Raw genomic sequence first — 288,358 nt, 5'->3', positions numbered from 1 at the left:
TAACAAATAGAAGTGATGGGATATTGGCAGATGAAAGCAAATGATTTAATGAAGTGTTGACCGAATTTCAAACGGGCAAATAGAGTGTTGCGCTTTTTAAAGGGGACTTATGATTACGGATTATTTTTAAAATAGGCAACTAATCCCTGCGTCATGTAGACGCATCTCATGCTAATGAACTGTTAGATTGAAAATAATATACAAGGCTTGATTATGTCATATTAAAGTGTTTAATACATGAAGCAGCAGAAAGAAATAGAATGCAGCGACTTACAGCACAGAAGCAAAACACTTGGCCCTCACTGAAGGTACTAAAGGTATATTTTCTTTATTATAGAATCTTAATGTATATAGAATCTTCTATATGAATTAACTGGAAAGATGAATTGTATACTCAATATCTTCAATGGTAACCAGCCTGCTCATAACTTGCGATGAATAAAACTAGAAGTAATCATACTGATGTAATTCTTCGTTAAAATTATTTGAACGGGATCAATGACCATATGAATCCTACAATGGAGGAAGACGGAGAACTTCTATTATTGGACTTTCTCGTGGAAAAAGAGGGGATTGGAACTTGGGCATATACTCATTACTCAGCACAAATAAATGTAGTAGTGAACACCTTGAGACACCGCTACAACACAATAATCGACCGAAACTACTCAGCCGAAGAAAGGCGGAAACTAGAGGCCTTCCTGCGGCGAAATGAATGCTACGACAGAATTATCTCACCAGCATTTAATAAAGTCATGAAAAAGAATTATGAGGACAAAGAAAACACCGCTGAAGCAGCGAAATCCTCAACAAATAACCTCAGCGACCGAAAGAAAGCCTACTGCATATAAACACGACGACGGAAAAATTTGGAAATATCCTAAGAACATGTCAGATAAGGACAATCTTCTCTCCTCACGTGCAGAAAAAAATCTCTTTAAACCCGTCAAGGACAGAGCTCCACTACAAGTAGAAGGGATCTACCGGATCCCTTGTCAAACCTGTGGGAAGAACTACATCGGCGAAACAGGTGGATGAGTTAGAACACGCCAGGAGGTACACGAAAGAGCAAATCGACTGGGTCGTTCGAATTTGAAGGGGTAGTCAACTAAGTCCACGGTAGACGAACACGCAGAGCTGGGCCACGCAGTCGACCTTAAAGGAACAGAAATTGTCGCCTATGTGAAAGGCTTTTAACAGAGAGTCTCAGAGAAGCCATTGAAAGAAAAAAACAGGAAGAAGAATAATCTTAACTGTGACATCGGAGTTAAAATAATTCGTATTTGGCAACGCGCAATTCGGAAAAACATTCAACAACCGACTCCTCCAGCTCCCATCCCCGAATACCTATTTAAATATATGAACAAAAATTCCTACTTCAACTTATTCCCTTGAGAAAGCGACCAGCATTCGTCGAGCAAATGTTGGGACCCCCCCGAAAATTGACGCAGCGACATAGCAAGTTTTTTCACTAACACCGTGATGATCGCTATCACTTTGTTAGAGGGGTTAGAGTATTTTAAGGTTGAAGCTTAAAGGTACACCCCAACTAAAGAAATGGTAGCCAGCATCTTAAGGAAACATTTGAAAGCATTTAGAGTTGCAAAATTTAGATGAAGGTTGAGCTTAGCACAAAATGTTCACACATGAATATTGTTTCTTTTTGGGTGAAAAGCGTGTTATAGTTAGAGGAGATGCTGTGTTGTAAATATGTTACGTGTAACTAAAAAACCCACTGCGATATATTGGCAGCACTGTTATGATGTGGTTGTATGTGTCCTATTACGAGCCACGTCACCGAGTCTGTTCCCTGACACACGACAGACAATTGTATCCATTGAATTTTTACGAGGCAATGAAGGTCTTAAGTACAGTCACTTTCAAAAGTCGGTCCCCACGGCCAGCACGAGGAACTACGTTTTCTGCAAGCCTCGAACTTGGGGTATTGCCTATTCGCTCCATGACTTGAAGCGGCCCGTTAGACGTACTCGCGATCAAGGTATTTCCATTGCATTCTTCCTTTATCTCTAAATCCCCTGCTACCTTCCACGCGCTTCCACCGAGGAGAGGGCACAAGGTAAATAAGGTTCTCAATAAGGTGATTTCCACTCTGGGAAGTAGTGCGGCGAGTCCTCGAAAATACAGAGGCAATTGATCGTCGGGTCAACGCACATTTAAGCGCAGCTCAAAGGGGACAAATAGTCTCATTATATTTTGACAGCGGGAAAACTGTGTTGCAAATAGCTGCGGAATTAGGAGTTGATAGAAAAACTGCGTACAAGTGGCTTAAAAGAAAATTTGATGGTGACGAGACATTAGAGACTAAAGCAAAAAGCGAACGTTCAAGAAAAACTACCAGGCAGCAAGACGAAGACATGAGGGAGATGATTCGTCAAAATCCCTTATCTACTGGTGGTCTAGCGGAGTTGAACATTCACGGTAATTTAGGTTGTAGCTATGCGACGGTAAGACGTCGAATCATTGAGGATGGGATTAAGCATTACAGGGCTGCCAAGAAACCCTCTACCAGCGAAATACAACGTGAAGCCCGTTTACAATTTGCTAACTATTACGTTGGTATGCCCCAAACGTACTGGAACCTCGTGATATTCTCAGACGAGAAAACTTTCATAAGCAACCAACTAGGGAAGGTGGAGCTTTGGAGGCCGAGAAATACAAGGTAATGATTCTTTTAGCTTGAGATAGCATGTTAACTTTATTGGAATTGCGTAGTATTAAGATGAAATAATAAGATTAAGATGAAAGGGCGACAACATCAAAAAAATAAACAAGCTGTTTACAAATGACAGCTGTTACTTATACTTCCAACATAATTTTCTACACCGAAGTTCATGATGAGAATCATTTTTTTAATATTGGCCATTTTTTACAGGTATAATGAAGAGAATTTAATAAGGATAAAAAATCCTGGTCACATCAGTTTATAAGTTTCTGAGGAGCAATATCTGCGGCTGAACCAGGACCGCTAGTTAAAACCCCAGCCAGCATGAACGCCGGGGATTATCTCGAGATTATAAGATCTTACTTATTGCCCTACATAGAAGAAGTCGTTCCTGAGGATGAGAAGGTGGTTTTTGTGCAGGACAATTGTCCGATTCATAAAGCTAATTTAAGCAAGCATTTTTTTGAAGAAAATCCACGCCTCAATGTTTTACCTTGGCCTTCTAACTCACCGGATCTTAACCCCATCGAAAACGGGAATAATTACGAAGGAATGGGATTACCACGGACAGAAGAGCTCAGAGGCGTTAGAGGCCCATTTACAGGATACATGGAATTCTATAGGCAGTGTAACGCCGTCATATTTGTGTTTATTTACTTGATGTTATTGATAAAATTGTTGCTACGGGGATGTTGGTAGTAATGGTTGTTGACTGTAAAAAGAGAGAGATTGTGTGGCGTTAAAAAGATATATGAAATAAAAGAGCGATATTAGCAAAGGTGGCGTTACAGCAGACGTCCCAGATTATTAGAAAATATAATTGATTCCAATCCGTTACCGTGATTCCAATATAATTGCAATCACGGTAACGGATTGTAATTGAAAAAAATTGTGATATTACTAAATATTAAAGATGTTTCTTGAAGTATGCGCATTTCATTTCTAATACATCAACGCAAAACGAAATGTTTTGTTCATTCCTCACATCATGAAATCTTGATTCCTTTTCAGCAATTTTCGTGGCAAAATGAACGTGCGCTGAAAATCGAAATATATCATCATACGCCCCAAAGGCGTCATTTCGTCTTAAGTGTCTGCTTTCACTGGTGAATTTTCATTTTCCTAAAAGCAGATTTAGCTAACTAATGAGATTTTTCTGACAGCCTTCATCGACATGACTATGATGCTTGTGATTCTTCCAGAGGCGTTACATCTGGAAGAATTTAGATTAAAGTATATCATCCAATTTTACTTATCCTTAAGCTATTAGTAAAACCTCTTCTTTATCTCCTCTTAATATTTACTCGTAGAAATTTATGATCGATATGGCAAAAAAAATTGCAGCCAGAAAAAATCACAATACGTGATTAATAAATGAAGTGGCAATTTTGCACTTAATAGTAATGAATTCTAAATCTATTTTCCACAGTCATGTAATTTTGAATACCAAGACTTGAGGACAAGAGGACATGTGTTATCCAATATTATTATTATTATAGTATTTTACCGATTGAGGTAGGTTTCCATGGAGTATTCAAGAAGTGATCTGAGAGTCTACCTTTCCTTACAGCACTGCCTTCTTTAAGTTATCCGCTATATTATTCAAATATTACCATAAAGCTAAGAAAAAATTTGTGGAATATTGATATCCAAGTTGAAAAAACGACACTTCATCATCATCACACATGATAATGGTGAAGTTTCACCGCATCAAAGAGCGAGATATATTTTTTACAGTGAAGTTCGATCTTTAGAATATCGGTAATTATAAATTTGCTTAACCTGCAAATTTTCACATGTTACACATATAAACCATATTTTTGAAAAGAATCAGCTTATTCTACTTTCAATCAGTTGACAAATTTAGTGTAAAGTATACAGTTTTTATAAAAATTTCGAAAAATATGGTAATCTTCCATTCGCGATTTGCAGGGGGAAATTTTTACTGTGTGAAAATATTTTCATTACATTTGGTGCTATTTAAACATTGTGAGGGTATAATTTTGTATGATTCATCTGTAGAATTAAACCGGGAAATTTTTCATTTGTTCACATAATTACAAATTTTAAAACTGAACAAAGTCCTGGGTGAGGCCTTTGGACGCCCCTAAAAAAGTCCTCGGAGGGCGAGGTGGCCTAGGGAAAGGAACTGTCCCACTACCCTGAACATGTGAAATTTGTACGCATGTGGCTTTCTCTAGGGTGAGATTTAATCTTACCAAGGCAAACCAACCTCTGGGTTGAAGCACTGAGTCAATGACCGAGTGTCCACATTTTCATTCAACTTTATATTGCCAAAAATTTATGCATGATCCAAACTGAATTTGGATGACTCTGTGAAAATGATTATACTAAATCACATAGTTGGAGAACAAACGTCACCGGCATAACATCATTATATTTCATTCAAACTAAACGACTCCTAATCATATTCTAAACCTTTCCTGCGACATAAAAATATTCAACACTCATTGGAAAATTTAGCTTGCAAAGGGTTCCTAAGTTTAAAAAATTATTGACAAGATAATGTCAATACTACATTGTGGAAGGTTACTCGGGATTTCCACAGGGTCAGGTTCTCCAACTCCATCTCGGCCGACGTTTCGATGGGCGAGTTGTCCATCGTCTTCATGCCCTGAAGACGATGGACAACTCGCCCATCGAAACGTCGGCCGAGATGGAGTTGAAGAACCTGACCCGGGGGAAATCCCGAGTAACCTTCCACAATTCTATACGCCGGGAAAGCCTAAGATCATTCATCAATACTACATTTTTACAAATTAATATTGCCATAATGTATAACCTCTTTGCTAAAATAGTCGTATATTTATGTAAATACTTATTTCAAGCAAAGTTACACTAAAAATCTGTATCCATTTGAATGGTTAATACATATCTGTTGGTCTAATTCGTACTTTATAAACCAGCTTGGTTTACATTCCGTTGGCCGTACTTTCTAATATTAGGCGGTTGCCGGGGATATTTCATATGCCACAATGTTCTATTTTACCCTGAAGATCTTGGTATTTCTCACCCTCTGTAACGCTCAAATAGTACTCAGCTTTAATAACAGGTCCGCAATTTGCCTTTTCGTAACACGAAGTACCGCAGTAGCCTGTTACCAAATTCAATTTAAGTATTTCTTGGAGTATAATGTATGTATTTTTAAGTGTTCCAGTATATAACGTATATAAAATATTTTCAAAAGACTGTTAACAGCAAACACCTTGTGTTGTCGAGGGTTAAAATTTCAAAATAATCTAATACATCTAAGATTGAGGGGCACATCCAACGCAAGAATTTTTCTCTGTAAATACGATATTATATTATCTCAACAATTTAAAGTGATTATTTGCCAGCAAAGAATGTGGTAAATACCATCGGATGGAGTAAAAATAAACTGGTGTTTCTTTTTCACGAGAATAAAAATACTTAGCATTCAATATACTCCTATGAAAAGAAATGCCTCTAAAGGACACGTTAGACACAATTTTTGCTCTCGTTTCTGGTCCTATGCCAAATTTCACTCAACCGTTTTATGTAACTCAGAAACCTTTCCTCTTAAGCTGGTTTTGGCTATTACAAAATTGCTACTAATATGCATGTTTTTCTGAAGAATTACAACTATCTGAAAGACTATTTTTCCAATAGAATTTTAGAAGAGGCGTGGCCTTAATAGGATAATAGCCATACCTAACTGAATTGTTTGCCAAATGATAAAAATCAAACTTATGTCCCTTCAACAATTTATCTTGTCGTCCAATATCCACGACATTAGTAAGAGGGGATTTTCAAGGTATAGGGGCAACTTGAAGCTTGACGAAACTATTAATGACGGTATAGCTAAAATTTCAAGCACTATCATTGGAAAATAACCACAAGTTTTGGTCACCGAAACGGGTGAAGCCGGTTACAGAGGGTAATCATGATTACATCAAGGTGTATTGAGTTCAAAAAGTAGAAATGCTATTTTCATAATGCACCTAAAATGGTTTTCTCACATTTTCGTTGGACTCAGCCTTGCGGCGACCCGAAGGGAACTCCGAAAGATTTTCTCTAATACCTCATAATGCAAAAAAAGTCCAACTACTAAACCGTAATTCCCTCTCGGCTTCCTTCGAGGGTGAATATTTTTGGGTACGGGAGGTTCTGGTGTTCTCGAGTTCTGGAGTTATGGGATTGGGGGAGGGTATGTCGGTTCTTGAAGACTTCCTAGTCAGGAAATATTGCTCGGGTCTGTTGGCGAGAGTAAAAAAGTCAAGTTGCACCAGCCATATAATCGATTAAGTTAAATTGACTCACGGCAGGCATGGAACACATAAGCAATACGCGAAGGTCGATTTTGGGAAGGCGCGGGGACGGCTGCGCCCGTGATGTGGACCGAATTTTGAAATTGACAGTACATTGAATGCAGGGTAAATTATTGAAGACTGTAACCCGAACAGGATGAATAATTCAAGGATTTCTAAGGCAATGGGTAGCCATAGTAATGGAGCTATGAAACTTCCACCGTCAACGAAAGATATTTGCCCCAACCCAATGGATAAAATCCATCAGTAGATTTACTTTTCAATTAGGAGCAACTTTATGTTATCATTATGTAAAATAATGGAATCTGTGGGTGAAGTAGAGAAATGCCTTTGTTTAGGTTTACAGTGATAAAAAAATCGATACATCCCTCATTACAGGCGCAGTAATATCAATTACATGCCCACTGAGTACGCTTCGAACTTGACAACGGCCAGAAAACATGAAGGTGGAAATTCGAAGAATGCTCCTCGACGAATTAAGAGTCAGCGAAATAAAATGCCGGAAGTGAAAGACTTATGGAGTGGAAGCTACTGACTAATTCACGAAGGGTAAGTGCATTGAAAGCCGGGTAAATTATTTAAGGCTATACTGCAATACGGTAACGGACGTTAATGCTGGAATAGGTATAATGCATAGCAAAAGCGCCGATTAAAAAGCCACCTAATGCATGATGAAAGGTCGGTAATGGTTAAGGTATAAAACAAAGCCAATAACTATTGCATCTCCGAATATTTGTAAGCCTTCATAAAAGTTGACAAATTGCAGAAGTGTAGCAAGTGTTATCAAGATATCACGGTAATATTCAAGCAGGTTAGAGGTGAAGAAAATATAATTATTCTCAATGAATGTAATGCTTTCACTGGCGAATTTCGGGACGGGAGAAAAACCGAGAAACAGAGATGATGGATCCAAAATGAAAGACTAACAAAGAACATTGTTAGTGGTTGCTAATACAAAATTAAATAAACACAGCCGAAGACGATATACAAGGAAATTGCTAGTAGAGATGAGAGATTCTAAGTTGATGAAATGCTAGGAACTTTTTGAGGTTGATTCATGAACTAGAAAATGGACGTCAAACATTACCTTGGGATATAAAAGACCGAGGCTATGTCCCATTGCGATATTAAGTTCCCAAAATAATATAAAAAAATAAGAAAGCGATGAAAAGCATTTGGCAAGTTGAAAATAAATAAAACTTGGTATCAAGTGTAATTTCAGGAGGCAGAGTAGAACAAAACAGCATTGGATGTGACCGAGAAATCAGACGAAGAGAGTCGCGAGATAATGATAAGTGGCCTAATGGAAGCAGCTGAAGAAGTTCTTGGGAGAAGGAAAATCATCAGAATGGATCACGCAAAAAGTCTTGAATCTCACTGAAGGCACCACTAAAGTAAGTAGATTGCTAAAGCTGAGAAGTGCTAAACGAGAATAAGGAAAGATATTTGTCGTAAATCCAGGGAGACCAGAGAAACGTGGTCGGGAATACAAAAACATCGTGCGCGTGGAAAAGTAGAGGGGAACCTCTTCAAACAATGAGCGTAAGATGAAAAAACGGAGTGAAGTGACAAAAACGGAGAACTTATGACCGATGACTAATAAAAGTGAAGAGGTGGATTGACTATCTGTATGAGACGCGTATAGGAGGGTGACTAAGTACGAAATTAATTCAAATGGACATCGAATATTAAATATTAGAGTGTAGCAAAAAAAGAGTAATAAAATATGGAGACAAACATTGGTCGAGGTCGACCAGTTTCTCACCAAATTCCTTTAACCTTCTTCTTCCATGAAGAATTTGACGCAGCAGTAGTGTGGATTGGAATTCCATGCTTAGAATTTTGAATGAAGTTAATTAAACAATGTTGAACAGTGACATGTAAATGATTCACAATTCATTTTAAAAAAACAAATCTGGGTGCTATTTTATAGGGCTAAACTATGAAGATTCAATATTTACGAACAAAGTCAAGTGATCTGAGGTAGTGTTATTTCATATGTAATTGTGATAGTTCACAACTAAAAAGGCACCGATTACATCACAGATAGTACTGGGATAGTACATGGATGAATATCCACGAGGAGAAATCATCACACGCTTATAATATTTGTAAAATAGAAAAACATACTAGTGAAGATGGGCAGAACAACGACCAATGCCATCTGAGAATCATGCATCAAATACTAGGGTGTAGCAAACGACAGGAAGTTAAGAATAGTATAAAACTAGGGAAATAAACATTGGAAGAGGTCGGCCAGTTTAAATATTTCGGAAGCAGGATAACCAGGTGTAGAAACAAGAGAGATATAATCAGTAGAATAGCCCAGGCGAAGAGAAGCATTCAGAAAAAATATTGCATCAATTTGCTTATTTAAGAAGGAAATTTTATCATGAAGTTCGGAAACCTCCTATCAGAACTTACAATTCGAGTATTCTTCTCTATGACAATGAAGCATCGGCAATGACAGCAATGCAAAAACTGATTGGTATTCGGCTATATGAATATTAAATAGATCGATCGAGTGAGGACTACGGGATTCCTTGGAAGAGTGGGAGAGAATAGAAAGCCTAGTCAATACTTCAAGTAGAATACACACCATCGTAATCGAACATAACTTAAGAAACTGATCTTCATGGCCTGATGAAGGCAATCCTCGACGGACGACTTAACAGTAGATTTTAAGAGCGGAAAAGTAAGATCCCTGATTTCGTATTTAAAAAACCAGAAATGAAGTAATGAAAGAGCATTTGAGATATTCCATCGCTCTCACGGTGACATGATTAAATATTAAAATGTAACCTCTCAAAATTCACGTGGACTACGTAAAATTATAGCAACTTTAATTCATCCTAGTTGCCTTCATAGTCACGGAGGTTCATACCAGTTAACAGCTGAGGATTCCTAGCATAAAAAACTATTATAAAATAGTAAATGATGAAATATCGTCTTAAAAATTAACACAGAAGAAGTTAATTTTTGCGCACCGCACAAGATTAAGTTCTTATTTAGCTACTAATAGAGAAAAGAGAAGCAGAAGATCTGTGTATGGGTATATTCAAAGACTTATCAACTGAAGTGATTGCTATTGACTCACCATATTTCTTCTGTCTTCCTCTTCCTTGAAACCCCATTCAACCTCAACCGTTTCACGGCACTGATCCGCTAACCCAATATTAATCGAGGACCTGAAAAGAAAAAGTTCGCATTAATGGCTGGTAATATTCACGCAACAAAAGTTTACTCTATACATGGAGCCTAACTTAAGGATTGTGGTGAAATTATGTGCTATAACAAATTATCTTACTAACGACCAAAAGGTGAAATAAGTGGAAAAAAAGAAAGGGCCAATTGAAGTGCTGTAAATCAAATTATGATCGCCAATGTTCTATTATTTTTCCTCTAAATCAAAATCATATGAACAATAAATGCGGAGCGGTTTCGGAGTGGCAGATGCATGTCTTAACGAATTAAGTAGATTGCAATTTCCGAAGCTTAAATAGCAAGGACTTTTTAAAATGCCTCATAGAAACTTTAATTATGCGGAATTACTCGCCATTCAGGCACCAATTAGGGAAAGTTTTTAAATGATAAATAAGTTTTCCTGACTTGCAACTGAAGAAATCGCGGATAGGGGCTTCATTTTGAAATTACAGGTTCTTTCACAATCAGCAACGAAGCAGCTTGGCTAGTATGAAATACACAGTTCCACGTCTACCTTTAATACTTAATTTTTACAGTCACAGCGATTAAATTCATCAGTTTGACCTTCGTCAAAAAAGGAACTAATCTGCTTGAGTACGAGAAGTAAGCTACCGGATTGCCGTTAGGATCATAATTCCTACAATCAAGTCGTTATCTTTGATCTTCTAATAAACACGATAAAGGTAAAGATAAAACTACTCACAGGTTACTTACTCATTTCAAAAGTTGGCACTTCATAAAGGAATTTAATTTTAATAATTTACAATTATTACATTCGAAAAAAAATCAATTCAGTCAAGGGTCCAACGCAATCGATGTTCAATGATCGAATGCAATGTTCAATGATCAAATATTAGCTCTGGAAACAAATAAAGTACGGAATTTAGTCCATTGCCGACATACTTTTCACAAAATCTGTAAAACATTCTTAGATCACAAGAAAGAGAGTAGAAACAGGACGGTATTAATCGATGAGGATACATCCCTATCACTAGCGTTCTTAAAAAAAACTTCTGTGACACTAATATTAACTTCGAGGCAATTTCACACGTGGTAATAAAAGTAGGAATGTGAAAGCAGGTGGCGTAATACATATCGTCACTCAAAATATATGCCACTCTGATCACGATAAATTGTATTTGCGAAGTATCCTACAATTCAGATAATAAGTTTAAAGTGCATTGTATATATTATGAAAAGGATTCACCAAAGAAGCAGTTAAGGTACTCACCTCTTAACCCCAAGACAGCTTGCCGCGAACTGAAGTCCAGAAACAAGGGGAGGGGATGTTTCGAAACTCCGTCAGCCATGTGACGTGTGCCTGTGACGTCACGATAATTTCGAACCGATTTATTTATTTAGGCTACGATAAATGTATTTAAAAAACAGCTGGATATCGTAGGGTCATTTGAAATTTTATCCAATTAAATACATCAATAAATACGGTCATTTTCTATATTATAAATAATAAAATATATCCCGCGGAAAATCAATAATAGGATTAACCAATGAGATTCGTTCATTTGGTGCCGCTGTTATACAAAAATAGCGCGGAATTTCTTAAGCGGCCAACGGTCAAACCACACGTGATCAATGTTCTACAATTTTCTAGTCATCTGCGAAGGTCATTAGGTACGTTTGCAAAACACGTCATCGCATTACGAAAAACAGTACATCAACGGTCCGCATTCAACTGTGGTCCCCAAAGCAGCACCACCCCCTCCCACTACTTACGAAGAAAGCGCACCCCATACCCTCACCAACCGTCCTTTCGGCAGTGTCACACTTCTGAAAGTTTTTAAATTGTTAATTTTATTTCATGGACTGTTTCATCCGGTTCTTCCGTTCGTTGAAGTCACCGCCTCATTATGCGGAAACGAGGATGGAGAGCGATTACTACAAGCTGCATATCAACGGAAATACTACGAGGAAATGCAGCGGTATTGACTGAGGTAAGTGAGCACAAGTAATTTTTATGAAATAGTGAAACGATAAAGTAATTTAAATCATTATTACCCACAAGCATTAACATGTCACTAATTAAGATCATCTTCTTTCACTATGCTACAGATGCCTGCTCCTTTGTAGAATTTTTCATTAATAATGGCGTAAGTAGCTATCACACCTTTCTTGGCCTCAAAATGGTGTCGCTAAGCCTAAATAATTATGTCATTATACTTTCATGTGCACGCCGATCAAATTAATAGCTCCTGATTGAAATGTAATAATAGCAAAGTAGTATTTATTTTTTCTGGCCATTTGCAGATTCGTTTTCCTGATAGCAAAGCTCAACTTAAGCCATGTCCGGGTGGAGTAACCTGATGACGTTTTCTTTATACAAAGAGATTGCTAAATGGTTCATTACGAACCAACTGAATATATAAGTTACCTGCGAAAGTTACTACTTCAACGAGAGCATAAGGACCGACGTATAAAAATGATTTCTTACCGTGAAGATAGACAGCATTCTTGGTCTTAATCGTCGAATCTTAATCAAGGTAAGTCATGTCGTTATGATTTCATCATTAGAATTAATCAGTTTGTAACGGCTCAAATTCATTATTCATTATATGGCAAATTTTATTCTTCATTGAAGGCATAAAAACTGGCATCTTGAGTAGTTTTAACCATATTTTAAATTAATACAAATTTTGCTTTAATTTTCCCCGAAATAAAACCATTGTCAATTAGAATTATTGCGGATTTTAGGCGCCACTTCTTTGCGCCACCAGGCATGCCTATTAGAAGTTCTGTGTTTAGAGAGGTTGAGTGAAGGAGATTTCGCAACAGGTCATCGAAGCCACAATGATTCGTCACTTACATCCTTTTAAGTTTCAAGAAGAAGCTGTACGGAAATAATCAATGAATTTCAGCTTCAGCACAAGCCAAGTTCATTGGTATTAGCTTGGTCACCTTTGCTAGAGGGAAATTTCAATTGACAAATTGATACTAAATGAGTTTGTGGATAGTAATGAACGCGTTTCTGCATGAGAATATCTTTGAATGTGTAACTTATCAGTAATGTGTAATTTAATGATTATGGTCGAAGTCAACAAAAGCTAAAGAGATACGTATCGTCAGCCCCGTAACTTTTAAACACAAGGTAAGTCGACAAAATATACGGTCAATTTCCTTAAATATTCTTTCGCAACTCACGAGTTATGGCAGTACAACAAGAAGGGTCTCGTGGTTTACTTCAGCTCTCAAGCTGTTTCGATTTCTGCGTAAAATATTCAAGTTAATTATTCACTTAATTAATTAATTATTAGTTGATCCGAGGGATCACTTACATTTGCACGTTCATGTGTTAACAGCGCAGTGGGAAGAGGAAAAGAAGCTCATCTACTTCTCCCAACCAAACACGTTTCTCACGTTTACACACTCTTCCAAAGAGGTGATTCAGTTGTTCTTTTCTATCGGACCCTGTTTAAACTGAGCAAATACTATTTTTAGAACTTTGTCTACACGACACTGCTTGCACTTTCAGACACTTTACAGATTAAAAACTGTCAGGAATGGCGCATCAGTACAGTATCATTATAGGGTGCAAAATTAAAGTATTAGAGCATTGCGAAGTTTTATACGAGCATTACGAATATTCATCCCAAGACATCTTAAATCCACTTAGTCGAACCTGCGAAAATGTGTGCCCAGGTCACGCGATAGCGAAAGGCAATACTATGGCATTTATACCTACCTATTGAACTAATCTGAAAATCCTTTTTTCTTAATTCCGCTATATTAATACAAAAACCGATAGCTCCAACATTCCAAGAGTATTTTTCATTTTCAAAGAGACCCCACGAATTGGGCCAAGACTTTTCCTTCCCATAAGAAAAAAATGGAAATCAATCAATTAAAAAAATTACTTTCTGCAAAAACTGTTTAATCTCCACGTTGAATAAAACTGCAAGAGGAGAAGACTCCCTACCTTTTACTTGTTACCGGGTCCATCGGCGACAGAGCTCAGCTTTACAACAGCGACTCTTCAAAACACTTATATTTACCTGCACTTCACAGTGAACACAACACTGACAATGAATTATTTGATGAACCCTAGACACTTTCACCTCACTCTTTAGCCGATGAGTAACACATTTTGGTAACTTCACATAATTCCAAGAGACATGCACACTGCTTCTATCGTGATGAAGAACTATTATAATTATCCTTGCGTTGAGGCAAAGGCTTTAAGAGATCGTTGACAGCTTCATTATAGGATTGCAGTGTCATTCACTGGATTAATTGAATTGTACACTCCACCTTTCGTAAACTGTAAGAAGAACAAGAAGCAGCTTTAAGCCGTAGCACTAAAAATTTGGAACTGATGAACGGAAGAGTTCTTAATCATTATACTCGAAAGGAATATGTAGTCAAAACCAAGGATGTGGGTACGAAAACTCCAATAATTGTGACAAAATAATTTGCGAAAGCATTTTCCCATCTTGATAAAAAATTATGAACAATTATGATTAAATTTCTAGATTATCATGGATTAAAAGGTTATTTACGAGAATAGGACTCACCCTTACACTTAAGCGACGGAGGATACACCTTCTTACCCCAACCGAACTGCTGTGAGACTAAAACTTCACTAGGTATGTTAGAATGAGAGGAAAGCCCACGCAAAGTGACGCACAGCTTATTACTACCAGTCCTGAGAGGTAATGGAGGGCGGGGAATCACTTGGGATGTCAGGGGAGGTTGCCGTGCACAGAGAGCCCAAAGGTAGAGTCAAAATTGTCGGTCTGATTTCGAGTCCCAGTACATCGCGAAGGCCTTCGGGAGGGGTTTGGTTGGCGCGTCGTAGGGTGGAGAGCTGGTTGTTAAGGGGAGGTATTGAAGTAGAAGAAGAGGGGATGGGGAAAGGGGAGTCAGGGCGCCATAAAAGAGACCCTCTACATTCATCTCGTGACGTCACGTACTTTGGTCGCAAGGTTCGTTTTACTGCGAATAGTCGCAGAGTGAGCTCTTATGTTAATTTAGCTGTGTTAAAGCAATGAATTTACAAGTACAAGTAAAAGCGTGAATATTTGAACCAAATCACATGAATATGGACGTATATTTTGCTATTATGCGTTATATTACAATGACCGTGCGGTGTGCATGCGGTTGTCCTCTTTCATGCTGCAAGTTGGTGATTTATCACCCCCTGCCAAACAGTGGTTCGCAGAGTGTTATGCGTTATGTGTTATGATGTAGAAGAATTAGAACATGCAGTATTTTCTGTTGAATCGCCTGCATAATTAGATACGGTAACACGGTACCTTCTTAAGTTACCTCCTATATTTACACATTTTGTTTCACGTTTTTATGTATCCTATTACCAAACATAAACACCAAGGAGAAGTTCTTAATCATTATACACCAAAGAAACATGTGATGAATGTTTTTCATGACAAGTCCTAATTCGATTATTATAGTAATCTTTATAGTTTCAACTCACCTATTAAGTATCACGGGATTAACTTCCATCCGAATCTTACTTCATTTTCGTAGCATGAACTGTGCTATCCAGAACTACAATACGTAACTTATCTTATGCTATCACCGCTTTCATTTATTGCATAATTTTTATACCTGGATGGAGGTTGGTGCGATGGCGGTAGGTGACGAGGTTTTTAGTTTTCTGATCCCCCGACCAACCAACCACCTCAACTATAGATAGTTAACACGTAATGGCTAATATATTTGACCTGAATATTTTTCATTTCTATTCAGTATTTTCTGTCTTCTATTTATCTTCCTGATTTAATTTTCTGTGTCTGAGTATTGTTTTTTTTGTTCTTTTTTATTTCCAAGGGCTGTTTTTTTGTCTCCAATGGGTCAAGAATAAAACACGGGGTGATCGAATAAAAATGATTTCATCGCTAATGTAAGTATAATATTAAGTACACTTTCGCTTAATTTTTGACGCAATGGCCTCGGTTCTTCATGAATCGTTGCTGCGAATGTCTTTCAATGAATTTTACCGATATCCAGAATCTAATCGTCCGCTTTAAAACGTTTCCCTCCTTGCCAAATTTTCACTCCGGCGAAATATAAGAGTCAAAAATCGCAAGTTCATTACTGCAAGGAGGGTGATCGTACACGCCCCATTGAAATTGCTCAAAAAACAGTTGGCTTGCACCAGCGCTTTGACGGGCGTTGTCATGTATCACATCACTTCCAGAATTCAGCACGTCTCTTATTTTATTTTGAATGGCTCCGCGCAATCGACCAAGCATTTGCAATTATCGTTAAACCCGGAGGAATCAAATCTGAAAGTAACACGTCTTTTTTGTTTTAAAACAAAGTGGCATAATATTCCGATTGTTTAAGGATCGCATGAATTTCATTGGTTTGCTTGGTGACTTTTTATGCCTCAAAGGCTTTGGATGTAACTTTGTTTCAGGTGTCATTTGTCATATGTTATCCGTCTCAACCTTGGCCACAGTTGATTTTTGAGTATTTCTCTTTTATCAGTATAAAGGACAAGAAACTTCAATTCCCACAGTGGCGGCTCGTGAGTCAAATGCTAGGGGGGGCGCACTCCACCGGGGGGTCATAAGTTTTTAATATTTCGTGTATTTTATTAAGTTTTACGGCAATCTAGGAATTAAATTTTGTGATGCCATATGTTCCGTTTTTTTCAACAAAAATACCTAGTTTTCCTAATAAAGCTTGATTAATAAATACCAAATGCCATAGACTCTCGGTCATACGGATCGGCTTATTCCGGACTCTCGATTATACTGATCAATGATCTTGAAGAATAAAAATATATTTGCTGCGATATTTTGCAAATACAAACGAAAATACGTAACTTTAGGTTTTATCGCATACATTCTTCGTGCGGATATGCCCTCAATACACTTCTGTTGTTCGTTTTGCAATCATAATACGTTATTTGTCAAATCTATACAACATTTGCAATGATTTAGGTAGCAATGACACTTGTAACACCTGAGGAGGGAGGGGAGTGTCACTGACTTCCACTAGGCAACAAACACTACTAGAATGCGCGCGCTTTCCTATTGCAGATGTAAACTTTGATGGCGGTGTTCGCGATGATTCTTGAATACAGTATGATTTAAAATCAATAATTAAACATTTCTCACACATTTTTAACAAAATCTGAAATACTCACATGCCTTTAGTTATATTGCAGAAGTCCATCGTTCTTTCCTTTTGTCCAGCAAAGTGATCAATTGCACGTTCGTTGAAATCAGCGCCGGACAACAATTTCTTTCCGATTGAACACATGGCAAGGGCACTAGTCTATAAATAAACAAGGGACGACACAAAATAGGCCGACGAAAAATACCACCAAAAAGAACAAGGTGCCTGGACACAGAATTGGGAAATTTTTTCCCTATATTTCCCTAAAAAAAAACGAGCACTGTTGATCAATTCAAAATTGTCTTCTTGAATGTACACACAGCACTAAGAAACTTCTTAATCGGCAATTACGCACAGTTAAATCCTCGAAAATGATGTCTGAACTCATTTCACTCCGTTCTTTCCGAGAGTCATGCCGTTACTATAAGGACGACTCAAGGGAGATAGAAGTCGTGGTCCACTAATGCTGATTCAGCTGAGGGACGAATTTAAGGTCAGCAAAGGCATTCAAGCAAACAAAGGACGTCACGAACCATCTCCTTGAGTCTAAGATTCATAAGTGGTAAACACACGAGACGCCAACGGGTCGCATTTGGAATAACCATGACTTCGAAATCATTGCCATGATATAATAATATATAAATTCTAGATCGTAAAAGAAGACGACTCTGAGCCACAGATGGGAGCTGTAAGGATCTCCGCACTGATATGAACTCTTCGAAGCCACTTAAATCAGACCCAAGTGGACATTTTCCGTCAGACAGCTACCGCTCTGCCGCTGATGAATTAGGTGAACATGAACTAATACAACAAGGACGGCTAGAAAAATGATGAACCTACACACAAAAGGTGCATTGTACGCGGCACTTCTTGACATTCATTGGATGACTCTATTTAAAGTCACGTTTTACGGTTTAAATCATGTTTAATCATTCACCCTATCACGCACGCACCTATTTCTTAAATTATAAATCAGTGGGGAATGTTAACTGATTTTTCCTAATACTGCAGGTCTTATGATAAATTTATCTGAAAAATAGGTACCGCATTTCTAATCATCGGGAAGATATTAATACATTGTTAAGGCCTAAATATTAATTATTAGTTTCCCAACGGTTCTTGAAATTCGTAATCATAACAGAACTGTGGCAAATAATCGAGAATAGTTTTCCTTCGTCAATACGGCCTTTAACTGGTTGGATTTTATGTGTTCCGGAATTCAAACACCAAAAAACGCAAGCATAATGGCTTTACTTTATTTAATGGCTTTAATTTATTTACTGTAGCAATACCTACCAGCAATTAAAAATTAAAATCTTATAACTACACCCAGTACAGTGACCATTCTGATTCCGTAGGTCCCTTTTCTGTGGCAGCACCAAGAAGACGCCAGATTATACGCCCGCCGGCCTGCGCAGCGATGTCAACTCACTCGTCGCTCTGCGCAATCTCGGACGACGTCCCAAGGCTTCCGTAAGGCAGCATGTTAGACGCGTCATAGCACCAGCAGCCCCCACCACTACCACTCTCCATATAACTGCATGGGGATGGATTGGGACGTTCTGGCCAGCGCCCCACGGCTACAAATACGAACTTTTCGCGCTATTTCTTTTCGTTTTTTTCCAACACTTTCGATATATGGGACTGAAAAACACTTTCATTAATCAATGTATAATTACAAATTAATGGATAATTATTTTTTTTACTTTTTCAAATATTTGGGAGGGGCGGCGTCCGAGAGTCCTTATGGGCAAACCGCCACTGAATTCCCATTCATCAAATTTCGTTCTTGCCACTCCACAGTTATCATTAAGGGAGAGAATCAATGGCTGTGATCTTGCTAATGAGGCTTGCTACTCGTCTTAAACTGACTACTTGTGTTCGCAGATGACTGAGCTTGTGGTAAGGAGGGCGTGGAGTTGTCCGCTGCGTGCAATATCCTTCCGGATTACCCATACGATCCATGCACTAGAATATTGGAATTGCACGCAGCGTCCAAAAGAACGGAAGGGCTGGCGGGCGCAGAGCCACCGATCGCTTTCTCCCTTCCCCAGATCCTGCATCCGAGTCATTGGTCGCCAAAGTGGACCTGCTATCTCCCCATGTCCAACCGAAAGAACTTCTGTGGCCCAAGTCCAGGAGAGCGCGGCTTGCGATGGTCTAGGGGGTCAAAGATAAGTCGGTGTGTTCCTGGAATGAGCGGGTGATGACCATTGGGAAGGCGGACGGATGAGGTGAAATCTTTGTTTTCATCAAATTATAATCTCAGGTAGTCGTCCATGATACCCATACTATCTGAGATCTACTTTATCTTAAAATTTAGAGTAACTTTATGTCACACGGTTGAATTAATATTTAATTAGTAATTCTTCAATTGACATCAATCCATTTTAGAATCACATCACAATCTTACTCGAGACAAAAAGTAATCCCACATTCGCAATATAGTCGAAGTTAATATCTGCCAAATATTAATGAAAAAAAATTTCGAAACCTAGGCAAATAAATAAAATACTTAAAAATTCCACTTTGAAATAGCATAAAACCTACCTCATTTTAATCATACTAAATTTCTTCTTACGCCCATTAGGCACTATGTATTTCTTTCCTTAATACCTTCCTTCAGCAGCATCTTGTCTATATTTTCTTCTAGAATTTTCACATCTATTAATTGAGAGCATACATGATTCCATCGCCTAATAAATGTTCAATCACTTCCTGAAAATGGGTGTGTACCATAAAACAGTTGATTTCGCAATGAAAACCTGTGGGAACTCTTCTCCACTATTGAATTCAAATATATATTGCAAATTATTGTAAATTGAATTGAGATATATATTGTAGTAAATTAATGCCGCTTTATGAAAATAAAGCACCTCACAAGCAGCATCACCATGAAATTGGCTGTACCAACAGTGCAAAGGACAACGAGAACACATCGCAAGACAACACAGCTGGTGAATGGATACTCTTCGTCAAGTATTCACCAGCCCTGATGCGGACACGGTGGTCTCTTTGGGGGTTATATCGGCATCCCTAAAGTTTCGGACGAATACCAGATAACAATGGATCACGGAAGAAGATAGTTCCAGATGATTTTTATTTAACTATGTCTGCCACATTGTCACTTATAAATGTATTAAATAATAATAATTTATTGACAAGACTTGACGACGAATAGATACTATAGCAAGGATCTATTGTATTTTCCTATTATAACTTACTAAATGAGGTTCATGGCTCAATTTTGGGTCCATGCCCAAGTTTACTGTAAAATATTGTAATGTTATAATTTATTTTGATGCCATAATTTGAACCATTAACCACCGATCAGAATCACTTACTTGATTTTATAAAATGGGATGTACAACGATAAAATAACAATAAATAAAGAAAAAACATCAGCGCCGATGGAGCAGCAGCAGCAGAGAGAATTATCTATCACGTTAGCATTTGTGGTAAATATTCATTGTAATGGCGTCTTGTCATACCATCCGAAGAACAGAGTGATGTGTTCCAAACGCCCTCCTGAAAATGCTATGGCAAGCAAGGTACAATCTTTGAAAAATCTCCTCCACTAGTATTTGTATCCGGACACACAGGGAGCAGTTAGTTATTACTGATAAAAATATCTAACTATAATTGTCACAGCAACCAGACCGCAGAGTGTTACCTTAAGAAAACATTATAAACATTTTCTTTTCCCTTTTTTTTATATTCATTAAATCAATTCATGTCGAATAATTGTTAAAGGAATCCACTGTTAGTGTAGGTTTCTTATTGTGAAATTTGTTTTAAAACGCAGCTCAAGAAAAAAGGGTTTGCGTCTAATTATAGATTCTATTTCAGTCACTTGCTTTAAAATATTCACTTTCCAACATCCGTTTTTTACAGTGATCACCACAGCCAGCAGCCATCTCCGGACAGCCGATAAATCGATAAATAGACTCGGGTGTGTGCAATTTTCTCCCCCTTTTAATCTCTACATTGCGGGCGTTCGCTATTCATATCTTCGCATCACGATCAACAGACTTCTTTGTAAATATTTCGAGGTAACTCAGTGATCATTTTGTACATTTCTACTTAAACGCGAAAAGTTGACGAAAAACAGGGTCCGAGATTTTTCCATCGCATAGGCCACAAGTAATACCACTAAATTGTGTGTTTTGACGAGAATTATTTAAAAAAAAAATAATATTGTAACTATTGAATATCTACAAAAGGTGAGTGACAAGTTTTAACGTACATACTGAATTTCGAAAAAAAACAATGCGGACTATTTTTGCAAAATTTGTTCAACTTTGAGGCTATGTATTTTGTTTAAAAAATTAACTAAGGAAAAACTCTTTGCGTCACTAAAATATTGAAAACAACTATGCAAAGTTGCAACTTCCTGACAAAAAAAATATTTTTGAGGTTTGGTCCAGCTTTTTCCATTTCGGCCCACTGTTTCCCCCGAATTCCGAGGAAATTATCAAGGAAATCCCGGGTAAGAAAATTCTAGAAGTGATGGGGATGTAAACACCTCAGCGATTTTTTGTGAGGAATTCTTGAACCGGCCCTAACAAAGTGCACAACTTTTCGGTCGTTTAATTTTTTCCTCTATTCAGCCATTTTCGACGTTCGTAGGGTGGACGAATAGGGAGAATGGTGACCCATTGGGTAGGTAGGTATTTGGAACAGGATCACCCAATAACTACCACAAATGAAACATCACACTAGGCTTACAATATCCTTTTTATGTCACTCTATGATTTTGTATGAGCAACGAAGGCTTACGTGCTGTGATAATGACAACTAGGTGAGACGATTTCATGATCATCAATTATAATGACAAAGCAGCAAAGCTGTCACATTTTACATCAGAATTGAGAAAGAATACTACCTTCAAGGAGACGCATGGAAAAGATGGAATAATACACGAACAACTTATCAATCTCTTGCTGAAATGCTGTTCGAAGAGACTTGGTTCCAGCAAATAGTGAAACTTACGGACACCCCCCACAATAATGCTCGAAGCAGAAGGTGGCCTTTGGATAGCAATTCCCACCCCTTTCCCTGAATGGGCGAATGTCACAGCCCTGAGATGAACCTCGATTGGATTGTTGATACCAAGGACACTGCATAGAGGAGGCCCAATTCCATCACATAGGAGGCTGATTCCTGTTGACACTTCGATCGCATTTTAATCAGCATTCAAAAATGTCGGTAGCACAGTGATGAGTCCAATGCGATTCATTTTTTCCAATAATTTTTTTCCAGTTTAATGTTTGCAAATGCGAGTAATATTTTTAAAAAGTTATGAATTTGACAAATCGTATCATCTTGAATGTAAATACAGCACCTCACAAGCAGCATCGCCGTGAAATTGGCTGTGCCAACATTGCAAAGTACAACGAGAGCACATCGCAAGACAACACAGCGGGCCCTCTTAGTCATCTATTCACCAGCCCTGATGAGGACGCGGTGGTCTATTTTGGGGGTTATATCGGCTTCCGTAAAGTTTCGGACGAATATCAGATCACAAGGCATCACGGAAGAAGAGAGTTCCAGGTGATTTTGATTTCACTATGTCTGCCTGAATATCACAAATAAATTTATTAATTGATAATAACTTATCGAAAAGGCTTGACGACGAATAGATACTGCAGCGAGGATCTATTTTATTTATCTACTATATTTATTAAATGAGGTTCATGACTCGATTTTGGGGCAATACCCAAGTTTGCTGTAAAGTATAGCAATGCAATAATTATACTATGAATTATACCTTCCCCCCCCTGAAAATCGAATCATAATTTCCGTTAGCTACTCGAATGACGACTTCTGTAAACACATCTAAATTCGCGTCGGGTGACAACACATCCAAAGACCGACTTCAAAATCCTCTTTTTTAGTATTCATGATCGAGAAAATGAAAACGTATGGTAAGTATTCATTGTATGCTGCATGAAATGTATATGATATTAGAGTTGATATTATAACTGACTGTTTGTCATTAAATATGACTTAAAGTGCCCCCTCCAAGGTCGCGGAAGGCGATGCAGACCAGTCTGTGCTTCGCTCGTCATAGGTACATAGCGGTTTCTTGTCTCAGAATAGCAATAAAAGTTACATCTCGGTCTTGAGACAAAGATGGGTCTTTTTACCACGTTTCCTACAGGAGATATTTGTCGCTTTATTTCACGAATTTCGATTTTTTTCAATGACCATAACCACGGCGCAAAATCACGTAAAGAAAATTCAAATCATAATGTAATCCTTCAACTATAAACAAAGGCTACACATACGCCACACGTCGTAAATCAAAGCTACAATTTTGGAAATTGTGAGACCTTGCAGCCAGTTTTTCGATAACGCGAAGTTTTTCGAGTCATCCTAAAACACCTTTCCTTCTTCGGCGAGTCATCCTTCACTCCTTTGCCTCCCCTCCTGGCCCTCCCTTCCACAGCGCGCTGGCCCTCCCCTCAACAGCAACACCGCCAGCAACACACGTTTTCCTAGCTGCTTGATTTGAGGTCGCATGGTCGCATCGCCGTTTTTTCTTTTTGCGTTTTTTTGTTGGTGGTGCGATGGAAGAGTCCAGCAAGCCCCAAGGGAAACGGCGCCGTCGAAAAGAATAGAAGCCTTGGAAAAGGAAGACGTGCAACAAACAGAGACTACTGTCAAATTAACATGAAATGATCTCAAATATTATTTCCTATCTGTTGAGAAAATTGTGAGAAGAATATGTGTACAGTTGCGTTTTATTTTAAAATGAGTAATTTTTAAAGATGCGATAACAATAATGAATATGTTTAAATTCCGTAGTAGTGAAAATTTCATTTCTGTTGAAAGTTAGCATTTTTTTATTAGACGATTAAAATGTTTTATTTGTGTTTGTGCTACGAAAGCGACGAACCAAGGATTATTGCCCTAAAGCGTGAGATTACAGCGTTGAGGACGAACTACCACTATTGGAGGATATCTCGCAATGATAAAAAGGTTCCTATGCTTTCCAAGATAAACATATCAATAATTTTGTGTTTTGCATTATGCAGGGATTTTTATTCTAATTTCAATTTTCTTCTTCGGTGATTCAGATTGTTGATATTTCGGATAAGAAAAATTGAGCGCATGAAAGTAACACGAAAAGAAATACATGACGTTATTGCTAATGGAAGTGGAAATTCGTTGTCCTCAAAACGTAAATTTGCCGTTAAATGTCTTCTCAATAAGTTTAACTTGGAGTAAGAAGTGAAGACGAAGGAAATAATGCAGAATGTCATGAAAAAATACTTTTTCAATACGAATTTCCAGGTATGGAACGAATGCAATAGAATCAGCAACTTTGAAAAAAAAACGCCGATATTGGTCAGAGAAGGATATACCGAGCTCACATTCATAATAACCTCCTTGAGGCTCCTTGCTCAGGTTGTAACCTATTACTGTTTAACGTATTCGTATTGGCCTTACTTTCCTCCTAGGCGATTTTATTATTGCTATCTACTTCCTGTTTTTTTCTGGGTAAAGCAGCAAAGAAAAGCCTAAGGAAGACCTTAAGAGGTCTTGTGTTAGGTCTAACAATAAGAGAAGAAAAGTGACTGATTTGAGAAAGTATCAGCAGCTGAGCTATCGCTAGCCACATCTATGACACCGCGCTCGCATGGGAATGAAGCGGCAACGAAGATAATCACGGAAATGACCACGACCACCCCCATCCGAGGGAAACGGTTATTACAGAAATGGAGGAAAATACCTACAATTCAAAATGAACTGACGCCAAAAGAAGCACTTTCGCCGATTTTTTATTGCAATTTAACAAATTTTCGATACAAAATTATTCGTAAGACTCCCAAGATCTGTGGCCACCAGCTTTATCCTAGTAATTAGAGGGCTAGACGCAAAAAAAATCTTCACACCCAGAGGGGATATCAGTGGAAGAAAAAAAATTGTCTTCTGAACCACACAGCCTCGCGCATAATAGCATCAATGCCAAGATACAGTGATGATCACGGGGTCAACTTTTCCCTTGAATGCAAATTAAAACCAGCTGTAGAACTGGTGAGTATATTCTTTATGTTTTATTATGATTTATATATTTATGTTAATTTATAATGGTTCATATATAATTTCATGTTTTCAGTGGCATTTTTCAAAATATAAAATGCTTGCGAGGTTATTTATGATGAGTGTTATATAAGAAAAATGATGACCCAAAGTTCAACTGTTAATTAACTACTTACTACTTATATGCTGAGACGCAGGTTTCGGCTCTCCCACAGAATTATTTTCATCGTGTTCTGTTTCATTGCTTCTTTTCATCGGTGTTGATAGTTTCTAGCGGTAACTTTAGTAACCATTGTTTTTCGCATCCATGTGTTACTTTCAAGCAAGCCAGCTGCTACTACATATTATTTTACTATATTACTACTATATTATTATTTACTATACATTATATTGCAATATTGCTACATTCTATTAATAATTTCTTATGTTAGTTGAATATATTTCGCGTAAGTAGGTATATGTCAAATGAAAAACCTAACCATTTTTCTTTTGCCACCCGTTTTTCCCTTACGTTTTGAAAACTGCGCGCGATAATATCTTCATTACGTAAAAAGATCCTACATTCCGTCAAAATAACATCATAAACCACATTTCAATACTGATATTTTTTTGTTAAATTTTGTTTTATTCCCAAACCACCGAGTACAAATCATATTGAGCCATTTCATATTGGGTACTTAACAAATTTAAAAATTAATTACACGAACAACCAAGCCCTGGATAGAGGAAACTTAACCAGGCGGACACGAACCCGCGATTTCTTGTTTGGCAGGCGAGGACTTGACCCAGCGGCCACCGAAGTCGGCGACGCAGTTTTGACGAAATGCCTGCTCACATAATGAAGATAACATAGTCAGCAATTTCGGAAAAGGTGTAAACTCATAAGGACCTGTGCATTCAAATGCCTCTTTTTTCAGCGCATAAGGGAGGAACACGGCCCCCATAACTTGGCTTCTACTATTTTTAATTGGCTCGACACCATTTAGGTTTCACATATCAACTCCGACAGCCAGCCCTGATCCAACGACCCATATCATATTTTTCATGTGTATCAAATTTCTCCTCGGAGTCGTCGCGGGCGAAGTCGTGAGGGGAGTTGCCTTTCCCCCCCTTTCTCTCCTTCGAGGCCCTCCGGCATCGGTCTCTAAGTTCCGGCGCTGCGGCGGGATTGCAAAACATTTTTTTAATGAAAATTATTAATCAAACGAACCAAATATACACGAATTGCCATGCGATAAAAATCCCCTGAACCGGGAGTCGAACTGCGGACATACCGCCATACGCGTCTTTAGCGCAGGTTTGAGTCTTCTTACTGGTCGTGAAAGGAGAATAGGGTGGTTTCCTATAATTTTTTTTGCCTAAATCGAAATATTATTACTCCTGGAGTACGCATTTTACGCTTTTCGATTTTTAATTGACGATATCTATTTTTAGCGTTTAAATGAAAAGTGAAAATTTTCAAGCGCGCGAAAACGCGATGGCTATGTATGAATGCTGGGAAAACGCCGTGTGACGTCATTCTGGTTCCCGCTGTCGGCGTTTGAGGTGAGCTGGGGCGAGGCTTTGAGCGCTGATACGATGCAGGCTGCTATCAGGTAGCAGAGTACCCTGCTAGCAGGTAGCGCTTGGCATAAATAAGGATTATTAATACCCTATCAAACAAAGGAAACTTCGACCTTAGGCAGTTTTAATAGGTGATTATTAAGACATGTTTCTCTGAGCTCTGTGCCTCATGCATGCAATTGGTAATCTCAGACAATGTAAAAATCCTATCTACTCGTAAAGGTATAAGGGGCCCCCAATGTGTGCGTTGTTCTTAAGGGACTTCCACCCTTCACAGCGTATGCCGAGTTTGGAAAGAAGCCATGGCTTATGGACTAGAATATACGTGTGTAAATAACACCATCTTTCACTTAATTTATTTGTCGGTTACGCTGATGACAAAACTTTCTATCAACTTTTCTACCTTCAACTACCTAATAGTAATTCTCACGCTTCGGTTATCAGTTTTGCGTTCGTTTGCGGATTTATATTGACACATAAAATTAATAGAGTCACATAAACAGTGATGATCCTTGTTAATATTACGACATAATTCGTGAAAATTGAGTCACTAATGGTAAGAAACAGTACCCATACTATTAATTAAGAAGTGATAGTTTGGGTATTCTAAATGCTTGTAATTTATTGCCAAACACAATGGTGCAAACATTTTTAAAATAGGTTGTGAAATAAGCCCATAATTACGTATCACAAGTCGGGACTACTTTTTGGAAATGCATCGCGCGCAGGGATTCCTCGCTTAATGGATAGTCATAACAAGACACTAGTACCTTGAAAACCTATAAACTTATACTGTGAAGAAATTTAAAATGAACCAACTTTAAAACTGTGCTAACAAATGCTACGAGAAGCGCATTGAAACCGAATGAATGAAAGGCAATCGTATGATCTTACAATCAAACATTTGATTTCCAGCCCGAGAGATTTCCATTAGAAGATCATACAGCCGGACTAAGTTTTCAATAGCATTATTTTAAGAAATATCTCAAAAATGCTATTCATAAACCTCAACCAAGCAAATGTATTGCTGACTGACCCATCTCTATTAGCGAAATGAAAATAACTGGTAGAAACATTGAGATGATCAAAGCTGTGCTTTTGAATACATTAAATCTACGAAAGAATGAATACTTCGATAAAAAGTGCGTTTAGTTAAGGAAATGAAGGTGAGATTACTGCTTTGATTTGTCCAAAATGTAACTCTAGTTATTTTTACTTACGTTTCAACCCATAAATAGCCCAGAAGTTGCGGAAATTAAATAATGAACCATGGGTTTTTCCACCACCAATTCAGTCACTATATGCCCAAACTCAATATGAAAATTATATTTCGCGAGTCAGTAGGTTAAATAATAAAAGATGAGAAAACATTCAAATAGATAAATTAAATTAAAATGAGTATTTGAAATAATGAGGTAAATCTGTAGGTATCTACGCACCGGTACTTTGCATAACCTTCCGTAATCCTTGAAATCGCGTTTACAATTTTACTTTATCGAAAAAACTGCATTTCAATCGTAATCCTCCCGGGTGCATATACTCCATTGCAACTTTCGGAAACGTCGAGGCTTGAACGCCACCGCGTCGACATTGTCGAGGATTCGACAAAATCGAGGCCTACGTGAATAAGTCCCCAGGTACGAAGTAGCTAATTAGACTTGAACGCATTCTGCTTGCCTTTGCTGTGAATTACTGTTGGCGTTTGAATGTTGAAATATGTGAAACTGAGAGGTCGGGGGTTCCCAGAGCCAATCATATCTATGAGTTCGCGTTGTGGCATATGAAGAGATGCTTCGGCCCTGTTTTCCTTAGGACACAACTATAAAGCTCTGCTGAATTGTGTTGGGGACATAGAATGTGGCCCACTTGGCCTCCCCGACCTCTCAATAAAAACTAAAGAAAATCCATCCTTTTATATCGTTTAAAAATCATCTCCAAGGTTACCAAGTTGAACGCTAGCCATTGAGGGTATCAGGTAAAAATCCTGTGTCTTTAGTTAAAACCTGAATTTTGGTGAAATAAATTATAACGCGAGAATTATACGAAGCATGTCTTTTCTTCGATAAAATTAAGAGGAAAAGTCAGGGACATTCTGCTAAAGAGATTCTTAAAGGCAAATTAAAGAACCTCTTCCTCGAAACTTATGCTTTATTTGCTGTCCTCACATTAACCTCAGATTGCTCAGCCTCAATTTTAAGTTTATTCTGCAATAGAAAAATAAGCCATTTCGAATATTAAATTTAAGTTAAGTATCTTTCGTACGTCCAGCGGTAACGTTTAGCTATCCATTAAAAAAGGAAATACATGAGCCCGTGAAAAAACATCCGTATCGAATCCTACGCTTATTTTCTGATCTTGGGTAATAAATGCAGAGGCGTAGTGCTATAAGAGTATATGTATCCCAGTCAGCATGTATATAAAACACTAATAAGAAGAGGAATAGTGATTAATTAAAAAAATATAGCTCCCAAAATAACTCGAATGGAAATTATTTCAAAGAGGAAATCACTATTCAATGGTATTACCTCAGACTTCCATACAGAGGGATGGCATCGAAGAGGTATGAATTTGATAAATCATATCATCATGGATGTAAATCTCAGTGGACACCCATAATTATTCCTTATTTCCCCGTCTAACTCGGATATGTATGTCTGTCAGCGACGCGAGTGGCGACATTAGTAAACCCATTTAAATTCACGGTGGGGGACAGCACATTCATAGGCCGAATAGAAGATCCTCTTTCCAATATTCGTGGAAAAATTGGTGATTCTTTTACCTCAAGTTATGACCTTCAGATAGAGGAATATTCTTTTAAAAATATAGATCCTTTATTAAATTATTCATCACATGAAAAATCCCAAATGCCGAATCACGAGTGAAAGCAATGTAGCGCATAAGAAAGGTGAAATAAAACCGCAGCACAAAAACCATACCTGCATAGCATATAGTCATTCAATTGTCTTTAGATCACGACCAACAATTTTAAGGGGTTAATGAAAGAGAAGCTGTTAATCGCATACTACTTCATGTAGCGCATAAGAAAGGTGAAATAAAACCGCAGCACAAAAACCATACCTGCATAGCATATAGTCATTCAATTGTCTTTAGATCACGACCAACAATTTTAAGGGGTTAATGAAAGAGAAGCTGTTAATCGCATACTACTTCACTGACTCATACTTCCAAGACTAGGGTTGACACCTTGCTTGTCCAGATACTCCACCTCATGCGTCAATGGCAAATGAACTCCTTATAGCCGTTGGTGGTCAACTGGGTGATCTGCAGACTTCGTCAATATCTTTTGCAACAAAAAACACTATGGTAAGTCATGCTAGTTGCCCAGATAGCGCGGAACAAATATCATAAACATTTTCCGCACGCAAGAACCCTGGCGATCAACAAGTTGACAATATCGGTATGTTTATTGTAAGTACCATTGACTTGAACATACTTGGAAACTTGGACATCTTAGCAGCCAAGCTACTTACGCCCCCCCTGTGTCCTCATTAGGGCCACGGTAGTTCTCTTTGCTTTCAAAAGTAGCGTTTTCATTTTCTCATGACCTTGACCAACCGCGGTCATTTTCACCTAGGTATTCAGAAGTTTTTCGATCTCGAAATCTTTTAGCATGCAAAATTTTAAATATGGACCCACATTATTAGGTCAACAATATTCTAATTTCTACTGTTTATTAGTGTAACTACATTGAAAACCAGGAGTAAACATATAATTATGAATTTATCACCAGTAAATGAAACACAAATACACTTACAATATTGATACTCTAAGCGGAAGCCATTAACATGGATGGCAGGTTAGAAACTCTGACTGGGCACATAATAACAGCAGCGAAGAAAAGCCTAGCCAAAAAAGGGATTCAAAAAGCGCAGTACTTCAAATTTTTATTATTAATTCAAGCTAATTCAGCATATACTTACAAAAATTAATACAGGTATACAAAGGTGATAGAAAAATTGTTGCCATATTTTAGCACATAGAGATAGTTGAATCATGCATATCACATAAAAACCACTGCACTAACAAAAAAGGAGGATCAAAAATGTATTTTACAAAGAAAATGCTTAAAAGGGAATACCACTAATTATTTAAATTTATAGAATATACCATTACACATCACATCATTATCAAGAGAAGTGAAAATAAGTAAAGAATAAATAAATTAAAATTATTTTAATTCCTTAAAAAAAGACAAAAAATATTTATTCACCACATCATAGCAATGAGAAAATATAAAACATCAATACCAAAAATTGGTGGATACAATCAGCTAAGGTAAGAAAATAGTGCATGAAAAATGAATCAGTAACGTCATCATAAAATATGTTTCAAGCAAAAGAGTAAAAATAACAAAAAATGAAAATATTATAAACGGAACACACGAGAAAAAAAATTGGATAGCATTCTATCACTGTAAATCTCCTAAATACAAATTATTCTACACAATTTGAAATTTGCACTGGGATACCACACTGCTTTAGCCAAAGGAAAGTCCAACGCTATAATTCAAGCAGGAGATAACATAGGTATATGATTCATTGAAATTAACAATTTGTTTGGTATAGACGTTCCTCTGTTTATCCCCCTCCCCACGTAGAGGGAGCAGTTTGGATTTTGAGGGGGAGGGAGGGTGGGGAGGGATTTTTAGTGAAAGGAAGGGACAGTTAGTGTTGGTATTGCTACTAACACTACCATTAGTACTCCAAGCACACAAACTCACTCACTCACTCATACCAAGCAACATTCACACACCTACGATACACCCCATGATAATCTAGAGTGGGTACCCATCATCGCAGCGATCCCTAAGTTCGAAAACAATACGGACCTAAGCTCCTGTTCCTACCTAAGCCACCCAAGTACCAAGTCGGTAGTATCGAATTCCCTGGAAGTTACGCTACGCATGTCGGTGACCTGAGATTCTAATTTCCTACTCTCCTGCCTATATTCCCCAAAAGCTGTAAAAAAACATCAACGCATTACAATAAATAAATACAATAAAACATACAGCAATAAAAAAGCACACCAAAATAGTTCACAGTCCAAACAACACGACTTGCATGGCCTTTTGCTTCTTCAATTTCTTCATTCTTCAATCTTCGGCTCTTGAGAGACACTTCGTTGCACCTCATCTCCTGGACAACACAGCATTATGCAGAGTCACCTGTTGCAATAAGAAGCATCACTTGTACTAGCAATACAACTAACAACCGTAACGAGGTTTTCCTCTGTGTACTAAAAATAAAATTTGAATCCAGAATAACTAAATATGGACAGGGTTAGTCTGAAATAGATGAGGCTCTAAAATAAATGAATTTCCCAACGTACATGAAATTGTACTATCATTTGCAAAAGTCCTGCAACAAATCGAGCGGCGCCACTTTCGCTCCACAAAGATTGTGCCCGGAAATTGTATGGTGTTCGGGTGTATGCAACAATCCAATACTAGTCTTCATGGTTCAATGCATGGAGAACGGGTCATTGGGTGGTTGAGGTATTTTGTCATCCTTTTCAGTCTCGGGATTTGACCGCTTCCATTTAAGTGAAATTAATGTTCATGATATTCCCCCAAACACATTGTAGCATTTAATGCAGTAGGAAAGATCGAAGGTAATTCCTCGGAGAGATTTTTAAAAGTTGGTAGCTTGGCTTTTTTTGAGTGAGTTTTTATTATATTTAGGCGATTGAATTTGTGATCATTTTTAATTAACTTGATAATGAATTGGAATTAAAGGCAACAAAATTTTAGATTAAACGAAAGTTCTATGAACTTCTACCAATTTTACATACAGTATAGTTTTTCTAAATTACTCTAAAAAGAGGATAGCCCACAAGGACAAATAATGTACCCAGAACCTTTTGTTCCTTTGCTTATTTTTTCCCTATCTCAAAATGAGTGCAACAACACAACTTGCTTCCACGATATCCATTGTAAACTGAGCTGCGGGGCAACTATTTAATCGCCAGTGCGCGGTAGCGAGCAACTCTTGGGTGAGTAAATTGTTTAGTTGCCGGTAATTAAAGTTGCCAGGGCGCTGGGGCCCTAATAACGTATTTAAAATCTGCATAGAAACCACATATTTTCTAAAAACGGTCACGGAGTATTTAGTTTGAGGTGGATATAGACGAAAATAGAAAATTTAATCGATATTTGAGACTGAAAGGAACAAAAGTTTGTTTATTTGAGGTGAAATGAAAGGTATTTAAGAAACTATAGCGCAAAATTTATTTTCATTTCCCCCTTTCTCCCTAGGTGCAAGCCATCCCTGGTTGGGGACAGAAGCAGGAAGACTCATCCTAAGAAGTGATGCAGATAGAAGACGATGGCCACACGGGACCTCCAACGCTTTTTCTGATAATGTGGAATATTTGAGTTGTGCTATAATTAATATATATTTGAATTATAGCACAATTGGGCCCCCACGCACTGGCAACTTTAATTACCGGCAACTAAACAATTTACTCACCCAAGAGTTGCTCGCTACCGCGCACTGGCGATTAAATAGTTACCGGTAGCTCAGTTTACAATGGATCTCGTGGAAGCTAGTTGTGTTGTTGCACTCATTCTGAGACAGCGAAAAAATAAGCAAAGGAACAAAAGGTTTTAAGTACAGCATTTGGCCTTATGGACGATCCTCTTTTTAGAGTAAATTACATAAACTATATTGTATGTAAAATTGGTAGGAGAAGTTCGTAGAACTTTCGTTTAATCTAAAATTTTGTTGTTTTTAATTGCAATTATTTTTAAAAATGATCATAATTTCAATCACCTAAATATGACAGATATCTTAATCAAATTAAATAAATCTGGTTTACATAGGTGCCAGGAATGACCTTCAATAGCTTTAATCGCTAATTGGGCACCAGTGAAGCTAAAAGCGTGGGCCTTTAGGGCTACTAAATGAGCGGATTTGATTTGGTGGGCGATTGTTGAGCGTTTTCGCAGTTGAGGTATCGGAATATGTCCGCTAATATTTCAGCAAAAAACTACTCGCGTGTACTTTGTCGGTAGTCCTTTAAATACGAATGGGAGACTGGGAAGTGGAGGCCAAGGATCATGGACGGCTGTTTATTAGAAAGAGAGTTTGTTTGTTAATAGAAAAAATCAGTTTTCCGACGTTAAGCGCACGATTTTATCCATTCTCCGTAGTAGTATATGAAATGAACTCAAAAAAAGAAAGCCTTTCAGCGTACCTCTTGCAGTGCCCAGCGATTGCATAATAAGAGCCATTTGTAGCAATATTTATTAATTTTACCTTCTGTTGATTATTTTCCATCATTATTTTATCTGTTATGCAGATATAAAAGTGACTTTGGCCATGTCGCATCCACACCCTTGCCGCGTCGCCGTACTCTCCGCCGCCGTTGGCCAGAACCGGTGACCACCGCACGCTCGAAAAAATATTTAAAATTCGAGGTTTGTCAGTTGGTGCAAACATTTTACTTTAGATTCACAATCTAAAAGCTTTATAAAACGACGTGGTATAAGTCAATTGGTGGAAGTCGGCGGGAGTATCTACTTTTTCTCTACGTTTATGTAAAAAAATTTGTTGAAAACAGGCTCCGCCATTTTGTTGTTTATCTATGGTTAATAAAATCTTTGAAACCCCTCTTTATGGAAGAAAAAGAAGAGTTAATTAAGATAGTATAACTTTTTTGTCAATAAAACTATTCGTAAAACCACTGCATGAGGATAAAGTTGGCAATTTTCAGAACAACTCGAGGGCGGTCGTTTTTCGCTAAATTTCTTCAAGTTTACCCTAAATATATTGTTAACTTGAAGGCACAGGAAATAAATAATCTGGCAATTTATTTGAGAATATGCATGCGAAGTTTCAACTTCCTAGCTCAAAAAAATTGTTTTTGAGGTTTTGGTCACCTTTTTTTCGATTATAGCCCACTGTGCGGCATTGAGGTTCTACCGACGCGACGGTAGTTCCATCTCTTGGATAATATTTACACTATGTGCTTGTCGTGTTTAGCAATTGTCTAATCTACTTGTGACGATGTAGCTAGCTAGCCCATTGATTTTCCTCTATTTATCAAGGTATTCCATTTCCCTTTCGTACCCTCCATAACGTTTTGAGACACATATTCACATGGATTTTGCTCAATAGACGCGGATGACCTTTGCTTATCAATTTATTAACCCTGGTAAACAATTAAATGCAAATACGTAGGGCTGTTTATGTGTGCCGTGTTCGACTTCCGTTACGCTGTCCCGGCCACGTGCATGACCATTTTCTCGAAGGCAAGAAATACTCTGAATTCCGTGCGATGCCATCGTGAATGATCGCTTGCATTTCACCTGCGCGGTTAGCATGACGCATCACTCCAGCTCAACTGGTCGTATTTCCTTCAATTTTTGCGGACTAAACATGCTATGGACTGTGGTTTTTTACTGTCCGTTGCAAGAGGTCGTGTCTTTAGGCCTTCGGCATGACTCAATTCAGAGTTGAGGGTGGAGAATAATCTGGTTCAGTGCGAAGCCACTCAGAATATGGTTCAGTTTCTGGATAACCATGTGATGAGAATGTTGAATTTTATTTCTGAGTGACGTGCCTTTTCCTTCTTGTGAAGTTATTATTCCTTATTTCCAATACCACGTAGGAGGTGATTTAAGCACATAAAACACGTAAATTATTCGTTGCGCGTTATGAAGGTCTATTATTAAGAAAAAATCTGAATTTGTAAATCCCTGGGTCAGCGTATGTGAGTGTTAATTGTGTTGAGTGGCATGTGTGTGGAAGCATATTGTGTTGGTTGTGTTATATTGAGCAGTTTCTTGTGTTACCGTGAGAGTTACAGAAGAGGAATAACATTACTAACGATACGCGGATCTTCGGAGTTGGGTTCATTCACATGGCAACATATAAATGTCCCAGGTAAAAATCAGATAATGATGATGTTCATCTTTGAAACTTATGTATTTAGTACTTAGTTATTATAATATATTTCCAATGTATACAAACGATCACGCTTCCTCCGTATCACGCCGGTCACTATCTTTTACACAATCGAATTTATACGACATTCTAGTTGGCGTTTGAGCTAGAACTCATTTTTTTATTATATCTTCATCGTTTTATTATTGGCAGTAAGCAACCTTTTCGACTAAGAGTAACAATTAGGAGATGGCGGGTAACTCCTCAGAAAACACGTGTACCCGATGATCTATTTATCACGTGATGCGGGCAATTCAAACGTTAATGAGGCCGGGAAGAAAATTCAGGCACTTATCAAAGTGAAATAGAATTATATTAAAATACTTTAAATCCGAATCACCAATTCAAGTCCTTTTGGCTTCCCCTGAATGATTTTTCTTGGCCCCCAAATGCACAGCAACAAATCTTCCCTCCCGCTAATCGCATGGAAGTTACGTGACGCAATATCGCATTACCATCGACGCTCAAGGTATGTTGGGACCTAAGTAGTGTCGTAACCTGCCCTCGACCAATCATTACTCTAAGTTTTCCTTCGTTAGTATCCACCACAATTTTTCTCTAGATTAGATAGAATAAGCGGTCATATCCACATGCATCCACACGTACAAAATCCTTATAAGAGGTCTTCAAAATGAAAGAGATTTTTCATAAATACATTATTAGTAAAGTTTTTCACCGATTAAAATAGATCCGCGTGGAATATTTTTCTTTTCATCCCATCAGCTTAATGCTCACGAGTCCTCTATAATTAATTATAAGATTGATGCGCGGTGTGTCGTGAGGTTAAGAATAAGTCCTTGATTGTATTGAGCTATAATAGTCCAGTAGTTCAATTTTTGTGAACATTCCTGTATCATTTCAGTTTAGTAGAGCGTCATTATTATGGAAATTCCGGTTGGCGAAAAATAATTTTACGTGAATATAATTTACAGACACCCATGTAAGATGATGAATGATTCAAAGACTGAGTCATAAATTCATATTGATGCCTAAAATGTCCATGAAGTATAAGAAATTCCCTGTCAAGGAGTAGCTGGCAGGCGTTTACATGCAAATAAGAGATTCTACTGTTGTTTTCTAACATTATCATATTGTTTATGCCACAACCTTGAAAGTCTGGAATGCATAAATTGAGCTCTCTCACTGTATCATTTTGTGTCTAACATTTCATTACAATTTAGGGGAATATAAATTACGATAGAGTATTATTGAACCGGATGTTCAAACACCGGATAATTATCTGGCAGAACGTAAGATGAAGTGTTTGCTAAGTACATACCTGCATATGCAAGTATTTTATTGAAATACTGCGTAGAAAGGCATACGAAATGGTTTTCTTGACTTGCTTGTAACTTAGTCACAGCACCAAATGAGGTCGTTTGATACCTTTAATATGAAAAAATTGAACCAGACTTCGGATTAGCGACGCTCAACTGTACTTCGAACGAGCATAATCAGCTGGAAAGGTATGGGGGATGGGGATTTTTAGTTAGAGTTAATGTTATTCATTCTATGTTGAGTTCGTCGGTTGATATAGGTTCTAGGAAGGAGTTTGGAGGTGGAGGCTAAGAAGGCTCCTCACAAATAAGTTGAGGAATGAATGTCGTGGAAGGAAAATTATCGGTTCCAAAGTCGCTGGTTCCTTGTATGCCGCATTGTCGGAGGGTATATGTGACAAAGAATGTAATTTATATTTTGGCCTTTTTTTTAGATTTTACACTAGAGTCGCGTAAATACCATAACCTAATGTTGAAAACCCAGCCTCATTATTAATATGGGATATGTAGGAAATTAGCTTGGCAACTAGTCATAAATAGAATATATTTAAGGATAAATTCTCTCCATGAGAGGGAACGCCTATCAACATCTACATCTACATATACCCTGCGAGCCACCTCTAGGGTGTTTGGCAGGGGGTGACAAATCACCAACATGCAGCATACACTCTTGAGGCATGTTCTCATAAAGTTACCCCATACGCAGTTCTCAGATCCAATGGGGTATTTAGCAGTATTGGCGAATCCTTCGAAAATCATTTAACAATGTGAGATGTTATCTATATCGGTTTTTATGATTGGCGTAGAGTGGCGCCCGTGAGAAAAAGTAGACCTATTGAAACTCAAGAAAACTAGGGTAGAAAGTAGGTGAATCATTTACTTTTGGAGAATTTAGTCTTGGGGTTTGTGAGGGTCTTACATTAGAGCCGGGGAGAGTGTTGGCAGTTCTATGTAGATAGTAATTTCACTTGAATATACAAAAAAATGAATTTTTTCACTAACGTTAACTCGTATAGTGCCGTGAATTTATATTACGCTGGCTTGCGCATACCAGCAGTCAACACCAAATTTTCGTCTTACTTAGGCTCTTATCCATATTGTAGTCCCGACGAACACAAGGGCCAATGCATAGAAAAACGCCTACTTCATCGTTAATGCAAAATAACACTAAAGAGAAGGATACGAAAGAGGATTTTGGAAATTAGCAAACCTGATGATCATTGTATGGTTTGAATAAATTTTAAATATTACACAAAAGTTCATGGGAATAGAATTGTGATAAAACGAATAATGGAACAAAAAATATCAATAACTGACAATATTTTTTGTATGTTAATTATATCTCGTTGTGAAACAACGAGGCAATGGAAAAATTGAAAATATACTCATCAACTTTCATGGGAACGAACAGTAAAAAACAATCCCGTTAGTCACCAGTTGCAACCCGAAAACCTCCGGAATTTTAATGAGGGATGTCCGTTGGGGTGCATCAAAAAGTGCTTCATTTAAAATTTGGGGTGGGGCGTAGAATTATTTTTTAAGGGATTTACGAAAATATAATTATTGTAATCGCTCATTAATGCCTCAATGCGAAGGTTGATTCGGATAGACGTAAATATGGAAAGGATAGCTGATTGGACAGCACGTATAACGCCAATCTCCGATTCTTTCAACCTCTCGCCAATATCAATTGCTGATCTGAGAGAGCCTAATTAGTATTGTAGAAAAGATCGCATGGATAAGATAAGGGAAATAGACTGTAGAACCGATAGATTTAAGATCCCGTTTTCTACGCGTACAATAAGGAACTATAACACCTACGGTATTTTAGCTCTAGGATAGCTTGATTCGGACTAAGTGAAATAGACTTTTCATGTATAGTTAGTAACTTGTACTATGTTTGTAAATACTAACTATCCGCGAGAAATTTTTGGCGCATTATAACCCATCCATATATCACTCACTAACTTTTCCTTTTCTGTTACTGACAATAACCCAGTGGGGAAAAGTTAGTTCAAAAGATATGCAAAGAATATTCTCCAGCGAAGCAACTTTAGTGCAAAGAATGTTCTTCTTGAACGTCCAAAGAATCAACGAATGGCGCACTATCCGAGTTCAAAGAACATTCTCCTGCAGTAGTGCAAAGGATGTTCTTTGGTTATTCATCTTGCACTATCTATGGCTAGATCGTGCGATAAGAAGGTTCAATGTGGCTTCATAGAACATGCATTGTGCACTACCCCTAGCTAGATGCTACATTGAGAAGGTTCAAAGTTGCTTCATAGGATATGCATTTTGCACTAACCCTGGCTAGATGCTACATCGAGAAGGTTCAAAGTTGCTTCATAGGATATGTATCGTGTACTACCCCTAGCTTGATGCTACATTGAGAAGGTTCAAAGTTGCTTCATAGGATATGCATTTTGCACTAACCCTGGCTAGATGCTACATCGAGAAGGTTCAAAGTTGCTTCATAGGATATGAATCGTGTACTACCCCTAGCTTGATGCTACATCGAGAAGGTTCAAAGTTGCTTCATAGGATATGCATCGTGTACTACCCCTAGCTTGATGCTACATCGAGAAGGTTCAAAGTTGCTTCATGGGATATGCATCATTCACTACCCCTGGCTAGATACTACATTGAGAAGGTTCAAAGTTGCTTCATATGACATGCATTTTGCTCTACCCCTGGCTAGATGCTACATTGAGGAGGTTCAAAATTGCTTCATAGGATATGCATCGTGCACTACCCCTGGCTAGAAACTACATTGAGAAGGTTCAAAGTTGCTCCATAGGATATTCACCGTGCCCTACCCCTTACCAGATCCTACATTGAGAAGGTTCAAAGTTGCTTCATAGGATATTCACCTTACACTACCCCTTACCAGATCCTACATTGAGAAGGTTCAAAGTTGCTTTATAGGATATGTTTCGAGCACCACCTCTTTGCAGATCCTACATTGTGAAGGTTCATAGTTGCTTCTTAGGATACGCATCGTGAACTACACCCGGCGAAATCCTACACCGAGCAGGAACAAAGGTGATCCATAGAATAGGATATTATAGGATCCATAGGATAGGATGCATGACGCACTGCCTCTGGCTATGTGAATCCGCAAGAATGATCAAAGCTGCTTCAAGTTGAGTGCTATACAGAATAGGGACAGGCGAAGGAGGAATCTTATGTACATTCATTTTGGAAATAAATCCAAGAAGAAGGGAAGAAGGGTATAAAATAAATAATATAATAGAGGTATATAATGTAAAAATTTATGTTCATAAAAAATGACATTCATATTAAATGGCAAATATTATAGAAACAATGTGAAAGCAAGCGAATATAAGTAATTGAGGAATGATTGATGATGATGACACATAGCGTGAAAAGAATACACATATATACTAATTGTTTCCATGTAAAAATTATTCCACGGCAATAGGCAAAGCACGCATATGTTGAAGGGTTTCTTCATTGACCTCTTCCCCCATTGGCTCTGCCTGTCTGTACGTCCGTGGAATGATGACTGGAGCACTGTAAGCCTACTTGGAAGCTGGTAACTCAATTTCTGTAACAAGAAAACATTGAAAAATCCTTGAGTTTCAAATAAGATGAAAGAAAGTAATACGTTAATGATTAATTCCCAGCATAAAATGCATTGACTCAAAATAATATAGAACTTCTAATGTATACATATAAATGACTTTTATATTATAAATTACAGGCATAATTCGTAGAGTATTTATTGCATGTTGTCCACTAAAAACGGTAAGGCTTTCCCAATATTTCAACTCTTACTGCCATACCCGATACTGGTGAGACTGCTAAAATTACTTCGCCCTCGACCTCGCGGTCGGGGTTATCCCATTTCCCGGTTTCTCGGAGGTCTTTTTGATGGGGCAATCGAGCGGGTGATGGCCGATTTCTTTACAAATTCCACAACACTGAAGTGGACATTCCTTGGAGAAGTGTGATTTTTCCCCCGCAATTGTAACAGCGTTGAGGTTACGAGCGACAGTATTTAGAAATATGACCTGTCTTTCCGCAAGAATAGCAGCTTCGGTTGGCATTTGGTGGGCGATCTTGAACGACAGGTTTATGAACAGGAGAGGGTATAGGAGTAGGGTGTGGGCGAAGACCTTGTCTTTCAGGGATGTGTTTCACTTGAGGAAAGCTAGAGGAGGAAAGGGAAAGTGAGGGTATTCTCGTGATTTTCCCAGCTTGGGGTGGAGGGATGTGGAAGGCAGGGTCATAGGGAGAGCTATCCAACATGTGCACATACTCAGCGTCTATTTCTTTGGTGGCGTAACTCTTCACATTTGCTTCCTCTTGCAGAGCATACTCTTCGGCCTCTAACATACTCTTTGGCTGTCTGGCTTCTACGAAGCGCCCTATTTCCTCTCGTAATCCCGACAAAAATTGCAAAAGAAGCCTGTTTTCTAGCATCGCCGTGGCTACTTCCGAGGACGGATCCGCGAGTGTTTCAAGCAATTGCCTTGCAGTTTTCCGAAGCCGTGTTGCGTAGTTTGCTTCTGTTTCCAGAGGCTGCTGAGTGCAGCTGGAAAATAAGCACTGGAGTGACAGAGGTGAAATGCGGGCAGAAAATCTCTGTTTTAAGTACCTAAGAAAATCTCTGAAGTTTTTGACTACGGGTGGATTAGCCGACACATATTCAGCAGCGGAACCTGCCAAGCGTAAGCGCGCGACACATAGCGTTTGATGTTCGGTCCAAGCACTTAAATTACGAATTAAATTTAATTTTTCGAAAAAGGTTTCTATCGATACGTCATCATCCCCACTGAATAACGGAATAAAATATACTTGTCCCCCAAGAGTGTGAGGGATTGCGGAGTTAGGTGTAGGGAATTGCGGATGAGGTAAATTCTCTGAATCATTTGGGGTTATGGTATTAACCGATGGACAAAAATCACTCCACTCCAGTTCCTGGGGTCCCTTCTCAGCTCACAACTGCATTCACCACGAGTTCACGAAAGAGTGACGGAGTTGCAATTCAGAGTAGGTGGTGTCAGTTGAAGCCGCTAAAACAACTCCTGGGGAATGCTTCCGCGAACGTTATTATTTCTTTACAAACTTGAGATTCTCCCGTCTTCGTTCTCCTCCCCTCCTTCCCCTTCCCCGAACTCTTGTTACTTTCACCCGTAAGGTCTGCAGAGCCGTTAAATCGCAACATATACATTTTGGCTCTTATAATAAGAAGAAAGTTTTTTTCCCTATTATAAAACCTAGCTTATTGCTTTGCGTGCCAAATTTTTAAAATTCAGAATTTCCGTGAATTTTAAATTATATAAAGGCTTGAGTAATCAAGTGACCATCGCTCGCACCTTGTGTAGACATTTGGGGGGAAAATATGAAATAATCTTCGAGCTCCATGTGAATTGGGAGGTGTTCTGTAGAATCCGTTGGCATCTGAGATCGTACAACCCGCGGACATCAGTGAAATAATGTACAAAATGAACAATCTTTGAATTAGTTCCCTAATTTAGTTCAAAGAATGTGCTGAGAACGTTCACCTTGCACATGTTCAAAGTTAGTGCAGCGGGAAACGATCTTTGCATATTCTAAGCACGTTCTATGCACATTCATTCTGAATTAATTCAACTCTGCACGTACTTTGAAGTAATTCAAACTTAATTCTGCACAAACTTTCCCCACTGGGAAGTGATAGTTTTATTTGCATGGTAGCACTCACCTAGGTTCTTGCCTGGCGGTGTGTCCTGTGTTTACCAATTGTCTGATAAAGAATAGCATGAGTGCTCCATGCGTGGTGTGGAATGACTCCATGCCATACACCTTGATGGTGGCTTGCACGGACCTCGCATACGTATATGTAGATCTGTGATGACGGCAATTAATGCGTAGGAGTTCTGCCTTAGCACTTACGTAATCACGATCACTCGCATGTAGGTGCTCTATTATCATTGCTCAGAAAAACTGTAATTTAGAAGTTGAATAATGAGCGTAAGTGACTGATACTTATAAGGTTTTTGTAGCATTACATATGTTAGAATCCGTCAGATTATCCCAAAGTTTGAAGTAATGTCAGTTTTCACCCATATCACTTCTTGAGGAGATATTCACGGGATTTCGTAGTAGTGAAATGCAACATAAAATACCAATAGTCGAAAATATGGTTGTGTTTTGATGGAAATATACCGACAACCGGAGCTCTAAGCAATGAAATGAAAATTATGATGTCAATAAAATAAAAATTTGTAATATTTTACTTACTTAATCGAGTGAATTTCATCCCGGCCAGCCGACGTTTGCGTCATGGTGTCTCGTAACTCCAACATGGCGACACGCCGATATTGCTGTAGACAATGTTACACTAACGGAGTGGGAATAGTTTGAAACGGCACGAGAGAATGAGTCATAGTCTGCTGACAATGAACAAGGCGGATAAGCTGGGGTGGGGGAAGAAATAGTCTGCAATAGAAAAATGTTTTTTGAAGAAATTAATTTCTTAAAATGAATTTACAAAAGACGTTACATTTTAAAATAAATTTAAATGAAATTCTATTTATTAATTTAACACCGAAACTGTATTTTTATTATTTTTTTACGGAAATAAATAAGACCGATGCTTTCGTGACGTCATTGCCGTCCTTGACTCACCATTCGTCCAGACTGTTCGTTCCCGCCCACCTTCGATTGTTCGCAGTTTCGAAGTAACCGTCGTCGAGTTAAGAGGTAAGTAAGCAGCCATATTTAAGTTATCTTTTTCCCCACTTCATATCTGTGCCATTACTGTTTCATTTTAGTTTTTAAGATATCAGTTAATTTGTAGTAATCAATCCTTATAACCATTTGGTAGTGAGCTTTATTTCGCCTAAGAACATGTTTCCTTAGAACCTCAGGGTTCGAAGATAGCGTTTTCGTGATACCGTCGCCAATGATTGCATGCTTTCAATGCATTTTGCCTAACAGCACGATAGTTTTCCAATGCGTGACTTATTTTTATCGCTTATTTACTTTCACGGGTACCATTGCGACTGTGAGACGAGATCGTGGACGAGATACGTCTAAAATGTTTAGGATTGAGTGCGATCCCTTGTAATCTAGTTTCAGTTATGCTATCAGCTTGTCTCACGTATGCTAAGGTGGTAAATCGTCCCTTGCAGCAATCCACTGGCCATGTTATGTTTATTTTGTCACTACGGTTGACTATTATTCATTTTGTCTGGTTGGAATATGTGCGTATCGTTGTACTTCTTTCCACACGGTCATTCATACGTGCTACTGGGATGATTTGGTAAGGGGTTTAATAACAAGTAAAAATGAAATAGTCTGTGTGCCATCGTTAGCTACAAGTGATTGTATTCGATTTTTCACGTCTTCTTAGCTCTTACCCCGATGAAATTTTGAAATAATTTTCCGGGGACTTGTCGCCGATATGATTGAATTTCTGTAGGACTGCCCCATTTGACCGCAGAGTCTCCTCGACTCACTTCTTGGTTTATCGCTTCGAGAGTTGAAAAAGATGCCTCTCCTTTGTGCAGTCGGCAAGTGCTTGTAATTGCTTAATCTTATTACGATATTTCGTGAACTTCATCTAAATTCAATCAGCCAAGACCTTTAAGTTTTCTAATTTAATTTTCTTTTCTTGGCGTTTGCCTTACATAGCAACAAGGGCATGGCATTAAATAAGGAAATATGTTTGAATTAATTAGGGAATTAACCATCATTTTTCATTGATTTTATTTTCTGTACAAAATTTTTCCGTCAATGTAGGAGCCACATTTTAATGCGATAACATTTAATTAATTGTTTGAGGCGTAACTTGGTGAATTTCTTAATTTAGCGATAACATTTCTTAACTCAGCTTTTATGCATTTTGTACTAATGGCTCGTGCATAATTACAACATTGCGTTAATTTGTCTTTTTCTTATTATTTCTAGTAAATCGAGTCCTTGTGAAAGTAGTGGTGTGCCATTTTACGAGTGATATTGAGTGGAATTCTTCTACATTGGAAAGAGGTCATGAGGAATGAACGATAAGCAGATTTATTCTTTCAGTATTTTACTACATATTTTATGCTATTTGCCAAAAAATCGCCATTCGTATGCTAATTATTAATATATTATTGAATTATCAATTTTTTACATACTAAAGTCAACGAACAAACTCAAATTTGTTTGGCTCGTGCATTGGTGAATAGATTTCTTATAAAAATTCAAATACCAGACAGGGTGCATGGATCATAGTGCGTTTAGGTTTTCTGACGCAGATCTTAAGATGGATGAGGTGGGTTTTTCATTTTCTCTTGCATAGTTTACTTGTTTCACAATTTATCATTAGACCTCTTAGTTAATTCAATTCTACATACATACATACATTTGAAAATTCGTTATGGATATGAGCGTCTTCCAGATACGAATGTCGATTGACTTTCTGGGTAGTTGGGTCTTTGTGAATTAGACCTTATTCATTTTGCTGTTGCTATATTTGGGGAAAATATTTTGATTCCCTAGTAACATGAGCACGTTACTGTCTCAATTGTACTTATTAATGAATCTGAATTGAATTATCGAATTGAACGCTTGCAGCTTTTCATATGTTCTTACGTTGGTGTATACAGTATGGTTAAACGCATGGCAAAGGCACCTAATATAATTGTTCTACATCTACGTAATACCCTGCGAGCGACCTCTAGGGTGTTTGGCAGTGGTAGATTAATCACTAGCATGCAGCATGCAATTGTTATCAAATAAATTAGAATGTGACTTTTCTCCAAATCCGGTCTACTTATTTTTGATAATTTTTTGATTAAGTACTCATCGTTCACACTTTTGAATTTATAACTTATTGTACGTACTATTTCGTTGTACCAACTGGAACTAAATCATAGTCGTTTAATTAAATTTTCACATAGTTTAATTTTAAGAGACATAGATATAAATGAACTTCTTTTCAAAATCATGAAGGGGTAGTTGCGTAACTTAATTGATGTTGTTTGGGATGAGTGCTGATTGGTGGTGGTGTGATGACTAGGGGAATATAATCGGTTTGAATTCCATACGGCGATATCAAGCGGGCTCTGAGGTTTCCACCGAAAAATATTTCCGCTGGTAGATTGGTTCCTTAGCGAATGATTTCTATTTAACTCGCACAGGAAGTCTAGACCATGCACAATATTTTTAAACACAACCTCGGCCTCATAATGTCCTCCCATCTCTGCTCTTCTTGTCGTGTCTGTTTTCCGAAGCGGTAAAACGTCACGCGAGTGCCTGCCTGTTAATCGCGAGTGCCTGCGTCATGCCTATTGATCTATGGTCATTCGGAAATACACATTTACTTTCGAAGCCCTCTTTACAATGGTGATATGATTCAGTCATCCCTTCTCTAACGATTTTATTTCCACCTATCTCGATACTTATGCAACCGCATAAAATGGAAATGTAATACGACTTGTTTGGTCTTTCAAGTTTCCCGTTCTAGAATCACATTTTATCCTATTTTGGCACTTAAATTAAGGGAATTGATGGTTCGCCGGGAAGCTGTTTTGCTAAAACATTGTGACGGAGTAGGATAAATTTGTTTTATAACTTAATATTTTTCCGTTAAAATTAATTGGTTGGGAGTGAGGGAAAGGTGTCCTCTGTTCCTCTCCCTGGCTACGCCATTGGTTTAGTTACACAATTCATAAATCACAAACGGCTGTATCGATTTTAATCCTAATTGACTTAAATTAATAATATGAGGAAAAAATGACGAAATCAACACAGATATAATAATTACAATGGCTTGCTAAAAATACATTTTCTTTATTCAATTTGTATATACCAGTATATACGTTCTGGTTTCATATCTTGCGTCTTGCAACTTCTGACAAATAGCACATTTTTTGTTTTCTTACCAGGCGAAAAAACAAATAAAGCGTATGGTTTACCAACACGAGACCATGTCAAATACAATTGGCCACGAGAAAAACAGGCTTTTTATAGATTCAGACAACAAACACTCAACGATTGTCCTTGTGATTTGTTAATAGTCCTCGCGAATGCAACACGAATTGAAAATTGAATTCGTTTAAACTCGAAAGGCAGATCGGTTGAGCTCATTGGAATCCTCGGAGGAGAACTTCCTCATCTTTGAGATTTCCTTTCTGTAGAGTCGTGTGAATCACATTGATTATCAGTTCTTTTTTAACGAAACGCGTTCCATTTCATAGTTTTGGCTATTTTAGGTTTTGTAGCATCATAACCACGAGCCAACCTTCAGCAACCTTCGATTGTTAGGTGGTATGCAAGACACATTGAAGAAGTTTAGAAATTCAGATGGATAGTAAGTGACTTCGTTGCACAGTCAACATATTTAAAAGAATACTGATTGTGAATACCAACGAGTTGATTCTAAAGGTTAAGATTCACTAAGTTGGAGTCCTCCATATCGTTGTTATTAGCCGCCAAAATTGCTCTCTTACTCAGCCCTTAGTGATTTTTGTGGCTAGCAATCATGTTCGGGAACACTTTGTTGATGAGCTCATCTGTCGATGAGACGACTTTCAAAAATTTCAGGGAAATGGAATCAATCGGCTCAATTCGTGGACAGGAACACGGCCATTGCCGATAGTTGACTATTACTTGGAGAAATCTTCAGCAGGGGGAGCGTTGAGCAGTGCAACTCATGTTTATGATCAGTTGAAGTTTCTTCACTCAGGGCCACATATTTGATGATTTTAGGCGTTTATTTCATCGGCAGCAGTCGCTCTTAGAATGACTGGCGGCGTTTGAGGGATATCGCCAGACCACGAATATTATAAAAGAGGATCCTCAAGATCGCCTCTGATTGTGTTGTCATCCGAAGCGCATTTAAATGGGTTTACTAAAGTCGCCACTCGCGTCGCTGATGGACGAAGTGATCCGAGTTTCTCGGGGAAATAAGATGTAATCAGGAGTATATGTACCGAAATTTGTATACATTATGATATGTTATATAAAATTCATAATTATTAAACGCTATTCCTCGCAATCGCAAACATTTTACTGCAAAATATTGGGAAAAAGTGGATCGCATTGCACTCATCGCTGCATCGCGGACACTTTTGTAAGCCGATTAATTTGCGACCGAAGTAGCAACAGAAATCAGCCTTCTATGGGATGCAAATCCTGCCCGCAGTCCCCTTGCGCCAGACATTAAAATCATTGCGTCTCCAAAGCATTGAGTCATTACACCGATCTTTCCATGTCCACTCAAGTGCCTAAGTGCGTTTGTGCGCCATCGCGCATTCATCCTATGTGATGATTTTAGATAACCATCATTAGTTAATTATCCTGAGATTGGTTTGACGCAGCTCTCCATTCCTCTCTCCTATCCACTAACCTTTTCATAGTGACATATTTCTTCCCTTTTAAATGCTTTATAACCTGTCCTATTTAACTCATTCGGGGCCGTCCTTGGCCCTTCTTCCCTTCCACCTGTCCTACTGTTGTTTTCATGAGGCCATTATGTCTCATGATGTGGCCCATTAAGTTGTTTCGTCATCTCCTTAAGGCTTTTAGAACACTTCTGTTTTATGCAACTCTTCTTCCTCATTCCTTCCTCAGTACTTCCTCATTAATTACTGGATCGATCCATTTTATAATTCTATTATTTTTATTTGCATTAATTTTATAATTAATTTGTCGATATTAATTTTATAATTATTTTCATAAATCTTAGGTAGCACCACATTCCGAATGCTTCCACTCCTGACTTCTCCGCTTCTGTCTACGTCCAAGCCTAGCTTACAAAGATAAATATGCTATATAAGTATAGCAATTGATGATGTGTTTCCTTGTTTCTATGCTTGTTTTCTCGGCTGTAAGAAGATTAATTTTAATTAATTTGTACTAAAATTTTGACCTTAGTGTACTATTTCGAAACTTTACAAGTCTCCTGTTAGGTTAAATATATAAATTTTGTAGGTTTAACGGCGTGTTTAACGAAGACTGAGCCGTATGGCATGTGGTCGGAAGCCAAAGGTAGAAACTGGTACCGTAATCCCCGATCTTGCACGAAAAGTGGCAGAAAGCATTGATAGGAGGAATGTCTTCCCAGTTCCACTAGGGGCAATAATGAAAATTAATCCACCATTTCCATCATGAACTGCCTTCATTAATAGCAGTATCATGCAATTTCTTCTGTTTGGGGCTCAGCAGGAGTACGTTCGTTTGAACTGATCGGTCTAATTCATGGATCTCGACGATTTCTCACTCCCAACTGGGCCATTTCACGGGTTTACTCTCCTTGCTCTTCTGTTTGAAAATATCGAAGCCGGACTATACTCACGCGGCTCTCTTCGCGAGCGTTTTCTCCTTCTTCGGTGGATTGATTCGCAATGTTCCGAAGCCTAATTGCATAACGGTTTTTTTGAGAAAGCTTAGGTCATCTGTGTCGTGGCATAATGATATTAAACAAAGAAATTGGCCAGTACTTAAACTTTGCGTTTGTTGTCCGTGATTTGTTTATAAACACGTTACTAGCGAGTCAACTAGAGCTGGGCTTAGCTTAGCTCGAATTTACTGGAGTTGAATTCTAAATCTATCAAAATATTTTTGATATATTTAGTAAGCTTATTGTTAGTCATTTGATTGGTAACAACAAAATATCATTTATTTAGTAGTTTTGAACGACTTGTCAGTTGTTTTAGAGCAAATCCTAAATAATTTGATATGAAACAAACTGATTGGTATTCTAAATGTCGAATTGTTACCTATGATTTTTTTATTTCGCCTGTGATGTGGTACCTCAAACTACGCTCAGCTCGAATTTACTCGAGTTGCATTCTCAAGCTATTAAAATATTTTCGATATTCTTGCGAAGCTCAATAATCAAATTGGTAAAAACAAAGCGAACATTTGGCAAGTAGTTATGACTGACTTGACAGTTGTTGCAGTGTTACTAACCCTAAAAAAAACTTCTTCGATCAAGATTAATTTTTTCGGCAAACCTGTACGATATTTTAATGGTTGCTCTGGTATTTAGCACTCAGACGAATCCGATTGAATTTATTTGTATTTCTTCTTTGAAACCCTCGCGGGTAATTGTAGCTGTCGCTGAGGTTTGTTCGGGTGTGTTATTTATTTATTTGGCTGATATTTAAGGCACAGTCCCTGTGAGCTGATACATACTCGACTGCTACTAACCTGAGCTGGGTATAAGAAACGGAAACGATCGAGAGCAAGTGTAATTGGAAAACGAATTGAAACCTGGATTGAAGCTACGTAAATAGTCCTTCGAGGAGAGGATTTTTCCTATTGGAAGCTCACTTCAAATTACCCATTGGAACGAACCTGCCCTTCATAAAGATGTTGAGGGATGAAAACTGCAAAACGCTGCGGTTGAAATTGTCTGAATTTCGAAATACGTGAACTTCGCGGCCTCTTCTTACACTTGCAATTCCTGTTTTATGATAATTTCATCTCAATAGGTTTCAAATTTAAATAGCCCCATAAAAATGTCTCACTGAGTTAGCAGAAGTCTTCAACCTTTTTTAACCTCAGTGGTTTTGAGTTTTGACCGTCCGGCGCAATATTGGAATTGCCGAGTTCAGGCGCAATGTACATAACATGCACAGAGGTGAAAAAATTATTAACTCTTAGCACGGCGCAGTGGTACACCTTTAAACTTTAAACCACCATTATTACTTTATTCTAACACATAAATGATGTCTTTTGTGCTATGAATACATCCCTGTACACGCCGTCATCCTGCTCCGGACCGATTCAGCAAGGTGTGCTTTAACGCGCTCACTAGGACATTAAGTACTAATATGTGTAAATTATTTTAATATGTGAATTCTGTATGGTCAGGTTTTTATTTTTCGAACTTATTTAGCTAATAATGCTTCCATTTTGCTTTAATTAACATTATTTTGCTTAATTATGCTAAATAATTCACCACTGATATGTCGGCATACATCCGAAAAGTAAAATGCAGCGCAGAGCGTGCGAAAACTAACAGCTACTATGAGTACAAAGGGCCTATGCCGTCTATTGGCGCGGAAAAATGAAAAAAAACACTAGCACAGAGCGTGTCAGATTCATTGCGGCCGACGGAAGGTTAATGAGAAGGCCAAATACAGAAACCACATCGCCAGAGGCCACAATGCTCCACGTCACTGTATCACTGCATCAATAAAATTTTTAAAAAACATATAATTTCTAAGTACAATGATGTTTATAGGTCGAAAATTTCAATTAATCAGTGAGAATTTTTAAATTACTTATTTTTAACGAGTGTGCAGATATTTGGTTTCGCGAAACAATAGTTTCTTTAGCCTCTAAGGGCCGCAAAAAATTATCCTGCGAGCCGCATACAACTCAGGGGCCGTGGGTTGAAGACCCTTGGCCTACAGAATGTACAGTTGAAATACCGGTCGCATTTCCTAATTTCCAACGCCTCGCGGATAAGTCGGGTTTTGAATATTCACCTTGGCATCTTGGAAGTCAATCTCGAGTCCCGAGGCTGCATTTTTCCGTTCCGACGATTTCAGTGGTTGTCCAAGTCGAATGGCACGCTTTTGTTCTTCTATTCTGGTTTTCACAGAGCGTCCGGTTCCGCCGATGTATTTCTTTTGGCAATCTTGACAGGGTGTCTCTTACTCTCCTTCTACTTCGAACGGCAATTTTTAAGTTTCATGCTTAAAAACGGTTTTATGTCATATTCGGGGTGGTTATTCGGGTCTAAATTCGGTTTTGGAGCTAGATAGTCAGATAAGACGTTTCAATTCTCAGAAAAATCGTATTAGTGTCATGATTGTCGTCAACTTCGATGTCCCATCGAGCGATTGAGAAAATATTGTTTTTAAAGGCCGTTTTACACGGGGCACGGAATTGCGCAGGATAGAGCTGCATTAATTTCTAAAATGGCGCAGAATTGCGCGTATGCATGAACGAAATTAGAACAGGGGCTATTTTGCCGTCTCGCATCCACGCATTCTCGCTTGTGTTCTAGCAATTCACCGCTTTACACGACGCAATTTTGATTGCGACATCACACGTACGTCAGATTACGCAATTCCGTGTACCGTGTAAAACGGCCTTAAAAATGGAGGTGGCGGCCTTAAAAGCTAGGATATGTGCGAAAGTTTGCTTTTCACATTTTATTCCATTTCCTTGACTCAGCTAGTTCAAACACTTTCCAATTCATTATCTACAAATCTACTACCTGTGATCTCATCTTTTACTACAATGCATACTCCTGCTTTAGTTTTTCGGTCCTTCCTGCATCCTATGATTTCGGAAAGATCTCTCTGTCATGACTTCCATCCGATAACCAGCTTTATGTTCCTGTTATGACATCAGCTTCTGTTTTTTTAAATTCTTTTCTTCTGGTATTCAATCCTAAGATTGTTTGGTAGCAGCTTGAATTGTTAGTACTCTCCATTATTCTCGTCTCTTCGTCTTCTCTTTATTTCCTCATTGTTTTTGCATCCAATATTCTTCATTATTTGGTCCATAGATAGGAGCTGTGGCCTGCCGTTTTCCATCAACCTGTCCCTCTATGATTGTCAATAGAATCCCTCCATACCACGTTATATTCCCAATAAGTTGGGCTCTTCTATTCACGACCGATTTCAATATAGTTCTTTTCTCTTTCATTTGATTCAATATTACTTAATTTATTATTCAGCCCGTCCACGTAATTTTTAAATTTCGTCTATAACACCATAGTTCGAAAGAACTCGGTCTTTTCTTATCCTCTTGACACAGAGTTCGTGTTTCACTGCCATATAATGCCACACTCAATGCGTAGGCTTTGAAAATTCTTTTCCTAATTTCACGGCTGTTACCCAGTGAGAAATGGATCATCGAAGCTACGTCGAATCTTCGTCGATTCGACGACTATAGATCGATATGTGGTCGATGTTGATTTTATTTGTTCAATCGACGATTTTTCGACTTGTCATTCTCATTGGTCAGCGGGGTCAGCGTGTTGATTGGCTGAGGGGGGACAAAGTGATGTTGTGACAAAGTCTTAAAATTAACGGTGAGACTATTAAAATATATGTGACACAAATAATAAAGCTAAAATTAAATAATTATTTTATTAATTCATACAAATTACTCTTAATCTCGGAGAACAATCTTTGATTCCTTTTCATTCTGTAACTTTACCGGAAGTTCTCGACGTTGAAGCTTGAAGGCAGTCTCCAACAGTCTCTACCGGTCTCTACTAATTTTTGGACTCTGTCGATCTGATAAGCCGGTTGAACCGTGGGAAACCTGTGTCGGTTGCTGTCGGTGTTTCGTTTCGTGTCATTTCGATACCTTTAGCCTCGCGTCATAGATATCAACATCTCACATTGTTTCTCAAGGGTTTCTGATTATTATTGAAGATAAATACGAAGGACTTGAGATTACAATTCACCATAATAAATTTGAAACAGTCTAATTATTTCAGCCTTAATTTGTTTAGACAATGCGTGCTCGAGTGAAATCCGTCGTTGGGGTAGCAATAGATACTCTTTATTAGTCGAAAAGATGTATATTTCCGTAATTATTATTAGGAATCGCAGGTAAGCAGACGGTATCACGTCGACATAGAAAACACGTCGATGACGTCGACGTCGAAAACACGTCGATTTTCGGACCATATAGACATCGATCGATGTGTTGCCATCGACGTTTTATCGATGACTACTTCGACGTCGAATCGACGGCGATTCGATAACTCATTTCTCACTGGGTTACTTCTGGATGTTAAAAGTTGACTATTTTTATTGAATGTCGTTGTTGCCTGCGCGTTCTTGCTTCTTCCTTACCTTATTTTTTCCATCCCGCGCGATCTTACCCCCTAGAGAGGTGAAGTCGTTAACTTGATTAAGTTTTAATCTTTCAATATTTATCTTCACTTCCATGACTTCCATCTTTATCACAGACTATTACTTTTTTATTTACTTTCATTTTGTATTCTTCTTTCATGGCTGTTTCTAATTTATTTAGAATGGTCTCGAGGTTTTTCTGACTTTCAGCTAGGTCAGCAATGTCGTCAGCATATCATATCATGATTATTCTTTCACCATGAATTCTTATTTTTCAATTTTAGAGTGGTTTATTTATCAGCAAATATGTTTTTAATACTACGAAAACTTAGAACTAAAACCGATAAGGTTTCTTTCATAAGCGGGTTTTTTACCTTTTCTGAAATCTAAGATACTCAAAATCACTGTATACTAAATAATATTTTATACCACGTAGTTACGAGATTATAAAATTAATGCTTGCTTGTCAATGTATATCAGACTTGTCTCTTGGCGAATGGGAATATAATCTTACTTGTGAACTACGTGTTTCATTTTCCACGTCTGAAATGTTCTTCTAAAACTTATTTCAACTTCCTCGTCAATCATTTGAAAATTTCTATAATTTAAGGGGGCCATTACCGTTATTTTTTATTTTTAGCAAAACGTGGTTATTTTATAAAATTTCTTTTTTATACTTCAACCTCCTTTTTCCAGTATGAATTTCTACGATGTTTGTGTACACAGAATGAAGTTTTAAGTTTAATTTTTAACGTAATTACATCGAAATCGACATTTTTTGTCAGTAATTTCAATAATTTGATCTATATTCATTTTGCTCTCCTCCTAACTTTTAAAATACAAAAAAGTAACAGCGATATGATTTTTCCAATTTTTAGATATGTATTCATTTAGTGCTTCTTATTTTGAAAACGCTATGGCATATTATAATGGTATCAAAAGTGTATATTTTTAATTCAATTTATATTTTCATATATGCTCTTCACTGCTAAAATAAATTGGAGCCAAGGATTTCTTAATCCATAATAATATACTTTGTGCACGAGAGTACCAATATAACAGCTTCATTCAATGGCACTTTATCAAGCTCACTAAAAAAATTGGCAGTTTTCAAAAAGTTATTGAAAAAATTTGTGAATCGCTTGAGACTTTTTTGGATGGCTAACTATTAAATAAATAGTCTTTATTCGCATCCAATATACTACAAAATTTTGAAGAAAGGCTAGCATGTTCGGGTTATTCCACCTCCATTCGAATTTTGCCAAATTACGTGCCTTGAGTCATATAAATCTCACATCTACCACCAAATCGTTACATTAATCGCGTAATTAAAACCTGCATAGAAACCACATATTTTCTAAAAACGGTCTCGGAGTATTTAGTTTGAGGTGGATATAGACGAAAATAGAAAATTTAATCAATATTTGAGACTCAAAGGAGAAAAATTTTGTGTATTTGAGGTGAAATGAACTATATTTAAGAAAATATAGCCCAAAATTTATTTTCATTTCCCCCTTTCTCCCTAGGTGCAAGCCATCCCTGGTGTACAGAAGCATGAAGACTCATCCTAAGAAGTGATGCAGGTAGAAGACGATGGCCACACGGGACCTCCAATGCTTTTTCTGATAATGTGGAATATTTGACTTGTGCTATAATTCATATTTTTTTTCTATTTCAGAATTTTCTTCAATGTGTATTGAAGAAAAATTGATTCCCTGAGTTTGGACAACTATCATCAATTTGAGTTGGCAAGGCTGAGAAGACTGCAACTTCCCTCAGGATGCTGTGGATTTCAATACAGTATATCAGGTTATCCTGAATGCGAAATGGTAACTGAGGGACGACCTGAATCACTCTACTGGAGTTATGAGAGACTCTTGGTAGAAAGTGAATTCACTCTGGTACGAACATAAGGTAATCACATAAGGTACGAACTCTAGGTAACTAAGGTATACACGAAAGACAATGGCTCAAAGGAGCAAGTTTAATAAGGTTTATAAACAGCGCTGAAATAAAGGTACCAAAGAGTGCACTGCAAAGGTATTACTACGAATGAGACTGGTCCTAGGAGACAGAGAATGCATTCTTAGGCAGGATATTCATTTGGGGTATTTTTTTCGGGTATTTGGGTGGCTTTTGTACTAACACAATTTATCTCAGGAATGAAGAATGAAGATCAAGAATGAAGACTTAGTTAGGGCCCCGAAGAACGAAGATATCGCTGGGGCCCAGAAGAATGAAGAAGTGAAGATAATATGTGTGTGTGAGGCGTAAATGGACTTTGATATCCCTTGCCTGAACTGGATGTGTTTTTGCACTTGATTGTAACATGTCTGTACCTCTTTCCCTTCCAGGCATGAAGAATGAAGACATCAAATGGAGCTAGAAGAACGGCAACGATGCGATTGCGTGTGTTTTTTCTCAATCGTGTGATTTCGTGTGATATTTTGCTGCGTGTGATTTATTTCGTTTGCGTGTGCTTCGAGATATCATTCCGTTGCGTCGTTAGTCCGGAATGATCGGCGTTAGGGCTTGCACGGTAGTGTTTTTTATTTATTTATTTGTGCATGCACTAATCTTACCTCTTCACAGATTCAAGCCATCGTTGGAACTTAAGAGAAGAAGAGTGAAGACAACACGAAGAAGAGAAGACGGACGACACCGTAAGAAGACGGGAGCGACATTTGCAGCTTTGTTTTGGGCCCTTCTGGCCAGTGACTAAAAAGTTGCGTAAGGCTAGGCGTTTTTGTGCGTGCGTTAGCTTTAGTTTTTTTTTTGTGCCGTGGTTTTGCATTGCGTATTCCATTGCATCATGCAGGACTGGCTGTGGCTAGGTAGGAAATTTAAGGTTTTCTATCGATGCCACTGTCGAGTTCTTGTGTGTTGCTTTGGAGTGGTGCAAATCCTCGGAAGGGTTATTTATTTTTGTATGTACTAATCCGCTCTCTCCTTAGGTCCGCGCCATCGCTGGATGTGAAGAGAAGAATGAAGACTCATCCCAAGAAGAGAAGAAGAATGAAGACGATGGCATCGTGGGAACTCCAACAAGACGGCGTCTTAGCTTTGGGCCCTTCCGGCCACTGAACATTAATTTGCGTATGGCTAGGCGTTTTTGTCCGTGCGTTAGCTTTAGTTTTTTGTGCCGTGGTTTTGCATTGCGTATTCCATTGTATCATGCAGGACTGGCTGTGGCTAGGTAGGAAATTTAAGGTTTTCTATCGATGCCACTGTCGAGTTCTTGTGTGTTGCTTTGGAATGGTGCAAATCCTCGGAAGGGTTATTATTTATTTGTGTATGTACTAATCCGCTCTCTCCTTACGTCCGCGCCATCGCTGGATGTGAAGAGAAGAATGAAGACTCATCCCAAGAAGAGAAGAAGAATGAAGACGATGGCATCGTGGGAACTCCAACAAGACGGCGTCTTAGCTTTGGGCCCTTCCGGCCGCTGAATACAAATTTGCGTAAGGCTAGGCGTTTTTGCCCTTGCGTTAGATATAGTTTTTATGCCGTGGTTTTGCATAACGCATTCCATTGCGTCATGCAGGAATGGGGCTGTGGATAGGTAGGAAATTCATAATTTCCTATTGATGCCATTGTCACGTTTTTGTGTGTTGCTTTGGAGTGTAAGCGAATCCTCGGTAGGGTTATTTATTTGTGTATGCACTAACCCGCTCTCTACCTAGGCGCGCACCATCGCTGGACATGCTGATGAGGTTGAAGAAGATATTGGAAAGAAGGTGGCATGGTGACACCTTCTGATGGGTCTACATGATTTGCTGCAGATAAGGAGCGGTATGATCCCATATTCATTCACGTTTGCTATATTCTTCCAGCATCAATTTTAAAATTAATTAACTCTGTTTCATTAGTATGTTGGAGATGCTTAAGCATAATTATGATATTTGCTAATGCTTATACAGAACTTCTAATTTGTCTATAATGCCCTTAACATTCTCAAGTGAGCATGATATCACTTTCACTTCAATGATCAATAATTTGGTTTAAAAATGGAACATGGTACTTAGCAACTTGAGTTGAATTTTCTTTGACGAATTGACTTTCAGTCGAAATAATTTGGAATTTTGTTCCATTCGGCTTAACTTATTTTCATTCTACAAATTAATATTTTTTGTAATGGCACTTCACCTTTTGTCATGTCAAATGAGTCAAATTGATGTCAAAATATCATTTCCCTCTAAAATCACCGCAAAATATTACCAAACAATCCGAGTTAGTCTTCTTTATTGTGAATTTTAAATTAGATTCTTGGTCATTATTTTATTTTAGTTTGCCATTACAATTTTTCACTTTCAATCAGATTAATTAAATTATTTTTTATTCTGCAAAAATTTATCCATTTCACAATTAAACCTCAGATTCTCCTATTTTAGGCTAATGCCTTGTTGCATTCAATCGAAATGATTTTTAGAGTATTACTAATTGATAACAAATTATTTTAACTGTCTCTTCAGTATGAGAAATTTTTTATGCACTCTTTTTGAAGTTTTTGATTATTTTCCAATTCTTTAAATTTTGACTTGATTTACTATGTGATGACAATAATTTGAGAGAAAATGAGTTGCTATGTAATCTAATTACTTGGACCCCACTTTGTCTCATCATAAGTGATCGTATTATTTTATAATTGCAGGGATCATCTGATCCTGATGAGTGCAGTTTGGCCTCAAGAAATCCACATGTAAAGGGATTGAAAGCTGGAACTCGTCACAGCTGGAAGAAGGTAAGATTTAATTTATTCTTCTCTCAATTGCCTTAATTTTATTTTGTTATTTTAATATTTTGGTTAAAATGAAATAAGTTGACAAATTTTTTATATCAGTTCAGAATATTTTTTTAGTAAATCCGATTAATTTCTCATTATTTTTGCATTCAGGAGCCTTTGTATTAACATCAGTCATTGCGTTCGAAAAAATAGAAATATATGTATGTACTCACTTTCCCGGCAAGAGAAAATTTGATATCTCATTACACAAAAATAAGATGAACCCCAGTTGAATCTCAATGCAATAGTCCTTACTTTCAAGCTCTTATTTTCTATTTGAAACTTTATTCCCATTGAATTTAATACTCGGGTAGAAGTAATTTTTTTTACAATAATGGAAAATCTAATATAGCTTTATTTTACCAGCGCTCGGAGAAATTTTTAAGTTTCATCCATTTAACTTAATTGGATTAATATTATGTACTCATTAAATAGTGTAACGATTAATAAAATATCCTTCAGAAAGCCTAAAAACTCACTATTTTGAACCACTCATCGGAAAAGTTTTCTCGGAGAGGGCCTCTGCACCTCACCCTTAACCTGCTAGATATTCTATACCTGTCAGACCCCTCAGTATTAGTTTATACCTAAAAAGCCCCCTAGCCTTAATGCTTAGTTGTGCCCCTGACTTCAATGTTTATAACCACCAACATGTCCATAATCTATGAAAACTCAATATATTTGTATTGGGTCATTTTTGTTTACACAATTTTAATTACATGTTTTACATTGTGTGCTAATACCTATAATGCCCATGACATAGGTACATATAATATTTTTAATTACATTAGCATTCAATGTTGTTTTTTTTAATTGATTTTTTACTGCTGATGTGGTCTTTGGCCTTAGACGCATTGTGTTGAGAATTTATAAATATATATACTTTTTGTTTCTATCATACCAGAAGTCAGTAGTTAACTTTAAAATTATTGAAATAGATCTCGTTAAGTGGGCGTGATTTCCTTGATTTGAATGCCTTTTTTGAAACTTCAGTTTAAGTTAATTTTTTATAGATGTCATTTTATTGGTTTTTCTGCTTACAATAATCAGTTTCCATTAAAAGATTATTGTGTCTACAAGGATTTAAATTTGCTATACTTGCTATATTATTGCCTATAATTATTTTAGATTTTGATTTACTTACAATTAGATATTATAGATATTACTGAAGATGTCTTGGAAATTTGTCCAATAACATTTTTATAATCTTTAAAGAATAATAAAAATGCATTGTGATATTGCATTTATATCAGTAGTGAATAATATGGTATTCTCCACTACTTTTTTTTTCAACTTTAAAAATTTCTATTTATTCAATCAAACTTTATTAACGCTTTTCCTCAGAATTATATGACCTTAGAGGTAACCCTTTGGTAGCCCTTTCGTTGGAATGTGAAAATATTTTTTTATTTCATTATAGGTCAAGCTTGTGGACAAAGATAGTGCTAGCTGTTACAAGGTCAGAAGGCTCAAGATAAGAAGAAAATGCGATGACAAACTTATCCTGGAGAATGGAAGACAGAAGAATGAAGACATCAAGCCTGAAGATAGTTGTTTTCTTATTTTGTGCATTTTTTGTAAATATTATTGTACAGGGTCTGTTTGTATATTTATTTTACTAATGTCATGTTTTTTTCCAGCTGTAGTTTAGATTTGGGGCAGGAGAGTAGGGATTTTATATTGCGTCTTACCGTCCATTAGAAATTACTCACATTAGGCAGGTCTTCGTATATCGTGGCCACGATTCCGTGCGTTCATTGCGTTAATTCAGGCGTGCATATTGAAGTACATATTTAGGTAGGCAGGGCTGTATGAATGGATGAATGTGATTTATGAATATGTGAATGGAATGCAATTTATGAATGTGTGAATGAAATTTGATTTTTATGAATGTGTGAATGGAATTTGATTTTTATGAATGTGTGAATGGAATTTGGTTTTTATAAATGTATGAATGGAGTGTGATTTATGAATGAGTGAATGGTATTAGTAGTGTTTTATTAGTATGAATTCCTAATATTATTTTATGTAGTTTCTTTTATTAATTTCGCATGTAGTGTAGATAGTAGTGTAGTGCATGCCCCCCTCAAATCCAAACTGTTCCCTCATCGTGGGGAGGGGGTGTAACAGGGATAAGTCATCAATTTGTACCAAACAATTACTAAATCATTCACAACACTCTTGTTGAGGGTGCGATGGAATACGTTTGTGGTTGTCCACTATGGATTGCAAATTGCAAAGGTTATTTGATGACATGCAAATATGACTTATCCCTGGCTAAAACAGTTGGTACATTTGTGGTTTGTATATGGATATGTGAAGCCACAAAATTAAATGTATAATATGCTCCTGTGATTGTATTTCATTCCATAACATTGTAAAATTGTTGTAATAATGTGTCATACTGGGGCATAAGCAGTATTAAAAAATATTATTTGTTAACCTTCTGACTGGAAGGAATTGTACCCATTGATTGATTCTAATTGTATCATTTTTTCATATTCCCTGCCTTGAGGTGAATTTAAACGATATTAAATAAATTGTCTCTAATTTCTTTCAAGTTTTATTTTGTACAAGTGCAGCTTTTTTACCCATTACCAACCCATTTTTTTATTTTTTATATTTACCCATTTGTGTGATTTTTTTGTATGTTGTGCTTTAAGGTGATTTCAATTACATAATGTTCCTCTAATTTCTTTCAAGTTTCATTTTGTACAAGTACAAATTTTTGTACCATTTGCTGTTTTATTTGTGTTATTGTTTTTGGCATTTCATGGATTGAGGTGACTTATCAATGCTATTAAATGATGTGCCTCTAATGTATTTCAAGTTTCATTTTGTTCAAGTGAAACTTCTTGGCAATAAAGCTACTTGCTGTATACCTCTGACTTGATTGGTAAGAAAATGTTAAAATAATAGAGTATTGTTGATAATGGCTTCCGGGTGCAGCTGCGTGTTGCGCTTTGTCGTGCGAGCTTTCGCGACCGTTGCAGGACGCATCATCGGGCGATGAAATTATTATTATTATTATTGGCGAGTATTGTTATTTCTTTGTGAGTGAGGTCTTAAAGAATAAAATTAAGTTTATATTTTGTGAAAATTAAAATACTGGAATAAATCCAGAAAAATGTAATTGTCAGTGGACAGTCCACAATCAACCCGAACAAAGCCAACATATTTGGAAAGCATCTTGGAAGATGCATTAATTTTGGGCTATTAGTATTTGAATAACAATTTCATACCCATGTGTGAGAGAAGTTGGTGTTCATGAGCAGTGGTGCAGAGAGGGGGATTTGCTGGGGATAAACCCCCCCCCCCCCCCAGAGCTCAGAGAAATTTTTAAGTTTAATCCATTTTACTTAATAGGATTAATATTACTAGTTAATAGTACATTGATTGATAAAATGTTCCTCAGAAAGCGGTAAAACTCACCATTTTGAACCATATGGTAATATATATTTATCTTATAATAAATATTTATCTTAAAATTCCGCAAATCTTACACCTGCCACTTATCCTGGTGGGTATTGATCCATACCAACACACACCCCAATATTTGTTGCACCTATACCCACCCAGCCTTAATTCCTAGCTTTGCCCCAGTTCGTAAGCAATCTAAGATATGACAATTTCACCAAAGATTTAATGTTGGATGACAGAAAAACCTACTTCTTTCAAGGTATACAAAATTTTGCATTTATTATTCGTATTTTATTAATATTGTGGCACTTTAGTATTCTATGTTCTAAATAGGGTGGTTTCCTAATATTTTTTTATTGCCTACATCGAAAGATTTTTACTCCTGGGGTATGTATTTCACGCTTTTATATTTTTAAATGACGATATCTATTTTCGCGATTAAATGAAAAGTTAACATTTTCAAGCGCACGAAATCACGACGGCTAAGTATGAATGTCGGAAAAACTCCGTGTGATGTTGTTCTGGTTCCCGCTGCCGCAAGTAAGGTGACCTTGGGGCGAGGCTTTGAGCGCTGATACGACGCAGGATGCTAGCACGTAGCAGAGTACCATGCTACCTGGTAACGCTTGCCTTAAATAAGGATTATTTATACCTTATCAAACGAAGAAAACTTTCCGACTTTAGCGTTTTAATAGGTGATTATTAAGACATGTTTCCCTGAGCTCTGTGCCTCATGCATGCATTGGTAATCTCAGACGATGTAAAACTTTATGTTAGAGTCTTGCAGAATTCTTATAGGATTTATATCTATAGGACTTAAAGAATTCTAAAAGTCTTTTATTGTAGGATTTTATTAGATTTTCTGTAAGACTTAAACGAAATTTCCAATAGGGCAGAAATCAATTTTATTTAACCAAGTCATAAATATCTTGGCGTTAGTTGGGAAGGGCTCAAAAAAATTTCCTCTGGTAAACCATTTCAATTGTCTACTTAAATATATCTATGTTGTAGGAAGGAAATTTTTAGTCTATTTGGCAGCTGCCTCGGAGCCTTAATCTTATAATTATGATCCTTCCTCGCCAGATAACTTGGTCCTTTTAACCCCTTTGTTAGGTCCCTCCATGCAGGATCACCACTGCAAGCTTTAAATATGCTCTTCAAGCATGCTTTCTTCCTCCTTGACTCTAAAGATTTCCAACCCAGCATTTTTATATCCATGACGCTTGCCTTCCTTCTGAAATTTCCCATTACAAATCTAGCTGATAATCGCTGACTTCTGTTAGTTGCTTGATCTCCCCATTCAGATGAGGGTCCCAAACTGACCCCTCTTAGCCGTAAGGGACCACAGTCATACAATTGTATATCCAGTCGGTTTTTAAAATAAATATTTGTTCTTTTCTCAAGAAATATAAACTAAGAATTGAATTCTTTGTCTTTTGAGCTGCGTTTACAATTTTTAAACAAAATTCTATGATAAATATTAACTTTGTATCTCGATTTCAGTGAAAATATCAACATGAAAATTGTTGCTGCATTAAATGCATTAATATTGATGGTAGAATTGCGTTCAAAATTTGACAATTCTCAGAATAAAATGAGGAATTCAATTCTAAGTCTGCATTTTACATTCAAGCAACAGTTATCCATATAGCTAATTCATATAAACAAATCATGATTGACCCTGAACCAATGCCACTGGTAGGGTTATACACCCCAAAAGGAAGGAGCCCGACCACCCTCCGCATCCAAGATAATGTGGAGTCCCCGCTAGGAAGGGTCGAAAAAGATTGGTGCTGATAGTGCATGATTATCAGGGAGACCCTTCTTAACAAATGTCCTGCAAAAATGCTCCATACAGAGGGGAGAGAAGAGTCTCTCGCCAGGGCTCAGTACAGTCATCATGCTAAGGCAAGAACTCCACCGTCTCGAAAGGGTTAAAAATATTTTGGTGGACTTCACCCAAATATCTTGAAACTCCATATGACCTATCAGCCAGTAATCATCCATCCCTCTAATCCTCCATCTCTGCATATCGTCGAATTTTCTCAATGCATTCTTTTCTTTATTCGATATTAGTAAAGTATTGCATAGTTTCATCACAGGAGATGCAAAAAAGGTAATTTTCCAGAACAAAAATGTAGTGGTTACATACAGGAAGCATCAAAAAACGTACATACAGAGACAAAGATGTCAAAAGTAACTTGTATGGTGACAGTGAGTTTTGGACTCTTCCTAGCAAAGCATATGAAATTCATTCACTGAGTACGATGGTTTAATGAAGAGGAATGTTTTGTAGTTTCATTGGAACATTAATGTCATTTTTATGGGATGGTTAATGACTATTCGCCATACCTTGGTGCAGTGTGGTAGCCAGGAATTTTGTTTGGGGGGGGGGGGTGCCAAAGTCAGTGGGGAATATAAAGATCATCATGGATATTTTACCATTGCATGCTAGTCATCATTAACCATGAGACTCTGTCATAGTATTACTTTTTTGCTTCTCAATGATAATTATTGTAGTATGAGCATAGATTTAAGGAAGCAATATTATCACACTTCCTTTTTTTAATTAGATCGAATGGTTGTGGATGAGGTCATTGCAATCTCGACTATTTATTTATGGAGATGTCTATACAGAAAATTAGTTCCCGCTTTACAATTTTCTGCGAGGTAGTGTAAATAATTTAGTCTTTAATTATTATTAACTATTTTATTCCATGAATTATGATGTATCTATTGAAGTAAAAATAATGTATGGTCCATATGCAAATTCGAAGTTGGCGGTCATTCACCGTCTGAAAAAAAGACGGGCATTCCGCGAATGCGGTCTGTAAAAATACGAAGTAAACACAAGGGAACTCGGTAAACAAATCATTGCTAATTTAAAGAATAGGGGATATTTCCCCGGATAAATATTGATTAGCTTACAGTGTGATGTACAAAGTTCGAAATTTATTATGCATCGTGGTAAGTAGCCTCATTCTTCAGGTAATCATTTGATAGTAAACAATTTCAATGAATGTTCCCGAATGATTTTTCTTTCAGTGTTTATCTTGACTGAAAGAAGACTTATGCTGACAGGAATGTAAGCGAAAACACACGATTTGAGGTTGTATATTAGGCTCAGTTTTGAAGAGTCTATCATTTAAAGGAAGTGTTCGGAAAACGGTACGTAGAGACCTATGATTTGAAGTTTAGTAAAGTTCCTTTATGAACTCAGGATAGTATGATACGTCTTTAATCGATTCTGATTGTCCGAAATACGCAATGGGTATTTCCACTCCGCATATTCAATATCGTTCGTATTCATTATAAGTTGATAAGGGAATGCAATACTTTGAAATGTTTATCATATTTTAATAATTGTATTTGTTCTCGTTCAATTACTTTGTATAACTCTAACTGAAGCAGCTGGTCTAGTGTATGATACCGTGGCCTGGCATATCATGTGATGTGAACGCTCTCCAGTTCATCCACATCAGTTCTTTGCGACCACAGATAGGGTGTTAAATTGGACGTAGTAATGTCATCCCGAACGATGTATATTACCCAAGAGGGGCCCGCCAACGCTCTGGCATTGAACAAGGACAACACACAAGTTGTTATAGCCGGACGAAATGGTGAGTGTATGGTGGTGAGATAAATGTTTTTCTCGGGTTTATCTTCCAAATAAATTTACCTTGACATTTATAGTGTGTTTTGTCAGGTCTTTCGTGGTTCTCTTTGGTGTTATAATTTTATTTTTCTTACAGAGAGTCATGTTTTATTATTGATCCTCTTGCATAGTTTTTAATTTTCATGTTTCACTTACTTCTCTCATCTATCTCCAAATTTCTCCTTAGTGATAAATGGTTTTTTTATTTCCCATTTCCATACCCATTTTCCTTCCCCTTCCTTGCATAGCTACCTGCTAGCTTCTACTGTTCTTTTTCTCTTACCTGGTGTGGTAATTCCACACTACATTTCTTTAAGCCCTACTCCTTCCATAACATTGACTTACCGACGTTTTTAGGCACTATTCTCACTGAAGAGCTCATGCCTCCTCAACAAAAGCGTAACTATGGGGGGGATGAGGGGATAGATCCCCCCCAAAGGCTCGGATAAGTTTTTAAAAATATTGTCTAGTTTTGATACATAATACATGCATCTGTTTAAAATTAAATTTTAAGTGCCAAAATGATGTGAAATGCATTTCCAGGCATGTCATTTTTCAAAAGTATTCCCGGACCCCTGTTATATGGGGTTCCCTACAGGCCCCCTCCATCAGGCTCCCCCTGCAAAGCATGTTCCTAGTAACGCCACTGCTCCTCAATCATTCATCAGTATTTCTTTACACACAAAGTAGCCACTTCCTTACACCCATTCACTTCAGGTTGTCTTCCACACTGTCCTGGCCAACTTTTGCCTGGGCATTTCAGGACTGTTCTAGTCTGTGGTATGTTGCTTAGTATCCAGCTCGCTGCCTTATTCTTACATTCTTTTTATTTGGCTGATTCCAACCCAGTCTGCTGCTCTTGATTACACAGACCTAGTTTTACTATACAGTCCATACAACTCAGAATTAGTTCAGTGCAAAACATGTTTTGATTGATCTATATTCATCTCTGAGCTTTCTTCACTTGTGTGTTGAACATCTTTAAAAACAATTATTTTCTAACCAATTCCTTATCTTGTAACTTATTTATGAATATGAATTATTACTGATCGATTACTATTGCTATAATTTCTGATATATACTTGCATTTTAGGTTATTTATTTGTGAGTATCTACTATGAGCCAAAATTCATGTTACTCTAACCAATTTCTACATGTGTATATTGCTACTACATATATTGAAAAATATTCGCTATCCTCTTGAAATATTAATTCCTAATCTTTTTTGTGTAGTTTTTAAGGTGTTTTCCATTGAAGAGGAAGAATTTGTGGAGTGCTTCAATTTAAGAGTGGGGAAGAACATAAACCTTAATTTCTCATGTAATGATGTGGCATGGAATGCAATAGAAGGTAATTATTTTATTGATAATTACACTAACTGTTGCCAACCCACATAATGGAGGTTTAAATGATGAAAGTTAAACATTTAAGCGAGTAATCATAAAAAAGTGCCACAATTTTTTGCAAGATAAGGAGTGACCGATTTCTTCAATCTATCTCAGTCTCCAAAATGTCTCATGCATGGAAAGGTTCCCTTCTTTATTCGTGAGTCAGATTTTTTTATGATTGATGCCATCTCATTCCATTTTTATTGGAAAATTCCTGTGTTTAGAACCCTTTGTACTAATGAGATTTTAGCTGACATAAACACAGTAGCATGAGAGATTTTCTTGACCTCTTTGCTGAGTAGTGATTTTTGCTGATGTTAAGTATTCATCCTTGCCCTTTTGGCATCAGGATGTGTAACTAATTTGTATAAATTTTTTTTTCCAATTTACCTGTATTTCATGATGTTTGAGTGAGGCTTATTTGAATATCTTTAAACAATGTTTTCCATGCTGGATGATTTTTTGCATTTCCCACCCTTTGCTATTCATGCATTGGTGGGAAACCCCAGATAGTCTTCCTGCGATCAATACTCTAGGAAAACCTAAAATCCTTTGTCCATTTACCTCGATTCATAGATAATATCCTTGCCACTGCCGCTACCAATGGAGCTGTTGTCTTGTGGAGACTGGATAGATCATCACGTTCCAAACAGGAGCATGTCTTTGGGGATCACAAGCGTACGGTCAATAAAGTCAGTTTTCATCCCACTGAACCCAATTGGCTAATTTCTGGATCTCAAGATGGAACTATGAAGTGGTTTGATTTGAGAACTAAAGAAGCCACTCGGACATTTTACAGGTATTATTTTTCAAGTCATATGTATTGAGGAGGGTGATTTATAGTGTCCTGAAGTTCTAAGAAAAGATCAGTATATAAAGGAAAAAAGTATTCCTTGAAGCAAAGATGGAAGTTTATCTATAGCACCTCTTGGCACCAATTGTACCAACCTTTTTACTTTTCTCTTTCTCACTCTAGTGTTCTCTGCCATCTATATTTATTAATTATACTTAAGTTACAGTAACTATGTGGTAAGAAGGCCAATGAGTATTAAATGTTGTCCTCCAAGGGTGAATATTTCAAAACAATGAGAGCAAAAGGAGGATAATCTGTACTATGAATCAGTAACATGTTAATGAAACTTGGTAATCTGGATTATAAAAGAATCGATGATTTTGCAGCAATTATCAGTTAGTTGTCACATGAATGCTCTCTAAAAAAAACCATTTCTTCCTTTTAATACTGCTCTTCAAAGTTTTTCTTTTAACCCTTCAGGTTTCATAGCTATTTATGTCGTTAGTCTTCCATTGTTTGTGGGAACAGTCAAGGGAGATTGGATCCTCTGAAGGGGCAGAGCAAATGACCCTTGTAATCTTTTGTTTCAGACGGTCAATAACCGCCATGGGTGAAAGTGTATTAAGCTAGTATTTTATTGAAAAAATTTTTAAAATCTCTCCTTGATTTGACCTCAAACACCAATGAAACTTTATACTATGTATGTACTCACATCCAATGAAGCAATAAGAGTGCTAGGAAGGTTGCAGAGGCAATCTCTCTGCTGCCCAAAACTGCAAGCCACTAAAAAATTCAGTAGATTGAAGGGAAAGAAAAGGAAGGATGAAAAAAAAACTTTCTTATTTAGATATTCTCTCATGAGATTAAAAAATAAAAAGTGTAAGTTGCCGCCCACTTTTCTTGGCTTGTTTAGGGGGAACTGATCATTGAGTAATTGAAACTATCCCAAGAGTTTAAACAACAGTAAATGTTACTGTCTAACAAAAGCAAGACACCCGAGTTTGAGGTGCACTATCATCTAAACGAGGCAATCAATTTCAATGCAACAAAGAGCATATGAAAGAGAGTTTATTTCTACGTTGGATCGTTTACTTTAAAAAATGTTCTTTCCCAAAATATATCCTCAACTCAATTTTATCTATAAAAAAAAGGAACCGGTTTCTGGGCGTAAAATCATGTTTCCCAACTTTCAGTGCTTGGTATTCCTGTAGTTTTTGTTCCAATAACTTGGAATTTTGATATAAGAAAGCCAGATCTATTATTGACAATGATGTCATCAACTTCTCTGCAAAACACACCCACTTACATCCATTAAGATTTCACGCTATCCTGGCAAATGGCAGAGTTGATTAAGGTAGTTTCCTTCATCAAAGAAAACGAAAGGCATTGGTTGAGATTCATTACCCATCATTAGTGAATTCATAATATACAAATTGTTTGGTTTTAGAAATCCCAGTTTAGGTTAATGCTAATGGTCAATTTGAACCTCATTTGAAAAAGACCAGATTGGCGGCCATGCGATGCCACTCCACGTGACGTCACAGGGACCTAGATTCTATACGAGTACGTAGATAGGAGTTTTACATCCTCTGAGATAACCAATGCATGCATGAGGCACAGATCTCAGGGAAACATCTCTTAATAATCACCTATTAAAATTGCCTGAGGTCCGAAAGTTTCCTTAGTTTGATTGGGTATCCTAATATAATCCAAATATCCAAATATAATCCTTATTTAAGCCAAGCGCTACCTAGCAGCTGCTAGCAGCCTGCATTGTATTGGAGCTCATAGCCTCGCACCAAGATGGCCTCACACGGGGCAGCTGGAACCAGAATGACGTCACACAGGCTTTTCTTAGCATTCATACTTAGCCGTCATGTTTTCGCAAGCTTGAAAATTTTTACTTTGTATTTAATCGCGAAAAATAGATATCATCATTTGAAAATCTAAAAGTGTGAAATACGTACTCCAGGAGTAATAATCTTTTGATTTAGGCAATATGAAAGAAATAGGAAACCACCCTATTGTTCTCAGGCTCTATCCAGGATGAGAGGATTTTATGCTGCCAACATTTTGGGTTGCTACTTATTGCCCGTAATGTTGGCAGCGTTGATTCTCTCACTCTTTCTTAAATTCTTCTGGTTCTCTCGCCCATGCATGTTCCCCAAAGCTTAACGGTTAAGAAACTGAGGCAAATAGATTTGTAATTTGAAGTATTTAGACCTATTTTGGGTTAAGATACCAGTAGAAACAAGGAAAATGCTGAATTCCTTTATTTGGTCTAAAACAATGATTGTGGTCCTGTGGAGGATTTGGAAGTTTTTTTTCAATTTTACTATCTTGTTGTCTCATGAAGTTCTACTCATTTGTATAGGTTATTAATTTGCATCATTAAAATAAAATGTTCTAGTATCAATACAATAGCATGCATATTTAATTTTTAATTATGTTCTCTACAACATAACAATCAATTAAGGATGAGTCGGTTCTTAAATTTTTTCAGTTCTTGGTACCGGTCTAATTTTCCCCGTTCGGTTCTCGGTTCCAAGGATTAACTCTTATTATCTGAATTATTGGCAAACTAAATGAACAACCACAAGAAAAGAATAAAAATAATTTTGCTAAAGATGTCAATTAGTGGAAAAGCACTGTAAAAAGAACTTAAGATCATCTCCATAATTTTATTTGCCAAGTAAAAAAGTTTAAATAACACATTGTTAACAAATGCATGATAGACCAATATGTCACATTAGACCAGGCAGCCTCTGGTTATTTCTCCAGGTTTTGGTTTAAAAAATTCAACAGTTTTACCCTATCGATTCTTTTTTTGGCAGAAATATTGCCTGCAGTACTGAACAGACGTTCACTGAAAACAGTAGTGGTCGATGTAGATTTTGAAGGGCCGCACGAAATATGCTTGGAGCACAGTTTACATACTGCATAGCATCAGGATCAATAGTGGAACTTCCCCAACTTCTGAAGACATTTTCCGTTAATTTGTTGTAACTTGTGAGTCAGTTCAAAATATATTCTGTATTATGCGATGTGGCTTAAATTGTTACTTTAATTGATAACTTATTCGCATGATTCATTCTCTCAGTTCTTATAACCTCAACAATAACCTGCTCAACACGCCGGTACAGCGACACCATGGATAAACTGAATGGCCGTGAGCTAACGCAAAATTGTAATGCAGTGTTTCATTCTGCAGGGTAACCACACTTTTCGATGCCTTGCATAGGGTTATCAACTTACGAACGAGCTCTCGGAGTGCATGTTGTTCGTATGTCAAAGAATTACAGCATATGTACATGATTCAATCGTAAGACCACTTTCGGACAAAAAGATTTTCCTCCAGCCGCTGTTCACATCACGGCACACATCGTTGCAGATAGTCATCTCGTCTGAAAGCCGCCTGAATTTCACATGAATGGCAGCCGCCGAAAAGTCATATCAATCGTATCGTCTGGAAGCGGCCTCATTGTAGCATTGTCTGTATTTCACGTCGTTAATGGTGCATCATCCTGCCATCAACGGCACGATTCGACTCGTTTTACATTCATAGAGACTAGAGATGTGCGAATAGTATCCGCGAATACTCGAATATCTCGAATACGAGAAAGTATTCGATATTCGAGGCCTCGAATAGTTATGCTAAAGATACCGTCTCGAATACCTCGAATACTATGAATTTCGCGTCATACACTGTCGCACGCACGTCGTTGGTAGTTGACTCGGAAAAATGTAGAGAACTGTAGTCATTTTACGCAAGTTAACGAATTACATCAAATTCGTGGCTTTGAGCGGTGAAAAGAGTTCGACGAGGGGAACCGAAAATGGTCGGATGAAAAAATCCGAAAAACCCCGATTCCCCCCACCAGGAGAACCTCAGTGCCGTGGGATGGCAACCTTAGGGCATTTCCCACGATCCGCTATCCCCCTCCATTCAGCTCTCGTCTCACCCACTCTGACGCTTTACTCTTCTCCGAAAGCAAACAAAAGGACCCAGCTCGCGCAGGGATCGTATTACGAAGACTTTAGCTTTGAAAAAAATATCGAGTTACGAGAACAATAAAAACGGGTTTCACGCCCTCCCCCCTTTTCTCACCCACTGACCATTTTCTGGCTACCTGCTTCGAAGTTCCCCATTTCTTGAGGTCAACTGCTGCATGAGTACCGTGGGATACTTACATTAGTGCATTTCCCAAGATCCGGTATCTCCCCCATTCAGCACTAGCCCTCCTCTCTGAGGCTTTCCTCTTCTTTGAAATAAAAAAAAGGTCACAGCTCGCGCAGGGATCATATTACGAAGACCTTAGCTTCGGAAAAAAATACCAAGCTACATGATAACAATAGAAACGTGTTTCGGGCCCTCCCTTTTCTCCCCCACTGACCTTTTTTTCCTACCAGCTTCGAAGTTCCCCATTTCTGTGGAGGTCAACCGCTGCATGAGTCATCTATTAGCACAAAAGGTGTCTAACAATGACTTTCGTCAATTGATGTTACACCTTTATTGGATTGAAATATTAGTAATGTTCGCGTGATTTCAAAAAGAATAAGACCAAACACGACGTATTTCTGAGTTTATTTAAGCATTTTACGTAAAGAAATAAATGTCAAAATACGACGAAGACTTAGCATTCTGGCGAAACTCGATATCCTCGTAACTGAGCTTCTCGGAAGTTGATGCGGTATTTTTTTTTCGAAAACATATATCAAGGTACAATTTATGAGTTATGCTATAAATCTCTATTGTAACAGTCGAAGGGATATTTTCTCAGGATATTTGGTTTCTCCCCGCTAGCAATTCGAATTCATCTGCTTATCTCTTGAGAACTTCCAAAGATGGACTGAAAATAATTGAAGAAATCCGGTGGAGAAGCGCCTGTATTTTGCAAAACGCCTCGGATTGTCCGCTAGCATTTGACAGTAGGAGTGAGGGTAAAGCGATCTACCTGTTGGAAATAAGAATTTGGATGAAGCCGAGTATCAGATCGGCGTGCCGCAGAAATGGCGTTTGGTAGATAAGAATGTATACATCAGACAGAAATCCATCGTAGCAGTGTAAAAGCCGAGACGGCATGCAATAATTTTTTCGCGAGGTGGTGTGTCCCCTTAGGATATTTGAAAGAAATGTTAGTTGAATCAACTATTAGCCCAAATTGTCTCCATAATATTAAAATATTCCATTTATCAGCTAAATTCCGGTTTGAATCCTTTAAAGGAAATCTTAATTACTCGCCAAAATCCTGGGTTTCCTGCTGCATAGGCAACCTAGTCAAACATTCCCACATTCATGTTTTTTTTTGTGTATCCCCTTGAAAAACGATAGATCGAGGTTCCACTGTATACCTTTTTATTTATACATTCATCAAGGGAAATAGAAACTTAGTAGGAAATAAGAAGTTTAAAGAAATAATATGCTTTGTGCAAGTCTAGTATTCGAGGTATTCGAAATTCGAGGTATTCGAATATTCGAGCAATGATTTAATATTCGAATTCGATATTCGAGTTTGAGAAATCTGCTATTCGACCCATCTCTAATAGAGACCAATGGCAAGTTGAAAGAATGGCGGCAGGTGAAAAGTCAGCTCGTTTGAAAGCAGCCAGCCGTGGCTACGGAAATGTTACAATGTTCGCGAAAGCGACAAATGGACGAACCCTTAAATGCGCATGTGAGCGAGCAACTCTCAAAAGAAAAAAACGTGGACGCTATGCAAGCGGAAAGTAATATATACGTTTTTAAATATTTTTTCCACTTTTTGGCCTTGACTGCTGACCATTTCGGCCTTTGGCGCCAAATTCAAATCCTCGCCACCGTTTCGAACTGGTTCCAAAATACCGACATTATGCGATCGGTTCTCGATACTGGTTCCTAGGCCAAGAACCAGCAGTACCAAGAACCAGGTACCGGGACCGACCCATCTCTACAATCAATAATGCTCAATAGTTAATTAATTTTTATCACATAGTTACAACTTAACAGTTTTGATGTTACACAATAGATAGACAGAAAATAATTTATTTACTTCACTTCATGAAGCACTCAGAGCAACTTGGGTTTCTTTAAATCTTTTTTCTCAAATATATAGTCTCCTAGCAATGGAATGATTCCAGAATGTAATTAAATCCAAATCCTCTTTTTATTGAATCTGTGTCCTTTACCAACTTATTAAGTAATATTACTATTCCCTTATCACTATATTTTTCAATCTATGATTCCTTGATAGCAGATTCTGTATCTCAATCCAGTCAATGTTGAGCTGAATTACTGAAAATATCCTCTGCCACATCTATTACAATTACTATTGTTCTTGTTTCACCAGCAACACCGAAAGTGTCCGTGATGTGCAGTTCAGTCCTCGACAGCATCACTTGTTTGCTGATGTCTCTGAGAATGGAACAGTGCAGCTCTGGGATTTGAGGCGGCCTGATAGATGCAAGGAGCAATTCACAGCTCATAGTGGACCAATATTCGCTTGTGATTGGCATCCAGAAGTCTCATGGCTGGCTACGGCTAGTCGTGATAAAACTATCAAGGTACGTATGTAACTAGAATGGTATAGCTTTATGTCCTCATGCAAGCCCAAATTTTCACTCAAATACTGGCCGTATTCAGTAAGGAGGGGATTATTTTGTATTACTAAACTCACTCTCTTGCATTTACGATAAAGACCTGCAAGGAATTCGTTTCCTGAATGTATCCCACCTGTCTCTGTTTATTACCCATGCCAATGTTCACCCCTAACCACTTGGCACAGATGCCTGTCCTCCTCCGCCTTCTATGGTTGTTCATATTCCAGCTGAGCATGCTAAAATTGATATGGTAGGGGAGGGAGTCCTGTAAGTCCACGTATAACTGAACACTTGCTTAGACACACTGGGACGGGCCTAAGGCGCACAATTTTTTACTGTAGGCAGAGCCTCGGTGCTGCTTGGGTATGGGGTTTACTGCTCTTCCAGCCCATTCCGTCACTGCTTTCACAGTCAATTCTTTTTCAGGATAGATTGTAGTATAATTGTGTTGCTCAACATATCCCTTTTTACAAGCAGAATGAGTCTTACGTAATTGTAAAGTTTTGTAGTACTTCATATTTATTATATTTCTACTGGCTCAAACATCACCTAAACAGCCCTATAATCAGGGCTTAGGTGTGTTTAAGATCTGCAGTGCAGAAAGTGTTCAGGTGGCTAAGAATCTAGAATGCTGCAGTTCTTATATTTGTTCTGAGAGCATTCTTAGATTGGGTCTTTCTCGCTTGGAATCATTGTTAGTGCATATGATAAGTATGTAACTAAAACTCAACCGCCTCGGGCAACTTCACCTTAGAAACATTTTTGAGAGAATGTGCTTCCCCCAGCATTTGAAATGGGGGCTTTTTGTTCTGTGTCCAAGTTCACTTCCAATGATGCCACCATGCTCCCCTTAGGTATTGGTATGAAAAATGTTTAATGTGCCCTCTTCGTTTCAGGTGTGGGATTTGGGATCTGCCAGACCCAACCTGGAACACACCATTCACACAATTGCATCTGTGGGAAGAGTCAAATGGAGACCTGGGAGACGTTACCACATTGCCAGTTGTGCTTTGGTAGTTGACTGCAGCATTAGTGTTTGGGATGTGCGCCGGCCATATATTCCTTTTGCTGCTTTTAATGAGCACAAAGATGTTGCCACAGGAATCGCTTGGAAGGGTGATCCCCATGTTTTTCTGTCCACAAGTCGTGTGAGTTGATTCATTCAGTAATATTAAATATAGCACTGTCATTGGACCATTGCTTGCATGATTGAAACACAGTTTGAAAGAATTTAATTTGTAGTATCAAACATGTGCAGTTACAAATGATAAGCCGTATTCTAAAGTGTGATTCTATGCATAATAATATGTATTTCCTGATTATTATTATGCTATCATATTTTAATATATTGCCAATGTACCTAAATATTATGATAAAAGCATGATTTGGTTGTGCTTCAAGCCAAAATGTGAGGAATTTTCAAAATAGAACTCTACATATGTTGATGTTGTCATGTGTAGTAGTGTTTTGTTTGGTTTCTGGAGTAGACTAGGTATTACATACATGCATGATGTTCATTATTTTCCATTTAAATGTGGCAAAGATACCAGGTGAAGACTACATTATGGCCTTTAATTAAAATGATTAAACTGCATTATATGTACCTATTCTAAACAGTAAATACTGAGTAATTTTCCCTGACGTAGTAGAATAGTTTTATGTTAAAGTGAGTAAAAATTTGTAGTGTAGCTTAAGTATAAAATAGTTTCCAAATGTAATCAATTGTTTTCACATGAAGTTATGGGGACTGTTTACTCCCTTTATGCAACTCGTCAGTTTTTTATGTCAAAATATTTCATCAGCCTTGGAAAAACCATGCAAGCAGAACCCAAAAGACTATCATATACAGTGCAACCTCGATATAACGACACCCCACGGTGCACTAATAAACACTCGCTATAGCGAATTGTCGCTTTACCGGAGGTGGAGCAAATAATAGCCAATATACCTGTTGCGAACAGATATACAGGAACAGGAGTGGTGCGGCGACAGATAAACATCTATCCGATAAACATAAGCATAAATCCAGATGAAAGGCGATGTTTTTTTTTGCATCACTAAATTTCCTTTCTCAAACAATGACTAACTATTCAAACAATTTATAAGCGCCGCACTGAATAAAAATCATGGAAAGCATTGTTTCGTCAAACATTATGCCAATGCACAACCGACGAAGCCATTTTTCTATGCACTTAATCAGTTCATTTACGAGATCATTCTATTATTTTGGTATTTTCCTCTGAAAATTCAAAAATTAACTGATAAAACTGTATCGCGGTTATTTAATGCCTCAAATGTTTCCATTGGTGTATGTTTATTGTTTCTGTACGTTAAGCGGCAGTGACGTGAAATAACGCATTAAATTTGTCACTACAGGCAAAAACGGTGGAAGGTTGTATAACTTTCCCGGCGTGGAAGACTTTTTCTATCAGATAATGTAATATCTTCATCATTTTTTTCATTCTTTTTTTAATTGTGAAGAGCTAATAGGAAGATAAATTAATTTCGACACTCTCATATTAATCCTTAATTTTTATTTTCTCGCTTAGACGTGTTTAGTGTTTTTTTGGTCATGGTGACTGCCATCAAATGCTTTCTATTCACGCAACTCACGAACGTGCGGGTAGGCTGCCGACTGCTTTCTGCCGCCCGAGGAATAAAAGAAGATGATGCATTCGCGAATGCTAATGCCACAATATTTTCACCAAAATTAACTACTTATTTATCGAACGACAGTTTACCACATAAATTTGAGACTGAGCACTCGATTAACTTCATTTCCAACAGATCGCTAGCAATTACAGAGATTAAGGAGTCTTGATGAAAGTCTTCCGGCGGTGAAACCCTCGCTATGGCGAGAGCCAACACCAAAAGGGTCTCGTAAAAACGAAATTTTTAACACACTCATTATAGGGTCAATTGACGGTGCATCGGCTTTCTCTCGTTATAGCGGGAGTGTCGCTATAGCCCGTACTCGCTTTACCGAGGTTTCACTGTATGTATGTATTTATTTTAATATTCTTGAAAATCGATTTAAAGCCATTTTTCACTACACTCATTTGTAATATTCATTTTAACTTGCTATAGTTTGTATTATGGGGCTGCTTGTTGTCCCCAAATTTATTTCATGGAGCTTGCAAAACTATTGGTATGAATCAAGTTGGTACTTAACTTGGTGGAGCTTATGGGGAGACTTTTTTCCTAAAATTATTGCATTAAATATTTCTTTATAAAAATATTATGTGAAAATATAGGCATGTATTTGTACCCCACATAGCTTTTCAAATTGTTCATGTGTAATGGGCATGTATGTATTTGTTCCATTTTTCAATTTGTTGGTGCGACCTGCAGGATCAAAAAGATAGCTGACCTTTGGTTTGGATGATGCATTTTTGATGCCAAGTTTTATCTCATTTTATTAGGATTGTGTTCTGTATCACCATGCTTTTAAAGATGCTTCAAGACCGTCAAGCAAAGCTAATCCTCAAGGTGTCTGCTTCAATAGTCGAGGTGATTTGTCTTATGCGTGTAAGGTGAATTTCACTTCATCTTTTTCTAACAAAATTTCTGGAATACTCAGGTTAGTACTGCAACCACTCAAAGTTTCTTTCCATTCTTAAATTACTATTACGTGCCTTGTTAATGGTATTTATTATTGTGGTTAATCATGATGTCTGTGCAGGACCATATGTAGTCATATTTTGGTAAATTATTATTTAAGAATAGTATACTTCCTCATCTTTTAATTCATGCTAATTATACCCTTTAGGAAGACACCTTTGCACAATGAACAATTTTGCCAGGCAACTTCTGCTATGCACCAGTTTGTTTTGCGTAAAAAGCAGAGCAGTCAGATTCATAAATCATCTCCAGAGCGATTTTTCCGGGAATGTGCAGACCGTTATATACTTGCTGGCCGCCCTCTTGCTGAAATATGTGATAATAATGCCGCAATTGCTAAGGAGTTTGGTAAACATAAAGTAAGGAGCCTTTAATATTCCTCAGCCCTCAACCTATTCTTCTTCATTCTCTGTGGCTTAATTCCTGATAGGGGTTGCTGTTCCTAACTAGTCGCTTACAAGTCACTCGATCCTGGCTATCTCAATCCCTTCTCCCTTAAATCATTCTTGACATAGTCCCTCCATCTTCTCCTTGCTCTCCCTCATTCTCCTCCCTCAACCTATCATGCTACACCAATTTTTTTGTGGTGAGAAAAAAGTCAATCTACCTACTTTGTGCCTCGCAAAGTGAGTAAATTTTTCAATCCCATACTGTTTCTTCTTTCAGGTGAGTCTCCTGTGGAACATAATGAAAGTCCTGTATACCAGTTGCGCCCATGAAAAGGCTGGCCCATCAATTCCTCAAATCACTAGTGGTTGTGCTGATGACAACCACAGTGGGAACAGTGCTCCGACCGGTGACACTGCATCTGACGGGATCACCCTTGCCATCTCAGGCCCTGATAGGGTGGGAGAGGCTGTTCCAGAGGGAGGGAGTGAGACCGTTTCAGTAGATGGCATTGCTGTGGATGCGGCAGGGGAGTGCGTGGTCGGGGGAGCTGGGCCCGATGGAGGGGTAGGTGCGAGTGAGGAGACAGAAGTGTTACCTGGGGACGACTCTGGCATTGGTGGCGGCTCGGGGCTGGTTCCCGGGCCAATGAGGGAGAGGGCCTCTTCCCTAACATCCATTGCGAGCGGACTGCTGTGCTTGTCTGACCCGGAAGGTGGGACTTCGGTGCAGTCCTCCCAAGGCTCACATCCCCCCCTCCAGGAGTACGGGGAATTTTTCTTCTATGTAGATCAACCCACCCCAGTGAAGGAAGTGGTGGTTGAGGAAGAGGAAGAGAAGGCTGTGGAGGGTGTTGTTGGGGTGCCGGTGGCAGTTGTGGTGCCTCCGGAGAAGACTGCCGAGGAGGGGAGTGGTGTGGAGGAGAAGGGTGGGGAAGAGGAGGAGGGAGGGGCAGAGGTGAGGAGTGAACTGGAGGACTCAAAGGAGGAGGCTGAAGACGATGATGACCCGTGGGATCTTCCCCTCGAAGCTCTCCCCATCTCACTGCCCCACTGGGACAATGATAACGATGGCACAAACGAGGAGAATCCCCTCCTTGCAGGATTCAACCGGCAGAAGCAGTATCAAGGTGGTGAGTTTGCCATTTCAGAAATTTGCTTTTATGTATTCTTGGAGAATACCAGAAATGACCAAAATTTTTTTTAACCCTTCAGCTGCATACATCAATGTGTGTGTGGACAACTGTGGGATAAATGTACTTGCATGTTTGTCCCTCTCTTCATACCCAATCTCCCAGCTGGGCTGTAACCCTGCGGGGAACTATGGGGGCTTCAGCCCTCCAAAATTTTTCCCTTTTTGGCTACTACCCACAGAACATCTGGTTTAAGGAGGCCACTACCCCAGGGTCACCTATCCTCTGGCAGTCAATTTTTCAATTTAGTTATATTTCATTAGATCTGCCACCAAATCATGTTATAGAAAAAAAACCCTTAATGCATCTCCGTAGCAACAGGACAAAATTGAGTGATGAATACATGGAAAGATCCATAGCGTGGCCCTCAGGTATTTAAATCAAAGGAGCTAATGTCAGCATTATCTTTGAGGCTAAGAAAGATACAGGTCCTAGATTAGACTGACTGCCTGGCCTCTGGGCTGGTAGAATGAGTACAGACTGTTCGTTCAGTAAAAACTGAAGATGACTTTTAATTTCAGTACTATCCAAATGGAATCAATAGCTTAGTAAATGAAATGTAAGGTTTTCTGACGCATGTGAATTGACTACAGATTACCAGTATAGGCAACACACATACCACACGAGCCCCCCTTGATGCAAATTTCTAGGTAATTGCTTAGCTTATGTTTTTGGCCCTAACTCATTCTTTCTTTAAAGGTATATCCAGCAACCCTCCCTCCCACCACCAAACTAGTCCCTCCATCATTCTGTGAGGGCTGCATTTTATTGCCATGGACTACATGCCTTTATTCTAATTCATTATCTTCTATGCACTCAGTCTCACTTGAAGCGGATAAATATTATTGGTTAACTGTGGCTTTTGTATTAGCTGCTTCTGCCTCTGTGTTAACAAATCCATTTAAAAGATTGGTGATTATGAGCATGGATCCTCTGTCAAAAATTGACTCTCTTTCACAGAACACTTCAGCCATGACGCTGTGTGAACATGTGCCCCTGGGAAGGATAAATACCTATGTGCATCTACAGCACTTAACGTGCTGTACCATAATTTTTAAAATATCAATCCTAAGTTCATTGATGATAAGTATGTATGTATATCTATTTTGTATTGATTCTGAGATGTGTTGTGTTTTTCAAACTCTTTAGGAAAGGGAGAAGGTGTAGTTGGTCCTCCACCTGCCCCTCTTCAAATTCATCCGAGTGCAGACGACGTGGCAATCAAACCGTGGAATCCAGGTCCTTCAGTTCGTGCAGCCATGGAACTTCTGGCCTCTGCTGGGGATGTACAAACGGTGTCGTCCATATTGATTGCCCTTGGAAACCAGAGGCATGATGCTCTGGGTCCAGATGGCCTCCCACTTCCCAATTTCAAAGAAAATGAGCCCTTCCATGAGCATTGGCTGCTAGCTTACTTGGACTTCCTTGCTCGTAGGAAGCTATGGGATGCTACCACTCAGGTAAAAATGCTGATTCATGTATTTTACAGGCCTCTATCACTTAGACATCATTCTGCTCTTTTGCTCAGAAACTTTTGAAGCTATTTTTGGTGTAGCTGATATCCAGGATCATCAATTTAGCAAGAGAGAATTCAATTGAATGTTCTCTTCCTTGAGAAAAAGGAAGACCCTATGTACATTCCATCTGTGATATAACTTATGAAGTGGATATACATGCTTTAGTTTCATTGAAGAACTATAAATTATGTTTATCTCCATCAAGGGGATTTCCAACGGTCATGTCAGAAATAAAGTTCTTTCCTTGGATGCTCTCTATAGTTAAGTCATAGGCAGAATCTTTAGTAATTAATTTATTCTCACGATGGTGTAAGAATTTGAAGATTCAGTCAAATCCTATCAAATGTTGTTTCTTGATTCGATCTCATCATGAATTACATATTCAACCAAAGCTATAGATAAGTAGTTCGACTCATGCTTCTTCTAAGTAGTGGTGGGATTTGAATTTGAAGATTTAATCCAAATCTATGCAGTGAGGGATCCAGAGGCAATTTCACCACCTACTCCTCCCCCCTTCAACTCATTCCAAGGCAAATAGTACCTTATGTGTACTCCATTGGAGAGTTATGCCATGAACCTCCTGCTTCTCTTGTAATGTGGCAGTCTTGCCCTCAGTGGTGATTAATGTGGTCATGTATGGAATCACTGATAGCCTAAGCTTATTGGGAATCATAAATTTTAAGATATTTTTCGTCAAGCTTCCATGTGAATGTGCATTGAAATTTTGAATGAGAATGGGAAGAATTCGATTATAAATTGGTACATACATAATTAGTTGAAGCATTGACTTTCTTGGCTGCTCTCATGAATTCATATTAGAACCATTTCTCTACTTTATAACATGTGTTGCTTGCGAGACATGAGATTATTTTTGTGGTATTTTTTATGCTGATGTTATTTCGTCATTTTACTCTGATGATTGTTTCCACCTGTCAAGATTCAATATGGATTTGAGTTACACAGTTTATACAGCATTGCTTGCAAAGAAAATTATGGCTTGATTTAAATAGAAACTATTCATTTCATCTCTTTTCATGCAGAAAAGAGTAAATGCTATTAGCAAGCATCTACATCTGCATAATATGCTCAATGTGATCATTGAAGAGTTTTCAAGTTCAGAATTTCTCAATGGGCTGTTTGGATAGAAGAATTTATCTAGACTATTTTCTTGGCTTTGACTAGTTTTCATTGTTTTTTAAGTTGATTCCAAGCATCGGAAAAAAGTGTATGAAAATACAAGTCATTCCAAAGGTGCATTGTATAATAACTGCATATGCCTTAGAATAGGGAGTTGGCTAAATTTTGAACTGAAACACCAAAAATCAGGAAATAATTATCTTATCTCATGGCTTGAAGAAAACAGTTTTACTTTCTTCACCTTAAACAATCCTTGGATTGTTAGGGGTTTTCTGTCTTCAATCCCCTCATGCATGTGCGGTTACATAAAAAGGCATCTTACTATGGAGAGACAGACTTTTTTCTTTACTTCTCCATTCTTCATCTGAAGATACTGACAGGGAAGCTGGCTGCGACTTTGCATAAAAAACACATGCATGCCACCACAACTCCAAAGATGTCTGTAGTTGTTTTGTTATTATTTTGAAATTTATTGTCTCTCAGAAATTAGTGGTCAATTTTTTGTGGGTATAAAAAATTCAAATTGAAATGATTATTTTCAACCTGTAGTAGGAATAGTTTTTGCTGCCGTATATTTGTGTTATTAGTCATCATCACATGGCTTGAAATTCATATGTTCTAATGGAGTTGCTGGCCATTGGAAAGCTGTTTACAGCTGAATTGAAATGATGGAATTTTTCTTCTCTCTCAGGTAATCAAATTGTCATGGATCCCAAGCGTGTCGCAATTGAGTCAACAGTCTACTCGTGCTCAAACTTGTTGTGGGCGGTGTGGGAAAGCCCTCCTTCGTAGTGGCTGGTTGTGTGATCGGTGTCATTCATTGACTAACTCATGTAGTGTTTGTCATGAGCCTGTGAGGGGGCTTTACACTTGGTGTCAAGGCTGCTCCCATGGCGGTCACCTCCATCACATGGAGCAGTGGCTCTCTAATCACAAATACTGTCCGACTGGCTGTGGCCATGCTTGCGAGTACACCTAAGCACCGTTTTCATACCATTGGGTTTTTGTTTTTACTCTAACCTCTATAGGATATTGCATTGTATATGATAGAAATATTGTGATATATTGTTGGAATTATTTTTGTTGACTATTTAAATATATATTTTTAATGTGAATATATGTTTTATGAAAGTTCTACATCCCCGTACCCTGCGGCCTGTTCCACACTCTCATGAAAACTTTCTGCATTCCATACGATGTGCTTGGAGTCAGGAGTAGATTAAGTGGGAGGTAGGTTGGGATCCCCCTCCTGTAATTTAAAAAAATGTAAGATGACCCCCCTGGTTTAGGACCCCCCCTCCACCCCCCAAACAAAATTCCTGGCTACGCCACTGTGGCCAACTTCTCTGTCACTTCACAAGCTGTGTGCGTGATATTTCACTTTCTGACTTTTAAATTTTTATTTGCCCTCCAATCATCCTTGGGTTTCCTTTATATCTTTAGTTACACTCTACAGTTACCAGATATCACACTAATTTGAGTTTTCATTAGATTCATGTTTGTCTGGGATGCAGATTTTGTGTGTGTCCAGTTGGTTTTGGAGAGTTGGTATATCAAGGAAAGGTTTTCAGAAAGTTGCATAGAAGGGGCAAACTTGACTTCAAAAGCTTCTATTCTTGTGAGATGAGAACTGGGTGAAAAAAGTCTGTGTTAGAAAAAATTAATCTTAATATTATATGGTGTGCTTACTCTTACTCTGAGGACCTTATTCAGTATGTACTATGGCAGCCAAACTCCTCTATCCGGCAAGATCTACTTCCTTTCTTTCTGTTGCTCCCAACTTTTCCATTCCTTCTAACTTGTCCCTCTTTGAAATTAATGAAATTCAAGGTATAATAAAAGTAATCATTCATCAAAGTGCAGGAGGATAAACTAATTTCCACTAGGGCGGATCCAGGATATTTTTCTGGGGGGGGGGGCACAATGGTCTGACAGGTCCTCTCATAATTGAGATTAAAAACAAAATACAACAGTTGCTGTGGAAAATATTCTCTTTCTTTTGATATGACAGTTGTTAATATTAAATTAAATGATTGAGGCTCCGTAATTCACGTGTTAAAACAAAGGTAATGATAAACATAATAAAATATGTACTTGTCTATTTTGTGAGCTTCTGGGGCGGCATGTGCCCCCGTGGAGATGAGAGAATCTGGCGAAAATAGGGTAAAGATGATGAACTAATAAAACTTTTGCCTAAATGAATATTTGTTCATGGACTCCTTTCCATCTTTACTTACTCTGGGCAACTGTTATCACTCACTCCAGTAAAGAACATGGCACTCCATAGTAAGCTCCACCCCACTGTCCCACTTCCCTTAACTCCGACCTCCTCTCCACCAACAAAATTTCCCCTTACTTCCCTATATCTCTCCCTTTTCTTAGGTATGGTACATGATATCAAATTCTTCCACAAAATTAGTTTTATCAAAGTAAGTAGGTATCCCATTAGTGCAAAAAAATTACTTAAGACATCAAATGGTTTCAGGGGTAATTATGTGAAATACCGTATATCTCCGAATATAGTCCCCCTCTGAATATAGTCCCCCCCCCCTAATTTTGAGACCTCAGTTTTGGGAAAAAATTTAAAATGCAAAGGAAGGCAATTTTTCTGTGGTTAGCAAGTTAAGATTCTAGAGTCGATAAAAACTATTTTTTTCTATGAAGATTAAGAACAAATCTGTTCACATAAAATCCATCATAACAAAATAACTATACCTAAAACATGTTGTGATTCATTGCATGTGTCAGTAATTTATAGTTCCTTAACCAGATGTAATGAAGAAATGAGAAAAATTTTTAAGTTTCCAAGGCTATTGTATTTTTTTTAAACATTCACAAATTATTAATATTTTTGATTTACAAATGACTACAAACAATGTCAATATATAGGTAAGCTTTCACTTAAAGCTATTAAACAGTATTGCATTTGGCCCTGAAACTTCCTTAGATCCAGTGTAACACACCCATCAAGTCACCACAAATCCAAGTGATTAGAAGAATTAAGGAAATCTAAATAAAATTGTGATAAATAAATTATAAATATTATAAAAATATTGCCATCAAATGCCTGCTAAGTAAAATAATTAACCTACAGGACTTACAAATATCAAAGTAATAAAATTAAGAAATAAACTTTTTCCAACAAACATTAAAACTGAAAAAATATGATATCTCATTAGTTATTAAAATGGAATAAACTTTTTGATTTCTCAATCATCATTTTCAAATGAATCACAACTTCCAGTCTCATCACAGGAATCATTTTCTTCTCCTGGATTCCAATCCTCATCACTCTCCTCTGAATCTGATTTTTCGCAAGTAATATCATCTTCTGACCCATCTAGTAGGTTAGAAATGCAGCATTTTTTGAAACTCTTGATTATCAGAGTTTCTTTGACTGAACTCCAGGCATTTAATATCCACTGCGCTACCATTGCCAGAGATGGTCTCCTTAATTTTCCTCCCTGTGTATATTCTTTTTGCCCCATAACCATTCACTCATTATAATTTCTTTTAAATTCATCTTTGAATGGTTTGTTAACCGATACATCCAAAGGTTGTAGTTGGCTGGTTAAACCCCCTGGGATGACAACCATATCTGTTTTGCCTTTTGCTAGCTCTATCTTCACGCTTTCAGTTATGTGGCCCCTAAACGAGTCCAGAACCAGCATGGATGGGATATTTAAAAGGGCACCCGGCCTCTTTTTCCAAACAACTTTTATCCAATCCAGGACCAATTCTTGCGTCATCCATCCATTTTCTTGAACTCTTATATGCATTCCTGGGGGAAATTTTTCTTTTGGCATAGTTTTTCTTTTAAAAATGATGTGTGGAGGTAGTTTTCTCCCATCAGCAGTTATAGCAAGCATGCAAGTCACTCGATTCTTTTCGTGTCCCGAAGTTTTGACCAGCACTGATTTTGCTCCCTTCTCTTCCACTGTTGTTGAATTCGGCATGTCAATAAAAACTGGAGTTTCATCTGCATTTTCTATTTGCCCCAATAAATATCCTTGCCTTTGCCGCAGTTGGATGACATACCTTTGGTAGGCGATAATTTTCTCCTCATAGCAAACCGGAAGACGCTGTGCAAGTGATGTTCGTCGTCGTAGTGTGAAGCCATTACACTTCATCATTCTTCTCAACCAGCCTGCACTTGCTCTGAACTTATCCCTCGGAATTCCGCTGTCCTGGGCAATTTTCAATGCCTCGTCGCGAATCATTGCATAAGTCACACAAAGAGCTTCTGCTCTGCATTTGCGCACGAATTTGACAATATTATCCTCTAGTTCTTGGAATCTGACGCATCGAGGCCCCCGAAATGACTTCCGCGATGTATTAGCGCTTTGCAAGCGAGGTAACTGCGCTTTCCAAAGTCGCACCGACTTTCTTACCACGCCAAATTTTCAGCCACCATGTGAATACAATGATTAACGGCGTATTCTGCAACGGCTATTTTTAAATTGGCATCGAAACTCCGTCTTTGATGGCTTCTTATCTGCCGCAGGGTTGATCCTCGTCTTTCTACTTGATCCATCACGTCACTGTTAAACGTAAAATTATATTTAATAAAGAAAATATCGCGGAAATAATTGCGAAACATTATGCGACGTAATTTATCGATCCTACTAACCCTGGCGAATTGAAGATATTCCTCAATAAATTTATGACACTTTCGATGCTGAGTCGCTGGATTTCGATCAACTGTAGTAATGCCGGCGCTTCTAATTGTTGAACACATTGATTTAAAGCCGTCGATTATTGCGCCTTTTCAGAAACAAATGCATCAACTATTGCGCATTCTTGTTCTGTGAAGGCGGTAAAGGCAGTGGTTTTAAACACGAACCGCACGGGCACATGGACGTATAGTAGCTACGGACGTAGTGAAATGCAAAATCTTCACGAAAGGTTCACTTAATCTGTTTATTTTTCGCAATGATTTAAATTGTGTAACTATTAAATGAGTTCTAAATTGCGGCGGGTACATATACTATTGATTTAATTCTAGTGTTCGATTAATGTAATGATAGTGTGTTTAGTTTTGATTTTAATTATTTATTGTTTTGCGTCATCAAGTGATCAGTGCCGATTGAATTATTCTAACAATACTTTTCCAAGAAAAATTAACGGCTACCCGATGGATTCCGTGAAAACGCATATCCAATATGCTATTTGAATCGGAAGAATCGTATCTCTACAACATTAATGGTAAAAATTGCCTTAATTTCCAGTAAAACGTGGCAGTATTTACTCACATCTCCGATTATAATCCTCATAAATATACTCAAATAGAAAGACTACGAGAACATTAGCCATTATGCCGTTATTTATAACTTGATGGTCACCTTTAGTATGCTAAACTGGATTTCACTCGAATATAGTCCCCCCCCCCCCCCTTACTTTTACTCGGGCATTTTTGGAAAAAAAGGGGGGACTATATTCGGAGATATACGGTATTTCCATGATGGGAATAAATAAAACATGAAAATTTCACGTATGAATTTAAATATAACACAACCCAGGTTTCTTTGTACACTTAGCACTCACCTAAAAAGGATGGTAATGGATCATGTTATCAATAAAAGTCATTAGTGAAAATCATTTCATTCAATCACTTCAAGTTTTATTTATTTCCATGACTTAATGCTTTGTTGACTGAATGTGTGCAAAATAAAAACATGCTAAAAAGCTTAGTACTTTTACTGTGGCTTATTTAATTGGTTTGCCATTTTTTATTAAAAAAGACATTGTTCTGGAAACCTACCGCATTAATCTAATTTTTACCTGAGAATCAATCTCAACAGTGTATCAACTGGGATTTACTCATAATATTGTAAGTGTTCCTTTGATTAATTATTGTTTGGCAGATGGACTGATAGGGCCCACTTTTAATTAACTATTTTTCTCATTTACATAAAGTAAGCAGGGAAACTCACCTAACATTTGAAAGTCTTTACTGTTGGGGGCATCAGGAGGACTCCCCTTCCTCCTCATGTTTTGGAACAAATAAAACCCTTACCCGGCGGCGCCGACTCCATGGTGCCTGAGGGGGCCCAAGCCCCCTCAATAATTCGTCATGGTTGTGAGGAAAAAATGTGTCAGGCTTGTCGATTTTCCCCAGAGTGTCCAGATATCGAGATTTGAGTAATCAGGGTTCTAATGTTGATCATATGACTCTTCTAAAAAGCTAAAAAAAACTTAAAACTCACTACTTATAAAATTTCCTGGTGCAAGATCCCCGGTTTGGGCCCCCCAATATTTTTTGTAAGTGGGCACCCCTGCCCTTACCCCATTACCTCATACCCTCCCTCGAATTTTGATCATTGGCACAACTTGCACCATACATTCCCCTGTGAATGGGCTTGTCTCAATTGTATAGTTTTATTATATTTATTTTTTTATTTCGTGTGAATATCATCACATACAAAAATGCGTGTAAATTTAGTTGCCCCATTCACTTATCTAAATGAATGGGGCAACCTGTGTCAGTCTCTATTGATAGAACTAACCAGTCGATTGATCATGCTTTAGGCAATGCTTCCCAACTTTATTCTGATCTCTGAAAATACCATTCCTTCAATTTTATTTACAGAAATGAGTAAATAGGGCCGTGATCATGATGTAACCCTTGCACCTGGGAAGCTAAAAACGAAAAAGCGCACGGTGGGTCACCGTCCGCCAGGCGGAGTCTGCGTTCCGCTGACGTTGCCATGACGACCGATCGGAGACCCACCGCTGGACGGGGAAGGGGTTGGTAGTTGCAATGCTGTGAAAGTAAGGATTGTACGAAAATGTTCGCATCCTTAGTCACCAAAATACCTTCAGCCGCATACATACATGCGCTCTTGGCAGGCGGATTCCTTGAGATACTCATTTCGGCGGGAGATTCGCGTATTGATTGGTATTCATTTTTAACGTGATCACTCCTTTGTTAACATTCTATCGCAATCCATTTGAGCTTTCATTAATTTTCGCTAAGATATTAACATGGTTTCACTCAAATCGAACCTATTTTAGACGTGAACGTTGCTTCTTGTTGCGATAACGCTTTAGTTTATACGCCGGAAAACTCCTACTACTTGAAATTCTCTCCATTTTTGCTCTACTTATCGCTGTGAATTAATAAGTCATTGTTTCGTACCTGTGTAATGGGAATCTTGGTAAATGGAATCTAGGACTTAAGCCATAGAGTAGTCAGAAATATGAGAAACGCCTAAATCGGTATCTTCATAATAATTTCGAATGTTGAGCCTTCTTTATCCACACTTATATCTATCAAGTATTTACCGGGGAACTCATCAATTTACTAAATAAAAACTGGCTGTCCCATAAACAGCGATAGGCGACATAAGTGCGAATAGGTAGAAGGAAGCTACTTCAAATAAGATGTTCATGTATCACGATTTTCACACCAGCAATATTTTATACGATTACAGGGGCAAATGAAATCCTATGTAATCACTGTTCTATCGATGTTGTTAGCGATACAAATTTTGGTGTATAACCGCTCCCATTTCACATTCCTTGCGTCTACTCAGATTTTTATAACGTAAATGGCACAAAACATGAGCGCTTCCGAGTCTGTATCGTCGGATATTTCCTTTTAAAAAGGCCAGCTCGACTCAAAGAAGTCATTCAATCGTCCGCCATGATGGAAACAGGGTAGCTGGCCGTGGCGTCTCACCGATCCCGTAGCCGCAGTACCTACGTCGCCGCCCGTAGGCGGATTTAGGGGGGGGGGGGGGACCCGGGGGCACGTGTCCCCTCCCCCCCCCCCCCCAGACTCTTAAAAAATAGACAAAATCTTTGATACGGTTATCATTACGTTCGTTATTTCTTGTGTATTACGGAACCTGAATCATTTAATGCCATCTTAATAACTTTCATATTTAAATAAAGATAATGTTTCATACAATAATAGTAGTATTTTGTTTTTAAGAGAAGATCGTTTGCCTGTCAGATCATTGTGCCCCCCCCCCCCCCCCCCCCCTGAGGAAACAAATCCTGGATCCGCCCGTCACCGCCCGGTGTCCAGTCGCACTAATAGATCGACTCGAGCTTTGGGTGGTGAGAGCGTACGGGACGGTGCGACCCCGGCGCGGCGGCGGAGTTTTGCCACGTGCGGTGAGAAGTTCCCAATTGTCCCCCGAGCAGCTTCACTTGCGAATTAATGAAAAGGGTGTTTATAGTTTCTGCCGTTCATCTAATTCATAGTCAGTCAAGGTTCTTTAAATTTAATATCCTTTCTTCTTCTTCTTCGTTAAAACTTTCGCGGGTGCTCGTCATGTTGAATTAAAACTTTTGGGCTATGTCGCCGCGTCAGATTTTGGGTGGCCCCAACGTTTCCCGACCGATGCTGGTCGCTTTCTCAAGGGAATCTGAAGAGGTGGGATTTAAAATTGGTATATATAGGTATACGTGTCAGGTGGTGGGGGGAGGGGAGTGAGAGTTTGGAGGAGTAGGTTGTCGATTGTTTTTGCCGATTACGGGTTGCCAAGTACGGCTGATTTTAAGGCCAGTGTCTCTGTTAAAGTTGTTTTTCTCCTCTTTAGATATTTCTATTGCTTCTCTTACGAGTCTCTGTTTAAAGCCTTTCACTCTCGCCACAATTTTTGCTTCCTTAAGGTCGATTGTGTGGCCCAGCGCTGCGTGTGCAGCATTCACACGCAGCGCTGGGCCACACAATCGACCTTAAGGAAGCAAAAATTGTGGCGAGAGTGAAAGGCTTTAAACAGAGACTCGTAAGAGAAGCAATAGAAATATCTAAAGAGGAGAAAAACAACTTTAACAGAGACACTGGCCTTAAAATCAGCCGTACTTGGCAACCCGTAATCGGCAAAAACAATCGACAACCTACTCCTCCAAACTCTCACTCCCCTCCCCCCACCACCTGACACGTATACCTATATATACCAATTTTAAATCCCACCTCTTCAGATTCCCTTGAGAAAGCGACCAGCATCGGTCGGGAAACGTTGGGGCCACCCAAAATCTGACGCGGCGACATAGCCCAAAAGTTTTAATTCAACATTTCTTCTTCTTGGTCTTCGTCTCCTCCTTACCACTTCCGCCGTGAGGCTTTTTATATTGGCAAGTAACGCGACCACCATAAAATGACCTCCAAGCGTACAGGGGTAAGTGTGCAGTAGTTAACTAATGTAGATGGTTGGCTGTAATGCATCGCTTATTATCAGTAATTGGCCATTACTTTATTCGTGCAACCCTTGAGCCATCCTCATTACGATAACGAAGAAAACCAGTGGAATGCGCAGATCAGAAGCATTCAGATAAGAAACTCCGATTCATCGTTCCGATAAAGGCTAATAGGTTTCGAGGATTTTCCAACGATGACGATAATGGATAAAAAAAGTTAATATGGGTATTAGTCAATTACATTTTTCGTACCTATGTAGCAGCAGCATAGGCATGCGTGCACGTGGTTCCAGTGGTGCGCTGGCACCACATAATGGCTAGAACTTAAAATAGGCTCTTTCGCTAATTTTTTTGTACAGGCGATAATTAAAGAGCATGAAAAATAAATTCTATTTTTCGTTCTTCATTCGTCGCTCACTTATCGATATGTTTCTGGCGAAACCGACGCGACGGTCTTAGCCGGTCATGCCGAGAGGATTAACGCTTCTCAACGACTCTTCTCTTTCTCGAATCGTCCTCAGATGGTTCGTAGCTATTTGGGCATTTCCATGAAAATGTCAACTTTTTCTCTCAAATAGGGTAGTTTCCTTCATCAAAGAAAACGAAAGGCATTGATTGCGATTCGTTACCCACCATTACTGTATTCATAATATACAAATTATTTCATTTTAGAAATACAGGTTTAGACGAATGGCAATGGTCCATTTTTATCCTCATTTGAAAAGGGCCAGATTGGCGCCCATGCGATGCCACTCCACGTGACGTCACAGGGACCTAGTTTCTATACGAGAAGATAGGAATTATACATCGTCTGAGGTTACCAATGCATGCATGAGGCGCAGAGCTCAGGGAAACATGTCTTAATAATCACTTATTAAAACTGGCTAAGGTCGGAAAGTTTTCTTCATTTGATAAGGTATTAATAATCCTTATTTAAGCCAAGCGCTACCAGCTAGCATGGTACTCTGCTACCTGATAGCACCCTGCGTCGTATCAGCGCTCAGAGCCTCGCCCCAAGGTCACCTCACTTGCGGCAGCGGAAAGCAGGACGACGTCACGCGGAGGTTTCCCGGCATTCGTACTTACCCGTCGCATTTTCGCGCGCTTGAAAATTTTCACTTTTCATTTAATCGCGAAAAATATACATCGTCATTTAAAAATCTAAAAGCGTGAAATACGTACTCCAGGAGTAATAATCTTTCGATTTAGGCAATTAAAAAAAATAGGAAACCACCCTATTAAAATTTAGGCTGGAAATATTTTATCTTGATAAATCAACAGCTAAATGATTGAATTTTATGAAATCAGTATTTGAAACATTATTCAGAGCCTTGTTAAAAGGTTTCAAATTATACTTCGATTTACAGAGTTTTGAAGATGTTAGAAATCATTACACTTAGTAGGTTGACCTGGCAGTAATCCCGTCACATCTTCATTTTTGACATATTTAATAGGTATTTCGATAATTAATTTTGTTTCTGTAAATGAACATCACCTTCATAAATGGTTTTTGAGCATGCCCAGTTAGAAGTTATGAAATTTCTTTGTAATTTACAATTTTATCGAAATATCCTATTGCATAGTTTTCCCTAAAGGTAATTCCGTCAGAAATGGAATTGCCCATTTACACTAATGTGACCGATTCCTTTCCCACTCACCTTTTCTCTCTGGCAGAATTAACCAACTGGAACTCTAATGACACCACAAACTCATGAAAAGTGAGCGGCAGTTGTCGCTGTTTTTATTTAAAAATTACGAGAGAATGGTTTTATGAGGAAGAATTTTTTTCGTGTTAACTTATCATTCCTTTCCATCTACCTAATTACTTAAATGATCAATTTGATTTCGGGTCTGAGTGAACGATTCAAATTTAAATGATCGAGGAATTCGTGGTGATAGTATGGTCGTTTTCAGTTTTTCTTGAGTGTTCAACTGCCCGTATACCAATGAAAAGATCTTTTTTTAACGTGCCACCTCTGCTCATAGATAACCCACGTTTAAAATTCACTCTAGCAGGCTGACTGGCGGAAGGATTCGAAAGTCATTTCAATCCCACGAGACTACGCCCATTTTACTGTCATATTTAATAATTTAATAATTACTTATATACTTGTCGCCCCCGGGTATAATTTATGTGCCAGAGATAATATTTGTTTTATTCTGGACTGCCTCTCTGTACAGGGGTACCAGTCTCCTTTCCTCTTCCCTGTCTTTCCTCCCTCAATATTCAGCGGAATGACGCACTGCGACCCACCCAACCCCCACCTCCTCTCTTTGTCAACTCTGCTTAGGCGTTTGCTATTTTAGTTCCAACTTACTTATAATTGCCATAGTCCCCCCCAAAATCCAAACCGTATGGCTTTCTCAATTTTTTTTTTTTGCTGTGATTCCATTCATAGGCGCCAGTTTGATTTTATTTTATAATGTATCCGTCATGTAAAAGCTAGACCGTCGATCCAAAGAATGGAATTCTCAATAGAGATATCACAGAAACCTGTTCATGACATATTTGTCTCTTTTATTATTATTTTATCTCTCAGGCATGAGAATAAGGATATTAAGTTCGTATTCTCTTGCGTGATGATTAAGCTCCGGCTCGTAAAAGCGAGAGAAATAGATAATTCTCCAAAGGGAAGAGACGCATGTTAGTTCTGAGCTCCTTTCTGTGGTGGTTTAAGTGAGGTGCTTTCGGAAGATTTTGCGCCCTTTTCCCCTCATGTGTTTCTTTTTCTCCTGCGTCATGGTGATGGTGCATCTGTTGGTTCCCGCCCTTCGCTGCGACATCTTCTTCTTCGTCTCTCCTTCCCCCGCTCTTCGACCACCTACTATCGACTTTTCCTGCGCTCCATCTTTTCCTCCTCTCCCTCTCCGCCATTTATTTCCCTTTTCCGTCCTTTCCGTCGTATACTTAGCCACCCTTACTTACGCCCTCAATAAATGTTTCAGCGGAGGCTTTCTCGGGGTCGTTTGGATGAAAGCTTCACACTCTTTTTATGCGTCGTTGCTCAATTTCTCGCTTGGAATTTCCGCTGGCATCTGAGCAAGCTTACTCAGGTTTGGAAAAGTGCATGCAAGTATCTCGAGCGTATTGCGTTTTTGTGGAGGGACGAGGCGATGATGCGGATATAAGGATGGAAGATATTACGAGTTGTTGTAAAAGAATTAAAAGAACTGCGTTAACCCTTTCCAACCCAGAGTTACTTCTGGGTGAAATTAAAATTCAAAACTTCTCATTTTAAAAATGTGAAAATTTTTACTCGAACATTATTATTGTGGCAGCTACATATATTTCGCCATTGAACTTTACATAAAAAAGAACGGATAGTTTAAATATTTCCTGAATAGAGATGAAAATATAGGTTTACATTTTTGATGTTACTAAGAAGGAACATTCGGTCATAATGGGTTACTGTATTCAAAGGCGCCTTTTGTATTTTTTTAATGCAACCGACATTTAATATTTTGCTCGTTTATCCGAAATATATATTTAGCGTGAGGGATGTATCGCCGACGAACTGTGAAAAATTGAATTTCAGGAATAAGTATCAACAAGATAGCGAACCACGGTGGCTTCATCAGACTTCATAGGAAGTATATCCATTCTGATAAATCATATATCTACGAAGCGGCGCGACACGTGACAGGGAACCACGTAATACTTTGACGTATCAGCCTTGTATCGTTCGTTATTCCACGTAAGCATGGTATTTAATATTTATAATTAATTCTGTTTTTACGCTCTGTGTTAGGGGTGCACATTCCACCAATCACTTAGGAAGGTTTGAACCCCTTGACCTCCTCCCCTCGCTAGCTGCAGCCTTGAGAGAAACATAGGAGCAGACTTCCTTGTAATTACATAAATTACACATAAGTACCTACAATTTTGTATTCGGTATTCCTCATTGTTGATGTACATATGTCTGATACCGGTTTCAGTTTATTTTTCCAAACGGTGAATATGTGTAAATTACATCCATTAAAGTCTCAGGGAAAAATATTTGCTTTGCAACTGCTTTGGAACCCTTTTCCGTCTTCCAAGTCGACACTGTCTTCCTAGTCCAAGAAATGAGCGGAGCGTAACGACGACAATGGGAACGAGGAAAGACTAGGAAGTACCTTCGCTTACGGCTAAGTTCGAATATGTAGTGTGACATACCCTAGAGCACTGACTATACACCATTTTGGAATGAAGGTACTGTCGAACTTTAATCCTCTGTGGTCGCCTGGCATAGATTCTCTAAGCAGATAATCGATGGCTAAGTTCTAACAACACGTATCTCAAAAATAGAAACTTTTCAGGAGAGCAAAAGAAACAATTTATATTTGTGATTGTACACTGAAATTAAAAACCAAAAATTCATAAAACCGAAAAATAAGCATAAATTTACAAACAAAGAGTTGCTTTTTGCTTGAATTTCATTTTTTTTATGTCATTACACTTTGTTTAAGATACCTGTCTCAAACCGGGAAATTTTTGAGATACGTGTTGTTAGAACTTAGCCATCGTAAAGCATAAATTCCAAGGCAACTCCAGAAACCATCTTGAACTGCTACAAAGCAGTTTGTATGGAGCACAAATGAGTTCCAAAACGGGTGAACGACTGGTACCAGTGGGGTTGCTAGGAATTACCTTCGGGGGGTGGCAAAATCAGGGGGGGATTTTTTAAAACAAGGTAAAACAGGTTTTAACCACTGTGCACTCAACGATTGGAAGTTTTTGCTGATTCCTCATATAGGTGTCTTATTCTGTCTATTGTAGGTACGAAATCATATTTTTGGATGTCTGCTATTTCAGTTCTAAATTGACGGTCTGAAAAGTATTGCGAAATGGAAAATCACAAAAAATGCCACGGTAAATTATACTTTTCTTCGACCTGAAAACGTATAGTGGAATTCCGGCGAAACTGTCAACAGCCACTGACAAACAGTGCGGTGAAAACCTGGAAGATGGAGAGATCCGCGAATCAAGAACGCCACAGACGACTGGGAGACAACATTATACCCTTCTGGTAGACGCTGATGCCAAAAGGTGTCTTCGCGATTTGTGTGAGATGTTTAGGAGAGGAGCATCTGCGATGTATGTATAGTATTGGTAAAAGTACTTAGAAAAATTTACTGGGCTCAATTGCAGTTACTTCGTAAAAAGTAATCAGTTACGAGTACATATTACTGATTTTAAAAAGTAATAGGTAAAATTAGAGTTACAATTACTTCTTGTAATATTGTCCACTGTAGAGGCCACCTGGTAACTGTCGAATAGTGCAGTAAAATGTGGAATAATTTAGTCATAGAAGTTGCTAAAGGTGCAATTTCACTTGCGATACATTCAATTGAAAAAACACAAGGAATGTCATATTTTGTATCCATCATAAATAGCCTGCAACGCCAAGGTAGCTCAACCTAAACAAGGAAATAATGGTACTCGGGGATTCGAAGTTATTTGCAGGCCAAGGTGAAATCGGTAAAGTAATCTTCGATAACGAGCAAGTAACGATTACAACGAAAGTAACTATTCCTCATTCACCGTAAGGAGTATTACATTTCGTAAAAAAACTAATCGTTACAAATACAAATTACGGCAAAATTGATCTTTAGAAGTAATTCGATTACTTATACTCGATTAATAACCAACACTTTATGTGTATGGCTACGATTTTGCATATTAGTCAATAGGGTAGTGTCTACGCACAAATCGAGAGCTTCAGCAATATCTATAATGCAAAAATAAAGTCGCAAACGTTAGGCTGCGGGAGAGACGGAGGTGTGTGAGCAGTGGAAGAGGAGCTTTAAACGGAGGGATTCTGATAGACTCTGAAGCATCGAGGAAGCATTAATCTCGCGAAACCACATGGCCTGATTTAGAAGAGCCCCCCGATGGGCGGGACGAGGAATGTGGGGGAGCGATGATTGAGAGGATGCGGGGGAGTCCCTTCCGCTGTTTCGCCGTGTTGTGTGCTCGCAGACAGTGGCGAAGCAAAAGCAACCCCAGTGGTCTCCTTCAAGGTCTTAAATATCCAAATCGAACGGAAAAAGTTGACTACAACTTAGTCTCTAATTAGGCTTGTAAAATAATTAGCGAATTATTACATTGGTTTGGTAGTCACCCTTCAACAAATAATCTTTCGGCGATATATATTCTCAAGTTTTACTCAGCATCTCTCTTAGAGATGCTTCTGGGAGAAATTGAATTAAATTTCAAGACTGCTTATTTTAAAAAAATAAGAAAAAACGTTTCTATTCAGTCATAATTATTGTGGCAGCAACGTATTTCGCCTTTAAACTTTGCAGCACAAAAGAACGCGAAGTTTAAATCTTTCCTGAATAGAGCAGCAAATGTGTACATTTTTGGTGTAACTTAGAAGCAATATTGGGTTATAATGGGTGTCTTACTCTGTCCCATTTGAAAAACATTAGCTGTCAGAATTCCATTCCTATTAAACTATTTAGGGTATACTTAGGGTAAACTTCAAAATTTAGGGTATACTTTCCGGTCCGTGATGATTTTACTCACAAATGTGCTATATAATCAGGCAGCGTCTCAAGGACCGAGAGTATAACTTGATATTATACCAACATTGCATTCTTCTAATTCGAGCATTTTTCATAAAATCTAACCTGAAAAATCACAGGGCCATATTATTGACGGAGATATACGCTATGTGGTTTTCCCAGTTTTCTGCAGTTCCCATGGGGAACATGGAGTATTCGCTCCTTAGGCTCCAAGATTGTTTGAATCCTCCAAATTAATGTTTCTCGTTCATCTGAACGGGTTTAAAACCCCATCGTCGCCAGCGTTTCGAAAAGCGCGATGCCCATTGCCTTCAGGGCATTCTGATGTAGGGACCGAACGCCCGGGCCTACATACGATTGCCCATCCGGTTTGACCCTGGGCGATAGTATGCAGGGTGGGGAAAAATTTTGTCACAAAATTTTAACCTTGGATAGCTGTTGCCTGTAGGAATCAAAGTTACAACTGATTTTTTCGGTCTAAAACGCACTATTTTTAAACTACTTCGAGTCAATTGGCCGCGAATTTGCCTTGTTGCCGGATGCTCTGGACTACTCATGACTTCGAATGCTTTGCCTGCCGGACATCGCGATGTATCCAAGACATCCGGCAACAGGGCAAACTCGCTGCCAATGGGAGCGCTTGGGTCAAAGTTTCTGTAGTTTGAAATCGGATGCGTTTTCGACATCATTGGAAATTTTGGTTCCTGCTGGTGTCAACTCTGCAGGATTTCGTGTCACAATTTTTCACCGCCATGCATAAGCCCGGTTGTTCGGTCCCCGCGTCAGGCTGGCCTGTGTACGATGAGCAACGCACTCTTCGGAACATTGGCGACGATGGAGTGTTTAACCCGAGCGGAAGCCCGAGAAACATTCCGTGCTCCTAGATTATCCTCCAGCTGCGCCACTGATGGTGGCCAGTATTGTTCGGTTTCAAGGTCCCAAGTTTGGGAGAGTGAAATGTAAGAGAGGGATAGCCTTGAGGGACAGCATCACTACCGCTCAACCGGTCGTATTTTGTCCCTTTTTATTGTGACGAATCACTTGCTCCAAACGCACGCTATCATCCTATCATCAAGGCTATTGCGAGCAAGAAGGGATCTGGGGGTTCTTCTCCCCCCTCCCCCCTCGGTCCCCGTCTCAGGAAATAATGCTCTGGAGAAGTCGCAAGTTTTCCCCCGCCGAAAAGTACCCCTTCTCCTCAAGGAAAAAAACAAAATAGTTTTTTTTACACGGCCTTATCTATCATAGACGAAATGATAATAATATAATAATCAGCTTATTGTTAGTGATGTTTCTTAGATTTTTCATTACTAAGCAATATGTGCGAACTTCACCTTGAAATTGACAGCAGTGATTGATTGATCCATGCACATCCGAAAAATTAGTCTGTCTGTGAAAAATACTTTTATAGCTTCAGCCACTCACTTGAAAATTAATTACCTTTTCATCACTCGGAAAATCAGCTTAGTTCTATCAGAAGATTTTTTAGAAGTGAGTGTAGAAAAGGCTGATAGGTGATTAAGGAATTGGCACTTACGCTTTATTCTCCGAGAGATGAAAAGCTTATGTTTTACTTTTTAGCGCATGTTGTACTGTTTTAGGAAAAAAAAAATTTATTATTATCTTTTCATTTTATTTTTATTTTCTTCTTTTTAGATAAATGCAATTGTGAATTTTAATTATTTTTTTTAAATCCATTTTAATATTACTTTAATGATTTCATTTTATAGAAGTGAGCCCTTTAAGTCTACCAAAAACTTCCTCGTATAAAGTGCGAAATAACAAAGCCTAAAACAATGGAAGACTCGGTAAGTCAACTTGTAAATAACTTTTGAAAATATAAGGAAAGCAATCGACTCATCTATGATTCAAACCAGTGACGTAATTAGGAATACGCTTTGGGGGGGATGGGATGACTTGGAGTGGCTACCCTCCGCCAGGCAACAGGGGGTCCGGGAAAGTTTTTGAAAAATGACATGCCTGGAATTACATATTACGTCATTTTGGCTCTAAAAATTTAACTTTATGCAAATGCAGTTAGTGTATGTTAAAAATAGACAATGGCTTTAGATTTCTCTTGAGGGTTTGGGGGGGTCTATCCCCTCACCCCCCCCCCCCCCCCCATAGTCACGCCACTGATTCGAACCTGTAATCTTCTAATCTCAAGGTAGACGCGCTAACCATTTCTCCAGTTGACTTCCGCTAAAGTTATGAAGAAATAAATCATTAATACTTACCTCGAAGCTGAGCGATTAATAGAAATTATAATTGTCGAAAAAGGTGGCGGATACAGCCTCTGCAGATCAAGGAATATTTTAAGAATGCATTTTCATCTGGTTCTGATCTGTACTGAAAATCTCAAGCCGGTTCCGACAATGGGAAGCGGTTTAAAAATCAATTATGAGATTCCATCGATGAAACAGGCAAACAGACGAAGCATGAGTACACTTGAAAATTTCGAGACGACGCGTCGCGATGCGACCGGGGCACTTGACTCATATCCCTCCTGTGATCGAGGGAATGTGGATGCTAACGGTGGCAGAGTAGGTACTGGGTAGACTGGGGGGCGCCCCCAGTCTACTCCGTGATTACTGTTAAAATTGAAAGGATATAATCTTTAAGGTTTCTATTAAAAGAAAGTTTTATTGCACTAGTTTAGCAAACATTTTTTAAATATAATTGATGATTATCTAAATTCCGCTCGCCTACACTTGTCAAATCTCAGTGTCAGACGTATTTTCGCTGATAGGTGTTGCCCACAATCAAGCCGTCGCAGAACACAATCAACCGATCCCCCGCCAGAACGACCGTAAATCGCTTCTGGATGCTAACTGGATGTTATCATAGCCGTTCTCTATGCGGCACCGGGATTAGGTACTAGACCAAGGGCGTACCCAGGATCATAACCAGGGGGCAAGCCATAGTCTAGGGGGGGGCAAGCCATAATCTAGGAGGGGGCAAGCCAAGTTGTGACATTTTAGCATGGAAAAGGTGAATTAAACCAATATTTAAAGAAAATTATGACAGCGCTTTATTAGTTTATGATATTATTTCCTCGAAAAAAAATAGTTTTATTTCAGTTACATATATTATACTAATACATATCATTTTCCGTGGGTTTAAAGAAAATTTTTTGAATACTTTCGTTTCAATTCAGTACTAATTTTGCTTAAAGACTTTTCCGATTTTTGCTTCTAGGGGGGGCAGCTGCCCCTCGCTGGGTACGCCCATGTACTAGACCTCATCGAGAATAGGTACTCTCCTAAACAGAGAGGAAAAAAGCAAGATACACATAACTTGGATAAATAAAAAAAGATTTAACGATTTTTTTACGTAAAACTACAATAATATAGCCGTATTGAAATATGAAATACCAGTAGTGGGAAATAAAATAGTATTTTCGTATGGAATTGGCCCTTAAATATTTTTGTAATATTTCAATTTATTTGAATGGATTTAAATGTAACCGTTAACACGCTTACAAATAATTTGCTTCAATTTTTTATATCTAGATAAATAGCTTAATTTTGTGTACCGCATGTTATCAAAGACAAAACTCGTGAGGGCCGCTCGTAGTAGACCTCGTTACCCTCGCGCGAAAAGCTTGAACACGCAAGAGATTGGAGACGGGGAGGAATGGAGCCACCTTCATGAATAACGTTTCACGGAACCATGAGGCGTGGAAATCGGTGAGAAGCGGAAGAATTAAATAGGAGTGGAATGCGACAGCCTCACAATAGCATTGGAAATTATTATGTTGAGTTTGACATTATTTTTTAATAAACGGTCGATAATAGTTTTATTGACTCAGGCGAAACTTTAATCGAATGTTCTTAATTTGACGTTTAATTGAAAATGCATTCAAAAAACAAAGTGTGTCATTATTTTTGTCTATTTAATTTTAAAAATTCTTATTCTGTCGTTGAAAAAAAACGAAGTTTTAGAATCGGTCTTCAATTGAAACTTGGCTTTGTAATCTGAATATGTAAGCGAATCAGAGGCTGTTGTCGCAAGAAAACATTAGGTGGGTAGGGGCGGGACGAAAGTCCAATTGCTCCCTCCCCGGACTAATCTAATGTTTGCTGTCTCCTAAATAATAGGGTAGTTTCCTTCATCAAAGAAAACGAAAGGCATTGATTGCGATTCGTTACCCACCATTAGTGTATTCATAATACACAAATTATTTGGTTTTTGAAATACCGGTTTAGACGAATGGCAAGGGTCAAATTTTATCCTCATTTGAAAAAGGCCAGATTGGCGCCCATGCGATTCCACTCCGCATGACGTCACAGGGACCTAGTTTCTACACGAGAGGATAGGAGTTATACATCGTCTGAGGTTACCAATGCATGCATGAGGCACAGAGCTCAGGGAAACATGTCTTAATAATCACCTATTAAAACTGGCTAAGTTCGGAAAGTTTTCTTCGTTTGATAAGGTATTAATAAACCTTTTTTAAGCTAAGCGCTACCAGCTAGCATGGTACTCTGTTACCTGATAGCACCCTGCGTCGTATCAGCGCTCAGAGCCTCGCCTCAAGGTCACCTCACCGGGCGGGAGGGGGAACCAGAAATACGACGTTCGGAGATATTTCCCGGCATTCACACTTAAGCGTCGCATTTTCGCGCGCTTGAAAATTTTCACTTTTCATTTAATCGCGAAAAATAGATGTTGTCATTTAAAAATCTAAAAGCGTGAAATACGTACTCCAGGAGTAATAATCTTTCGATTAAAGCAATAAAAAATAATAGGAAACCACCCTATTCTTGCTAATAGGGATTCTCGCCATTAACGAGGAGTTGTGTAATCAGTAATCGGACACCAGACGTCGGGGTTCACTCTAACCCGGACGAAAGGCGACAAGGAGGTTATGGATCAAGAGCCGCCTTCACACCACAAAAGAATTCTCTTCGCGTTTGTATCTTTCCTCGCCCCTCCCACTCACACTCTCACTCTTATCGCCATCTCAGCCCCTCCCTACAGGTTCATTCGCATTCTCCCACGCTGACGTGAGCCGGCGCGGCAGTGTGGGATCTTCCGGGCGCGCCTGTTCTCTGTCCCGAGGCGATAACTGGCTATAGCCATTCGTGGAACTGATTATCTCTCGCTCTTCGTAAAAATATTGTATCCCGACAGTTTTTACTCGTTGGCTGAGCAATTTTTATGCGATGTTATTTCCTCTTCGACGCAGGTTTCTGAGAAATATTGCTAACAAAAAGCCGAGTCTCAAGTCAAATGGTAGGTCTATTTTATACCGTGCCTCTATGTTATATCGTGTATTCTGCGTTCGTCGATTGGACAGATAAAAGCTATCACGACCTATTTTCTAGCATTGATTGGTAAGATTAGTATCAGAATTCCTTGAATTCAGTTTTTAAAAAATAGGATAACTTCTGATAACCATTACTTTACTCGCTAAAAATACACTAGCCATTTTTCGCATTACCTTTCTTTTAGGTTAAGATTTTATGTAAAGTTTTTCCATCGGGTGAAACGTAAACCCAAAGCTTACTATTAAGGATGTTGGGGGGAAACCTGTTACTTTATATAATAAATCCCGTTGCTGAATCCTAATCTACGGCGTTTATTTACTTTGTCGTCCTCCGCGGAAACTGCTCTCTGCATCACAAAACGACGCGACATGACAAAATGCTCATTATATCTTTGTTGCTTGTATAACTATGGGCGTACCATTATGGGGCAGTTGCCCCTCCCCCTCCCAGAAGCAAAATTAAATTTAGTTCAAAGAAATTTTTGAAAAAAAATTCTTTAAATCCAAGAAAAATTATATTAGTTTAAAACGTGCAGTTTAAAAAAATATGTTTTCCGACCAAATAATTTAAAAAAATAATAAATCGCTGTTATAATTTTTTGAAATTTTGGTTTCCATAACCTTTTCTGTTACAAACTGACAAACCTCGGCTAGCCCCCTCTAGTTTTGATGCTGGGTACGCACTTGTGTGTATAATAGGGAGGTTTCCTTTTTTTTTAATTGCCTAAATCGAAAGATACGTACGTGAAATACGTGAAGCGTGAAATACGTACTCCTGGAGTACGTATTTCACGCTTTTAGATTTTTAAATGACGATATCTATTTTTCGCGATTAAATGAAAAGTGAAAAATTTCAAGCGCGCGAAAATGCGACGGGTAAGTACGAATGCCGGGAAATATCTCCGAACGTCGTATTTCTGGTTCCCCCTCCCGCCCGGTGAGGTGACCTTGAGGCGAGGCTCTGAGCGCTGATACGACGCAGGGTGCTATCAGGTAACAGAGTACCATGCTAGCTGGTAGCGCTTGGCTTAAATAAGGATTATTAACACCTTATCAAACGAGGAAAACTTTCCGACCTTAGCCAGTTTTAATAGGTGATTCTTGAGACATGTTTCCCTGAGCTCTGTGCCTCATGCATTTGTAACCTCAGATGATGTAAAACTCCCATCTACTCGTATAGAAACTAGGTCCCTGTGACGTCACGTGGGGTGGCATCGCATGGGCGCCAATCTGGCCTTTTTCAAATGAGGATAAAATTGACCCTTGCCATTCGTCTCAACCGGTATTTCTAAAACCAAATAATTTGTATATTATGAATACACTAATGATGGGTAACGAATCGCAATCAATGCCTTTCGTTTTCTTTGATGAAGGAAACTACCCTATTTGGCAAATTCCAGTCTCACTGCATTCTTTCAACTAATAGACATCCATAGGATAGAATTTCGACCGGCGGATGAAAGACCTTCAGCATTCTTTTAGCGATAGTCCAACTGATAAATTGCGACAAACGGGATCGAGTGTTGTACTCGCTGCACTCAAGGTCGAGCTCAGAGCCCCATTTAACCCTTTTAGTGCGGCGGGCCGATGTGTCAGCTTTTGCCGCTGGGGCGAAAAGTGCGGCGGGCCGATATATCGGCTCTTGTGGACAATGACCGCAGCGGAGAAAGCAAGGATAGAGGCCTTCGAAATGTGGTGCTACAGAAGAATGATGAAAATCAAATGGATCGACCGAGTTAGTAACGAGGAAGTCCTAAGAAGAGTAGGAGAGAAGAGAAGCCTCATGAAAACCTTAATATGAAGACGGAACAACCTTGTAGGCCACATCTTGAGACATGATGGCCTGATGAAGACAATCGTCGAAGGACAGGTGGAAGCAAGAATGGAAAAGGAAGACCTCGAACAAAATATATGGGACAAGTAAAGAGAGATGTGAAAGAGAAGAAATACGTAGGTGTGAAAAGATTAGCTGATAGGAGAATAGAGTGGAGAGCTGCGTCAAACCAATCCTAGTATTGTTGACCAATGATGATGATGACGTAGTACATTATTTTAATTTGCTATAACATATGACATTGATATATTTAATTACAGTAATCGTAAAAACATTTCGTAATATTAACCAGTTTAACCTCAATAATAAAAAACCGCTTATGGATATGTAGTAAAATAGCTTTGTATTGTTTTTTTTCCAAGTTGCTACATTTTATGAAAATCCCCAACGCATTTCTCGCCAGTACCCCAGGAAGAAGGACAGCATTAAACGTATATGGAGTCGGCTACGTTAAGGTGCTTGGAAGCTCTCGTTTAAGGTCAAGGCCTAAAGATAGAATAGTATGGGTCTCATATCCCACCGTATCACAAACGAGAACAAAATAAAATTAGTATGAGTTCATTGCGTTTTCTAATTAATATGTCCCTATAAGTTGTTTTAAACCACTACGTTTTCACCTCCACTTGTAACGGAGATGAAGATCATCTATTGAATGCCAAGCTAAGAGGGTATGAAGGAGGCTAACCTTCAGATTTTCCATCAGCCAATCTCACTTGTGTGACCTCAGGCATCTACATATTGTTGGTCTTTCCCTCTAATTTATGTCAATATTCTAAAAAATGATTCTTAGCTCTCTGGCGCCTCCCTGTGATCAATCATTCATTCTGACTGCTATTTCCTGTCTATATTTTCTTGTTTCCAATCTATACTCCCTGACTTCATGTCCATTTCTCCCATCTTGCTTTAGCCCCCTTTCACTACTTTATTTTACCTTCCATGGGTTTTCCTTATTATTTCCTTTGCCGGCGCATCTACTTTTTTTTAGTTTGAATAAAAACCTATACCACTGCAATGCAATTGGTTCATAATCTACCACCAGAGTCCTTGAGATCCCCTTATACTTGTCTACTACCTTCTTAGGCGTATCCATTAATTACGCGAGGCTTTTAGGGAGGGAGGGGGTCAAGTCGATTCTCATTCACTCTCATGTGGAGGAGAGGAGGGGAGAGATAAGCCTGGCAAGTATCACGTAATTTTTTTTGCTACGTGTGCAATGGCGTACCCAGGATCAAAAATAGAGGGGGGATAAACCGTGGTCGTTCAAGTTGTAATATTTTAGCACATATAAGGTTAATGAAACCAAAATTTTAAGAAAATTATCACGGAAATTTATTGGCTTTATAATTATTTGCTTGAAAAAAAAATGATTTTTATTTTAGTTCCTTTTTTTAAACTTGTATCATTTTTCTTAAAAAAATTTGTTCACAACTTCAATTTTGAACTAAACTTATTTTCGCTTCTATGGGGCGCACCTGCCCCCTCATGCCTGCTGGATACACCCATGTATGTGTGAACTATGAGTAGGCTGCAATATTTTCAATCTTAAATACTGGTCTTGTTTAATCATAAATGAAAATAATTAAACAATTTCTTTAATCAATCCAACACAATGAAGTACGGATAAACATATTCACACTGAAAATATGCATTTTGAACAATCTAGAGATTAGAGGGAGAGGGAGGGGGTGACGAGCCAAATCTCATGATTTATCACTAAATGGGGAGGAGGAGCCAAAAATCTCCTCACTTCTCACTAATGGATGCCCCTGTGCCCAGTGAAAGAAGTCTTGAAGGCGAAAGTATCTCTGAATGAAGTCAAATTTAATGCGTTAAATTCTTGATGATTTTTTTTGTGATTTACTTCATGACTCACTCCAGCAACAGGAGTGGTATTCATATGTGTATTTATAAAATGTTCCTTGATGTTATGCAACATGTGTTCCCTGAGATGATGAGAGGTACATCTCATCATCTCAGGGATTTTGGGAGTGTATTCTCAGAGGAAATTATATCTGTACTTGAAATATGTATGGAATGGATGAAATGATAATTTGCTTTTGAAAATTGGTTAATGATAACTATTTTTACATCTCCCTAGGAATTTTGGTCAGGCAGTCTGCCTTTCTCTCTTTAAAATTCATCCCTGGGTGTATAAGCCATTACCAACCTAATACAAGTTGAATTGGCCCAGGGATGCCGACTTACAGAAAATATTGGGGGGCCCAAACCGGGGATCTTGCCCCGGCAAATTTTGTATGTAGTGAGTTTTCAGTTTTTTAAGCATTTAAGAAGTCATATGATCAACATTAGAACCCTGACAACTCGAATCTTGATATCTGGACACTCCGGGGAAAATCATCAAGCCTGGCACATTTTTTCCTCACACCTATAGAGAATTTTTGAGGGAGCTCGGACCCCCTCGGGCCCCATGGAGTTGGCACATCTGATTTGGCCAAAAACCAGCTCAAAATGTTAAGTAACGAAAGAGGAAAGGGTACCCTAAAATGTACCAAAGTAAGAGGGAATTTACGATGTTTATTTCTAATTGTAAGTAAGGGGCATAATTAACTTTTATTATTTCTGACATTTTATTGAAAACTATGAGATCAAATATCTTCATTTTCAATAATAATGATACAATTTGAGAGGAAGATACTCAGGAGTAACATGTGGAATATTTCACCCTGTACTTACCAGATCAAGAATAAGGGAGGAGGAGAGTTTTCATGAGAGGAGCCTTTCACTTGATTGAAGAAAGCTGTTGGTGGATGACAGTACTCCTTTTCAAAGGGCTTCCCAGTGGGTGGTGGGATGGAGGAGGCAACTTGATGCTATGGAGGGAGGGTGGTTACCCCTTTTGCTGTGTATGACTACAAGGTACAAACTAATACAATGAATGTAAGGACATGACGTGTCTATCCTTCCATATTTTCTTAGGTTTTCGCATTTCCAAGTATGTATCTTGAGATTTTTGGCTTAGGTGACCCCAAAAACCTGTTAAGAGTTGAATCACTAGTGAAGTCTATGATTGAAATTATTCCTGTCAGTTTGTGACAAGCATGATTCCCTATTGTAATACATATAAAGCTTCTTCATTTGTTAAAAGATGTTATATGCATACAAAATCGGTTGAGTAAAGTTATAAAAGTGAAATTTACAGTTTTTCATGTCAACACTTATGTTGGATTGCATTTCTGCTTCCCTGAATGTAAGGAATTTAAAAAAATGTGGACCAATAACGATTCCTCGCCTACCGCACCAAAGGTCATGGGTTCGAGTCCTGCCTGGTTAGGTTGCCCCTTCCAGAACATGGGTGTGTGCGATCCTTTGTTGTTGATTGGTTGAACTCCTGATGTAAAGGCCACCTTGTGCTGTTTTCAGGGGTAATTGAGATAAATAAAAAAATTAAAATATTAAGCAATACTTCACAATAATTAAATAAACATTAAAAAATTGTTGACTAATAAAAATGATGTTTTCCTAATTTAAAGAGAATTTAAAAGAACTGTTGGCACAATAAGTGCACCACACTATTGAAATTAATTGTAGGGACCTCATTAGTAAAAGTTTCTTCTCTCTTTCGTGACAATATTTGCTCATCCTTGGATTAGATGCATACTAGAGACGAGAAGGATTGGGATTAGAATACATTGTGGTAGGGACCAAAGAGTGAGACTTCCCTTTTGACATGACTTGATAGGATTGTCTACACTCATAATATACATCCTCTTGGTAGCAATGCTAGGTTTTTCTCCTTCCGTGGTGAAAGTAGTTGCCCTTGAGCAAACTCTCCAGGTGAAAATTTGATAAATACATACCAATTGTTACTAAAGAAAAAAATAATTTTGTGGTTTTCATTCCCAAATTTGTCAACAGTGCTTGTATATGGTGCTTTATACCCTTCACAATTTCCATTAGCTCTTTTAATTGATAAGAAATCAGCTGAGATAACGCCCGCCACAGAGTTGAATCAATTATTGCAAATTTCTACTTCAGAAAATGCATTTAAATTATTTAAATACATTGTATCGTAACATGCATAGAGAAGACATTGAAAAACAAGAGCATATTAAAGTCGTTATGTCATATGGTGAGTCCTAAAGTGTCTTTCATCAAACAATGCTGGATGGAAAATTGTCAGATGATATTCAGGAAATGTAAAAAATGCCATTCATTTCTATTTTATCATAATCCTTGTATCACTTAATTTTGACTTTCTGGCAGAAAAGTGTATTTGCAACTACAGCAGGCCAGGTGTTCTCCAATTCTTACAACAAAAACTGCCCTTACACTTCAAAGGCATACCTAGCTTTACTCTGGTGATTATCATTTGGTCATTTATAATAAACCATCTCAGTAAAAGCTGCCTCAAGTAGCCACCATTGGAATACATGGTTACTGAAAGGAGGGGGAAATTAGTAGGATTTGTGGAAAAATGTATTAGAAATGGGATCACTCACCATTTCTTCTACTGTATATTATGATGGAGTTTGAAAATGAATGACACACAGTTTAGTAATTTTCAGTTTCATTACATAGCCTACTTGTAATTTTCACAAAAAATTATAGTTTTTACCCATAAGTAGATACAGCATGATGAAGCAATCTCATATAAAACAGGTCTCTGCTTTTCCTTGGCCTCATGGAGTTAACATTATTTTTCACACTCTTATAAGTGATTACTTCCCTCATTTTGGGATTTTTCTTTCTCAGTAAGTAAATTAACAGAAGTTGACTTGCATCCCCATGGGATGAAAAGTGATGAGCAACTTTCGGGTTTTCAGAATTTCTAACTTATGAGATAATGGATGAATGGGGAAGATATTTTTTCATCTAAACTTGCTATCACCCTTCCGCCTGCCAAATTCTTTTCACGAACTGCAATTTCGGGTTTGAGCTAAAGACCCCATTGGGGCATTCAAATTTTTCACAACATTGATGGAAAATTAACTAAAAATAGATTATCTACTAGTATTTCTTCAAGATTTATCTACATCAACTAATAGTTTTTTCCCAAGTTTCAGTAGGAAAGAAGGTAAAAAATAAATTGATGTAAAAGGGAACAATACCAAAACTTTATAGATGATATCAGATTTTTATTTGTGATGTATGTACAATAATACATTCAATATTTTCTTATAGAAGCAAAATTAAAAACAATCATTGCTTAAAATTTAAGGCAGTGTGATTAGGTCTCTTTTCAGAAATCAGGCTTCCATACCACAGGGAACAGTGACCATGCAGCATTAAAAGGCAAGGTCTCATCCATTACCCACACTGCATTACAAGTGAAGGAGCCCTCATGACCACTTAACCCTTCTAGATGGAAGTATAATCTAATTCTTACCTTAGATAAATGTGGAAAAACATCTGCTGTAGCACTATTTATAAATTCATCAAAAACATTCATAAAAACTGTGGTATGAATGTAGCGTACTTTATTCCACAATATAGCATGACAAATATTTATATATAATATAGTACATGGATAATCACAATAAAGAACCACAAATACAATGCCGAATTAGCTTTTTTAGTTCAGGAGGCTTGAAGCTACTTCCAATTGCAAATTTGATATAAATATATAACATGGCTCCAAAATTACACTTGCACAAAGTAAATAAATAAAACTTTACAACAGAAATTAGGGCATTCCATAATGCTTCCAGAATGGCACTCATTCCTTAGGCAATAGAAACACAATATAGCTGAGTTATAAAAAAATCCTTGAGAACCATAGAGGAGTATTCCCATTTGCATTAAAAAGACTTCACCAATATTTAGTTTTATTTGGTGCTCCAACCTAAAAAACCTTGGCACCTATCACAATCACAACTATGTATGTACCATGAGTAAAAAATTGTGCCATTATCTTCCTATACACCATTCCACAAAAAGGCTTCTTCACAGATTCTTTTCCTCTATTTTGGCTTCTTCAGTTAGTAATGCCTCAGCAACAAATATAATCTCATTCATACTGGGGGAAGGATATTTTGTTTCTCACATTGGCTGAAAAAACTGCAGGCATTTGAAGGAAATAGGAAAATAAATGTAAATATTCTACAACCCAAACCCAAACTTCATGCACAATAGAAAATATACATAAGAACACAAGTATTTTTCGTTGGTTACAAGATGATGAGATTCCAACCCATTGTAGTAGAGTGAAACTAACAATTTCTTCAGTTTCCATTCTTTCTTGCTTCTACATCTGGAATATGTGACTTCTGCTTCAAAAAGGAGTCATTTCCAACACATTCATTTCAGACATACAATTCCATTTTGAACATCACATGTTCTCGAGACTTATTCACCGGGGATATGTTAATTTTTCGCATTTATGCAGTTGTGATTGCATGGCAATTCAATTTAGCGTGAAGACTGGAGTTTGATCTTATCAAAGTTTGAAGATAATCTGAAAACAATTACTTAAGCACTAACTCTTCATACTGGTTAAATAATAAATGTATTTATTCATCAACAGAAAACATAACTATAATAATTGGCGCATGAACAATAATAGTGCATAAGCTATGAAGTGTGCAACTAATAAGGTATGCTAGACAACACATTTGCCAATGTTAATTAAACTATAAAGAAAAATGCCGCAGAAATATTTTGAGCCAACAATTAAACAAGAATTCCTCTGACCTAGAGAATGACACACTTCAACTTCTTCCTCTTGCCTTTGTCTTTCCCTCTTCCATTGCTTGTCTTGTTGTCTTCTATTTTTTGAGATCGAATTTCCCTCATTAAATCAAAAAAAACCTGAAACAATTTTTTTGCTTTATTAGTTCTTCAGCACTTCATTCTTCGATAATTTGTACAAAAAATACATTAAACAATGCCCAACACTCATGTATTAACCAATAAATTGATATTATAAATATTTAAATATTACATGAATTATTAATTTCTACGACAATAAAAATAGCAGAAAAATGTTTTGTCACTAGGATAATATAGCAAAGATCACAATTCAGCAGCTCAAGTGAAGAAGGGTCCAAATGAACTCAACCAAGGTAAACATAAAATACTTAAGCAGTTCACTTTTTCCATATCACTCTCACTATCTCAGATGATAATATAATTAAAAGCAATTAGTTGTTTGGGCAACATTATCACATGAAGGATAAAATCTGCCTTGAACAGCAATAGAGCTCTGATTTTTCAAAGCATATTTCTACTTCAGCTTTTGATAACACATCTTAGAGGTTTTCACTTTGTTTGAACTCGGTTTTCGGAGTACGTGAAATATTATGGCAGGTTTCTTTGGGGTTTCAAGTGCACATGTGTTATGCCCCTGCACCATTTTTAAACCAGAGAAACTTTGAGCCAAGCACTTTGATTGGCAGCAAGTTTGCTCTGCTGCTGGATGCCTTGGATACATTGCCATCTCCGGCAGGCAAAGCGTTCGACGTCATGAGTAGTCCAGAGCATTTGGCAACAGGTCAAACTCATGGCCAATCAAAGTACTCGGTTTAAAGTTTCTGTAGTCTTAAATTGTGCATTTTCAACCTAAACATAATCAGTAATTTTGGTCACTACTGGCATAAGCTACCTAGTTTTTAAATTTCATGGCACAATACCCTGAATAGCTGCAGCCCTCAAAGAACCAAGTTAGAATTTTGCTTTGCTTCACATTCCATTCTTTAGGCCATTTTACATGGTACACGGAATTGCACAATCTGACGTACGTGCGAAGGAGCCATCAAAATTGCGTCGTGTAAAGCGGTGAATTGCTAGAACACAAGCGAGAATGCGTGGACGTAAGATGGCAAAATAGCCCCTGTTCTAATTTTGTTCATGCATTTGCACAATTCCACGCCATTTTAGAAATTAATGCAGCTCTAACCTACGCAATTCCGTGCCCCGTGTAAAACGGCCTTTTGAAAAAGTAAAGACAATCCACCTACTATATCTTATGCTTTCTTGAATAAAAAATACACCACTAACAGATGAAAATGAGTGATACATCAACATCCATGAATTGCACATCCTTTCTTCCACGTGCATCATTTGCGGAAAAGATAAGGAATACATAGTAACAATTAGGATGGTATTACACAATTCAGAAAGTGACAGTTCTGTTGTGAATGCTGAGAGAGCAAATAGAAACATAAAACCTAGTATTAAAACTTGTGAGAAATCATTAAACCAACACAGCGCAGGCAAAAACCAGACTGAAACTTTTCTTAGCTGTCTGTTATCAAGGGTAGGGCCTCTTCATGAAGCCTATGTCACCAAAAATTTAGTGGAAAAAAAAGAAATATTGGGGTTTCCCTCACATAATCCTAAATTAAGTAAATTTAAATTGAGATATACGGCAATCCTAATATTGTGTCTATAAGCTACTTCCAGTTGTTAAAGCAAAAAAGAAATCATTACTTATTTCATGCTATATTATGCTATCCATCAATCATGCCAAGAAGTCCCTAGGTTAAGGGAGAATAGTAATAAATAAAGACTAGGTAAAAATGTGACATTACAGAGAATTAATGCCTAATTTCTTACCCTGATGTCCTAATTTTTAGGGATGAACATAAATATGGCAACTCCAGGTAGTATGGATGGATGAAGGAACCCATATAAGTATGCATGTCTGGATGTAGACAGGATTGAGTGTACATATATATGAAATTATGAAATACCAGAGAACCATTATTTACTGCTTCTGAGCTGGACAGGAATAGTAATAATGTTGTCTTTCCAAAGTACTGTAGGCAACTAGTGACTGCGTATGCAGTCACAAGCATTGGCACAACTTTTTTTTTGCACTAATGATTTTTCCAGGTTTTCCAAAAATGGTTTGGCCACAATGGGGAGATCCAGGTTCAAATCCTGATTAAGTCAAATGATTTTTAATGGCAAACCTCCCCATTGCTTTTATGCTGTCTTCATTCACAAGTGAACATAGGACTATCAAGGAAGTGCTCTCTTAAAATTTACTTGCTTGAACAAACACATGCATCCCATTACCTATGATAGAGAATCTGATTTCAAGTCCAGATGCCTCAACCACTTGGCTACGACTAAGTGACAACCAAGACTTTCCAACAGTAAGAAAGTTATTAATCAATATATATTTATCATTCTCAAATCCTCCTGCCCAAGTAGAGCTGCCTATCATCGTCTCACAGCATTATATTGGCCATTTGCAGTCAGTGGTTCAAAAATGGCTTTTTATAACCTTCAAAGTAGTCCAATTCGTCAAGTGTCTCACCTGTCCTACACAATCGAAGATGGAAAGTGAAAGGCAAAACATGTGCTCCACAACCCTAGACCGCCTACATGCAAGTAAAATCTGATGAAAGCATACTTTCTTTCGAAGACCTGAATTAAACAAATGCTATGAATACAGAGCCAGGACTTAGAATCTTTTGCTGTCATAAATACCTTGTCAACATTTTCCCGTGTCTTGGCAGAGGTTTCAACATAAGGCACTGACCATTGGCGGGCTCTGGCTTGGGCTTCCTGAACTGACACCTTACGTTTATCCTCCAAATCACTTTTATTTCCCACCAAGAGGAATGGAATGTTTTCATCATTTTTCACACGAAGTATCTGCTCCCTGTAAATTAAGCACAGTAAGCTAGGCATGGATTCACAAGTACTTATGCCAAGCTATAATAACAGCTTGTATCATTTCCTCACCTGAATTCTTGAGTTGCCTGGAAGCTGTCATCTTCAGTTATGGAAAATACACAAAGAAATCCCTCACCACTCCTGAAATAGTTATCCCTGCAAAAAAATGAACATTCGCATATCAATGATATTTCCATTATTGAACGATGATTTAATTGAAATTTATGTTTAAAAAATATGAGTCATACATCAAATCAGGGCACTGTTACGAACTAAAAATTGTTGAAATGGTTAATCACTTGTGTCATTAACTTAAATTTCATTCATAATATAGATTAAAAGAACTGTAACCTGATTGCAGCATAATCTTCTTGCCCTGCAGTATCTAGTATATCAATTTGGACCTCCTCTCCATCGAGAACAACCTTTTTTCTGTAGGAATCGGCCTTAGTGGGTTCATAATCTTCCACAAACTAAAAAACGAATAAACAAATTATGAATAAAATGAAGGTGGAATACAAATTGCACCGTTCCTGAAATGCGACAGTGAACCCACCTCGTCATACATAAACTGCAGAGTAAGAGCCGATTTACCCACGCCTCCACTACCAACCATAATAACTTTGTGAACCCCGGGCAGGGGAACTGGTTTCTTAGACATGGTAATATCTACAATATATCGTTATTACAACACAAATGTTAAGTTCATAATAAACTTCACCTCTAAGTCGAGCAAAATAAAATGGAAAAACACAAATAGTAACTAAATGGTACGAATTTTCACCAGTAACCAAAAAAGTTAATATTAAACATGCTATGCTAAATAATTTACCCGTGTGATGACCTCAACTGACGGAAATTTAATAAAACGGTATTCACGTAACAATGAAGCACTTCCTCAATGGATCTCACGTGCTGCCAGTGTCAAGTAACACACACTAATGACAGAATTCAGAATTTACACAGCTTCATTTAAAACTTTCGCTCACACTATAAACACCTCATTTATGAATCAGGATTCTGTCAGTGGTGACTTCATTTGAGGCGTAGCCATCACAGCCACTGAACAACACTAATGAAGCACCAATACTTCAACTTAATTCCTTTTTTATACAGGCTGCTTATAGAATAATATAAATTTTTCCACACACGATAACAAAATACATACTACGAAGCCTAAACGAGAAATCAGCAATAATCACGAGCACTTTCTTCGTTAAATATCGATGTCCTCAGATCAACGATGGCTACAGAATTAAAGACAAATATCCATTGTGAATATCGAGGAAATGAACACAAATAATACTGAACTTTACAATCAAGCTAGTACTTCCTTAAAAAGTAGCTTGGGAGTAGCTTACGAGGCTTGCGAGCAATCAACACCGCAAGCTTTATTTTTTCGGGTGAGCACAAGGTGGCAGCAGTAGTCAAACGAAGCGAACGAAGCCGTTAACGTGCCCCGAAATGTCTGATGCTGGTTAATGTTGACTTCACAAGTGAAATATTTGGCTATTAAGTTATGTTAAATGAGTGCAATCACAATGTTTCGAGATTAGTATTAAGTGTTAACATGAATTTTGTAAAGTTTTGTATTATATACATGTTAGTGGAGTAGTAATTTATTAATGTTGTGACTGGAGTTATTGGGGAAGAAATGGCGTCCACGTTTTCATCGAAGGTAGCGGTAGAAGGGCCAGGAATTCAGAAACCCACAGGTCTGTGTCGTGTAGATTAATATTCTGTCTTATGAACACCCAGTGTAAATAGGCGCGTACGGTAGTTTCCACTGTTAATGTGGCTGATTAGGATTCGCATTTGTAAACAGAGCAAAACTTGAAAGCTTATTTATGCTCTTATCACTTTAGGTCCAGGACCAGGGGATAAAGCTAAAGAATGGCAAATGGAACTTCTCATGGAGAAACTCAGGTCGAAGGCTGGTCAGTTTAAGTCATTCGCGGAAAATGCTAAAGCTGTGCGAATGGCGTTACTGGTACGTAAAGCTATTTTCCAATTGTATTTTGTATGCTGTGTATCTTTATTCTATTGAACGATTTTTTTACTATCAGGAAAAGCGTTATCCATTGGATACTGTGGAAAGAAGCCAAATGCAAAAATGCTTAGATACCTTACAACACTCCATTAAAGTGACAACGTTGCAGGCTATGGTGGAGCGATTGGAGAGTGTTACGAGACAGTTAGGGTAAGTTGCTCCTATATTTTTTTGAAATGGTCGTAAACTGGTTAATCTGCTACAGCTCATATAATGAAATTTCGTGTTTTTGCGTTATTATCTGTCATAGGCTTGATATATATGTTTTAGCTAACGCCAAAGGGTTTTGTTCTTGATGTTGGGTGGGGAGGCGACTATAGCTTCACTCATGTGAAGAATCCAGATGAGACATAACGATTTAATATATTGGTAGACGTTTGACTAATATATTGAAGCATTCTTGTGTTCGTGATGTGTCAAATTGTAATGTCACAATTAAGTGAATAATTTTGTTTAATTTTCCCTAGGTTGAAATTTATGGCTGGTCCCTCTGGTGTGGATTGGTTTATATCTTCAGATATGTTTTATTTGGAAGTAGTTTTAGAGCCGTCTGGAGTTGTCAAAGATGTTAAAATTCATCATGAAGGAAAAGTGGAGCAGCAGGTGAATCATTATAACCACTATTTGCTGATTGAATGTTTATGATCTCATAAAACAATGTTCTTAAGTCTGCTTGTTTATCATTGCAGAGTTGTGAAGAGCTTGTGGATTGCCTATCACGTGGAGATTTTGCAGACTTTTCTCAGCAGCTTGAGGGGTTGGCCTCTATATACCAGTTGAATGCAGAGAAAAAGGTCAAATGTAAAGCATTCCTTGCTCTTCAGTCTTTGGAGAAAGATCTGGGAACATTGGCTCAACTTCAGACTTTCATCAAAGAACCATTCAATCTGGTACACAAGTCTCCAGTTGGCATTCTTGAGAAAAGGAGAGGAGGTAAAGAGCTTGGATTGTTTAGCATTAAGTGTGTTGTAATTATCCCTTTGGTCAATAGATGAAGTACATACCTGAGGGCCATTTTACACGAGGTACTCATGAATACAGTGATTTGTGTTGACCAGAATTCCTGGGAGGATTGGAAGTGACCATTTTCCTGTGTGCATTGGTACAATTGCTCATTTGTTGTCAAAGTCTATCTCAGCACTTGTGTGCCTTAGCATGTTTGTCAGAATGTGATCCAATATGCCTAGATTATTGAACCAGGGAAATGGAACTCCAAATACCCATTTCCTTAAGCCCATTAGTTCAATCAGGGGCCGTATTCTGTATTTCCTCGGTACTGCACTGATCGGTTTCCCTTTCAAGCCCACCGACTGGACATCATTCCGTACCAACAACGGTTTCGGTACCGACGACGGCACTTTCATGGATTCTGTAAGGTCGTCGGTTTCAAACCAGTCAGTACGGTTCCCCTTCCTTCCCAAACAGGGAAAATCCGAATATATCCGAAGTTAGTAGTCATCTAACGTGTTACCACCAATGAAAGAAGGGTAAAACAAGTGAAGACTCATAGGCACAGTTTGTTGTCGTCATTCTCAATCTTTTTATTTGTGGAAATTACGACTTATTGCTAGATTAAGATAATCAATATTGGATAAGTTGTTAACAATGCTTATATAATGTGTGGTAGTAATGCTGTACCTATAGAATTGAAGGAAACAATATTACAATATCACAATAAAGTTTGAATGTGATGGAGATTGTTGTTGCTGGAATGAATTTTTTAAAACTATCCTAGAGATCGTAGTTTCTTTTTTAAATATTGGTCCCGTATATTGCTATTTATTCATGATTTGGTAATATAGCTATCATTAAGTAAGTTCTGTCTAAATGTTATCAACGGAAGGTTATGCCATTGGCAATGTAGCAGACGAAAATCACATAGAACGTGAACGTATATATACATTGGATTACTATTGCATATACTATAGGATTCAAAAGCAAATGTAAACGTTATACTAGAGGAACAAGTTAGGAGTATGTTATAAAAATATGGAGCTGGGTGTAATTAAAAGAAGTGTAATGACGAGGAAGTAAAGAAATTGTGATTGGGTGAAATACATATGTATAAGTTGCGCATTCCAAGTGAGAGAAAATGATAATATTGCGGCAAACCTCATACTTATTAACAAATATCTTCTTTTATCTTCAAGGGAATCAATGGCTGACGATAAAATGAAATATAGTTGCCTATTACAAATGAAAGAAACTGATACCGTTGTGGCAAACTTCATACTTCAATAAAAAGATCTTATTTCTATGCCGAGAGAAACGCCAATTGATGATTGAGTGAAATAATAGTTGCCTATTCAGAGTGAGATAAAGTGATAACATTGCGGCAAAACTCATATTTAATCAAAAATATCTTTTTTTTGTCAAAGGAGCAAATAAATGATGATAGAGAAATAAATCCTATCACAAGCGAGTGAAAGTGGTAACATAAATGAGAGAAAGTCATTATATGTTAGCAAACCTCATGTTTATTAACCAATATCTTATATTTCTGTCAAGGTAATCAATATGGATGATGACACAGTGAATTATAGATGCGTATTCGAAGGGGCAGAAAAAGATAACATTGCAGCAAACCTCATTATTTACTCGGTGATGAGGTAAAAACAAAATAAAACGTACAATGCGCACCGGGGAGTTCATGAAACACAGTAGTCGGTGGCCGTTTCGACACCTTTTTGCTGTTGGTACGGCTACCGACGATCTCCTGTCCTCACGTCGGTGCCGCAACGATCGGGTTCGTACAGAATTGCGCCACTGCTTGCCGGGAGTCGGTGTGATGTTGCACCCGACGAATCGGTGCCGCACCAATCGGTTTGGAGTTACAGAATACGGCCCCAGTTTAGATTATCTTGTCTGCTGTTAAGGTGCACACGTATTGTGATGGAAAAATGTCAGTCAAAATCATTTTTGTGAGCTATTGAGTTTTTATCAAAATATAAGGCTTGACCCTTCAACCAAAATCAAATTTGGAATCGATAGATGGATTAATCGATAAATTGGCAGTTCTTTTGTTTTTGAAAAGAAAATCAATATATGGAATCATGTTTTTTATTCCTTTGAAAAACACTCAAAATACACATTTGAATAGTGGAAAAAAATCTTCTTAGGATACACGCTTGAATTATTAGCTAGCAGATACTTCAAAATCATGTGGTGAAACAAAGTAACAGTAATAAACAATAGGTATTATCATCCGATTAAGTTTTGATGCAGACTTACTCCAGAGTGCAAGAGACTCCCTTCATTATAACTTAGTCTAAAATTTGTTCACTAATTCATGTCAGTATTATTTTATTTATTCAAAATGGTTTCTGGATATTATTTGATGCTAGGCTAGCTTGTCATTTAACTGTAGAATGTCAATAAAATAACAAAGAAGTTCACTCATTTCAAAGAAAACTTATCCACAATCTTGTTTTGAGCAATTTCATTGAAATTCCTACTACATATCTAGTCCAGAAACTCACTATCAATGAAATGTTAAAAATTTGGATGGGTATCTGCAATAGGGTGGAGCTGATTTTATCCGTTAAGCTTCGGTATTTTTCTCCTCCTTGTACAACCATGTAAAACATGTTTCTATGTTGAGTGGATGAGTCGACAGTCTGTATGAAATTCAAATGTTCGTACTGCATCTGAGTAAACATTTCAATCCTTCTGCTACACCCTTACAATTCTTAGCCTAAAGGCAGGTTTTAATAATAGGTATCTTTCACTCTTGCTGCCGTATGATCCTGTGCCTATGCTATCTATTCAAGCCATCACTCTAATTCTTATTCCAAGAAAATTAAGGGTGGATGACAATATGTGGTAGAACTGTGTAACAGGAAATGTCATGTACACCAATATTTTAATAGGGTGGTCTCCTATTATTTTTTTATAGCCTAAATCGAAAGATTATTACTCCTGGAGTATGTATTTCACGATTTTAGAATTTCTATTACGATATCTATTTTTCGCGATTAAATGAAAAGTGAAAATTTTCAAGCGCGCGAAAACGCGACGCGAGTGTATGAATGCCGGGAAATCTCTCCGTGTGACATATTTCTGGTTCCCGCTGCCGCCTTGTGAGGTGACCTTGAGGCGATGCTTAGCGCTGATACGACGCAGGCTGTTAGCGGGTAGCTGAGTACCCTGCTGGCTGGTAGCACTTGGCTTAAATAAGGATTATTAATACCTTATCAAATGAAGAAAACTTTCTGACCTTAGCTATTTTTAATAAGTGATTATTAAGACATGTTTCCCTGAGCTCTGTGACTCATGCATGCATTGGTAACCTCAGACGATGTATAACTCCTATCTTCTCGTATAGAAACTAGGTCCCTGTGACGTCACGTGGAGTGGCATCGCACGGGCGCCAATCTGGCCCTTTTCAAATGAGGATAAAAATGGACCATTGCCATTCGTCTAAACCTGTATTTCTAAAATGAAATAATTTGTATATTATGAATACAGTAATGGTGGGTAACGAATCGCAATCAATGCCTTTCGTTTTCTTTGATGATGGAAACTACCCTATTTCCACAAATATTTTGTTTGTTGTTGGAAAAGTAGCCTAGCATTTTAATTGCCAGGAATTATGAAAAACAGGCCAGGATCAGGCTACTGAGTTTTGTTTTGTTCATGAAAGACTGTTTTAACAGTTTATACTATTGATGTAATTTTAGGGTAAAATCCAGGTATGGTTATTAAATCTGTTTTCAATTTTTTTCAGGTCATGCCTTGAAGCTCACATACTTTGTCTCGCCTTATGATTTACTTGATATGGAGTCTAAATCCTCTATCCCACTTACTGTAGAAAATGTTATTTCTGAAAATCTTGGCCACAGTGTGACAGTATGCATAGAGAGCTCAACATCTCACAAGCTTCAAACGGCTCCATTAATTACTGTAAATAGGAGTCCAAACGGTAAAAGGTATGCAATGGATTGTTAGCACAAGTTCGAGAAACTGTTTACTTAGTATGTATTTGAATCTAATTTTGTGCTATAGTAGAAGTCCATTATAGAGAGCTTTACCAAAAGTAAGAGTCTGGCCATGGTAAGAGTTTTAAGAAATTAACTTCTTCAAGTGATTGGTTACTTTTGGCCCACTACTATAAAAAGTCTCTATTTTCATGTTGCCATTCAATGCTCACCTCTTTCGCTCCTTTATTTTGGTATCGTGACATCTGTAGCATTGTAGACTGACTTCTGCTCCCAACTTATCTCACTTCACCCTATTCAAGGAAATGCCCGTAGACTAGCCTGCGGAATGGGGTAACCTGCAACTTCATTTGAAGTTGCAGGTTACCCCATGACTTTACCCCAAAACTTCCTCAGAGGAAGGTAAAATATGCTTCAACCAGCTTTTGAACGCTGATCCTCTAAACGCGGGCATAGAGGTCTCCTATGTAACCTACTATGGTCAATTTAAATATACCGGAACTAGCCACAGTGATATTTTTTACGGAGTCACCCGCAATGCACAAATTGTGCAAAAAATCCACAAGAAAAATTGTATTTGTATTGTATATTATAAGTATTGGTAACTTGTTGGGAATACCAGGATCTGGTTGATTTTTCAAGACGTTTATAGAGCTTTTTGCAAAAGGGATGGTTTTGTAGTTCTTTCATTTGGAAGGAGTGGTTAGGTAGTGGATGGTGATATTTCAGAACATAGGTTTCCGCGGCGATGGTTTGATCTCTGCATTACTTCAGGGTTTCCTTCCACAAACAAGCTGACGCAGAAGGAAACCCTGAAGAAATGCATTGATCGATGGTGATATTTGTGGTGAACGTTAGGTAGTATGAGGTTGCATAATGACAGCTATCTTTGGATTATCATTAAGACTCTTTACAATGGACTTCTACTATGCCACGCCTCTTTTCTTGTCTCTTCTTTTTATGATTAGTATTTACAGTAAACTCTTCATAATTTGAAGTCAGTGAAAATGTGACACTTTGTAATATCAAGTTACATATTTTCAAGAATTTTTTGTAATTCTCACAAAACTTATACATAGTTAGGTTTTTTATCTTCATTTGTCTCTACAGAATTATTTTAAACATTATTATTGACAATTGTTATGGATGAGAGTATTCTTCAATAAATGCTTTTTCATTATATTTAAAGGTATAAATTATTGCAATAAGTGGTTTTCAAAATTTGCATCTTAGAATTCATAGAGTAGTTTCAAAGTCCATAGGGAGCTTTCTTCAAATCACGCACCATCAGGGGTTATATGGCCAAAAGTTTAAATGCAAAGCACCGAACCCTTTTAAGGACTATTATTCCCTCATGTGTGGGGAAATTTTTTCCTGCACATGGGGTGTCTGATATTTTCCCATTTTTTTCACATGGAAGCATAAGCTGATTTAGGGATAGGCAAGGGTGACTTACTCCCCTAGGCACTTAAAAAATAGGCAGAAGTTTTAATAAGGCCCTGTTATCATTGCTGTCATTTTGTTTTGTATTATAAAGTATGGAGATGAAGAATATATTTTGTACAGTAAATGATGTTCTTCATCCCAAAAATGAGGTTACAGTTTGCCTTTCAGACCCCATGTTTACCCCTCACCCCAAGAAAAAATTTCAGGATCCGCCCTTGCACGGAAGCATACTTTGAATTATGTTAAGTCTGTTTCTCAATACGATTATTTTCACAGTACAAATGTCCTTGGACAGTCGACAGTCCTATTGTTGCTAACATTTCTTATTCGACTGAGGTTAGGGTTCGTAATTTTGAAAACTTTCTAAATTGGGAAAATTCGGCTTTTCTAATGTGCTATGAATTTAAGATAGGCTTTTACTCAGGATCACCAGTTTTGCTTTGTATATCGAAACTTAGTATTATCCTGCTTCATAAAATCAAGACTTTACTGTATAATTTAGCCTTAACCCTCACTAGTAACAACTTATTATGAACTGGACTAAAAGTGAAAAACTTCCCAGCTCAGAACATGATCTAATTATGAAATTAATTTTTTTCGAAAAATTTTGTTAATGGCAGTGTCATTGACATCTTCCTTTAAGTTGTCTTTAATCAAGAGTAGCTTTCTCCTTGATTGAAGCTTTTGCTTCTCATGTTGATAATTATACATTTGGGAGTATGCTGAGTGATGTACCACGGGATTTGTCTGAGTTTCGTTAAGAGGTATGGGTCTCATAAAGTCAGGCTGATCTCCTGATGTGGCATGCACCTCCATGTCTAAGTAAAAGATATTTTACTCAACTTATGGTGGCAAGTTAGTTTTGAACAATGCTTATTGACTGCCCTTACTGTCTTATTTTATTTCATGTTCATTCTTATTTTGTTACATGTATTTACGGTGTTAAACAGTAAGCTATTCACTGAGAAGGTGAACCTGACTTCTTTGAGTGATAGTTTCTAAAAAATTAATATTTTTTTTATTTCACAGCTCTCCATCATATGCAACACTTACAGCAGCTAATAGTGCCACCCTTCCAGCCTGTTTTGTGCTGCATTTGAAGCAGCCTTTGCCAATGTGTACCACCTTGGCTCGCCGAATTCAACAAATCACAGAGATGGAATGTGGAGATCTGTCCTCACCTCACCCACTGTTAAGCCTTATTGCTAGGCATTCCTCTGATGGTCAGCTGGATTGTGCTAATAACAGGGGGCTTTTTGTAGTAAGTGTATCTGTCATTTATTTTGTCATAATTGAATTAGTGCCTGAAAAGAAGAAAGTCTACATACGTTTTAATTCCTGTCTTCCAGACTCTCCCAGATCAGTATCATTGTTATTTCATGACTGAAAATCGAAATTTACAAGGCATAATGGTGAATAGCATCCCATTTTTGCATCCCGCTCATATACCTCAAATACTTGTTTTTTTGAGGCAGCAAGTATTGTTTAATGTGCTGGTGGCTAGTTGTATTCGCCCTTTCAGTAAACAAGGTGAGTTCTGTTTATGATTTTTTTGCTTGAAATATTTCCAATGTATTTTTTAAATATTTTCATTCAATTTTTTTCATTTCTTCTGATTTTTCTTGTTTCAATCCATTACAGAGTTAGATAATGTAATCATATTTGAGGTGACTGCATTATCTTGGCAGCATTTATCAATATCATTTGAACACCCTTTGGAAGAAAGTATGGCAACTGCTGAATTGGATCTCACCGATTTGTCTTGTGTAAAATGTAAGCTGTACAGCACAGCCAGTGATAATACTTTGGCAACTGCTGAATATGCCAGCAAAGTAGTACAAAGGTAATCTTACCATAGTTAAATGTTGTTCTCCTTGATAATTGCCTTCCTTCATTTGAAAGATATTTAAGTTGTCTTTCTCATAATTGCTTATCAAAAATATTGGCAGAAATGCTAATCTTCATGTCTTCTTAGCTTATTCAGCCAACAATTCTATACTGATCCACGAGAAGAAGACAGATCCTATAGTTATGCCATGAGTAGTGGATGCAAATGCTCTCCGTCTAGAACTCTTTTCCGATACTGCATTGCATTTTTCTGGTTGAATTAGTGAATGTACATGCTACCCTTTCCTTTTGCTTAATCAAGTGCCAGTTTATATTATACCCCTTGTTTACATTTTAATTCATTAGACTCCTGTTTTACCATATTGCTGAGACTGATCTACTCAAAACAAATGCTTTTGTTGCAAAAATGTTTTCCTTTAATAGATATTATGCAGTGTTGTGTAAAAGCAAAATTATGGTGCAGAGAAGCTATATTATTTAACACTTAACATAAGTTTTTTGTCATAATGGTATTTATGTTTTAAATGTAAATATAGTAGTCTCTCATACAAACAATGTTATTATGAAGTTCTCATTTTTATGAAGCAAATCATTGGTCCTGACAAAAAGGCTACTCCAATCTTTAGCAAAAGAAACTTTGTTACAAAATGTTCGTTATTACAAAATTATGAACCTCGGTTCTGGACCCAGGGGTTATAAAGTGAATAAGATATTACGAAGTTCCACGGATAAGGAATGGGTTTTATACACTAACTAATGGTGTTTTATGACACTTATGGCAGTTTTAAAGGTGGATATTTACTACGCTTAAGTTCTCCTTGTACACTGTGCCCTAGAGCATCAGTTGTAGTTCTTTCTTCTGTAGATACTTCAGAATCCCCGCAACAACTTGAAATAAGTTTCATTCCTGTGAATCTTGGTGACCCACTCATTACCGCTCAGAAATTACAATTAGTATGTCCTATATGAAATACGATTAGTACGTCGTATATGAAATACTATAAACATACGATTTACACTTCCAGAGATACAAACACTTGAAAAATTCAAGCGTGCCCAAGCAAATTTGGTGCCTTTGGAGTTGACTGATGTGATGCAATGTGGCATAAAGGAACTTGCACTTTGGGCACAGTCTGAAATAACTGTCATTTAAATCTGTTGCAAAGTCAGTACAGAATTTCCCTGTTCTTCCTTCCAGCGGACAGCGCATTTTATTCAGCTCCATCTGCATAGCACACACAGCTAGATCAGTTGGTCACAATCGTGAGTTAACGCAGTTGTGATTCAGTGTTGCATGCTGCGGGATAACCACACTTTTCGATGTCGTGCATAGGTTTATCAAGTTACGAACAAGCTCACGGAACGCAACTTGTTCGTAGGTCGAAAACTTTCTGTATTTGTACATAATCTTGTATATCTTACTCTGAAGCTATTCCACAGTTCGTATACGTATAAGTATGGGAGATTGAAGAGACAGAAATTTTAACAAATTTTATTTTTTAGCGATGACTCTTAAAAAATATGTTCATAAGAACTTTGTAATGACAAACCTCCGGTTTTTCAGTCCCGTGAATTTCGTAAAAACGAGAGTTTACTGTAACTCTTTTCATATCCATTGACCTTTGTCGTTGGAGCCTGTGTAAAAATTTTCTTTTTCAAAACAATTCCCATGAAATGTGTATTCAAAGACCTATCTTTTTAATCGTCAGTTAAGGATGTTCTATAGTTTAGTTTATTATGGAGTATTCATGAAAATCTCATTTCCTTTGTGAGTAAACTTCTCTCGGGTTTCCCACCGGGTTAAAGGCTTCATAATAGCCGACGTTTCGAGCTCCGACTCGGCGCTCATCATCAGGGCTACTGGATGATGAGCGCCAAGTTGGAGCTCGAAACGTCGGCCATTATGAAGCCTTTAACCCGGTGGGAAACCCGAGAGAAGTTCACTCACATCATTCGCCGGGAAAGCATCAAATCTTTCCTCATTTCCTTTGTTTCTGGGTGGAGTCACCATTATCTTCAAGAGCTGTTTGTAATTTCAGCCCTCTTAATTTTGTTGAGTAATTGAACATGAGACTGGATAATTAAATTCCAGGTGTTACTCAGTATTTAGTGAAAGCAGTAAAATATCGTTTTTAGTATCAGTCCCAATCTTTTCTTTATGAAATTCTTCCAATACCTCATTACCTGACTTTCTGATGGCATATTGCTCTATTATGGTGGTCATGCTACATATTGCAAATGAATGAATACTCATTTCATGTATAATACTTGAAAGGGGATTCTATATTAATGTTATATTTTTACAATCTTAGAACACACCCTTGTCTCTTGAGGAATGATACTCTTATGTACGTCTTAGGTCTTGAGTCTGATTTATTTCCCCCTGAAGCCTGAATCACATGAAAAATAAGTTCCTAAAAATGAGTGTTGTCTCCATTTATTCCTTTGCGACTCTTATCTTGTATTTCTCATCATAAGTACATTTTCCAATTAATTTTGCATCGTTTTCGTAATTATTTTTCAATTTCTGTATTTTCTAAGATTGCTTTTTGTTAGTAGAGTAGTATCTCCCACTTACATACCTGATATGAATTGACATGAATTTATAGACTTCTCTCCAGGTTCTGATCATTCCAATGCGGAAATCTAGGCAAGAAAGCCTTAAATTTGCAACACTTCAATTTTAAAGTTTTACAAAATACACTGCCAGTCCTTAGGAGTGGTTCCACTCTTTTTCACTCAGTCCAACCATTTACCAATCACCCCAAGGTAAAGAGAGAGCTACCAATCAAACATTGGAAAACACCACACCAATGTTTTCAGCCAGTGTGTGTAAACTTGTCATCGGCTTTCATCCTTCCCTTCGTAAAGAACCAAAAAATAGGTTTGGTTCCCACCCTTATTCAGTAGCATTTTTACTTCTCCAAGCCAACAAATTTTCGTGTGTTTTAGCTCCACTCTGAAAAATAGCAAATTTTTTAACCATGATTACATTTAACTTTAATATTAACTAGTATTTTTTACAAAGATAGACAAAGGCTTCACGACTTCCCAGCAACAGTTCTAACTCCCCTATTCAAATGTGCATAGATAATCCAGCAACAGCCAGGATCCATATCGACAACTTTTCAAGTGTGATATCTCCACAATATTGGGCGGGGCCCTATATCTTACCTATTTTAGCAAGTTTGTAAACAAGGTCAATGGCCAGCATAATTTCTGAAGATGAGAGGCAATAATGACCTTGGGCACAGCCCTCTTCCATGAGAATAGAAGGGCTTCTCTAACCCATTTTTAGTTCTACTGCTTCTCAATATAGTTAATCTCTAGCTACCCCAATGTCTAGAGAGATGCCTTTCTCACTTAATTTCAGTTTGACAATTGGCTGATGCTGGAATCCTTCCATAACTTGGATGTCTCAGAAATGTTTAATGTCACTCTAATCCCTCTGCCAGTGCGACTCACCCCTTCTTTCACGTAGAGTTGGAGATTTTGTACCGATGATGTTTCTGAAAGGATGTATCTATTAAAAACAGAAGTGGAATTATTATGAGGATGTATCAGTGCTGCTCAGCCGGCCATGTCATGACTTTTTCCGTGACAAATTCCAAAGGTAGCAAGTAACAATTCTTGAAAAATGGCTGTGAGAAATTCAGTGGTGTGGTATTAGGCTCAGACAAGAAGCAATGGTTTCAGAGAGACTATTAATTTACCAGGTGCATTAGAACTACAGGATCAGCTAAATGAAGCTATTCTGTAGCAGGAGAAGATCCTAGCAGCCTCAGTGGTAACATGGGTAAGGAGGAATAGGGTGGCTAAGGAGACTGGGATAAGGGCTGGTTTTGTTGGTTGAATAGCTGATAGTTTATAATCCTTCGGTCAGTTGATTCAGTTTCTCAGTCATTGCTGTCCTGTATTAGAAAGAGCATAATTTTGAAATGCCTCTGGTGGAGAGTTAAAATTCTATCTTTGGTATGAATAATTATGACCTCCGGGTGATATTTTCTGCTCATAATCTTTGTTTTTTATTCGAGTGTCACTCTATTTTTACTCAAATACTGTAGTCAGAGTGGTGTGATATTTTTTAGGGTAATTACTTGCCTGCCCAGCGGCAACTGCATGTAACCTGCTGCGCACAAATACAGTCTCCCTTTTACAAACCCTCTAGTTTGCCAAGTTCCAAAAAATTTGGATCCCTTTAACTTTGTACTTTTGGTTCCCTCTGTACTTAATTTATTCATGTGTTGCTAGGAGTTCTCTTGGCACACGCCACCTCTTGTCACCCACTTAGATGTGTAAAAGGCCTGCAGAATGAACAGCAAAGTATCTCTATGTAGTATAAGAATTGCTGGCCTTATTCAGTTTGTGTAGTGTGAATTATGTTGCTGGCCCTCAGGAAGTGAAGGCACATGATAAACGTAAGATTACAGGTTCTACACTTTCACCTGCAATGACCTTGGTTTCAGGAGAATCGTCTTGTTCAGTCCGAAATCATCTATTGTGCAAGGTTCTTAGTTTTAGCAAGGACTGTAGTCATTCCTTGCTTGTATCAGGCAAAGGCAAGAAACTATTGTTTTAAGTTCATTTTTAGCCTTGGGATTGTGGCGCAATACAAATGTGTCAGTTGACTTGTAGCACAATTTTTTCAGAACCATACACCAAGATGTTCTGTGAAACCACCAAAAATACCACAAGTGAAGTGGATGTCTTGATAGTTCGATAGATTTTAAGTACAATGCAAGGAAAATGATTTTCTCACTTTATGAGTATTTTTAGTTGACCCCATGTAGGTCACTGCTAGCTGTTCTCACTGTAGTCTTCCTACGTTTGTCATGTATTTTGTTGGATTTAATCTCAAAGCACTCAATTTCTATTTTGTGCTTCACAATTTATGTGCTTTCAAGTGATCTATAACCTTTTTTGACCCAACATATTGACAATATAATTTTATTTACTTTTACAGATGCCTGTCCATACCTATAACCATGAGGGCTCTGATAAGGAAGTGGCAAGGTCAGAATTTCAAGACAGTGCAAACCAATGGAAACTTCGGAGTTGCTATTGGGAATTTTTCCATGAGTGCCTTGGGGGATGCTAGCCAGAACAATAAGTTATCAGGTGATTTTGATGGGAAAATCACACCTAAGACAGAACAAAATGGTACATCCCATGATCAATTGGGATCAGTGATGAATCAAAATATTTTGAGTCAGGTGTGTATTGTGGGAAGTGAGTCAGCAGAGCTTTCAACCATGGCAGCAAGCTCCCGATCTGAAGCCTATCCTCCATTTCAAAGTCCCGTTCAGAATACTGTTTCAGGGAATTTGCAAGCTCCTTTGGAGAACACTCAGCCAGGTATGTTGAACCCTTTAGGGGTTGGTGCCCTGCCGACTGGATTGAATCAGGCGGCAGGGCAGCAGAAGTCCCCTCCCGTTCTTTTAACTCTCTTAAACGACCAGCATGTAGCCACCCAGAAGCCGAAGAAGCGCAAGCGAAAGGGAAACTCTTGTGAAAACTTAACTGGGATTTGGAGTTCCCGTAGTCCCAAGAGAAGAGTGACTGCAGCTGGTGAGGAGTATGATACACCTAGCCCAGATGCAATTGCCACCAGTGGAGAGTCTACTCCCATTGGCACGCCCACTACCACTGTTGCCCCCTCTGATTTAGGTCACCATGGTGGTGATTCGTCTTCCTCGTCTTCTTCATCTTCTTCCATTTCTTCCTATTCCAAATCTGATGAGTTTGTTGAGGGAGGAAGTGGTGCAGGTCGGGGTGGAATGGAAGTCCCCGCAGCTAATGCCACACCCCCTGTCATACCAATGGTTGACTTTACTGAACCCAAAGACGATCCCTATGATTATGAGGAGGAGGCACCTGTGCAGACTCAGTCAGAAAGCCACGACTTGGAAGTAAACCCTGATATTCACGAAGTGAAAGTGTCTTCCATCATTCCTCCTGTTCATAATGTGGAACGACATAGGGAAAAGAAAAAGAAGTCATCTTCTTCCATGTCTTCTCGCATTGATGGACGTAAGGAGAGTAAAAGCACTGATGGTCAGACTCCACAGACTATAATTCTAGATCTGGCTGAGAGTAATAAGAGTATGGTAGCTCCATCTGTCAGCATAACTCCTATTACTTCTTCATCGATCATGACCTCTCCAAGCCTTTCATCAGTGCTGACTGGAATGGGTTTGGAGAGGAGGCCGGGAATAGAGATAATCCCCATTGTCACATCAGCGGCTACCACTCTACCCAGTTCAATTACGATTACTCCCATTTCTTCAAAATCCAGTTCATCCTCAAGTGAGGATAGGAGTAGTGGGAGCAGGGATAGGAGAGATGATACAACCAGGACATCTAAAGTCAAGGAAGGCAAGAGGATGATGTCTTCATCGCCTCATCCTCCTGGTAGTGGTGATGATGATGGCAAGAGAGCTGAGAAGAAACGGAAAAGACGCAGAGAAGAAAGCCTTTCACCGATTGATGGTGGGAAACAATCGAAAGTTCCAACAGTTAGACTAGAAGTCATGGGTCCTCCACAAATTCCAGGGAAGTCTGTCGAAAAGTCGTTAAACAAGCAGGAAGTTGCGAGTAGTAAGTCCATATCTTCATCTTTGGGTTTGAAGAGTGGAAATCCTTCGAGTGGATCTCCGCCCTTGCAGTCTTCTGGAATGAGAAAATTTTCATCCTCGCCAACCCACTCCACATCAGTGAAACCTATTTCTCTCATGAAGGGTGGTGCATCATCGCCTCTCTCTTCTCAAGGTCTCATCAAACCTAAGACATCTCAGAGTCCAAAGCACTCTTCGAGCAATCCAGGGTCTTCCCCTTTGTATAACACTGGAAGCCCTAAGCACAGTTCATCTGTGAGTCCCAAGCATGCTGGCCTGTCTCCGAAACAATCAGGGTCAGGGAAGCCCAGTATGTCAGCTCTCAAGTCTGCCTCAGCTAATCTCAGCAAAAGTGGAAGTAGTGGTAACTCAAGCTCTGGTGATGTTCTCCTGAAGTTTGGAAAATCCAAAGAGAAGGATAAGGATCGCAAAGTAGTTAGTAGTAGCAGCAATATGAGCTCAGGGCACCAGAGTCCAAAACTGAAAGCCTCTACTGTGAAGTTGAAACAACTAGATTTTTCTCAAAGTAGTGACTTGGTGCAGTCGGTTTCAAAAATGATGGCAAGTAGTAATTCTCAAGGCTGCTTGACGTCTAACCCTTCATCTGTTTCATCAAATAACCCCTCATCCTCCAGCATGTCTGACAAGTCACCGACTGCATCATGTGAAAAAATGGCATCTGCACCTTCCAAACAGCAGCAAATACGAAATAGAAAGGGTTCTTCTCTCTCTGCAGTGATTGACAAATTAAAATCAGATAAACTGATGGGCAGCTATGGAGATGGCATTATATGTGGGGATATCAAGAAGGAGTCATCAGCTGAACGTTCAAAAGAAAAGAAGGATACAATGAGCAGCACAACTTCTCAGAAGACGACTGAGAATAAGAGCAGAGAGCCTGGGAAAAGTATTGCTGATGGAAAAAATCCAGAGTATATGGTTAAACCAAGTCTGGATGGAATGAAATTAACTATCAATAAAACACGAACTAAAGATTCATCAGCTAGAATGTCCTCGGGTATAAAATGTGGCTCCCTATCATCTTCTCCTAAATCTGTTACTCATACTGGCTTAAAGCCTGGGGTGAATAGTGGACCAGCATCAAAGAAACCCCAACAAAAGGTAGCTTTAGGATCTTCCAAGAGTTATGGAGCTGCAAGTACACCCACCAGTTCAGGGAAATCATGTTCATTAAAGAGTAGCAGTTCAGGTGTAGGTGTGTCAAAAATTTCGAAGTCTTCCAATTCTCCTAAGCAGAGTAGCCCTGGAGATACCAGAAGGGATAAAGTCCGCCCTAAAGAGAAAATATCATCTCCTTTTGGATCAAAGTCATCTGAGCAAAGAAAATCTAGTCCAGCTTCTTTAAGGGATGATAGGCTAGAAGGAGGTATGACTGTCGTTGATGGTGGAGACCGTGGTAGTGGTACTTTCAAATCATTAGCGGGAAATGCTTCTCTTTCATCCAGTCACTCCAAGGTGGATCCTATTTTGCCCTTAGAAGGACTCAAACTTGATCCAAAATTTCAAATTCCAAAGCTCTCTCGGAACATTTCCAATGACCCCACACGCTTGGGTGACTCAGTTGATGGCTCAAAAAGAAGTGGAAATGAAAGAGAAAAGCTTGAATCTGCTCGGCATGATTTAGTGAAGAGGGAATCCAGTGCCACTGAACTCGCATCAGGAATGAAATTTTCTAAGGCTGAAGACAAGCAAACAGGCTCCGAGAAGAATAGTAAGCCAGTGGTAGCTACCCCTTCTGAACATTCATCCTTAACTTCCTCTGTGTCTTCTATTCCCCCTACTTCTTCTCCCAGTTGTTTAAGTCCAAAACTTCCTTCATCACATTTGCAATCCAGTGGCACCGCAAGTGTTGTAAGTGGTGGTCTAGATGTTAGTGATGTTCAGCCTTCTGTCACTCACATGGAGAGTGTGGAATCTGCAGAGGGCAAGGCTGAAACCCATCGGACTACACCAAAGGCAATAGACGATTCAGTCAAACACATATCTGAACTGGTTACAAGTTTAGATAATCTTAATCAAACTTCTAAGACTCATGTTGAAGGGATTCCAACCCATACTCCTAAACCTGTACTTCCCAGTGAAACAGTGGCTGACGATAAGGTGATGCAATTACCTATTGTGCCAATGGGACCGAATATGGAGGTGTCAAAGCCTCTTATAGTGCCAAAGACAATGCAGCAGTCTCCCCCACCTATGCCCTCTATTCTCCAGCAGCATGACCCCTTGGAAAACTTAATGGACACTAGTGATGTTAGGGCCAAGACAGAAAGTAAGCTGGACATAAAAGTCATGGTACCCCCTCCAATACGGGGAGACAGTGTTTCCTCTGCATCTATGATGCAGCCTCAACCTCCCGTTGTCCCCCTGCCCCCACCGATGTCGTCTCCTCCCATGGCTGCCCCCTCCATCCCTGCGCATCCACTTCCCCCTCCTCCCCCCCTTCCACCAATGGCCATAACGAGTATATCTGCGCCACCTCAAGCAGTCTTACCTTCAGCAGCTCCTCCAATGCCCTTTCCAGCCTCTCCATCTGTCTCGGTCCACATAGTTAAGTCTCCAGCCCCTGTGGCATCCCCCCTTCGCAGTCCCCTCGTTATCCCCTCTCCCCATTCAACTGTGTCTCAGGCTTCTCCATGTATCACAGATGATGAACTGATGGATGAGGCACTTGTTGGTCTGGGCAAGTAGCACCCACATCCCGCGGTCTCCTCGGTACATTAGCCACGGAGGCTTTGCTTGCTAGAGGTGGACGCGTGGGATATTTTTCACCAAAATATAAATAGTGGTTTTTGTTGGTGCTTCTATGGTTTATGTTGTTTTTTTTATCAGTTCATAAAGACGATTGCTGTAAATAAGGCTATTATAAAATAATTGGGAGAGCTGTGCAAACAAGGGTTTGAGGTTGTATCTCATTTGCCGTGGGCATCACTCATATGTTGTACAAATTATGAATCATGGGTTATGCGAAACCCAGTGAAATTGTATCTATAGGATGTTCACTACTATGCCAGTGTTTTCACAGGTATTGTTATTCTTTCATTTATTGGAAGAAAGCATACATATAACCTTTAATGTCTGTTAATATATTTTAAAAATAAAGATGGAAGTCATACACTTCAATATGAAGATCTTAGCAGTCCAATGTCATTAATTAACTTTCCTAATGGCTTTTTTCTTTCCTTTTTTTAATTCATTGTTTTTTTGTGAGGCCATTTTTTTATTTCTGGTGTAGAGCAATTACCGCCACTTTTCTCTGAGAGCAATGGTCATGTGTTGCAGGTGCCGCACCAGAAGTTCATCTGACTCAGGTGAATAGGTTGAGTTTTTCCCTCAATCCTCTCCCAAACGCCAATTTCCATCAAGGCAGTGTTTATCCCGTCCACTACCCTCCTCATTCTCCTAACCAGCTCTCTACCTCACCATTGTTCTGAAGAGAGAAGTTTGGTATGTGACAACGTCGGGGTCATCGACAAGTTCCTGTACTGCAATGCCCTGTTTGTGAGGGTGCTTGCTGTTTCTGCTTAGCATCGTTCCTATCCCTTTATCGCATTCTTGGGTTGCTCTATTTTCCTAACAATAAAGAACTTAAAAACTTAACAATGGGAAATTTTGTTTTTTCTATTTTAAAGTTTTCTCTTTTGTCCTAATTTGTTGTTGTTCTTTGATGCAATGATTCCAAATCCTACGGCAATTATCACATTAATTTTCATTTTGATACCGAAGTGAGCATGGCTTATCTTTTGGGATGTGTGATCGATTTCTTGTGTTATTTTTGCACATAGTTGATGTAAACTTTCATATTAATTACAACTTAGGTGGTGTTGATGATTGGCAGTACAAGTTTTCTACCCTGCAGTTGCCAGTAACCCTTAGGGTTAACCTCTAGCATGTCTGGGTTCAAGTAAGCAAGAACTCGTTGCATGTCTTAAAATCCCTTGCCTAATTGATGGCAGATATCAAGTTTAAGTGGATTGGTGACTGCATGTTAGTGACTTAGCAATCATGTATAGGTATATACACACACACACACGTATAACTTCATCATACATCAGCCAATTAGTTAAGTTTTTGGATCCAGGCTTCACTCTCTGAAACTTGTTCATTTTGATTAAGAATTGCTTCTTGTACAACTTTTCCATCCTATTTAACCTGTTATAACCCAATGTTGCTTCTAAGTAACATAAAAAATGTATGCATTTTCGGCTTTATGAAGGAAATATTTGAACTACGTGTTATTTAGTGCTGTAAAGTTTAATGTCGAAACATGCAGTTGCCACAATAACTATGATTGAGTGAAAATTTTTCACATTTTCAAAATCAGTCTTGAAATTTATTTTCTCCCAGAAGCAGCTGTGGGTTAGAAATGGTTAATAAAACCTGAAACCCCGATTTCAGTGGATGAATATGTCATCAAACAGATATTAGGAGCAAAGAACTGAAATTCCCATTTTTGTAGAAAACCTGTGTTAAAATAGTCAATGAATTGATTTTCAACTATCTCTAATAAATTCTGATTTTATAAAGAAGAAAAATAAAAAAGATTTGAAATGTTAAAAATTAAAGTTTATGCATAAGACCATTTGTTTTACTGCTGATATCTTTAATTATGTCAACTTTCCTCATCAACGTTTACCATGCATTGGTTTAAGATTTTGACTTGATGGTGTCCAACTGCCTCGGTTTAATGTACACTTTACATTGAAGTTTTTTCTTCTTTGCTCATATTGTCTTCTCTCATCCCTGTTTGAGGCAATCTACTCGTGCTTTCCCAGTGTTCAGTACCTTGAAAGTAGTCATCCATTGAAATCTCATTTGGTTAAATAGAGTGGACAATCACTACAATCATTTCTTAACATCAAGCAATTAAGTTCCTACAACTGCATATATATTATTTGTGTGGAATTAATGTTTGATATGGAGATTTATGGATGTATGTACATACTACTAATTAGAATGGAGGTTGGAAGCAATGGCAAAGTGTGTGACTAAAATAAATTTCTGCTAACATCCAGTATTTTAGATGGTTTGGTGACTTGAGGGAACACATTTTTCTGGATGAAATTACATTCAATCTAGTATCAAGCTGGTGAATTGCCTTATTGGAAATGATTTTGGTGTATTTTTGCTCCTATTTACTTCGTCATTAACTTATTTTTATTTTTTGTTAATTGGACACCAAAAATTAGCTGGGTTCTGGGTTGGAGCTATCTTTTATTTTCATTTAAATATGTATTAAATCTTTGGCCTGGTGAATCCCTATTGAGAAACATTAATTTATCACACCCTACAAACAAGCAGTGGTCATTCCTACTCTTCATTTAATTTTTTCAGTATCAATAATTTTCAATTTAGCCCATTAGGTAATGAAGTATATATTTTTTCAAATGGCTGGAATTTATTTCATTTCCATTCGAATCTATTGAAAATTCAGAGGAGACTTAGTCCCTGCAAGGTTCAAGGATGTAAATTGTGAATAAGAGATTTGTTTTTGCACCCTCCTGGAAAAGGTTGGATTTATTGCGAGACCATTGCCAAAAAAAGTTTTTGGCGGGTTCACTGGTTGAGGCGGTATAATGTGAGAGGATTGTTCGGAAAGGTACACTTTAAAATCATATCTCCCTAATATTTAAAGGGAAGTAACCTGGTCCCTCTCCCCACTCACTGCATTCTTGATTGATCATTATTGGTTATCCTGAGAACGAGGAAGGGCCAATGCAGGGAAGATGCTGTGGTTGTATTGAATGTGGCTGCAGAACCCTACCAAGAATAAAGCTCATTAACAAAGTATATTTCTCAGGTTAATAATAACACCTACAAAGATCTCAACTATCCATGTTAAGTTGAAACCTGTGTGATGGTCAATAAAAAGCTGTGAAATGTCATTCAGTTGATTGCTGAAGTTCATTAACAGGAGTGACACAAAGTAATGCCTTACATCATCAAGCCCACACAGCAGTACATGGAGGTCAAGTTAGAACAACTCTTTCATTTTATCTTTACGGGTGAGCAGGTGTGGCTAAAGCAAGTGGAGGGAAAGTTTCTCGGCATGTGACTTTCCCTTTACCAATTAGCAAACAGTAGGTGTGGCCTCAGACAGTCGCTCTCAGACATCCGTCGAGTGAACATTGTGAATCTGATCGTGGAGCAGAGTAGCCAAACCTTGTGGGTTCTACTTGTATGTGTCTAAGTATGCCTTTCACCTACGGTGTCTCATTCAGCATGGTAGCTGAAAATGTCATGGGCTTCTGTTTAAGGATTATCCTCAATACCTTCCAAGAGAGTAGGTATACTGTCTCAGCGTCTGGGCCAAAATACCTGTGGCCACCAATGACTCAAACGTTTTCAGTGACTAAGTGGGGCGGATATGTGCATTTGGCAACGTGAAGTTTGCTACTCTCTCTCTCGTACCACCCCTCCCCCATCAGCAAAGCCCTCTGAGAGTGTCCAGGCTCTCACGAAAGTTACTCACAAACATAAAGTGAATAGAATGCATCAGCTGATCTCCTTGTTAAGATTACACAGAAATGTGCCATGAAAGAAATATACACCAGCCTTGAAGAAAGGGGAGAGCTGGGAAAAGCCAGGAGGAACGTCTTGCTTGGTTTGTCTAATACATTAGTTGAAGCATTTGAATACTAACTCCATAAACTTATGCATATAGATTATAGAGAGCTTCATGTACCTGCACAGAGAAATTTGGATGATAATAGTGAGTGACAAGCTTTCTGCACTTCATAGATTAACTGCACGTCCCAGCTTCATTAAAAATAGGATAATATAACATTTAATAATTTTTTCAACAGTACAAGGATATAAATTCAATTTTACACTAAATAAATTTTTATCCAGAGCATTAGCAGTATCACATTCAAATTAACAATTACCCTGAGTTTAAGCAGTGAAATCTTCACATGCAACCATGTACACCAGTTTCAATGGTATGCATGGGTTACCTGCTTTTTAACAGTTTCCGGCCCTAACTGATCGAAATTTCTGATTTACAGAAATGCATTGGATGGTCAGCTTCATCAAATATTAGCACCAGTTCATTGGTCCATGTACAATAAACCCTTCAAATAAATATTTTATCATAACTCCCATAAATAAAATAAATGAATTTTTATGTTTCACTTAATTGCAAAGAGCCTTCTTTTTGTGTTTCTTCTTCTTCCCTTCCTTCGGGAGAAGCTTCCTGAGCCAGCGCAATGACTTCCCTTTATCCTTTCCAGTTTGAGAAGCCTGTCGGATATCGAGCTCTGAACCATGCCGGTTGTTCGTCAAGCTATTTTCACTAACATTTTGTGCAACAAGGTTACTTTCAGAAGCACTAAGGGAGATTCTGTTCCAACCCATCTCCCCAGGGTTGCTGGTACTGAAGTATCCAGGGACATTAGATGGCACACTTAAGCTCACTGGAGCCCCAAGAGTCACATCTGATGGTGAGTACGGAGGGGGGGGATCTTGGTGATGAAGAGTGACCAGGTTGTCAGGAATAGATGCTAAAGGTGACCAAGATCTAGATTCCGGAATACGACTGAAAAGAGAAAGCATAATGTGACCCTCAGAATAGTTAATAACATAAAAAATAGCTATTAAAATTAATCCTTAAAAATGTAGTGAATGATTTAATTTTATCATTACATTATAGGAAATTTAACTGAAGTTCTTTCAAATTTTAGGGAATTTTGATCTGTTCAAACCATGGTAAAAAAGCTTGTCTGGCATACAAAAGGAAAATAAAACAAAATACAACACAGTAGTTGCGTAAGAATGCAATGAACAGACCTAGATTAATAAATTCAAGCAAAAGGGGCTCGTTGGATTGGCCACCTACGCACCCTCAGATGAGAATACACGAGACCACTGACATGGCAGAAATGCCTCCTTGGCTAAATCATGTAATCCACGTGAGAGTGTTTAAAGGCCTAGTTACACAGTACATTAAAGGGTACAAGTTAATGTATGTTTGCGTGAACGATTTAGGAGGAACGGAACATGTATGAATGCATGAACCAAACTATAACAGGTTCTATTTTCGGTTCATGCATTCGCACAAGTTGGGTGGTTACACAGCGCATTCACATGTTCATACATTTAAACATTAACCCGTACATGTTAATGTATTGTGTAACCAGGCATTGACATGAGAAAAGTGGTCAATGGATTTTGAATTGACAATTAAAATTAATCTTTAAAAATTTAGTTAACAATATAATTTAATAGTTACTTTTTATGAAAGTTAACTTTTATTCATCAAAAATTTAAATTGATGCAACACTGTCTTCAGTTAATTTTATTGGCTATATTTCCTAGGTGTCAATCTGTTCAAATTTGAGGAAGAAGCTTGTTCAACAGACAAGGGGAAAAATGAAACTAAATACAGCACAGTAGTTGCGCAAGAATGCAATGAATATGCCATCACGAATAATTATTCGTTCGAAACAAGAAAGTAGCTTACTTCATGATAAAATTGATATTGCAATTTTTTAAACTTTCATTAGTTAATTTTTGGGTATATTTCCAAGTCAACAAAAAGCAAAGGCTGGTAATGAGGGGAAGAAGCTCATTCAAAGGAACTTATTTATATAATATGCCAGTTAACAACTTGGCAACATTCCTATGTCAGTGGGGTTGAGTAGAGTGATCATACAAATTCAATAATGCACTCCCAGACAAAGAAACACTACACCATGAGAAGACATTGTCCTGGAATGCACATACATTTTTTTTTACCCAGCAGTCAGAAATATGAGGAGACAGGAAATCAATTTACTGAACTATCAGTAAATTATTTTTGTAACTTTCCCAACTCGGATTGTCAGGGCTCTTGTAAATAAGAAAGAAATGGCATGAGGTTCTCACCGATTGTCTGGTGTAAGTGAAGGGGCCTGTATAGAATCCCGAAGTTTCTCCCACACATTCCACAGCTTACCAGCTCTGTTGAAATCCAGCAAAAAGTAGTAGCTTAACTCTGGAGGCAATTGGCAGCGCTGATAAAGGCATGGCACCACCTTCCTCTGTCTCTGTTCTAAAATTGGAGAAAGAAATACACATTAAGAGCTAATAGAAGCTATTTTTGGCATTGATGATAGTCACAAATTATGGAGGGCAAGAGCCTACATCAAACAACTTTAGGACTCATTAGTTGTCAACACCAAGTTTATTATTATCACAGCAAGATGAGATGGTGCAGAGGCCTGGAGAAAAAACATTACACAGCTCCTATCTCAGACTAGGTAAATTTCTCCGACAGCAATTATTAATGATTTCAAGGCCACTCGGTAGACACGTTCAATATTGATCTCATTTACATGCATCCATTACTGTGATGAATAAATAGTCATCAATACATCTCAGGCGAAGAGGGGTTCCTACCAAAAGAAGATCCTTCTTAAAGCTGAGAATACGAGCATAGAAGTAGGGAAGCAATTCATCAGATGCTACATATGGACATATATGTTTCTTTATGGTAGGAAGTCTTGGATATTGACAGCAGCAGAGAAGTCGAGAGTGGAAGCATTAAAAGTGGTGTTACCAAAGAATGACAAAGTCATCAAATGGATTGACCCTAATGAGGAGGCTTAGAAGGACAACTTTTTTGGCCACATTATTAGGCATGATGGCCTGATGAAAAGAATTGTGGAAGGGAAGAAAGGTAAGGGTGCCAAATGAATCGCATCGGACAGCTAATGATGGATGTAAAAGAGATGTCACAATGAAAAGGCTGGTAGATAGGAGAGGGGAATGGAAAGCTGCGACAAAACCAATCTTAGAATTGTTGACTTATGATAATGAGAACAATGACCTGGAAAGGCAAAGACCTGTGTTTTAATTACCACTCCACTGGAATTTTAACTTGAAACAATAAATGGAAATAATTATGGGTAGGCAGCAACCCCCTTGTTACGACAATGAAATAGTTGGTATTTGGGGCGAAAGATGGCATACAGATGCCTGGAGAGACATGAGTGACTGAGTGGTACCCCAGAAGGGGATGGACCACGTTTAAGGTGCCCGGGCAGGGGGTTGTATTGTTAAGGGTGCCTCGGAAGGGAGAGGAGACAATAGTGTGTGAAGGGACGACGGCACAAGCAACAGTCACAATAGAGCGACCGTCAGTGTACAGTGCCTACTCCACGAATGTACGAACAATTCCAAAACGGCTATAACAACGATATAAAAAACTAAAATACAGTCCATTTTAAATCTACAACGTTTTATTTATGTTGACAAGGCGAAGGTGCAACATCTCTCGATAACTGCCTTCATGTGTAATGTGAAAGCATATCATCTTAAGGCTGTTTGCTTAAGTACAGGGCACATAATTGTACAACCTGACACGAGTACAAAGGCACAGTTAAAATTGCATTGTTTAAAGCAGTGAATTACTAGGACACATGCGAGAATGTGTGGACAAGATGAGAGATGGCTAAATAGCCCCTGATCTAATTTCGTTTGTGCAGTCACTAACCTCAATGCAATAAATGGAAATTAATGCAGTTCTAACCTTCACAATGCCATGACCCATGTAAAACAACCTTCAGAAAAAGGATTCTCATGAAAGAATATTATCGTTACAAACAATGAAAACATTAATTATGAAGAAAGATCCCAAGAGAAGGCAGAGTGTATTATTCAAAAGAAAGATTACTTGCCTATTCCCAGTGCTTGAGCGAAAGTGACAAAAAATTTGTTGGCTTCACTCTTCAGGAAATTGGGTGACACGACCACAATTAGACGATTACATCTCTCTGATATGAGCTTCATTATTGCTTCATGCTCGAAAGTCAATCCTCCAACAAGATCTCGGTCCTTGATGCAAAGCTAAGGAAATGACATAATAAAATAAACAAATAAAGACCCAAAGGAAATAAGGGAGCTTGCTTCAAAATCGATACCTTAAGTCCATAATCTTTCTCCATTTTTTCAATTATTTCCATTGCAAAATCAACATCTTCTTCGGCATAGAGTAAAAAAGCATCGTAGTTTTGTGGTTGTAAACCTTTCTCAATCCGGCATACATCGTCTGCAACAAGAATACGGTTAATAATTTCCATCTGGTTAGAGGTAAGATAGTCAGTCACTAACTAAACGTACCAACGGTGAGAATGTGCTTGTCTGATTCGACTGCTATGTGACGATCACGCTCATCAATATTTTTCGCACGGGCGGAATACTCCTTAATGTCTTGCTCTGGAAAGAATTTGCATTCATTATTCCTCTTACTCAGAGAGTCAGTAGATTAACCTACATGACCAAACGCTGTACATCCCATCAGCGATCCAGGTCGCTTCACAAGGTGAAAAAAGTGCTTTTTCAGTTTTTACAGACTTATGAAGCAATTTCATCCGGGTTTACGCATTTCTTCAGGCTTCATAGAAGCCTTCCACTCGCACTGGAATCTAATACTACTTACCCATCATTGAGGAGGTATCGTCTACGACGTCCCATCGATCCATTTCCCCCAAAAATGACTTCAACAATCCAATAGAGGCCACTCCAGATTTGCTTATCCACATTTTTAGAACTTCGGAGGTAGGATCAGTCTTGCACCCTAAACCCATTGTAATGTTTCCATCTAATCCAGCAAGTTGGGCCAATCCTCTCCAATCCCTGTGTAACATACTAACTTTGTACAGTCATTCAAAACCACGAAGGTCACAGCACCAACATTAAATGTATTACCTGGGGATTCCTTCGTCAGTTGGTAGAACTTTCAACGGATTCAACAACACTGAGATCATATTTAAGGTCTGCGCCCGAAGAGCCCTAGCCGTAACATTGTCAGTGCTATCCGTGGCAGTCGAGTGGTCGGTACCTCCCATTTCCATTTGGTTTCGTATGAGGACTTACTGAGAAGAAACTTTAAGACGTCAATTCCATTAATATACTACGCATGCCACACTGCTTCCACATTTAAATTCCAACTTGTTCTGTTATCAACAGGTGTAGGACGGACTGTGTTGATCAGTGGTCCTCAATCTGTCCACCCGCAGCGCTGTTCGATATTGTTAACTTTGTTATTATTTATTTTCATTAACACCATAGGAAATTTTAGGCGCGAAACATTAAAGAAATAAAAGAGACTTTGGGGAATAAAATCATTGATTTTTATCATGCTCTAGTTTCCTCAGAGCAACAAAAAAGTACCAAGCGAGCCGAATAAGCGTTAAATAGTTGACGATTGGCGTGCGTCCTTACGAGAGCTTGTTTTGAATCTGCGTTTGATGAAGCATATTCTGTAAATGGAGGCGGTTTTTAGTTCGTATAAATAAATATTACTTTATTGGAGTTTGTTATTACCTTTTAAATGGCTATGGATATAGAAATGTACAGTGAATCAATGCCTGCTTGTGATGCAAATATTCTGCGGGGTAAGTTGTGTTCATATTGTGTCAAGTTTCGTGATTTCATATTATCTCTAATCAAATTTTATTCTTTTTGCAGGTGTGACTGCGTACGTTGAGGTATGGTCAGGTAACGAAAATAGATGTGAATGTGTGAAAACGGAGCTGATATCGTTGGGGGCAAGAGTAGAAGAGAAATTCACCCCCAAGGTATGCTCCTGAATGAATCAATTCATCTTTATTCTCATTGAATCTTTTAGATTGAAAATAATGTGGTCTTGAAATAATCATTCAGGTAACCCACGTCCTGTTCAATGAGGGTTCTCTTTCGACGTACAAGAAAGCAAAAAAAAGGAACATCCCTTTAGTATCAGTGTTGTGGATCGAAGAGAGTAAGCGTTTGTTGAGCCGTGCTTGTGAAGAATCTTTCCGTGCCTTACATTTAGACAAGTATGAAGAACCAGATATCTTCAGCTCTCCTTCAGGAAAGGTTGGTGAATCATGGTTGATCCGCTTGACGTGATGCATATATTTTTCCCACTTGTTTCATGTTTATAGTGTACATGTGATTTTTCTCAACAGAGACCGAGACGAAATATGCCTTGCCGTCGAGGTGCAAGGAAGAAAAAACGTCCTCTTCAGGACAAAGAAAACGAACCCTACGAAACATATTTCAATCCCGAAATTTTCGATGAGAATGCGGCGTTGGTCAAAGTAAGTGTGCTTATATGGATTTTGTCCTCATCTCCTTGGCACTTGGCTGCAGATCGAGAAATCCCTTGTTTATATCCCTTGTTAATCCCTCGAACACCTTCAAACAAAATTAAGTTTTATGTGGCCCAGGGAAAGGAAGGGCTCCCCCTGCCCTAAATTTGTGTAATTCACACCCCTGTGTCTTAGTTCCTCTATCGTCATATACTCAAACCAACCTTCAGGTTGAATTACTGAGATAGTGTGTGGGGGTCTGGGTGATTGTTGCGGCTGAAAAATTGATTAAATGATTTTCTAACGCAGTCATACGAATTTTAACTTTTCAACGTTGTTGAGAGTGGACCAAAGTCGATCACTCTCACTGAAACCATGAGTGGTGAGTTCCTCAAACCCTTTTACTCCACATTCATTCTCTTGGCTGTGATTATCCATTCAGGGTATTTTCTTCCCAGTAAGTATCATCATAGGGTAAAAATATTCTTACACTATGATATTATTACTATATTCACTTGAACAGGTTAGAGTTCATATAATCTTTGTGAAAGTTAGGTCATGGAATCACACACACACTAATCTTGTGGCTTCCCTGGGAATCTGCCACTATGTAGGGAACTGACATTAGCTCTGCTAGTGTTAAAAATATACTGATTTTTTTTTCAAAAATTCAAGAACAATTTTAATAGGTATTGAAATGGCCGGCTCTAATTCCTGGTAGAATTTAGGGGTTGTGCTGAAAATAATTCTTTTATCGCAAATAAAGCAAAATTTGGAAGTTTGTATACGATTTTTTCTGGAATTTATTCTTACTTTAGCTGCCCTAGTTACAAATTTGACCCAATTCCACCTTTGCATAGTTCGGATTTAACCTATCTATAGAAATTATTTTTAAAATTTCTTCAATTAAGTATATCTTCAGAAGTTTCAAGGTATTTGTCCATGGATGATAAATATGTGGCAGCATTGAAGTATGCATGAGAACATGTTTGACACCTTCCTCCTCCTTTGTGAGAAAAAATAAGCGTTTGTCCAACCCTTCTCCCACTTCAGTGCGTAAATTTTTTTATATTTTCATATGCTTTTATTAAGAGAACTATTTGTTCATACTAGTTTTGAGGTGTTTCTTTGGCAGTTTCTCGTGTGCGAATTGCATGTTATGAAGTACTTAAGTAGTATTTATCAATTAATTTTTATCAGTATATAACACAAAATATTATCTGGGGACTCTGAATTCTGTACAATACCTTCTACTCAACCATTCCTCCTTTCATCACTATAAAATTAGACTTTCTATCCTTCTAAACTAAGAAATGAGTTCCTCATTTTTTCTGAGCATTGTCAAATTTTAAACGAAGTTCTAAGGTCATTATTAACTCATTTAATGCAGCAACAATTTCCATGTTGATGTTTATACAGAACTTGACATATAAGTCAATATTTATAATAGAATTTTGTTTAAAAATTGTAAACGCAGCTCAGAAGATGAAGAATTCAATTCTTAGTTTATATTTCTTGAGAAAAGAACAAATATTTATTTCAAAAACTGACTGGATAAACAATTGCATGACCGCAGTCCGTTACCGCTAAGAGGGGTAATAAAAGACGAGAAAGAAATAAAGAAAGTAAAAAGGGGTGAGGGTACCTGCTCCCAGATTCTGAGGGTAAAGCCTAAACCCCGCAGTGTTGGGTCTCGAAACAAAGACGTCATACACCCGCGACCGTCATAAAAGGGGAAGAGCTAGGAAACGTATATATATGGCTTTCGTTCACTACTTTAAAATATATGGCTTTTGTTCACTACTTTAAAATATATGGCATTTGTTCCCGGGTCAAGAAACGTCCACACATATATTTACGTCTTTAGTAAGGAAAAGGTTAAATACATCAGTAGCTCACAGAATTTTTTCTATAAGAAAGTTTTTTCTTGTGTTTTTGCCAAAATGTCTTAATATTGTTCAGTGTGTACACATTTCCTTGCACTTTTAGGGTCATTTTTATTGTATCTGGTTTGCATTAACCCTAACATGATGCAGCTGTTACTCTGACTTGAGAATATTTTTAAGTTATAGTAAGCCGAAATATTCAGGATAACATTCAGTTAAACTCGCTATCTTTAGTGGAAGACTTTATTAGTCGTTTGTAGTGTTGTACCTTAGCTTGTATTATGAATCAGGCTTGACTTGGATAGGATAAAAATGCTCTTTGTTCGGTAAATCTTAAGAATGGTGCATTAATAATTTTCATTTCCTTAGTATTTAATGATTACAATGTAATGTCTGGTACGGAGTGCACTTTCTCCATGATATACCTTTTGAGGACAGCATTTTTATATTTTTTAGGATGGAATTATTGGCACCCTTGAGCATGTAACAGGAGAGAACTTCTCAACAGTCAATGAAGATGACATTTTCCCTTGCAGCCAAATGAGTGCTGACATTAATGAACCTCTTACTAAGAAATTATACAACAGGTAATATTTATATATGCACGTAATTATTTTGATTTTAAATGATTATCTTAACGACTAAACAGATTGCATTCTTTGGTGATGTTGTATCAACTGGTAACTATGTGAATATAACAAAGTCCAATGTTAAGCAGTGTATTTAAATTGCTATCAAGCCCACTGGTGTCCTCAGCATATGAGAGATATTGCTGTTGCAGTGGCATTTTTATGGTTGCCTAGTTAGAATTCTAATATGATAAGAAAAAGCAGAGGGTCGTGTAAGGATGTATATATATGTGGTAGTATGGATGCTCTGACTAGCATCACAGGTGTTATTATATACTGTTTTCCTAACTTTGACTGACTCATCTATGTATTACCAGAATCTGAAAAGAGAACCGCCGCCTTGATGGGGATGGGATTAAGTCCTTGCCTGCCAAACTGTAGGTCGTGGGTTCAAATCCCACCTGTGTCGGTGGCCCCTATACGGGACATGTATGTTTGTGTTGTTCTTTGTTAATCCTCTGTTGTGAAGGCCTTCAAGTGCTGTTTTCGGGGCAGTGGGAAAAAAGAAATATTGGTTACTTTCTGTACTCATTTTTCTATGGTGAATAGTATGGAATTCAATTCTTTCTGCTGTAAACTGTAAACTTTTACTCCATGAACACTATTTTCCTTTAACCCTCTTAGTGCTATCCTTCTTCCTGGGGTACCGGCAAGAAATGTGGAGTGTATTTTCATAAAATGTAGCAACTAGGAAAAAAAAATACAAAGCTATTTTATTACATGTCCATTTGCAGTTTTTTTTCATTGATGAGGTTACACTGGTTAATATTGACAAAATATTTTTAAGTTTACTGAAGTAAGTTATAGCAATGCAGTAAATTACAGCAAATTCAATAATGGACTACGTAATAATAATAATTTTTTATTCACCGAACTGGCAATATACATTGCATGGTTTCGTCACAAAAATCACTATGATACAAATTACATAAATACAATAATACAAATTACATAGAATCATTTAAATAATCGCTAATATCATAATAGGCTTTACCTGCTAAAAATTTACATAATTTAACTTTGAATAGGGAAGGGGGACAGTTTTTCAATTCAGATGGAAGTTGTGCGAAAAATCCACAGAGAAAAAATCATTCGCCTTGACCGGGATTCGAACCCGGATCCCTCGATTTCCGGCCGAGTGCTTTAGCCAGTTAAGCTACCGAGGCGTCATTCTTCCCTGTGGAAATTTGTGGACTATACCGGACAAGGTGGTAGTCCACAAATTTCCACAGGGAAGAATGACGCCTCGGTAGCTTAACTGGCTAAAGCACTCGGCCGGAAATCGAGGGATCCGGGTTCGAATCCCGGTCAAGGCGAATGATTTTTTCTCTGTGGATTTTTCGCACAATTGTGCATTGCGGGTGACTCCCGTAAAAGTTATCACCGTGGCTAGTCCGGTATACTTAAAAATTCAGATGGAAGTTTATTAAAAATGATGGATGGAGTGTGTAAGAGTCCATATATCAGCCTGGCACACTTTTGGCCTAAGCGGCAAAAGCCAATGTATCAGCCCACCGCTCTAAGAGGGTTAAGTATGATGCCATGAAACTCCTTTTACGGATTAAGAGATTCCCATGATAAATTGCGCTGATCAGTGCTGAGGAGCATATTTAGTGAAAGTGTACATCTATATATGTTTAAGAGCATGTCTGTTATTTAAATTAAATTAAAAAGAAGAACTCTGTGCTTTCACATTAATATTTATTCACGACCATGGTTTCAACGTTAGACGTCATCATCAGGTGAACTCTACAGAGATCCATCACTTCCTTTTATACCAGGATGTGATGGACCTCTGTAGAGTTCACCTGATGATGACGTCTAACATTGAAACCATGGTCATGAATAAATATTAATGTGAAAGCACAAAGTTCTTCTTTTTAATTTAATTATGAATCGCTTTCACCAAGTTACGCCTCAAACAATCAATTTTATGTCTGCTATGTATTACCATATGGCTGCATGGTTTGCAACCAAATTTAGTACATAGGTGCATCTCATGCTTGTCATGCCCGTGGTGTGGTGCTACTTTCGGTTGCGTCTGACGTGTCCTTTACTACTTTTTCTCATTACCAAACCCCGCAAGTGCACTCAATGCCTACCTAGGTAGCACCCATTTTCTGCACTCTGGTTACTCTCCCAGCTTTTGATAACATCCTTATTCATTCTGCCACGTTTGTATATCTTTGTGAGCGCTGTATGCAAGGTGAAGGCCAATTAGGGGACTTCTGGTTCCATTACTGCCTTTTCGTGCAACTTCACCATTCACAGGTAAATGGCCCACGAATTACCTTGCTATCCTTTTAACTGTGAATTCCAACGTATTATGTATATTCTTATAATCTTTTATATTTTCCCAATGGGAGACCAATATGACCGGTGCTGTAGTTGGGCCGGTACAGGCCAGTACGGCGTACCCCCTAAAACTCAAACTCGTTATAAGCCTACCGGTTAAACTACCTTTTTAAATCTGTAAAAAATAGCCCTACTGTAAATTGTCCAATGGATTTCAGAAAGAAAAATCGGAAATGATTATTTACTTGTTCAGAGTTATCTTGTGGCAGAACACGGAACTAATATAAAAGTTGGAGTTTGACATTTCAATCGTGCCCGAATGTATAATACATATTCAGCTGTTGGAAATTTTTGGTGAGTACCGCCTAAATTTTTTTCCCAACTACAGCACTGAATATGACCAAGAATTCCAAGTTCTAAGTTTTCCTTCTCTGAGTGCTATCCTTCCCTAGCAGCGCCGGATGGCCTTCTAGTTTATGAATAAAGGTGTTTTCGAGGGGCAGGGAGGGGTTTCGTTTATGAATAAAGGGCGAGGGGCCTTCTAGTTTATGAATAAAGGTGTTTATTTATAGAGACATTGTTTAAGAGCTATATTCTTAGTCGACCCTACATATCCGTCCCTACATAACAAAAGGCCCCTACTTGCATTTCTCAGTCGACCCTACATTAGTGGTGGGGGGTGATTCCCTCGTCAAGTTCTCTGAGATGACGTAGATGATGGCGCAGCGCCAATTTTCCTCTCAGGTGGCATAATGGGAACTAGCTATGAAACTAAGAAAAGACATACGATAATTTTCGGGTGTATTGTTAGGGCAACGGTTCAAGGTAAATAAACAATCAATTTCGTCTGCCAGGTCGTGTTGGTACCTTAATTATTGCTACAAATACTCTCATATCGAGCCAAAAGTAGAACCATATTGTCTTTAAATTACTTCAAAAGCGATCTGTATAAGATAGTAATAAGTACAGAGCAAATATGATCATTGAGGTGGGAACTTATGTTGCATCATCAAGGTTCGTCATTCGCTTTCACCTTCCGTAGTTAAGTTTATTACGTGGCAAATAGTGGCATGAAAATATGTTTTCTAAGGTTATACGTAAACGAAGTATTGGTTTCCCAAAAGTATACCAAGTGCCAAACGTGAAAAATATTATTTTATATTCATAGAAACAAGGTGCATGTATACCGCTATATTGTTCTTATCAGTTCAGTCAATTTTATTATCTATTTAACTTGGTGGCTATAATGTGGTAGTATTTTACCGTTCAGCTGTGTTTCTGTACATTTTAAAATAGTTCATGTGAGCTAGTCTTGCTTACTATGCATTACAACATAGATTTTTTAATCGAAGTGATCAGCCGACGATATTTGGCCGCCATGTTTTTGTAGGGTGTAGTGCTGGTTCGGGTACCCTACATCAAGTAGGGCCCGTTTAGTTCCAAAATCGGCCATATGTAGGGCTTGATGTGGCGTATGTAGGGCGAGATCGGTTTATGCAGGGGCTGATGACATATCGAGGGTCGGTTGGCCCTACAGGTTCGACTAAGAATACGGGCCTTAATGAGTTAATTTGTATCTAGAGATGTTTGTCTTAATTACGAGATGGATGGGAAAAACTAATTATAACTTACATTGAACTATTTCTTTGCAGTTTACCAGCCTCTTCCACTGGCCATGTTCATATTACAGTAAAACCTCTTTACTACGTAATGGAGGGGACCAAAATTTGGGCAATTTGATGTATGCAGGTTCACTATAGAGAGGCTTTAGTGATAGGCACCAATTTTTCATATCCTTAGGAAATGAAAGGCGCTACTTTCTTTTAAACCATTATATTTATGTGTTTAAACAAACATGCATGCATCAGTGAACATATATTTAATAATTACAGAAAGCGAGCACAATCGCATGATTTTTACCATGATTCAAGAGAAAATGATGTGATCTCTCTCAATTCAACAGTCACTTAAAATAATTAGGGTAGTTGGAAACCTTTTTTCTTATTTACTGTTAGGTATGCTTTCATATTGAACAAAATGGCCACAACTAACGTGAAAATTACAGCATATTAAAGGTATATAAGAAAAAAAAAGAGTGAAACATTTATTGATGAAAATGTCATTCCATGTACGTAATCGCAGCTGCATTAATGGTCTCTTGTTGTCTTGGAACGATTTGCGGAGGTAGTTAGGCCTTCTCGGGGGTATCTCCTTGGTATGATAAGTGGAGGTTCTACGATATAAAGATGTTCAATACAAAGAGGTTTGCCTATAAATTTACATGTAAATCAGACGGGATCGTAGGGGTGGTATGATGTATGGAGGTTTATGATGTAAAGAGGTTCACTACATAGAGGTTTTACTGTACTGATTCAACCCTTAAATACGAACTAAGCCATAAATCCTTGCCTGCACTATTTGGCCTTTTTTCATCACTATGAGGGGGAGTTCCAGGGATCTTATGATCTTCTGGAGCTGATTCACATTTTCAGGGGCAGGATAAGGGACATGCTTATTGACTGAAATAAAAGACTGATAAAGACCCCTATTTCTTGAGCAATCCATATAAATGTTGTTGAAAAATGTTTATTGTGAGATCATTTGAGTTATCCCTCAAAATGTTAATTTCAGTCAGACTGTTAAAGTCAGACTTCACTACTAATCAACTTATTCAGCGTCGGAACTGAGGTAATTTTGCAGGTGCATTGTTAAATTTGGCTGATTTATTTTGCATTACCATAATATGTCATCAATTATTAATATGTACTACACCTAATTTTCTAACGAAATATGTTTTGCATGGTAACATTACCATGCACTGATTCTCTATAACAGATTCCTCATCTGAAGACAATGCTGTTTTAACATACAACGGAATTCATTTTACAATTGGTTGTCTGGAACGAAGTAATAATGTAAAGCGAGGGTCTACTATATATGTAGCCTCAAGGAGACTCAATCGTGTGTTTTTTTGTCAGAATCAGCATTCTTTAACTTATTTGTTTGTTCATTTCATTTTCAGATTTTTGGCTGAGGTTAAGGAAGATTCTGTAGAACATTCCTCATCACGGCACAGTTGCCCTCCTGAGTTTACTTTCCCAGAGAACACCAGTGAGAGTGTGGAATTCAAAGTTCCCATTGGGACTGCTCAAAAATGGTCCAATCAAGCAGTTAGAATGGAAACAAGTTCATATAAAAAGGCCCAGATACCTATTACATTCTACTTCCAAACAGCCATGATGCCTAATAGATTGCCAAGCCTTGTTTTCACTGGAATGCATCATGAGTGAGTAGAAGAGAAAAATTTTGCTTTGTTCTGTTGTTAGCCAAAAAACTAACTCTCCAGTCATGTTTTGTGGGGAAACATCCTCTGACTAGCCTGTGGTGAGCATGAACGGAATCGCCTCAGAGTGAGTGCATTTGCATTTTAAAAATTCCACAAAGAAAAATCATTTGCCTAATCTGAATTCTAATGAGGATTCCCCCAATTATGCCAATTGTTTTCATAATTTAAGATAATAAGGTGACATCCTCCCTTGTTGATTTTGGTGGCATCAGATGGGCATGTGCTGCATTGATTCTGGATATACCTGCATCACCCCTAGGCAGCAATCTTGTGCTTCATGATGTAGCATTATGAGTAGGGACATTCAGGGATGCCGACTTACAAAAAATATTTGGGGGGCCCAAACCGGGGATTTTTCCCCGGGAAATTTTGTAAGTAGTGAGTTTTAAGTTTTTTAAGCATTTTAGAATAGTCATATGATCAACATTAAAACCCTTATTATTCGAATCTCGATATTTGGGCACTCCGGGGAAAATTGAAAAGCCTGACACTTTTTTCCTCACACCCTTAACGAGTTATTGAGGGGGCTCGGGCCCCCTCAAGCCCCATGGAGTCGGCGCCATTGGGGACATTATACCTTGTGGCTGGCAGAAGTACCTCGCCAGTTAGACACCACCTCGCGAAAGCCGCTATGATCCTGTAGGAAGAATCATCTACATACTATCCAGCAACTTGCCTCAGTAGGCGAGTGGCATTAGGACAACATCTGTTGACAAAGAAAGAGAAAATGCTCTAACTAAGTTCCACCAGCATTTATTATCGTCCATTATTGTTCAGGGAGATGTGTATATCCATTTGGCATAATGTCTCTCTTTAATTTATCATTTTTTCAGGCCTGGAATATTGTGGGGTTGTAATATAATGTTCTCCATGTCATTCTGAAATATATCCATTCTAAATTGACCAAGTAATCTAAGCCTAGTGCGCAGTCTGTGAGTCTCTATTGGCTCCTAACGTAATTCGTTTAACGTAATGCTATGACTATGCCTGAAGCAGTTTTGATGAATCGCATAACTTTCCTTTTATTTTATTAAGTTCACGAAGTAGATATTTCGAAGTACATAGAAGAAATTCAGAAGCGGATACCGTATGCTCACTGCATATGCATTCAAAGTGTGGCTGGACGAGTGCAAAATAGCCCTTTTCTTTTTCGTTGTCATCCTAAAATCTTCCCACCACTTACTTGACAAATCTTAGCTTCTTCAGGGCTCTGCCACAAACATTTCTTATGTGTGTGTTCCCCACAATAAGTTCAAAATTATCATAACTCCCAGATACTTCACTTCAGCTGTTGCCCTTATGTTGACATCATCCACAACATATACAGTGGGATAGTTGGATGGCCTTCACTAGAAAAGTACTGCTGTGCATTTAGATTTAGTTATAGTCCTCACTCTTGGCTCCACAGGTGAACATTATTGAAATCATATGATAGAATTTGAAAGTCAGATCATCACTAATTTTGTGATAAATGACAGCAGTATTAGCTAGTAAACATATTTTACTGCTAATTTGGGAGCTGGGGTCATTTATAAGTATGTATTATGAACTGATGGGCCGATTGTGGCACCTTTTAGGATGCCTGTAATTTGTGTAAAAGTTTTGGTGACGTGCCATGTGAAAAAAGTTTCTTAAAATCTAGAAATAATGTACTCACATCTATTTGTCTTTTTGATTCACCACTTTTAAGAACGCCGTGAAGAAAGAGCACAAGCTGTGTTTTGCATTATCTACCTCTCTAGAAGCTGGGATGACTGCCAATTAGGGTGTTATGACTACAAGTTTTATATCCAACGAAATATTTTTGAGGAATAAAATATTGCAGTACATATAAATTTAATGAAGCAGAACAATCCACCATTGCATTTTCCAAACATATTGCATCATTTGCATTCTCAGAAAAAGCTTACAGTTATGCTTGTTTAATTGGTAAAATTGCATGCATGCTTACAGTCTGCAAGTGTTTACCACGGTAAATTACTTTCTCAGGTCTTGCTTGGACTTTAAAAGAATTGTCTTTTGGAAAAAAATAACTAGTCTCTGCAGCCATGAGCATATATTAAGGCTTAATGAAACAAATGAAGTTTTTTGATGAAAATTATGGCCTAGTTGTTAAGAAACCAGCTGTTTAACTCCTTAGGCACTAAAACAATTACCCTGTGTGTTAGTAAGGTGATTTGTCCATGGCCTGGTACGAGGGTTTTACCAAAAGTAAGGTTCCCCATATTTTTTACAAATAGAAAACTTTGTTAATTGTTATTAATTTTCACATCATTGAAAAGCTTACTCTTTTGCCTATTTTTCAACGTAGTCTCCATTATTTTCGACACAGTTTTGAAGAAGTTGCTCCAGCTTTTGTATCCCTAAGCTGAAAAAGTCTCCCGCCAACCCGTCGAGGAAGCATGTGACCTCAGCTCAGACTTCATCGTCGCTCTTGAAGCATTTGCCACCTATGTGTTTTGTTTCGGGGGTGTAATGGAACACCCACGTTTCATCTCCTGTGATGATAGAATCTAACAACTTCTCCTTGTTGCCTCCCCCTCACATTGTTGAAGAAATTTGCGAACACAGTCGAGGCATTGCTCCTTGTGTCCATCAGTCAGCATGTGGGGGACCCAGTGAGCACACATCTTGTGATAACCCAACGTTTCTGTTAAAGTTCTTTCATTTGTGCTGTGGGAAGCTTCAGAAATGCATTCAACAAGTTCACAGTCAGTGGCCCTCCGATCTTTGAGCAGCTCCCCGTTCATCTTCTGGACAATCGCATCCAAAACCACTCCATTATTCATTGTGAATTTTCACGTGACCATCAGAAAAAGCCCTGCACCATTTGCAGACTTGCACTCTTGCAAGCACAGACATGCACTCTTCACCATGAACTGCAGTCAGTTGCCGATGAATCTCCAGGGATGGTAACTTCCTTGCGTGGAGAAATCGGATTGCTGCTCGATCCTCACATTTGGCGGGAACGGGGATCAACCCTTCCATTGTTGACGGTTGCAAAGCCAATAATGAGCAACATAGTGAATCGCAGACAGGCGGACTCGAGCGTAGGGGAACCACTGCGAATGGCACAGTTGTGGGATTTCGCCTAGCACCTTCTATCAACATTGTAGCTCATTGTGAACCTTACTTTTGGTACAACCCTCGTATTTATTTTGGTCCTTCGTCATTCAAGGGTTAATCGAATTCCTAAATGTATGCGTCCTATAAAATTTATCTCTCATTTTATTGTATCTATTGGACCAAGAAATCAATGTAAAAACTGTTATGCTCTCTGTTCACTCTGCAATATTTGAGGAATTGCACAGCTCTCCTTAGTATTTTTTTTAATGACATCTCATTTTGTCATAACTATTTCCATGGTCATAACTATCCTGTACCTATCATTTTTCAGAAAATGCATTAATGTCAATTCCTCAGAACAAATGGATTTACTTTCCATGCTTTGTGTCAATACAATATTTCTGTCTTAGGTGTTGATGGCAAATATGTAATACCTACCCCTGCACCCTAATGCATTTGGTGATGTAAGGTTACCCTTTTCAGTGACTTTCCATTTTTTTAAATTTTGTCTATTCCTATTGTTGTCTTCCAGATTCTTGATTCTATAAATATTGTTTTTTTTTTTTTTAAATAAATAATGCCTGTTTTGATGCCTTATCTAAACATGTGCATTAAAAATAATGCTAGAAAAATCAACCTGTTAACACAATTTTCCTGAATTGTAGAAAGTTATTTTCATCACCCTTATTAGACTTGTAGATTGAAGTTTTGGAATTTGTTATCATTTCTTGAGGGAGGTGCAGATGCTGAGGAGTGTTGTGGAGAAAATAGGAGGATTTCAGGTGGATAAAAATGTTGGTGGTCGCTGTAGGCATGTTGTATGTGGTTATCCACCCAAAAGGACAATGAATATGCTTCGTGGAGTAGCACGAGGATGTTGGATCCTTTCAAAAGAGTGGGTGAGTACTCAGACCCTTCCAATCAGTCTCTTTTGTCTCTCCTTTTTGGTCATGGTTGCAGGAAAGTGATAATTCCAAAGAATTTCCAAGGTGTTAGAGAATTTTGAGATTAAGTTTATTGTAGTTAAAGTAAATCTAAATTACGATTGGATAGCAAGTTGTTCGGAGCTTGTATGTAGTTTATGAATGCTGTTTAATCAGCAAGCTCTCTGTAATTGGCCGAACTGATAATGTGCTTGATAAATTTTAAAAGCATATATCCAGGCTTAAACAAAAGGTGGTGTAATGAGGTTGGAGAGGAAAGGCAAAAGGAAATGACTGAATAATTTCAAGTTTCTTATGTTTAATCATTCAATTTGTATATTCCACAAGGAATTTTTGTCATGCCATTCCGTAAATGCCGGGAATGTGGCTTTCCACTAAGTGTATACATTTTGTGTCTCAGGAATATCTCCATTTGTGATAAATATTAGGCTTGCATTCGTTTACTTTTACTTGTCAGTAAATATTCATTTGCTTAAAGTATTACCCATACTCATCACTTTTATCCATTTTAAGGTTTTAAAATCTTTGGACAACAACAGTTGGCTCAATGAAGCAGAGTTTGAGTTGGATTACTTTTTACCTGCAATAAAGGTAAGATTAAGTTTTAATTAAAAATATAAACTTTAGGTGTTTCTATCCATTGTGACTGAGTAATTTAAGGAGCAACTCTAAACATTGCCTTTTAACTAATGAAGTTTTCTCAGTGATATTTATGTCATCCATGTGTCTGTATGATAATCATTATTTTACAATTCTATGTTATCATTAAGTGAATATACATAATCAGTATTGATGGATCCAGAATTGGCCTTAACTCAGCTTCATCAATACTTAATTCCTGTCCAATTTAGAGGTTACTTACACTATGGTGTGTAAAAAATTTGCTGTTTGTTTGCCTGCTGTTATTCATAAATTTGGGGCTTTCAGATGTGCCTAGTGAATGTGACTTTCTTCATTGAATCGCAATTTCATGAATAAATTATGGTGCAATTCACTTTCATATTAAGTATGAACTTAAGTGTGCCATATAACTGGATAGCTATGTATTTGGTGGATTAAAATAGATGTATTTATGTTAAACAGATGTACCTTCATTTATGCATTGAAAATGTAGTCAATTCTTTCATTTTCAGTTTATTTTTCTCATTTTTGTTATTTACATATTTTGAATGGAATTGAAACATGAAGTGTAACTGAAGTTAGATTTTGTTAGTTTAATAATGACTGAAAGTTTCTTTCTTCTGTTTTTCTTCAGAAAGTTCGTATGGCTCGAGAAAGAAGTATGCCATCAATATTCCGGCACTACCTATTCTCTAGATACGGACCTTTCTATGTTGCAGCCTCATGTTCCAGCCCTCCTACATCTGAAGTCAGGGAGCTTTTGTTATTATGTGGTGGATACGTTGTATCCTGTTCCAGAGCTGCAAAAATAGTTATCGTGGGTCAAGAGAAGTCTAGTGCAACTGGAGGGAGGCAATCTAAAGACCAAATTTTTGTGACTGAAAAGTGGGTTCTTGATTCCATAAGTGAAGACTCTGTTTGTTCTTTTATTTCTCCTTATGTGGTTGAGACTCGTGTCAAAAGGAAGTCTTCTTGACATTGTATTACTTTGAACTAAGAAGAATCGAATGGAAAGTCCAGTACAACTGGAGGGAGGCAATCGAAAGACCAAATTTTTGTGACTGAAAAGCGGGTTCTTGATTCTATTAGTCAAGACTCAGTATGTTCATGTGTTCCTTGGTTAAGACTCATGTCAAAAGAAAGTCCTTGTGAAATTGAATTACTTTGAACTGAAGACTAATGAATATTTTGTATACATATTTGCATTTTTGCAAATGACTGTCAAATAAGGCCATAATGTAGTGTAGGTTTTAAACTCAGAGAATATATTATTTTTACAGAATGGTTGCATCTTTTTATTGTTGGACTAGCTGACCCGGCACACCTTGATTTGCCATAGAAATTATTGGTAGTGAATATTTTGGCAGTCAAATAAAAAATAACTAACTCATTGTAAGTGTGGGGATGCGGTATGTAACTGAAAGAGGAATTTAGGAGGCACTGTGAACAATGACGACCTACAATAATTTCAAAACACCAAACATTCATTTTTTTAAAATTTGTTGTGCTTTTTTTATCTTAACCAATAAATTTCAAATTACCTCTCTATCACAAATTATGACAGTAAAAAAAAGAAACATTACCAGTCTCCTAGTGCAATGGAGTGGATGATTCACCCACGCGAGAACATACCATAACATACATATGTGATCACCTGGCTTACCTCTTTATAATGATCTGAAAATGCTAGCATTCCCATCACTGTGCATGCTTAACTGTGCCTCTTTTGTTAAAAATAATCCTGAATACTTTCCAAAAAATAGTTCTCCTCATAATCACGCAACCAGGACCACCACTGACGTTCACCTCAAAGACTACCCTAGCACTTTCTGCCAAAAAGGGCCCTTATTTTCCCTATCAAAAATATACATTCAACAAATTACCGTATGATATCAAATGTCTTCCACCTACACCATTCAAGAATGCTTTGAAGAAATATTTAATGGAAAACAACTACTATAGCCTGAAGGATTTTACATAGTCTGAAGTTTCAGGCGAGATGGAGTGGAAACGTGACATAATGAGAATGAAAAAGCAGGAGCAATTTCCACAATTTTACATTTATTAATACTACCGGTTTCGAAATAAATGTAAAATTGTGGAAATTGCTCCTGCTTTTTCATTCTCATGAAGGATTTTATGTTGGGCTCTGAGGAATCTATACCCATCAGCCACAAAAATTGTAACTTTTCCTTTAAACTGTAAAAATTGTAAATATTTTATCACTTCATTTATTTTTGACTAATTACTTTTTATTTTGACGACTTCCAATGTCACTGGTAGTTTTGTGATCTCTTGGAACAAAAAAATTATTATTATTACCACGTATAATTTTTTGCAAAAGAAGATTACAAAGAAGAGATAAGCAGTTAAATACGTACATAATTATATTAATTTGTCATTAAGGTACTCATCAATGCTATAATAGCATTTTTTTAAGTAGCAGTTCTTTTAGCTTATTTTTAAAAGTATTATCACTCACTGCACGTTGGATTTGGAACTTTATAATAAACCATAGAGGCTGAGTGGTGAGGACCTTTTCTGCTAACATTTAAAGGCTGATTATTCAGATGGACATTGTCTTTACCACGTGTCTCGTGGTTATGGATTGAGGAGTTGGACATAAACAGGTGCCTATTGTTTCTCACAAATGTACAGCAATTCAAGATATAAACACAGGGGAGAGTAAGTATTTTAAGTTCTTTGAATAGAGGTCTTCCTGGGGTCCTAATTGAGACCCTTAGCATACTCTTGATAGCCCTCTTTTGTATTGAAAATGCCTAGATTGCAGCGCTATTATTACCCCAGAATACAATTCCATAAACTAAAAAAGAATGGATTTTGGCGAAGTAGATGAGACTTAGAATCTGAATTGAGGTAGTTGGAGCAAGTTTCCTGATCATGTAAATCCCAGTATTAATTTTATTGATTAATTTGGTTATGTGAGGCTGCCAGTCAAGGTTCATATTGAGATATAAACCGAGAAATTTAGTGGTGTCACGGTGAAGTATGGTGATATTTGAATCTGTTCTGAGAAGAGGGCTTTGAATTGGTGGATTTATTTTATTATGAAAATGAATTAAGCATGATTTGTTTTCATTAAGAAGTAGGTTGTTTGACCGGCACCATTTGGACATAGTTATTAAGGTTTGACGGGCAGCACTGCTAGCATCTAGGAGTAGGTATACATCAAACAATAAGGAATAGCAAAAAAAATTCCACCAATGATCCTTTCAGGATTGATGACTAAATGTGCCGATAGTTCATTTCATTTTATTATTAATTTATCTTTGTGGTTCAAGAGACTATATTTTTCTGTTGAAAGTTGGTTGAAGTTTCTGTCTTGTGGATCACCTTTGTCGAAGCTACTTCTCCTTGTCCCATACAATCACAAATGGATATTTACTGATTAAGTAAAATACGCTGTTCGCTGAAAAATGCCTCACAATAGAGGATGTGGAAAACAACAAATTTACCTAAACAGCAAAGATGATGAAAGATCATTCATTTTCTCTTCCCTCTACAACTTTCCAGACCTGTGCCTCTTCTGGTTTTCTGGAAGAATTGCTTCTCGGATTTGAGTAAAGACTTATGCATGTACAACGATATAAATTAATTGTTTAATGTCATGTTTTATTGCAAATAAAACAATATTATCACTCATAGGGGCAATTCAATGCTGGCAGAACATTTTATCCTCTCCTCGGCAGGGAAGATCTTCCCACCAAATTTTTCTTCCCCCATCACTGGCCTTAATTGAAAAATTATTTTCATTTGCATTTGTTATAAATCATATCGAAGCGAATCAACGCAGAAGTTGGATGTCGTTGAAACATACGTGAAATAAAATTTCTTTAAAAAGGACTTTATTGAGAAACCATTAATTAATGGTAATATCTTGGGATTACTAATACCTGAAATGACAAATTTAAACAGGCATTTATCGTATTGATATTGTAACTGAGTATTGTACATAGAAAAAATTACCGTTATTTTGAGTTGATGGAATTACTGCCACCATTATTATTTTTATAATTCAAAAGCCCGCTCAAAGCCCGCTATTAGCAATGCTGCCATCTAGTGCTGCATCACAAAAGTTCATTCGACTTCAAATTGAATGCCGAAATAAAAATAGGCCGAAAATGCATCGAATGCGGTTAGAATGTGATGTTTACATAAAATAAATGCATGTAAAAGACTATTTTGCGGTCACGTACGAGAACTGAATAACCTGTTTGCATTAGAACGGTGCAATTCTCGGCCTAGAAGCGAGTCAACGGCTGTTTTGGATGTGCGGCTCTTCCATTAGAGAGCGTACCACGTGTATTACGTAGAGCATACTGGTTTGGATAGTGTATATTGTGAATAATTAACGTGAAAGGAATTGACCGCATACTTTGGGCCTGATGGCGGAGGCCGAGGTACAGTACAATGGTTACTTATATTATCTGTATTTTACCCTCGTCTCGTGGATTTTAACCTTGTCGATGGGTTTTTCAGTTATCTAAGGCCCTCAAGGACCTTCCTGTACGTTTGCAAACATCCAGACGCAAGGAAAGAAGTGCCGTCATTGAGAAAGTAATCGCGGTATTGAAAAATCCTGGTATGTGTTGGTGAAATGGAGTTTTTGTATACCGGGTGTTTGCTATTACCAAGTAGTTACTAAATGACCAATCTAACCACTAGGTGTCAACGAGAATGTCATCAAAGGCCTATGTAAAGTTTTACACATCGCCTTACAAAGATATAGAGACAGTGGGTCCCAGGCTGCTGTTAAGTATTATATTGTAGCATTGGTCAAGCATCATGGTGACTGGACTATCAAGCATATGACTTCAATGCTGAGCGATGTCGCAGCAGCGCATAAGAACTTAATCCCAACGTAAGTCGGAATTTCTTCTTTTCTTTTGAATATAATGTCCTCACGAATTTCAGTCTTCTATCACGAAGACGTTCAGTCCATAGCTCAAATTGGGTGTTTTATTTTTAGAATGTTAGAGAGATAGCAAAGGAGTGTGAATTTTGATTATTAACTTGTAGAAATTGTCCGAAGATTACATATTATAGTAAAATTTACATATTATAGTTAAATTTAATTTTCTTTCACCAGGAAAAACACTGCTCAAACTGGTCTATATGCGCTTGTCTGGTCTTGTACATTGATTCAGTATGGTTGGAAAAAGAGCTCTGAAACATCCAAAAGTGAGCTTCAGCGACTTATCGATGTTCAGGTAATTACTTTTTTGTAGAGTTAATTACAGGCAAGTTTTTGCTTTCCCAATGACGACAGTTTTTAATTACTGTGTGAAAATCAGCAGAAGATTCCATGGCACTGAATATTTTGTTATCCCACAGAAGCACTGCCTTAAATTGCTTGTTTCCATGCTGCAATAACAATTGGTTGAGTCATTCATCAAATTACAATGTATCTTTTCTTAGTTTGGTGCTCAGTCATTTCATCTTAAGGTACTTTGCCTCATTCTTTTGTGAAAGTGACAGCTGAAATCATTTTATTTTGAGATCTGTAGGTGGTGCCTGTAATGAATGATCATTCAAAACCTCTGTAATTGTTATCATGACATAACCAAATAATTTTGATTTATGTATCTGTTTATTATTATTATTATTATACTATCATGCAATGCATGAATTTGACACATTGCCAAGAGAAAACTTCACCCCAAATATAATAAAATGTCAGTACTATACATACTTAAAAAAATATTCCCAAAACAGCTCATATAGGCCATTTTATAAAGGGGTTTACAACAAATTTAACAATTACATGGACGCAAACAACCATGCCCGAGATAGGGGAAACCTATCCTGGCGGAACTCGAACCAAAGATTTTTGTTTGGCACACAAGGACTTTCCCCTGCTGCTACCGAGGCCGGCAAAATAAATGTATAAATAAGTTTTGTGTCATTGGAATGTGTTAGTCTCAGGATGAATATACAGTACTGTAAAATGGATTTGTGAACAGCAGATATATTCCCATTTTAATCAATATTTTCAATTTTCATATGTGAATTGGCTTGCTCTACAGGCAGCACTCCTCTTGGTGGTTGTGGCAGCTGAAGATAGGCTGCGCTCTCACAAAGCCTACCAAACTTTGTCATCAACTTGGAGTATGGTACCAGAGTACGTTGATATGTGCATTGATATGCTTACTGGAACAAGTGAACTCAGTGGTCACAATACAATTCTAGGAGCATATCTGATTCAGTACCTGTCTGCTGAGAAGAAAATAGATTTGATTGACAAGTGCAAGGTAAGTGTTTATTAATAAAATTGTTGTGGCTATCTTTATCATAGGAGTAGATTCTCAAACTATGATATTTGCTAATTACATACCTATTAATGGTGACCTTGGCACTCTAAAGTGCTCTTGATAAAGTCACTCTACCCGAATCTCACCATTAATGGGACTCATCCTTCCTTTCTGTAGTCATATATGAGACTGGCAACTTTCCTCAAAAATAGTTTTACAACAACCAGATTAAAGTTCCATCTAATGATAATGCAAACTACCCGGGCAAAATTCGAACAGTGTGGCTTGACGTTTTTGTAAAGCATTGGTGACGTATTTAATGAAAAAAGTACTAAAAATTACAAAAAATATCTCCGAAATTATGTCGAATGTGATAAAATTGTATGAGGAATCACTGTTTGGCAAGGACCATATGATTGTTTATGACGGTTGAGCTGTAGCAATTGCATCATCCACACATTTGGTCTTGATGCTACTGTTCTCCTTCAACCTCATCCCTCAAATATGTCGCAAGCTTGTCTCCCTCCAAATAGCATTGCGTAGTTGTTATGCTGGTCTCTTCATATCCTCCTCAAACTCTTACTCCTATGAAGGGCAGCTCATTGAAGGAGGTTGACTCTGGTGTGTCATTGATAGAAGTTAAAGGGGAGACTGGTGGTAAAGTACAGTGGAACTGTATTAGTAAAAGTATGGTGTCCTGAGACCCCTGCCAAAAAAAGAGGTTACACATCAAATGCTCTATGATTTGCATGTTGAAAAAATAAGGTTAACATTAGGCCCTCAAGAGTAGGCATCTGCAATAATTATCATAAGAGATTGATGAATGAAATGGTTATATTTTTTTAATAAATGGCTTAGGTAATTTAGATGTGAACTATTTCAGTGAAACTTCTTTCAAACAATACTTGAGCAAAATTCTGCCGTTTCATTAATCGGAAGGTTCATTCCTGAGATGTGATTCTCTCATGGCATCATCACATGGGCACACAAATTTACTCAAGCCTGCATGCATGATACTCATTTTACCTCTGCATACTTCAAAGCAATGGAAAATCTTTGCTAATTCCTGCAACGTCGTGGGTTAGGGACCATATTTAGGAAGCCCGGTTTACATTATTTTATCTCTTTGTGTGCTTTTTAATCGTTTTTCAAAAATGTATGCAGCATAGCTATGAGAGCAAAGAGATTCATCTAATCTCAATATTTGAAATACAGTTCATGCACTCCACACAAAGTTATGAAATAGATAGATTTTGCCATCATGAATTCAAATTTCAGTAAGCTGCCCCAATTATAGATTTATCCCCTTGAAATTCAGATCTCTGTGCCATAACAATGCTAGTGGAATCTTTTGTCGACCTATTAAAATGTGCAGCAGGTGGTATCATTTCTTGTAGTCAAAGCAAGAATACTCTATTGCAATATTTTTGGTCGCCGGCTTCGTAAATATGTATTGTAACAGCATCATATTCACAGCATAGCTCTTGTAAAAGATCGTGTCGCTGTGCAGGGGGAAATCCTGGGACTTGGGCCTCACAACTCTCAAAATGCTTTTGAATGGGCGAGGAAGGTTGTCTTGTGTGTAGAGTTAATGGTATACAATTCGTTATTGCTACAAACATTCCCACTGAGATTAAGGGGTGACTCACCCCTACACCACCTGCCTCCTGGCTCCATATTATCTTAAGGCCTGGTTACACGGTACATTAGAATGTACAAGAATCTGTACATTTTTCTGAATGGTTTTCTGAACAGATTCTTGTACATTCTCATGGACAAGATCCACGAGTAGGTGGTTACACGGTACATTTTTTCGGACATTTTTTCGTACATTTTTAAATGCGCAACAAATTATTTCAACTTCAAATATAAACCATTGGGGAACATGCAAACTTTTTTAAAAGTACTAGAATAATAAGATCCTTACCTCAAATGTACTTGCCGAAAATTTCGCGGATGAATAATGTTTTATAGCTGAGATATGAGTCTTTAAAAATAATCTTCATCGACTGTTTGAAAACACGTGACGGAGCGTGCGCGCGTTACATCACGGCCTGGAATCCACTGATGGCAGACTGAGGAAGTGGATAGAAAAACTGTCTATGTAGGGACTCAAACGCAAATTTGGCGAATATAATTGCTGCTTTAACGTCAAACTTCGAATTGTGAATATATTGGGTTGCCAAGGCATTGTTGAAATAAATAAAGGCGATTGTTTGGGGGGCTTTGGAAAGATTAAATTAAAATAAGTTGATTGCAGATTGTGATCTACGTTACACACCTACATCGTTTGCTTAATGCAGTAAGTATATTGCAGCAAGGACATTCAATAGAAAAACGTGTGAAAATCATATAGGTAAATCGTGTATCCCATGAAACCATATAAAGTGCCCCGACGTCTAGTACCTCTATTTACTCGCCGGAGAAGTTTTTTGCTTGTGTCCGAAGGGACAAAAATAAGAGGAATAAGTGGTTGATGATCCACAGAATGGAGTCAAATACATTATCTATATTGTCAACGGGATATCCTCAATGTAAGTACACTCTTAAATCAGGGTTACCGCAGGATTTTATCAAGTTACTTATTTCACGTTGTAAACAACTCTATAAATGTACCTATCATTCTACCCATTGTAGGATCAAATTATAAGGAAAGTGGCTGTTTACGAAAATAAATACTGATTACGATTAAACCACGGTGAAAAATAAGGAATGTAATGGGCGGCCAGCCTCCCGTCACAAGGAGCCCCCAACAAGGAATATTCACGAAGTGTCTTTCGCCGATATCGTTAAAATTTTGTTGGATAGTAGTGTTCCATAATAAAAACACATTTTCAAAATGTCTCGTGCCCTTAAGCCTTGTCATACAATAAACAGGACATAATAAAGGCAGTTGAATTTTAGACTTGAAAGCGAATGTGTCGTGATTTCTCTCCATCCTTCTCCTGTGAATCGGCGCACGCTACAGGAATATACGAGAAATATGAGGCTTTTGGCAAGGTAAATTCAATATTTATTACTGCGATGCCCATAACGTTTGCTGCATGTCAACGCAACACCTAAAATTTCGACTCGTTTTGCAGTCGGTCTCGATGCAAAAACAGGAACTTGAGTAAATACAGCGTAAATAGTACTTGAATCTTATTTCTTTGCCTATCACATGCTTTTTTATGACCTTTTAACGATCATTTGGATCTCAATCTTGGACAAATCTCGCGGTTCCTACATTCAGCGCCTTTCCATCTGATCCATCCTTTTACCCATCCGCTTTTCTTGTGTTCCATTCTTTCGCTACCCATATCCAATCAGTGAGATATCCAAGTCAAGCAAGATCATATCAAATCGAAATAACTATCGGGGCCGCGCGTAAACAAAGAAGTCGCCTATACGAGCCAGATGAAATGAATGTGTCGTTTTCGTAGTCTGCCACCAGGTGACTCTGAGGTCAAATTGTATGATTGTCTGAACGAAATTAGAGCAGGCGTTCAGAAATTCATACATTCTTACATTTTGTCTGGTTACACGGTGCATTTTCGCGTTCATTCTGAGATTCAGACATTCTCACATTTTCTTGTACATTCTCATGTACCGTGTAACCAGGGCTTTACGGCAATGGCACTCGGCCTGAACTTCTTCCCTAGTTTTTAGGGAGGTCTATTCCATGATATTAATAGCATTTGTTCATTCAATTGATATTATCTATAAAAACAATGCCTTAAACATTGGAAGGCATTTAGAGAGGAGTTTACTTTTACTCTCAGAGGCTGCCTGCTGTAGTTCACTCTGTTTTTGTAAAAAATGTTGCTTATACAAATTTTTAGAATTTACTTTAGGGCTAAAAAAAATAATGCTAATATGTATTTTCCCATAATCATCACACCCTTGTGGTTATAGCTGAATAATTTCAAAGGAAACAAGTGAGAAAGAATGTGAGTTGAGAAGTCGACCTTGAGAAGTGTGAACTGAGATTTGAAAAAATTAAGAAGCCTTCTAGTGCGTGAGAGGCTGTGGCTCATTAACCATTGAAGTTTTGTTAAAAAAATTGAAATGGTGATGAAGGGATGAAATATACCAATTTTCGTCAAAATATGAGTTGGCGAGTGTTATGGTGTGGTTGATTTGGTATGGAGTGACTCCATACAGAAATTTTGGCATCAGAAATAGCCTTGATAACAATGTATGATTTGTACATATCTTCAGAAATGCAGTGTTTTACACTGAGGAGAACTAAATTATAGTCCTCCTCCATTATGCTCCAGAAAAGCCTTCAATAATTCTGTGCGCTCAGAGGTCTTTATAGTAAACATTTTATAGCTATAATGGTAACCACAGGAATCATTTCACAGAAAAGAAACTATCATTTTACAACACAATAATTGATGGTATATTTTAAATTTTAAAATTTCTTGCAGGGTCCTCTCACAGTTTCTGTTGCAAAAGTTGCTATTGGGAGCAAAGTTAAGCCACCTCCGTATTTGATACGGGAGTGTGAGCCTCTCCTCCGCCACGTGTCACATGATGAATTCCGGGAGACATTACTCCCAGCCTTACAGAAGGCCATGTTGCGGAGCCCTGAGGTGGCTCTGGAGAGTGTTGGAATCCTGTTGTCCAAACTGTCTCTGGATCTGAGTCGCTATGCCATTGATCTTGGCCGCAATATTATTGGTGAGCGTGTTTCTTTATTTTTAACAACCTCTGCACCTCATATTTGTATTTCTAGGTGCTATTTTTATTATTATTATTATTCATTGTCTCTTTCAGTCTCTAAATAGTATTTTCTTGTCGAATGTGCCTGAAATTTCTATTTATTGTAGTTTTTCAATCAATTACCTAGAAGGATGTCCTTTGAAAAGGATTGGCAGTTTTAATGTTGAAAATGTCTTTTCAGTGTTCTAATGCTGCGTAGATGTACTAAATCATAGTCAGTCACTTTCTGATGTCAAAAAGGCATTACCAAGACTTATATTCACCTCAGCAATCAATGTAAAAAACTTTTAAAAAATGCTGTGAAGTTCATAGTGGATTTGGAAATTGGATGAAGAGTCGAGAAAAGCTTATGGATTAGCATCAGTTGCCAAAATTATGTTTTAGAGGTAGTTAGTGAAAGAATTTTATCGTGAGCTAAGTTAACAAAAAATTTATATGTGTAATTACAGTACACTCCCGATTATCCGGGCTAATGATGGGGAGAGACGGCACGAATAATAGGGAAACACGGATAATCCAAATTTTCACTTACATGTCTCGTAATATTCATAATATACGTAAAACAAACAATAAAGGTATTATTATTAAAGCAGTTAGTCTGTTATTTTAGATTGGTTCCCGGACTCATTGAGAGCTTTCTTTGTCAGTTCACGATCTTTTTAGCGGCGATAACATGGTTGTACTCGTATTATTAATGCTCCATATAAGGCCTGATTTCGAAAATCACACATCCGTGGCTGTGTGATCACGGATACAGAAAAGTGGTTTGCGCGAATGCTTCAAAACCACTGCTCGATGTCGGAAACTACACTGCCCGGCACCACGCCACGTAGTCGTGCCTCGCACAATTTGCCCGGGTTGCAACTGCTGCGGGACGTGTATCCGTGATCGCGGTCGCGCACTGCAGAACGGAACAGAAACACGGTACTCCCGTGAATGCAGCTAGCGTGTCATCGCTTCCGTTTTAGGAAGGGGATTCTTACGGAAATGATAAGCCCGGTGTTCCTGGCATTGATGCAGTAATTCTGATGATTTTGCGTCCGATTTTATTTTTAAAAATAAAGATCGCGGAAAAAACTGAGCGAGAGTAAAAATCATGCACGGATAATCCGCAAACCGGATAAACCGCAGCCGGATAATCGGGAGTCTGCTGTACATATGTTTAAAGTCAGTGTGTAGATAGTTAATATAAATTTTCCAATGAAATTTGCCCATTTTAGGATTTAAGACCATGCTATCCTGATTGGATTTCTAGTATTCCAATTAATGATGAACTGCCCACATATGCTTCAGAATGGAAACACAAGTCTCATGGATAGTTCTCTGTACATTTAAGTGTCTTTCAACATCACTTTCTTCCATCCAGCTAATCTGCATTGCAAGGAAGATTTAGCGAGGGATGAAGCAGCAGAGGCCTGCCGTTGCCTGGCTCTTCAGTGCAGTGATTCTGGATCAATAGAGGAGCTCCTGCAGCATATTTTTGCTGTTTTCCATGGATCTGAGGGAAAGCTTACAGTTGCCACTCATAAAATCAGTGTTTTACAGGTGGGTTTGTTGATTTTGTTTTGTAGCTTGACTGGAATGAAGCCCCAGGGTATACCGTATAAGCTTGTGTAAGAGGCGCACACGTGTAAGAGGCGCACCCCTATTTTGAGGATCGAAGCTATAAAGAAAAAATTTTGCGGCATTTTTTTTTATCCTATCATGCGGTGTTGCAGATGTATGCCTGGAATTTCGACAGTAATCGAAATTTCCTCTTTTGGTACTATTTGAAAGAGGAAATTTTGATAACTGCGGCGGTAATAGCGGCATAAGAGGGAGTAGAAAGAGTTCCGATCCTCTCTTCGCATATGCCATCGCTCTACGTTGCTTGTCCTACTCACGAACAATTTTGTTTAAGAGCTCTCGCAGAAGTATTGCAATAGAATTGCAGCCGTGGAAAATTTTAAGGCAAAACACGACAGGCACATAGTATGAACCTTCCCAAGAGATTGGACAACAATTGGGGCAATCTCAGCGCCGTAGGATAATAACCACGTCGTAGATTTAAGGCCCCTTGCACAACACCGATTTTGGACGGCGGGTAAAATATCGGCCGTCCACATTCCAATCGTGAACAATGGGAGAGCATTGGAGCTTGCACACGTACCGACCACGCGCCGGCACCGGCAAAATGCCAGTTAGCTGCCGGCCATTGTCACTGTGGATCGCCGGCGCCGGCTAAAAAACATAGCAACTTATCGTTTGACCGGTAAAAATCTGGCGTGTGTGCAAGCATCGCTTCGCCGGTAAAATATCGGTCGAAAATCGGTGTGCGTGCAAGGGGCCTAACGGAACTACACTCGGCCCTCCATCAGCCAATGCCTCTGCCGTTTTTTTCCTTTCCGAGACTCCACAGGAAAATTTCAAGTTACAGGGGAACAATTGAAACGTGTTTCATCCCTACCCCATCTCACCAACTGACCTTTTTCGGTCAACCAGGTTCAATTTTCCGAGTTTCTGGAGGTCAAATGCTAGGTGAGTCACCTTCTGAGCTCGGAGATATCTCAATATCTTTCAGCAATAGTAAGACACGCACGAGGTTCTAAAAAGAATTTGACCTAACGCGATGTATATCTGACAGCATTTAAGTTTTTTGAGCTCTAATTGATTGACACAAAGATTTATAGCTAAAACAAGGCTACTAATATTCAACATAGTCCAAACAGCACAATTTCGGAAGAAACAAGTGTAGCATAAGCGCATTCAAACAAGACGAGACGGACTGGAAACTTCAGGCAACGCAAACTGCGTATATCACATTGCTGCGCCTTCGCCCCTTCGCATTAAAGGCAACGACGTCACATGCAAGATCGGACATGTTCTTCCCTTGTTCCTTCGCTCATAGCCTCGTAGCTTGAAATACGGAGGGGAGGGAGCACGCTCCTTCCCCTCGACCTCGCCTTCAGCGCTCTTCACTTATAAGCATTTCCGATTTCTTCTATCCACCATTTAGTCCAACAATGAACACACTCGTTCGAATTTTTTAAACCGCAGGTTTAGACACCAATATAATTTTCAGTTGCAAAAATCCTCATAATAGCGTCTGAAGATGATTTTTGAAAAATCAGGTGCTTAACGTTATGGAAATTGCTCGGCAAGACAGATGTTGACTATTAACTAGGTATGTCCTTCAAAACGACGCGTTTCTATCAGTTTGATAAGCGATTACACTCTGCAGTATAAATGCCGCGGGATTCCCACTCGTGGCAGCAAATTTAGCGCGCGCTCCGGAGCGAAAAACACCGCGCGATCTTTTCAATGTTCACCTCTGGGGTACCGACGTGACGGCGCGATGCTTGCAAGAAATTCAAACAGGAGCATTTTAAAAATACGTCACTAAGGGATAAACTCCCCTGCCTGCCGTTTGATTTTGACCCAGGGTTTCAGATGACTGACTCACGCTGAAAACCAAGGCCATTCAGTTCCCCTTGGACTTGCGACCGGTGAAGGGGAGGGGGGGAAGATAAGAAGTTTGTGTAAGAGGCGCACCCCCATTTTCGGCTGCAATGTCTGGGAAAAAAGGTGCGCCTCTTACACGCGCTTATACGGTAATTGCCTTCATTTTATTCTATTCTCCTCTGCTGTTTGGTGAAATTTTCAGAATGAGTATGAGTATTTATTTGCAGTTTTCTAGTTGTCATCAATGTGAATCTAGCTGAACATATTGAAGCTATATCTCTCATATATTCTTGCTCGACAACTTTGTTTTGCACTTTTACTACTCTTACCTCTTACTTCCAGTTACAATATAGTGAAAAGTGCTTTTTTTATTTTCAGGGTGCAGGTAACTTGAGTAACAATGGAGTTACCGGAAGCAGTGTTCATAAGCTTGCATCCCTTGCTGCTGACCACTTTATCAAAGTGCTACAAAATGAAGGTAGGCAGTGGTGGCACAAGGCTAAATTGTGTTAAATACTCATGGTATAAATCAAGTTCTTTTTTGATTGGTACATTCCATTTTTTTAGATTAATATTTGTTTTCCCACGATTTATTATTATATATTGTAGCGTACCGTACAGAAAGTAATTTTTCTTATTTTATGCCAAATGGGCATTTTTCGTATTTGCTCTCGTGACGACTCGAGCAGGGGACAGTCATGGAGTCGGACATAGCGTCCTGTGATGTGTGTATGCGTGAGTGTGAATGAGTCAGGTGTGTGGTGGCCGGTGTGTTGGCCCCAGTTATCTAGGACCAGCTAGTGACCTGTTTGAACTGTTTGTTTCTGGTCACTCTTCGGTGTTCGCTCATACGGGTGTTCAGCGCTCTGCATGTTTCACCAATGTACCATTCACCGCAGGAGCATGGCACTTGGTACACGCCTTCGGAGAGTAGTGGTGAAATTCTGTCCTTGGGCCCGGGTAGGATGTCAGCTATCTTAGTGACGCCGTTGAACCTGGTCACTACATCATGCTTCCTCAATACTCTCGCGATTTTCTCAGACGTCCCTGCGATGAAGGGGATGGTGACATAAGCCTTCGGATCCGGCCTGGTGCCTTCAAAGCCTCTGCCATCGCGGAGCATGCCTGGAGTGAATCTGGACATTCCATTTTATTTGATGACGCCAAAATAATTGCGAGAGAAGACAAGTACTTCCCGAGAATAATAAGAGAGGCCATTGAGATAGTCAAAAGACCAGCAAACTTTAACAGGGAGGATGGCTATCCTTTGCACAGCGCGTGGAAACGGTATATTCGACGCAAATACGAGGACGTTCCCTGATTGGTCGAAAGAAATCCACCGAATTGGCGCCAAAAATTGACTATATAAGAGAGGACTAAAAGCTTCACTTCATCCTTCACCTGAGGACGCTGGCAGGAGAGCTGGCGAAACTGTTGTGGTTCTTCGACAACGGACGCGGATGCAGCCTGAAAGAATGCTGAACTTATATTTTGTATCTTTAAGAGTGAGTGATGGTTTGTTTGACTCCAGTATTCCTTTGTTCGAGACGATCGTGATTATCTCCCTCCAAACCACGTATGTGATGACGTGCTCTGTCACAATATATATGTATTATGATTATTGTGAAAACTTGATTTTATATTGTATGATCTTAGGTTTTCCCGGCATATCCGTTGCTGAAAAGTTTCTCAGGTTTCCCTCCGGTTGATGTCATCCATGTCTCCCGACGTTTCGATCAGCGACTTGCTGATCATCCTCAGGGGATCTTCCTCATTCGGAAGATCCCCTGAGGATGAGACATGGACTGCATCAACCGGTGGGAAAACCGGGTGGGAAACTTTTCAGCAATTGTTTTGATATTATGTGGTATCAAAATCAATGTTTTTGTTTTACTTGAATATCATGCTGGTGGGGTACAATTATTAAGTGAAACAATAATGAGTTGAAAACTGGCATTAATGAAATTCAATTTTAGCTCTTAAGTTTTTAGTGCATTAACTATCCTTTTTTTGTATAATTTATATGCTGAATCTTTAAAAGCTAATTTCCAATGGGCTTGACTCATATTGAACTCCCTACCTTCAATGTCGTCTTGGCAAACATTTTACTTTATTATCGTACTTGCATTATTCTTGAGTATGAACCCTCTGCAATATCCGGTATTGATTTAAAATATTTTTGCAGTGCATGAGGGAACTCTCATTCAAGCCCTGGATATGTTTTCCTTGTGGTGTGCGAAATTCAGCAATGATGTGCCCAATAATGTCATCGAGTGGTTCAAGGTGAGTGACTTGAAATGGAGCTATTTTGTGTAGAGTTATTATTTAGTGAAATCATTTGGAGAGAAATTCTGATTTCTCTCTATGTAATACTCGTGACATTCTAATGTGGAAAGATGGATGGTTGAAATGTGACCAACACATTACGCTCAGTACACCACAGTAGGCTCTTGTTTTTTCAAAAATGATAGGCCGAAAAAATCTGAGGTTTGTAAATATAATGAGGGTAGTGCAATTTGAAGGAATTACTTGCAAGGTAAATGCAGCAACAGGAAATAAAATACAGTGAGTCCTCGTTCTACGTCACCTCGTTTAACGTCATTTCGCGATAACGTCACGAAAATGTTGAGACCATCATTCGTTTATTGCACCTACGCTTTGCGATAACGTCAAGTCTTTTAAATTTCGCGCAAAAAAAAGCGAAGCAGCGGGCGTTGCATGTTGTTCGTTTTGTGGGCGGTAATACAGTCAGTCTAAGCAAAGTGTAAAACGGTGTGTTTATTCTTAATTGCGATTACGGTATTAGCAAAAATTTCTGAAAAATGAATTCTTACGTAGTTGCGCAAGGTTTTACTTGACATGTGGTTTTCAGGAACCTAAAAAGTGATTTCAAGGCATTTTTCCGTGTAGAACTCGGAGTTTTTATCTTCACTTTTTTTGCCGAGTTCACAATAATTTTGGTTCCTGTAACTGCGATGATGTTTCAGTGATGATGATGCCCAGGCGACGCTCGCCCGGGCGACCACCATAGCGAAGCCGAAAAGCAAATGCCGGAAGATACAAAAATGGAGAAGGATTTACGTCACTGCTGCTATGATCGTCGATGAAGACAGGAACTCGTATTTATGCGATAGTTTGGCATTCCCACCGTAAAAAAATGCCCCAGATATGACACGCTAACGGGTCATTCCATGTCAGTTCACCCAGGCATGGCACCCACCGACTCGGATTTTAATGAAATTTTTGTCACTAGCTACTATCACCTATCTAATGACCCATGTAAAATATTTCCTCTCTGACTCTCATAGTTTGCAAGATATGAGGAGTCAAAGTTTGATATGTTTGCTCAGAAGTGGCGCTAGTGGGAGTCAAATTCCAGAGTGCAGGGCACAGCGTAAAAATTCATAACTCAGAAACCACATAATATATTTGAATGAAATTTTGACCCCTTGTCTATCCAAGTGCATAGCTTCCATAGTAATGTCTTTTATTCCCCTTGCATTGTTATGTTAGCCAAAATGATGTCAACAGTTGTTAATTAACCGATTTTTTTAGCTCAAAAACATTACTTCATATTTTCAGAATTATCACCAAAAGGCAGAGCAGTTAACTCATCCAATTTTTTTTAAAATTGAAGGTTAATATGTGCTCCAATATACTGTGAAATAAAAATGGTGGTGTTTTGACTGCCACTATGAGTATTTCAGGTTTTACTTTTTTTTCTGCCCCCGTGAGAGGGATTTTGGACACGTACTGTAAGACAATAAGTATAAGTGTATCCATACCTTCATGAGGATATATTTGAAATATTGGTCAGTAAATCTAAGACCAAACATGTAGTCTAGTGAATGTGGCTCTTGTTCATACAATTTTTTTAATAACAATACTTGGCTTGTGGCAGCTGAGGGGAAAAGAGTCCAAATGGCTCAGAAATGTGAAATGATGCTTTTTCCTGGAATTTACCCATTTTTTCAAGTGTTTAGCATAGGGACAAATTGGTATCAACATACATTAGACTCTTACTGTGCATTAAGAGGATAAATGGAAATACTTATTTAAATAAAATTATTTAAATAATACACTTCAATGTGTTTAAGGCATCTCCCAAACATCTCTGGAGGCTCTCTCGGGCAACTAAACGCTTTACAATGCCACCAATTCCATCACATGGGGATTTTCCATATGGGTGCATAAATTTCACTTTCACATCATGTTCTTCCTCGTGTTTAGAAATCACTAATCCAAAAAACCAGTGGTCATCATATGCACATGCAATGTTCAAGTTTGTTAAGATCTGTGAAAAAGTGATTAAATGAGTCCCACTGAACTGGAGTTGTACAAAGTTAGCCTCACTTTCACAGAAGAAGTATGGTCTTCCAAACCCTTGGTGATGGAAGAGCTGGCAGAGCAATTGTATTACTTATAGATATGCAGCAGATTGTCATCAATATCCACATTCCTTGATGTCAACTGGAGTATTAAATTTCTATTTCACTGGGAGAGATAATGCTGACATTATGTGCCACATTGTTTTCTCCCCTGCCTCACATATGATTGTATTACATGACAAACTTGAGAAGGTAATACAATCCCACCTATTCAGCATCACTTTTCAGTGTTATTCCATCTCCCCAAGGAATAAGAGAATTAAGTGCAACCTCTACATTAGGAAGAATAAAATGTTACAATGTATCACAGTGAGGGCATGATAAATCAAAATAGATTCTAGGGTACCACTTTTAGTCTTCTGCCAAATCTTCTTGTGTGAAGATGCTCCATGGGTGTCCAAGTTTATTCTGTGTGTACGATCCGTGTATTTTTACCTGTACATTAATTGTGTGTGCAATGAATTAGGCGAAGCTGCTCATTGTGAACTTCAACATTAAAAAAGGTTGGTGTCTCCACTATGCTTCAAAATGAGCAAATTTTTTAACTGTGCAGCATCGAAAAGTAACTGCATCTGATTGCCTCAAAAAAACCTACACACCAGTGGTGCAACTGAACAAAATTGAGATCATTAGTATACTTGAAAAACAGCTGTTATCTCTCAGAAGTGGTGTACCTGGGGAAGTCCTATCCAATGTCTGCGAACATCACAGAATATACTATTTGAAAAAGTATGAAACCTACCAAATATATTGTCTTGATCCTTTTAACAGCAACAAGAAGAAAATATCAAAATCACTGAGAAATGTAAGTCTTGAATTTGCAGAAAAGGCCTGTAAACTCCCAATTCTTCGGAAATTAGTGCCAGGAATGAAAATATGCCAGCCATGTAGGGAGGAAGTACAGAAACACTCCAGGTTTGGAAATGAGCTTTCCGATGTTGAAGAAGTAGATAGTGACAGCAATGATAGTATTTTGAATTTTGAAACAACAGTATCCCAAGAAAAATCAACTGAGCTACTTAACAGAACGCTGCAAGATAGAGAGGAGTCACCTTTAAAATTTCATGGCATATCATCTCACAGAAGGTCAACCTACGCTAAAAGGAAAGTAGAGTCAGCATGCAGTAATTTTAAAAGGAAAGTTAAAAGAGTTCTTGATAAAGAATTATCTCCAGAAAAGGATGACCCAAAACTGCCAAAAGAACTACTTCAGAAAGTTCATGATATGGATATGCTCATAGACTTAATCAAACAAAAAGTTGACACATCAAGCACTCATCAAGGAAAGGTACATCTGTTATCATTGGTACCAACTTCATGGAGCAGGAAGAAAGTAATGGAAGAGTTTCATGTGAGTGAGTACACTGCCCGCCAAGCAAGAGAACTTTTCAGAGACAATGGAAAATTGGCTGCACCTGAATTGAGAAAAGGGAAGGCAAATATAAAACATTACAATTAGTTAGGACTTTCTATAAAAGTGAAGAGTACTCCAGAATGATACCTGGAAAGAAAGATTCCATTAGTATCTCCAAAAATGTACATGTTCAGAAGAGATTATTACTTGCTAACTTGAAGGAATTGTATTCCACTTTTAAATTTGACTTCCCCAGAATTAAAATTGGCTTTTCTAACTTCTGCAACCTAGGTCCAAAATGGTTTGTGGTAGCAGGTTCTCCTGGAACGCATTCAGTGTGTGTTTGCACAAGTCATTAAAATGTCAACTTACTGCTTAATGCCTGTAATATAGAGGAAACAAGCCAGGACCTAATTGGTTATTTAGTGTGCTCTAGAAAAAATAGGGACTGTATACTGCGACATTGCTCTCAGTGTCCTTCACGTGAAAAGTTGAAAAGCTTACTGCTGAAAAAGCTTGAAGAATGTGACCCCGGAGATGAAGTTTCATACAGTCAGTGGGTTTCCCGTGACAGATCTCAACTGGTGAACTTCACTGCGACATTTGATGAGTACTGATTAACTTTAATTGAAAGAGTGGAAAAACTGCTGCCCCATTCATTTATTATGAAGGTACAGGCAAACTACCTTAAGCAAATGAAAGAAAATCTTGGACCCCATGATGCAGTTGTTCTCCTTGACTTCAATGAGAACTACTCATATGTTATCAAAGATGAGGCACAAGGGTATCACTGGACAAGGGATAGTTGTACGGTACACCCTGTTGTGATTTATACTCGAGATCACCTGACTAAACAGCTTATTATTTCCAGTTTATGCATCTTGTCAGATGATTTGGAGCATGATGTAGCTTTTGTTTATGAAACCCAAAGAATAATATTTTGCTTTGTGAAGGAAAATTTTACGTGAGTCAAAAAATTGAGTTACTTTAGTGATGGTTGTGCAGGACGGTACAAGAACTGCAAAAAATTTCTCAATCTTTGCAAGCATTACCAGGATTTCTCTTTAATGGCATCATGGACATTCTTTGCTACAAGCCATGTAAAATCCCCATGTGATGGAATTGGTGGTATTGTAAAGAGTTTAGTTGCCCGAGAGAGCCTCCAGAGATGTTTGGGAGATGCCTTAAACACATTGAAGTGTATTATTTAAATAATTTTATTTAAATAAGTATTTCCATTTATCCTCTTAATGCACAGTAAGAGTCTAATGTATGTTGATACCAATTTGTCCCTATGCTAAACACTTGAAAAAATGGGTAAATTCCAGGAAAAAGCATCATTTCACATTTCTGAGCCATTTGGACTCTTTTCCCCTCAGCTGCCACAAGCCAAGTATTGTTATTAAAAAAATTGTATGAACAAGAGCCACATTCACTAGACTACATGTTTGGTCTTAGATTTACTGACCAATATTTCAAATATATCCTCATGAAGGTATGGATACACTTATACTTATTGTCTTACAGTACGTGTCCAAAATCCCTCTCACGGGGGCAGAAAAAAAAGTAAAACCTGAAATACTCATAGTGGCAGTCAAAACACCACCATTTTTATTTCACAGTATATTGGAGCACATATTAACCTTCAATTTAAAAAAAAATTGGATGAGTTAACTGCTCTGCCTTTTGGTGATAATTCTGAAAATATGAAGTAATGTTTTTGAGCTAAAAAAATCGGTTAATTAACAACTGTTGACATCATTTTGGCTAACATAACAATGCAAGGGGAATAAAAGACATTACTATGGAAGCTATGCACTTGGATAGACAAGGGGTCAAAATTTCATTCAAATATATTATGTGGTTTCTGAGTTATGAATTTTTACGCTGTGCCCTGCACTCTGGAATTTGACTCCCACTAGCGCCACTTCTGAGCAAACATATCAAACTTTGACTCCTCATATCTTGCAAACTATGAGAGTCAGAGAGGAAATATTTTACATGGGTCATTAGATAGGTGATAGTAGCTAGTGACAAAAATTTCATTAAAATCCGAGTCGGTGGGTGTCATTTTGAAAATTTCTGGGTGATTTGACGTGGAATGACCCTAACATTTTTTTCGCGTAGGAATTGTGAGGTCTAGGAGCTGATATTCACTTTTTACATTGTTTCTTATGGGATATTATGCTTCGATTAACGTCATTTCGTTTATCGTCACATTTTTCAGGAAGGGTAAGTAACGTTAAACGAGGACTCACTGTAATACTTAATGGAACTTATCCAAAACTGAATGACGTATGAGTGGAAATTGACCAGGGTATTTAAGAGGTTGAATGAGCAGTAAAACGATACATATTAGCCAGAATACTTCATGACATTAAAACAGGGAGAAATTCAGCAAATAAATAAGTTTTTACTATTCCAATGAAAGTTAGTTTTCCGACTGATGCTGTTTCAAAAAAGTCTGTGGTATGTTTTTCAAATTTACTTCACACCATTGCCTTTTCTACCATCTCATCAAAATTTATGAAAGGAAAATCAAAACAGTTGTCGACATTAAAGTTTATCTGAAAGCTAGATAACATATTTAGGGTGAGCATAACATTGTGTTTTTGTGGCGGACCAACAGCATTGTCATTTTCAGCTCGACTGCTTCAATGGCTGATCCCTGCCTCACTTTTGTCTGCTACATTCGCATCATCTTTGCATTCTTGTTTATTGTCACCAAGAGATACATACAGTTGACTCTCGTTATTACGGAGTTCAAGGGACTGAAAAACTGGAGGTTTGTAATAACGAAGTTTCTATGACGTTTCTTTTAGGAGTAATTGCTAAAAAAACAAAATTTGTTCAAATTTCTGTCTCTTCAATCTCCCATTCTTAAAGTCGCACTGAAAAATAGCTTCAGAGTCATATGTATGACTCGCACGCTCCGCGCGCTCGTTAAGGGGCTCCGCCCCTTAAAAACCCCGGTTCCGGCTTCGCCGTCTACATTTGTGGTCGTTCGAAGACTTTTGAAGTTCGAATAATCTCACCTCAACTAGGGGCTGGCTTCGCCGGCCAGGGGGTAGGGAGGCTCTCCACTCATTCCTCGGAACGGCTTCGCCGTTCCTCACTAAAGGGCGGCTTCGCCGCCCAGGGGTTGAGTGTGCCCCCCCCGGAGCGGCTGCGCTGCTTAAACATCGGGGCGGCTTCGCCGCCCGAGGGTTACTGAAGCTCCCCCTTGCCTACGCCAGTTACTCCTCGGAACGGCTTCGCAGTTCCTCGCTGTGGGGCGGCTTCGCTGCCTTGGGGTTGAGGAGCCCCCCCGCGGCCGCTCCGCTTAGTCCTCATTAATGCTCTTCTCCACCGAGAGGGGTGCCCAGGGGGATTCGGGGGTTTTAATGTGTTATGTGTGGGGGGGTGTTTGAGGGTTTACTGGGGGTTTAGCTTTTTACTGCCAGCGGTCATCAATCGTCGACATCAATTCCGTAGCGATGAGTGGTAAGGATTGGAAAAGCGGCGGAACTGTGACGAAAAGTACCCAAAAAGGCTACTTATATGCAACTTTTAATTTTTAAGGGGGTTTCGGGGGGTTTAAAGATGACGATACTATATGGTCACATTCATTTACTGTCATATCTAAAAGAAGTGTGCCTTATGACATCCATATTTCGAGAGTAATACAATAATAAGCAAACCAGTCCCTGAAAAAAGTGAGTAGCGCCCGCCATTTTTATTTTTTCGCGGTTAAATCCATTAAATCATTTATTAAATGTTTATGTTTTCTAAAAGACAAGGCATAGCGGTATGTAACTACAAAGTTTGAAAGAAATCAATCAGGTTTAAATTGACAAAATCTTGTGTTAATCTTTTGGAAATCGTAATTTTCGGTGATTTTCGGAATACTTTAATTTTTCTCTGAGTAACCAGACACGATGAAAGAAAATTGTTCCCTACATTTCGTAGACGATTTTATGAGCATATATAATAATCATTTTCGTTGTCCAACACTTTAAATTAAGTCGAGGGGAGGGGAAGGTATGAAATATTTTTCCAAAAATCAAATTTTGGACGCCATTTTGGCTGCAATTTTCTTAAATGGAAACTAATATTTTTACTTAATTACGTTCCCACGTTTATCAGCTTTCAAAAAATGCATTAACCACCCGTATGGCACACACAGTTTGCGCGCAGTAAAATTAAAACCGAAAGAGGGTCCCCGGAAAAAGCGCGATTTCGGCCATTTTGTCGTCCTAGCGACGACACGTGGCAGAAACTTCCGGTTTTCGGATTTTTCCTCCGGATCATTTCCGGTTCCCCGCACGCATGCCAAATTTCAGCTCTCCAGTACTTCTAGAAGTGGTCGGGAATTTGTATCCATGAGTCAGTCACCACAAGGGCTGTATATACAGGAGATATGCATGTTCAAATTAAGTGCAAGTACATAAAAACAAGCACATTCGTTTCATTTTATCAATAGAACAGTGTGGCATTACGCAAGCGAGGGTTGATATCTTCCCCAATACAGTAAGTCCTCGATATGCGAACAAGATACGTTCCGGCACCTTGCTCGTAAGTTGATTAATCTATGCGAGATTTGAGAATTGTGGTTATCTGGCAGAATGCAACACTGCACTACAATTGTACGTTCACTCACAATTTTGGTGAACACGAAATGATTTAGCTGGCCGTGTGATGCAGCCGGAGCCGAAGTGAGAGTTTCTCTACGCGACACTACGTCACATCGGCAAACTGGAAAGGCGCCAAATTTGAAATTTCGGGAATGCTTGAATTTTTCAAAAGTTCTTATCTCTGGCAGTTCATGAATTTAATGTTCATAAGGAGAGGACTTAATATATGTCCAATATACGAGCGGTACTTAGTGGGTCACCGTGATTTTACAGGAATGAAGCATATTATATGATGTTGCGTGCATAATGAAGTGACTCATACTGAAGAAAGAACCACAATTGATGCTTTTGGGCTCTGCACGAGGAGAACTTAAGCATAGCACTATAACTATGATTATAATGTAGTGTAGTTTATATCCACATTAATGCTGTTGCTCATTTGTGGAACTTTGCAATAGTTTTTTTTAAACTATAGATTGGATTACCCTTTTAATTGGGACAAACGACTTGCTTCGTAGTAGCAAAAACTTTGTAATAAGGTTGTTCGTATTAATGGGAGTCTACTGTAGTCCATTTTTTATGATTAAATTTCAAACTGGGTTATGTAATTTCCAAAGTCATTTTGTAAAGCCATTTCCTCAGCTATGAATGCATCTTACACATCCTTTAAATTATTAAAAACTCTCATTATCTCTCTTCACTCATCTCAATTGTTGATAGCACAACCATTGGTGTAACTAGGAATATGTTTTGGGGAAGGGTATGGGGGGCTACCCCACATCCCTCTCCCAGGTAACAGGAAAAGTTTTTTATAATTGACATGCGTGGAAATACATTTTACACCGTTTTGGCTCTAAAAATTTGGGTTTCATAATTCTTCTGGTAATCATCACAGCAGGGAAAACATTAGTATACTATAAAATATACTTTTCGGAGACTTTGGGGGGGGTTTATCCCCTCATCTCCCCCATAGTTATGCCACTGAGCACAACTAGACAACATCCTCGGCTTAGATTGCTTGAACAATTGAAAATGGATATCTTAAAGAGTGACACAGAGAACATAATATTAGAGCTCCACCTTATTTCCAGGTCTGACAGAATTGATAAATTAAGAGAGATATTTTACCAAACGGATAGATGTACAAATTCCTTTTTTCCCTGAACCATAAAAGACTTTAATAAATGCCAATCATAATTTCGTTAGAGCATTTCCTTTTTATGCGCAAATGGCTGGTGTCCTATCACCCCCTGCCACATGCCTTTTAAGGCGGATTGCGGGGTAATATGTAGATGTAGATGAACTGTTTAAAGATGTTCAACTAATACAAGAAGGGCTCCTTCACACAGTCAAGTTGCTGTCCACTCAGTACAGGGAGAATATGTTTGTTCGTTATGTTGAGAAATATCAGGATAGACACGGCCTAACCCCTTCCAGGGTTCCTATGGAGAGCTTGCTTTGTAGAGTGTATCTCCAGGAGAATTGCATCATTAATGTTGCCCTGCCCCTGCTGAGAGTGGACTTGTTAAACACTGGGCCAAAAATATCTATTCTCAGCTGAGGTTTGACCTGAGTGAGGGTATTCCATGTACCCATTCAAAATGTTATAGTGGAATTATTGCCCTCTGAAGATACCATGAGATGTCTTGATACAACACGGCCAAATTTCAGCGTGAACCATGATGCATCTTCCTGTACTCACATTGGAGGGAGCGATGACCATCAGTGATTCTAACCTATGAAGTGTCCAATTTTTGACTCAAGGGGACTTGAAGGGGAAATTAAGGCATGTGGCAAAGATAAAATAACCTTCTGAATCATGTCATGGTTCATGTAATGCAATAATAGTATCTCTAATAGTAGAATTAGTTTCGTGTTGCAAGTATTGCAGTACTTTGTGAAGGAGCACAATGCGGTATAATTTATGGCGCAATGTTATTGGTGTGTGTGGTTTAGGTGTGGACATATAGTACATGTTGAACTTCACATTGGAATATTTTTGATGTACCACCAAACAAAGATGACACTATCACTCTCTTTGCAGTTGATCAATTGGCTTTTCAAATAAAATGTTCCCATTAGAACAATTTAAAAATAGAATGATGTGGCATGTTATTTGTTTGCCAGCCTCCTATCGTTATTAATCTATAATCATAATGGATTTAATGGTATTAAACCATTAGAATTGTGTAAGGCTATGAAGTATTTTGCTACATATACTTATAAAATGCCATTTTTCCCAATTTTTGGCAAAGAAACTTTCATATGAAGTAAGTTAGTATGTACCTCAGGATTTTTGGTCCCTTGTACTTCATAATTAGGAAAGTTAATCCTATTGGAGTAAGTGGATATGGAAATTAAGTTAAATCTAAGCATACAAAGGTGGATAGAGTAGAATGTAAAATGGACAAGATGTTAGTATTCCACAGATTCCTGCAAAACTATGGCATACTTTTCAGCTATGTTGGGCTACCAGTATGTTACTGAAGAGCTGAAACAGATTTTGTGTTGATTTTTCACATGAAATACTTGTCTCTCAGGGTTAATGAGATTGACTCAAGGTATCATATTTAAACTATTTTATTATTCTTAGCAGAGGATATATTTATTTATTGAACATATTATTTAGGGATAAACAGTGCTAATATTTTTTTGAATTACAGAAAGGTCCTACTCTGAAGACAAGTACTGTAGCTGTGAGAACATCTTACATACAATGCATGGCTATATCTTTCAGTGGAAATACTCTGTATCAAGGAGCTGAATTTTTTCCTCAGCTGCAAAAAGTTGTTGAGAAGGCATTCACTCAGCCAACTCAGGTCAGTTAATGTCCAATACTAGTTGTTAGTAGTTCTAGAAGAAAATCCTTGTTTACTGCATATTTTTAAGGAATTTTGTTCAAATGCTGTGGCTTGCCCATAACTTTTCTTTTCATCGTGAATAAAAATACAGTAATGTCAAGTATTTGTGCAATGATGTGTAGGTTTAGGGATTAATGCATAATTATTTTTTGCTTTCAGGTACCTGTGGTTACAGAAGCTCTGTCAGCTGCTCACTTGCTCTTAAAAATATCAACAGCTGATGTTGGCATCCAGTCAAAAATGTCTGGTGTGATGACGATTCTTCTTGACATGGAGAAACAGCTTTTTGTCTCTGAGAAGTTCCTTTCCCTTGCATCCGAAGATGGTATGTATCTTTTTAATGTGTGTACTCAATGTTCATTATTCAAATGTAAAGAACATTTATTTTGGTATCTTGAATCTTCTATTTGAAAAGAAAAAATGAAGAAATATTATTATTTTAGTGATTAAAGTGACTTAAATATTAGTGATAGTGCTGATACTGATTTAGTGATTAGTGATAGTAATAAACCCTTAGTAATTATGTATATGTTTCTCAGGAATGTAGGTGAAAAGTGTGTAGTATGTATGTTCATTGGGTAAAAATGTTCCATGTTGCTGACCTGGAGAAAAAATGTAATTTTAAGTCTACAAGAAATGTCGCAATCAGCAAAAGAAATTTTCATCAATCAAATATGCATTTCTATGCGAAGGTTTGATAAAACTTTAATAACAGCTAAAAATATGGGTAGTAAAATTTATTATAGTGTACACTCGATTATCTGAGCTTGTGATGAAGAGAGGGGGCACAAAAAATCAGAAAACTCAAATAATCCAATTTTACACTCTTATTTCTAATAATGTTAATTATTTACACAAGTCAAACAATATTTATTCGTTCATGTACATAGTCTTTCTTTTTTTATTGCTTCAGTGACTCATTTTAGAGCTTTTGTCACCCGGCCGTTAATCTTTTTAGCTGTAATAAGGTTCTTGTACTTGTATTCCCTATGCTTCACATGCTGCCCTTACAGCTGTTACTCCCCTCTTCTCCAGTTTGGCATTAACTGGTCATTGAAGAAACATGCCTAAGTGCGACAAAATCTCCGATTTATTTCGGCTGTATTTAACCCCATGTGAGATCCATGGGAATAATTTTGCATTTGTGGTATATAAAATGCATTTAAATATCGTAGAGAACATTTTATTAATTAACAATTGGTTTTCATTGAAGTAATCTCCCAAATTTAATCAAGAGCTTTTTCTGTCGTTCATCTTCTTTTGCAATACTAGAGGAGACGTCCTGGTTAAGTTGTAACATTCCTTGTCTGCTAAGAAAGAAATGGTATACCTTTTACAATAATGGATGGGATTTTTAATAGAAATAATAAGCCTTGTTTATTCTTGCAATAAAATATGAAAATCCAGGTTTTTTTGTCCTATTTTACTCATTGCAAAGATCGCGGAAAACATTGAAGGAGGATGAACTCATGCATGCATTAACCATGCATAAATAACCAGGAGTTAATTGCATGATAAGAAATTTTTGGATGATATTTGAGAGAATTATAATCACAATTAACTAAAAAATTGGTATTTAAAACTTTATAGTTGTTGCCCTAGAAGAATAACTTGTGCTGTTAGTTGTCACGTAATCATTGAAATCAAATTCAAGAAGTGAAGGTAAGATGGTCACAGTTGATTTAGGAATAAATTAGTACCATTAGATTGACTTTGATTCAAAAAGTGTCAGGTGTTGGAAACCAATGGGGGAGTGAAAGATTATGTGAAGACAAATAACCCTGGCTTGCCAGTGGAAGGTCCCAGAACTGAATTTACGAAAGAATGCTGATGAAGGAGTGCTACCCGGTAGATATAATCAACTCTTGTTAAAATTTCATCTGAATGTTCTTGCTGATAAGCAGAAATTCAAAGTTTTGGATAACCTATGCGTGAACCAATTATGAATAAACTTTATATTGAGTAAAAAATTGTCTGGAAAAAAAATTTGTGGCCTACAATACGGTAATGCTCAATATGAACAATTTTTTCATTGTTTCAATAGAGAATGAATTGGGACGTATAAAAATTAATGTTAAATGTGGTATAACATCAAATGCAAAGAAATTACATTTGAATCCAACTATTCCTGTTGCCACATGAATTTTATAGGTACGGATCTTGGTGGTGTTTGTGGAATAATAATGTCAATGACAATTTTGAGCAAATGTTTGTCTTTTTGATGTGGAATTAATATATGGCCCTTTGTACCTTCTATTCCAGCTCTTCAAAGGGTTTTGCAACTGTGTGAACTGTTGCTGTTGGACCATGGGCAGGCTCTGGAAAATGTGTGGCCAACAACAAAGCCTCACAATCCTGTGCACCGAGCTGTTGTTACATGTTTGGTGCACCCTGGTGCATCTCATGTTGTTCGCAAGCAAAGAGAATCCATTGTGAAAAGGCTGGTGTCTGTATTGGGGGGAACTCAGTTGGCTCGCTCGCTGCTTACTGAGCTGACCAGCTTCATGGAAACTGCCAAGATCAAGGTAATGGGGAAGCTTTTAACTATAAACTTAAAGATTAGTCACCTGAGTTTAATTATTTGGAATTGTATCAAAATGCCTAATTGTGGAAAAAATCATAGGAATAGATGTGCACCATGATGAAACGTGCTGTGAAAAATTAGTTTCCTGACCTTGATTTTAATTGGTAGTCTGGTATGCTGCCAGTCACACCACAAAGCCTGGTGGCTTGACTTGAGACAATCTTCACTTAAGTGGTTGTACGGTTCCTCCAAACTTGTGTTGATCAACAATCACTTGATGGACAGTCATTTCCCGATTTGAGATAATATCTCACATCTTCTCCAGTAACACTTGATCAAGAATCATGGTCATCACAAGATGACGGTTATGGAACATTAATATTCTCATAGTCCCCCACAATAACATTTTTGTTGGTGGGTAACATCATGTAATTGACATAAGTATATGCTTGACAACTACGGGTATGAAAAGTTTTGCTCCTCTTTAATGTATACGAGGTGGAGGAACATGCACTTACTTCAACTAAGGAAGTTGACATAAGAACTAGGAAAGGAAATTTTAAGGAAATTGGTGGCTATCATTGTTTCCTACCTGAAGGGATGCTGTGCAAAAATAAATATTCTTGACATCTACATCAAATGCCAATGTTCTGATAAAAAAATCCACTCCAGTGTCCATAAAAACTCAACAATCATGTGAAATGAAATCCTGAAGTTTCTCAAGTACGACTCAACTAAATAGTCTCTGAACTAAATACCTCGCTCTGAAGTTGGTAGAAAGTAAATATTGAACAAATCATGTTGGGCCACTATAGCTAAAAATACACATCAAGAAGCATAACAAAATGCAATTGTTAAACCATCACTCTTGATATTTTTAAATTTTTACTTTAAAATTCCTTGGCCGTTAACATCTTGTCACAGCGTACCTCATGATTGTGTCTCTTTCATATGTTATTCAAAAAATACATACGTAGTTCGGATGATATTTCATGCTCTATCGATGCTGAAGGTATTTGTCGTACATGAATAAACACCACTCAAACGGGAAAACACAATTAGAGAGAAGCAATTAATTTAATCAAAAGCTGTTTGAAGGTGTCTAATCAACTTTTTTGAAAAAGGCTGAACTACAGCTTTCCTCTTATCTTGATAAAGGAGCTTATAGCAGGCAGTGTCTCCCTCAAAAAATCGGTTTGATTAAGGTCAACAAGTCACTCGATTGTATACATTGGTTTTGTCCGCATATTCTGCCATATGAAATAGTTGAATGCTGGGATGCACAATAAATTTTGTTGGTAAAGTGGCGGGAATTTGAAAAACTTACAGACAAATGTTCAAAAGTCTGAATTTAGCGTGCGAAAGTCAGGTAAAAGGTGTCCATTGGAAACATACGACAGTGTGAATGGTACAAAAGTCAAGGACCGCCAGATGGGACATGAAGACGTGGTCCCCATGACCCCTTTTGTCAAGATCAGCCTAATGCCGACGCTGGGTTTCTCTCCACCCTTCCTTCCCTACCCTTCTCTATTGCCCAAATGACCTTAGCTGTCTGTCACCTCCTCCAAATACCATGCCTGCGAATGTTATTTAATTTGGAGGAAATGTATCTGAAGGTTGATATGTATGTTGCTCTGTGATTTCAGGCCAAGGATGCTGACCTAGAGAATCGAGAAGGACTGGACACGGGCGGGGTTGTTGGGGGGGGAGAAATCCCCCCCAAGCTCTTGGTTGAGTGCATCGTTGCGCTCTGCTCAGGTTCAAACATCACAATGGAAGATGCTCATCTTCTTGCTTTAGATAGTATGATATGCTGCCATCACCCTGCAGTCTGTAAGTTGTGTTGTCTAAAATTAGTTTATTTAAATTTATTATTGTTACCCAACAATTTTTAAAATATCAAAAATTCCTGTTAACTTGAGTTCATTCTTTTAAGCAGCAGTTAGTGAGTGCCAACCAGCGGTAATAATGGGAATATTTGGTAGGCAGCATCATTACAGTATAGCATACTTGTGACTTGCATAGTTAATCAACTTCAAATCATTTAAAAAAGAGATATGTCTCTATGTTGTATCTTTTTTCTCTAATACATATTGTCCCACTTATTTGCTTGAAGTTTCACGTTTAACATTTAAGTAGATATCTCCCTCTGATCTTTACTTTGTCAAACATCGTCATGCACAAGTTGGTTAAACTTCTGCTGGAAATTTAATAGCAATGTGAATGAAATTAAAGTATGAATAAAATAAGTGAATGCAACCTTTCAAATATTATGCTAGTGTATTAAAGATAACTGCAGGAATAACCATTGAGTTACTTAAACCAAGTAGGAGTCTGTTTCTCTTGTGAGTCTCTAAAAAAAATTCACTGTGAAAGCTGATCTGGGTAGCATAACTTGAAGCACTTAATCCAAATGATATCAATGGCTTTTCACGCTGAATATCCCACGTTTTTAAAATGTTGGTTTAATTTGTAACTGTTGCTTAACTCCTCCAGCTATTTTGTATGCATAGGGGAGTTGATTTTAATCCATTTGTCAAGTTTCTGTAATGTACGTCTTTGTTTTCTTCTTTTCAGTTTCTGCCTCTCCTGATTTATGGTTAAAAATTCTCAAGCACATGAAAGTGAATCCTAATGATTTTATACTAACAAATAAAGAACAAGTTTTAAAAATTGCTCTAGAAAATTATAAGAATAACAATGTAAGTTTATTCATTTTGTTTTCCATATCATTATTCCTCTTTTTTTTAAGTCTCTGGACCTCTATATGTACCTAAAAATGTCTATTTTCAGAGTTGGGAAAATTTGCTATGCACTTTAACGAGGCTGAATCCAGAAATTGTGTTACCTCCCTTGGTTAACGTTGTATCTCAAACACTGAATGATCCAAGTGTGCTCAACATAACCAAGGATGAGTATTTTATCTACTTAACCCCTGAAGGAGAACTGTATGACAAAAGTGTAATCAGTGGGTGAGTAAATCTTAAATCTTAGGTTATCTTTTCGATTATGGTCCTATCATATAATGCTTTAGTATACATCTCATTGGATTGAAGCATTGCCCATCATGGAACTAAGAGAGGCTGTCTCAATAGGATAGCTTTCTTCGTCATTGAAATGAAACTATTATTTGAGGCTTGTGACGCGTCACTTAAATTGCATATATGGCTTCATACTTGCATATTTTACAATGCAAGAGATAGGGTTTTTCATCAACTGAGCGTTTTGGAGCATTTAAGAAGCACGATGCTAGGAGAAACGTGTGGTAGTAATCACATATTTAAAGTATCTAGGTGTGAAAGGTTTCCTTCTATGTGATTACATAATTAATTTTACTTGTCATACACCCTTAACATATCAATGTGGGCCCGATTTTCATTTAAGTCATCAAACTCGGCCGTTAAAATAAGAAAGAAAAATTGAGGGAGGTTTCCACCCCACAACTTCGATTCAAATACAGCTTTTTACAAACGGCGAACACGGTTTGAAAGAGGGAAGCTTGCTGAAGGCCATACACAGGATTGGAAGACTCGGAAGTGGATAATATTCACGTACAAGCGTGCTGCGCCCGCTCCCAGCGGGCTTCCCCCGCTCTTTTCAATGCAGGTCCACAGAGGGATAGGAGCGTTTCTAATTTTATAATGTAGAAAAAAAGGCAGGGTCTTATGTACAAATTTAATTGGAATGTTCATGTACAAATTGAGGTCAGAGGACCTCTTTAAACACAACATTGGAACTAATTACACTATCCTCTGTTAAACACACATGATGACTCATACGTATCAACAGGAGACTTGAATGTGGAATCAGCCACATTTTGATAAATGTTATTTAAAGAATGCGAGATATTGTTGCAAATGAACAAATGTATCAGTTTGTGCGCAGTTAACGTCTGGAATATTTACCGTTTTTTTTTATTATTATTTAAAAACCAATTTTAGGAAGCAATAGCAATATTTAGGAAGTAAGGTATGCCGTCGCATGTTCTCTGATAAATTCTGTGCATTTTGGTACCTCATTTGTAGAGTTTGGTTGCGTATAAGTTGAGAAAAAGGTATCTATACAGTAGGAATAATATAGAAGATGGAGGTGGTGAAAGGGCTCCCGGTCTGACCGGCAGAGCACGTCAATTGACGTGCTCCGCACTGGATGTGTTAATCACTCCAAATTGCCTAATTCATGAAAGATATTATATTTTTTAACTAATGAGCTGTTTCTGGTAATGTGGGAATGTTACTGTGAAACTGTCCCCTTTGTACTGAACCACCGTCAGCTAACTCAGTGTTGTGGACACCGATGTGGTGCCGGAATTGCAAAAAAATTAACAGCTGTAAACCAACACTTTGCAGCTGTTGCACTACTGTATTTTTAAACATCTCATGAAATTAATCGGAGGATTTAGGAATGCTTATCTTCTCTTTGATTTATTGCTTGTATTTTGGAATTTTATTACGTAGGATTTTACTTTATCGTGGTGTGCACTAAACCTTTTTGCTGCTGTGAACATACTATTACATCCTCCCTGCCACGCGCTCTGCACTTTCGCCGCATGTGATGGGTAGGTTTGCAGAGGGTGGGCCGCAGCCAAAGGGTTAAATGTTGCTTCTGATTGTTCAAAGGTATCACCATTACTTTTGAAAATGTGAGAGGCCTCATTAGCCTGCTCATATAAAATTCAGAACTCAGGATTCAAATCGCCCTTTTTTCTTTTATGTAAACGGCTGTTGTTTTAATACCCCCGTCGCATTCCTTTTGAGATGGCTGGCTGGATAGCTAATAGATGTAGATGAATTTCCTTCACTGTGACCGCGGTACATATTCTTCCTGTATCCTTAGTACTACGCAACTTTCCGTTGCACGTAAGTGTTGCGTGGTAGTATGCGTATCCAGGATATTCCAAAATTATGTCTTCGAACTGATTAACATATAAAGTAGAGATGTGCGAATAGTATCCGCGAATACTCGAATACCTCGAATAATAGAAAGTATTCGATATTCGAGATCTCGAATAGTTATGCCAAAGGTACCGTCTCGAATACCTCGAATACTATGAATTTCGCGTCATACACTATCGCTCGCATGTCGTTGGTAGTTGACTCGGAAAAATGAGAACTCTAGTCGTCTAGTGCATGCAGCGCCGTTTTAAGCAAGCTGACGAAATTCATCAAATTCACGGGTTCGAGCGGTGAAAAGAGTTCGACGTGGGGAACCGAAATTGATCGGATGAAAAAAATCCGAAATTCCCAGGTGTCCCTTATCAGGAGAACCTCAGTTCCGTGGGATAGCAACATTGGCGCATTTCCCACGATCCGCTATCCCCATCCATTCAGCGTTCGCCCCATCCCCTCAATCGATTTCCTCTTCCCCGAAAACAAAAAAAGGTCCCGGCTCGTGCAGGGATCGTATTACGAAGACCTCAGCTTTGAAAAAAATATCAAGTTACCGGAAAATAATAGAATCTTGTTTCACCCTTCCCTCTTTCTCCCCACTGACCATTTTCCCGCATCCATCTTTTGATAAAATGAGAGGAGGTGTTTGCCGTGTGTCCTTTGTGGCTAATAATGACAGGCACTTATTTTGAATCTTCCCCATGAGATGAAACTACCATAGGGAGGAACTCAGTGCCGTGGGATAGTGACATTGGCGCATTTCCCACGATCTGCTATTCCCCTCCATTCAGCATTCGCCTCACCCACTCTTGACGATTTCCTCTTCTCCGAAATCAAACAAAAGATCCCAGCTCGCGCAGGGATTGTATTACAAAAACCTTAGCTTCAAAAAATATCAAGTTACGCGAGAAAAATAAAAACGTGTCTCGCACCCACCCCCTTTTCTCACCCACTGACCTTTTTCTACCTACCTGCTTCGAATTTCCCCCTTTCTCGAGGTCAACTGCTGCATGAGTCATCTACTAGCCCGAAAGGTGTCTAACAATGACTTTCGGCAATTGTTATTACACCTTTATTGGATTGAAATATTAGTAATGTGCGCGTAATTTAAAAAAGAATAAGACCAAACACGACATATTTCTGACTTTATTTAAGCATTTTGCGCAGGAAAATAAATACCGGGAAGAAGAAGAAATACGACGGAGGCGTAATGCTCAAATAGGGTGGTTTCCTATTATTTTTTATTGCCTAAATCGAAATATTAATACTCCTGAAGTACGTATTTAACGCTTTTAGAGTTTTATAAGACGATATCTATTTTTCGCGATTAAATTAAAAGTGAAAATTTTCAAGCGCACGAAAACGCGACGGGTAAGTATGAATGCCGGGAAAAACTCAGCGTGACGTCGTTCTGGTTCCCGCTGCCGCAAGTGAGGTGACCTTGGGGCGAGGCTCTGAGCGCTATTACGACGCAGGATGCTAGCAGGTAGCCGAGTACCATGCTAGCTGGTAGCGCTTGGCTTAAATAAGGTTTATTAATACCTTATCAAACAGACTGTGTGATTATTAAGACATGTCTCCCTGAGCTCTGTGCCTCATGCATGCATTGGTAACCTCAGACGATGTAAAACTCTGATCCTCTCGTGTAAAAACTAAGTCCCTGTGATGTCACGTGGAGTGGCATCGCATAGGCGCCAATCTGGCCTTTTTCAAATGAGGTAAAATTGAACATTGCCATTAGTCTAAACCGGTATTTCTAGAACGAAATAATTTGTATATTATGAATACACTACTGGTGGGTAACGAATCACAATCAATACCTTTCGTTTTCTTTAATGAATGAAACTACCCTATTGTTTACATAAAATTAAAATATTCCATTAATCAGCTAAATTCCTGTTTGAATCCTTTAAAGGCAATCACAATTACTCGCCAAAATCTTGGGTTTCCTGCTGCATAGGCGACCTAGTCAAACATTTTCACATTCATCGTTTAGTATTCGAGGTATTCGAAATTCGAGGTATTCGAATATTCGAGCAATGATTTAATATTCGAATTCGATATTCGAATTCGAGAAATCTACTATTCGACCCATCCCTAATATAAAGCTTTATTCTTTTGAATGTTTCATGGTGTATTTTTTTTTAACCATTTCGCACTGGGCTCCTTCACGGAAAGTTGGTTAGTCGCTTCCTCCACTTAATGACCTTTCCCTTTCCTTGGCAACTGGGCAAATATAATCCTCGACCCTTTTCCTGAAGGCAGCCCATCACAGCGTACTTTTGTGGTCAGTTTATTGTTACTAGTGCGATTTTTAATTTTTTTTTAATTGTTACTATTGCAGCAAAAGTCAGTTCATCAATGTATACCTTTCATTTCGCAATGTTTCTAGAACTTTTAAATGAAGTTCTACGGTTATTTTTAGGGTATGCATTAACTAGCATTTATAGCGAAATTCATTTATAATACGTTTGTATTCAAAGGTTGATAAGAGGTTATTAAAAATAGTCGCTGTAATTTTGGCTCACGACAAAGAACTGAGAGAATCATATTTTATTACATGACGAGGGCTTTTTTTCATAGGAGTTCACCGCAAATGTACACTTTGAATGTGGCTAACAGAGTAACGTATATCTTTAGATGTAAATCATAACAATATTGCTCCTATAAATTTGTTAGTAAGGATAAAAAATAACAATTAAACAACTAACCTTAGCGTCTCCAACATTTGTTCTAGGCAATGATGAACTCTGTTAATATGAATGCTAGAGTTCTGTTTAAAATTTGGAACTCATCAGCAGAACATCCAGAATGTAATTCTTGGCATTAATTTTCAATAAATGCAACATGTACGTTTTTAGTTATTCTAACTTATAAACAAATAAGTGACCATGAGCACCTTCCTTGAGTGGGACATTGAGTGCTGAAATGGGCCGAAATAATCCCCACACGGACAATAAGAAAGGGTCGAACCTCTCGCGCCTAGGGACCCTAATGGCACTTGGGACCCACTTGCCATGCTTGACCGCAAAGCCGTGAAAACATGGCCTTCGGCCTTTAGTGTCGAAAAATTCATGCCGTGAAAACTCGGCCTTTGGCCTTTAGCGTTGGAAAATTCAAGCCGTGGAAACACGCCCTTCATAGCGAAAGGGTTAAAAAATAGTTTTAATAAGTTCGAGGGCTTGTCCAAGTCCGTTAGTAGTTGCACAACTATTTCACTAGTGAAATCATGCAATACAATTTGTGTCCTAGAATATTTCAAGTTGATTTTTCCATAAATTATTTTGAGATTAGTATCTTATGGCTTCCATTCTGATTCTTGTTCTTAGGTCAATAACCAGTGGAAAAAAAACAAATATACCCATCCATTGTGTCTTGTATTGTAAATTGAAAACATTGAATTTCTATATAGGATCAAATGATCAATTTTTGTCATTTCCTGTGAAATTTTATTTTTAACTTACACAGTGCATTTTGCCACTCTGTGGCATATTAATGTGCTGTATTCATGTGAAATTACAAATTTTGACGATTCTATCATGAATGTTCAACATTTACACCAATTTAATCCTGAATTAATTGATTTTATTGAATGTCTATGTTTTTTATGCTTTATAGTCTCCAGAATGAGAATATGATGAACACCATGAACATGAAACGTGAAAGTAAGGTGTACAGTTACAAGGATCAGCTTGAGGAGCTTCAGTTGAGGCGGGAGTTGGAGGAGAAGAGAAGGAAGCAGGGCAAAGGCAAGTCGGAGCCAGAGCTGAACCCAAAGCAGAAGGAGGCGAGGCGTTTGCAGCTGGAAAAGGAGAGTGCCATCCGTGCCAAACTGAAAGAGGTACTATTCCCTTAATCATGAAATAACCTAGTTTTATTATTATGGTAGTGTTGAGGTAAATATTTGTTTATTGTAATAAGTAAAAGGTATTTCTTTTACCATTACATCTCTTTTTAGAGTACCTATTGATGGTAGTGTCTTTTTTGGCCAAATTTTTATCTTGTACACAGCAACATAGCCAGGAATTTCATTCAGGAGGGCCAGGGGGGGAAACTTAAAAAAACTTCCAAAACTAGGGGGGAAAATTTTTGTAAAACAAAGTAAGTGAAAGTATTAGACAAAAGTATTTGTCATGGTAATGGGTTTTAAAATAATTTTAACACTTCATATTTGAAAAAACTTCATTTTTTACAGAAATATTTTGTAAATTCATGATTTTTCAATATTTTGTGATATTTTATGAAAGATAATTATTGTATTTTTATGTTTATGGGGGGGTCCGGGTCCCCCCTGGCTATGGCACTGCTTATATAAATTCCTAGCGAAGGTTGCCTCTGAGATTGGAAATGAAAGAGTTGCCTTATGTAATCCTCTTGGAAGACCTGTTTTTGTGTGAAACAAGGAATATCCTGAGTATTAACCTTTTCCCTACTGTACACGTATATATACGTGTGGACGTTTCCTGACCCGGGAGACAACGGGCGTATATATACGTGTGAGATTTACCCGGCCATGAGAACGAAAGCCGTATGTATACGTTTTCTAGCTCCCCCCTTTTAGGATGGTCGTGGGTTCACGATGTCTTTGTCTAGGGACCCAACACTTCGGGGTTTAGGATTAACCCTCGGAATCCGGGAGCAGGTACCCGGACTCATCGTCTTTTAGAACCCCTCTCAGCGGTACGGGACAGCGGTCATTCAATTGTTTATCCAGTCAATTTTCGAAATAAATATTTGTTCATTTCTCAAGAAATATACACTAAGAATTGAATTATTTGTCTTTTGAGCAGCGTTTACAATTTTTAAACGAAATTCTACGACAAATATTAACTCATATCTCGAGTTATGTATAAACATCAGCATGGAAATTGTTGCTGCGTTAATAATGGCCTTAGAACTTCATTTAAAATTTGACAATGCTCAGATAAAAATGAGGAATTCAATTCAAAGTCCGTAATTTACGTGCAAGCAACAATTATCCATTTGCTAAATACATATAAGTAATACATAAGTTGACGGTGAACCAATGCCGCAGGTATGGCCGTAAACCCGGAAAGGAGGGAGCACAACCACTCTCGGAGTCCGAGATAATGCGAAGTCCCAGCGGTGAGGGGTCGAAAAAGGTTCCGCGAGACCCTTCTTAACGAATGTCCTCCAAAAATACTCCGTACCATGAGAAAGAAGAGTCTCTTTGGGCTCAGTACAGCAGTCATGCTAAGACGAAAACTCCGCCGTCTCGAAAGGGTTAAAAATGTAAAAAAATATTTATATGTATGTATAGAAAGAATATTTAATTAAAAAGGTTGTGTCTCTTTTAGAATAAATGAAAGTGTCTAAAGCTGTAAGCACATGTGAAATATTGGAGATTAGTGGCTTATGGAAGAAATATAAAATTAATTTCCATAGAGGTAATAATGTCATAGAACAAATGTGATTGGTGAAGCGACCATGATGGTATTCTCTATTCATTATTTTATTATGTGTATGGGATATATGGGTGATTGTAAACTATTTTGGTTTCTTCATAACTTACACAGTTGGGTTAATTTCTAATTCTTTTCCTTCACCTAATACCATTCTTCAACTTTTCCCTGTATATGAGTAAGATCTTGAGCATTTCTATACATTCTAGATAATTGGTTTAATTTTATCTTCATTAGAATAATGTATTGTAAGCATCAAGGAAAGTATACTATCTGGCATCGTCAGAATTATATTATATTTCTCACTTGTGTCTTTTACATTTATGTGGTATAAACAGTATTTACTTCTCATGTTTCCTCTTGCCCTATTCCTCATGCAATTGTTTCTTTCTTTGTAGCTAAATCAGAAAATTGAAGTTGTGGTCTCCATGATCAGTGCTGCTGCTGATGGGAATGGTGATGCCCTTTCCATCCACTTCAAAGATATCCTTTTCTCCATCTTGAGGAATCTTCAGTCCCCACTTGCTGCTCCCTATTTTTCAAAACTATATGTGAATTTGAGGAAGTGTTGCTACCATGGGAAACATGCTGTTTTAGGTCAGTACGATGACTCTCATATGTTATGAAGAAAGATCTGAGGTTTTCCCGGCGCATGATGATGTTGAAGTTGCTTCGGGTTTCCCACCGAATGAGGTTCTCCATCTCTGCCATCTGTTATGTTTGAATTGCATGGGTTAAATGAATACTATTAAAATGTATAAAGGCCTGGTTACACGGTACATTAGAATGTACAAGAATCTGTACATTTTTCTGAATGGTTTTCTGAACAGATTCTTGTACATTCTCATGGACAAGATCCACGAGTAGGTGGTTACACGGTACATTTTTTCGGACATTTTTTCGTACATTTTTTAATGCGCAACAAATTATTTCAACTTCAAATATAAACCAATGGGGAACATGCAAACTTTTTTAAAAGTACTAGAATAATGAGATCCTTACCTCAAATGTACTTGCCGAAAATTTCGCGGATGAATAATGTTTTATAGCTGAGATATGAGTCTTTAAAAATAATCTTCATCGACTGTTTGAAAACACGTGACGGAGCGTGCGCGCGTTACATCACGGCCTGGAATCCACTGATGACAGACTGAGGAAGTGGATAGAAAAACAGTCTATTTAGGGACTCAAACGCAAATTTGGCGAATATAATTGCTGCTTTAACGTCAAACTTCGGATTGTGAATATATTGGGTTGCCAAGGCGTTGTTGAAATAAATAAAGGCGATTGTTTGGGGGGCTTTGGAAAGATTAAATTAAAATAAGTTGATTGCAGATTGTGATCTACGTTACACACCTACATCATTTGCTTAATGCAGTAAGTATATTGTAGCATGGACCTTCAATAGAAAAACGTGTGAAAACCATATAAATCATGTATCCTATAAAACCATATAAAGTGCCCCGACGTCTAGTACCTCTATTCACTCGCCGGAGAAGTTTTTTGCTTGTGTTCGAAGGGACAAAAATAAGAGTAATGAGTGGTTGATGATCCACAGAATGGAGTCAAATACATTATCTATATTGTCAACGGGTTATCCTCAACGTAAGTACACTAATAAATCAGGGTTACCGCAGGATTTTATCAAGTTACTTATTTCACTTTGTAAACAGCTCTATAAATGTATCTATCATTCTACCCATTGTAGGATCAAATTATAAGGAAAGTGGCTGTTTACGAGAATAAATACTGATTACGATTAAACCACGGTGAAAAATAAGGAATGTAATGGGCGGCCGGCCTCTCGTCACAAGGAGCCCCTAACAAGGAATATTCTCAAAGTGTCTTTCGCCGATATCGTTAAAATTTTGTTGGATGAAAATTTCTCGTGCCCTTAAGCCTTGTGATATAATAAACAGGACATAATAAAGGCAGTTGAATTTTAGATTTGAAAGCGAGTGTGTCGTGATTTCTCTCCATCCTTCTCCTGTGAATCGGCGCACGCTACAGGAATATACGAGAAATATGAGGCTTTTGGCTAGGTAAATTCAATATTTATTAGTGCGATGCCCATAACGTTCGCTGCATGTCAACGCAACACCTAAAATTTCGACTCGCTTTGCAGTCGGTCTCGATTCAAAAACAGGAACTTGAGTAAATACAGCGTAAATAGTACTTGAATCTTATTTCTCTGCCTATCACATGCTTTTTATGACCTTTTAACGATCATTTGGATCTCAATCTTGGACAATTCTCGCGGTTCATACATTCAGCGCCTTTCCATCTGATCCTTCATTTTACCCATCCCCTTTTCTTGTGTTCCATTCTTTCGCTACCTATATCCAATCAGTGAGATATCCAAGTCAAGCAAGATCATATCAAATCGAAATAACTATCGGGGCCGTACGTAAACAAAGAAGTCGCCTATACAAGCCAGATGAAATGAATGTGTCGTTTTCGTATTCTGCCACCAGGTGACTCTGAGTTCAAATTGTATGATTGTCTGAATGAAATTAGAGCAGGCGTTCAGAAATTCATACATTCTTACATTTTGCGTGGTTACACGGTGCATTTTCGCGTTCATTCTGAGATTCAGACATTCTCACATTTTCTTGTACATTCTCATGTACCGTGTAACCAGGCCTTAACAAGCTTGGTAAGCAATAACAGCTGATTGCTTAAAAGGGTGTTTGGGATTGCTTGTGGTGAGAAGCCTTGAATATTCGACGACTGTATTTCTGATGAAGTTGATTCCATAGCAGCTCTTGCGAAGGAGATGGGAATGGCAGAAGTGGTAAGGGAAAATGTGGAGGAACTTCTCAATCATCAAGATAATGATTTGAGAAGAATGCCTGCCTAAATTTTTTTATGAGAGAAAATGACTAAGAATGCCTGCCTACTATCTTTAATGTCATTTTAAACTATAGATGTTTGTATAAACAAGCTTCATCAATGTTATTAATGGGAATATATATATCTTTTGTAGGAGATTTGATACCCAACACTCCTGCTCATCCTGCCAAAGTTGAAAGCGTGGGACACATCCCTTGCACTAAACTTGGCACGAGTGTAGTTTATATAATAGGAAACACGCAACATTTTTGCAATACATATGGCTTGAAAAAGTTAACTAAATATGTTTTAACTACTGTTTTTCCTATACCCTATGATATCACATATTTCTTGTCACTTGGTGTGTACTTAAAAACTATTGATATTGTATATTCGAAATTGTTAGAGTTAATTATAGTATTACAGGTATTGAATTATAATTCCAATTAATTAATTGCCCTAAATCAACCCTTAAAACAGTCCATGGCACAAATTACTATCTGCTATGTTGCCTTTTAAGTCTGATCTGATGTTTGGAGATGTACAATGTGCCTAATTTGAGTTAATTCAATTCAATTTCTAAGAATATGCACAGTTGCATGTGTTTATTTCAAAAGGTGCTTCCTGATTCGTCAATGTCAATTTAATGATTTAATGACCAAAATGTAGAGGTCCGTGAATTTCGCGAGACGCGACATCGCGAAATAAAACGAAATAACGCGAAATCGGTAAATAAAAACGAAATTTCGCGTTATTTTGCGATTTAAGACGGATTAGCAAACAAATCACATCTAATGAGTCATAATCTATTAAAACCTAAGCCTTCATTGTTTAACGCTGCCGACGTTCATTTGCTCTATCTCATTACGATTTCAAGGTCAATTGGCTCGTTTAGTCTCGTGCATAACGCATCCGCGTATTATCGCGCACAGTAGTGATTTTTCCACCAGAATTTGCCATAATATTTATCACAGCCTCTCTCTTCGATTCCCACGTATCAATCCTTAAATATTTAGAATGAGGCGCTTTCTCACCTGAAGAATTAGATATTATGAATTAAAAATGTGCGGAAAGAAATTAAACGCGGCCGCGGAAGAGCGGAAATACAAGCTCACGCGCCCGGCACGCATCAATGCCGAGCAGTAGTTCCGGTGACTCACCGCGACGCATTAGACAGCGGATCGCCGGGCCGGATTGAAATGGGCGCTGTGGTGACTACGGCGGCCGTAAACGGCGCCGTGCGGTTGACTGCGCGATTCGATTCGTTTAAAGACATCCATAGACACGTATGGTTATTTGGAAGCACGAAGCACTAGCAGTGGGGGAAGGGAAGGAAGGAACAGAAAGGATAGGAGGAGAGGGGGTTCTCCTTATTAGCGGACGGATTGTCAGATATTCGGCTCTCCACTGACCTATAATGCAAAAAAAAAAATCATTTCGACATTGGCCAAATCTAATATCTAATTCTTCAGGTGAAAAAGCGTCTCATTCTAGATGTTTCAGGATCGAGAAATGGAAAGTAATTTTTCAAGTTTTTTAGAATCCAATTAAGTTTTGTTAAGTGTGGCTAAGTAAGATGAAGCTTCTTTCACTGACTTTCCTGACTGATTGGCAACAGCTGTAATCAAAACTAAGCAATTTTGTTGTATCTAGCTGCTTTCTGACTTTCCCTCAACACCTGGGTGAAACGGAACCCATGACATGAAACATTTCAGCCAATTTGTAAGTTGTAAAGTACTATGGTTATACCATAGCTACCCAGCACTCAGTTTGAAAACACCATTGTGACAGGTTGGGTTTTGCTGTTGGACTGTTTTTTTATCGTAGTTCCAGATTTAAATATCGAACAAAGGATAGCAATTTTAAAATGCCAAAAGCTAGTGATAATGTTCATACCAGGGCAAGTGAATTCAGCTGAGAAGGATTTTACGTGAAAGAGTATTAATGTGCCAAGTTTGTGATAAAAGATTTTAATTTGAAAGATGCGACACTTTGTTAAAGCACATCAGTAGCAATAGACATAAACGTGTGAAAGAAAGGCGACCCGCTAAATGACAGCTATCATTTGAAAACACAGTCACTCAGTCAAAGAAAGCAAAGGAGGAGCTGATGTTGCTACAACAGAAGCGTTTTTAAAGGCTTTATTTAGTGTAGAGAAACTTGACAATCCAAAAATTCTGGAATGGCTCTCGAAGTATACACATATGTGGTAGTGGGAATTTGCCGTTAACCGATCGTATTCACCAAGACTGCATACTTGAACCATTTCTTCATTTAGTTTTATCAGACATTTTGTACAATCGAAATAGTGTTAAATGTTATGTAAAATGCTTAATAAAAGTATAAGTATTCATGAAATGTGTACCATAAAATAATAAAACGCCTATAAACGTGGGAAAATTGTAGCATTATAATAACACCACCAAGATTTTCTATAACACCGAAATCACATGGTTTTAAAACGAATTTTAGCTAAGAATAAAACCACTTTCACGGACCTCTACCAAAATGTTACAACATGTATGCTAAAAATGAGAATTTTTTGCAGGGCTTCAATTGGCCCATGTGACTCTTAGGCTTCTGCAGCCAAGTTGTGATATGGATCCTGCTTGGGATCAGGAGGACCTCAGCTCGGCCGTTTCCCGAACGATCACGTCTCTCTACAACATGACTGTTCCATCTGATGGGAGGGGAGGTGGCAACACCAAGGCCAAGCCCTTCACAGCCCCTGCCTTCTGTTACTGTTTCCCACTGCTGCGTTCAGCTCTTTTAAAGTCTATTGCAATGGGTGAGCATGGAGCTCCCATCACCACTGAACTGCGTATTATCTCTGAGCATGCCCAGATGCGTGGTGCCAAGTCATTTCCTAATGGACCAGTTAATCTCTACCATCCGAGGTTGCTACCTAGGCGGCAAATGCTGGAGCTTCTTGTGGACATAATTGGTGAGTTTTCAAATATTCTATTCAGCCAAGGATTTGATTATTTAAACTGTGAAAACCTCTATGCATTTAAGATGCTAAATCTTGTCTTCATCCATTTTTCTGTTTTTAATGTAGTTCCTTATTATTTATTTCTTTGAATTAAGACTTAATGTTGTTGAAGTGTTCTACATCATTGCTTATTTGATTTACTCTTGGATAAATTGTCATTTTTCCAAGTTTTCAATATTGTAAGGTATCTATTTACTTCGAGACTTTTACTATGCAAATTAAAATGGAGGAAAAATTGGGCTAAACTCCAATTTACACTCTTTTATTTAGTTCCCCTCAAAAGTATAAAGGAGGGGTTTTATTGTATATTGTCATAGATGTTGTAAGGTATCTTGTTTTATTGTGGGTTTGTTATGTATGGAGTTGATATTATGTACGAGGAGCTTCTGTGATTTTTATGATTATATCAAATTTTAAGATTATGTGTTAAATGTGCTTGAAAGGTGCTATTGTAGCTTCTTAAAAGTTACGCTCCGGATACCGTATCCTAGATGTTCATTCCTAAAAGTTCATCAATTTTGAGTTACTCATCATAGCAGTGGTAGTTTCTGTTACGAGGCTATTTTCAGGAAGCCAGTCTCCTCTCGGAGAATTTCTTCCTTAATGATAGTCCACACTTTCTCAAGCAATTGTGATTATTGTCCAGGCCGTGCCACTGTGGGTCGGGTGCAACAGCAAGCCATGGCCGCTCTGCTGGAGGTGGCGGCATCTGGCTCCGGTCAAGATGGATGTGCTCGTGCCAGTCCCGAAGAGATCGACTGTCTTCTAGTGGCACTTCAGGATTCCACTGCGGCTGTCAGAGATGCTGCCTTACGGGTATTTCATCCTAGAATTCTGTGGCTCCATGCAATACTGCATTTCCAGTGTGTTTGCGATATTGCTTATATTTTAAATTTGTGTTTTTGTCTCTTTGATACTCATGTAGTGAAGTTTAATTCATAAGAGCAGCATATCATTTAATTTATGATAAGTTATTATTGTCAAAGTATTCTACTGGTTACGAAAGGTTTTCAAGAAGCCTTATAAAAATTACCGCTTAGCAAGTCTATAAGGCCACTCATCTGCAATTAAGCCCCACCCTTCCTCTCATTTATGATCATCCTCACTGCAGGAGTCCGTTGCGAAGTGGTTATATTGGCAATAGTTTTTTTTTTCAACAATATATTTTGTTGCAAACTACAATTTTTTATACTTTGAAATTAATTCTTCAATTTGTTGTGTGCATAAGCAAATTTTAAACAAAATTTTAGCATTAAAAGTAACGTACTTCCAGACTTATAGGCTTATTACCTAGTATTCACTAAGTGCATCATTATGAGTATCTCTTCAAATGGACAGGACATTACACTCATCTTCAATTCACATATTTTCTACTGGCTCTTTTTAATTTCATAAATTTTTTCCTGAGTACATATTATCCATATTTCTGCATAGAAAAATGTTTTTTTCCTTAATGTATTAGTATATTTAAAGGAGATAGATGACTGGTCATTTAATTGCCAGATAATATAAAGGTCACATCATTTTAGTTTAACAATATTTAATTTGTTGAAGATAGTAACAAAGGCATTTGCTGTGGAACAGAAATTTTTTTATTAATTTGAAGCATTCTTTCCAGCTGTTTTACTCAGTGTATTCTTAATTCAAGGGAAGTAATGTGCCCTTTTCATGGGTGCTAGTGTATAGTCATTAACTCCAAGGGTTCTAATTATTTTGGCACCTAATGCTGTATAATTGATTTATTCCAGGGTCTCTCTGCAATGATAGCAGCACTCCCCACTCCCAAAGAAAATTATGAGCAGGCCATACGAATCCGGAAAAGGTTATGGATCACACAGTTTGACACAGCAGAAGAAAACAGGTGAATTTATGGGTTATTTACAATGCATGGGAAGTAAAAAGTATGTTTTTCCTGTTGGACAAGTTTTTTTTAACAACATTTTTAAATGATTTGGAATTCTTAACCTCATGCCCATTCAATGGTGAAGTAAATCTATTTGAAACATACTTCTTTTTTCAAAGGTCTTTCTCATTAATGCTAACAAGAAGGCATCACAAGAGTGATGTTCAGGATCTGAATGTTGTTTTCTGAAATTATATTGGTAATGAAAAAAAAGTGTCACGGCTTTCTTCCTCACAGGCCTAGATGCGAGAGATATTGGCTTGTAAAGATTTTGTGCACGTTGAGTTCCCTTGAGTAATTGCTTTCTCTTAACTACCGAGGTGGCTGAATGATCAGAGACACTTCTCCGATGTAATATGACACGTGCGTGCTGGGTTTGAGTCCCGGTGGAGGCCAATTTTTTTTCCCTCTTATAATTTTAGAGATCACCGTTACATCTCATCTCAATTCGTTTTATTTAGTTACTTGGTGAATTTTTTTATTTTCATTTTAGTTTATGGATTTTAAATGGAAGTCTGAATTGTGCCTTACCGCATGAATTTGCAGATATACCGTATAAGCACGTGTAAGAGGCACACCTTTTTTCCCAGAAATTGCAGCCGAAAATGAGGGTGCGCCTCTTGCACAAACTTCTTATCTTCCCCCCTCCCCTTCCCCGGTGGCAAGTCCAAGGGGAACTGAGTGGCCTTGGTTTTCATTGTGAGGCAGTCATCTGAAACCTAGGTCAAAAACAAGCGACAGGCAAGGGGAGTTTCTCCCTTAGTGACGTATTTTTAAAATGCTCCTATTTGCTTTTCTTGTAAGCATCGCGCCGTCACGTCGGTACCCCAGAGGTGAACATGGAAGATCGCGCAGGGTTTTTTGCTCCGAAGGGCGTGCAAAATTTACTGCCACGAGTGGGCATCCCGAGGCATTTATACTGCATATAGTAATCGCTTATCAAACATAGAGAAACGCGTAGTTTTGAAGGACATACCTGGTTAATAGTCAACATCTGTCTTGCCGAGTAATTTCCATTACTCTGAGGACCTGATTTTCCAAAAATCATCTTCAGACACTAATATGAGGATTATTGCACCTGAAAATTATATTGGTGTCAAAACCTGCGCTTTAAAAAATTCGAACAAGTGTGTTCATTGTTGGACTAAATTGTGGATGGAAGAAATCAGAAAAGTGAAGAGCGCGGAAGGAGAGGTAGAGGGGAAGGAGCGCGAACCCCTCCGTCTTCGAAGCAAGCAACGAAATACGGAGGGGAAGGAGCTCGCTCCTTCTATATGGAGAGGCTGTGGTAGCAATGGGTGGGGCGAGGATGAGCCCATTACCCTGAAATTCACATGTAATTATTTACGTCCTCAAATTTGCATGGTAAGGCACAATTTCAAATCCATAAACTAATGTGAAACTAAAAAATGTCAAAGTATCTAAATCTAATGAGAGAGCAGTGATTTTTAAATTATTAGAGAGAAAAAAAATTAGCCTCCACAGGGACTCGAAACCGGAATGCACGTGAGAGGAGTGCCACTGACCATTTGGCCACTGCGTTAATTAAGAGAGAGCGATTACTCAAGGCAAGTCATGGTACTCAAAATCTTTACATGCAAATATCTCTCGCACCTGGGCCTATGTGGGAGAAAGCCGTGACACTTTTTCTACATTTCCTATATACTTTCATAAAATAACATCAGTAACCTGATCCCGACACATCACTCTCACAATGTCTCCTTGTAAGAGTAGAATCTTACATTATGTACATGATAAATTATTAATAAGCACTATGTGATACATTATCAGCCCTATATGATGCATAAGTGAGCACAGTAGCAATAAAAAAATTGCTGAAATGTAAGTTGAGATATTAAGGTCGATGTGGTGGCACTGTTCCATCATGTACTGTTGAATGAAATGCAATTAATATATGCAATATCTTAATTGTATCCCTAAAAAAGTGGAAAATGCTCTTCATGCATAGGTGTAAATGGATAATTTACTAAAGTATTGGAAGTAACCATGCAGAAAGTTTGATTTACTATGATTATATGGTCTATTTTCATGTTTATGCATTAATAAAAATGTGAACCCTAGGGCTCTGGCAGTTAAGGTTTGGAAGGCAGCCAAGCTGGAGGCTGACATCTCCCTGGTCGACGAGGTCTTAAGTGATGTGACACATCCAGTCAGTGTAATCCAGGAGTCTGCTGCTCAGGCATTGGCTGCCCTCTTACAGAAGGATCCGTCAACAGTCCCGGGAACTCTTGAGAGACTATTGGCAATATATCGAGAAAAACTTGCAGTAGGTGTTATTAGATATATATTTAAGTATTCAACTTCCTTGTGCTTAAATTTAAGAGACCATTTGTTTTAGGATTGAGGATATAATTATTAACTTACTAAATACTGTGGCAAATTTTATGTAATTTGAAATTGTCACATTTTCCTTTGAATAATTCTTCTCCTATATAATTAAACTAGCTGACCCGGCGAACTTCGTACCGCCTAACAATCAATGAACTTACAGTTTACTTACACCATTTATAAATCAAGAGCGGCTGTATCGTTTTTAATCATGTTTAATTTATTATAATAAAATAAGGATACAAATTATATAAAAATACGTAAATGAGTACCAAAATTGCTTGTCAGAAAGACATTTTCTTTATTGAATCTTCATAGTGTGAATCGGAAAACGTTTACGCGGATTTTTTTCAACAAATTTTCTTACGTTTTAGCTTAAGAAATTTTGGGCATTGTGGTTTAATAAAGCAGTTCATGGAATAAAAATTACACGCATTCAGTTGTTGGCTATTTGCGTTATTAGCTGTAAAAAAATGTTTTTAGGTCCAAGTCTGTTGCATACACTTGGCCCATTCAGGGGGCAGGTTGACACGACCCCAGACCGACGCTTGACTGATGCTCAAAATCATGCAAGAAAAGACCCTATGAAGCAGCATTCGCATTAAATGACTTAAGGCGCGCCAGTTTTAGTATCTCTGTTTGGAAAAAATGCACTGCGTAAATGTACTGCATGCGTAAACGCACCACGGTGAGCCCTACACATTCGGGTTTAATGTCTTGCGTCAAGCACCTTCTGAGAAACAACAGTTTTTGTTTTGTTATCAGGCGCAAGATGAAGCGGATGAAGCTAAATAAATATAGCGAAGCAAAGCAGTGACGCAGCGAGGGGAGGTTTTGGGGGATAAACCCCCCCAAGAGCTTAGAGAATTTTTTTATGAAAGATTTTGTTATTAATATTAGGGGGACGGATGACTAACAAACAAAACATATATAACTATTCACACAGCCACAAAACCCACTATTTTGAACCAATTATCTTAAAAAATGTCCGGGGGAAGTGCCCCCACACTTCCCGCTTACCTTCGTGAGTTTTCTATACCCTACAGACCCGTGGTATTAGCTGCGCCCAAAACCCCCTATCCTAGCTACGCACTTGAAGCGAAGGAAGAAATAGAGAGGATGGTTTATCGACTCGTGAACATAGCACGCTAAATTGACCATGAGAAAATCATGGGTTTTCATTAGCACATGAGCACAAACAACACAAAAACTGAAAGAAAGACCATGCGATTTTTTAATCGTTATCACGAATGCAACACGAATTGTAAATTGAATACGTTTAATCTCAAAAGGGCATATGAGTTGAGATCATGGAATCTACGGAATGAGGACTTCCTAACCTTTGAATTTGCCTTTGAGTAAAGTTGCGTGAATCACATTCATCACCAATTTTTTTAATGATCAAACACGTTCCGTTGGATAGTTATGGTTGGTTTAGGCTTCGAAAGATCATGAGCACAGAAACTACATTTTTCTATAAATCGTGCCTTGGTAAGCCAGGTACGTCCAAGGACTTAAAATATTCAGATAGATAGTTGGTGATTTCGTCTTCGTTTGTTACACATTTAAAAGATTCGAATCCATGCAGAGTACGAACTATTTGAATTTACCTCGTTTTAGTCATCCACATCTTCGTTCTTGCTCGCTAAAACAACCATCTTTGATTCTTTTGGCGATCAATCATATTCTGGAACTCTTTGTTGATGAGCTCACTGAAACTAATTTGCAATCATTCCAAGGAAATGAGTTAAAACTACTCGATTCCTCGACAGGAACACGGACATTACCGTTTGCCAACAATTGCTTGGAGATTTGTTTACAAACACGGTAGTGAAGTGTCAACTCGAGCTGGGCCACGGCTGGGCTTATAATCAGCTCGAATTAAATTTTAAAAATGTAATTTCAATTTATTTAATATTTTGAATATATTTAGTAATTAAAATGTTATATTGTTACTAAATTCAGTTATTAAAGTGGTAAAAACAAAAAATATTATTTAATTTGTAGTTTTGACCGACTTATCAATTGTTGTGTTACTATAACTCCTAAAAGCATGTCCATAGGAAAGAGATGAATTTTTTTTTGTGAAATTATCCTTTTTTTAATGGCCTATATGTTAACCCCGCCTGAGACGAATCCAAAGAACCAAATCTCATTGAAATCGGTGCAGCCGTTCTCGAGTTATAAGTGTTCTAACTAACACGATTTTCGACTTTCTTTTATATATATAGATTACCTTATTAACAATAGGATAGCCTTCCGCCGAATAGGAAGTGGAAGAAATTTCTCCCTCTGTTAACTTGTCATCGTAAAAGGTGGATTTGTTTTTCCCCTAACCTTTTTCTTCAAAAACCATTTAATGTTTTTATGCTATGATAAGACTGGAGTTTCCATTTTTTGCTTTCTCACCATATTGCAAGCTATCAATAGTATTTTTGTCTGTTGAAAATTGTGAGGGAAGACCCTCGTTGATGTCTGTCTGCCAGAGTAAGCAATTACTTTTGATTCTTATTCTTGTAGCAGGTGGTACTGAGAATTATTATTTCAAATGTATGAACTTTCCATTAGTTTGGTAGATAGTAAAGGAAAATCCAGTGAGTGAGGCTGTTGACTTTCGAATAGAAAATAGGATATGTTCCTAAAAATACTGAGGGATATTTTTTTGTTTCCTCTAAAGTCTTAACGATGTATGGTAGGCAGTGGCGGCTGGTGGTAATTGATCTAGGGTGTGCATTAGAGCAGATATAGGATGATTTAATTATATTATGTTAATACAAATCCATGAGCATCATATTTCGTCGTAATAGAATACATAGCAAGCAAAACCACTGGTATTTTCTACCCTTAAAATTGCCTGAACAGAAAAAATATTAGCATGCATGAAAATAATTATTATAAACACACCTTTACAAGTGACGGTGGGTGAAATTCATTCTCCCTTCCTTACACCCTATGAGGAAGTAGTGTAGAAAACGGCCATACAGATGACTCTGTACACGGACTAGGATCCTGGGCGCAGGTAGTGTAGGTGGCGGCTACACCACTACACTACCTGCGAGTCACTCACCAAAAATATGCACGTGCGCACTCGCATCGTTTTGAGTCTGCTCCCATCACCCATTTGAACTGTACATACCCCCCCGCATACTTCGTCCCGCCAGAGCACCCTCAAGCGATCGCATAAACCGAAAATGCGCCCGGCGCGATGCCACGGGATCACACACTTGTAGAGCGGTGAATTCGAAAAGGAGATAGCTGTAGCGTTCGGAGCTTCGTGTTTCTTGCATATGCAGACAGGATGTTTATCCTTCTCATTGCAAAAGAATAGTTTTCTTTTATAATTCATTCATCTCTGGGTGTGCACTTGCTAACATGCATACACGCATGCGCCGCCACTGATGGTAGGTAGATTATTTTTGCTTCCACCTTGCATATGTATGCTGAAGGTGTGAAAACCACTTAATAGAACCTCATTTTTTAAAGAAATTTGCAACGTAATGAGGGAAAAATAGCTGAAATAATTGCTATTGAGTTCAATGCTGATTCTCAACAAAGAAATTATGGTCAATCAAGAAAAGTTGTAAACCTTTAGATCTATCATACTGCCGTGAATAACATAGTTGTATTAATTTTTCAGCATTTTTACATTCAGGAGTAATATTCATGATGCAGGGTGTATAAAATTATGTGTGTCAATATTTTTTCTAAGTTGCCATACCTATCTGCTTCCTACAAACCTAAAGCACCTAATTACTCGAACACTAGTTCATACCCTTCAAGAGGAGATAGATGATGATTATGGGAACTGATGGAGCATTCTGTTTGAGGAGTGGGAGCTCAGACTGGTGCAGAATATCTTTATGGCCGTGGAATTGCAAGAATCCTGCTCGTGAAATATTTTAGTCATTAAGATGGAAGTGCCTTATAATCATGTAAAATAGTTTCATTTCTATTAAGAGAGCTTGGTTAGTTAAAAAAATTTGTGTTCTTTCATAATATTCACTCTGATAATCCTGAAATCATACCTTGTGTGTGTTACTGAGGTATGCAGCTTATATGGTCTTAGGTTTTGAAATTTATTTTGAAAATGGTGTTTTCATTCCACCGAAATGGCTGTTTTAACTCTAATGTCAACTGCTGTGAACCATTGGTCAAGGAAGATGGTGGTTTTTTTCCATATGGTGCCTTAAATGCCGATTTCTGTCTTTCATTCCTAGAGTTCTGAAAGTTTCATCATCTAATGAGATGATTCCCATTGCAGATGGTCCCTCCAAAACTGGATGGATTTGGGCGAGTGATCGAGCAGCCAGTGGACACGTGGGAGCCCAGAAGTGGCGTGGCACTTGCTCTGGCATGCCTAGCACCTCTGCTCACCCCCAAGTCAGTGAATCACTTGGTCACCTTTTTCGTTGGGACTGGTTTGGGAGATAGAAGCCCCGAGGTGCGGAAGAACATGCTGGCTGCCGCCTTGGCCACTGTTGATCATCATGGCAAGGTAATTTCTGTATTTTTTGTCATTGATTGTCACATCTGTAGCTCCCTCAGTTCTCTTGAACCTTGCCAGACTCATTTGTGGTTGGGAACGGTTAGAATCCCTCTTGGGTAAGGCTATCTAGCGTTTTAATTTTTGCGAAATTTTCAATGAATGTTCTGTTGTTTTGTAAGAATGGACTGCAAATATGGTCACAAGTAAAGGCAGCATTATTATAGTTATTGTAACTTTGGCTGTATGTTTAGTCATATTTTTTAGCATGCTAATGATTCATTTAATGTTTACTCATCTACACAATGTTGCTAAAAACTTATTACTATTAATGTACAAAATTTGGAGTAATTGATGGAAACCACAATTACATTATAGACTTTGGCTCATGCTTTTTCTTTATACATTATTTCAATGGTAGATGAACTGAGCAACACTCCGTTGCCATGAAGGTGCTCTTGGATTTTGTGAAATGTTAGCAATGGATTGAGAATTATTGTTAATCTAACTAAATTTCCAGGCTCAAAGAAATGGATTCATAAATTTAGCAACCAATGGAATAAGCAATTTCTTGTTGGGAAAATGAATTTCCTATCTTGTATATTGAAGAATTATTCTTCTGAATAAGATGATTTTTTAAATATTATTGTGAATTTCACTTTTATAATTCTTTCTTGTTTTTCTCAGGATACTGTAAATGGACTGCTGCCTGTTTTTGAAGAGTTCTTGGACAAAGCTCCTGATTCAGGAAGCTTTGATGCCGTTCGTCAGTCAGTGGTGATTTTGATGGGTTCTTTAGCTCGTCATTTGGACAGAGATGATAAAAAAGTCAAGCCAATTGTAGCACGGCTTATTGAAGCCTTATCAACACCTTCTCAGCAGGTAAGCTTTCTCTGTTTAGTGGCATTCCAGTTCTAGTTTTTCAAGTGAAAAAATGTAGCAGACATCTGGACTAACAATTTAATTTACATTTAGTGCTCACTGAATTTATGATATTGTATTACTAAATATCAGAGTATTAGGTAATCTTTTACCACATTTTAAAAAGAAATTGATCGTTCTGGGCATAGGGCATAGGCGGATCAAGGGGGGGGTGCACAGGGGCACGTGTCCCCCCCCAGACCCTTAAAATATATGCAAGATTTTTAATACAGTCCTATTATCATTGCGTTCGTTTTATATCACGGGTTATCCTTGTGTCCCCCAGAACAAAATCCTGGATACAGCCTTGCTTGTGCCCCCCCCCCCCCATTTAAACTTTCACAATTATCATATTGGTAATGTGTGTGACCAGTTTTGCCTTCTTTGGCTCTTCTGGCATTAAGAAAATAAGTATGGGGTAATAAAGTCTAATCATTGAAAGCTGAAGCTAAACTTAAATCAGTGGAATTATTTTTTTGACCATTTTAAGTGGATTGTACAATGCTGAGTGTCTGAAATTTTTGCTCCAGAGGAAAGATGAATACATTGAAGGAGGAAATGTTCTTAATTATCATTTTTCCACTCTGTTAGAATGGAGAAAAATTGAAAGAATGTTGTGTTAGAGTTACAAGTAAGTTCTTTGAAGTAGTATTTATTAAAATTCAGGATGATTCATGAAAAAGTATTAAATCTTCACTGCCCTAGTTCAGGAGCGAAGTAGGAAGTATTTAGTAAAATATGCACTAATTTGTTTACCATGCAAATCTATGACCATGAAAACTGGATTTTTGTTAAGTCTATTGAGGACTTCCTGTCCATATAATCTATTAAAAATTGCTGACCAATTTAACAAGTGTCACTGGGCGTTTATTCGAATTGTATGAAGTATTTAGAAATGCCTACTCATGACTTGCTTGTTGAAGAATCTGCTTCCTTTTTACCTTCTGAACATGATTTGAAGGATTATATGTTTTAATTGATGTTTCATCCTGAAAAACTTTGTGAAGTTGGATAGGTTAGTTATTTTGGTATGATATGTTGTCATAACCAGCTTTAATTAAGTACAATTAATTTTTGGTGCAGCTTATGTAATGTGCAGCTTTGTTGTGAATTACTGTGTCTGAGTGAGAAAGATGCTCAGATGATTTATGAAAGAGATATCTCTTGTTGTAACTTTAGTGAGTGTGCATTGTTGAAAATCAGGGTTCGGAGAAACATTCGGGGATGATAAGCATAGTTAGGGGGTTAGGATTGTGAGGACTAATGAGGGAAAATATAAGTCCATCTCTTGAGGAAATGCATTCATGGGATCCCAAGATTCAGCTTTTTTTTAACGATTTGAATTTAGGGGAGAGAAAAAAGTTGATGGGTATTACATATATGTATTTTCTTGACAGGTTCAAGAGGCTGTGGCCAATTGTCTGCCACCATTAGTTCCTGCCATAAAGGATGATGCTCCAGCACTAGTGCAGAAGCTTCTCAATCAACTTCTTGAGTCAGAGAAGTATGGAGAGAGGAAAGGGGCTGCTTATGGTCTGGCTGGCTTAGTCAAAGGAATGGGAATATTGGCCCTGAAGCAGCTCAATATAATGACTACACTCACCGATGCCATCCAAGACAAAAAGAATTACAGGCACAGGGAAGGTATGGAGCATTTTCAAAATCGCCAATTTTCATTCATATAACCCAATTTCTATACCTAAAAGGGGTACAGGTGGTCCTCTGCTTTTTTTGCAATGCATTTACGAAAGTCAAGCTGTGAAGTTACATTTTAATTTAGAGAGTAATTTCCCAAGATGAGAAAAATTCATAGTAAAACTGGTAAAACCTTGTTTCCTGGTTTCTAAACTGTGTTTGAAACTGAAAAAGAAATGGGTTCTACACATTCTTCAGTATGGCAAGATAGAATAAATGATTATGATATTGTCTCTTTAAAGTTTTATTGACAAATTATAAAATTAACGGAATTCCTAAAGGAATTCAAATCTCAGCCCAACGTAGAAATAATGGCCTACTCACCTCTTCAGTCGGTCACCTTTCATTTTCTCTATGTGAAGAGATATTTAATATTTTGTGGAATTGTTATAAATGCTTTCTTTTATGTAGAATTCGGTGTTAAATTTCTGTGCAATTCCTTTGTAATAATAATGTCAAAATTATGTGCAAGCTAGCAGTGGCGGATCCAGGATAGGGACGAGGGGTGGGGGGGGCTAAGTGGAGGATAATTTCCCAGCATTTGTGGGAGTCCGAACAAAATCACCATTCTCTCTTGTGTAAATTGGGTACCTAAGAGGGGATTATATCCCCCCAATCCCCTCTCTGGATATGCCACTGGATTATAACTACCAAAAGTGTAAAACAGGCCCTAAGTTTAGAGCTAATTTGTATTTCAATTTGTTGAAGTAGGTTAATATATCAGAAATTATGTTTAAACAATTTTGTACAAAGTGGCAACCTCCAAAAATTTCGATTCTATCTAGTGCAAATTGGATACCCAAAGGGGGGGAGCATTTTCGCCAAAATCGCCAATTTTCATTCATATAACCCAATTTCTATACCTGAAAGGGGTACAGGTGGTCCTCTGCTTTTTTTTAAATGCATTTACGAAAGTCAAGCTGTGAAGTCCCCTTGCCCCCCTCCCATAGATCTAGGCAAGTGATCATACTCATCGTACGTTAGGATTCAAGTATTTTCTTCTAGCATATGGGATTGATGGTATTTTAAAGTTTTTAGCTGGTACATAAGAGCTAATGTGCTCACAATATTTAGTGTTTTTTTCATTGTTCATACATTTTTGTGTTTTTTAATTATCAGGTGCTCTGTTTGCCTTTGAAATGCTGTGTACAATGCTGGGGCGATTGTTTGAGCCCTACATAGTGCATGTGCTACCTCATCTCCTCCTGTGCTTCGGAGATGGCAGTCAGTATGTCCGTGAAGCAACAGATGACACTGCTCGAGTAGTCATGAGCAAGTTATCTGCTCACGGAGTAAAACTAGTCCTTCCCTCTCTTCTCGCCGCTCTAGAAGAGGATTCATGGCGGACAAAAACAGGTAAATAAGGACTAGATAACAGAGGTGGAACAAATTCTAATTCTCATTAGTAGCGCTGTTATTCAAATCTTCATTGGTGAAAGCACTGAATTTTCATAGATAGTAGGGATTATCAGATTGGATACCTCGGATCCAAATATCTGCAGAAATTGCTCTTCATCGGATACATTGGATTCTAAGTTGCAGAAGACTTCGGATCTGGATACAAAATTTTAATTCAAAGCATCAGTGATTGCAGTAGCAATACAAGTATTCATTCAAGTTTCCTCTGGATACATGGGATCATAAGAATGCTATTCAGATTTTCATTTTAATATTTTAGCTGATTAAAAATCATTTTTATAAGCTTTCAAATTATTTGACAGAATTCAAATTTTCCTCACGAACGTTTCCACCAAATTTTATCGCATGCTGACTTGTATTTCACCCGCAAGTGCTTCATTTGTGGTGAGGTGGATTTTGCACTTCCTGGTGATAGTATCACGCCACAGTGCACGCACATGGCGTAAATTGCCGGCCTCGGTGGCGCCGGGGTAAAGTCCCCGACTGCCAACCTAGAGGTCGCGGGTTCGAATCCCGCCTGGGTGGCTTGACTACCATCCAGGGCATGGATGTTTGTGAATGTCTAACAAGTTAATTGTAAGAGAGGAAAACTCTGTCCTAAATTCGCTTGTATAATAAAAAAAAGACAAATTATTATTATTATTATTATTATTAAATTGAACTCTCCTTATCTCAATAAAAATGTTTCCAAAGAATGAAATACATTTTTATCAATATATCATTACATAAAAGCTTTAACCTGGATGCAAGCCCGAGAAATATTTGTCAGAATATATCATTGAATTAAATTGCAATTGTGCAATGCGAAATACTTCTTTATGAATGTATAATTGAATTAAATTGCAACTGCGCAATGTACAACATAATTGACAATGTTTAGAACAACGTTGACTTCACATGCGATGAGGTGCGGGAACAGAACGAGACGACCGCTCAGCGATCTCAAGAGGAAAGAGTGGGTAACAGAAGAGCGTAAAGGGAAGGTGGTGGGGAAGGAGCCCGATACCTCCGTCCCTCTGTCTTTCAAGCAACGAGACTACGAATGAGGGAGTCAAGGACAAGTATGTTAGATCTTGCTATTTTGTGACGTCGTCGCCTTCGAAGGGAATTAGGGCGAGCTACGTTACATATGCAGTTGGCATTTTCAGCCCGTCTCAACTTGTTTGAGGGAGCTAATGAAAAGCTTGGTTCTTTAAAAATTGTGCTGTTTGGACAGTGTTGAATATAAGTGTAGTCTTGTTGTAATTAGAAAACTTAGTGGCGATCAATTAGAGCAGAAAAAAAAATACCATTAGAAATGCGTCGCATTTGGTTTCATTCTTTTTTACATCTTGTGCATGTCATCCAATTCCCGAAGCTATCAAGGCATCTTCAGGCCCAGAAAGTCACTCACCTAGCATTTATCCTTGGAAATAGTGCTGTGGGTATTCCAGTCAGAATAGCACTCTCGATGCTCGATTGCTTTGATGGGAATGTGAGCTTACCTCAGATGCCCAAAAACAGAAAACGGAGACTGGATATTCAGAAATTCTTTTAGTAAATTCCTTTTTTGAATAAAATGGGATATTTTTTTGTTGATTCTACTCTCTAATATTTTCTGTAATGATTAAATTCTTGAGGCTATGTAACGTTTATTATAGCAGGATATACATAATGATTAGAGATGCGTGAAAATCACAAATGCGATATAGATGCGATGTGCGCAAATAAATGCGACATAGATGCGATGACTGGACTTTAATGATATTTTTATGCAAATTTGCCTTTTCGATGGGAAAATTCGTACATTTTGTGCCGAGCGCAGTTTAAATGCTCCGCCGACACTCACCTCTTAAAGCATGTGAGCGACTGGCCAGCTGCTAGTTGGCTGGGACTCTACGTGGCCGCGAACTACAAGTGGGTGTGGGCAAGCTACACCTCCGCCACTATATGTCTTATTCCTTAATTTGTTATTGTTCTACAGCATAATTATTTAAAATATTCTGTATGTTGTCATATAACTGTGTTTCACTACATTTTATCATCATCTACCTCATTATGAAAATAAATAATAGACACTACAAAAAGCGATAAACTGTTATTGAAAATGCGATAAAATAAAAATGAAAGAGCAATTTTCATGTATCTCTAATAATGATTGTTCCAGAATGAAGCACCTGTAGACTGTCTATTATTTATTACGGTAATGAGAGGAGATGATGTTGAAGCTACTATTTGCTGATGTGATTGCTATATATTACAGGTTCGGTGGAGCTACTTGGAGCTATGGCATATTGTGCCCCTAAGCAGCTGTCCTCCTGTTTGCCATCCATAGTTCCTAAACTAATTGAAGTACTGAGTGATTCTCATGTCAAAGTCCAGAAAGCTGGAGCGCAAGCATTAAAACTTATTGGGTCTGTCATCAGGAATCCGGAAATTCAAGGTATTTTGGTATTACTTTTCTCTGACCTTTTTTTAGGCTTGCAATAATGCCTAAAAATTTTGATCTGTAGGAAAGAATCTAATTGATGGAGTGTGCAGTTATTAGCAAGATTTGAGAGTTTGTCTCTAATTTTTGCTTTGTTTCTGTGTCTATTAATGCATTTTTTGCAGAATATTAACTTACATCACTAGCATTACTGCTTATAGACCATACTTATTTGGTTTCTGGCAAGGGACTTGACCTCTTGGAGTTGCATTAAAATTATCAGTCGGTTATGGTGCCCAATTTTTTAATTAATATTTTGATTACCATCTAAATTAAATTTTGGACTTTAAGCTAATGGCAGGTATCTGACATATCAGGACTAATTTTTCTAAAATAATTCCAACCGAATTTTGATCAAAATATTTCACTGAAATAATGGAATGATTTGCATCTGTATGTTACCATTTGGCATCCATGTGTGCAGATTTGTAATGGCAGAAGCTTTATGCATTATTATTAACTTGTATTTTAGAAACAGTTTTTGGAATCTGAGTATCCAAAATATTTATGACCTCACCTATTAATATTTCTGGGAAAATATACAGTAACTTATTGAAAATTTTCAGCCATTGTCCCTGTGTTGCTGGAAGCTCTTCAAGACCCCTCCAGGAAAACTGCAACATCACTGCAGACACTGCTCGACACGCAGTTTGTTCACTTCATTGATGCTCCATCTCTTGCTCTTATTATGCCCGTTGTGCAAAGAGCTTTCCAAGATCGATCGACTGAGACAAGGAAAATGGCTGCTCAGATCATAGGGAATATGTACTCGTTGACTGATCAGAAGGATCTCACTCCATATCTACCAACCATTATACCTGGATTGAAAACATCTCTTCTGGATCCTGTGCCTGAGGTAACTCCTGTTTGGAAGAATTACAGTTTTTTTGGCATGTGGCTTGCAGGAAGATTTCTCAGGTTCTCAATGGGATGGTATCTTTGCTCTACATTGGCTAATCGAGGGCCTGGTCCGAGATCTGTGTAATGATAAGGGAGTTCCCCTGGAAATGTAAGTATCCAAAGAATTTACTTCTTTGTTGGAAACCCAAGAAATCTTCCTTCAACTTCTTTTTTGTACGAGAAAGTGGTGAAAACATTTTTATTGTTATGATGAAGAATTATTGTTTAGCTGTACTTTTTTCCTTTGTAATGATACACTTGTTCTATTGCAGGTTCGAAGTGTTTCGGCCAGGGCGTTGGGTGCCATGGTCAGGGGAATGGGAGAGTCTAGCTTTGAAGACCTCCTGCCTTGGCTCATGCAGACCCTCACCTCAGACTGGAGCTCCGTGGATCGTTCAGGAGCTGCTCAAGGTCTTAGTGAAGTTGTGGGTGGCCTTGGTGTGGAAAAGCTTCACAAGTTAATGCCTGGTAAGTCACTATGCCTAATTCAAACTGAAATAATAATAAAAATAACGATAAGGTTAAATTATAGAGTTAGGTAAGGAATTTAGGAGCATCCAAGGTATGATTATTTTTCCAGAATCTTTTGAGTTACATTTTAGGTGATAAATTCACTTTGCCTTACAAGTAGGGACCCTGAAAAGTGGAAAATACACTTGAGGGAAAGGTGTGAAGAAATCATAGCCCAAGTGGTGCAAAAATTGCTATATTCTTCTCTTTCTAACTTCAAAAAACAGTTTAGGCATTTCTTAATTTTAAAAAAATTAAAGAATAGTATTAGTAACATGGAATGATTTATATTCTTATTCTATCTAATCTTCATTGAGAGCTAGCTAAATAGTTAACTGTAAGAATATCATACTTGTCGTAAAGCCTGTAGTACAATAGCACCTTATAATGTGCTCTGCATCATATCCTGTCCCGTGTCTTGGAAGCAGCCGCTGACTCGCCTGCACGGGCAAAACGAAATTTTATTTATGACATTGGAGACGGTCATAGCTGATTTCTTTGAAATCAGACTTTGCTTTAGTAGCAGTGTTAATATCTCGAGGTAACTCAGTGACCCTTTTTTATGATCCTACTGAAACACAGGAATTCAAAGAAAATCTGGATCTGCTGTTTTGTTTTGTATCTGCAACAAACACAACATTTAGAATATGATATCCCATCATTATTAAAAACAAAGAACCCTTTACTAACACCACATATTTTTGATACCATTGCAATATTACGGAATGTATCATTAGTGTAAACATGGTGAATTGCGGAAAAAATACCCCAATGGTGTTTTTTTGCAAAATTCATTGAACTTCGGGATCGTGCATTATTCTGTCAAAATTACCAATGAAACATAGTATGCATTATGTCATGCACTTATATGTCGACGACAACTGCAAAATTTCAACTTCTGCTCCCAAAAAAACTTGTTCTAAGGTTTTTTGTATCATGCATATCATAGTGAAATCTATAGAATGTTACCCACTTTCCCTAAAATATCATAAATTAAGTTTATAAAGTGTGTAATTTTGCCTGAAATATCACTGTAGTAGCTAAAAAATGTTGAATTTCGCAAGTGAAAAGTTATTCTCAAATTACATCAAATTTTGCAAACATGTAAAAGTATATTATAACTTATTACGACTTTAAAACATCATAATAACAAACTCAATGCTCTCATGAGAAATTTCCCTAAAAAGCCTATTTTAGAATTTTCCCACTTATATATAATTATAATCATCTATTATTTAATTGAAGTTTTGATTGAACTTTTTGGTTTAAATGGAGCCTCTGGGCTCATTAGGCTGTATCCTTTATTTTTCCCCTTCTACTGTGCTGTTAAGCATAAAGTAATTTATTTATTTTTTCAGAAATTATCAGCACTGCTGAGAGAACAGACATTGCTCCTCACGTGAAGGATGGATATATCATGATGTTCATTTACATGCCTGTTGTATTTACCAATGAATTCACGCCTTATATTGGCCAGATAATCAATCCAATCCTTAAGGTAACTTGGATAGATGAATTATGTGATGGTTTATCTATTAAAATTTTTCTCAATATGATGACTCAACTCATCCTAGTTTACTACCTTGGAATGTTACATGTTTTTCATTAATCCACTTAGGCTTTAGCTGACGAAAATGAGTATGTGCGAGAGACAGCACTCAAAGCAGGACAGCGAATTGTCAGTCTATATGCAGACACTGCCATCACTCTTCTTCTACCAGAGTTGGAAAGAGGCCTGTTTGATGACAATTGGAGGATTCGATACAGGTTAGAATGTTATAATGGTTTCACATTCATTGGTTATAAAATGTTCATTGATGAATTGCCATTTATGTGTATGAAAAAGATGCCTGTGGAGGCTCAAATGAATTCTCAAATTTCAGTTCAGTTCAACTCCTTGGTGACCTGCTTTATAAAATATCTGGTGTGAGTGGGAAGATGAGCACTGAAACAGCTGATGAAGATGACAATTTTGGAACAGAGCAATCACACAGGGTTAGTTCACTCATTGAGAAATATTTACTCTTGTTTAAATACATATTTAGAAGTTCCATTTACAATGAAAGTTTAATGAAGATAAAAAATTTGTGAGTCTTTTAGAACCCATAATTGCTATGTATCTCAATGGTATGATAATTATATCTGGCGTTCTTAATATGGATATGTTTTCTACTACGGCTGATAGGAATGAATTTCTGAACGTAATTCAATCTTATAACTTGTGTGTACATTACAAGGATCCCACCCGCATAACTTCACATTCTTTTACATCACTTTATGTGTTCATTTCTAATTTTGATGATGATGAAGTAACAACTACGACAATCCCCCTAGATCTTTCTGACCATTACCCAGTTGCTTGTTGTTGCTACTTTTCCAATGAATGTTAAAATTCATTTGGAGACTTGAGTCACTCGATCTTTCAGAAGCTCTAATATTCATGATTTCATGAGTCTATTGTGGCTGGAGGATTGGCACAATGTATATGACACTGCCTCTTTTGACGAATGCTTCGATAATTTCTACTCCAAATTTCTGCACTACTTTAATGTATCATTTCCTGTTCAGCATAAGAGAAGGACCAAGTTTCCTAAGTGTAAACCTTGGATAACTAATGAAATATGTTTCATGTCTCAATATGTTAAAGAGTTGGCCATCTGACGTATCCTATATCAATGTAACTATGTATTGTTACATCCTGATCTCTGGACAAATAAAGCATTATTTTTATGATTTGTTTGTGCTTTACAGGCTATCATTGATGCCCTTGGTGGTGAGCGGCGGAACAGGGTTCTGGCTGGGTTGTACATGGGGCGATCGGACGTGGCACTCATGGTTCGCCAAGCTGCACTTCATGTGTGGAAGGTGGTTGTGACTAACACTCCTCGCACTCTCAGAGAAATCCTTCCAACTCTGTTTGGACTCCTGCTTGGATGCTTAGCAAGCACTAGCTATGACAAGCGCCAGGTCAGTACCCTCTTAGTAAACAAAATTAAGTGTTGTAAGTGATGTATCAATTAGTAATACACAGCAATTTATTTGTTGATAAGTTTATTAGTAACTTATTTTTTCTCTATGCAAAATGAAGGACATATGATTTTTCAAAAACATTACTTCCAAGTCTCTTAATATATACTTCCCTGAGTGACTTTAAGTTTTCAAATACCCATTGTGCTGAAGACAATAATATGTCAGCCCCCAAAATTACTACAGTGGAACCTCGTTAAAGCAAGCACGGGCTATAGCGACACCCCCGCTATTACGAGAGATAGCCGATGCACCGTCAATTGACCCTATAATAAGCGTGTTAAAAAATTCGTTTTTACGAGACCCTTTTGGTGTTGGCTCTCGCTATAGCGAGGGTTTCACCGCCGGAAGAATTTCATCAAGACTCCTTAACCTCTGTAATTGCTAGCGATCTGTTAGAAATGAAGTTAATGGAGTGCTCAGTCTCAAATTTACATATAAATTATTTTAAATCATTTGTAAAATTACAGTCGGTTATGAACTTTTCAAAGTACCCTTCTTCCCACTTGATGCGGATTTTTAAGTGTTTCACTGGCTCTCTGTGGGCTCCCTGGAAATTGTTTATTGGGATTCCTTTCAGATTTTCAATGGGTGGCCTGAGTGCTCGTCAATAGTGGTCCACCAATCTTGGAACTTCTATTTCAATCTTAAGTTTAGTTATGTGATATTGTAAAGGATTAGCTAAGTATATTTAGTATATTTTGATATTACATCTAAAGTTATGCAAAAGGTTCTGTTACTGTATGCCCATCAAAATTCCTCACCATTGTCTTTTTGGTGTGGGTATGGTGGCACACTGCACTTCAGGCAGTCCTTGCTCAACCTCTGCTCACCCGAGACTGCTTATTGCAGTATTTTCTTGCTAAAACCCTACGTCACTTTACCGTGCCAAGCTGGGTTGAACTAGTGTACTTGCCTGGCTATGAATATTCATTTGAACTTTAGGGACAGACTCTTTATGTAACTATGATGTTCCAAATGGAAATGGATAATACGTTCCTTATTCAAAATGGAAATGAAGGCTATTTGAATCATCCCTATGATACTGGTTTTACTATCCTGGGACTCATTTCATATTTGTACGTTTGGTTTGTTTTTTTTTCTCATGGTTCATGTTGCAAGTGAGAGAGCTACATATGATTTCTTATACCATGGGTAATTGATTATTAGGTGGCTGCAAGGACTCTTGGAGATCTGGTGAGGAAACTGGGAGAGAGAGTTTTGCCAGAAATAATTCCAATTCTGGAGAGAGGATTGGAGTCGGAGCATGCTGACCAGCGACAGGGAGTGTGCATTGGTCTCTCAGAGATCATGGCCTCTACAAGCAGAGACATGGTGCTCACTTTTGTAAATAGTTTGGTGCCAACTGTGAGGTATGTTAAAGAAGCCAGTGAATTTTTTATTAATAATATCCAACAGATGGCTAATCCTAGTTATGCTGAAGAGAGATGGGCTGCCATGAGTTACCCAGTAAAACTGAGAGTTGAAGAAATCTGTGACTTGAAGAGTACCTATTGCTCAGTTCTCCAGTAGTAGTTATGAGGGCTCTCTCTTGTTGTAAAGCTGAACAGCATCTTGGAGAAAAATATGTCAAATAATCCAGATAATCACTTTTCCTATCATGGCTAGTGGTCTACATGCAGTGCCATTTCTACTTTCTTCTCTATTAGAACATAGTTTTTGGCAAAAACAAAACAATGGTTGTTAATTTTGTCTACCTTAGGTTTACTATTGTTATTTTAATTGTGGTATTTTGTAGAGATGTGCGAATAGTATCCGCGAATACTCGAATACCTCGAATAATAGAAAGTATTCGATATTCGAGATCTCGAATAGTTATGCCAAAGGTACCGTCTCGAATACCTCGAATACTTATAATTTCGCGTCATACACTGTCGCTCGCACGTCGTTGGTAGTTGACTCGGTAAATGAGAACTCTAGTCGTCTAGTGCATGCAGCGCCGTTTTAGGCAAGCTGACGAAATACATCAAATTCACGGGTTCGAGCGGTGAAAAGAGTTCGACGTGGGGAACCGAAATTGATCGGATGAAAAAAATCCGAAAATCCCAGGTGTCCCCTATTAGGAGAACCTCAGTTCCGTGGGATAGCAACATTGGCGCATTTCCCACGATCCGCTATCCCCATCCATTCAGCGTTCGCCCCACCCCCTCAGACGATTTCTTCTTCCCCGAAAACAAAAAAATGGTCCCGGCTAAAGCAGGGATCGTATTACGAAGACCTCAGCTTTGAAAAAATATCAAGTTACCGGAAAATAATAGAATTGTGTTTCACCCTTCCCTCTTTCTCCCCACTGACCATTTTCCCGCATCCATCTTTTGATAAAATGAGAGGAGGTGTTTGCCGTGTGTCCTTTGTGGCTAATAATGACAGGCACTTATTTTGAATCTTCCCCAGGAGATGAAACTACCATAGGGAGGAACTCAGTGCCGTGGGATAGTGACATTGGCGCATTTCCCACGATCTGCTATCCCCCTCCATTCAGCATTCGCCTCAACCACTCTTGACGATTTCCCCTTCTCCGAAATCAAACAAAAGATCCCAGCTCGCGCAGGGATTGTATTACAAAAACCTTAGCTTCAAAAAATATCAAGTTACGCGAGAAAAATAAAAACGTGTCTCGCACCCACCCCCTTTTCTCACCCACTGACCTTTTTCTACCTACCTGCTTCGAATTTCCCCCTTTCTCGAGGTCAACTGCTGCATGAGTCATCTACTAGCCCGAAAGGTGTCTAACAATGACTTTCGGCAATTGTTATTACACCTTTATTGGATTGAAATATTAGTAATGTGCGCGTAATTTAAAAAAGAATAAGACCAAACACGACATATTTCTGACTTTATTTAAGCATTTTGCGCAGGAAAATAAATACCGGGAAGAAGAAGAAATACGACGGAGGCGTAATGCTCAAATAGGGTGGTTTCCTATTATTTTTTATTGCCTAAATCGAAATATTAATACTCCTGAAGTACGTATTTAACGCTTTTAGAGTTTTATAAGACGATATCTATTTTTCGCGATTAAATTAAAAGTGAAAATTTTCAAGCGCGCGAATACGCGACGGGTAAGTATGAATGCCGGGAAAAACTCCGCGTGACGTCGTTCTGGTTCCCGCTGCCGCAAGTGAGGTGACCTTGGGGCGAGGCTCTGAGCGCTATTACGACGCAGGATGCTAGCAGGTAGCCGAGTACCATGCTAGCTGGTAGCGCTTGGCTTAAATAAGGATTATTAATACCTTATCAAACAGACTGTGTGATTATTAAGACATGTTTCCCTGAGCTCTGTGCCTCATGCATGCATTGGTAACCTCAGACAATGTAAAACTCCGATCCTCTCGTGTAGAAACTAGGTCCCTGTGATGTCACGTGGAGTGGCATCGCATAGGCGCCAATCTGGCCTTTTTAAATGAGGTAAAATTGAACATTGCCATTAGTCTAAACCGGTATTTCTGGAACGAAATAATTTGTATATTATGAATACACTAATGGTGGGTAACGAATCACAATCAATACCTTTCGTTTTCTTTAATGAAGGAAACTACCCTATTGTTTACATAAAATTAAAATATTCCATTAATCAGCTAAATTCCTTTTTGAATCCTTTAAAGGCAATCACAATTACTCGCCAAAATCTTGGGTTTCCTACTGCATAGGCGACCTAGTCAAACATTTTCACATTCATCGTTTAGTATTCGAGGTATTCGAAATTCGAGGTATTCGAATATTCGAGCAATGATTTAATATTCGAATTCGATATTCGAATTCGAGAAATCTACTATTCGACCCATCCCTAGTATTTTGCTTTCCATAAAAAATTACATAGTAAACCCCATTTTACATATCATTTATTTATTATGCTATTTTTATCCTACAAATTAGGAAAGCTCTCTGTGACCCACTTCCAGAGGTGAGGCAAGCTGCTGCCAAAACCTTTGATGGCTTACATTCCACTGTTGGTGTCAGAGCCTTGGATGACATATTGCCAATGATGCTCAACCAGCTGGTAGTAATTTTTTCTGTTGTGGTTTATGATTATTTGAATTCTTGTCTAACTTTAAAGACTAAGGAAGTATTTGTGATATTATTTGACAGAATGATCCTGATGAAGCCCTCGCTGAATCTACCCTTGATGGTTTGAGGCAAGTGATGGCCATCAAGTCACGCGTGGTGCTTCCTTATTTAGTGCCACAGCTAACCGCACCACCTGTGAATACTAAGGTAATTTAAGTTTTAATTTGCAATGTTGAAATGGGATATTACAAATCTCTGAGAATTCTATGGAGCACCATTGGTTATAAAAATCAGTCATTAGAGTTATTTGTGTCATGATAAGTTGAGTGTGAGTAGGACCACCAAGAAAATAATTCTTGGATATTCATTGTTATTTTTCAAGTAACAAGTTCTGATCTTTTTCGATGCAATGAAAATAATAATTTTCTTACATGGGGTTATATTTTTGGCCTTAATAAATTTACTGAAGGCATGCTTTTTGTGTGAACCATATAATTTATGGTCTAAAATTATTCAAAATATGAATAAGGTAATTTCAATAGTCACTTCCTCTGTTCTTGATTTTTTACTTTAGGAAGGCTGACTAAAATATGTTGAATTATATAAACCCAGAAGTCCTCACTGCATTTGATACTAATGCTAGAAATTTTGCGTGGATCACATAATTATGACAGATTATGTTGGGGACTCTCATTGAAAATGGGTGGGTGATATTCATATGCCCCTCAAGTAACTCCAATTATCAGTTTTGGCTCATGTCACTTGAATTTTGATAAGAAACATAATTTTAAAAATGGTAGGAAGTAATTTTTTTATATTTTGCAGCAAAATGCATGTCCAAAGTAAAAAAAATATTAGTAGCAAATACATACTTCACAAGTATACCTACATAAATTCCACCACATTGTTCATGAAGGTATGCCTTGTTTATATCCTTATTGATAAAAAGGTTTATGGGGATAAAAATGTACTTCATTAACTGACCTTCACGATTTATACATGTAATTAACTTTCATTGGCTTGTTGGATTGTATAAGTTTTATTTTAGTTGTCCCTCAGCCACAGTAACATATGACCAATGCATATAAATTTTTTTCCAGGCTCTGTCAATTTTAGCTGCAGTTGCTGGGGAGTCATTGACCAAATACCTCCACAGAATTCTTCCAGCTTTACTATCTGCTTTGAGTGCTGCTCATGGAACTCCACAGGCAGCTCAGGTAAGCTCTTGGCATAACTTCTTTTTTATTTAGTGAGCTTTAATTCTTCCTGTATGATAGCCTGCAGAATTAATAGTGAGTGTCAGTTAGTCAGGTTTTGTTAGTGTTTTAATGCAGCATGTATATATTTCATGTAATTTACTTGGAGTTAGGCTCGAGTCCTCACTGTCTGTTTGAAAATTAAAGTGACTCGGGTAAAATACACGTTATATCAGTGAAAAATACCATGTACTACAAAAACAAAAAAGTTCAACTGACATCTTTTTTTGTTTTACATTAGGTAAGTGGGATTAAAGAATTTTTTGCTGAGTGAAGAATTTTGCATTTAGGTTGAACAAGAGCTTTGTTTTTTTTTAAACTCCATCAGGGAAGGTGTAAGTTTTGTCACATTAAACTTCTTTAGTGTCTTCATTTATTAAACATCCTTTTCGAAAATAAGAACTGTAGTGTTGTTAATAGAATGACAAAGTTTCAAAATAAACTTTACAGTAATTACACTATCTGAAAAATTAAGTTATCTCTGAAACCAGTGAGTCTATCACCAAAGAAATAATGCATCAGCAAGACTAGTACAATTGTTGATTTGTTATTTTGAATTATTTACTTGAGAAGACACAGGATGGTCAATGTTGAATTTTAAGTATATACAAACTATGACCTTGCTACCTGTAATATAACTATGATCTTCTAAGGCACCTATCAGCACTGGTAAAAGTCTTATGTATAGCTTTTGGTTGTATCTCAAAAATTAATATTAAAAAATGGATATCCTGTCATGTTTTGAGTGCTTGAAGGGATGATGGTGGATTTCATTTTGTGTATCACATGATTGGCACTGGTTTATCTGAGAAAAATTTGTGAGTATTAAATCCTCTGCTTTCTTGTAATTTCTTGTATGGACAGGAGTTGGAGTACTGCCAAGCAGTTGTTTTGTCTGTGAGCGATGAAGTTGGGGTGAGGACAACAATGGACCAGCTTATGGAATCTGCTCGATCAGATAGACCTGAGTTGAGGCGGCCTGCAGTGACTCTCCTCTGCGCATTCTGTGCTCACACCAAGGCATCTTATGCGCAGTATGTGCCGCAGTTGTTGCGAGCTCTCATCCACCTCTTCACAGATTCTGACAGGGAAGTGCTCCAAATGAGTTGGGAGGCACTGAATGCTGTTACCAAGGTTGAATTATTTTTTAAATCTGTTGTTTTGTTGTATATTACTAAAGTTATTGCTACAGAGCCTTTGTTGCATTCATTTTTATCTAAACAAGCTGATTTTTCTCTTTTGTCATAGACTCTGGATCAATCTCAGCAACTATCCCATGTCGGAGATATAAGGCAAGCAGTAAGATTTGCTGTTAGTGATCTGAAGGGGCAGGAACTTCTTCCTGGCTTTTGTTTACCTAAGGTAAAGTATTTAATTATAGTATTTTAAAGAATCTAGCTATTCTACATATATATTTACATATTTTTATCTTAGTTCATTATTACATTATATTTAATAACAATTGGCTTCAATAATTTGAAATAATTGTGCTTATTTCTTAACATTAATATTTTGTAGTTCCAGTTATGAAAGGTGAATGTGTAAAATACCTTGCTTTCATTTTATTTTATTTGAAGTGTAAGAGAAATGATATTTTCCTTTTGGTTTCTTACGTGCATGATAAATATGAGTAGTGATGAATTGTGTTGCTAAATACATGATGTTAAAGATATATGTACATAGAGCTTAATGATTATCCTGATTGACTTAAATGACAGTGCATCATTTTCAAAGGGGAGTCAACTGGCTCCTCCCTTGAAAATGATGCGTTGTAAATCAATCTTGGTAATTATAAAGCAGTGGGGAAATTAATGTAAGGAAATTCCACTAAGTATGGCCTTCATCCATTAATTTTATTTTATGATGTCATTTCAGGGTATCACTCCTATTCTTCCTATATTCCGTGAGGCCATATTGAACGGACAGCCGGAGGTGAAAGAGCAAGCTGCTCAAGGGCTGGGGGAAGTGATTCGTCTTACCAGTCCAGAGGCTCTTCAGCCATCTGTCGTACACATCACAGGTCCCCTGATTCGTATTCTTGGAGACCGTTTTAACTGGAACGTGAAGGCAGCCGTTCTGGAAACTCTAGCACTGCTGTTAGCTAAGGTGAGTTTCTGGTGCAGGTGCCAGGAAGAAGTGGTTTGGATGATTGGTGTGGTGTGGTGGCTTCTGTGTTGACCTCCCACCCTACCGGTCTGAGTTCAAATTCTGGCAGTGGCAGAGATTTTGCAGTGTGTACTTGATCCCTGTTGAAGTACTTAGTGGCAAGCGCGTCCAAGTACAGTAAAACCTCTTTACATCGTAATGGAGGGGACCAAAATTTGGGAAATTTGATGTATGGAAACTATAGGGAGGTTTCAGTGATTACTATTAGGTATGCTCTCATATGGAAAAAATGGCCACAACTAATGATTAATGTGAAAATTACAGCATATTAAAGGTGTATAAGAAAAAAAGTAAGAGTGAAGTATTTATTGCTGAAAATGCCATTCCATTATTATTATCATGTATGTTATTGAGACTGCATTAATGGTCTCTAGTTGTCTAGGTACAATTTGCGGAAGTAGTTATGGTGTCTCGGGGGTATCTCCTTGGTATGATTAGTGGAGGTTTTACGATATAACGAGGTTCACTACAAAGAGGTTTGCCTACAAAATTTACATGTAAATCTGACATAACTGTAGGGGTGGTATGAAGTAAGGAGGTTTATGATGTAAAGAGGTTCACTACATAGAGGTTTTACTATATATCACTCTGTCCATCAGGTAGAGCTATGGTCCCCTAAGGACATTTGATTAAGCCCAGGCTAATGGCAACACTAGGTTTACCACTGCCTACAACACTATGCCATGATCACACCGCAAAAATAAAACACCAGAAACCATCAAAAGTGCAGAACTTCTCAGTAGACAGCTAAATCAGCTGGGAGCTTGAGCTACAATCAAAGTCTGCAAAATTTCAGCGAAGCATTGCGTAGGTTTACCACTACCATTCCTTTCTTCAAATCTACCCCCTAATAATTAAAATTCAAAAATTTTAGGCTATGTAATAATTTTTACTTAATAAGTGCTTGATTTCTTGCCAATTTAGATTGTGTTCTATGCCAAGTGAATACCCGTGAAATTTTATGTTTGCACTTTCATGAATTCTTTCATTTCATTTGTGGTTTGTGATTATCTGATAAAAATGTTGGTCCAAAAATTTTACTGTGTGAATAGCATTTTATCTTTCAAATGAAAGATACATCAGAATGGACGTAAAATAAATACCGTATGAGATCAATGCTTATGACAATCTGTAATTTAATTACATAAGGAGTTTTTCATAGTAGGAATCAGCTACTACTAATTTTTTTCTCTTTGATAACTAGGTATATGTCCAATTAACAATTTTTTTGTTTTTAGGTGGGAGTGATGCTAAAGCAGTTCTTACCTCAGCTTCAGACAACGTTTTTGAAGGCTCTCAATGACTCAAATCGCCAAGTGCGTTTGCGTGCTGCCACAGCTCTCAGTCACCTCATTGTGATTCACACAAGAGCTGATCCTTTGTTCACTGAATTGCATTCTGGAGTGAAGAATGCTGATGATCCAGCCATCAGGTGAATATTTCCCTTTCCTACCTCACTTCTTAGCCATGCCTCTGTCATTCAAATCTTAAAAAATTCATTGAGTAATCTTTTACAATATAAGCTCTTAATTATGAATGTGTGTATAGGTGTTTTTGTTCACACATAAAATGGCTGATTATGGATGCACCATTTCTGACAGAGAGGTGATTGGTAGCAATTGAATCACCTATTGGCGACTGGTGTTTACTTATTAAAATTTAGCAATTTTGTCTTTAGTCGAAGGCATTGCCTTTGTAGAATCTCTTTATGATGAGATTAAATCAGGGTTAATCTTTCTTTCGAATAATTTGTCATTCTCATGCCTTAAATATATTCAGTACCCTACAAGGATAGGTAATCCATTCGAAACCCCCTACCCTCAACCTAGTGAAATTGCTTTTCCAAAATAAATATTGTTAGTAGAGACGGTCGGATTGGATACCCAGGATCCAAATATCCGTGGATATTGCCTTTCACCAGATACTTCTGATTCAAATTCGCTGTAGACATAAAGGAGAGTGGAAAGAGTTCTGATACTCTCTTCACATGTGCCATCACACTACGATGCGAGTCCTACTCATGAACCATTTTGTTTAAAATTTCTGTAGGGATTATGCTACAGAATTTCAGGCATGGAAAATTTTAAGGCAATATGCAACAGGCACATAATGTGACTCTTCCCAAAAGATTAAACATCCCTCAGGGGAATCTCATCGCAGTAGGACAATAACCACATCAAAAGTAACTACGTCGCAGATTTCTGAAAACTACCCTCGAGCCTCCATCTGATGTTTTTTTTTTTCATTCTTGTGACCACATAGACTATAACTCATTGCCTCGAAGGAAAATATCAAGTTACACGAGAACAATCGAAGCGTGTTTCATCCCTATCCCTTCTCACCAACTGACAATTTTCGGCCTTTCCGCTTCAATTTTCTGAAGGACAAATGCTAGGTGAGTGACTTTCTGGGCCCGATGATGTCTCGATGGCTTCAGCAATTGGATGACATGTACGAGATTTTAAAAAGAATGAGACCAAATGCGATGCATTTCTGTCGATATTTTAGTTTTTTTTTCATTTCTAATTGATTGCCACTAAGTTTTCTAGTTACAACTAGGCTATACTTATTTTCAACATTGTTGAAAAAGCATAATTTTCAAAAAGAGAACTTTATCATTAGCCCCCTCAAACAAGTGGTGACGGACTGGAAATGCCAACCTGCATACATAATGTAGCTCGCCCGGCTTCCCTTTGAAGGCAACGATGTCACAAAATTGCAAGATCTGACATGTTCGTTCTTGACTCCCTAATTCGTAGTGAAACACAAGTCGGCATGCGATGAGAAAGTGACAAAATTTGGTTAAATCATGTGTGAGGAAAATTTGAATGCTGTGAAATAACGTGAAAGCTTATAGAAATGATTTTTAATCAGTTAAAATATTAATGTGTGCATGAAAATCTGAATAGCATTCCTTTGATCGCATTTACCCAGAAGAAACTTGCATAAAAACCTTGTTTTATAGCAGGCAATTAACAATGCATTTACATCCAAAAATATCCGACACTTGAAATCAAGTATCCGATCTGAATCCATATCCGAAAAAAATCCTTGACCCTTGCATCTCTAATTGTTAGGCTGGAAATTTTAAAATTTTAGGGCGTTGGTATATCTCAAAGCTAGTATTTGTAGGACTTGTAGTCAAGTGGACATTTTAGATCCCATAGTGTGTGCATCAAACTTAGTAACAATATTTTTTTCTTTACCCTTGGGACTGCATTTTAGATTCGTAATTTTTTTTACTGTTAAGGCAAGTGAGGTATCGAATTCTAATGTTAGAGTTCTCTAGTTTCATTGAGTTTTGTTCAATATATGGCAGAGTACATTTATTTCGATAGCCAAATAGAACAATATTTTATAGTAAATTGGAAAGTGAAAAAAATGTTTAGTGCATGAATGAACTTATGCTTTTACTTTGCAATGATAGTTATTTTGGTATTCTGGTTTCTTTAATTTTGAACGTTGGCAAAAAATAATAGTGAGGGAATATTGAGTTTGTATTATATCTAGAATGAATTATTATTAGTGTCAGTAATGGTATCAAACGATGGCAAATGGTATTGATGCTTTCTTGTATTGGTCCATCTCTATGAGAGTAACTATATGTTTTTCCCTGTTGGGGGATTATCTCTTGTAAGTATATATTAACCAAACTTTATTTTCCTGTTAAAAGGGAGACGATGCTTCAGGCTTTAAGAGGAGTTATCACCCCTGCCGGAGACAAAATGTCGGAGCCCTTGAGGAAACAGGTGCTTCAGACTACCATAAGCATGCTGGGACATCCAGAAGATATCACGAGGGGTGCAGTTGCTGGCTGCTTGGGGGCTTTATGTCGATGGCTTTCTCCTGACCAGCTAGATTCAACTCTCAATGAGCATTTACTCTGTGAGTATCGTTAATATCAGCATATTTCCTTTTTATGTATACGGTAAAACTTCTATGCCACTAATATGTTGGGAGTGGAAAAATCATGACATCGCTGTAGGGGGCTTTGTTGCATGGATGTGATATTCAGGTTGTGTCTTCACAGTGGCATCCAAGTGCTCCTTGTGCGTTACGATGCAAGCCGAGTAAATTTCTTAATCTTGCTTCATTCATCACAAAATCCTTTTCTATAGGGATTGAGGCGTTGCGTCGTTAAATCTTCGAGATTGTGAACGTAAGCCCCAGACACAGGGAACTCCGATCGTCTGTCACTAGCTGGTTGAGGGAAAGACTCCACGAACAAGATATCAGCACTCAAAGAAACAACTGTCACAAATTTACGAGTTATTTTCAATCAATATCAATCAGAAGTAGAAATATTCAAAATCCGAATTATTACAGAAAACAACGATGATAACTAATGATCTCATACGAAGCATTACCAAAAACTAAGTATAAGCTGTATGATTTTGCAGAAATCGCCTATCTCAGCCGAGCCATCTATCCACCGCCAGCGCCGAAGCAAGAGAGAGCTTGCGAGCTCCGAAACGTGTCAGGGTGGAGGGGAGGGAATTTGCAAAGGAGTGGAGGGGTAATAGGGCGATGTTCAGTTAGCTGCATCCGAGTAAATCTGCCGGTAGGCACCCCTGTTGACTGGCACCACTGCAAAACGTCCGTCATCCAAGCCCGGGTTGGGGGAGAACCGCATACCGCCGGATTTTCTCTCCTCTATCTCCTGGGGTAGAGACATAACCAAGTGAGGTGATAGCTGGTGGAGGCAAGTCATTGGAATTCATGGAGGGGAAAGACATAGTGGGATGAGGTGTTGGAGTGAGAGAGAATTGTGATAGGACAAGTCAGTGGCGCAAGCTCTGGGGGGGGGGGGGGGTTTGGGGGATAAAACCCCCAGAGCTTAGAGAAATTTTTAAGTTAAATCTGTTTTACTTAATTGGATTAATATTGCTTATAGAATAGTGTGAGGACTATCAAAATATCCCTCAGAAGGCCATAAAACTCAACATTTTGAACCATTTATCTTAATTTTTTATGCCGGAGGGCCCCCGCACTTCTTGCTTACCCTGGCAGGTATACCACGCCCCCAGACACCCCGGTATTAGTTGCACCTAAAACCCCCCTAGCCTTAATTCCTAGCTGCACCCCTGGGACAAGTGGAGTACTTCTCACTCCAAACTGCATTCTTATGCCTCAGCACCCACTTCCCCTTGATTACCAAGGTGTAGGTATTCCTCCGCCGTACTACCTATATAAGTCTTGATCTCCAGGTGGGCTGGCGTCAGAGGGCTGGCGTCGAAGGGCTTGTGTCGGAGGGCTAGCGTCGTAGGGCAGCATCTTAGGACAGCGTCCGTAGGACAGAGTTCCGAGACAAGAGGTCCAAGTTAAGAGTTCCGAGACAAGATTTCCGAGACTTAGAGTCTCCGAGCCTTTGAGTCGAAGGGCCTTTGCACGAAAATCCTTTGCTCGAAAAACCTTAGCGCGAAAAGTCCTTAGCGGGAGAAGTACTGCGGATAAGTTTGGAGGAATTTCTGGGGGGGGATACACTAAAAAAAAAGCCACATGATAAGCAGTTTTTGTTATTTACCTTAAAATACCATCACCGTATGATTTTCAATCTGCATATTTCTATTTAACATTGTTTTTCTCATCCATTTTGCTCTGCACCTCATCGCTTACTTTATGAAATTAAAGGAATACTGAAATTGATACCTATGAATTACATATTTTTAGAGTGCTACATAATTTTTCTTAGTATCTGGGTGGTATAATTTTTGGAGTGCAATAATTTAAGTCTATTTGAATTGGTAGTCTTATGCAGCAAACTTGATTGAAGGACCACATATTGCACTTCAGACGTACGAAATAAAATGCATTGTTGGAATTCCATCGAAATACCAGTAAATATCTATGTTTGTGACTGGTGTATTCTTGATATCGATGAATGATGATGGAAGTTATGTGAGGCGAGTTAGTTACCATTCTTAAAAATGTGTTGACAATGCACTGTGGTCACAATAGCAATCTCAGATGATAATGCATTGCTGATGCCTTCGTAGAAGGTAGGCATGATCACGATCAATTTTCGTATGGTGCCCCTGTTTTTTGGTGCTGAAATGCAGTAGCTTCCTTGAATATGCCAGGTAATATTTGAATCCACATCATGTCACAGTTCATCCAGTAATTACTCCAGATTTTTCTCTCGGACAGAGACAGAGTAGACAAAAATTTTTCCTTAATTTTTGAACACCTACCATTGAAATACTTTGCCCTCCTAAGTCTTCTGATAATCATTCACCTGCCTCTCTCAAAATGATATCCAATGTGGAAAGATAATATAAAACTAATTTTGAGGAAAACATGTACATACCTCCAACCATTCTTGGGTCCCGGGAATGTACCAATCCAATACAGGAAAGTTATCTGATAAAAATTGTGAAGAGAAAATTGAGCTCTGTCCTAACCACCTGTGCCTTTGCAAGTGTAACGCAATACAGAGAGGTAACCTGATAAGATTATTAAGTGAAAATTCAAGTAGAATGAGGATGATGAACCACCCCAGTTTTAGGCACACATACTCACTACCTTTTGTTCAACTTGCAATGGTAAATAAGCTTTAAATGCTGAAATTTATTATATATGAATGCACGCATTAGTGTTAGGACATTAGTGAAGAAAGGAAAGCTGGTTTGCTATAAGCAATTCTCAATTGGATATTATCAAAATTAAATTTGAAAAGAGCTGGTGCATGAAGTTTCTGTCGAACCAGTTTGACTTTTGAACTGCCTCGGAAATTCAAAGAGGAGCACGAAATTGCCAAACGCACTGCTCAGAGCGGCAAAAATGTCAAAGCGGAGCAATAGACAGAGCCTTGAAGAGTGGAGCTTTGGCTTCCCTTACACGATTCTTATGATTGAAACCATCAGAGTTGAGTATGGCCTTTGCCAAGCCAGAGCATCAAATTTCCTTCATGCCCTCAGATCTGTAGGCCTCAGATGTAAACCCCTTTGAAGCTCGAAGCAGAATACTCTCCACTGCCGTCTTACTTTATCCTTATTACTTAAATATCAATGGGAAAAATTAACTGTAAATGCAAAGTAGAATTTTTTTCCCTCAATAATTCGTTCTAGAGCGGCACTTTTCATGTCTTGGGCCCAAGTGAAGACTTTGTTGCAGGGAGTTTTTGGTAATAACAGGGCTTTTTTTTGCTTGCATTGTCAATTGGAAGGGTCCAGGATTGGGCCATAACTTTGAAATAGGGAGTTTTCCTTATAATTTCACTGTATGAGGGTTTCTTCTTTAGAGATTTTTTTGTAATTAAGCTAATCATGGCCCTATTTTCTTAAGTTAATGTAGTTAACATGGTAATTATTGCAGATCGTAAATTTTTCCTATACTCCACCAAGGTAATAATAAAGTAGTTTCATTTATCATAGAAATCAGAAGCCATTAGTGGCAGCGTGAAACCCACTTATAATGTTTTCACTCTGTACAATTATTTTTTTATATTGCAAATTAATGTAAGTTATTTGCTGTTTAAATTGTATTAAATGCCCAGAACGCATCCATGAAATTTCCATTAGCTCTCTAATTATTGTATTATTTTATTCTAGTTATGCATTGCGCTATTGTCACCTCCTAAGCTTTCTCTCTGATGTATCATTAGTTTCTATCAAGATAGTACCACCACTCTACCACTCTTACTTGGTATATCAGAATTGATATTACATTCACCATTTTGTACTTGTGAATATCTAGTTGAAAATCAATTTTTAAAGTGAGTTTGATTGTGGACTTACTGGTCATCATTACTTTTCCAAAAATTCAAGGTGGTATTCCATGTATAGCTTTAGCTGGCTGGGGGAATTGATAACTTATGGTTTTAATGTCTGTTTTATTGGGCTCTTTTAGTCAAAAATGATGAAATTTACTAGATATGAATGTATTAATTCTGAATCTAAAGGTAATTAGAATGTATGTATATCCTTCACTGTGTATTTTGAATGTGAATAAATTTATATATGAATACGCCTTCTTACTGTATCTAATGATATAAATTTTGCTGCTTTTCAACTTCTTCAGATTCTGATCTTCCCATGGATTGGACCTTACGACATGGCCGTAGTGCAGCACTTTCAGTTGCCTTGAAGGAGGCTGCAGATGTAGTTTATGCTCCTGACTATAAAGAAAAAATATACAAAGTGATATTGGCATACTTAATGGCTGATCGGGTATGTTCTCTCTGTTGTTGTAGCTGTAGGTTTACACTGTTACTTTTTATAGAAATACTGTATGGTTAAAGTGTATGTTACTCTTATAGGTAATAAGGTTAATTCCTAAAATTAGGAAATTTGCTGTGTAGTCCTAAATACTAAGAATATTTTAAGAAAGTTTTGTATCTTTATGCAATAACGATAAACTACCATATAAATGATTCTAATAGCTCTATCTCCACTTTAAAAAATACGTACATGCAGTAGCTAAAAAATGCTACTGCCGATATTTCAAGGTTGAACATTTAAGTGCATTTTATAATTATCAACTTATATATTTTTTTTACTTATAAGTGACAAGTTATTGAGAAGAATGCTCACAAAGTTAATGAATTCAGTGTTGTGATTTGCTGGGTACTTTATATAAAAAACTTAATAGAAAAAATCTAGATTTCGATAAGGAAACTTTTTGATAAACATTTTTGTAAAGAATTTCACAAAAACGAATTCACTACCCCTTCATTTCTTTAAATTTCATTACATTGAGGTTTTACTGTTATTTAATCCAACTATGAATAAAACTAGGGGATGGGTTGGTGTGGTTCATTGGTTCTCAGTTCTTCTGGTTCTTGGGGTTGATGAGCAAGAAACTCCTAAAGTAATGAATAGTGAAATAGAGCATACTCCTGATTATCTAGGCTAATGATGGGGAGAGGCGGCACGGATAATTGGAAAACACAAATACAGGCGGTCCTCGACTTTCGTACACTCGACTTTCGTACAATTCGCACTTTCGTACGTTCAAAATTGACACCTTTTACTTGACTTTCGTACGCTAAATTCGGACTTTCGGACGTTGGTCTGTAATTCCTGCGATGTTTATTGCGCATCCCAACATTCAGTTGTTTCAAATGGCAGTATATGCGAACAATACGAACGTATATAATGAAGGGAATTGTTGGTAGTTGACTCTAATCTAGGTGATTTATTTGGGAGAGAGACTGCCTGCTATAGGCTCCTTTATCAAGAGAAGAAGAAGGCCTTCATTGAAGATATTTTTCAAAAGAAGTTGACTAGACATAATGAAGTAGCTTTCAATAAAACTAGTAAGATCTTTCCAATTGTGTTTTTTCATTTGAGTGCTGTTTAATTCATGTACACCTTCAGCAACGATATTGCACGAAATATCACCCGAATTCCGTTCGTCTTTTGTCTTTTTGAATAACATGCGAAATATACGCGATCACGAATGTCACCTGCCAAATGTCGAATTTTGGTGTAAAAATTAAAAATTATCCAGAGTGCGGGTTCAACAACTACATTTTGTTATGCTTCTTGATATGTCTTTTTATTTATAATGGACGTAATAAGTGGAATATCAACTTAAACGCCAAGAGGAAGTTTCAATCGATAGCCAACGGAGTTCTTGTTTTTTAAACTTTTATTTGCATTTTCTGCGTATTTTCGAAAGAAATTAGATGATTTTAGGAGTTTTATTATCATATTATTAAAATTAAGTCAATTTAAATGAATTCCGTGGAAAAAAAAGGTTTTAGTACGTATATTCCACACTTTAGGAACGTAACCCCTAAATAGTATGGAAGTCCATGGTTCGACTTTCGTACATTCGACTTTCGTACAAGTTTTCGGGAACGCATTGTGTACGAAAGTCGGGGACCGCCTGTAATCCAAACTTTCGCTTAAATTACACGTATTTTTCCTAATTCATGTAAATCAAACATGCAAATTCAGTTGCAGATCTATGGTGGGTGCCAATGGGGCTATAGCCCTCCCCCTTGGATATCCATTTTACTCTAGATAGAATGGTAATTTTGTTCTGACCCACAGTACTGTTGGGAGGTTACCCCCTAACCTTGACCCTATCCTGGATCCACCACTGTACAAATTGTATTTTATTTTTTATTGCTTTCTGGAATCATTGACAGCTATCTTTTTCTGACCGTCATCTTTTTTGTGACGATTGTACTCGTATTCCGCAATTGTACTCATACTGCTCCATGTATTACCTGGTTTCCGAAAACCGTGCACCCGTTTCTGCAAAAATTGGATACAGAAAATTGGTTTGCGGGAATGCTTCAAAACAGCTTCGCAACATTGCAAACTACAGTGTCAGGCACCATGCAGCGTTGTCACATCTCACACCTGTTGTCCGGCATGCAATCGATACGAGACGCGGTTCCGTGATCACTGAACGCGATTGTGCTCCGTGATGTTAAGATAACATGAACATGGTGCTTCCATGAAGGTAATGGGTGCACGATCACCCCATCGCACAGCTGTGGTTATAGGGAACCAGGACTTAAGGCAATTCGTTTGCGGAGGCGAGTGCCTGGCTATCTCTCATGCTATCTCTACTTCCTTTTCCCCCGCTGCCTTTACCTCTACCATTCCCTTCCTCTCCAGTTTGGCCTTGGCTAGTCATGGTGTAAAAATGTCTGAGTGCGACAAAATATCCGCTTCCTTTGGGCTGTAATCTACTGCATGGAAATCCACAGGAATCATTGCACATTAGCCATAAGAAATGCATATACAATATAAGATCGTAGATAACATTTCTCTTTATTTACGATTGGTTAACCAGTGAAAAATCGTCTAAAATTAATCAAGAATTTTTTCCCTGCCGCTAATCATTGTCGACATGCTATAACAGACATCTAAGTAAACTTGAAACATTCCTTGTCATAAATTAAAAAAAATAATTCCCTTTTACAAAGAGGATTCAGATGGAAATAATAAGCCCAGTGTAGCCTTGCAATAAAATGCAAATATCCTGGTGCTTTTGCATCCGATTAATTTTCTCATAAAGACTGTGGAAAACATCAAAGAAGTGTAAAACTCATGCACACATAAGCCACAGCATGGATAAACTGCAGCCGGATAATCGGGAGTCTGCTGTATTTGAGTAGAACCAAATGAAGAAGCAGAACTGAGAACCAAACCCAAGAAGCAAACTGGAACCAAAGAAAAGTGAAAGTGACCCATCCCTAAATAAAGCATGCCATATTTAGTCAGCTGTGTTTGCCTCATTAGTCAGTTTTAATGCCTTGGCCTCAGAGAATCAGGAAAAGTGATGCTTATCTGAATTTATATACATAATTTATTTCTGGAAATCTAAAATGCAGCACCATATTTGTAATGTCTTCCACTGATATTACTGTACTTATCATCATATGAAACAAATTTCATAACCTTGAGTAGTGAAACTGAAAATTAGTTATGCTCTTAATGTAATAATTATATTTTGCTTTCAGGTGCCTATTGTTATGAATGGTGTGAGGTCATGTGGGTATCTTTTCAAGCATGTTATGCTTACCAATCAACCCCTGCCTCAACAATTATTACAGCCTTTTACTAGGGTAAGTGATATCATTTTATTACACGTATTGTTCATGATGGCTTATATGGTAATTAATTTTATATGACTGGGTAAATGTTTGGATTATTTAAATTTTTAAAAATTGTGAAATTATATTTACCAATGTCCATGACATCGGAAATATATTAGATTCCCGTGTTATATGGCTGATTGATGGCTGTGTAAGTGTTGCTTTGTTTGAGTCTTTGTTATCACGTCCGATAGTCCAGGTCAAATTCCTTGACAATTGAAAGCAAGTTATTTGAAGCATCAGCAGAAATAAAGCCTATCTTCATGAACCCTCCAGGAAATATTTTTGTTATTCCAATTATAAATTTATTCAGTTGCATACCATGAGCACAAAAAATTTGAACACCTAAGCTACAAACTTTGCTCTGCACTAGAGAATTTTTTTGCAATAGTCTAGCCTCAAAAATTAAGGGACAACAATTTGTTAGAGGGGTATCCTTCAATAAGATACAGAATTATTTTTATGGTGAAAGGTTGGGCTGCTAAATTGGCCTGTGGCATTTATTGCACATCCGACGCAGGCTGAAATATTGGCTGGGTGCAACTGATAGAGTAAATTCACCAGTGAAATTGTCAAATATTTTGTGAAATAATCACATTGCCCAGGATATCGTGAGTTTGAGAGGTGTCCCCTTTGATTTCATTTTTAGATTTCTTAATGAAAACATGGGGAACAAAGCGCTGCCTCGTATTAGTATGTCAGTGCTAGTTTTCATTTTTCACCATGAGCGTAAAATGTCTTCCACAGAGTATGAATCATAGCAGCAATGAAGTGAAGCAGTTGGTGGCAAGAGTTTGCTGCTTCCTGGCTCGTTCAATGCCTCCTGGACAAGCCATGTATCCTGACCTTCTGCGATTGGTTCTCCCTACCTTGGTGAATGGCACCAAAGAAAAGAACACAGTGGTTAAGGCAAACAGTGAGTTTGCTCTCGTTGCAGTGCTCCGTCTTCGTGAACCTGGCGAGGACACAATGCAGGTAAGCATTTGTGTGAAAATATTCCCTACCTGATGGTTATTATGTACTATACTTACGTATGACAAGTAATTGATTGGCTAAGATGTACATGGAATATTTTTCGCTATCCCCAACTTATTAATCTTCAATATAACCTTGAAATACCGTGGAGCACAAGTGTTCATCAAGAGCATTTATCAAGAGTTCGTAGAAAAACTTTTTTCTATTATTACATTTGTCAAATGTCGTATTTTTGTTCCTATTTTGTTTGGGTTTTTAATGGTGAATGACTGTTTCTCTAATAATACCAAGTAAAAAAATTCACATTAATTGGGCTTTTTTTAAGTCAAGTCAAAATGTTGTGCAAAATTAGGACGGAAACATGTGTTATTGCTAAACCAAAGGAAATTTTGCACCCTCCTTGCATTGTCATGATTCACTGAAATTCGGTGCCTCCACTGATTGGGTATTGCCACAAGTTATTAAGCTTATCAGAAGCAGGAATGCTGGTGTGGCCTACAATGCCTTCTAATTCACCGTCTTTCTTGATCATGGATATCAAATCAATCTGACTGAGGGCTAAAAATGTGTTGTGAGTAGAGATATATTATGATACCAAGCATTTTTCTCGAATTCGAATATCAAGTAAGAAAACCTAATTTTTTTCCTAATACCTCATTCAAATATCGAGTACTGCATTACTGAATATGCATTTTTTCACCAATTTAAAATACAAATGGCAATTAAAATTTTAATATGCTGTACACTTTGCAAGTCATTCTACTTCAGTATGGCTTTGTAATCCAGATACAATTGTTACTCACGATTTCATCAAACTTGCACACATGGAGCACTGCGATTATTTTGTTTTTATTATATGCATATTGAAGTTTGTTTTATTATCAACGCTTTGCTGCATTTATAGCAGAACTTAAATTAAGTAAAGAATTGACGATTACTTCAAAACTGGAGTATCGTATTTATATGAATGTAGTCCCAAATTTATCCCAAAAGTAATTTTCCAAAAATGCCCATGGTAAGAGTAAAGGGGGGGGGACTATATATTCAAAAGCTATTTCAAAATTTTTCCCAAAACTGAAGCCTCAAAATATGTAATGGGGAGGACTGTTTTCAGTGGGGGACTACATTCGGGGAAAGCTGTGTGTAAAATTTAAATTTCATCATACTACGGGGAGTCAGAAAAGGAACAGCCACTCTCGCATGCATTTGAACGTACGTATTGAAGAATTAAACCAACCAAATGTGCAAACCTTCATGTTGGACCCAACAATTTTCTACAGATTGAAAGAGAATCATGGACGATCTGTGCTGTGTATTCGGAAATTGAAAACAATGCAACCTCGATAAAACAAGAAGCCACAGTGCTCAAATTAACACTCTCTGTAGCGAATTGTTGCTTTACCGGAGGTGGGTTCAGGTTTACACCGCAGACATCAGATAATGCTTTTGCGCTTTAAAGTAGTATAACCAACCTTTCAAGCACTTGAAGGTCTCGCTTACTGAAATCTTTCACTGAAATACTCCGCTTTAGCCTTAATCATAGTCCCTTGCTCAGGAGTTCCTGCAGATTGAAGTGGCAAAAGCACCCAAGCAAAGCTCCTTCATGTTCTGCATTCCTTGACAACTTTTGCTGTAATGGTTTGCCCATCCAGCACCACGCCAAACCTATTTCTCCCTTTGTTTTTCTTTATTATGGAGAGCGAAAAGGAAGATAAATTTATTTAAGGAGTTGCTCACATACAGCATTACTGCCAATTTATAGTGACGCAGTAACAAACATGAAATTTAACATAAAAAATCGGAACAAAGAGTACAGGCATAAGATAGTAAAGAACGAAATAGAAGGCTCGAGGAAAGGGAGGTGGAGAGGGAGGTTAATTTGTTAGCCGGGGAATGGGACATGGCGAGTTTGACAAATGAGTTTAAGGGCAGAATAAACGGATCAATATTGTCTGGTAATGAATTGAGCAGGGAGCCAAGGCGGTGTTGGATTGAGCGCTTAACGAGGGATAGTCTGGGGATCAGCGTATGGAGTAAGGAATGTGTACGAGTGGGTCGGCAAGGCACTCTGAAATCAATTAGGCCACTCTCATATTAATCTATTATTTTCATTTTCTCGCTTGGATGAGTTTTTGCGTTTTTTGGCTATGGTGTCTACCTTCAAATGCTCTCTATTCACGCAACTCACAGACATGCGGGTATGCTGTCAACTGCTTTCTGCCACCCGAGGAACAAAAGAAGATCGAGCATTGGGGAATGTTAATGCCACAATATTTTCTCCAAAATGATCTGCATACATATTAATCGAATGACAGTTTACCGCATGAATTTGTGACTAGGCACTCTATGATAACTACATTTCTAACAGATCGCCAGCAATTACAGAGTTTATGAACTCTTGGTGAAGGTTTTCTGGTGATGGAAACTTTCCCTTTGGTGAGCACCAACCCTGAAAGGGTCTCTGAAAAACGAATTTTTTACATGCTAATCATAGAGTCAATTGACGGTGCTTCGACTACCTCTCATTATGGAGGGGTCTCATAATTCCACAGTCATTGATTACTTTATGTCATCAAATAGTGTAAAAAGCTCATTATTCAAAGTATTCAGTGATTCGGATATTTGAATGTCCCATCCGTAGCTATGAGGCATTTATTCATTCCTTTTCTCATAAAATTCATAATTTAGGTGCTAGGGATGCATAAGCCAAAATGCCATTATTATCAGAGAAACAATGCCTTAAGACACTATATAAAGGAATGTCCAATCAGATTTGAGATTAATATTTGATGTATTTTCATTTGGCTTGAGGAAAACAAGTTCCTTAAAGTGGTTTTGGCTTGAACATGCTTATTATTGACTGGATTACAAGTGCAAATTTGGTATCAGGGGAATCATTTGTCACAGCCATTAAATGCTTGTACTCATGGATGAATATCGTCTTTTTACAGATGTGCATGAATGTTCTCGACCTAGGAGCTCGTGAATCCTTGAGTGATGTCATACAGAAAGTGCTTCGCAAAGTGGCCAATCAACCAGAAGGCAAGGACGAGGAACTGGATGATACCATTCTCACTTGATTTATTGTTGTGTGTGTGAGAATTCTGTCGTTAATTGGCTGCTGTGTATAGATACAGGAAATGGTGACACTTAATTTTCAGCTCTGCATCTTTCTCTTTTCTACTTTGGATGGTGCTTCATCCCCTTCTCCGTCGCTTGCAGCATACAATACATACATTCTCGAGAGATATCATGCGTTACGTGTTTGTTTAAATTACTAAGGGCACTTTTAAGTTTTTTGCTCTCCCATTTTTTATCACATGCATCATGTTTTGGAAGGAGGAGAGGTTATATTTTACCTTTATTTACTGCGTGACTGAAAAGATTATCTTTTTTACATTGATAATTTGGTCTTGCAATTTTAGCTATCAACATTCCAGTTGAGTACATGAAATTCAGGACTGTTTAATCTGCTGGGACTTGAGTTAATATACCTTAAAAGTGCTCTTAATTTATAACATTACCTACTGTGTTTGGTTTTTGTAAAGTTAAGGAGTGATTTGTGTGCTTTTGAGGGGGTGAATGTTTTCATTTAAGATGATAAAGAGGCTGTGTACCTATTTGCATGTTGTTTACAAATGTTTCTCATAACACCCTCCTTGGAAGGAGTGAGCCTATAAAATCTGTTAATGTTATGTAAAAACAGGCTAACAAGTTGTTGGTAAAAGGGTGGTAATAAACTTTGTCAGTATGTATATTTTTCTCAATAATTAAATTATTTAGAATCCATATCAATGGACTGAATGCAGGGATCTCCCAAATATCAGGGCTAATGATGGGGGAGGCAGCACGAATAATTGAAAAACGTGGATATACCAAACGTTCACCTTGATTTCTTGTAATTTTAATTATGTAAATCAAGCAATCTGTTATTTACACTAGTGATGGTCGGATCCAAATATCCGCGGATATTGCCCTACATCGGATCCAAAGGCGCGAAAGACATCGGATCTAGATCCGAAATTTTAAGTAATAGCTTCAGTGAATGCAATGCAATGCATAAGGGTGGAAAGAGTTCCGATTCTCTCTTCGAATGCGCCGTCGCAGGCAATTCTTGTCCTGCTAATGAACCATTTTGTTTGAAAGCTCTCACACAGGTTACATAGGAGAATTTCAGCCGTGGAAAATAAAAAGGCAAAATACGACTGGCAGATACTGTGACTCTTCTCAAGAGATTGTACAATCATCGGAGGAATCTCAGCGTCAGGAATTTGAAAATGCATTAGGATCCGAAAATATCCGATCCAAAAGATCCGGCTCTGAAAATCGAGGATCCAATCTGAGTCCGAAAAAAATCCTGAATCCGTCCATCCCTAATTTACACGCATTGTCTGTTATTTAAGGTTGATTTCCGGTAACATTAAGGGCTATCTTTTCGCGACCTCTATCTTTTTAGCAGCAATTATGTGATTGTACTCGTATTCCTACTGCTCCATATACTAATACAGTAAAACCTCTTTATATCGTAATGGTGGGGACCAAAATTTGGGCATTTTGATGTATGGAGGTTCACTATAGAGAGGTTTTAGTGATAGGCACCATTTTTTCACATCATTCAGAAATGAAAGGCACTACTGTCTATAAAACCATTATATGTATGTGTTTAAACAAACATGCATGGATTAGTGAACATATATTTATTATCTATATACATAATAATTACAGAAAGCGTGTGCTATCACATGATTTTTACTACGATCTGAGAGAAAATTATGAGATCTCTCTTAATTCAATAGTCATTTAAAATGATTAGGATAGTTAGATACATTTGTTCTTATTTACTGTTAGGTATGCTCTCAAATGGAACAAAATGGCCACAACTAATGATTAACGTGAAAATTACAGCATATTAAAGGTATATAAGAAAAAAATAATAAGGGTGAAACATTTATCACTGAAAATGCCATTCCATGTACATAATCGCGGCTGCATTAATGGTGTCTAGTTGTCTCGGTTTGATTTGAAGAGGTAGTTGGGCCATCTCAGGGGTATATCCTTGGCATGATAAGTGGAGGTTTTACGATATAAAGAGGTTCACTAAAAAGAGGTTTGCCAATAAATTTACATGTAAATCTGACGGGACGGTAGGGATGGTATGATGTATGGAGGTTTATGATGTAAAGAGGTTCACTACATAGAGGTTTTACTGTACCTGGGTTCTGAAAACCAAGCATCCGTGACTGCTAGGCAATGGATTCAGAAAATTAGTTTGCACGAATGCTTCAAAACCACTACGCGACACAGAAAACTACACTATCATGCAGCATAGTAAGGTCTCGCACGAGTTGCCCGGGATGTAACTGATGCGGGACACAGATCCATGATCACAGAGCTCAATCACACATTGCGATGCTTGTAAAACAGGAACACGGAGCTTCCGTGAAGGCTACAAGCACGATTACGTCATTGCGCAGCAGTGGTTAAGGGGAACCAAGCATAATAATCCTCTAAGTCAAAACTCTTGAATTCTCAAACATTATTTTATGATATGCACTCCTGGCATACTATCAGGTTACTGCTGACGCATACCACTTATGAAGTTCCATTACTCTCTTGAGTTACATCTTGACCTTAGGAAGATGGCTCACTTAGTCTACCCCATGTAGCCCCTACTGCAGCAGCAGGGAAGTTCATATAGAAGAATGAGGTGGTCCATGGAGAGGAACTACCCCCTACCCTGAATGTGATATTCACATGCTCATGGCTGAGTACAAGGTGAACTCTACCCTCCCCTATACATACCAACCTCCAGGTTGAATCTCTATATGAAAGAGAAAGCTATGAAATGGCAGCTGCTCAAGTGTCAAGCTGAATTTTCCTTTTTCCCAGACTACTTACTCAATCGTAGTTTCCTCTTTATATTTTATCAAAGCTCATAAGAATAATGTGAAGTAAGTTGAAACTAGTTGAGAAAAAATTTACAAGATTGGAATATTACGAAGTTGCCTCCCTATTTGATTCATTGACCATCGAGACACACAAGGAAATTTTTATACCTACACGGTGAATTATCAAAGACAAAAACTTTATTCTAGAATATATTTTAATACAATATCAGTTGATATTGGCAAAGTAGAGCAGAGAAAGCACTACCTGTTTAGTCAAGAAACAATTCAGAAACCACATGAGATAAACTCTTAAAATGCAGTCCTCCACTTATCCTCGAGTTCTGCACATCTCACAGTCAGCAGCACTGAATACAGCTCCAACGTCAGTCACCAATAAACACAAAGAAACTGGTGAAAAGGTTGTCATTACAACTCCAATGCCAGTTGCCAGTGAAACTCAAATGTAAATGTGAAGCATAAACACAATCACCAACCATCTTCAAAGGCCATACAACTTGAGAGTGCGGTCCATACTTGTAGAAGCAAGGTACTGAGCATGGCGGCCAAAGCGAACTCCTGTTGCTGACGCTGTGTGGTCGTTAAACACTTTAAGTTCCTGCCACTGCTTGCACAGATAAACTCTGAAAAACAAATTTACCCGTTTTACTAGTCAACATAAATATTGTACACAGCATATCATGAACATGAAATAACAACTAATGCCAGTTCCTTCAAAAAAGATCCTTGCAAAAATGAAGTTGCTACAAGATTCACATTTTCAAATTTTCTGACTTTCTTAAAAATTTAGATGCTTACTGAATTTTGGAAATACAAAAAAGTATCTTTTATTTTTTATTCTTAGTTTATCTTCAACGCATGCCAGTACACAGTGGATGTAACACTACATGAACATGTACCTCTCACTGGTCACCTCGGTCTTGTCCATAGTTTACTACAAGAGGAGGCGATAGTTTTGAGTTGAGCAAGAAGCCATCTCTATTACATTTATCAACTTTTGCAGACAATACTACACTCAAACTATGTAAGCACCTCGGTGGACACAAATAGTGCCGGCTCTGGTTGCAAGCACTGAACAGCTGAAATAGGAACTAACCCAGTGCTACTTCTGGGGTACAGCAGACAGCCACGAGTGAAATTTTCGCTGTAATAACTGAGTACATAAGGTGCGTTGGCTGCCAGTACTGTCAGCTTTACAGACTCGACATTGAATTCCCTTCATTTCCTGATTTTTCACAAAATCTACACACCAGCTTCAAATTTCATGATTTTAACATGACAATTGATTTTAATGACCTTTAATGACCAGAACACATTTCAAATGCTATCTCATGATAAACCTTTGCAAAATGAAACTTGCACATCAAATAATAATAATTGATACATTAAGGAAGGATAAATTGAGACACTATTGGTGCAACTACATTCCCTTAACTTTACCTTTCATACACCCTTAAAATGCAAAATTCTTCAAATGCTCTTACCTTACATCAGTACCAGCAACAGCGAGATAAGTTCCACTTCTGTCAAAGCACAAGTCACGAATTTCATACCCCTCATCCATCTGCAGAGTTTTGAAGTTCTTTAGCTTTCGTAAGTCCCACAGTTTGACACAAGCATCATCAGCTGCTGTGGCAAGATAGTAGCCATTTTCGGAAAAGGACAGTGCAGTAATGGGACCAGAATGACCTATAAAAGCAAAATGATTAGGAAATGCTTCCAAGTAGGATACAGCTAAAGACCTTCAAGCAATAATAGTATCCGTTAAAGAATTGAAAAAAACATACCAGGGAAGTTGGCGACATTGGCTTGCTCTTTAAGATCCCAGATTTTAACTAAGGAATCAGAAGTACCCGTGCCAAAAATGAGACCATCGGGATGAAGCTGAGCAGTGGTAAGGGCAACTCCTGAAGATCCTTGATCTGCAACCTGCATAAAGACATAATTAGTATGGAAAACAGTTCAGTTGACAATCAAAATTACCCTTATAAAATATTTCATTCACCTAACTTAAAACGACTTCCCACAAATATAAAAACCATTTTCAAGGAAGTACCTTGTTGAACTTCTCCAATAGACCTACTTGAAAACTTACAATCATACTCACTTTAGTAAGAAGTCGACCAGTACGTATATCTGAAAAGGCCCAGTGCTGATCAGTAGATGTAGATAGGATATAATCTCCTGTAGGATGTAGGGAAAGACCTGTGACAGGCCCATCATGAGCACGAAGCATTTGCGTGGATTGTGATGTAGAGACATGCCACACACGGATCGTTGTATCTGGTGAGGCTGTTATAACCACATCCTATAATAAGGATTATAAAATAATACTTTAAAAAATTAAAGACCAATAAAATTCCAACAATAAAAGCCACAGACCTTAAGCATCGAAGAGAGTAAATATTAATGAAGTTAAAGATATCTTTTTGAAAAATTTTCAGCCCCATTTCATAAAATTCGAAAGAACCACTTCACATTATGCATTTTAATCATGAACCTTTTTGACAAAAGTTCAACTTGATTAGGATAAAACTTCATAAGTACCTCATCTGGATGGTAAACGACGCGGGTAACTTTCTTTGTATGGCCTTTCAAAATTGCTACTACTTGCTCTGTATCCTTGTTGAAGACAGCTGCATTACGATCTGCACCACCAGTTAAAATTTTGCTTGTGTCAGATGAGTGAATGTCGAGAGCCAGGATTCCAGGTATGCTGGCACTGTGAAGACCCTAAGGTAAGAAGAGATTAATTACCAGATTATTTAGCCATCAGTGCCTGATAATTGTACTCCATTCTAGAAAATATCATGAAAATAGCTTATTTCTCTTCCATCCTCTGCCCAGATTGACTAAAAAATAATACATTATTGAAGAAATGCATGAGGGAACAATTAAACTTGAGAAAAACATCCAATAAAGAATAAGGATGAATGTTGGAGGCAAACAAAGGGAATGCTGAGGTCCCCATGCATCTCATCTTGTCAATGAATATTGCCAACTGAAAAATTCTAAGCATGAACAAAAGGGATAGTTATTTCACCACCTATCTATGTATTGAATTCCTTTATCTGAGAAATCAACATTAGTTTGATCAAAATAAACCCTCCAAAAAGGTCATCACTTTTGATGACAAAACAGATAAATATTTCCCAACAATAAAATACATAAAACAAAGCAGTCATAAGGCACATGCCCGAAAGAGACGTGAGGGTGAACAGGTGGCATTTCGGGCATAATTTAAAAGCAATTGCAGAAGAGGAGATTCAATGAGGAAAGAGGAAAAAATGGTGAGATTTTCTTGTGAAAGAGAGTTGTGAGGGACAGAAATGGTGATTATGAACCAACTAATTGCTGCTTAAGGATCGAGAAGAAGAATTTCACTGGTCCACAGAGATCACATGAGGATTCAGTGTGGGACAATCTTATCAAATACTGATACCTCCACAACAAAAACGCTCAAGAATCGCCCACCGAATCAAATCTGCCCATCTAGTAGCCCAACAATACGAATCCGCTTAGCTGGCAGTGTCTGAAGCATGAATGCTCATCTCCGAGCTTGGAAGAGATGAGTGTTTACGCTCCGGACACTGCCAGCTGAGCGGATTCATATTTTTAGGCTACTAGATGAGCGGATTTGATTTGATGGGCAATTGTTGAGCATTTTTGCAATGGAGGTAACGATACGACACAAAAGTGCGTTATCTGAGAAATTCCAAGGTAGGAAAGAATGAAGTCAAAGGAAGAGTTCCCAAAAATGGGTATTTGATGACTACAGTAAGAAAGAAGTTGACTGAGTGGATTTCAAAATCCAGGGTTTGGAGAGAAAAGTGGACAAATGTGGTGTGCACTGCTCTACAATGGTAAGAATAAAATGGAAATGTTTTCAGAACAGTGGGGATCTGAATGTCCACATCTATGTCTGAGTGCCAACTATACTCATTGCCTTCCTCCATTTATTATTATGTAGTCATAACAGTTAATTTTCATGCTAATAATGATCCCTTATTTGCTGATGGAAATCACTGGAGGGATAGGATTATTTAAGAGGGTGTAACAATCAGCAGGAGTTTGCTTCTAAATGAAAACTTCTTCAGTACTAATAATGACAAATTGATTCACTGCTGCCAATTAAAGGACCATACAGAAATTAAGTTAAAGGAAGAATTAAAGAAATGTGAGGTGCAGTGAAGATCCACCTGCTTTGAGCTTTCTGCTAAGAACTCTAATTTTCATGAGGATGTTTTGCATTTCCTCGAGTTATTCATTTTGACCTCATTGTAACTCTTTCCATACCAATAACTATGTACTTTTTACCCATTGCACAACTTACCACAAACAATAAAACACATTCATTCTTTCCCTTTGATTTTTGAATCTATAAAATTAAAAATAAATTCTAAGACCGATGTTCAATTATTAAAGACTTCAAACTTCTAGTAAAAACGACCTTTGTCTTCAAATTCCCTTAAGAATACCAGATTTGTTGCCAGGACACCATGCAAATTCGAGCCTAAATTCTCACTGCCATCACTTTGCAAACTAGGAATAGTGTGAGAATTACAGGCCCACTGACTTAAATTCAAGCTTTTAACAGAGGATATGACTGGCAGTAATCATATAATTAAAATTAAAATAATCATATTGCTATGTTACACACTGGATGAGATGCGAGGGTCCGATAATTTCGCAATGACTCATGTGACACCAAATCTTCTGGAACTGTTCGACCCCTCTTTTTTCGCTCCTGGGTGAGCACTATGGCCTTGTCGTGCAGCTTTTGAATGACTTCTGGGGTCATTCCAGCTTGTTCTGTAGGCTGATTAGCAACACCAGCAGCTTCCATGGCAATGGCCTAAAATGAGAACAAAGAAAATTAGGAGTGGTGAAAGTATTGAGGGGGAAAAAAGTATTTGAGAATTTTTCATTGCTACGACTTGGCAGTTTCTACTCTTACACCTTAAACCATTTTAAAATTACAAAATTCCACTTTACAAAATTAGAAATTTAGTGAGGGCAGAAAATGTGATTTGGACAGAAATAACACCCTGATATTTCTATGACAAGACCAAACTTTTCTACAACTCATAACAGCTTACAGGCTGTGAAATTCCAGCAGGGTTCGGCGTGATACCAGCTTGAGGTTTCAGTGTCGCTAAAGCCTCTCGAGCAGCAGTAACTTCCTTCGTAAGTCTTGCGATCACACGGCATGCGGCATCGTGTTGATACAGTGCATGGCTGTAACATGTACAAATTTGAATAATTAAAAGAGCCTTATACTATTTAACAGGGCCAAATACGTCATTAATAAGTAAAGGAATCTAAAAATTACCTCAACTCTTGACGAGCTGTTTGCAATTGCTGACGGAGAGTAAAACTATGTAACATTACGGCATCCCATTCATCTTGCAAAGCTTTAAGAATCGCAGGTATACTCGTAGCAGACGGTGGTTTTGGTTTCACTATCGGCGTGGCTATTCAGTGGAATGAGAATATTAGCTCACATACTTACAGTCTTCAAACACAAATGTCAAAGAGGACTACTTCATGAAAAACTTACTTTTAACCTCGATGAGCATTTCAACCGAGAGTTCTTTCCCGTTAATAGGGTCCACTCCATTTTCAGATATATATTTCTCAATTAGCCGCCTTTCAAAAATAGACCCAGACGCTGGTGATATGACAGGATTCTCCGGCACTTCATTCGAAACTAAAGTAAAAATTCATGTCTATTAGGTAAACATCACAAGCCGGTCGGGTGACTTCTCGGTTTATTTTCCCGAAAATGGACGACAGAAAATAGGTATTAAAAAATACAGAGGAATAATGTCGCACAAAATCACAGAATTTTCGCCGACAACTCCACATTTCACACATTCTATCATAGTAAAGTACACGGTAAATACTTACTTGCACAGCAGAGCGCCATTTTCTCTTGAAATATTCTCGGTGCACACTGGTTAGTGTAAATTTATAATACTCTTATTAGTTCTAATGACCATTCCTAAATATGTAACTAGAAATATGTTGAATTTATATAACACTAGCATTACATAAAAGTAGTCTAATATTTTCGCATGTGTCTGAACTTGACTTCAAAGTGAAAACGAATGACGAGCGAAGACGGCAATCGGCAATAAATACGGGCTAGTTGCGATAATGGTCGCAGGTCGCAGTAGTTCTTAGGAGAGTGAAGTGGTGAAGTCTTGTGTTCAACTGATTCGTCTTTTCCTGTGTGCAGTCACAGTGAAATATTGCTGGGAAAACTTGAGTTTACGTTCAGAATGGTTCAGTGGAAGTCACCTATAACTTTGCTGTTTATAGCCACTTTAGTAATCCATATTTCTGAGGCTATAAAGTACGGTCGGGTTGAAGTAAGTATTCAATCACGTGTGACAATAAATTCAATTATTTGGTGATACAATAGATTTTCTTACATTAAATATTTTATTTTCAAGAGCTGCGGAGGATGACGATTGAATAGGCTCCCCGAGGTGAAGGCTTTCATCTTCGAGGACATTCCTAAGTAGTATCCTTTTTATAAGCGTGATGACGTCTACGGGTGAGGTGTAAATACGAAATTTTGGACTAGTTATTTTGGCGGAGATCGTAATGTAGCATAATGGTACTTAAGCTTGCTTGTTTCGGATACATTTTAATCATGATTGTGATTTATAGGGAGTCAAAGTTTGTGGCATTTACCCCGTTTCCCTTGACGTGCTGATGGGCATTTTTCTTTATTAACATGCTCACTCTGCTGTGCATCAATTAAAGTGCAGCTTATTTTGATAAATAATTAGCAAGTATTACAGATTTCGAAAGGCATCGCCATCGGGTGGCCCCTCCGAAGTAACTGTGCAAATTCAGGTTGGTCCTCCCATTCTTCAGTTTGGTACTCTAGAGCATGTTAGATATGGGGAATTATACATTTAAGAGCTTACTGTGAATGGTATCCTGCATTTTACCGGACGTGAAAAGTTTCGGGACAAGGAAGGTGCCTCTACTCTGAGACGAATGATAGTAATGTAATACCATGATTTTGTTAACTTCTGAATATCATTATGGTGACGTATGTATTTGTTTTTTTTTCCTTAACATTTTTTCAGCGATAATGTGGTGTTCAAGCAAATCGCTGGAGCTTCTCCAGTTCTAGTTGTATTGGACGAGAGATTTACGGTAAGAAAACTAATGAACCTAATGTGAGACAAGTGTGGATTTTGCGGTCTATTTCATGATTTTAATTGTCATTTTTTATCGTAGGAAGTCGAGCGGACTGATTTATCGAGCATGACTCGGGAACAGTGCAATGATTTGCTCGCTACCAAGGGCTTCCAGAAAAAAGCTGAGGGTGGTGACCAAGTGGAAAAGGACCGTGGTGACTTATGAAGATAGTGGCCCTAGATGTACTCAAAAGGTGTTTAGATTTAACTTTGGTATCTCCCAGCATTCTTATCCATCCAAACGTAAACGTTAAAGTTTTATCTTTTGGAAAGATTAAACGACTTCTTATAGATCTATATTAATAGTTGCAAAAATAACCAGGTCTCACTAATTTGGAAGCTATGCTTCATTATCTGTCAGGCTCCGTATTCGTTTCTAATATTTGTTTGCCTTGTAACCGAGCATTGTCATATCAAATTCAGCTGATTTGAGTAAGCTTGGAGTACTTAATTTGATGTATAAGCTACTGGCTTCATCAAATATTTCATTCTTGAAGTGTCTCATCTTTTTCTTTTCCTTATGTGAAATCATGCATCTTTAACCAAGATTTTGCATAGCTTGTCTCCAAGACCTCTGCATTTTGTTTACATGGTCTCTTTGTAATCTTAAAGTGTTCTAATGATAATGTGCATTTCCTATGCTGGTGCGTAGTGTATTTCAGGTTGTTTTAATCAACAATCCTTCAGAAAACAACTACCTCTACCCACTATTAAATTAATACTGTAAAATTAGCTGTGTGTAGTTCACATATTCATAGTACTATGCCTGCACCAAAGTCATTTTTACCGTTCATTTTTGGATTATGAGGGACGCAACCGTTTGCTCCTGAAAGCTGCAATCTGTGATACAATTGTACTTGTAAGAACCAGTGAACTGTTTATCCACATAACTCCGTAGTGCTTGGTTTGTAAAGAGTGTTGGGAGGTATGAAGTGCTTGAAGATTGATTCCATTTTGCATGGCACCTTTTTATTGCGTTTAAGTGTGAGCTATCTTGCAGTGCCTCCAACTGGCATATCAGGTCAAATAATAATGTAGTTAAAGAAAGCAATAATGACACCGTCAGTAAGAAATGGTGAATACCAGTTCTGACAGTTGATGCTAGCTGACTTGAAGCTACAGTATTATGAGATCCTGTGGTGCTTTATTGAGTGCATGTGAACTGAATGTTTTTAGCTCTTATTTTTTAAAATACAAGAAAATAGGCTTTATATGTATGCAAGGTTCTCTGTTTTGTTGATCCAGCTCATCAGCTCCTGTTTGGGATGAACCCTATCAACGAATGTCCTTCAGGCCTTTGTCGTGATGTGTCATCACATAAACATATCTGTAGATAAACAATTTTCTGGTATAGAGCTTCCATGGACTTTTTGTTCATGGGGTAAATCAACCATAAGGTCTTTTCAAATACCAATTTTAATTATCAGTGAATGTATACAGTGTAAATCATGAAATTCATCGAGAATAAACTACATATTTGGGCATCAAGTGTTACATTTTTACTATATTTTAGAAATATTTATACAATGATGCGAGATGATTTATCTTTGGTTATTAGAGGAATACTTTCCAGTGGTGCTGGGTTTTATAATTCTAGGGCTCTCATTTTCCTTTCTATATGTTACAATATAAATTTTTTTTTTATATTTTCTCCAGCAAGCATTCCCCGTGATGCACTAGTATTATTTATTCATTGCAACCATATATTATTTTTGATTGTAACGAAAATTACAGATTCTCCTCTCTGTTTAAAAAGCACTTGATTTTAAAGTATAAAGAGATGAATAGAAGGAATTCCTGAAGTGAATATTACACCTTTCACTCATGAAACTAATATGTCCAACAGTATATGTACAAAGCAATCGTTAAGCAAAGAAAAAATTAACAACCATTAAAATTAATGTATATGAAATGTTCTATTTGATTAGTCAACCACAACCATTTTCACATTCCATCCAATTTAACTAAAAAGCCTGGAAGAGTGGATTATACCACAAGCATATCTTTTTCATTAATACCAATGAGAAAATTCAGGCATAGAGAAGCCACAAAATAAATATCATAGCAATCCCGATGAATGCCTTGGATAGGTAGTATTCCTGGTCTAACTGCATCGTGCCCCGAGGAGCTGTGGAAAAAAAATTGAATAGAGAATTACTATTCTACAAACACACTCATGTCTAGCTCTCTAAGCTTGTATATTCATACAAACAATAACATTTGATGGAGTAATTCTGGATTCCACCAAAACCATCACATGATACAATATTTTAATACGTACTTCAAATATTGGACAGTAAAAGGTCACTTCCTAAGGAAAACATGAAAATTATCTTCAAACATTTAGGTCCAGAACTGGTTGCTGTGACCATGAATACTATGAAAACTGAAAAGCAATGAATGCTATCGGCAGAAGAATACACTATCTACAACCATCATTTTAAGAACAAATTCAGTAATAGTTTAAAACATACGTAGAGATAGGAATAGAAACAATGTCAGCAGAATGTAATCCTGCCTCTCAGACAAAGACCGTAAATCACATAGCCTTAAACACGGCTGTTGGAAATAGTACATCTGATAATTATTATGAGAACTGGCTTTTAAATTGTACTCGAAGAGTAAATGCCTACAATGATTGTGAGCAGTGGTGTCATGAATAATGCAGCCTCTACGGACAGCAACTGAAAGCCTAATTTGGAATGTAATAGACATCGGTAGCCATTGCCATTGTGTCACCCTTTATCGTACTGAAAATAGTGATTTGTTCTGTAAATTAGTACAAGCAATTCTTTTTGACACCTGATAAGCTTAAAATGCTGGGACAAGGTCAGCACTGGAGGTAGAGAGGATGCTCTCACAGAAAACTACACCAACTGAATGTACATGAGACTCAAGCATTATTTAATTCCTCAAGAGGGAGGATGCATTTTTCTGAACCTCTTAAGTGGTAGAAAAACTACGCATTTCACAGTGAACCTAACTTATTTATAAATTCAAACCCACATGCTTTGTCATGAATGCCATTTTCAAAATGTCAACTGTTAATAACTGATATAATGGTGAATAACTTTGAAAAGTGATCAGAAAATGACAAAGGAATACATATTATGAAAACAGTATCAATAGATATGGGAGTAACAGAATTAATAGATTCCTTAATGCCCTGTGGAAAATGGAAACAAGCAATTGTGACTGGTCTTCCGCCATAAATCACATTACAAATGGAAATTAGTGTACAACACCAAGTGTGTAAATCTGATCCCAGGATTTTACAGGGGTGTGGATTTCTTGGAGCCATTTGAAATATGTATGTAGTGAATTGCCTGGCTACATTTCAAATTTATAAGAGCTGCAGGCTTTCGTATCTCATTCCCATCAGCTGTCACCCTCACTCACCACCTCAAAACTCCTCAAGACCATTTAATACTGTGGTAACTTGAGTGCAAACAAAGTCCAAGTTGAATCAAATCAGGTTGCAATTTATCTTCAGCCATTTATTAGAGCACTAAAGCAAGATACTAAAGTAAATGTAGCATGTAAATAGTCTTGATGCAGATTTGAGGGTGGTTCTATCTGCTTCCCTTATCTTATATTTTCATAGTCCTCTCTCTCACTGGAGAACTTTCTTTTAATATTCCAAATAATCATGCAAAGCTATTCTCATATGACTGAAAATCATAATTCAAGTGACAACTGTGCCCAGATTTTCAACTTTGTCTGAGTCTATTTGGATGTATACTGGGATTTGGGTTTCATTCTCTTCCCTACCTACCAATTGAGGCCTCCAGTGGTTGCTAATTTTTACCTCTCCCACAGTCACTTTCACACGCTCCTGTCATTCTGCACTTTTTGGTGCAAGGAACTTTCAACTGTGCTCCACCCAAGTTTCATCCATTACCATGAAATATTAATTTTATATGCACATTTACACAGTAATATTTTTAAAATCTAAGCATAAACATCACACTACATCAATAAAAATTTGTCAAGGGAGAATTTTCTGTTTAGGTTGTATCATTGGTTAAAGATGAGTGGTGAAGTGCGTCGAGTATTATTTCACTGACAGCCACGCTAGGTATAGGCAGTATTGGATCCAGGATGGGGGCAAGGGGGGGCTAAGTATGGGGTAAACTCCCAGAAGTATTGTGGGTCCGAACAAAATTACCATTCTATCTAGTGTAATATCCCCCCCCCCCCCCCCCATAGATCAGCCATTGGGTATAGGATACCTGTCACCTAGACTTATAATACTGGAATACTTTTTTGTGCACTTGATTGCTGTAGGACCTAGGAGACATCCGCCAACCTTAACATTAACTTTCAACAGGTGCTGTGCAACTTCCACATTTCTTGCAGTCTATCAGTTCTAACCCGGTAAGATACCAATATCACCACCACTGCCTCAAATAAAATTCCATGATTGGAAGAAACCTAGCATGATTCCTCTCATGATGGATTTGTGTGAAACTGAATAAAAGAAAAGAGAAAAATTGGGTGTCTAACAAAATTGCTACATCATTTCTCCCCTCTACTTGGTGTTTTAGGGTCCACCATTTTTCACACCAGTAATGATAAGAAAAATTTATTGAAGATGCAAATATCACTTACCATATTAACCCGTAGAAACCGCGCACCTTTTTTTCGGAAACGCCAGTGAAAAAATGGGGGTGCGCGGCTTACACGAATTTTCCAACTTTTAATGCAAGTCGCGTTCCAATTTCCCTCAAATTCTTATCGTTTATTTCTCCAGAGATAAGCATTGAAACTAGGAAACCTTCCCAGGAATTACATTTCTAGCATTATTTAACCTTATTAATCATGGAAACGTAAATTTATCGATTTAGCAACGAATCACACGTTCCCAATAAGCGTTAGGAAGTTCTTCTACCCGGCCAAAAATGGGGATGCCCGGAATACGCGAATAGGTAAATATGGCATGTCTCAATCCAGTTCTTCTGCTTTCCCATCTGTCTTTAACCTAACTCCATCCCATGGCTGTAGCCAGAAAGCCGGGAAAGTGTAAAATCATACATGACAGTAACTTGGTAACTGAGGCTCAGGGGTCGAGTTCACCAAGGCTGGAGCCAGAAAATTGTTTTTGGGGTGAGTCACTCAAGATTACAAACTCATTTTTTTAAAGTATACCGGGACTAGCCACGGTGATAACTTTTACGGGAGTCACCCGCAACGGACAAATTGTGCAAAAAATCCACAGAGAAAAAATCATCCGTTTCGACCAGGATCCTGGTCAAGACGGATGATTTTTTCTCTGTGGATTTTTTGCACAGTTAAACACTCTATTTTCATGAGGTTTTGAACTCTTATCCACCCTTTGTTTGCTACAGCTTTATTCCAAACTGCATCACAGCTAGTTACCTCGTATTCCCAGCCATTACCTATAAATACCTTTCCTTAGGCTACAACTTTGTTGTGGTGGAAAGGCATTTATTTTATTTTATTCCCAAACCACCGAATACAGCTCTCATAGGCCATTTTATATTGGGGTATTCAACAATTGTACGTAACAAACAACCATGCTCTGGATAGGGGAAACTTACTCAGGTGGGACTCGAACCCACGACCTCTTGTTTGGCAGGTGAGGACTTTACCCTGCTGCCACCGAGGCCGGCAATAGCAATAACTGCACAGCTCCTAGTGTACTATTGTTGCAGTAATTAACAATTACTACCATTAGAACTACTATTGCTGGAAAGGTCAAAGGATAGGTGCCAGACAAAAGGTGAATGAATACCCTACCACCTACCAATATTCTACCAGAAAACATGGTGTACTGTACAGATCGTAAATTTGCTAAACCAAAGTCTGTTAGCCTTCAATGTTGCAGTAGTCATCTTACAATAGAAAAGAGAATTGAGTATTGGTGCACCACCTTAAAGAGATGGCAGAAGTGAAAATGAAGAAATTTGCACATAGATTTGTTCTTTGCCAAGTTTTGGTTGCAGACATTAATAATGACGCATTTTTCTAATCGGATAATGATTTTTAATCTGCTTAAAAAGGCATTCTATATTTAAACATCACCTACATTAATGTTATTATGCAGCAGAGTTAGATTACTCAACTGCATATAGCTGTTTCATAGATAAGAACTAAATGATAACATTCACTTGAATAATAGCATGCGAAAATTAATGGTTTGAGGCGTAACTTTGTGAAAGCGATTCATTATGAAGAATGAAAAAGAAGAAATTTTGTGCTTTCACATGAAATATTTATTCACACATTTACACGACCATGGTTTCAATGTAAGACGTCTGACGATGACGACTTACGTTCAAACCATGGTTGTGTGAATGTCTGGATAAATATTTCATTTGAAAGCACAAGTTTCTTCATTCTTCATAATAGCATACTATATAATAGCTAGAGTGAATTACTACACAGCTACATTGAAGCCTTATAAGTGGTGCATACCACAAATATGACAACACAAGAATAGGCAGTAGAGCAAGGTGGAATTACTTTGCACACAGTTCCCCACCAGTATTCTTTCAAGATTTTGCACATTGACTCAGATCATGAGAAGAGAGCTTCTACACTTTACACATAATGGACTTGGTACCTGGATTGGGCCTTGAATCACCAAAGTTGAGACTTGAAGTTATGTACCCAAAAGGAAATGCACCGATTCCAAACGACATATGAAAACCTCCATCTCCCAAGCCAAATCCAAAACCTGGAAAACCCTGAAGAACAAATATAGTATTAAATTATGACGTAAAGAGTTCAGTTGAACCTTACATTCCAACAAGAGCACATAGCTTGAACTTACTCCATTATTCTCGGGTTCTGTTCTTTGCCCCGGCGGTCGAGGAGGGATTTTATTCCTGAAAAGAAATTTGTAATCAACCAAACTGTGTGCACAATAGTGCCTACATGAAAATCATGAAAAACATTAATGAGAGGCTAACCTTGGATCCTCTTGTTTTGTGTTCCCACGGCCATAAAGCGGTATAACCTTCTCTTTGCTGATAGCTGATTTACAAACTGGGCACTCTTTCCTTTGGGGACGAGTTTCTAGCCACTGATGCAAACAGGGCCAACTATAACATAATAACAAACAGCTGTAAATATTTCCCTTTCTCACACGATTAACTGATTACAGAAAGAATTATGGGGAAAATGAAACTAACTTCAAGTTCTCACTAGTTTTAAATAGAATACTCCCATAAAATTACCAAAATAGATGCCCGCACATACTGACAACACCATCACGAGCAGTATCCAGGCAAATGTTGCATTCAAACATATGCTCATCTTTCTCCTTTTCTTCACTGGTATTACTCGTGCTACTTGATGGACCAGGAGCCTCACTGGCATTAGCCATTGTGATATGTTACACTAAATTTTGATTGACAAACACCTTAATAACAAAAGTTATTCCTCCGTAAGTGTCCCGCAGAAGAACTATTGGAACGCCAAGGGAATTCCTGGTGAGGACACTTTAATTCAGAATACCCTGAAGAAATCAGCTTCACTGGAAATAATTGAATGGCTGATCAATTACTTGAATCATGTGACATCAATGATAATCAAATTAGAACGTAATGTTGAATACCTCCTCACAGAGATGACGTTTGTTTTTGTAAATATGTGTGCCAAGATGGCCACTATCAGCAACCTGCTTTTATTTTCGAACTTTTGAAGAATTACTCCGCGATTTTGATGAAATTTGAGATGAAATATAGCAATTTTACAACTAGATGAATAGGATGTCACATTTCCGATACAATTGAGTTAATATTACCTCATTTACTTCCAATTTATAAGTAAATAACAAATGACGAATGTATTTCGCGCTCTTATGCGATGAGTGAGGGCGGATGTTTTGGTTTCGAAGGTGACGTGGTGACGTTGAAATCCGTGTCGCTTTCTGTAATGAAGAAATCAGCGGTCGAAAGAAGCGGAATGTGTGTTATGAAGAATGATGTATGTGCTCTCATTCCGTTGATGAAATATGCACAATGTGGATTAATAAGTAATCTAATCTTAACGAATGACTATCAAAACATAGGATTAAGAAGCATGTTCGTGACCTGTGAGTACAAATGTGTTCGTCTCAATCGGGTCCAAAGTATAAATGACTCTATATAATTTGTAAGTACCCACTCCGCCCGTAGTTCCCGCGTGGTCTATGTTATCACGTTGTTGTCTATTTTGGTAAAAATGTATGCACTCATATGTTCCATGGAAGAAGAAGGATATCCTCCTCCTTCCTTGACCTTCGAACACACATGGCGTCGAGCTTAAGTATAAATTGTGTGGAAATTCGAGTCAGGCAGTGGTATTTTTCACTTCTCCGAGTCCATTTGGGTTTTGATTTTGTGACATAATAGGGTGAATTGCTTTGATCATCATCATACTATTTGCCTGTCGCAAAAGACGACACGTGTGGAATAGGCACTATCAAGAGTGAGGCCCAAAACTCCCTGCTGCCGAGGCTTTAGCTAATTAATGCACATATTATATTTTTTAAATTCCAAAATACTAACTTAATCTCGCTCCTATAGGTTGATTCCATGTCATTTTTCTAATGGCGGGGTGAGCGCTTCTTTATTAATGATGAATTTTATTTATGAAGTCTCAGAATACCTTAATTACATTCAAGTAAGGCATTATAAACTTTCTATTAAATTACAACGTAAGTAATCCATCTAATCTCCTACGGAAATGCCATGACTGTTAAACCAGGCATACTATAGTCCGTGGCATTGGAAGTGGAGGGCAGAAGTGGGCAATAAGGGGCCACTCGGAATTTTCCCATGCTCTTTAGGGGTAACTATGAGAATTTGTTTCTGAATTCCCTTTTCCTGCCTTACACTCATTGTCGCATCTTTTAGAAGCTAGGCCTATTTCAAGGTTACTCCTTACCCCAAAATAGTTCTGATGCATATGATAGAAGAGTCATCTGAGTATGCATATTGTTATATATTTATCTTCCAGATACAGTCTTAGCATTTGTAAATGTGGGAAAGAGGCATGAAAAGCCACCAGTTCTCCGAATCCCCAAATATATTGAGACTAACCTCATTTCTCATTAAATTGCTCACTCAGGCATTACACAATTTGTCATTATTTAATGTTCATATTTCTTCTTGCAAGAATTCATGTAAGCATTGAGCGAGGGGACGTATTATGTAAAGCTTTACTTGCTTTACTTTAGATCTAGATGTTCCAATGGGGATTGGGCTGAGATTTTGTTGTGAGATACCTATCATACGATCTCATCCTGCAGTTTTTCATGTGACCTATCTCTTTTGATCTCTTCCTTCAAAATTGCACTTCTCCTTCATCCCTTCCCTGCTTGCCCAGCATCCTTCTATGCAGTACGTATCAATACATACCTCTTTCCTCAATACCTGATGAAGTTACAATATTTATGTACATACCATGTTTTTTTCACTCTTAAAAAAACGTCTCTCTCTCTCTCTCTTCCTTCACCATGTTTAGCACCTCTTTGCTTGTCTTTCTATAGATCTATTTGCACTTTCCCCATCCCTATCCATTAAACGGAACCAGAAGGCTGTCAGTCAAGTTTAAAGAGTCCACAAAGTTCCCCATAGATCATTGTGCTCTATGTTTAGCCATTCCCCAGTCTTTCTAGACTTCCTGCATCATCCTCCATAGTGACATATCTATGTGGAAGGATGAGGGGATGTATCCCCCCCCCCCCCTGAGCCTCTGAGAAATCAAAAAAATATATGAAAATCTTGTCTGGATTTGATACATAATAACTGCATCTGCTAAAAGTTCAATTTTAAGTGCCAAAATGATGTAAAATAAATTTTCTGGCATGTTATTTTTCAAAACTTTTCATAAAATCCCCGTTTCCTGGGGGGTTGCCCCCATTAATCTCCCTTATCCCCCCAAAGCATATTCCTAGTTATGACACTGATCCTGCACTGTCTTCAATTCTCTCCACCTACTGTATACGACCTACCATATCTATGATACTGGTTCAGATTTTTTCCTAACGTGTCTCTTTATTATTACAACCATTATTCTCCAACAGGAACCCTAGAAATAAATTTCCCAACTTCCTCCTATATATATACACTCATATTTTATCATTATTTTTTCTCTACTCATCTTGGAGAGCCTCATGACCTTAGGTTTTACATCACTGATCTTTACAATGTAATAATAATAGTATTAATAATAATGTATTTATTTCATATGGGCTTAAGCTCTTTTACCATATTACAAGAGAAATGTATTGCATAATTAACCAATGTACAACAGTGCACATCCTAAGTATAGGATACGTATTAAGAAAATGCATACATATTAAGGGCAAAAAATACAAATAGATATAAATATTTGAAACGTATCTTCGTATCATATCTATGGTATAATTAAATGAACGTTCTGCGGCCGTTTAATAGTTGAAAGAAAATGAATTCCCTAAGGCCGTACCTTTCAACTTTTTCAACAACTAGGCTTTACCGTAATCAACTTTTTACTGTTCGAGAAAGGGGTGAGAAACAGGAAAGGGAAGGATAGGGCATCGGAAAGTTTGGAGGAATTTCAATGGGGTGAAATACAGCAATTTAAACCAAAAACTCTAGAACACACCCGCGTATAAGCTCTCTCACTCACCAAGCAGATTTACCAAGGGGGACAAATTTCCACGTAGGTCTCAAGCACGCACACACTCCGGTTTACGAAGTTTTTACATACGCCAGTGATCCGGTCACGCTAAAAATGTAGGCAAAAGCCAAATAAATTTTAAAGATTGAAAACGCTCACACTCTCACTCACGCTCGTCGCGGATTTGCCCTGAGAAAGAAATTTTCGCGTGGAAATCACGCACTCAAGTTAGCGAAGTTTCCACTTGCGCCAGTGACCGTCAAGCTCACGCTAATGGGGTAAGAAGGGAAAAAAGAAATCATGCTAATAAATAAGATCATTTCGAATTAATAACGCAGGTCCATGTGATGAACCTCTCATCCCGGATGACGTCAGACGTCGTTTGCTTCAAACTCCCGTAGCGGAATCACTGTGTCAGACTTAAGTGTGAGTGAATCTAACCGCATTGATTATCTCACCTATGATTAGTACGCCCAGTACGACCTCAATGGCTCCCACTCATATTTTTCTCCTTAGCTTTCCTTACAGGGGCGGATTAAGGTCGTTCTTTTAGACGGGCTTTCATTAATTTCCGCAGCGCCTTGGTGATATGACATACCTCTCCGTGGTAATGCGTCTGATTTATATGCATTGACAATTGGGTTTAACATATTCATCATTTATTTGTATATATTGTATGTTGAGCTGCTTAAACATACATTTTCATCGGAGAGCCATATTAAATAATACGTTCTTTTCAATTTTTCAGACATTACGGGGGACGGCCGACCCCTCACCACCACTGTCTCCATAGTGGGCGGTCTTCGTTCAGATCTCGGGGTTGATATACTTCCCGCAAGCATTATTCGGTGCAAGAATTATTCTGCTCTAAAGGGTCATCCATATAGTATTGCTTCGCGCTTCTCTTTCGTTCAACCTGTCGCTGCTTCCGATGTAAGTGCAATGCGTAAGGATTTTTCGCGACTTTACTCGTGACAATTTTCCTAAGTTTTATTTTCCCAAAGTGTCCTATACAAATGTCAAATTATTTGCGTCGTGTCTTCCTGGCTGGACCTCATCATTTACAACATCAGGGGTCCTTGTTCTTCGTATCAGAGCATTTTTACTTGCCAGCGGCAAATGCCCTTTCCGTCTGGGGTGTCAGTCATTATGAAAAGTCAGTCAGTTCGCGTGAATCATCAGGTGACATTTATGATTACCTACAGGTGACCCGCTGGTGCAGATACTATGCAGGAGAAATACGGTATTTAAATTAAGTGGGAATTAGACTTTCTAAATTCTCAACGGAATTATCCCCCCCGGGGATCTGCTAGATGTATTTCGAACGTGTTGCCGATAAAAAATTGGGGGAATCTCAAAAGTTTGAAGATTTTTTCCAATGAATTCTCGATCTTATTCAGCAATTTTAGGAAACAAACTCTGATTGGTAATAGATGTGAATTTAGGGATGAAACTGACCTCCGTAGGCTTATCACGTTATATGCGCGTATAATAAACGCCCACGAAGTAGGTAGAACTGATCATATCGAAAGAATTTAATTAATGACATGCTAATACACACATTCACTCGGTGTATTACTAGATGGGACCCGATTTTCTTTACATTGCGTCTTTATGACGAGACCGTTACTTTATTCAATGATTTGAAAACTTCGAGGTTGATTTTATCCAGTTTCCAGTATTTTATGGCCTACTGGAAGAATTTAAGCTCTTAACGTGAGGTTGCAGGCGTTTAGACGTGACTTGTCGTAAAAAGTTTCGAAGAAATCTGTGAAAAATTTCAAGACACGCTAATAAGATTTTGGACAAAATTCTTTTTAAAATTCTATTTTATTCCCCTATTACCGGTTAGGTAAGGCTACAAGGTGTCACCGCAGATACTTTATGGCTGTCTAAATTCTAAAATGAATTCCCACCCAAGGCATCGCATGGCCGGGTATCCGCTCGATGCATGTGTTGACGTGAAAACCTTCCGCGTAGAACGTTTGTTGGTGCCGTTAAGTGGTTTCTTACGTTAAGATTTTACTTCTACTTTTTCGGGGTTCGTATACCTATATTGGAATATTGTCGGTTGAAAAACTATTTTCTTTCGTAAATTGTCCGTGAAAATTATTGTTAACTGCCGAAAATTGGGTCAGAATAATTATAAAAATGTGGCATTTCATTAAGTTGATTCATTTTTCACTGTTTTAAAATTTAATGAAGTTACGCATTGCACCATGAAGTCTAAATATTTCCTAATTTTGAATTTTCCCAAGGGTTGAAATTTCAACTCCTCCCCTGATTGGGTACGTTTTATTCTTCTCCAGCTCATGCATGAAGACATATCGTATCCTAATGGATTAATTTCAGGTTCTTAAATATTTTTTAGTATTCGTTGCGAGTTTATCTAAATACTGTTTATCTAAATACCCGGTGTTACTTATTTTTCTCTCAATGAAAATTTTTCGGCGCAACTTTTTATTTGTGGTAGTAAATGAAAGTTGTGTTGCCTAGGCGTTTTAGGCTTAGGTAAAATTGACGGAAATTCTAATTAGATATTTTTGCGATGCATTCTTAAGTTAGTTTCATGAATTTTACGAAGTCCTTGCCAGAGATAAGGGCTGTGGCCTGAAAATCTCTTTAGAACGGACAGTCTATTTCTTGGAGGGTAACGCGTTGAGTGTGGGTATAAATTTAAAGTTTATTCGATATTTTCAAGGTTAGGTACTATTTGTGGTCTTCATCTTTATAGGACAAATTTTAAGTTATTCTTAGAATCTAAGGCTCGCCTTGATAAAGCAGAGTGCCAAATGAGGGGTAAACTCTTTAAAATAAGTCTTTAAGCTTTGAGAGACCATAACCACTTCATAGGGAGTAGCCTCTCTCCCCGGGATACGGCCCTGGAACCCTGGTTTCTAATTTAATAACATGCTCTTCAAATAATGAAGTCAATGACCACGATCAAGTTTCAAGCCCGGAGTTGCGGAGCGCGGATAATGCTCGCGACGTCCCGTCGAAAAAAAGAAGGAAAGTGTAAAAAGTTGTTTTCTGCTCAATTTTCCGGCGTCGCCGCACAATCTCAATCCTGACGCCGGAAATTTAAGAGTCCCGTCTTGAAGAGCGCGGTCGGTCGTAAACGTGAGATATATGGCGCAGATCGAGAGGGGGCCTCTTATTTCTTTTGCCTTCAGACCTGCGTCTCGCTTCTCATCCCATCGGAGGCCACGCTCCCCATCAACTGAGTGCGAAGCACTGCTGTCAGTGTAGGTACCTATTACGCGCACTCGGGGCTATCGAAGAGTACCTAAAATGAGAAAAAGTAAAAAGAGAGTAACTAATCAAAGCATAATTTTTTGAGTGGAATGAGAACATAACATGATTCATAATAACAGATGATAATTAGAGGAACAACATGATATGATTGACAATAGCGATCCATTTTCGCCCTGAAAATGGCTGTATAAGTCAAAACCTGGATCGGTATAAATAAAAGCGGTCAAATTATGTTGTTATTACACCTCAGGAATAAAATTCTACTTTATTACGCCGCACGGCATGGATTCTTTAATTTTGTCCGCTTGTACGTCTTTTACTTCAATTCGAACTTTTAAAACCATTTTTTGTATTTTAATCGCGGATTTTAAACAACATGTCCAGGTTTTGAGGGTGAATGAAGAAAATTGATTTTCATGGCATTAACTGTGGTGCTAGGTGATTGCATTATCCCCAGAGTTAAAAGGGTTGATTGGTAAACATCTCTTCTTTTTTAAATAAATTTTCACGCTGTAACGTTAATTTTCTGAAAAGCTAGTATGTTAATATTACGGCTTAGTAAACTTTCTGGGTTGGGTGGTGATTTGCATCTTTTGACAGTTTCCATTAATCGTGTGCGTCAATGATAGTATTTTATTTATATGTTCTGATACTAATGAGTTATTTATCCCAATACGCAATTCATAGGATTACTGTAAATAAGGAGAGCAGAGTTGCCGCATTCCTCAACTGCTGCCAGTGGACCGGCGACTGCTACAGGGGTCCAACATCCTTGAGAAAGAAAAATTATGATTTGGTCAGTTTTTCGGCGTATCTTTTCTTTTTAGTGACTCCTATCCAGATTGAAATTCACTTCATTTCTGCTAGTGGCAGGGTGGCAGATGTTAGTGTCAACACAGGATAGTTCCAGTTTGAATTAGTACATATCGTCGGCATCTGCTGGTGAAGTGCGAGAAACTTACTACAGTAGAGAAGTCAAAGAGGCCTTAATGCTTACTCGTTTTCTTAATTTTTTCTCCGGATTTTAATGCAAGGAAAAATAGTAAATTGTAATGATATTAAATCCGTATTTTTTCAAAATATCTTCGCATCTTCTGTCAGAAAATATGCCTTCAAATACCAAAATTTTTACTACAAAATGGCCACTTAATTTTTTTGGTCGGGATAATCGAAACTGCGGGTACGAAACTGACCGATAACAGCCGTGATGAGTTTTGGTGATGAAACTTCAATTTGCCATCTTAATGTCCATTTTGTTATGGATTAAATCAGGAATCGGCAACCGGCGGCCCGCAAAGCAATTTCATGCAGATCGATAAACTGTAATTTTAAAAAAAATTCTTGAGATAAAAAAATATCAGGAGAGAGCTGTGCTTAAAATGGTGAAGTAATTATTATATCCTTAGCAGCCATGTGGAGCAGGAAATGCGACCCACAGGGATGGAAAAGTTGTCAACCCTGATTTTACTACGGTGCCCCCTGAGGTCGTTTCTATTCGAAGGTAGTTGACACTTCGCTACACTTTTCCGTTTCCACCTTTTCCTCTTAATCTGCACTAAATAACCCGATGAAGACATTTTTTTCACTCGATGCCGTTTTGCACCCGCCCTGGAAGTTTTTGATTGGAATTCTACAGAATTTACTTCCAGGAAAATGGCTTTCAACGCATCTTACATTACTGAAATGAGAAGAAAAGGCGTATAGTAAGTCCTTGATGAATAATAGGCAAATATTTGATGTGCGAAAAGTCGTTATGACTCTCATCGTTTTACCTTAAGCCGACTGTGACGTAAGAAAGTGACAATTTTGTTGTTTTTAGTCGAAATTTCTAAACTCAGAGGCAAAAATTCTGAAGGATATTATCCGTCGAAGCAACGATTTGAGAAGTATGTTTTTAATATCGATACCGGTTGGCGACCTAATCCAGGTATAACATTTCACTCCGAGAAAAGTGGCTGAACGAGGTGGGCACCCTACACAGCGTCGACCCTCACGGCAATCAACCCATCGACACGGGATGCGAACGGAGAATTTTTTTTTCCAGACATCACATTTATTTCTTAGGAAGCAGAACGTCGATATAAATCTCATTCCCTCCCCTCCCCCGCTCCATTCCTGTGAGACGGTAATCATGCTCGGGTCGGAATTCATGGCATAACATACCAATAATTGCGATAATCGCGATTCCCGAGAAGGCACAGTGCGGACCGGAAGGTTATGATACCCACTTTGTTCCGAGTCGGCGAATCCAGTTCCTTGGGTTCACTGGTCGTTTTGCTGTTACCTTGCTCTTTTAGTTCGGACCAGTCATTCGATCCCTTTAACTTTGTTCGGAACAACTTAGCTCATTACGATCCTAACCAATAAGATTTAGGGGATCGGGTTAGTGTGGTGTCTAGTGTTTGTTTCCCACCCAATGGGCTCGGGTAGAAATCTCGGCTTTTTCATCGGCAGCCCGATTCATTCTTGAATGTTACGTAGAGGGCATTTCAAGCCCTCTGTCCATCGAATGGGGCGATTATCTAGGGCCAGATTATAGAGGGGAGGGGTGGTGACCATTATTCCGGAAAAAATAGGAGAGATGCTATTCATTGAGGTGGGTCTACAAAGAATATTTTCATTTCATCATTGAATAATATTTAAATATATCCTTAAAAAAAGTATCAAGGGTGCTGTGTAAACGCAGGGTTGGGAGCATGATCAAGGCAAAAGTAAATAAAACAGTTGTGCGGCCAGCACTATCATACGGGAGTGAAACCTGGCCTGCGACAAAAGCTCACCAAAAGAAAATGGACGTGGCAGAGATGAGAATGCCGACGCGGATGATGGGAAAAACAAGAAGAGATAGGATTAGGAATAAGGCAATAAGGGAGATGGCCGGAGTGGTTGAAATCTCAAGGAAAGTGCAAGAGGGGAGGATGAGATGATTCGGTCATATTTTAAGAAGAGATGAGGAGGGTGTGGGAAACAGAAGTCGAAATTTGTTCTTACTTTTCGTTGGTTGTAAGTTTGTTCTTTTATGACATAAAGAAATTCTCATTTTTCCTCTAGGTAATTTATGACATTTTATAATCAATTCTAATTAATGATGGCGCTTCTTCGCGAGAGAAAATGTTCTTGTGTGTTACTTGGACAGGTGTTCACGGTCGCGTTTTCATTCAGGTCATTCGATCAAATCTAAGATTTCAGGGAATGACAATGAATTCGAATGATGACCTTGAAATCAAGGGAAAATATTTAAATTAGTGATGAAAGCAGTCTTTATTGACATGAGGAATTAACTTCGCTGCTTAATGCTATTGAAAGATCTTGAATTATCAGTAAGTGCAAAAGGGCAAACTTATACAATTGAAGAGACCGTTAAACTTAAAAAATTTAAAAAAACATGAAAATTGAATTAGAGTGCATTTGGATTACAATATGAAGTTCCCAGGGAGCAGAAGGAAATTTACATTGCCTTCGCTCGTGTCAATCGTATCACAGCGTAACAGGAAATATTTTGTTGCGATCAGAGGTAGCTCATGTTGTGTCCCTTACATTAAATATTCTTGGATACTTTAACTAGATTAATATTTTTTTGTCTGTGTTAAATTTGTGGATAGAGTCCATGCATGCAATATTCATTTTCGCACTTTTGAAGAAACTATAAATTTCTATCAAGCATCAACTTAATTTTTCCGTGACCTAATTTTTAGTCCAAACATTATCTGAATGTTTGCCTCAAAATTGCAGAGAAATCTTTATCAGTTGTTTGTCTCATTTTGAAGAGGTCAATTACATCGGAAAATCGGTTTTTGAAGCTAATCATTTTTCCCATCACCCATTTAGAATAAGCCTGATACGCTTAATTAAACGTAATCGAGATTGGGCGTTTTTTACTTGAGATGTGTGCAACCATATTTTGTGAATTGGGTCACCGAAAACGAATGCGTAAGTTCTCGTCGTATCAGAGGAAACGCTTGTCTCGCGTTATCAGCATCTTGAAAATCCCCCAATTGGCCACCGTCGAGAGGATATTTAAAGACTACTTCTAAATGCGAAGATTAACCCATAACAAGAGTAATTAGTTCAGGCTTAACTTTGTGGTAGCTTGCGATGTTCGTGATTTAAATGATTTGTTTTTATTAGGCAAATATAATTAAAATAAAAAATCTTCAAAGTATTGTAATTATGAATAATCCACAATGCCAAAAATGCCCTGGCTGAGAATCATCGATTACCAATTAAATCGCCCTCCTGTTAAATTGTCATTTTTCATTTTTAATGTTGGGTTAGTGAATGGAGTGAATACGAAATCAGTTCGTTTTGCTTTCAAATATCTTTTGATACGCTAGAATTAACCCAGAAGAATGCTTACTCGGTTGTCTGAGAGTAGTCAGGTGAAGCCTCTTAGATTCCCATTCTATTGCCATTATCTGACAAAAAGAAACACTAAAATCGACTCACTTTTTGTTTCCTCATTGCATAGGTTCACTAAAAATATTAGCCTAATGCATCTACAATTTTTTCTTAATTTAATTGGCTATATTTTATTTGGAATTGTTTTTCATAATTTCCGGAAAGCAGTGAAGTAAATGGTTGCTTCGCTCTTAGTTGAAGAAGAGCATTGAGTATTGTTTTCCTCATAATGTAAAACGTGCGTATTTGCTGTAGTTGAATTGCGAAGCGTGCTTGCCCCTCGGTCACAGAGTAGGGTCGTGTTCTTGCTAGAGTAGAAGCTTTAGCTAAGTCTGCGACGGATCAGCTAATTTAGTTCTAAAACTAACAAAGAATGGATCCCTTGGCATTTAGCATTCACCAATGCAAACCCTATTTGTAAACCCTGAGTAGCGCGAATATTTTTTTCGAACAAACGCAACAATAGCGGTGATGACAGCTCTAGTCTCTCTAAAAGCGTAATTTTCTTGGATTTAATTGGGAAATTTTAGTGTCGTATTTCCCCTCTCGTAGAATTTGTGATTGTTGAGTTTTTATTCCTTGAACCATGCCACGAAATCTTTACACTCAGTCAGTGCATGGCAGCAAAGTGGCATTGTGCTGTTAATAAAAGTAGAAAATGCTTTGGATTGTGGGATGGGAAATAATTAGTCGAATCAGATAAAATGACCGTGAAAATATTGTTGCTTAAGCCATGGATTCAACCGTCTTTGAAAAATGTAGCTCGAATGAACTTGCGTATTTCACGTGATCGTGTGATTCAGGCATCTCGCAAACAGTACCGCCTCCATCGTCACCAAAACAGTGCGATTGAAATTTTCGGAATTTTTTTTCGCTGGCGAGTGTACACGTTGAAAGATGTAGACTGGTTGTTCGGGACGTTTAAGAACCGAGTGTGCCGCTCCAATGTTTGATCTGGCCCTCGCCGTGAGTGGTAAAAATTATCTGTTTTCAGTGGTGTGCGTACCCTTCCCTTCGTCGTCAAGGACGTCATTTTTGGGAATTTTATTGTCTTTTCGTTCACGGGGGAAAGAGGAAGTTTTCGATTGGTGGAAAACCTTGAAATCGGCTTCCCGGAACCACGCATTTTAAAATCTCTTTGAAGGCGCTCTTTTTTCAGTATGTATGCTTGCCTTTCGGTATGTGCGAGTTACAATGCTTTTTCCTTGCATTAATTGCCACGAGCTAATACGGTGACCCGTGTTCGTAATGTATAGTACCGAGTAGGTAACTTTATTGAAATGAGAAGTGATTGAGCTGCGGCCTACTTATAATATTATATATTAGTTTTAAGATTATATAATGTTAATAGTTTATTAGGCTGTAGTGCTCAGTTTTATTGAGTTATTTTCTAAGAATAAAAAGAACACACATTTTATGATAACGAAATGAAGATCCATGCCAGGTACGTATTGAATTGAAGTAGAGAAAAGTAACTAATTATACAGGTTATTAGGCAGGAGAAAGAAGGAAAATAAGTGAGACGGCAATGCTGAAATACAATCGAATCGAATAAATATGCTTCCCGCGAATGAATCGTTGAATCACATCAATATAAGGGACATGAGAAAATACTGGGTGGAATAACCTAATTAAACGCTTCTAACTAGATTTTTCCATCGGCCACCGTGTCAACCTTGGAAGTGAGGAAGGAATCAGTTATGCATTAGGAGCATATACGTGGTGAAGGTGAGTAAATAACTGGCATAATTGATTAGAATCAATCTAAATAAGTTTTTTTCTGAGAAAATCAAGGGAGAACTCGTGGATTAATAAATTGCCGTTGGGATAGTCAAGAAATGGTTGCAGAGTAGCCAAGTGAGAACTTTATAAGAACTTTTAACATGTATAAGTGCAGAAGATCACAGAAAATAGACGAGCGAATATGGAATTAACTAAATTTTTATTTTGAGAATCATTGCATTGTGTGGATGAAAACCGCCTTTTATGTCACGGAACTGAATTTTTCCAAATGTTTGATCGAATTTTTTATCTTAGCAATGAAATTTTTGTGGATGCTCCTTAAAAATGTCATTTTTGACGTGAATATAGTCGGTGTTTTGTAAAAGGAAGTGTACAATCATTTTATGATGTTTTTTTTTTACATAAAATATTAACATCTTGGAAAGATCAGCGGGGTGTTTCGAGAGTATCTATTCGAATTTGTTTCTCTTATGATGGCACTAATTGCGAGAGACGTATGTGTGACCCCAGAGAGGAATGAAGGGGTTGTCTTATATTTTTACTGGGTTGAATCAGTACAGTATTAATAAAAATTTGAATCGAGCGCCCTTGAAATGAGAGAGAAATTTAATAAGGACTTTTATGTTATTGAATTGTGTTAGGGCTGATAATGGTATTTGAATTGGCAGAGGTAACGGCGGAAAACTAAATAGAAGTGGTAAATTCGAATGTTTTCTGATTGAGGAATATGAGTAGATGATGATAGTCTTGTTAGTGTAACTGACCTCTTAGATAAACTCGGATGGGAATCTCTGTCGGAACGTAGATTGAAAAATAGACTAAACCTTTTAGATAAATTCAAAAGCAGTGTCTTTTCTTGCGAAGTTAACCATATCTTACGGACGCCAACATACTACGGAAGATCAGATCATATAAATAAAATAAGAGAGATAGAATGTAGAACAGACAGATTCCGAATGTCATTTTTTCCACGATCAATAAGAGATTATAACGGCAGCAATATAACCAATAAGTTGAAAATGATAACAAACCTATTTTCAGTGTTTGACCCTACATCATCAGTATTTAATTCTGACTATAACTCGTAAATAGATTGCATGACTTGTAGTGTAGCCTACTAACCTATTTAAAAATTAATGCATGTTTATTAATTCAATTATTATTTCTAACAGCATATAGTAGTATAGTTTGTTAGTATAGTAGTTTTTTGGACGATATGGTATGCATGTGGAAGTCCAAATGCATGCTGCATGATGGTGATTGCTCACCCCCTGCCAAACACCCTAGAGGTGGCTCGCAGGGTATTATGTAGATGTAGATGAGATGATTACCCTGTTCAAAAGGCAATGGCCATTTGTTTCACGTCAGCCCCCCGGAGATCCTCCCAACGAGTGGAGATGAAGTTGGCCTTTCTTTCCTCCTTCCCTCCTCTTTCTTCCCTTACTTCCCTCACAATCTGCTCACAGTGCCAACTTCATTCTCAAATGTACGATTGTCGTATCTTCTAGGAAGCTGAGGCGTCCTCGTGGGTTCCGGATTACGTTCATTTACTGCGTTTTGCTGCATAAAACGGCATTCGTTGCGTATAGCATGCCACACAGGGCGTAGTAGGCCGGCGCTTATTTTTTCAAAATGAAGTCGTACGAACCTGAAACTTTTTTGTAATTTTGTTCTCACCATTTCGCAAATTTTGAGACCACGAATTTTTAAATCGGATCATTTTGAAAAAAATATGCGCCGGCCTAAGGCCTAACCCCCCCAGAAAGACGTAATGTTTGCCTCCACCAACCCGTTCACACTCCTCACAATCAGTATCGATACCCGTGAGCGCTTCTTCCCAAGGTGGGAACGGATTACATTGCAATCAGAAGCCGATTGTATCTCACACCGAAGGTGCACTAGACATTTTCGCTATATTACTCAACAGTTGTGAGTCTCATCAAGTTTTTTGTCGAATTCCATTATGATTATGCGATGAAGTTGAATAAGGTAGTATATTGTTACTAAAGCTTCCCTCCTAAAGTTTTTAGGTTTGCATGGATTATTTATTAATTATTCTGGCAGTCTCCTCTTCCATCAAGCACTTCCCTCTTCAATTCACAATAAGGCCTATTCCCTTTCATTCCATCTAGAAATCCTATTCTCTTCCTTCCTCTCCCCCATTTACATAGCATTTTACCCTCTAACATTGTTTACAGTATCCCCTTTCCGCCCAGTGCCATGTCTTGCACTTCGCCGTTCCTCCTCCTCTCCGTCCAATCTTCTTAAGACCCACAATACAGTGCAATAAAAATTTCAAATCACCCTGTATTTTAAATTTTAAATGTTAAATATTTTATGGGGTAAAGCTAAGTGTTTGTTTCATTTGTATGTCGCCTCGCCTAATTTCTATTGATGTTGAGGTTAGAGACGTAAGAGCAGGCGGTGTATTGTGATAGAATTCCATTTGAAAGAGGTGACCGAAATATATGAAAAAGATGCGTTTAAAAAAACCGACCCAAGTATATACTTATGTTATTTTCGAAGTTGAAATAATTATTTTATCCATCCTTAAGGTTGGTTTTAATGAAAAATGATTTTTTTAAAAATCTATGTTGTCAATTCGCAAGTGCTTAAAGATTCATACTTGTAGTTCCTGAGGCTGAGGACGTAAGCGAGGCAGGTTGGATGCTAAATGAGCAAGAGAAGGCATATGCTCTCCATAACCTCGTTGTCGTGCGCTAATATCATTGGCGGTCGAGGATTATTTTATGTTGGGCATCCATGCATATATCTTCTTAGGCAGGGGCGGTCATCAAACAACTTTTTTCGAAATTCAAAGTTCAACATGTGTCAAAATGTAGCCCTATGTACCAAATGAACAGAGAAAAAAATATGTTCCTGTAGGTTGATATCATACGGTGGCGCCTGGGCAATTTATGTTGAGCGTTTCCCCCCCTTTTTATTTCGGCAATAAATGCCGTGATTTAAATGGTTTTTTTCAGCCGATTCTGCTACATACATGTCTGATATTAGGTCACGTATTCGTCGACAAGCACGGATCTAGGGAGTAAGGGGTGTCTTTGGGGACCCCTATTTTTTCCACCTCGGGTCAGTATCGTTGATTGATTACATAATCAGAGAACATTACGTATAAATCGAGTGCTAAGCATCGTGACTGGTTGGAATTCATTTGGATGATTATTGTCCTTTACAATGCGGTGGTTATTGTTCTTTGATGTGTGTGCGCTGGGCTTCTGTTTTAGGGTCGGTAAAATTAATAGGTTCACGACAGGGTAAATAGCGAAATTAATTAGTGAGAAGAGATAGGTATGTATCTTGCGAAAGTGAATGCGAAGCGTTAATAATAAGAGGAATAGATTAAACCATGTGCAGTTAAGTGTTGTGGAATATTTTTACTGGTGAACGATGAGTCTTAGCGATGCCAATTCGATTTTTATTTGTACAACGCGTTTCATCGCCTCTGCACTTTGGTTTTACCCCATGATGACGTAGAGGTGTTGAGGCGTGTTTACAAATAAAACTGAGCAGACATTGTGTAATCTCTATATTCCTGAAGGAATTGGTCTATAACATGTACATGCATGCATAAAATGATACCAACTTACTCCCCCCTAATGTCCATTATATTTTCGTTGCCGCTAGGTTTCAACACCACTGAAGTGTGGTTGTATTTTAATCTGTGGGGTTGAAACGCGTATTTCGGATAAAATCAAAATGGAAATTGCTATATTCTGTGTTAGCTATGGAATGATTTTTTATAAAATTAGTAACCAACTTAGCCCCTCTAAAGCGGGAAAAAACCCCTCTGACCCACCCCTGAGCGAGTTTAACATTTTTTTCGCGTGGGTTCCTTGAGTGCTCATGAGTGCCACCCCCAATAAATGTAATCTCTTGTATGAATTTCTACGTAACATCTGTCCTAATGAATAAAAATTAACCAAATTATTAGCGTAATTTTTCTGCAGTAAACATTGCCATGAGAATGACCAAAATGAAATGTAGTACTATAAACATCGCGAAATATATCAACGAATGAAAAAAATATTGCTTTTGCCTAATACTTATTTTCGATTTTTAGGATTGAAGTTTACAATTTTACCGAATGTTTTGAGTTTTAAAGGCAACATTTGTCCCCTTTTGAATTTCAAACGTGGGTGTCACGGCACCCACCGTTGACATGTCTCCTATCCAACCCGAAGCTAATTCCTGGCTGCCCTGCTGGCGAAGACGTAGAGGAGGCCTGCATGACATCGTGTGTGGGAGTAGCACATTCTCTTCCCAAATCGCGCTGGAGCCGCGGAGTTTGGCCGGATGGCGATAATGATGTGACAGCGGAGTATGCAGAGGGAGAGCGGGCGTCTTCGCCCAAGGTCGCTCATTGCCACGTCTGACCCAAATCGCGGCGCACAGTGGTTCAAAATCGGAAAAAGCTGGTCGAAAGTCATTTTTTCAACTTTTTTGGAGGAATTTTTGAAGGTACTATTCGTATTCTACACTATCTGATCTATGATACGGGCTAGTACTACGACTATTTTGTGGCTCGTTGTAGTTTGTATCAATGGTCAAACATGAGTCATCCGGGATGAAAACGCCTGACGCGTAAAATCACTCATTTTTAGAGAAGTTCACCTTCATATAAAGAAGGTTTCGGACAATTTATGAACTTTAAAAAAATACAGAGCATAAATTGGTACCTTCGTGTACAACTACTAGTGATTTCTTATATTTCCATAGTTTTATAGTTGGAAATAAAAATGTTTAAACTTTATGCTATTTTTACTTGAATTTTTAAATATAAATAGCAAAATCGTTTTGGGCACCTCCGAGCCCCCCGGAAATTTTGACGCGAATTGAAAGTATATAGTCTATAGATTCTATATCAAAAGAAAAATCTTGCTACTATTTGCTACTTTGGCCTCAAGATGGTTTTATGTTGAACGGTGCAACGCGCTGCGGCGACAGCCGCCAGGCCGACCGGGCGGCGCGCCGCCCGGTGGCGGTATTGCTAGCACGAGAAGTTTTCCGAGGAAAGGTGCCAGGTTTATTCCATGTTATAGTGCTACTTGGTTTGCAATACGGGATCTATTTATAATAGATTTTTCATTCCTTTAGTGCGTTTAGGGCTTTCCAGTAGCCCCAGCGTATGATATTTAGTGAGGCTCGACATTCATCAGAAATAATCTTTAGAACAGCAATAGTGACGAATATAATCGAACTTATGGCCTGTGCAACATATGTTTCAAGAATTTATGGATTTTTAACTTTCACAATATCCAGAATACCCTTTCGTCGTCACCCGTTGGGAAAGGGGACTCTTCCAATGTATTTCATAGCACGCTAATTCACTGGAAGCCGCCGCACGGTCGATAATAATTATTATTGCCAAAAAAAAGGGTAGCGCCCGGCCGCAGTTTTCTTGCTCTTCAACGAGGTTTACCTGATCTCATCTTTGTCCTTTAAGTTTGCTAAAGTGGAAGCTAAAGTGTTTAAAGTGTGCTAGGAATATTTTTCTCTCTGACTACCCTCAATGTTGCCGCATACCATCTACCAATATGGAATGGTCAACTAAGGAGGAATTCAGATACGGAAGGGACCCAAGGCCGAAAAAAATAAAACCACCAAAGGAACGCAGGCGTGAAAAAATCCTAACCCTAAGAGTCAAACCTCGTAATTAAGATATAAGATCCTGGCAGGTCTTCGAGGTTCCGAGAACCAATGAGTGGCAATGCCTGGACGGTCCATGCCTTCTCTATCATTGCCACGATGAAAGAGAAAGGAAACGATGAGCCAGAAAAGCAGATGATAATGATGCACAGAGAAAAGCATTCAGCGTCCCCCACACAGAACTCACAATCGCTAAGAAAGTACATAAATCGGAGCGTGAGTGGAAGAATATCTTCCATGAGCGTCCGCCAGACGCTGCTCTTAGAGCAAGCATCCTGGCATCAGCTGGAAAAATATTCGAAAAATACGAGCATACAAACAAAGGCAATTAAGAAGCACAGAAAGAAAGCAGGCAGATATGTTTCGCCCGCGCACGCTCGAGGCATGGCATTCAGAGGACTCAGACGGTGCATCGCATTCGCTGAGAGAAGGACCACGGGCATTTAAAGTCACGCCTAAGGCCCCCCACACACGTTCAGTTTGGCCTCAGGGCTTGGACTGTACAGTCCGGGCCTTGAGGCCAAACTGAACGTGTGTGGCGATGCCTTGAGGCGGATTGTTGGCCGGACGGCCGGATGGGAATCCAATGAGGCCCGGCCTCAAGGCCAAGCGGCCTTGAGGCCGGACCTATTGTTTTCCCGTCCGGCCGCCGTCCGGCCGACAATCCGCCTCAAGGCATCGCCACACACTGTCAGTTTGGCCTCAAGGCCTGCGGCTCCGGCCAAACTGCGCAGTCCCGGCCTCAAGGCCCGGCCTTGAGGCCGGACCGGAACGTGTATGGCAGGCCTAAGGCGTTAACAACGCATTTGCTATAGTCACAAATTCATGAGTGAGGACAAAGTTTGAGTGTGTGCGAGTTATTTAGAGATATCCTTCGTGAATTTTTCGCTTTGAGTAATATTGAGCTCAGTCGGAAATTAGTCGAACTACGTGATCGATGGAAGGGATAAAAGGGACGAACATAAATATCCTTATTTATGTGATATCCCATAGCCTTAGTCACAATATTCAGTAATTTAATTTAACTAGAAAAAAAATATTAAGAGAAAAAGTTAGAATGCCTAAATATTTGCTTTCAATCCTTGTACTTACCTCACCAAACAACTTGAAGGTCACTGATGCGACTTTCATCTACGCCTTGAGGGCATTGACCATATTGTATTTATTTTGAATTGTTAAGCAAATTCATTAAAAAAATTAAAGTATCGTAGATTATGCATAAAAAATTTAACTTAGGCTGAACAGATAAAAATTTTATACGAACACAAATTACCGTTGCTTTAAAAACGGTCAACTTTAATTGTTTATATAATTTATAAATAATATTAAATTTAACAAATAATAGTCACAGATATGAAAAAATACCTCGATTTATTTGATGCGTATCAATCTTCACCTTGAATGAATAATTGAATACAATATCTATTTTTAATATTTAATTGTTTAAATAATAGGCCATTTAAAAACAATAATATCAAAGATACAACAAAAATAACTTCAAATTCGTATTCAGCGGACAAAATTCTTCTAAATAGCTTCTTCATAATACAACAGTGACTATGAATAAGAGCGGTAATAATTTCGACCACCTTTTTTCGATTTTGAACCACTGTGCGGCGTTCCCGCGCGCGGCCTACTCGCCGCGCCACAGCCCCTCGCGTCATCCTCGCGATGCTCTAGTTACGCTGCCTCCCGAATGGGGCATGATGGGACACCGAATTGTGCTCCAGAGCAGCACGGATCCATGGTGATGGGCCTCCCTCCTCTCTAAATCCGATAAGAAATAGTAATGAATTTAGAATGGGAAAACCTAACCGATCGAAAGGAAAATAATTAAGATTGAATATTTTCCGGAAATTTCGAGTAGAATACTTTTTGCATGATATTCAAGAGATCTTGAGATAGCCTAATTATTATGGTAGAAATGAATAAGGTTAGGTAAATAGACTGCAGAACCGGTAGATATAAGATGTCGATTTTTTCCGCGTGCAATAAGGGACTGCAGTACTTGCGATATTTAAGCTCTAGGACAGCTTGACTCCGATTAGGTACTACTCTACCACGAGACTAGGTTAAATTTTCGTTTCTCTATTAATAACTAATATTTTTTATTATCCTGATAACATGTCCATGTCCTTAGCACTCGCGTAGTTTCCGGTGTGATCGCGTGTCGTTATCCTGAGTGCTTGGCCAGTTTCCGGCGAACGAGCGCGTTTCTGAATAAGGCTAGAAGAGTACTGCATGCCTGGCCTGGAATCACCCTGTGCCACAAACCCTGGTGGTGGCTTACATGGTACCTCGTGGATGTTAATGTAAAACCGAAAGCTTGTGTCGTGGTGCGCGACTATCCGCGGCGCACTAGCATTGCATCATCCTTTATGTATTTTGTAAAAGTGTTTCCGTGTTGACTATAAAATTTTAAATATATTCATTATTCCAAAATTTAAATGCTTACTTAAAATATTCACACGACAGTGGCTTACACCAAAAATACTGCTCTCAATGGCTGCATCCTAAAAGACACTCCAAATGTGGATAGTTATAGTCTCGTACGCAACAAGTCTTTCAATGCGGTCAGCATTTCATCACAAGCCAACGTTTTGAGTCCGACTCGGGATTTCAAACGTCAGTCACTGTCCTCATTCCCGGGATGGAGATGTTGAGTCCTCAGTTACTTGCAAAAGAAAAGAGATTTCTCGGTACCGGGGGCGTGCACAAGGGGAACAGGGGGGTCCCGCTCCCTCCTCCGAAAAAGAAGGAAAATATTGTTAAAAATGAGGAAGGTAGTCTGAATTTGTTTAATGGCCCAAGCGCGAGGGCATTGCCGCGGCATGCCACGATACGACGTCAAAATTACTGCTATTATCTATCAATATTCTTATCATCTTGAGTTTTTTCTTAGTGATTGTGTAGCATAACTAGTGCGCATGAGAGAATGAGGCAAACGCAGAGGGCCAAAATCGCTTGACTGAATTAGACGAAAATTCCTGAAGTGTTCTGACTTGCGCGAACGCCTCTCGTCACCGAGTTTACGCTCGGCATTGGGGCCAAACCAATGTTTACAGTTACTTAATCTTTGTCCTCTCAGGAGTGACTATAAGGGCCTTGGGAAATGAGGATCTGTATATGCTGAGGTACAAATGCTAATACTCATCGGTGTATATTGATATCATGAGTCACATAGCCCTTACCCTGATGCTTGCCGACAATGGGGAACTTGCATAGGTCGTTGATTGCTATTAAAAACAATTTTTAGCATGGTAAAACGGATATATTAGCTCGCAATAATGTTTTTTTCGTAGGAAAAGGGGGGAGGAAGAAAGTGGCTGGGACTTGATGTTAAATCTACTATATTCGCTGAGCGGAGACAATTCTAACCTGCGAAATATACGGTCTTTTCCGAAGACCTTGGACTTGGTGAAGTGAATTATCGTGATAAAAATTTTAGGCCAAGGGAAGGAAGCGCAAATGATAATGCCTTCAACCGCAGTCGCCTAACTAGATATTCCATCGCGACTGGGAAGGAGCATAACCGGTCCCTCATGGTAAATCGTCCGTGTGCAGTGCACTGCTGTTTCTATCACAATATGAGCATTATGGATACGATTCATCTCCAAACTATCGCTCTATTGTAATCTATTCAAGTCTGTAATTTCTTCTGTACCATTTCTCCCACTAACGCCATATCTTTTCAGAGAAGAAAATGTTTTTATTTACTGGGAAAATCACGACGAAAGTCTAGAAGTTGTTGGGATAATTCATGTTTGTTATAAGTCATTGAGACTTTTCTGGATATCTTGATAGCAATAATTTATACCTAACATTTGTCACGCAAAATATTTTTATCCACATTTTAAGAGTTTTTTATTGGCATAATGAGAATTTTGTGCTGACATAACTCCATTCACCACTTTTTAATCCAGACAGTGAAGGACCTCCAATGCTCTCCCTATCCGCAGTCTTCGTACAATCACGTACGGGGGCATTTTGTGTGATTTACCAGGCTTAGAATGAGAGAATCTGACTTTTTTTCTTATTACACCATCCTTGGCTGTAAAGAAATTTCAGTCTTAATTTTGAGATATTTAGAAACAATTTTTCATTTATATTACGCTTGCTAACTATTTTTAAACTCGTTTTTTACTAAGTAATACAAAAACCGATATAATTATTCAAATTAGATAAATTTTCGACATCATCGGATGATTTTGCTCATAATTATAGCCATTAAACATAATACCATTTTCCACTCGCTCGCATGAACTTTTGATATTTTTTCAAATCATCCTGTCTTCAAGGAATATTACCTTTAAAAGTAATTACTTGCGAATTTGGTGGCATGCTAGAAAATACCGTTATTTTATATGCAATTCTATAAATTAGTTTAGTCCATCCTTAAGTTTGTTGCTGCTTTCCTTGAATAAAATTAACTCGTTAAATTAAAACCCATGCTGGCAGTGTAATTCATAAGTGAGAACTGCGCTAACAATGTTGTGAGTTGTTGATTAGCTTATATAATCTCCTGAACTTCGCTTTTACTCTAGTAAGCATTTTCTCATTCCTCAAGACTCTTTCCAAACACTATCTACATGATTGCTGCCTTATTTTTATCTATATCGCCATGCTAATTCCTAACTTCCTATTGGTTATTCAACTCGGAGTAAGAAGCCTTTGCTGTCTTAATCACGCACCGGAGTTATCGCAAAAGTCGTCTTCAGGCTTGAAATCCTTTAGCCTTAGCATCTCTGATAAAAATCCGAATAAAAAATTCTGTGACATAGTAATCATATTTGCTTTCATCATTATTTAATAATTATCTTACGCATAGTTACGCCTGAAAATATTGAATTTATTTCATGTTTTCTTTCTTTGCAAAGGATTTTACTCCAGCATCTAGACTTCTTATCATTTTATTCCCTCTCACTGACGTAATCTTTCCTCCTCCTTACTTTAAACCTAAAATATAATGCACATCATACTATACATTCCCGTAATCACCAGAAATACAACCTCATTTTTTTCTATCTCTTATTCTTTGCGAACTTATTTCGCTTAGCGCCATACCATAACCAGTGGCGGATCTACGTGGGGGGCTTAGGGGTGTATAGCCCCCCCCCCTTGGGTATCCAAGTCCTAATAAGAGTAGTAGAGAATTGAAGTCTCAAGAAAATCTTGATAAGAAGACAGAAAAACTAATGGGCCATATCTTGAGACATCATGGCCTGATGAGGACAATCGTTGAGGGAGTGGTAGATAGCAAAGACGAATGAGAAAGACCATGACTAAACTATGTGGAGCCGGTAGAAAGGATATGAAAGAGAAAAATAAGTAGATGTGAAAAGATTGGCTGATTGAAGAATTGACCTTCGTCAAACAATCATAGGATTGCAGAGTGATGATGATGAAATGCAGCAAATTCGGGGAGTGCAACAAGTGTTTTTTGCTCTTCGCGTAGAAAACCATCTCATTAGTATTTCTATTTATTATAAGTTTTATCCATATTTTGCTACTCTTTCTGGGGTGGCTCATTTCTTGCGACTTCGATCTATAGAGTAATTATGCTCATATTTTCTCTATCGTTAACATGTTTTGCTGCAGGATAGCTAAATGCCGGTATGGAATCGGTGGTGCGATTTATTTAGCAGGAAATGAAGTCATGCTTCGTATTTCAAGTAGTTTTTGCCCTTTTTCCTCTTTTAAATGGAAACTCAAAAACTTATCATCATTCATTAAAAATTTTCCAAAAAAATCTGATAGTCAATATGGTGCGGTAATTAAATTTGTCGCGTAGAAAAACTGAGGAGGAGATAACACACCCTCGATATTTTTATCGTACCTCATCTCAGCATTTTTTTTTACTGAAAGTGATGAGGTGGCATCCATGCTACGCAATGACTGTTCCCAATCTTAGATAATATTCTGACCTTTACTCCGGTTCATTTTGTTATGCTTCAACGGGATGTTGACGCTGTGCTACGATTTGTGCAAGTGCAATTGGACGCTCCTCCATAATTTGCAAATCTTAGTGGGAGGTTCTCGTGTGATTCTGTCTCCATATTTATTCAGTTTAAACATAACAATCTATTTATTGCAAATGCTACGGAA

General features: G+C 38.0%; 9 protein-coding genes across 12 annotated transcripts; 5 read left to right on the top strand and 4 right to left on the bottom strand.

Annotated features, from left to right (window-relative positions):
* Nucleotides 1-64,954: 64,954 nt before the first annotated feature.
* On the top strand, nucleotides 64,955-83,506 carry LOC124158572 (GATOR complex protein WDR24). 2 transcript variants are annotated; one of them, XM_046533728.1, is made up of 12 exons: nucleotides 64,955-65,092; nucleotides 65,171-65,293; nucleotides 65,537-65,745; nucleotides 67,014-67,130; nucleotides 67,745-67,967; nucleotides 74,288-74,501; nucleotides 75,434-75,685; nucleotides 77,960-78,117; nucleotides 78,307-78,517; nucleotides 78,825-79,677; nucleotides 80,887-81,197; nucleotides 83,083-83,506. In XM_046533728.1, the coding sequence occupies exons 3-12, from the start codon at nucleotides 65,649-65,651 to the stop codon at nucleotides 83,368-83,370; spliced, it is 2,724 nt and encodes a 907-aa protein (XP_046389684.1). In that variant the 5' UTR covers nucleotides 64,955-65,092; nucleotides 65,171-65,293; nucleotides 65,537-65,648; the 3' UTR covers nucleotides 83,371-83,506. The 2 variants fall into 2 exon arrangements, with proteins under 2 accessions (XP_046389684.1, XP_046389685.1); XM_046533729.1 differs by having other exon boundaries at nucleotides 65,534-65,745.
* A 27,072-nt stretch (nucleotides 83,507-110,578) lies between these two features.
* On the bottom strand, nucleotides 110,579-116,122 carry LOC124158571 (ras-related protein Ral-a). Its single transcript, XM_046533727.1, has 7 exons — nucleotides 115,575-116,122; nucleotides 115,299-115,411; nucleotides 115,094-115,215; nucleotides 114,812-114,898; nucleotides 114,554-114,728; nucleotides 111,809-111,925; nucleotides 110,579-111,572 (listed from the first exon to the last, which is right to left on the bottom strand). The coding sequence occupies exons 2-6, from the start codon at nucleotides 115,401-115,403 to the stop codon at nucleotides 111,809-111,811; spliced, it is 606 nt and encodes a 201-aa protein (XP_046389683.1). The 5' UTR covers nucleotides 115,404-115,411; nucleotides 115,575-116,122; the 3' UTR covers nucleotides 110,579-111,572.
* Nucleotides 116,123-116,183: 61 nt separating this feature from the next.
* Nucleotides 116,184-134,791, top strand: LOC124158567 (mediator of RNA polymerase II transcription subunit 1-like). The gene is made up of 10 exons (XM_046533723.1): nucleotides 116,184-116,457; nucleotides 116,608-116,732; nucleotides 116,809-116,942; nucleotides 117,260-117,395; nucleotides 117,482-117,725; nucleotides 121,519-121,720; nucleotides 124,205-124,436; nucleotides 124,525-124,705; nucleotides 124,817-125,018; nucleotides 129,987-134,791. The coding sequence occupies exons 1-10, from the start codon at nucleotides 116,397-116,399 to the stop codon at nucleotides 134,344-134,346; spliced, it is 5,877 nt and encodes a 1,958-aa protein (XP_046389679.1). The 5' UTR covers nucleotides 116,184-116,396; the 3' UTR covers nucleotides 134,347-134,791.
* A 619-nt stretch (nucleotides 134,792-135,410) lies between these two features.
* On the bottom strand, nucleotides 135,411-143,624 carry LOC124158569 (myeloid differentiation primary response protein MyD88). 2 transcript variants are annotated; one of them, XM_046533725.1, is made up of 7 exons: nucleotides 143,344-143,618; nucleotides 143,075-143,271; nucleotides 142,756-142,851; nucleotides 142,557-142,684; nucleotides 142,314-142,482; nucleotides 140,521-140,686; nucleotides 135,411-139,192 (listed from the first exon to the last, which is right to left on the bottom strand). In XM_046533725.1, the coding sequence occupies exons 1-7, from the start codon at nucleotides 143,487-143,489 to the stop codon at nucleotides 138,790-138,792; spliced, it is 1,305 nt and encodes a 434-aa protein (XP_046389681.1). In that variant the 5' UTR covers nucleotides 143,490-143,618; the 3' UTR covers nucleotides 135,411-138,789. The 2 variants fall into 2 exon arrangements, with proteins under 2 accessions (XP_046389681.1, XP_046389682.1); XM_046533726.1 differs by having other exon boundaries at nucleotides 139,065-139,192; nucleotides 140,591-140,686; nucleotides 143,344-143,624.
* Nucleotides 143,625-143,845: 221 nt separating this feature from the next.
* Nucleotides 143,846-158,779, top strand: LOC124158568 (microcephalin). Its single transcript, XM_046533724.1, has 9 exons — nucleotides 143,846-144,032; nucleotides 144,106-144,215; nucleotides 144,301-144,495; nucleotides 144,588-144,719; nucleotides 147,053-147,183; nucleotides 152,543-152,806; nucleotides 156,666-156,831; nucleotides 157,390-157,467; nucleotides 158,132-158,779. Exons 1-9 carry the CDS (start codon nucleotides 143,969-143,971, stop codon nucleotides 158,471-158,473), a joined length of 1,482 nt encoding a protein of 493 aa, XP_046389680.1. The 5' UTR covers nucleotides 143,846-143,968; the 3' UTR covers nucleotides 158,474-158,779.
* A 2,844-nt stretch (nucleotides 158,780-161,623) lies between these two features.
* LOC124158566 (eIF-2-alpha kinase activator GCN1) lies at nucleotides 161,624-247,205 on the top strand. The gene is made up of 45 exons (XM_046533722.1): nucleotides 161,624-161,918; nucleotides 161,998-162,100; nucleotides 162,184-162,379; nucleotides 162,608-162,728; nucleotides 163,545-163,769; nucleotides 168,182-168,434; nucleotides 169,843-170,021; nucleotides 172,296-172,395; nucleotides 174,103-174,200; nucleotides 184,936-185,091; nucleotides 185,293-185,458; nucleotides 187,396-187,658; nucleotides 189,304-189,490; nucleotides 190,235-190,359; nucleotides 190,451-190,629; nucleotides 196,165-196,387; nucleotides 198,368-198,566; nucleotides 203,350-203,745; nucleotides 204,440-204,609; nucleotides 205,542-205,654; nucleotides 207,779-207,983; nucleotides 212,307-212,540; nucleotides 213,216-213,410; nucleotides 214,847-215,093; nucleotides 216,264-216,500; nucleotides 218,806-218,985; nucleotides 219,597-219,886; nucleotides 220,203-220,398; nucleotides 221,799-221,938; nucleotides 222,059-222,207; nucleotides 222,324-222,435; nucleotides 223,192-223,407; nucleotides 224,638-224,840; nucleotides 227,365-227,488; nucleotides 227,578-227,703; nucleotides 228,597-228,713; nucleotides 229,617-229,886; nucleotides 230,001-230,114; nucleotides 230,628-230,858; nucleotides 232,157-232,350; nucleotides 234,592-234,803; nucleotides 238,938-239,086; nucleotides 242,341-242,445; nucleotides 243,223-243,450; nucleotides 246,402-247,205. The coding sequence occupies exons 1-45, from the start codon at nucleotides 161,904-161,906 to the stop codon at nucleotides 246,528-246,530; spliced, it is 8,070 nt and encodes a 2,689-aa protein (XP_046389678.1). The 5' UTR covers nucleotides 161,624-161,903; the 3' UTR covers nucleotides 246,531-247,205.
* A 2,313-nt stretch (nucleotides 247,206-249,518) lies between these two features.
* Nucleotides 249,519-255,728, bottom strand: LOC124158561 (pre-mRNA-processing factor 19). Its single transcript, XM_046533717.1, has 10 exons — nucleotides 255,267-255,728; nucleotides 254,917-255,066; nucleotides 254,689-254,830; nucleotides 254,456-254,594; nucleotides 254,017-254,211; nucleotides 251,904-252,089; nucleotides 251,464-251,664; nucleotides 251,144-251,285; nucleotides 250,841-251,045; nucleotides 249,519-249,979 (listed from the first exon to the last, which is right to left on the bottom strand). Exons 1-10 carry the CDS (start codon nucleotides 255,283-255,285, stop codon nucleotides 249,838-249,840), a joined length of 1,521 nt encoding a protein of 506 aa, XP_046389673.1. The 5' UTR covers nucleotides 255,286-255,728; the 3' UTR covers nucleotides 249,519-249,837.
* A 107-nt stretch (nucleotides 255,729-255,835) lies between these two features.
* On the top strand, nucleotides 255,836-258,064 carry LOC124158565 (selenoprotein M-like; the record flags this gene model as incomplete). The annotated part of the gene is made up of 3 exons (XM_046533721.1): nucleotides 255,836-255,885; nucleotides 256,463-256,532; nucleotides 256,617-258,064. Coding segments are annotated over 3 exons (246 nt in total), but the record flags the coding sequence as incomplete, so codon positions are not given.
* LOC124158564 (E3 ubiquitin-protein ligase RNF185-like) lies at nucleotides 257,975-264,376 on the bottom strand. 2 transcript variants are annotated; one of them, XM_046533719.1, is made up of 6 exons: nucleotides 264,159-264,376; nucleotides 263,779-264,077; nucleotides 263,512-263,643; nucleotides 263,373-263,427; nucleotides 263,163-263,286; nucleotides 257,975-258,704 (listed from the first exon to the last, which is right to left on the bottom strand). In XM_046533719.1, exons 2-6 carry the CDS (start codon nucleotides 263,925-263,927, stop codon nucleotides 258,607-258,609), a joined length of 558 nt encoding a protein of 185 aa, XP_046389675.1. In that variant the 5' UTR covers nucleotides 263,928-264,077; nucleotides 264,159-264,376; the 3' UTR covers nucleotides 257,975-258,606. The 2 variants fall into 2 exon arrangements, with proteins under 2 accessions (XP_046389675.1, XP_046389676.1); XM_046533720.1 differs by lacking the exon at nucleotides 264,159-264,376 and having other exon boundaries at nucleotides 263,779-264,095.
* Between the last annotated feature and the right edge of the window lie 23,982 nt (nucleotides 264,377-288,358).

Source organism: Ischnura elegans, chromosome 5 (assembly GCF_921293095.1).
Source record: "Ischnura elegans chromosome 5, ioIscEleg1.1, whole genome shotgun sequence".
Taxonomy (NCBI): Eukaryota; Metazoa; Arthropoda; class Insecta; order Odonata; family Coenagrionidae; genus Ischnura; species Ischnura elegans.
This window is presented reverse-complemented; position numbering and strand designations above follow the sequence as displayed.

Excerpts from the sequence above, each read along its gene's own strand:
- LOC124158561 (XM_046533717.1), bottom strand. Across the intron at positions 254,831-254,916 it reads AATGCTCATCGAGGTTAAAA|CCACGCCGATAGTGAAACCA; the intron begins GTAAGTTTTTCA and ends TCCACTGAATAG. Across the intron at positions 251,286-251,463 it reads CTGGTCGACTTCTTACTAAA|GTTGCAGATCAAGGATCTTC; the intron begins GTGAGTATGATT and ends GTCTTTATGCAG.
- LOC124158567 (XM_046533723.1), top strand. The coding sequence starts at position 116,397 with ATGGCGTCCACGTTTTCATCGAAGGTAGCGGTAGAAGGGCCAGGAATT. Across the intron at positions 116,458-116,607 it reads AGGAATTCAGAAACCCACAG|GTCCAGGACCAGGGGATAAA; the intron begins GTCTGTGTCGTG and ends TTATCACTTTAG. Across the intron at positions 125,019-129,986 it reads GCCAGCAAAGTAGTACAAAG|ATGCCTGTCCATACCTATAA; the intron begins GTAATCTTACCA and ends TTACTTTTACAG.
- LOC124158568 (XM_046533724.1), top strand. The coding sequence starts at position 143,969 with ATGGCTATGGATATAGAAATGTACAGTGAATCAATGCCTGCTTGTGAT. Across the intron at positions 144,033-144,105 it reads TGATGCAAATATTCTGCGGG|GTGTGACTGCGTACGTTGAG; the intron begins GTAAGTTGTGTT and ends TTCTTTTTGCAG. Across the intron at positions 144,720-147,052 it reads AGAATGCGGCGTTGGTCAAA|GATGGAATTATTGGCACCCT; the intron begins GTAAGTGTGCTT and ends TATATTTTTTAG.
- LOC124158569 (XM_046533725.1), bottom strand. The coding sequence starts at position 143,489 with ATGGAAATGGGAGGTACCGACCACTCGACTGCCACGGATAGCACTGAC. Across the intron at positions 142,685-142,755 it reads CAAGCACATTCTCACCGTTG|ACGATGTATGCCGGATTGAG; the intron begins GTACGTTTAGTT and ends TTCTTGTTGCAG. Across the intron at positions 140,687-142,313 it reads CGCTCAAGCACTGGGAATAG|AACAGAGACAGAGGAAGGTG; the intron begins GCAAGTAATCTT and ends CTCCAATTTTAG.
- LOC124158566 (XM_046533722.1), top strand. Across the intron at positions 170,022-172,295 it reads ATAAAATCAGTGTTTTACAG|GGTGCAGGTAACTTGAGTAA; the intron begins GTGGGTTTGTTG and ends TTTTATTTTCAG. Across the intron at positions 204,610-205,541 it reads TCAGAGATGCTGCCTTACGG|GGTCTCTCTGCAATGATAGC; the intron begins GTATTTCATCCT and ends GATTTATTCCAG.
- LOC124158572 (XM_046533728.1), top strand. The coding sequence starts at position 65,649 with ATGTCATCCCGAACGATGTATATTACCCAAGAGGGGCCCGCCAACGCT. Across the intron at positions 78,518-78,824 it reads AGGAGTTTGGTAAACATAAA|GTGAGTCTCCTGTGGAACAT; the intron begins GTAAGGAGCCTT and ends TTCTTCTTTCAG. Across the intron at positions 79,678-80,886 it reads GCAGAAGCAGTATCAAGGTG|GAAAGGGAGAAGGTGTAGTT; the intron begins GTGAGTTTGCCA and ends CAAACTCTTTAG.
- LOC124158571 (XM_046533727.1), bottom strand. The coding sequence starts at position 115,403 with ATGTCTAAGAAACCAGTTCCCCTGCCCGGGGTTCACAAAGTTATTATG. Across the intron at positions 114,899-115,093 it reads GAAGATTATGCTGCAATCAG|GGATAACTATTTCAGGAGTG; the intron begins GTTACAGTTCTT and ends ATTTTTTTGCAG. Across the intron at positions 111,926-114,553 it reads CACGGGAAAATGTTGACAAG|GTTTTTTTTGATTTAATGAG; the intron begins GTATTTATGACA and ends AAATTGTTTCAG.
- LOC124158564 (XM_046533719.1), bottom strand. The coding sequence starts at position 263,927 with ATGGCTAATGCCAGTGAGGCTCCTGGTCCATCAAGTAGCACGAGTAAT. Across the intron at positions 263,644-263,778 it reads ATGTGCGGGCATCTATTTTG|TTGGCCCTGTTTGCATCAGT; the intron begins GTAATTTTATGG and ends ATTATGTTATAG. Across the intron at positions 263,428-263,511 it reads ACAAAACAAGAGGATCCAAG|GAATAAAATCCCTCCTCGAC; the intron begins GTTAGCCTCTCA and ends ATTTCTTTTCAG.